Source organism: Nelusetta ayraudi, unplaced genomic scaffold (assembly GCF_046127955.1).
Source record: "Nelusetta ayraudi isolate G7.1 ecotype Tasmania unplaced genomic scaffold, CSIRO-AGI_Nayr_v1 ptg000048l, whole genome shotgun sequence".
In the NCBI taxonomy this organism is placed as follows: Eukaryota; Metazoa; Chordata; class Actinopteri; order Tetraodontiformes; family Monacanthidae; genus Nelusetta; species Nelusetta ayraudi.
In genome coordinates this window covers 15843162-16119945 of record NW_027466098.1, presented here as the reverse complement: position 1 = coordinate 16119945, position 276784 = coordinate 15843162, and the positions used below count along the sequence as shown (strand labels likewise).

General features: G+C 46.8%; 3 protein-coding genes across 7 annotated transcripts; 2 read left to right on the top strand and 1 right to left on the bottom strand.

Annotated features, from left to right (window-relative positions):
- Window positions 1-21376: 21376 nt before the first annotated feature.
- LOC142895555 (F-box only protein 40) lies at window positions 21377-27427 on the top strand. Of its 2 annotated transcripts, none has more exons than XM_076036698.1 (2): window positions 21377-23235; window positions 25631-27427. In XM_076036698.1, the coding sequence occupies exons 1-2, from the start codon at window positions 21379-21381 to the stop codon at window positions 25805-25807; spliced, it is 2034 nt and encodes a 677-aa protein (XP_075892813.1). In that variant the 5' UTR covers window positions 21377-21378; the 3' UTR covers window positions 25808-27427. The 2 variants fall into 2 exon arrangements, with proteins under 2 accessions (XP_075892813.1, XP_075892814.1); XM_076036699.1 differs by having other exon boundaries at window positions 21377-23239.
- ttc36 (tetratricopeptide repeat domain 36) lies at window positions 26883-29547 on the bottom strand. The gene is made up of 3 exons (XM_076036700.1): window positions 29374-29547; window positions 28928-29116; window positions 26883-27174 (listed from the first exon to the last, which is right to left on the bottom strand). The coding sequence occupies exons 1-3, from the start codon at window positions 29477-29479 to the stop codon at window positions 26918-26920; spliced, it is 552 nt and encodes a 183-aa protein (XP_075892815.1). The 5' UTR covers window positions 29480-29547; the 3' UTR covers window positions 26883-26917.
- Window positions 29548-105188: 75641 nt separating this feature from the next.
- nectin1b (nectin cell adhesion molecule 1b) lies at window positions 105189-255557 on the top strand. Of its 4 annotated transcripts, XM_076036696.1 has the most exons (10): window positions 105190-106317; window positions 161027-161398; window positions 163374-163673; window positions 164278-164395; window positions 170385-170536; window positions 230762-230909; window positions 239950-240043; window positions 244580-244681; window positions 249136-249324; window positions 255243-255371. In XM_076036696.1, the coding sequence occupies exons 1-9, from the start codon at window positions 106266-106268 to the stop codon at window positions 249277-249279; spliced, it is 1482 nt and encodes a 493-aa protein (XP_075892811.1). In that variant the 5' UTR covers window positions 105190-106265; the 3' UTR covers window positions 249280-249324; window positions 255243-255371. The 4 variants fall into 4 exon arrangements, with proteins under 4 accessions (XP_075892809.1, XP_075892811.1, XP_075892812.1 ...); XM_076036694.1 differs by lacking the exon at window positions 249136-249324 and having other exon boundaries at window positions 105189-106317; window positions 255243-255557; XM_076036697.1 differs by lacking the exons at window positions 239950-240043; window positions 244580-244681; window positions 249136-249324; window positions 255243-255371 and adding an exon at window positions 232700-233103 and having other exon boundaries at window positions 105193-106317.
- Window positions 255558-276784: the final 21227 nt, after the last annotated feature.

Here is a 276784-nt window from a genome sequence, read left to right as displayed (position 1 = left end):
GTAGAAAAAAAGAAAAGAAAAGCACACTAAACAAATGAAGTCACCATCAGGGGGGGTCTTAGAGGGCTGAGTGTTCTGCCTTTAAATGCATCAGTCTGACACCGACAGTGACTCACCAAGTGGTTCGCGCTTCATTGCGGAGCTGTTATGTCTCCCGAGCAAAGGCTCCACAGCCTTATTCTCAGATCATCAGCTCAACATTTAGCATGGCTCCTGCTAACTGCAGTGCATTTTAATTATCAAAATGACTCTCTGCGAGGCAAACATATTTTTTTGTTTTAAAACATCTTATAATCTGGGATGGGCTCCAGCACCAACATCACCGCCCTCTGTGCAGGAGAGGTGGAATAGAATAGGATAGGTTAAAACATATATAATACATAAAATACAGAATATGTTGGGATTTCAGTTTCAACCACGATGTTAAAACTTTTTCTTTTTCGTGAGTGAGTCCTTCGTATTTTGCTCGACTTTCTTACTTTGTCTCTTGCCATTGCAGACTATAAATAAATATGTGGGCGAGGCGCCATTGCATGACAGCTAGTAGCCATCTTACCTGCTAGCTAGCGCTAGCCGTGAGCAGCTGGCAAACGGAACAGAGTGGGCTGTTCCAAGGCGGAGCCACGAATGAAAGAAGACAGTCAGTATTTGGCCCCTTCAAGAAACCAAAGTAAGTCATTCTTTTACTCTTTCCAAAGTTGTTAGATAAACACGGCGTGATTGAACTGTCGTTTTCATTTTTTTTGATGTGACACTGCAAGATTTTCCACTGGAACCATCTGGCCTCCCCATTCCAAGTTCCTCCAGGGCCTCCCGGTGGTTCTGGTTGGACAGACATCAAACAACTCGATTGACAATTCATTTCATGCTAACATGCATACGTGCGGGCACACATGGAGAGTGTGTAATTCGGGACAGAATTCCATCTGTCTCCTCCCATTATTGATTCATGAGGCGGGGCTTTCCCTGGACACGGAGCCAGAGACGAGAGGAGAGTCGCCTGCAGAGAGACTTATTATCTTCCTGCCTCTTTACACTCCTCGACAGCATCTACGGGCAAATATTTGACTTGCGATAAGTTTTTACATTAGCAGGGGATTTGTTGGCAGAAATGGAGGAGCGGCCACCGTTGCTGGAGAGTTGTGGGGGAAATTGAGCAGAAATATCCAAACACTCACCGGTCGAGGTTCCGCTGCATGCTAATGGGCGACTTTGCCCGTCAACTGTGGACGCATCCGCCGAGGTCGTGAGCCGTGCGGTACTGCATCCAAACCTCCAGACTTCCTAATCAGAGTCCCTGCTTTTAATTTGGGTAAACGCAATTAGATCTGTTGCAAATTGTCCAATGCGGCTCTGCATCACAGATTTCGATTAGCGCCGCTCCAGAATGTAAACTCTGATACATAAAGATGAGACTTGCGGGGCACAGGAAGAACGAAAACAGCATCAGAATATTTCACCAGCAGGTGCAGGATGTGTGACTGACACGAACATAAGGCACGGCATCACCTCCATTAGCACCGACACTATATATTACAATGAATAAATGATCAACAGAGCAGAACAATTTGGGGATGGGGGGGAGGGGTGGCATCGCTGCATAAACTCTCACTTGTCTCAGACTCTCACTTATCATCTAACGGAAGTTCAAAATGAACAAAACTGAGACTTAGCAAAAGGAGCCAGCAGGGCACCAAGAGAAAAATGGAGAGTAAACTTAATTTTTTCTTTTAGGGAAGAAATATTTTGAACAAGTCATAAAAAATGAGGATAAATTCAGTATTTGACTCTATTTGTTAACAGTTGGCAGAATATTAGCATATGCATCTAAACTATATCATATAAAGTAAACACAAAATGCATTTCAGCAACAGAAATATGTCCTTTTTTCAGCTGTTGAAGGAATTTCTCCCGCTATTCGTGGCTCGCGTGTTATTTTCCGAGGCCGTTGCCGTCAATAGGCGGACTGAGCCGGGTGGGGAGGAAAAAGCGGATGAGGAAACGCGGAGCGGTAGGAGGTAGGCTTGTGGTTCGCGCCGATCGATAGACGCGTCAGCGGGCTGCTTCCAACTGCTGACCGACATCAAAGACGACGACGCTGGGGGCCTCCGAAGCTTCACGCGATGCAAATTGTGCAGCGAGGAGGGAGCCAGAGAAGGAGGAGGGAGCGGCGATCCATTGTTGTCGGTGCGGCGGAAACACAGCAACGGCGGCAGCGCACATCTGTGTCTTTGCGATGTCTGCGGGAGAATATTTCGGAAAAGCGGCAACAAGCACTAATAGACAGACGTCTCACCTTTAAGGGGGATGATTCAATACTGGGCCGATTGGTTTGGCTCGACCGATCGGTAAATCTCATCCTGAGGGGATTACAGATTATTTGTCACCATATAATGACCCGCGGCGGCGAGGATTAGTCCTCACCTTGGCAGTAATCTCCCCTGCCTCTACCTCCCGCCCCTGACGCCCTCTCCCCCACGGCAGCTGGCAGTTCAAAAAATTTGAAGAGGACTGATTAACAATCAATTTTATGCGCGGCGGAAAAACGCGGCTCTAATCGTGTTTGTAGAAAAGACGCGGGCGGCGTTGAAGTCGGCGCACCGTGCTGACCCGGCGCCTTCCACTTCACTGAGCAAGCAAAGGTTCTGTCGGCTGTCGAATGCGAATCCGCCCGGGACGGTCGGCGCCTCCTTTGTTTTGCAAATTTCACTCGTTCGTACTTGTCAAATAGCATTTTTCTTTTTTTTTCTTTTTTGATTGCTTTGAAAGAGCCGTCAGACGAAAGAAAATACTCTTCTCCTGCGAACTTGAGGGTCATGGACGTTCACACACACACATCCACGCACACACACACATCCACGCACACACACACACACACACACAAAATGGAGCCAAACATACTTGAGATGATTCAGCAGCGTCCCTGGCAAAGAGAGCAATAATTTCTTCTCAATGTAATTTCAGCGTTGAGTGACATCTGAACAATTTCGCCAAATGAGGTTCAGCTCAGCTTGATTGTTTTACATCATCTTACAGTTTGTTTGGCGTTCAACAGCAGACGTCCAGGAAGATGAGACAACAATCGTCCGACTCAGCGATCGGGCCGAGCAGCCGCCCCGTCGCGTGAGCTTGTTTATCTTTCTGCCCTGCCAATTTCTCAATTTTGCCGTCTCCTCCTGGGCATTTTCTCCTTCAGAGCGCTGCTCAGCGTCACAGCGTCGGCGAAGGTTCCTGTCGGGTTGGACGTCCTGAAGGGTAAAGTCAATCAGAGGCACAGCAAGGGCACGTTTTTCCTTGAGGAATACTCGTCCTGCCAGTCGCTTCATCTTCCTGACTGCCTCGTTGAAACCAATGTTACTGTTGTCTCATCAAAAAGAAAAGCCCACACGCTGCTTTTCAATTGGCAATGTCGCATATTTATAACTTATCTTCCACTCTTGCGATATCTTTCCTCTCATCATGTTTTTTTGTGGAACGTGTCGGCGAACCTGGAGCTGCTTCCACACCTTTCCCTGTCGCCGACTGAAGGCGCTTACCGATGGCTGCGAGGGGGAGAACCGACCTGGCAGCGGCAGCTGCAGGCATGTGTTAATTCTGGTAGCTATTAACACATCATCTCCTTTATATTTACAGAGGAGAATGCTTGTGACCCTGGCAACACATCACCTCCTACCTCACATGTCAGCAACTCCCAACTCAATCACCCTGGATTAAGAGCATGTATTCATAGATTACTGCAGTGTTCAAGAATGTTTTTAATCAAAGCAAAAAATGCAATGTCACTAAAAGTAATTAAAATCTGAAACATTGTTAAACTCTATCGGGGATCTGTTCTATAAATGCGCTAATCCAGACCAGTTACCAGTTTGGTTTCCATGGTTTCATGGAAACCAAACTTTTAAAATCTTTTAAAAGAACATGTGCAGAAATCCACTTTAAACTTCCATCAAGTGGCTGGAGTGGACAAACCAGCACAGCACAACCGACCAAAGCTGATTCAATGTAGAAGAAGGAGAAATAAGAAGTAGCCATGGCAACGTCCAACTTGGCGACAGAGTTTTCAGTCAGCGACATTTTCGACATCTTGGTCGTGGACGTGTGTTCTGGTCTCCTCCTCTGACACGACTCTGTTGTTGTTGCTAAGCACCGCGTCGCTGCCAATAATTGGGGCAGGAAGACGCGCCAAGACGCATCACGCGAGTTTGTGTTCACTGTCACGGCTTGTTCACCAAATGTGTATCCATCCGCTAATACTGAGATAATCTCTTTTTTTTTTGGATAAGTGTCAGTATCAGCCATTTTTAAAATGTTTTCATCATTCTTCGCTAATGCAATCCTCTAAAATCCACACAAAACTAGGGTAAAGAGACACAGGCGCTGTCAAGCTGGAGGAAGTTCCTGCACGCACCACAGCAGAACCAGATTCATAGCAGGACTTTCTCCTAGCTTGACCTGGATCTTGCACGCCTGCATGCCAGCAGCCTGACGTTCCACCATGAAGGAACACAGAAGTTATCGCGGAGTCACCGGGTTGCCTGCTTATCTCCGAGATGAAGCTGCAGCCGCGTTTGTTCCAGTGAGTTGTGCAGGAGTGAGTCCAGCGTCTGGCTGTCAGGTTACGGCAGCATGCTTGCAACGCTAACTGGCTCCAGCAGTCGGCCCGAGCGGCTGCGGTGCTCACACACACATGTCGCACAACCATCCAGCCGCCTCGCATCCGGGGACTTGGGGTCCCGCCTAATAATTCCGCATGACTTGTGTGGTAGAACAAGAACAAAAACAGACCTGGAAGTCGCCTGTTTTACATTTGTGTCCGAACGTGAACAAACTTCCGACATCCGAAAGGCACAATGTCATCATTAACATGAATGTATCCAGCATTCAAAATACATTTTTTGATGCAGCACAGTTCTTCCCTCTGGAGTGTTTTCTGTGCTTCTGACTCAATTTTGGAGCTCCTGCGGGCTTCGTCCTTGGTTGGCTGTTGATCCAAAACATGGAAATGAAAAATAGAGGAGAAGGTGCACGTTAGCCGAAGCCACATGCGGTTCTGGGCTCGGAAGCCCAACACAAGCAACGGTCGGACAGTCAGCACGGAGTCCTCAGAAATTCAGCGGCATCGCTGGGTGAAAACAAATAAAAATTATAATTTGTCTACATCTGCATTTTTCAGTAATCTGCTGCACCCCAAAGCACCAAAGCGCAGCGTCGGCATCAACGCCCGGCCGGCGGCGCAAACTCGCTGCTACAAACAACGCGCACCGCATGCGGAGCGCATCGAAGTGTCGTGTACAGAAACTCCTTTGCACTTCACAGGTCCTCCTCAGTTTACCAGTGGGGACTCCCGGCAACTCCATGTATATTGCATGCTCCAGCTGCGCGCGTGCGGAGCGGACTGCGGCTTTACTTCGGGGAACGTCTCTGGTGGAAAATCAAGAGAGGGATTCTCAAAGTTTCATCTTTAAAGTCCTCGGCTCCAAACTGAAATCAGCTAGTCGGAACGTAATGCGGAAGATAGATACCAGAATGGCTGTAGTGTAATCAGAGCCTGACAGCGTTTCATCAACAAGGGAAATAATAAAAAAAGGGCTCTTTAATATTTCACTGGGTTTGTTTGGAACAAGAGCATCAGCATCCACACCGACAGGAACTTTTACGCTGTTGCCAACTTGAGCGGAACATCCAATCACATTCCGTGTTATTTTTCCATGGGTTCTGCGAACAAAGTTTTCAATGGGCTCTTTCCAGATGGATATCTAATGTGAATCATTTCACCTTTTTAAAAAAATGACTTGGAAATGCAGCATCCATACGGCTTGTCAAAGGTGAATGACCACATTCACACTGATTCACTGAATCGCCCACTGATTGAGGACTTTGTGTAGCACAACAGGGAAGACGCAGAAAACTTTCACATTGGAAACGGGCTCTCGCGGGATTCGTTAATCCGCGAGGTGCAGCTGGCACACGTGGAGCGGCCTCCCCATTACTAATGCTAATAAATTTCCACTCAGCTTCTCGCTGAAAAGCTAATGGCAGAAACATTGATTTTAATTTACAGGCTACCTCGTCCCCATCGGGCCCGAGAGATCCGGAGGAAGCGGAGGGAGGGATGACGGGCAGCCGACAGGCTGTGGCATCGACACGCCATCGCTAATTAGAGGGAAGGTAAAGTTTTTACGAGGAGGAGTCGGCCTGCCTCATTATCCCGTGGGGTCTTGTAATTTCCAAGGGCGGACGTTGATCCACGCGTCCAGGAGCGAAAAAGGGCAGAAAAAAAGATGAAGTGACGCTGATCAACGCGGACAGTTCTTCAAACCTGCGATGCGGTCGCGAGGAATCGGTTTTCCGTCTCATCGCGGATCAACCTTTTAAAGACAAACTGGTTCTGGCGTGACTCAGTTTCATCGAAACAAGCGCCGCGATGCAGCCGAGAGCTCACAGGACGGTCCATCCAACCGCCTCCAAACAAACCTTCTGCTGATTCAGTTGCTATCAAACACTTCACTACACACACAAACATAAAGATAAAAAAATAAAAAAATAAAAAAATAAAAAAATGCGCACACACAATGCTTGAAAGAATCAACAAATTAATCACATTAACTCTCGCTGGCCCACATACTGGGGCTGTTTCTGGCCTATTTTCGTTTTGTTGTGCCAATTCTTTTGTGCACCGACGTCTCATTATTCCTGTGTATCTGTTAGAGGCTAAACGAGCTGCTGTTTAATGTCGGCGTGCTTTTGTGGTCGCGCACAGAAGAAGGCGAGCAAAAGATGTCCGGATGCAGCGTAAACACATTAGAGGAATGACCAGTGAGCCCGTCAGCTCTTCACGTCGCAGCAAAATCAGGCTCACACTTGCACTCCAGCGTGACGTTGTGCTTTTCTTTTTGTCCTCCAGCGGAAAAAGCCGTGAGCGGCTCCATTGTTGGGGAATCTGTTGTGCTACTTTGAGGTGAACCTTTGTGTGTTTTGTGTGATTCAGCCGAGTCGGTTTGTCATCCCGCGGAGAGCGTTTAGGCCTCGTGGTTATCGGTCTTAACGGCAAACATATTTCCACGATATGAACCTCCAGGCAGCGCTGCAGAATCTCCTTGAAAACGGAAACGCCATTTAAAAAAAGTGCCTGTTATGAGGGTTTTTGAGTTATGGCGCTGTATCTCAGGAGCACAGCGGCCTGCCTTGACTTATGGTTGATCTGAAGATGACTGTGTAATATTTGCGTCCAGGGACGTGACTGCAAAGCAATTACTGCTACTGCATTAAAGTTCTGTCGGAGCGGCGCTCACAATGCGCTTTCTGATCTCCTTCTGATTATTAATTTGATTTGCACCCAGGCTCCGCATCGACGTGTTCATACGTGTGATTGCACTCAATGTGAAGGCGGTGGCTGATAATTGCTTCTTCTTTGTTCTTTTTCAAACGTGGTCGGGGTCTCTAGACTCTTAGCCTTCCAGGAATTGTCTGCAGCCTGCAGACTCTTGGGAGCACGGGGAGAGCATACGCTGCCCCGCAGCGCGTATAATGAACGCCATCAATAACTGGAAGAGCGACACAGACATTTATGTTGCAGCTATGAGAAGGATGAATGAGATTCTATCTATCTATCTATCTATCTATCTATCTATCTATCTATCTATCTATCTATCTGTAATAGGTTTGAATAACCATCATGGCTCACAATATCAATGTAACAAATCCATTAAATTCCTGATTAAATGAGCAATAAAACGAGTGATTGATGATATTCATGGCAAAAAGGGCAAAAACTATTTTCTCAAGGAGTTAATCTGGAACGCATAAAGAAATGCAATGAATGCTTGGAAATGGTAACTTGGTTATTTGCAGCACTGAAATTGTTGTTGTCACTTGGTCACTGTGTATCTGTGGGGACAACAGTGGACTTCAGTATTCACCGCAAAAAGCCACTGCCCTGGAAGTGAAACAGCAATAAAAACCTGTTGGTTTCCAGATTTTAACTTAAGTTGTCAAAAAGTGATAAATGCGGCTCCCTGAGAACTTCCTGTTTTATGATACTGTGTTTTATGATACTTTCTCTATTATATATGATCTTACTTTACTGGTGACTTTTCTATTTCCCACTTTTTACCCAAAGTTTTTACATGTTCTGTTTTTTACATTCTCCAGTGCAAAAACAAAAAGCAAAGCATAAAATGAGTGAATAACAGATTTGGGTGTCTCATAATAATGAATGTTTGTTTTATAATGGTGCCATATTTCCAAACCCACAACTCCAGTGCTGGAAAAATTTTGAGCTGCATATCATGTCAGTGGTCAACAACACGCCTCCTTACCTTCAACATGTAGAAAGTGCAGCGCTGTCCATGGTGCTGACATAGTGAAAAGCCTTGTGAGGACAATTACATCTTTCCATGTCTTCAAGTCCATCGTGTTTTCCGAATCGACAGACTACGAATAATTAATGCAGGCCACTATAATGCACTTGAAACAATGCGGGCTGATTGCAGCCTCACAACCTCACCGGTTGTAACGCTGCTTCCGTACAGGCGGCAGGCGGCGTTCGAGTTGTAGGAGCCACTCAGTCGGCAAATTTATGATAAATGAATGTGTCAGGTTCCTCAAAAGCGCGGGGAACTTGTTGACTCCTGCGTTAATTAACAATTCACTCGCCCTGCAACACACAGGTACACACACTCACTGCGGTGCCAGGTTGAACCTGCCTATGCCCTCAGAACTGCAGTAACTCTTCACAGCAGAAGCACTACTCAGCGACTTTGCTCCTTGGGATGTGATCACATCACGCAGTAGCTTGCAGAACTCTCAACCGCTCACCCATGATGCCAATCTTCCTGTTGCATCACTGCCCCACGGTGGTCCGCTGGATTGACATACGGCGACTGTGGCCCGGGAGAACTCATCATGTCCCAGAAACCAATTTGTGACGATTCCGGTTTTGTTTCTTGACGCTTCCACCAGGATTCAACGCGAAGACGAGCGCGTCTGGCTCTGAGAGGATTCTCCATACTGGCAACTAAACACTAACAAAGCTATCTGAACAGCACAGGAGCTTGTGTATGTAAGAGATATGTGTATTATTATTATTTCTGCTGCTCAGCATGTGCGCGTCTTTCCCTGTCAATAGCCCAGGCAGCATGTGAAGGAGACAGTGACAGGAAGAAAATAAGTGTCGGTGCTTATGTGTTCAAACAATCCCCTTGGAAAAAAAAAAAATGTTTTTTTAACCCTCACCACTGGTCTCCTGGCTCGTGAGGAACGTGCTTCAGTTTCTGTCGTCATGCACAGCGGGCCACGCAGGTGTTGGAAATAGAAAGCCATAAAATGTGTCAGACAATTTGTTAAAGGTGAGATGTCATTCATGTAATCATGGTAGCAAACACACACACACGCACACACACACACACACACACACATGCACTACTGTACTCTCATACAGGCACTCATGGAGCAGAACCTCAGAAAGCAAAATGCCAGGAGAATCAAATCACACATTTTCTTTATTCAGTGATGGCACTTTAGTTTTAAAAAAATGCTTAATAATAATCAGGACCATTTTTCGTTGCTTTTCAAGCTGCGAATGAATAATTCAATGCATCACCGCTGTTCAAGGTCCACGTTTGAGACAGAAAGCAGCTACAGAGCAGGGTTGCTATTTCTCTTATTCCATTGACAATATTTCCTATTCTGACTTTGATATTGCACTACAGCCTTAAACTGCGACAAAGTGCCATATTTTCTGAGGGATATAGAAATTATTTTAATTTAGATGATTCTGCAAAACAAGCAAGTCCCACAGTTTTCGATTAAATTGTTGAATTAAATGCCACAATAATCTTCATGAAAAGAAAAAATACAGCAGATAAAAAGACAGTAAAATAATCTCCTTCACCACTTTTGTGCTCTTCAGTCATAACAGCTCACTTCATCTGTATCTGGAACATATATTCTGTGCCTGCGGAAACCTGACGCTGCTGACAGAAACACCGGCTTGCTTAACAATAATAACAATCAATAAAACAGCATGTTTTACAGTCAGCTGGGGATTCCTGTACTGAAACAGATTAATGTCAGAGGATCTGCGTAACTACATCTTGTACCGATTTTACGGTGAACCTCTACAAATGTTTTACGGGACGATTAAAATGTTTCGTCTCTCGGCTGACGCGGCCGTCGTTCAACATCGGCTCTGGGGCCACGACGTCACCGGGAACACCTGGAACAGAGAAGAAACTTTGTTCCTCGCCTTCGCAAACTGAGCCGACGCGACAGCTGTTCTGAGGGCGACTCCCCGGGCTGCCGGCTCACGCCGAGGCGTAAACAACGGCCCGACTGCAGTCACAGACGGCGTCTGTTTGTCCACTGGCGTCCGTCCGGAAGGAGACTCCAGCGAGATCTGCCGCTAGCGCACTCAAGGCTGTGTGACTTTTAGTCTCTGATTCATGTAGCTGCATTTTTCATCTTTATTGGTATCTTTCTGGAAAAATTTCCACAGTTATTGCCACCAGAATAGTGAAGCAATTTAAGTCCACACAACTCGAGTTGATAAGGCCTGTTCCTCTGCTGAGCAAACAACCACCGGACCCTGCAACTTGTTATAAAATATCTGCATTGACAGTAACACAATAAAACTGCTTTCCCTTCAAGCAGTTTCGCTAAACGACAGCGGCGTCCGTTCACCAACAAATGTGCTTTTGAAGAAATCACAGTCTAATTGCTTCATGTCCTTCCATTTTCTTTTGGGCCGTTTGATGGAAAACAAGAAGAAGCCACTTTTTTTTCCCCGGCTCGCATGCTGCCTTTGAAACAAATCGTTTCATATTTGCAAATGCGGGCGCGCGGACCGCGAACGTTGTTCGTTCCTGCCAGACGTCGTCGCAGTTTTGCCAGTTGACGTCGCGCTCGAAGCCGAAGCGGAGACGGCTTTGATAGTTCCTCAAGTGTCGGAAACGGCGGAGGGGAAAGAAAAAGAAAAGAAAGGGGGGAAAAAAGCTCACTGGCATCGACGCAATGAAAGAAATGAAAAAGTAAAAATAAAAAGGAGAGACATGAATCAGGAGATCTATTTATGGTCGTGAGTCATGCGGCCTGGCTCTTAATCTTCAGTGGAACATGAAGGAGCCGCTTTCCAGGAAACCGTTTAACCTCATTTGGCTCATGAGAGGTCTGTTTGTGTATGAGTGCGCGCTCGTGTGCGTTTGAGTGCGCGCGCGCGCGTTCGCAAACACACACAAACGCGTGTAGCAACCTTCAGCCTCACCGTGGGGGTCGGCGGCGGGCCGCTCGCCAGCAGCACCAGCGGGGTGGAGGTGGGTTGGGGGAGGGGGAGGGGGAGGGGGGAGGTTGGGAGGGGCGACAGCCGAAGACACCTGATTGGGTGGGGGGTGGGGGGCGCGGGGGGGGGGGAGTTGATGATGGATGCCTCGGAGGCTCGTGCACACGCCGGCGTGCGCACCTGCCGCCTGTGCCCCACTTATTGAAAACATGAATCAATCTAATGAGCGGGCGGGACTGGGTCGGGACTTCAATAAACACCCCGTCGAGCCGCTCCCGACGCAACGTCTGGCCCCCGATGAGCAATGCTGCGTGTCGCGACAAATGGGCCCAAATTGGAAAATTGGGCTCTTTCTTCCGAAAGCGACGGCCGCGTGCACGACAAACACTCTGACGACGAGGACGACTGGACGGCTGCTGGACGACTCGGGGGGTTGTTTGTGCGCGAGGAGAGACGTCAAACAGGAGGAGGAGGAGCAAGAAGAGGTGGCAGAAGAATAGTAGGAGGAGGTGGAAGATTAAGAGGAACAGGAGAGGGGGAGGAGGAGCAGGAGAAGGAGGTGAAGTAGGAGAGTAGGAGGGGAGGAATCGGGGAGGGGGAGGAGGAGGGAGAGAAGGGGGTGGAATCTCAGAGGAGGAATCGGGGAGGAGGTGGAGGAGGAGGAGGAGGAGGTGGAGGAGACTTCAGCTGTGCGTATGTGGAAGGGTGAAAGAGCAAAGCTTGGGAGGGCGAATCAGACGCCTCCCATCGGTAATCAATACTGCAGCGGTGACCCGAGCTGGAGCCGGCGCTGTGATTCATCCCGTCTCGGGCTAAAGGGAGGAGGGGGTGGAGGTGGAGGAGTGCAGTGGGGGAGGGGAGGGGAGGTGGGGGGTCCTGGCTGCCTGACAGAGACAACTCCATGATTGGCCTCTGGCTTTAGCCGCGGCTAATCCACCTGTTGTTGACGCCGCCGCCGCCTACTCATCTGCATGCTCAGCCATTAGCGCCACTTCTAAATCCCCCCCCAAGACACACACACACACACACACACACACACACACACACACACGCACACACACACACACACACACACACACACCAGGAAAAAAAACTCAACTACTTGGCTCAGAGTGTGAAGTCTGCTGCTCAACCCGGTGTGAACTGGATGCGCCTTTTTAGCCGCTCATGTCAGCGCGACACAGATTTCTTTATTTCTTTATTTCTTTATTTCTTTATTTCTTTTCCTCGGGGTCGCAGCAGTCAGCGTCGACCTCCTCTGCTGGTCACGTTGCCGTGACCGTAAACTCACTTTACCCTTCGCTGCTTTAACCGCCGGTGACTCCACTGCCAGCTACCGGAGCGCAGAGGACACGGCGGCGGTTGGGACGGAGGGGAGGAGGGAGGGTGAAGGACGGACGGAGGGACGGAGGGACGGAGGGACTGACGGACGGCTATTTTAGATTTCTGCCGCCGCCGCCCCTGTGGCCTCGTCCCGGTGGCGAAGGCATTTTTCTTCATCCGCCAGGGAGGCGGGCGCTAATGAGGCGTGAGAGTGGCCGTTCCCACAGAGTTGAGTCACGCCCCTGTTAGGAGAGCAGGAGTTAGACTGCGTGTGAGTGTGTGTGTGTGTCAGAGGGGAGGGGATCTGGCCCGGTCCAGGGGTAAACATCACAAGCATTGATGTGAGAACAACTCAGCAGGGATTTTTCGTACATCGCTAATCCAGTTTGCCGCTAAGAGTCTCGACGTTTGACTCGCCGACTTGAAATGAAGCTGAATTTCACCACCGTGGCCGCCCCCGACCTCCTCCCAGCGCCGTCTCTGCAAATCTGTCTCAGGTCGAGGCCGCTGGATTAAAGCAAAAAAATAAAATAAAGACAGAAAGAAAGATAAAAGATGTTCGCTTGCTGCATCGGATGATTTTTAATTGGATCTGAACACTGGGGAAAGTTTGCAGTGTGCATGTGAACGCAGCCCAAAGAGCTTCTTTACAACACGCTGCTGCTGCCCGTCATGTTTCATTTTATTTTTGTTTGGTTTATTTAAAAAAAAAAAAAAACTTACTTTACTTTCTTTTCTCTTCTTTTCTCTTCTTTTTAAATGACTGTCAGCCGGTGTTATTTGCCTTCTATAGGAGGTTAAGGGCGAGCCCTTCAACATTCATCCGTCCTTCCAGGTTTTGTTTCTTCAAATGAAGCAATATTAGTCGGAATCTATAAATTCTGCTATTCTCTAGTTATACGTTCTGTCGAGATCCTTTCCAATTTTCACAAATAACTGAAGACGTTTGCCAGGAATCCCCTTGCAGATCGCGTTTTTACGCTTACTGCACGTCAAAGCGATGATGTTTCCCAAATCAACACTCGTGCTTTTATTCTGTTTTTAACCGCCTTTGAAGTGCATCTGTGTAAAAACCTGTCGAAAGCTGATTAACGCACAAGACAACATCTCAGGGGTAATTTAACACATCATAGTTTTTTTCTTCTGTACAACACCAGATTGCAGAAAAAAATAACTTGCAATACGATGCACGAGCAGATTTACTGCGGGGGGGAAAAAAAACAACAAAAAACCACACGGCGAACACGACAGGTATCGCACCTGCGCCGTTTATACCTTCGGTAAGATAACATCAATAACATGAATATGGATTCAAAATGTCTCCCTCTCTCTCTCTCACACACACACACACACGCTCTGGCTCGCACCCTCTGAGCAGGATTACAAAACTTGTTTAGAAAGTACAAGGTTAGCGGTGGGAGTGACATCCCGCCGCTCCGCCGAGGTCTCTTATCAGCGTCTGCTTCTTATCACTCAGCTCCACAACAGCAGAGACACACAGAGACTATTTTAGCTGCACCACATTAGAAGAAATTATCTTTATCATTGTCGGCTGCCTGACATTCTGCCACGTCTGTGTGTGTCTGTGTGTCTGTGTGTGTGTGTGTGTGTGTGTGTGTGTGTGTGTGTGTGTGTGAGAGAGAGCGCGTGTGTGTCAGATAGAATTATGCATTAGGCCAGCAGCAGGAAGTGAGCCAACGGCGATTGGTGCATTGATAAGCAAAAAGTTTAGATTTCTTTTTCTTTACGTCACCGTTGGTTATTTTTTTTACCTGATAATATTGTGATATTTACGACGAGTCGGCACTTTCCCACTGTCAACAAGATATCTTCACGTGCCAACCATGACGCCGTGGCACTTCCTCAGCATTTTCTAGCTGTCAATCTTTTTTTTTTTTTTTTTTAAAAACTGTAACTATGCCCTTTTTTCATCATCAACAACTTTATTTCTATAGCACATTTTAAAAACCACAGGGGTAGACAAAGTGCTGTACATTGGGACATACAAATAATAATTTCAATAATTGGATTAGAAACATAACACAGGCACAAGGACAAAACAAAACAAACTTCTTTCTTAGGGGAAGCCAAACAAGGTGGAAATAAGTAAAAGTGTATTCAAATGTATTGAGACCTTCACAGAAGGTCTAACTGAGATATAAGTCAATACTTTTAATATTTTCTGTTTTTGCCTGTTGTCTAACACTGTTGAGTCTGTTCAGTTCCACGGAGTTGAAGCCCTGCAGGAAACTTCAACCCGACTGAAATGCTGCATTTTAAGTCGCCTGATGTTTTTATCGTGACAATTGTGGTTTAATTTCTTCAAATCGGAGCAGAATTTTGGGAGCTACTGAGATGCATCTCCCAACTCCTGTCATGTGACCCTATTGTCACATGACCCAACTCAATATGACTTTCTTTCTCCGGTAATTGGCATTTTCTTTTTTTAAAAAAAGGCAGTTATTACACACAACAAAAGTTCCTTGTTTATTATTTCATGCCCTGAACTGGCGTGTAAGAGGAGGATTAAATTCCTTGCCACGCTTGGATGTGCTGGGGGATGAAACGGGAGCGTCTTACAAAATATTTAAACTCGCTGTTTGTGCTTTGCAGACGTCTTTGTTTGGATTGTGCACCTCTGCCCAAATCCAGCACGAGTCATTTATTCTGCAGGACAGCAGTCAACCCACATTAACCGCCCATTAAAGTTATTTACCACAACACTTATAGAGCAAAGACATTTCTCAGACGCTCTTTATTTAACCTGTCTGGAGAACAATTTGTGTTCAGCCTCCTTCAGGAATTCAGTGTTTTGTTTTGTTTTATCCGACTATATACACATTTGTTTGTCTGGCCAGATGGAGATTTCCTGACTCTTTTATTTTACACATTCATCTGTAAAAGATATTGCAGAGAGTATTTTTTGAAAAAGGAGGCAAAGCTGATTGGTACAGGAATGTCCTGTGTATCCCTATCTTCAACGGGAAGGGGAAGGGAAAGGGAAAGTGAAGGGAAAGCTCCCCTTTGAATTGTTGCTTGCCACACTACCAGCTGTTTCAATTGCGCTGCAAAGCAGAGGAGTCTTCCTAATTATGAACACAGTCCACGATCAATACCATAAATGTTGTGGACAGCAGAAAACAGTGAAATAAGAAAAGGCTCCTGCAGGCAACTTTCCCTTTCTCTCACTTTGCTTTTCTTCCGCAGTTCAATGCGGTGACGCTGTGGGAAAATGGGCTGGCTCTAAAGTTTGACTCGGCCCACGTTTAGCCCCGTCCAGATCTGCGTTCTGCGTTCGGTACCTGGGCCTGTTGTCCTCCGGATCGGATCCTGCTGGGCCGGGTCGCCGAACTCTCCTGGTTGGCGGCTCAGGCGGAAGTTTCCACGGTCCAACCTCACTGCTAACACCGGGAGCTGTGTGTGTGTGTGTGTGTGCCAAACTCGCCGGCTAGCCGCTCATCTCCTGCGATCGACTTCACCGTAAGCATCAGATTGTCTTGTGTGTGTGGGCGATTTAGCGGGTGGATGGTTTGTGGCTGTGGTTTGCACTTGTGGCTCCGTTGATCGGAGTACCGTAACTTTGCGCCGAGTTAACCCCTCGGAGGTTCCGGGGCTTCACTGCTCGGTCGACTGCGTATGGACATGTATGTGTGTCTGTGTGTGTCCGAGTTAGCTGCTACAAAGCGGTATTGTTCGTGCGACGTTGTGCTATTTTCCGCTTTAAACTGTCAGTGGGCGTTTTTTTTTTGTTTTTTTTTTTATGGACGTTGTGTTTTGCTTTTTCTTCCGCATTGTGGAGTTGTTTTTGCCGCACGACGCTGTGATTGGTCGCTTCAATCTCGTCATCAGACGTATCAGCTGGCGACCGCCAGCCAAATAAGGAAGTAAAATGCCACCTAAAAAGCCTGTAATTACTGAGGAGGACATAGAGGAAATAAAGCAGTCACTCAACTTCGTGTCTGGAGAAATTTCAAACATAAAAACCAACAGGCGCAAGTAATTAGTAATAAGTTATTTTGTAGATGTTGGTCCTGGACGAGCAAAGACAATTCCAAATCTAGGAACAGATGGAGACTAAATGGATACTTTGATAGACTGTAATCCCCACTCAATGCTCCCTAAAGCCGTTGAGGAAAAGGAAATTATCAACCTAGTAGGAAGCAGTGAAAAATAAAACATCCACAGACTACAATGAAAACATGATGATAAACAGGTCATGGAGGGGTTATCAAAGCTTTTAACACTCATCTGACAGTTGTCTTTTCAAACTGTCGGTTTAGTGGAGCACAGAGCTTCTTCTCACTCCTTTTCAAGTAAGTTATTTTTTTCTTTGCTCCCTTAAATTTTCTTTCTATATTATTTTATGTTGGTGGAATTGCTTAATAGCTGTTAGGAAGCATTGTTAAATATGCATATTCGAAATAAAAAAAAGTACAAACCTAGAATATTTTCCTGAGGGGAAACTGCAGAGACTTTATTACAAACTTTAATCCGTTTTTGTAATTAAAAAGGAAAATATTTGGCCCAGACAAAACTGAGACACACACACAAAAAAAGCCCATAAATATTTGCGTGTTCGCACAGTCACATTTTGACGTGACTTGGTCAGGACCGGGTGGCGGAGCAGCACAGTCAGAGAGGAGAGCGACCTCCTCCTCATCCTTGAAATGGAAATGTATGAAGCAAGCATAAACTCGCTGTGAAGTTCCACTGTGTCCCTCCTGCCTCTGCCAAGACCATATGCCACAAAGTGTCTGGCAGAAGGAGCTTGTAAGGAAATGTTCGCCCAAAGGCGCCGCTGCTCCCCTATAGCTGAGGGACACTGTGATTTGCACTGTCAGATTAAAGAGATTTAAGATCCGCAAGATGGAGGGAAAAAAAAGACGCACACACCAAAAAAAAAAGAAGCTTCTAGTCTTTTCATTAGTGGAGCTTTGTTACTTGGTTATAAGAGATAAAAAGCTGCATTGTACATTTTCACACAGACATAGAGCTTGTGCCTTTTTTTAAGTCTGTATTTTTAATCCATGACTGTATTGGAGCAGACTGGCGCTATTAGTAATTCACACAACCTTGCTTTAGCAATCGTGATAGACATTTAAAAAAAAAACAAAAAACAAAAAAACAAACGTTTTTATTTTCACATCAAAGCAGACAATACATATGATCAGGCTGAATTGTTTCCTGTCTTGTTTAAAAGCAGCTTGACTGCTTTGAATGAAAACTATAAATGGCTTGTGGTCCAACACACCCATCGCTAGCATTCATCAGTCTTACATGTTCTAACAGTATACGAACAGTTCTGGGGTGATTGTTGAGATAATCTTTTCAAGCATGTGATCATGTCAAGGGGCCCCTCACGAAACAGTCTTTGAATTAAACCGGGCCCAACTGGGGAACACATGTAACGCTCATACTGATGCAACAGTACAACAAGAGACGGACACTTGCAATCGCGTCACAAACAGCCTCATATTGACGTCCTGAAAGAAAATATTCAGTTTTGGCTTCGTGCTCTCAATTGGAACAGGCTGCAATCGGCCGTTCAGCCTGATCGCTGAACTCCAGTGACCCGATACTTCTGCTCAGCCTATTGTATCACGCGTCTCAATTGCGGCGTGGCTGACTGTTTAGTGTAATGGCCACTACTTGCAGGTCGAAGCTAATAAACAGACCTCGGACGTTCCCAGGCCTCTCAGCAGATCAGCAGAAGGTTTTTGTTCTTAATCTGCCCTCATATATCTGCTGGAACACCTTTGAAATGGGGTCGGAATTAGAAGAATCGCACCAAGAACTAAGCAGCCAATCCTGCCATCGTCAGTCCCGCTCTCCGCTGCTGCTTTTTAAATTGTGTGAATGTCTATCAAGGTTGACTTTTTGTTCCGCTTAATCAGTGCAAATCCAAATCCCTTTCAACCCTTTGAACTGGAGTTAAATGAACAAAAGATGTTCTCAAAGATTTTCTGCTATTATTCTATATTTTTTGTTTGCAGAAGGTTGTAATTTTCAGCTTTTTTCAGCAATCACACTTGAATTGTTTTCCTAACAATGCGTTAGGATTGCCAAGTAAAGTTGAAAAGATCTGATGAGCTGCTTTCTATTTCAGAGTCAATCTGTTGGAAGGGTGTTTGCCACAGAATCGACGTATTTTAGACGCTAGCACAATCGTTGTTTTTTTTCTCATCTTTTCTCTTTTCTTTATGTTTTCATTTAGCTTTCGTATTAGCAATAGTTGTAGGTTTTCAGTGGTTGTTACACAAGAGCCAAGTCAAGACTTTTTTCTTCATACAAAGACTCGACTTTGGGAGGATCTTTTTTTTTTTTTGATCCGCCCTAAATAATTCACAATATGCAGACACCAGCCTCAAAGACGCCTGTCTTACATCATGTTGTTGATCATTATTTCTCCTATAACATTTATTGAATAAAGAATGACACCCTGGCAGTATTAAGAACGTGGATAAGACATGATTGGATCCGTTCTGCCGTCTGGATCCGGGATAAAACTGAAATGCATGGTTCTGTTGGGCCGCAGCCCGGTCGTGAGAATCCATTCAATAGCCCCCTGACGAACGAACAAACAAACACACAAGCAAACCACCGCACAACAGCGAAAACGTGGCTTCGCGTTGAGACAGCGCCAGTCGTCTGTGGCTGCAGGAAAAGAAATGACACAGGAAGTCATCTGAAATCTGTATTCTGGCACCTGGATGAGTGTAATTGATTAATTAATAGTGCGCCTACTTAAAGAATTCATTCTTTTTCAAGGTGCATAACTTCATTTCAGCCTGTAGGTTGTGCTGCTTGTAAGGCAACGAGGCTGTTACACAGCCTCAACGCTGAACTTTCCTCTTTCTCTGCCTCCACTTCTTTTGTCTGTGTCTTGATGAAATGTAGGCTGATTACTGAGCCTGCAGAAGCTGCACTGCCGCCGCCGCAGCCTCTGATAAGCTGCTCATTGTAATCGCTGCCAGGTGGGGCGGCGGAGATGGGGGGCTGCTGTGAGAAATGATGGCTCCCAGATGCAAGACTGTGAGATCCAGCACATTTTTACGCGGCCTGTAAAACGACTGTACAGGAGGTGTTTACGACGTGATGTGGGCGAGTGAGCAGGACGCCGGTTCGGCGCAGTTTAAATGTAAATGAGCGTAATTAGTTAAAGTTAGTTAGACGGGACCTGGCGTGTTGCACATCAGCGTTTCTGCGCCCCGGACGAGGGATGTTACGACTGGAGGAAACGCAACAGAGTCGCATACGATGATGATTACGTGCACATATTTGTTAAGTCTGAATAACCGCCGAAAAAAAGCTGCTGTCCGTCTGCCCGGCTTTTAAAGGCCCGGTGGGCAAGATTCAGCAGCATCTAGTGGTAAGAAAGGGTATTATGAAAAAAAAAACCGGCACACACACACAAAGGGGGGGAGGTCATAAATACTGAGCAGATCCACATCCTGCTCTACTGCAGTAGCACAACATGGCCTCACGCAAACATAAAAACTTCCTCTTAGCGGATGGAAGCATCAGTTGTTTGTTTTTGTGTGTGTGTTTTTTTAAAACGAAATGCATATTACATAATGCATTTTTCTGTTACATTTGATGTCAACAGATCCCTTCAGATGCAGCACGTTAACCCTTCAGCTGCTGCTAGTGTCTAACAGCGAGGAAGCTCTTTGAGATAATCTCATGAATTAATTGATATTTTTGGCATGTCCAATAAAGAAAAACTTCTTTCCTTTTTTTTTGCCAGCAGCAGTATCACCTCATTAAGGAAAGGAAACGCACGTTAATTCCCTTCCGTAATCAGTCACAAATTCTCCAAAGTTTCTCAGCGATTGACTTCCGACCGGACCAGAATCACAGGCCTACAAGAGATGCGTCCAGAACCGCCTCTTCTTTTTTTTTAAAATCACCTTCTGTGATGTCACGCCCTCTTGCAACAATCCATGTTGTGGTCGTTTGAGACTACGGAATGTTTTGAAAGATGTTTGAGTGACATCTAGTGGTAGAGAGCGGGATGGCGAGCCAAACCCTTTTCACCTCTATTTAAATAAATACATTTTCCTCTTATAACTGTTTAATTAACCTCTTGTAAATACACAAATAACAAACTTTATTTTTTTTTTCAAACCCATGTGTAACTAATCTAATCTCATGCAGGCCAGGTGCATTTGAGGCCACAGCGGCGCCGTTGTTTGCGAACACGCTGGAGTTAACGCGCTGAGAACTCGGATTATCGCCTCCCTGCGGCAGTGAATCACTGCTGAGGGCTGTAACTTGACCTTGCCTCTAATGGCTGTGTGACACTGGTGCCCCGTCCCACTGGCCTGTCTGCTCCTCTGTTGTGTCCATTTATACTTTCCAGACACACTGCCGAGGTTATTCTGAGGCGTCGGCACAACACAGGACTCGCAGGAACAAAAGGGTGAGAAGTGCTGCTGCTGTTATTGTCGCAGGTGTTCACTTTCACTGTTCACTGGTGCCTCTCCATTGTCGTTGAGCTTGTAAAATGTAATTTTATCCTAACGGGTGTGTTGTTTCACTCTTTTGTGCATTTTGAAATTTGTGTTTTGGATAAAATCGGGTCAGTAAATCGGTTGTTTTTTTTTAAAATTTTTTTAAGGACCATCCTTTTTAAGAGGTTTAGCAGTGAGACTGTTGAGTGAAATTGTAAGTATTCTAATTTTCTTAAAAGAGTTGCTGCTCCCCCCCCCCCCCTCCTCTCCCCCAGCACCTACAAAAGTGTTTTGCTTTTTCCCTTCAAAGGACGGGGGAGCTGCAAGATGCCAGGACGTCGCCACGAGCACTGTGACAACTGCTACAATGCTCGCTGCCAACTCCCGCTGCACATCACCCTCTCCTGCATGGTCGTCAAGTGTCCCAAGAGCTGCGGCAGCGTCTTCCACCAGTGCAAGCAGGAGGAGCACCGGCTTCTCTGCCCCAATGAGACGGTCCCTTGTCTGAACGCCTCGTACGGCTGCCCGCTCAGCATGACCCGCTGCCGGCTGGCCAAGCACCTGGAGGTCTGTCCCGCCAGCGTGGTGTGCTGCTCCCAGGAGTGGAACCGCTGGCCCGCTGCAGAAACCGACCTGGCCTTCTACAAAAATGTCTCGGAGAACCCTCACAGAGAAGAAGACCTGGACGTGGCCGCGGCCCTGAGAGATCAGGAGCTGCTCTTCCACTCCATCAAAATGGGGAATGTCTTTCCCGAGTTTATTCAGCAGGATTCCCCGCTGGATACTGACGGTCCTGATGGTCGTGTAGAGGAGGTGAAGGAGGAGGCGAGGAGCTGCTGCTCCGGAGCTTGCGGTGAACTTCCAGGAGAGGGCTGTGTCGTGATGGAGGAGAAGGAGGTGAAGGAGCTGACCCAGGAGGAGAGGGAAGCCCTGGCCACGAGCAAGAGCGTGGGGAGCCTGGAGAGCTACGCCTCCTGGGAGAAAATGTTCAACAAGGAGAAGCAGGGGTGCCAGCAAACTGTCAAGAATCTTGACAAGACGAAAGAGAAGGAGGAAGAAGGGCAGGGAACCTCGGCGGTCGGGTGCAGGAACAACACCGCCGCCGTTTCGAACATGAACGAGGAGAGCGGCTGGGCGCCTTGGCAGGACGGCGTGATGGAGAGGCTGAGCAGGGAGGCGAACATCGCCGAGTACAACATGTACCTGGTTCACAACGGGGCCATGCTCATCAACTTCGGCCAGCTGACGGCGTGCACGCCCCGGGAGAAGGACTTTGTGTACGGCAGCCTGGAGCCCATCGAGATCCAGAGCGTCCACACCTACAACGTCCCCACCAGCTACCGGGCCAAGAGGCACCACCTCAAGGACCCCCTGCGCAAGGTGACGGTCCACCGGGGCGTAGACACGGCCGACCTGGGCGAGCCAGCCGGGGGGCTTCCGCCGTACGACGAGGTGGCCGCCACGCTGCTGTGCTGCCTGGAGAGGGAGCTGAAGGGCCACCAGGTCTCAGAGAGCGCCGGCGTGGACGGCCTCTACGTGGACGTGGGCACGCAGACGTACAGCTTCGCCGCCGCTCCGTTCCGAAAGGAAGCCTCGCTGGCCGACCTGGTCGCCAGCAGCGGCAGGCCTCACCGGCTCCACCTGCAGGTGCAGACGGAGTCGGTCACCCGGAGGCACAACAGGAGAAGCTCGGCTTTCAGCTACACGTGCGGCCACTTCTTCCGCCGCGACGAGTGCCGCCACCACTTCCGCAATGCGCACGCCGACATCCAGGCGTCTCTCGGCGGCTGGTTGCAGCAGCGCTGCCCCCTGGCGTACCTGGGCTGCACTTTCACCCAGACCAGGCTGGAGCCGGCGGGTCACCCTGCGGCAATTAAATTCCGCGGAGGCGCGACGTCCTTCGTCCTCCAGCCGGATGTGGCCTCGTCTCTCGGCGGCGGCGGCAGCGAGGAGGTTCGGAGAGAGGCGGGGCAAGACGAGGATCCCCTGAGCTGCCTGCCGCTGGAGGTCCTCCAGCAGGTTGCCGCCTACCTCGACAGCTACACGTTGTCTCAGCTGGCCTTGGCCTCCCGCCTGATGAGAGAGGTTTGTGCAACGCTGCTGCAGGACAGAGGGATGGTCTCCCTCAAGTGGGAGAAAAAGACATACAACCACGGGGGAAGTTCCTGGAAGTGTCGAAAGAAAGTAAGTTTATCGTCAAGGCTCTCAGTCTCCTCTGGTGTATTTCAATACCAAATTGCTTGATATATCCTGACAGCTGTGTGTTTGTTGCTACATTAACCTGCTGCAACAGATGGAAGTTTGCTTGATCCTTTTGAGTCAGATTCAAATGATTTTCTTTTTTGTACCCATCTGGAGGCCATCTCCAGAGAGCAGGTGGACAGGGGAGGCAGAACTCTGAATGATTGAGCGAATACATTCTTGCGAACCAGTCGGGTTTGTCAATGCTAGTTCTTCCAGGTCAAGACCTCCTGCTGGGACAATGCAGCGACTTTGGCCTAATGTGACCTCCTTGCAGCAGTCAACCCTCGCTAATGTTAGTTGGATTATCAATAGCAAGAGGAATATTATGACTGTCTGCAACTTTAGATAGTAGAAATGTGAAAAGTCTTCAGTTACATTTTTAAAAATTCTGTTCGAAATTCTGCCTGACATTTAAGGGCAGCTAGCGGCGTTTTTGTCGCAACTAAAAAAGAAGCCGGGTTGTTTTGGGACCGAAAATTTAAATGATGGAGGCCGGAAAGATGGACGAGTGAGTTTTCACAGCTGAAACGTAGCGCAAGGGCATATTACTACCCTATAAAAACCTGTGAGTCGACCTTGCACACAGCACAAGGGAAAGCAAGCAGTCGGCCCAACTATTACCACAGTTCATCTTTAGTACATGACACCACTGTGTAAACTGTCATTAAAAAAATTCACTGTCATTTATAGCGCCTGACAGCTGGTGCATTGTAAACTCTGTTCCAACTTTCTACAGTCCTTTCTCTCACATACACATACACTAGCGCACCAAGTACACCTGGGAAAGTCACGCAGCTTGTGTTTCACTTTTGGCCGTGCCCTAGTCAAAATCCAGCCGCGTATCATCAGTCACCACCAGGTGGCATTCGGAGCGATGAAATCAAGTTTTTATTTGCTTTGGTTGGCAGCCAAAGAAGCCCAACAGCTGGGCAGGGCCCCAAGTCGCCTGCTGACTCCTTCTACCAGCTGCAGAAAATCGTGGCATCTGCAGAAATCAATCACAAATTCAGCCGAAACGGAGGAGCTGTATTTATGGCTTTTATCTCATGATTGTGAATCAGAGTCCACCATTCCGACTCGCACCCGGTGGCTCAGAGGACAACGAGGGACAGGCGCCCAGCGATTCAGTAACCTGAGCCTCGAATTCTGCCAGCTGACCTGAATTTAGGAGATTATTAGTATCCTAAGAGTGGCACTTAAACCATTTGACTGAGGCACGTGTGTCATAGTCGAGCAGACGACCACTTCGTCCCAATGTGTTTTCCAGTGGAACTAATAACTACCAGCAACTAGTCCACACAAGGTCCAAGATGGGAAAAAATTACGCAGAATGATGGAAATGAAAGTGCGTCTGCACAATTCATGTTATAATTTCTTTTTGACGTTTGCCTTGTCTTGTCAATGTGACTTTGCTAACCTAATCAATTAAAACCCTTTATAACAAGACGTTACGACATTCAAAATACTGGCAAATCGAATATAAAATATTTAAAGCAGACATTTATTCTACAGTTTGACACTGCTGGTCTTTAGCCATTGGATCCATCCAAGTGTTTCATCATGCAATTCCACCAAAAACCTGAATTCAAAGGATTTTTTTTTTTAAATGGGTTTATAAAGGGTTTAAAACAGCTTAATTTAAAAATAACATCTTTGCGGATGTTGAGTCAAACTGAAGGATTTGTGCACGGTGAACAAAAACAACTTTTTATTTCCCTACCAGCACTTTTCCCTTGACTGACTGGCATCCTGACAGACAAACAGACAGACGTGCTCAGGAGTGGCACGCAGCCTCGCTGCCGCAGGTGATGGAGGTGCAACGAATGTGTGACGGGCGGACAGAGTGTCCGTGTGTGTGCGCCTCCGCGTTGCACCATCACGGAACAAAGAGGCATGCAGATCACATCAGTGGTGTGGAATGGGCCCCGAGGCCGAGCTGACAGTGAACGCAGCGGCGCTACCATAACAAGTCAGATATGTGATCATCGGCGGGAACGAGGCGGTGATGAGTCTCGCCGTGGCGACAGCTGGGTATTTGCTCGCCGGCTGAAGGCCATAATTTTTCTATATATCTGTAACGGGTGGATGCAGCAATCGCATCGCAGGCAGGTGCTGGATAAAGAAAGAAAAAAAAATGTGCGCCCTGTGATCTAGATTCCGTGGATATTAAGCTGGAATGTATCCTTCGGGCCTTTGACAGATGTCGGGGGCTGAGATTCTTCCTATAGCAGCTACTGACTGTGTCTTTCTCTCTCTCTCTCTCTCTCTCTCTCTCTCTCTCTCTCTCTCTCTCTCTCTCACACACACACACACACACTTCTTTTTTCCATAACAGGTCTGGCAGTTCAGCTCTGCCTTCTCCTCTGTGGACAGATGGAGCTTCAGCAACATTCCCTCCATGTCAGATCATCTGAAAAGCTGCTCCTACTACCAGAGAGAGGAGCGCGCTGAGCCGGTGGCTCTGGCCTGCTTGGCTGAGGTCAAAGAAAAAATATGCAGCAGTAAAGCATGAAAAGCATGAGAGATAAAGCTCCTGGTGCCAGAGCTCGGTGGGCGGATGGACGCACGGTGCCACTTTTAGAAACACTCTGATGAGAAATGTTTCGCAGCACCAACACCAGTTGTGTGTGTGTGTGTGTGTGTGTGTGTGTGTGTGTGTGTGTGTGAGAAAGTAAGGAAGGAAAAACTGATAGAAACTGTATAATACAAGTTCAGTTGTAGTTTCAGGAGCATTTACTTTTGGTTGTTAACAATCATTTCAATGATTTTCACCCTATATATAGTGCCTTGATTGGGTGTGTGTTGTGCAATAAAAGGATGATATACTGTACTAGGTTTCAAAGCCCCGTTCAAGAGTAAACCGTTTAAATGCTTTTACTTTGTAGAGACTCCAAAGTTTCTCTGTGTTTCGCACCTTCTTTCGTGCTAATCGAGTCTTTGGGGCGAAAAGCGTTTCAGCAGAGCTGCTCTAACTTTAACATGGTAGCACTGCCATCTGCCGGAGAGTGGCGGGGTTACACCCAAACCTCTGTTTACTGACGTCCCAGCGGTTCTCACGTCTTTGCTAGCTCTGTTTCCGTCTTTGTTAGCATGTGTGAGTCGTGTCTTCCCTGCCCCTCGGCCTCATCCTGCCCGTCAGCTCAGTTCCTTCCCGCCCTCCGCAACGACCCACACCTGCAGTGACTCGGCAATCAAACACACCTGGCTGCCATCAGCTCATCACTCTGATCTTCAACATCAGTGGTCCACAGTTTAAACTTTTATTTCATTGTGTTTTCTGTATGTGCAGCCTATTGCCAACCAGTTTTTTTTTTCTTGTCAGAACCAAAGTCCGCAGACAGATACTTTGCTGAGTCTTCTTTGTGTTTCTTTAAAATAAAATAAAATAAAATAAAATGAAATAAAAAAATGTTTCCCTCATAACTAGATCAGCATTGAAGAAACTGAGAGCTTGTTAAACAGTGCACGTCTACCTTGTTCACGAAAGACAAAAAGAAGCTTATCTGTGTGTCTCAGCTTGTATTAAATAAAACAATACAATTTTTTTTTTTAATGAAACACACACAACATAAAATATTTATTTAAAAAAAAAAAAAGAAAGATATATTCTATTCATTGCGTCTCAGATGGACGGGTTCCGTAGCTTGTTGATCACCTCCGACAGCATTTTGTTGCACAGCGCTGCGTACGGGTTGAGAGCCACGGCTTGTTGCCGGGCAAATTCACTGCCGAGTTCTGCTGCTTTCTCAAAATCTTCTCTGGCCTCGGCATCCTGACCTGCTAACCTTCGCAATAGACCTCTCTGCACCAGCCCCTGGCAGGCCGTCCTTCCTCGGCCCCCACTCAGAGAGATGGCTCGGTCCAGGTCCTCGAGGGCCCCTTCATACACAGAGACAAAGAAAAGAAGAACATTCAGGTCTGGGACTAATTTGTTCTGCTGAGCCTTCTCTAAGTTGGAACAGGAGCTGATTTGTTTGAAGCTTCTAAAGACCCACTAAGTGTTTTTTTTTTTTTTTCTTTTGTGCAAAAGAAAATTCTAAGATAATCCTTCAAAGGAGTGTTTGAACAGAGAGATGCCAACTGAGCTGGCATCTTGTGGAATGGACTAAAAGAAGAAAGCACGAACATCACATGTTTTAAAAATAAACCAGGAAACTAATTTTGACAGACATGAGGATGAAACATACGAAAGGCATTAATGGGTTTGATTATTCTTTAACTAAATTTAAGTTTTGCAACAAGGTGCTTACCATACTAGTATATTGTTGTTGTTATAGACAGTGATGACATAATTACCAAAGGAATATAGATAGAATAACAGGAAATGGTTGAAGAAGAGGCAGTACAAAATAAGCATTGCTTTTTCCTGTTTATCTTCAAACAATGCTTTTTTTTTTGTTTGTTTGTTTCCCTACCCCCTGAATTGCAGCTATCTGGTCTGAAATGAAATAACAGCTGCAGTTGGGTGGAGTAAGAAAAGTGCCTTGTTTCTGTCAGAGGTCAGAATGGGCAGACTGTTAACACTCCACTGCCATGTAATAAACATATTCATTAGACAGCACGTCTAACTGCTCACTGGGAAATGATCATGTGCACACAAGAAAATGATGATGTTCATCCAAAACCAATCATCCTGGGCACATTAGAAAATAGCTGCTGTAGGTAAATAACTTGTGTTTGACGTTTTGCCTGAAAAGCCGGTTTGTGTGAACTCTAAGTGTACTTTCTACGAGCCGTGAACGGACACGTTAGAACAAACACAACATTAAGCTGTCGCAGAGCAATGAGCCACTCCATCTTCTGACAAGTTCGAGTCAACACATTCTGCCTGACGTCTTGAACAGACGGGGGTGGCTGTTTTGGCAGGGAAACGACCGCAAAACCCTGCAACCAACAGGTGGCAGCAACACACCGGCCAAATTGCAAGGGTCACAGCGAGTTTGGGAAGGATTAGGTTATCGCAGCCATTGCTTACTGCAGTTGTTTTCAAAGTGGGGGCCGCCAGGGGGCGCTAGGGGATGGCGCAAAAAAAAAAAAATGGAGAAAAAAATTGGAGAAAATATGAGAAAAAAAAATGCAAACTCGTGTGCTAATGCAATCTGTCGGTGTCGGTGTGGATCTGCCAAAAGTTATATTATATATTAGCAATATTCTGTTCTGTTATTTGTGTTTCTGCTACATGTCAACAGTTTGTTGACAAGTTTAATAATAATGTTTAATACATTACAGTATTCTTATTCTAAACAAATGTAACACTTATTGAATGGCAAACAAAGGTAAGGAAAAACATTCTAAAAGTTAATGTTTCTTTACTTATTTTGTAACATTGTCTGTTTGCAAAGGGTCAGGATAAGCTGATGCTGTTTTCAGGGGCCGTGGCGTGGAGAAATCTGGGAACCCCTGCCCTACTGCATGTAACTGTCTTATTATATTATATATTATATATATTATATATTTTTTGCTTAATTCAACTGACAACTAAAATGAAGTGTGTCTGAACCCAAAAGAGACGATTTTGAAGCCATTTAAAATGTTGTTACACCACTGAAATCAGTCTATTCAGTCGGTGTTGCTGCAGTTGGAGGGGCAGCGTGTCAGACTGGTGCGGTGTCACGCTGGATGGACCTCCTACCTGCCGTGTCCCCCTGCAGCCGCAGGGCCTGTGCCCGGTTATTGTAGGCCGATGCACGGCGGGGCAGGATCCCGATGGCCTGGCTGAACCGCTGAAGAGCGGCCGGCAGATCCCCGGCCTCCGCTGCGGAGACACCCTGCGACTCCAGCTCTTTCACCTGCTCCAGCAAGCCGGCGTCGAAGCCGCTGTCTGCCGACGGGAGATAAAGCGGGTTAAAAAAAAGGGCCACACAAAGTCAACTGACAGGTAGAGCGGCAGGGAAAAACACACAAGAAAATGTCAGCCGGAAATCAACTTGGATTAAAATGTCATGTTTATTTTATTTATTTTCTTTGTTTTTTGGCCCAGGAATGGGACGTTTTCAAGTTGTGCGAATGTGCCGTGAAATGATAAACACCCCCCCCCCTCCAAGAAAGCTGTGACATGATGTGTAGAGACGCTCTCACCGTTGTCGTGAGATTCCTCCTCAATGACGAGCCCAGAGCTGCTTCCAAAGGGGCTGCTGGGGTTGAAGATGGCTTGGAGAACAGCTCTGTCGTGTGCCGAAGCCATCCTGCCAGCGTCTGGAGAGGAACCTTTAGAAAAACAGCTTGAAAGAAGAATTTTGACACTCGCACACAAAAAGATCCACAGATGGGTGGAGAATTCTTCCTCCCCTGGTCCTGTCAGCCAATGAGAGAAGGGGGCGGCAGGAGAGGTGGACTTTGAGATGTTGCCTGCACGAAGCACATCTGTACTTGGTTAACTGAAAAAAAAAAAAAAAAAAAAAAAAAGAAAGCATGCCGACATGCCACTGGGCTCTTGGAATGGGCAAAAGGGGAACGATGAAACTAGACTGTGTTTTAGTTGAAGGTGGCCGTGAATGGGGATGAAAACGCTCGCGAGGCCCTTTGGGACAGGCAATTATTCATCCTCACAGTGTAAATGAGTCGCTGTTAGAACCGCTGGATGCCTCGCTTGCTTTTCACCAGCTTTTGTCGTCTTAGAGCCCCGACTGCAGCCGAGCGTTACTGCAGCTCATGAATCTTTTATTCAGATCTGGACTCGACATCTCACAGTCCCACTGCTCTTGTTTCCCAAACAACCCTTGGGCCTCTTGAACTGGTGAGGCCAAAGTTTCCCCTGCAGTCCAGAAAAATGATTTAATGTGAAATAAAGTGGACTTTTCACACAGACCACCGAGTGAGGCCTGCAGAACTGGTGGTTTTATTTTCGATCCAGCATGTTGCCCATTCGGGAGGAAAACGATTCCTCGAAACGCTGATGCAATGACTGGAACAGAGAATGACAGTAGGGCTTTCTTTGGTCCTATATTAATATTTGCTCATGTTCTCACTGGAACCATTAAGAAAGAGGGTTTACAGACCGTGCTGCAGTCATCCACCAGCAGGCGATATGTTAGGGTTTTTCTTTTGTCGTTTTTTTTTTGCACGCCTTGTATAAATTTGCATTTGGAAGATGGCAATTGGTTTAGGGTCCAACAATCTGACCTAAGTGACATCTAAATCAGCCTGTAAGTGCTGCATTGGCACTCTTATTCTATTGTCGCAACATTGCAAAAATCACCCACTACTCATTTGCCTTCCATTCAAACAAGGAATCCACATCCCTCTCTCAAGGATGAGGAGGATTAGAAGAAGTGGAGGGGAATTCGCAGCCCGCTGGCTGCAGCTGATGGAGCAACTCATCAATCTCAATGCGATGATCAGCGGCAGAACGTCAATATCGCTTCGACTTTCCAGGCGACTATTCATTAGCCTTTCAGAAATAGGGTGGCGGATCTGTGAGAGGCTGGTGTGAGGAAGAAAACCTGCTGCCTCGGTGCCGAAGCGGTGGCACAGATGTCCCCAGGACAATCAGACTGTTCCAAGGAAGAACAAAAAAATAAAAATGCATTCACCACGAGCGAACGGCGTCTGAATGAAGCTGTTCATGCTGAAGAGGAGACTCAGACATTCAGCAGCGATATTACGACTCAAATCCTACCAGTTTGCAGCTGCTGAAGACCTGGAGGCTGTTGCAATTGTCCTTTATTTCATTTGGATGCAGCCGCTTGGCAGCACTGGATTATTGGAGCTTTCTAAATATTAGCCGTGCGGCAGTGTGGTTTCATTCTAGATTTGAAGTATAACGTCTTTACATGTATCTGGATGAAAAATACAGACTTTTCGGCATCTTGCTCCAGACGTCTGCGTTGCTTTGCAGGCTACCCGACAGTGAGAGCGATCAACAGTGAACCCAGAAATTGTAAAAGCTCAGAATTGATACACGGAACCAGTATCGGAGTGTTAATTGTGAAAGATCATCAGCGCCGCTTTTCCTCAACTGGAGATAAAGAGGCTTTTTGAGGATAAAAATGTTGTTTAAAGTCGTAGGAACAACAGAAATCAACCCTCAGGCCAAAACAACAGCAGCTGGAGAAATGGATCTGATGGCCTGCCGAAGATCGTTTGTTCAATGTTTAATATTATTTTATTTTCATTCTAATATTTCAACACGCACGGCGTGATGATGTGAATCCAACAGCAGCAGGGAGGCCTGGACCTACCGGAGTGTCTGGAGCCAGTTTATGATACAAAAGAGGACGAAAAGTTCACAGAATTAAAGATGAACTGGAAAATCTCAAAAGCCGCAGAATCATAACGAGCTGGTTTAGTATAGCGTGTCAAAGTTCACAAACAACAGGATGCCAGAGGTGGAAACCAATTACAAAGAATTAGTTTGGCTGAGTAGGAGCAGAGAATTATGCACGAGACGCCAGTTTTAGTCAGCAGTCGAGGTGAAAAGGTGTTGTTTTATGCAAAACAAAGTTCACTCATGTTTGGAAAACAAAAAGCCTGCTTGTGGGCAGTCAGAGAACTCCGGGGGAACGAGAAAACTTATTTTCCATCTTTTGCTTGCTCTTCTTTCTGGGTGTTCAGGTCAGGGCTCAACACGGAGAGTTTTCCCAAGGTGCATGTGCTCTTATGTTGAAAAATTTAGGAGATGGTGAAGAATTTTAGCAGCACCATGACAATGTGTGAAACCCTGTGATATTCTTTGATAAAGTTATTTGAAGAGGAGGCATTTGTAACAAATTATTCAGTTTTGTTTGATTATAAAACCAGATGAAGTCGGATTGTGATACTGGACTGACCAAGCAAATACACTTGCCAGCCCGCCTACTCTCTCAGTTGACCCAGGTGTGTGCAATCACTCTCTGTTCTGCTCCCATGACGATGTCCCGGAGAACCTTTAGGGGGCAATATTTACCCAGAAATAGACCTTCAGCTCCATTGACTTGCAGCTCCACCCAGACTCGGGAGAGAAAAACTGACTTCAGATTATTTGAAAACCCCCTGAACAATTCATCGGTTTCTAGACAAAACATGTGCCCAGCTATTGCAGGATACATATATATATATATGTATATATATATATATATATGTATATGTATATATATATATATGTATATATATATGTACATCTTGCATTATTTCAAACCTTGTTCTGCTCTAATTCAACCCAAGCTCCCGTCGTCAGACAATTTCAGTGTATCGTGACAGAGTGTATATATCTGGTACTTGTGACTGCTGGCAGCTGTTGTCTCCGTGCAGCCATGAAAACCTGCTTTGGTGTCTATAAAGGTGCTGATGGTCCCACATACAACGTTTCCTTTAGCGCAGTGATTTCTAACTGAAACGTAAAAAACGTCATCCTTTACTTTTCAACCTTACTCTTGCTGACACGCCACTCTTGTAAGGCTTGTGCAAAACGGCTCACCCCTGGAATGCAGCCCTTTCAATCAATCAATCAATCGATCAATCGATCAATCAATCAATCAATCAATCAATCAATCAATCAATCAACAAACCATCTAATCAATCAATCAATCAATCAACTTGTGATGTCACAAAAGGCACCACTGACACAGGTTGCTGACAACACCCCATGGCAGGTGTTTGTTCTCTGAGAGCACCTTGTTTTTGTCCACTGCCAAATTAGGTCCAAAAAAAGTGTTGTGATAACTGGACATTTTCTGCTGAACAACGGGTTAATCAATGGAGGTGTAGTCGAGTCTGTCGTATTGTGTTTGCTTGCTGGATGATACATTTGTAACAGTTTGACTTCCATCCACTAACATGATCTCACAAAGAAGACTGCACAGCCTGGATGAAACCATTCTGACCAACGCTGCGAGTCCTGTATCTAATTTAAACTTTTCCTTTTCACTATTATTACTGTACTGCTGTACCGCTGCTACATTCTGCAGTCGTCCAAAGACTTCATTTATAGCTCGGAGCAGAAGATCTGATCTGGCACAAATTACTGTCAGGTTTATAAGGAAAAAAAGAAAAAGAAAGAAAAAAAAGCCAATTAAAAACCTGGACAGTCATTTGCCGGGATGATAAAAATCAGAGAGAACTTTAAAAAAGAGGAACTTTTTGATTGCGGCGCACATAATCTTCTTTTTTCTTCCCCTTCTTTCAATCCGTCGGAGAGAGAGCCCATGCTGGCTTTACTTCTGCGGGGGCCTCTTTGGCTCTCTGGCTCACTGAAGTCAGCGCAAATGGTTTGATCTGGCATTTTCCACAGAGTAATAGGAGCTAAAGAGCGACGACTAGGCCGCTCATGGTCACTGGCAAAGACACCGGACTTTCTTCTCGTTTCATTTGATGTTATTTGAGATTTTTTTTTTTTCTTTTTTGCAGGAGCACACTGTGGCCCCCCCCCCTGTGGACTGCCCCCCGACGGAGCCGGAGCAGCGCAGTGATTGCCGGCCCTGCCGCCAACTTGGCCACAGCACGACGGTGCTCGAGGTATTTATGTCAATAAGGAAACACAGCAGTGGTGTTTACTGATTCCCAGAGATGCGTTTGCCGCAGGCCGAGAGGGAAATTAAAGAGATAATCACAAAACACGGACAGTTGGCGCGCTTGAGCTCAGAAACCTCATTGTGCCATTTGGCTGCAAAACCATCCGACACGTTTTCCTATAAGCACCTACAAGGAGAGTGGATTTCTCATTTTTTTCACTATATCCAAACGCATCAATATAAAGGCACTGAGTGATGTGTCCATTCATTCTGCAGCATTTTTTTTTCTTTAACAGACAAACAAAAGGCAGACCTTAAATGGACAGTTCACACTGAACTAAATGGTGACATTTTCAGATCCACTCTGCCATTTTTAAGGTTCGTGGAGGTGAAGAATTCCCACTCAGGGGATGTGGCCGAGGACGCCGCACCGCTCCGTGGAAGCCTTTTGCATGAAATTTCCAAATGCGCCTGACATTGTGATATAACCTTTGCAGATTAACTCAGTTTGATCTTCTCTGAACTCTTCGACGCACACGTCCAGCCATTCGGTACCTAAGGTAAGGTGATTGAAAAGGTAAAAAAATTCAATTTCAAATCAATTTTTACTGCAGGGCTGCCATTTACATTTTGACTTCTTGAGATGCCTCGCAAAAAAGGTCACACGACAAGTTATCGAGGCGTTTTCTTGATGTGGTCCAGCTGCTGTTTCCATTCACTGTCGGAGATGAAGACCATCGCCTGCCTCAACTCGACGCTACTCTATCAGCGTAGCGTGAACTCGCTACATTTTCCATCATTCTCAGCCCTTAGCTGATCTCACACGACATTGGTGATGACCTCTTGACCCTTTGTGACGTTCAAGAAAGGTTCTGCGGATTAGAAACGGTCATAGAGCCTCCACTGCTATCTGGGAAACATAAAGGCGCTAAAGAAAAAAACCCATCTCAATAAAAGTTGGCATTAAAAAAGATGATAGAAATCTTTGTCATGTGTCACCCTTTTCTTCGGCCTTTTCTCCGCGGCTGGAGAAAAGCAGTTTGATGCGCGAGGCACTGTGGCCTGCTCCACTTCTCCTGGCCATCTGTAAATTTGACACCAAAGCTTGCACTCCTAATCCCTCCGCCCTGTGGAGGTAAACAGGGACCCCGGTGTCAATACCTTGGTCTACGAGGATGACGAAGGACTATCGCATGCTGAGCGGGTGCACCCTGAGCTGGATTAAAACAAAGTAATCCGCTCTGCAGCGAGACGGGGGAGCAGCAACACAGCTGCCCGAGGCTACGCAAACAATGCTTCCCGTCTCTGGGAAATCTGAGGGCAACGCGCGCCGCTCTGCACTGCGCTGCGACACAGGAACTATGCACCGCTTCCCACCTCGAGACACGGAGGGAGGGTGTAGCACCAGCATTTCTTGTGCAGCTAATAATAATGATGATAATAACAATAATAATAATAGCGCAAAAAAGAACAGAATAATAATGAGGCGAAACGGAGAATGCGTCCTTCGCAGAATGCGCCCTTCGTAGGATGGGTCCTTCGGAGGATGCGTCCTTCGTACGATGGGTCCTTCGGAGGATTCGTCCTTTGTAGGATGCGTCCTTCGGAGGATTCGTCCTTTGTAGGATGCATCCTTTGGAATCCGCAACCTTCATAGGATGAAATGTTTAGGGGTTTAAAATAGCTAAAAAAAAAAGACCAGAATAATAATGAGGCGAAACGGAGGATGCGTCCTTCGGAGGCCACGTCCTTCGGCAGTCGGTAGAAACAAAAGAACAGAAAAAAGAACAGAATAATAATGAGGAGAAACGGAGGATGGGTCCTTCATAGGATGCATCCTTCGGAAGATGCGTCCTTTGCCAGTCGCTAGAAACAGCTAAAACATGTTTAGGGGTTTAAAATAGCTAAAAAAAAAAAGACCAGAATAATAATGAGGCGAAACGGAGGATACATCCTTCGGAGGCTGCGTCCTTCATAGGATGCATCCCTTGTAGGCCGCGTCCTTCATAGGATGAGATGTTTAGGGGTTCAAAATAGCGCAAAAAAAAAAAAAAAAGAACAGAATAATAATGAGGCGAAACGGAGGATGCATCCTTCGGAGGCGCTGCAGTGTTTGGCTAAACTCCTTCCAAAGCCATTCCAGAGTCCGGGGACTAACTGTTGTCCACCTGTTGAAGGAAAGCCTTCAGTGTTTGTCTCTGTTCAGTTTTTAATTGGAAATCCCTTCATCTCTCAACTTGTTCTAATAAAAGAAAACACTGCTGCAGCATCCATGCTAATCTCTTTAGCGGTAGCAAGGCTACAAATCACTTCCTGTTTTCTTTAAGGGATTTCGGAGGGCTGCTAGTCATCAATCGCTTTCTGATTTTGCCACAGCTAAAAGGAAGCTGGCTGACTAATGACTCAGTGGGATAATTAAGAAAGATCAATCGCAAATTATTTCCATTGGATGTTGACAGGAAGGATGAGCAAGATTAAAGACCATTGTTAGAAATGTGAAAAAATATTTTTCAATATCCCGACCTCCCACGTATGTAATAATGCATTTGCTTTTGGTTTGTTATCATTTTAGTAATTGATGCGACACAAAGACAGACTCTAATTAAAAGTTGCCCAAATGTTGAATTAGCACCCCGTTGCCTGGTGTAGACCAACTTCATGAAAAAAAATGAATGATATGAAGAATAATTCTGTCCGCTGCGTTTAATTTGCACACATCAATTCCCAATGTTACCAGCAAAAGTTCAGTCTCCCAGAATTTACTTCAGACAATGAATGTGAGAGCGTGCAAATTAAAGTCCAGCAGAATGTGACATCACACAGCTGAAACGACTTCTGCACGGTCGCAACACACACACGCACACACACACACACACACGTTCCTCTGACTAACCGACCGCTGTTGAAGTCCCTGTGGCGTCAAGACAGAATTGAACAAAGAAAACAGTCTTGCTTTTTGTTATTATTTCTGAAACATTTTTAAGGAATATCTGTTGTGTAACTGTAATGTCCCACTGTCATAATGTGCTGAAGCAGAGCCGGAAGTGTCATAAGGAGCCGCGGGTGATTTATGGTTTACGTGTACAAAAAAAAACACAGCGGGGTTTTAAAGTGGAGCGAACGCTTTTCGGACCGTTCGACAGCAACAGCGCAAGGAACAAAGTGAGGCGGTGAGGTGAGCCAATCTTTTTTCAAAATTTCCCCAGGGCAATGTTGTTTCTGGCCTGCTGGGAATGCTTTGCAGACGTTGTTTGTGAAATCTGATTGCGGGGGTTCAGAAGCGTTTTGTGCGTGTGTGTGTAATGTGTTGTGTGACGGGTGGGCGGCAGTGGCCTTTCGTTGTTCTTTTTTTTTTTCCAAAGAAAGGAAATAATAAAATGAAAGGATGAAATTCTTGGATGATGTGTCAGGCACATTACAAAAAGTACTAAATGCAACATGATACACACTCTTCGCTCTTCCAAACAATACGTTTATAAAAAAAGACCATAATCGTGTGCGCAACTGTTCAAAAGTTTGAGATCACTGACTCATTTCTGCATTGAACTCCATTACAACCACTTATGTGAAATAATGATTTTGAATGTGCTGCGATCATGACTGCATGAAAATCAGTCAAGAAGTGCTTAACAAGCATGAGAACATTTTTAATGTTTAATGAAAACCATTTCCAATGTTTAATTAAAAGTGATTGAGAGAATTCCAAGTGTCAAAACACACACAACTAAGTGTGATTATAATACGCATCTTTGTTTTACTTTCTTTTTTTTTTTTTTTTAGCACTTTACAGCATTCGTCTTCTGTAACGATGGCCGCATATTGCACACTTGATATTCATTCTTCTAAAATCACATTCAATTCCACATTTAAGGCAGCAACTGCCAAAGTTATTCAGTATGTGTTCAGCACACCCGGACTGATTTTCTTGCACTAGTAACGTTCTTAGAGCTTCCCAGTAGATTATTTCACAAAGCTGGTTATAATGACGTTCAATGCAGAAATCAGTCAGTGACCCCAATCTATATATGTAAAGTTATAAGGATTTTATTTTATTTTTTTACCTTATGGACATTCAGACACTAATATAAGGAACTGATTGCATTTATCTCACAGCAACCACCAATCAGTGAGTTGTAACCAGGAAAGAGTTGATTTCTTAGCGCAGCCACCGGCAAAAACCAACAAATCACCCACACGTATTTGTTGCTACGTCGTCGTCTGTGCTAACAAGACCGCCGCGTGATTCCCCGCCTGATAAAGGGGATTTGGAAGCCCAGCTTCCCCTGTTGGCACGCCGAGGAAGCACCACCTGCACGCGTTCCAGTCTGCTGCCGAGGCTCTCCAGGCGTAGCAATCAGCCGCTCCTCGTGTCTGACAGCCGGGGGGCTGAGGGAAACTCTCAGAGTTCATCCATTGGGGAGCGGAGATACAACGCCGTTTGTTCCAGGAGTCAACACCGCCGCTGCCGCGCTGCAATCAGCGAGCCAGGCAAAAAGCCTGGAGTGCTTCCCATGGCCCGCCGCCGGCTCAGGGTTCGAAACGGCGCGGCGGCGCGCTGACCTCGGCCCGCCGTTTGCTCTCTGGAAAACACTTAGCCCCGCGTTTAACATCCATCTCTGATGTTGCACCTGTTTGGAAAGCTATTTTATCTGCTGTCACTCAGGTTTGATTTATAGCCAGAGTCTCCGGGAGAAACTTCTAGCGCCGCAATTTGCTCATGGAACTAATAGGGTGGGGGAGGAGGGTGCTTACCGCGTGCACGGCATTTCAAGTCACGCGCGTACGCCGAAGGCACCGGCGTGAGGCATTCACCGCTGCGTTTCTTTAGTGTTGTTTAATGCTGCGCTCGCTGTCCTGCCTGTCATGTTAGCCGTCTTGCTATCGAACGATAAATTGCAGTCAGGCTGCACGGCTGGATTGGCTTGTCTTTCACCCACCAGATGTAAATCTCTGTTTTTCTGACGCCGCACTTCATCTCAAGTCACACACAGGCTGTGATTTCGGACGATCACCTGCTGCTCGTCAGTGTGTTTGCAGACCCGGAGACTGGATATTTAGACCCGCTGTCCTGGTCCCACATTTCAAGACCCCTTGTTTATCTCTTTTTCTTTTTGCAACAGGACCACCTGTTGGACGTCTGTAAACCTGCGACTACATCAGCATTCCACTGAAATACCACTTTTGATCAAACAGATTGTACTTTTATACTTGACCACAAAAAAACGATTTGGTAATTTGGTTAAGATAAGGTTTAGGGTTAAGATTAGGTTTAAGGTTATGGTTCAGATTAGGTTTAAAATTGGGATTAGCGTCAGGGTTAAGACTAGTGTTAGTGGTAAAATCAGGGTTAGGGTTAAAATTAGGGCTAGGGTTAAGATTAGGGTTAGGGTTAATATTCGGATCAGTATTAGGGTTCAGATTAGGGTTAGCGTGAAGATTAAGGTCAGGGTTAATAATGTGGTCAGTGTTAGAGTTTTAGATTAGGGTTAAATATCAGTGTTATGGTTAAGATTAGGGTTAGGGTTAGATTAGGGTTGGAGTTAGGGTTAAGATTACGGTTTGGGATTTTCACACAAAAATGGGGCCAGAACATGTTCCTCAGCGCTGTAGCGGACACATAATCCTCCACAGGACTAACGGCTCAGTGGTCTAGTGGTAGAGTGTCCACCCTTAGACTGGTAGGTTGTGGGTTCGATCCCTGGCCGAGTCATACCAAAGACTGTAAAAATGGTACCCATTGGCTCCCTGCTTGGCACTCAGTATTCAGGATCGGAATTGGGGGGTTAGATCACCCAATGATTCCCGGGCGCAGCACACACAGAGGCAATGGCTTGTTTCTCCCTGCAGCTCACGAGTGTCCGGCAGCTGCTGCGCTGGTCATGCTTGCTTCTCAAAATACAGCCTTCAGTCGTCTTTTTTTTTTCTGCCAGAATATTCACTCCAGCCTTCCAGCTGAAGCACACGAGGTCAGCGAGAAGACGACCCAGCTGCCTGTGTTTACCTGCTCCCTCAAGTTTGCCGTGCCGAAGCATCCTCGGAGATGGAGGCGGAATCTCAGCGGCTGGCAAGCGAGAGCGAAAACAAGAAAATGTCAGTGGGTTTGGACAGAGAGGAGCAGCGCTGTGCTCGTGTGCTCCTGTGTGCACACGTCAAGCCTCCCCTGGGGAAGAGGACACAGCCACTATTTCTGCTAAAAACACCGTGTCAACATCACCGTTCCAGTCCGACTGGACTGCCACGTCGTTGCGACACCTCACCGGCAGCGTGAAGACTTTCTACTGCGATAAACGCACATTAGTTTTGACTCGACAGTGGAATCAGCAGAGAGCCGGTGGAGTCTTTTTTTTTTTTTTAAATCTGTACAGTGGCCGCTGGCTGGAATTCTTTCCGTCTCTGAGACTCCAGAGCCGCTACATCAAGGATGAACTGCCACCAGGGCAGCACATAGACAAAGTGGTGCAGAGCGAATGGGGGGAAATTTCAATTGTGGGCGGACCTGTCCTTTAACTGGAGACACTACCGGGGTGAATGATGTCATGTCTTCTCTCTCTCCACTCCACTTCAGATACTGCCTCTGCCTCCAGCCGTCACTGTAACCATCTGTATTTACGGCAGATGGATTTCAGGTGCTTTTAGCATTAACACCTGCCGTCGCAAGGCTTTGCCCCGCCCATACAGTTGATGCCCCGCCCACCCAAGCCTTTGCCAAGTCGGATCGCGACTTTCTTCACGGGTGCATTTTCCGCAAGCGCGGCACAACCTCACAGAAAAACAACTTTTTAACTTAGAAGAAGGGGACCAGATTTTTATTTAAAATCAGACACTTTTTTTCTTGTTTCCATTGTCCCGTAATATACGACTGTGGTGATGGAGATTCTGTCACGTTGCATTCGTGTCTCGCTGTTTTGTGCTTTGTGTACGACTCCCTCGTCCTATTTACGAGACACTAAAGTTCTGATATTGGATTCCTGTATATTGCCAGTCTTATCCTTTTTCCCCACAGGTGCACACACACAAACAAGTACACACGCACGTACACACATAGGACTATTCAATCAGTGTTATTTCGCTGCTCATCATCCGACAGCCCTGTCTGGGTTTATAAGCATGAGTGAGAGTCTCCCACTGTGCTGCCAGGACTAGCTGACATTTTGGGTGGCATTCAAGCTATTTCTGGTCAAAAGAGTAACATATCCGTCAAAGACCTAAAGGGACAATACGCGCTGAGGTCTCCGTCCAGTTTGGGTTTTTTGGGGGTGGTATTTTTTTTTTGTTGTGTTTTTTTTAATTCATTTGCATCGGTGCAGATGCTTATTCTCTTCTTGCGTGACAGATGGGCAATAATTGGAAATCTGATAGGCTTGAATAATTAACATGAAGCAATTTAACAGCAATTGTTATTTGGTTATTATGTGGCAGAATGAGAATAAATGCGAGATTTGGTCACGGTACGGAGCGTTTTCTCCAAGATCGGCGTGCGTCCACCTGCCGCATCGCACATCTCTCATCTCATGCATTTTTTAGCCGAGTGTTCTCACGCCAGGATGCACTTGAAAAGGCCTTTCTGATCCCTGGAAGGAGTCATCTGCATGTTTTTCTACCCTTCCGCCAGGAAAGGTAAATGAGCGCATGAATATCCCAAGAGATCGTTCCACCTGCGCGGGGAAGAAAAAAAAAAAATACCCGTCTTTATTTTTCTTTTTAATGCCAAAGTAGACTTTTACGGCGGAGCCACAAAGCAGAATGGATAGCTTTGGTCCAAAGCTTATTTAACACTTGATGTCATGCGGCTACATCATTTGCAAAGGCGGGACAAATCACTTGGAAAATGAAAAGTCCCAGGAGACGAGCGGCGGGATGTAATCGCCTGCAGTGGCGTGGGGACGGCAGATCCGTCCTCGTGTGGGCCGCGGCTCCGAGACGGCGGCTCAATGCGCGGGAATGGACTGTTGAGATGTATAAACGCGGCTTGATTTGAACGCTGGAAATTGTTTTGCTTGGAGAAACCTCTCCCCCACCGCAGCCCCCCACCCCCCCATCGTCATTACAAATACATTTCGCGCCCGGAGGAAAAGGTCTAATAGGCGAGAAGTGAGATGGCTCCTGGTAATAAACAGCCTGACTGATATCGGCTGTGTTTACCATCCAGAGTGTCGGTGGCGTCGTGCAAAAATCCCAACAAGCTGAGGCTCCGTTGCAGTTATGCTTATTGGCCAAATGATGGAGCCCAAAGACAGAGCTCTCCAGGCCGGCCTGCGGTCACTTTGGAGGGATTTTTTTTTCTTTTTTTCTTTCTTCATGTCTGTGAGGTTCAAGTGCAAGAGTCTGAATAAAACATGACGCTCCTCCTCATGCCTCCAGCAACGTGGATACTTTGTTTCTTCGCCGTCTGACCGGGGCTGGCATTAAATTATTATTATTTATTTATTTTTAACCTCGACTATTCCGAGGGATCATCATTCTGAACAAGGTCCTTTGTTGTGAATATCCAGAGCTCTGGGGCAGTTTCGGTGATACGGGTCAGCAAGGTTTCTCATGGCGCAAACACGACACAAACACACACGCAGACGTACACACTTATATCAAATTTCCCGAGCTGTTTCTTCACCGAGTGTATAGGTTGATGTCTCCAGGCAGCACTTCCTTTCATCTCGTCAAAGTCTCAGCTTTCCTCCCACTCGAATCGCCCGTGGAAAACCTGGTTGTTTGTTACGAGCCACAGTTCCAGCTAAACGTCGGCGACCTGAACCCAGGTCTGATTAATCGACGGCGGGCTGCGATGGCGCTCAACCATTAGCCTGTCAGGGGCAGGAGGTTCGCAGACCACACGGTGCGTAAGCGCTTTCATCAGCGAGGCTCCGCTGATTGTGCTGCTTCTCTCAGACCGAACGCGCCTTCAACAGGGTGAAGAGACTCTTACGGGGGGGTTTACTCAAACAGCAGAGCGGACGACAGCCAAAACATACAAGTTTACATTCAAACAGGGTTATGAAAGACAATTAGAAAAATTCAGATTTTTTTTGTCTCCATGGTGATATTGTTGCCCAAAAACGTAGCATAACTGTGACATTAGAAAACAAGAGAGGGCGCGCTCTGTTTTCCTTCTCACGCTTGACCAGAGCAGTTAGCAGGAAATCAAAACTGCGCCAACAGATTGTTTGGCAGCATGTCAAACAGTTAAACTGTATATTACAACCATGAAAAAGAATTGACTCGAATGATTTGAAAGCTAAGACACATTTATGAATAATGTACGAACCAGCCTGGAAATGGGAGGCAGCAGTGGGTGGTTCATTTAATAAGGACAATCATTTTCTACAACCACCGTGAACACTCAGAGCAGGGCATCAGATGTGATTGCAGGTCTGTAACTACCTTCACCCGACCGACAGCAAACTGGATGTTGGCCGTGTTTTGCCGTTGATCAGGTTGATTATCGCTATTATGATGTTTTTGTCCTGCTGACAATTTATTCTGGCACCATGGGAAGAAGCGTTCACATTAAATGCCCTCGCATTCTGGCGTCCGAATGGCTCTCACGTCTTTCCTGCGTGTGTTTAATGTGGTTGCATAAATCACGAAACTCTGAGCAGATCCGCCTCCCGAGGTGGTCGCCACAATCTGCTGCTGCTGCTGCTGCTCTTTATGCAAATATTAAAGCTCTTTGTTAGTGAAACAAAGATTTCTTTAACTAAATCCGTTGTTGCGTTGCATTAAATGCCACAAGGCTCTCCCCTTATTAAAGTGTCATACTTAATTTTTAGCCATTTTCAGAGTTTTGGACTAATTCCTGTTGTAATCAGTGTGTAACAGAGACACCCCCCACCCCCCACCCCCCACTCGCACAGATATCACAGAGGTGTAATGGGGGGCGGAGCCTGCCTTTGAGTTTGCGACTCGCAGGCTCTGGGTGTGAGAAGGTGCTCCGGCTTTATTGCGCTGCTGCTCTTTGGGCTGCAGGTAAACAAAAGGAGGCGAGGCGAAAGTATCGGCGCGGCGCGAGATAATGTAAATCAATTCTTTCACTCTATTTATAGGGCAAAATAGTTGGGCTGAGTCTGATGCACGCCGAGGCGAAAGGTGTAAACATCTTGACGAAACACGGCTCGGCCGCCTCCAAGCTAATCACCGCCGAGCCGCGACTCGGAGAGTAAACGTACAGCTCTCCGCTGGCTTGATTACCGCGATGCATATTCATGAGCTTCTTATCTGCATAGCATGATTGCATTTTATTCATAAAGTACGTAATCAGCTTCATAAAGGTCACTGTGATGTTGTGCGTTGAGGGCGCAACGTTGTTGCTTTAAAGTGCACGTAGCCCTTTTTAAATTTTAAATTGTGCCCCCTTGTTTTGTTATTTTTCCTTCCTTCTCCTTAATGGGCCTTTGTTTTTGCTTGGGTTTTTTTTTGGTCTTAATGCTGCGCTGCACTTACTTACTAATAATTATGTTGCTTTCAAAGTGCACCCAGCCGACACGGCGCAATGATAAACCGAGGTCACGCCGTCAGGTTCCAGGCAGTGCTGACAGGCGTTGTGTCACCGTCACTCATTTCATGATAAATATCTTAGCACTGACACCGACCAATCAGAATGACAAACTGGACAGGAAGTGTCCCAGCACTCCAAATGGCCGGTCTGAACAGGTTCGTGTGCCTCATCTGCAAAAATGCTTGAAAGAGTCTTTCTGGAAAACTTGAACTAACATGAAACCTTCAAACAGTCAAACCTTCTTTTTTTTTCTCTTGCTGTGAATCAAATCAAGTTCTAGATTTAGACTGCTCAGCTCTTCCCGATCCATCCGTGTATCAATATCGTCACTGGTATCGACTTCAGTCTCAGTCGGTAGGGGCCAGCTTCCCCCCATTTCATCGAAGACTCCGCAGACGTGCCACGCAGAGCAAACAAGCGCTCCTCTCTTGGCATCTGGCAGACAAAAACATGTTGTGAGTCACATTCGCACACAAGTGCCGACTGCCGACCGTCTTTGCCAGGCAAGGTTCCGCTGTTCCGCTGTATTCAAGATTTAACTCTGCAACAAATATGGCTGAGGAGGAAATAATGAGGGCTGACCCAGCGGTGCGGCGGTTCGACTCCGGAGGCCTACAGTGTGGTGCAGACTTTGGAATGACTGGAACTTTCTCCAATTTTTAACCATGTTTACTGAAAAGTGCTCTTGTAGTAGTGAAGGCGATACATTGCACGTAGGAAACGGAAATCTCGTGGTCATTTCACGTCATCGGACCACATGGTTTTACGAGGCTTTGGCTGCCTTGATATGTGCAATGTATTGGTGCAGGTAACCAGTCTCAACAGCGGCAACTGAAGACTGAGACCAAATTTCCCAGTCAGCCAGACTTGTTGTCAGAGGTTTAAAAAGCTTCAGTCACAAAGAAAAGACTGTTTAAAATAAGTAAAGCCTCATTTAGCTAAGAAAATAAGTTCTTCACAGAGTAAACAGGGAAACATTTGGCAGCAGCAGCCGCGACAGCTTTACCTACATGTGTGCGCGCCTGTTCGTGTTTGTGTTCGTGTGCGTGTGCGTGCGGCTTCTTTCTTCCGAGAGCTTGGGCAACACTTCTGGAGAGACGAGTGCCGACACCTTATTCGCTTGCCGATCCACTTCTGAATTCAAACGGCAGGCCTCCCAGTCACAAGTCTACTTTTCAAAGGTCACAGAATAGCTGGGAGAAACAACCATCTGTTCCACAGTTGTCTTGTGTACTCCATGTGGGGATGTGGAGAGGCAGAAAGCACACACACACACACACACACACACATTTATATATATATATATATATACCCAAGTTTCCATATGAAGAGTGTAAGAAAGGTAGCCTAGCCAGCCTGAAGGAACTGAATCAGTGGCTGAGCTGCACTGCGCCACGATAACCCGAAACTCCTGTTTTCCATCAATACATGCTTATCTGCAGGTGTGTACACATCACTGATTAAAATTTGCACAACGGAAACACTGTTTACTGTATCATGCATTCATGAGACGCGAGGCAGAGTTTATCCAAGGTGAGGAAACGGGGGAAGCGCGTCATTATTTCCGGCGAAGGTTCTCGAGAGCAAATCTGATGACAAATGTTAATTTAAAAAGATATAATGGGAACCGCAATGGCTTGATGTTTTTTTTTTTTTTTTTTTTTTTTTTGGGGGGGGGTGCAGAGAGGGGGGGGGGAACGGTGTTTGGATTTCAAGCCGATCCTTTTTTCATTAACTCGTCGTAATTTCAGTTTTTATCTATAATAGAAGTCAATTCCTCTGCATCAGGCCACAGTCAAATTGGATTTCCCACGTTGAAAATCCATCCTGTAACTCTCCAGGTTGTTTTTCCATTACTTCCCACCATGGTTGGGCACAGAGAGGAAAATCTGTCGGCTTCCGCTCCGAACTCTCTGGCAGGAATTTCCGATTTGGTTGTTGTTGTTTTTTTTTTTTTGAAGGGTTTCCGGCTGGTTTTTGAAATCTGCCCCATGCGATCTCATCATAAGTGGACGCACATTACCTGGCATTAGCGTGGTTCTCCAGTGACCACTTGTGATCCGATCTGTCCACTCTATATGCAAATATGCACGCTTTCATTTCCCAAATACCATGTCATTAAGGTTCAACTGCAGGAGGCACAAAGCAGTAAATCCTGCCGAGTCAAGTCTGGAAGGAAAAAAAAAAAAAAAAAAGGCAAAAGAAAAAAAAAAATAGGAGAAAAGTAGACGACACAGTCGTTCAACACCTTTAAAGGAATCGTGGTAAATCCAAAGGAGCCCCTCGAAAAACTCCCAGGTGCACCGGACAGACCCGACATGTCTGCGCTGGTAAACAACTCAGGGTGCGAAGAAAAAAACAATTGCAATAACACTGTCACGATGGCATAAGACTTAAGAGTGTGTTTCCCACCGAGACGCTTATATAATAGTCACGATTCAGTGGTGCATTATTGGTTTGCTTTGAGGCGCTCCTTCTTTTTTCTCACTTCCCAATAGATTAATAAAATGGCGCCAGGAGCTAAAATGCCAAAAGATCACTTATTTATTATTCACACTCTGGGCCACAAAGCTGAGAAGCTGTCTTTGACAAAATGGAAAGTTTGGAGTGGCCGTGTGTGCAATAGCTAATAGCGCTGCACCATTCCTCTATTGATTTCTTCCAAAAGCTTCTGTCTGATGCGCCGCATCTTGTGTTGCGCTCCCAATTGTCTTGCACTGTCCTTTATGCCGCATTGTGTTCTCCCTGTCATCGACTGGTCAGGATGAAACTCTATTTCCTGCCGAACTGAAGAGACTCAAGTGCCCAGTGGGAACAAATAAAGGCTTTTTTTCTTTTTTTTTTTTTTTTCAAAAACAGTTGTGTAAACAAAGAAGCTCTTCTTTTTCTCCTTCTTCAGAGGTCACCGCATTGAATGAGATAAAAACTGATGCGCATTTCTTATTTTGAAATAGGTTTTTTTCATCAGATGTCCTTCCTGACACAAAAACCTTCAGCGCCCACCAGGACTTGGGTAGCGGCCTTCGAACACTTTGGCTTGCACCCTCCTTTTGGCAAGACCTAGCGAACAGCAATGAAACAAAATAGAGGAGGTCTTTTTTGTGTCGCACTTTAATGTGATGCCGTTTGAATGGCAGCTGTCGCCCACATAGGAGACATCAGTTGAGTAGGTGGTCCTTTGCTGCATCGTTGCTCCTGTGGCTAAAATAATGTGCCTTGCAATCGCACCAAAAACGTCAGCCAAATGTGGCGCGAGCCACCCGAGCCTCGGCCGTGCTCGCACCTGTTCTTCGGGAGGTCCAGTCGTGATGGGATCGCTCAGGACGGATTTTTGAAAGCCAGGTGGGAGCAGGGTCTAATTTGGGAGGGCGACCTGCTAATTCACCGGTGCGTTATTACCATATGTTGCCTTACAAGCACATGCGGGGATTTTAATTAGAACGCCGAGACTACAGAGCGCAGGACAACAGAGGCTGTCAGTCTGTGGCCGCCTTGTGTGCAGAAACGGGTTGGCAGGGAAAAGTGCATCAGCATCGACATTAAACCGTTAGCTCGGGATCCCTCTGGGTAAAAAACAACATGTCACACTGGCGCGGCAACAAATACAAAACCACTACGTACAGCCGTACACCTGCTGGAAAACATGCATTCTGTAGCACTTACGATAAAAGGAAGCCCGTTTTCCCACTCTTCGCCCGTTTGATGAGGAGAGAAAACATTTTTCACCAAACTTTCCCGGCGCCGTTCCAGCGCTAAGACAGCTCCCACCGCGAAGACGTCGAGGTCGGCTGAGCGAAGTGGAACATCTGCTCGGTTCGTCGCGTCGACTGCAGGAAACCATTTAGCTCAGGGGCGAAAATCGCTCAGGCTGAACTTTGTTGTTTTAGCCGCTAAGTACTTTCATTAAGCCCTCGGCCCAGGCCGAATTAGCTCGCTGGGAAGTTAATTTCAGGGACCAAACAAGTATCTGTTTGTCCACGACAGGTTGAGGCGCGGCTTTAAATGCAGACTATTGTCGCTCGCGAGTCGCCCACGGAAAACACGTGTGCGTGACTCAGCGCCATTACGTGAGCGCGAGGTGAGAGGGCATCGCTCCGTCTCGCCGCAGCTTCTCCCCGCCGCGCTAATGATGTCATTTCATCGGTGAGATCACCTCCTCTAAGTGACGGGTCGCGTCGCGTCATGCGACCGGTTGCAGTTGTTCTTCCCCCTGACATTTGTTCCCCCCCCACCACCCCGACACGGCCGCCTTTCTGCGCTCGATAGTACACGTGTACACAACAGCGTAGTTAGCAATTAGCGCAATTAATGGCGCGGCCTGCTCGTGGAGCATCGAGCGGCGCTCTCGATGAAATATGAAGTCGCCGATCTCGGGGTTCTGGGGGGTGGGGATGAGGAGGGAGGTGGGGGGGGGGGGGGGGTGCAGACAGGGCGGGGGAGGGACTGGTTTCAAAACAGGTAAGAAGGCAAATAAATGAATGTCACTTTAATGAATGTATCAGGCTGCCAAATCAATTCTAATTGATCCCTAGTTTATGAGACTTGGCAGGGACATTTATTAAGCCCTGGAGAATTTGGAGTTTGATTAAATGGGCCGAGCAGGCGCATGCGGGTGTTGTTGTTGCGTCCCTGCTGACAGGTGGAGTCTGCAGGCAGGTCGTAAAAACTAGCTCAACTTTTTCTTTTTTTTTCCCGCTTTTCAAAGTGTTATATGTCCTGTGTGGCGACTCCACTCATGTCATTAGGAGCCAAAAACAAAATATGATGAGATCCAAAGTTGCTCTTTTTTTCATGTGCACTTCTGAATGTTTGTCAGGTAGTCGTTCAGACGTCCTTCTAAAAGTTTCCTTTGCAAAATGATGTGTCTCCAGTCGGTCAACTTCCCAGGAAAAAAGTTAGTCGAGTCCTTCCTTTGCTTTTTTTGCCCCGCCCGCTTTAAAAACAAAAATGTCATTGAACATGCAGGTGCAAGGAGAAGCAGAGTTTTGTGAGGTCACAGAGGGCGACCATTCTTCCCCCAGTTCAGTGGCATTCGAAACATTGAACAATTCTCTCGACATTTGTTTACACTTCCCTGCACAGCATGCGGCGAAACAGTCTTTAACTAAAAGACCTTTAAAATTCAGACGCAATCCAGCAACAATATAAACAGTAAAATCCCATAAAAGACGGCAGCGAAATGTCACAGCATTGATGGGGTTTTAAAAGACATTTTGAATGAATTCTAAGCTTTGGTTTGAAAAGACCGAGGTCAGTGACGGTGCATCAGGAGGAAGATTGTTCTGTATCAACAGAAAACAAAGCATCCTTTGTGACGAGGAGGCTGAAAGGGGAAGCCAATTATGGCGTTTACTCAGCTTTCAAAGAACTTTTCGCTGGGTTGGTGAGGGTGATTAGCATTGGAAGTCCGCTCTACCGGGCTCCGGGATGACAAATGAAGACCTCGACGCCAACTGTCGTGAATTTGACTTCAATGCTTCCATTCAGAATGCTGTTGATCGGCGTTTGTATTCGGTTCGTCCACTTTCAACACCAAGGACCCGCTTTCAAGCACAGATTTCTCTTAGGTGTCTGTTCCCATTGTGAATAAACGATGTGTTCTTTATAATAATCGAGGGCTTAAAAGCATAAAACATGTCTGAGGCGGGAGCTTTAAAGACGGTTTCCTGACGAGTTTCGACATTGTTCGGCTTAATTGGCAGAAACGCACAAATTGCAGGGGTGAATCCACGGTTTGTGCGCCTGCTTTTCTTCACAGCAGACGTGCCCTCTCATTTCCTCCAGCCGCAATCCGGGCCCGAGGCTGTCGTGTCACACTCGCTGCGTGCGCCGCCACAGCTCTCAGACACCTGAGTGTCAAGACCGCACGGACGTTTAAAAAAAAAGAAAAACAAAGAATAAAGGCAACAGCACAAACACGGGCGAGCGGTTGACACAAGTTTCATTTAGCGCACACGCCTGTGAATTCCCGATCGAAACCTTTTCCCCTTTGCTTAAACTTTGAAAAATTACAGTCAGCGTGAGTGATGAACGGGCTTTTAGCGCCATTAGATTTACATTAAGCTCGTTCGATCGCACGCACGTGGGGTGCCCCGCCCCCACCCGCGTCCCCCCTCACCCTCCCTCCCTGCCTCCCTCCCTCCCTCCCTCCCGCAGACACAAACAAACAAAGTGCCTACAATTCAATTTTGGTAATCGGATTCGTCGTCGCCGCGGCCGACAAAGCCAGGAGGCGGAAAAACGCCGGAGCGTCGCATTAACATCCCGACACGGCCGCCAGTGGGCCGGCCTCGTTTAAATTTGGCTGCGTGCCACCCGGCTAATTAAAGATTTAAGCGCGTCGGGGTGGCGCGTGCAAATCAATAGTCCCTCCCGTTTGACACTTCGGTGGAGTCATCATTCGGAAAAGTTGCCGGTCGGGGGACTGGGAATCGCACGAAACTTCCTTCGTCCGCTCGTGCCGGCGGGCGACTCGCCGCGTGTCGCACAATGGAAGCGCTGAGAGGTGCGATTTATTTCCGCTCTCTTTGGCTCTAATCTTTTCCTCGACGGCGCCGTAATGACAACGTCTCTGTAATTATGGAATCACCGGCTGTGACATGGGGGGGGGGGGGGGAGAACAAGAAAAAAAAAAGAAGATTTGCCAATTACAGTAATGAATTTAAGTGGTAGTGTTCTTTTACTAATTTATCCGCCGCTCATTTTCCTAACTTTAAAAGTCACTATTTTCCACTCAGTCTCACGACGGTAAAATTGTTGACTTCAAATTTTGCTGTTATGAGCCAAACTGTAACAATATTCAAAAAAAAAAAAAAAAAAATGGGCTTAGTTTGTTCTTTCATTATACTGGATTAAAAATGCCAAAGTTTTCCACAAAAATAGAAGCCACTGAAAGTCGAGTTGTAATTTACCAATGTTTTACTCAGTTAACCGTTTTGTTCATTAGATTTTATTAGACTTGAAAGATCAGAAGCTCAGTGCCCTCCAGGTGTTGTGTTGGACGTAAGCGTTTTCTCTCTCGAGCTCCTAAGAAAACCGGTGGATTTTTTTTTTTTTTTTTTCATCTTGCAACTTCGGCCGTGGCTCTATTTTCAGCTGCTCAGAGCGTGCTGGGCCTCTGCTGGGTCTCCTCAACGCCTCTTGAACCAAGGACAGACAGTGTGAAAGGCTCCAACGCCCCCAGCAGCTACTGCACTAAATCTGAACATGTTGAAAAGGTGTTTTTTTTGTTTGTTTTTTTATACAATACCAAGATTTGTTTCTTTATGTGTTTTTTTTCCCTTTCCTTCAACAGAATGAAGGAGTTTGAAGGAAAAATGTCACGGAAAAATGCCTCCTAAAATTCTTAGGAGGGAAAAAAAAGACGTGTCGCCTCTCCAACACTCGCCAGGTTTACAGGCTCGCAGCGCGGCAGCCGTGCTGAGGTCGTAGCGCGGCCAATCAGTCAATCGGGCTGCTCGCCGTGGTCCGAGTACACATGCGGAGAAGAAAATCGAGTTTCTGACCAAACACATCTGACTCCATCTCAGCAGTCAGCGCTGTGCCATGAGACATCACGGGCCATCTTACACGCTCTTCATCTGACAGTACTTCACGCCTCTCGGTTACTACAACCTACTACAAATATTTCTCACAAAATACACCCGCAGTGTCTGCGGTTGTAACCAAGATCTGATTAAATATAAACTTTAAATCAATATAAATCTGAAATATCCCTCTCTTTTCACCGCTTCTACTTCAGCTGTTCGATTTCTGGGTCAAATCTTGGCGTGAAAACACATGAGAACGCCGCCCCGTCCAGCAGCTCCGCTCCATTCTCAGTCCGGCTGCTCGGAATATTGAAGATGTTTATTGGATCTCCCATCGCGCTATCTGAGGTGTGTGAGGTGAGTGTGATTTTTTTCCAACTTCCATTTCAGTCGAGCTAACGTGTTCATGTGCATTGTCACGAATTTCGGCGACAACTGTGCTTGCTGGTCACCCACTGGTCAGTTTATTTGGTAGAATAAAAGCTTGATGGAGCATGTAGGAATGAAGCCGACTTGCAACGGAGGGAAGCAGAAGTTGGCAACACTTATTGTTCTCCATCTAACTGTCGTACCTTGTTGGATTTAGGTGGGATTCTTTTGACTGTCTTCTTAGTCCTTTTTTTTTTTTTAAGAAAAATAAAACTGGTCACATGATATTAAATAATCCAGTCAGTCTTAAACACGCATCAAAACGGGACACCAGGATATTAGGTGTTAGCTAGCTAACGTTGTTAGTTTGCTAAAGAACACTAGTAGAAACACTGTGGTGCGTTTATGTGTTAAAATGAGAATGGTTAAAAAAAAAAAAAAAACCAATGTCGTGTCACTTCCTTTAAGTGCCGAAGTGCAGTTTGCATTCTGGGACCTGAACCTGCTGTTGATGGAGCAACACGGATTTCCTCCCAACATCTTTGCCTCGCTCCTGTCTGTCTGACTGGGAAATAAACCCACTTGTGTTCTCAGACTGTTTTGTCTGCCACAGTGCTGCATATTCACACAACCCTCATTCCTTTTTAATGGCAAAACGCCACCTTTGTTCCATTTGTTCAAGTTGCTTGGAACAAATATTCTTTTCAGTTTGTGTTTATTTTGATACTCAAAACAGTTTGGAGATGTTTCTACTGACTTGGAAGGTCTCTGTGATTTATGAGGTTTAAATAAATCATCAGTATTCAAAGACAATGCCTTTCGGTATACTTCAGCAGCCGCTTTGAATTTAGTCTCAAGTGAACAACTCCACATCCCTGCAGCAGCTGACGGCCTCATAACTTTGAGCGGCGGAGAAATTCTATGATTCTGAGCATTGGGAGAGAGCTGATCGCTGTAATTAATCTCTGGACTGTTTTAGGTGAAGTGAATAGCGGGGAGATATTTTTAAAAAAATGACTTGAGGTCTGCTCTAGCGGAGGCAGAGACTCGCATTGAAAGAAACTTTAAAAGGGATGACGGTGCTGTGTAAATAAAGAGGGGAGATACGGCAACACGTTTGACTTGAGAGTCACATTTTTAACCTGTTTCATCAACGGACATCCCCGGAGGTACGACAGCAGCGGCGAAATACAGAAGTGGAAAGATAAGAAGTGAGAAAATGTCCCGATTTCAACATTTATTTCACTTCAGGGTTGTTGTTTTTTGTTGTCATTTCAATTTCTCTCTGAACAAACCAAGGAAATGTCAAAATATAATTATGGAGCTTGTGCACGGCCACGTCGCTAACAAGCTGTTGGTCACCGCAAACAAAACACAACCACTGTATTGTTTTATTTTAAGCGACTGCTTTTACATATTTGTTTTTCAGCTAAACTATTTTCCAGCTTGTCCAAGTGCAAAGATCTCAGATGTTTTTTGCCTTACAAAAAAAAAGAAAAAGAAAAAACATCTTATTTTTAAAATGTATTTTCTGGTTTTCAGCAGGTGCACTTTTCATAAAAATATGTTTTTTTTCTTGAATCCTCCATTTGTACCAGTAGCTACAGTCGCAGTGGCTTAACAGGATGGCCAGCCAGAGTGAACTAGGCAGGATGACCTCCCCCACCGACACGCAGCCCACCTTCAGTAACAGCAACGATTGAAATAGTTTTGGCTTAACCAGAAATCACTAAACCGTCGGCGTTCCTGAACTGTGCTCACCGGGGAACCAGTGGAAGGTTCTCGCTAATCGTTTCCCACTTTGAAGGGACACTGATGCCGCCCAGGCTTCCAGCTGTCTCCGCTAACAGAGCAAAACATTGTAAACAGTCTGAATAAAACAGATTAAAAAAAAAAAGGGCTGGTATTGTTTCGTTGTTGTTTTTTTCCAAACCTTCTCCCTGAGACCCCCTGGGTCGCGAGTGTGAGTTTGGAGACTCGGGAGTGGGAGGGGGCGAAAAAAAATAAAGGAAGGGCACCGCTTCTCGATGTTGTTTGATCAAAACGGCGGAACGACTGGGATCCCGCCGCTCAGATGTTGCGCTGCGGCGGCGGTAATTATCCTCAGGGGGACGCGCGAGATGGAAAAAGCCATTCAAGACGCGCTCTTCCTCCTCTGGGTGGGCGGAGGCGCCGTTTCACCCGCTAAACTTTTCTCTGGCACCGTCTGCAGGGCGCGCAGACACACACGCGAGGCTTAATAAGAGTTCTGCCGGCGTCCTCGGTGAGGAACTGATCCACCTGCCGTCGCACCCGGAGCGGAGAGAAGATGCTCCGTTATCTCACTTATCTGAGATCCCTTTGACGAAGGAAAATGCACTTCAGTTCAGCAGTCCCTTAAAACATGCCAGGTTTGTTTCCTCCGAAAAAAGGCATGGGCTAACTACGGCCCGGGGGCCATGTGCGGCCCATTGAGCTTTTTAATCCGGCCCGCCGAAATGAAAGAAATAATATTAATAGTAAGTAAGTAATAAAATAGCTGCACTCATTTGCTTCAAAGACACATATTTTGTAGTGACCATTTGATTCATTTTCAATTAACATTCCTCCACATCCCATGATATATTTTTTTCCTCCAATGAGGTGGGTCACCTAAAACGCTCCATCCATCTGCTGCTGCTCCGGCCCCTCTGTCACAGTTCAGGACCCAGTGTGGCCCCACCAGTCAAAAAGTTTGCCTCCCTCTGCTCTAAATACTCCCACACGCAGCATTCCCGGGTTTCCTTATTCACAAACGCAGGTTAGCCGGAGTGCGATGTGGAGGAGGGACGGGAGAAAAAAAAAGAAAACACCACAACAACAGAAAAAAAGAGAAACAGGAGGGTTTGCTTTGCTCTGCCGCGTTCAGACAATAAAAACCTCCGCAGCCGCCACGGCAAAGCAAATCTTTTATTTAATCACCGGGTAGGCACTTACGCTCACCAAACGTAGTATTTTATTTATTTTTTTTGTTGTCAGGGCTCGACACGTGACGGCCTCATCTGCGTCTTCCCGCGGTGGGGGGACGGGGGGTGGGGTGGAGGGGTTATATAACCGCTGACGTCCCCGCGAGGCGAGCCAGCGAGACAGAAAAGCCTCGTCCTCGGCTCAGCCAGGCGTGCCAGCCAACCCCCCCAACAGCCACTGCTGCCCCCCCCCAAGACCCCCTCCCCCCTCCCCCCTCCTCCACATTGTGGGCACGATTGCGTTCCGACGACTCCCACACGCTCAATCTTCCACGACAGGGGACGCGCGGAAAATCGCGGAAAAGCAGCAACCCCCCCCAGCCCCGCTCCACCCTCACCCACACCCTCCCCCCCAGCTTCGCCCGCAGCGGCGTGCCAGGTGCAGGGCTCGCTGTGAGAGGATGCTGAGCCGGCTGGCAGCAGAGGAGGAGGAGGAGGAGGTGTTGTATTTTTGTTTGTTTGGTCTTTACGCACTGGGTCACGGCTCTTTATGCGCTCACTTCCTGTGCGGCAGAGTGTGGGGAGGACAACGCCAGAGTTTGCAGAGCAGAAACAGAGGGGAAATTAAAGCCAGGGTCACTTTTAGGATTTTTTTTTTTTCCTGATAATCACTGTTTTTAATGTATAAAGTGCCATAACTGTGCGGACACGGGCCGAGAATCGACCCCCAGCCACGATCAATCCTGACGCTTGACCCCCCTCCTCACACCCACGATCCAGTGATGCAGGGACGGAGCGGGAGGGAGGCTAATGGTGCTCGCCAATGGGGGTCCTGCAGTTGATATTAGAACAGATTTGCTCTTCCATCAGTGTCTCGCCACTGCGAGAGAAGGAGCGGCTTTTTTATTCATGTGGAAAATTGCGCGCACAAAAAGATGCGAGGTAAAGCGTCACGGGCGGCGCTGGGTAATGTGCGTGTGTGTGTATGTGTGTGTGTGTGTGTGTGTGTGTGTGTGAGTTGTTTACACTCTGAAGGGAATTTTACACTTCAAAGGATTGGCTGTGTCTCCGTTTTGACAGTGGAAGATAAAGGTTGTCCAGGAATACAGTTCACCCATTACGCCCCATAGTTTCAAATCCAAGGAACCCATTATCAGATGTATAGTATCTCAGTAATCTGTGTGTGTGTGTGTGTGTGTGTGTGTGTGTGTGTGTGTGTGTGTGTATCTTAGCCAGTATGTATGCAGAGGTGCGTTTGTCACGCATGAATTTGCGCGTCGACGCCCCCCTGGTCCATGAATGTTCCATTCTCCCTCACAACCCACACATCCCTGCCGAGCCATGCGGCTCTGTCAGACAGCCGCTGTGGTCATCTAATTGGAGGGTTAACAAAAAAGAAAAAAGAAAGAAAGGCGAATGTGATTAGATTGTGATTTATAAAGTGGCTCAGTGAAATATGGAGCAGCAGCTGACAGGGATGAAGGACAGGAGCGGCTTGGGATTCATGATCAGAGTGTCGTAAAAACCACCGGGACGGTTGTGGGCACCTGCCGCTGAATCCAAGAGGCCTTCACCCGCAACCTCTATTAGCTGTTTTTTTTTTTTTTTTTCAATACGGGTAGGCCGGTTAATCAAAATATTCCACCGATGAGAGTCGACAGCAGAGATAAAAGTTGCCTCGCACAAATGAGGAAGTGCGAAGTCACGTTGGCAAAATCTGCTCCTCTAGAAAAAAAAAAATAATAATCTGTCTTGACTTGAAGAAATCCGCTCGCTTTGTGTGCCCAAAAAAAAAAAAAAAACCCTCTTTCCAGTGATCTCGCGATTTCTGAGGAAAAAAAAAAAAAAGGTGTTGTTTTGCTGCTTTTGATGTTTTGCCGTCTCTCGGCGGAACCTCCTCTCAGATCGCGATTTTCAAATACTTCCATCCAGCTAATAGGACGAAATGTGGTTGGAGGCGTCGCTAGCGCAAACATCTCTTTGCCAAGATTAAAGCGCTCTTTGCATGATGAAAGTGCACACTTGGATGTTTTTGCTAATTATATCCATTTTCCGCCGCAGCACTGTCAGCTCCCCGCGGTGACCAAGAAGGGCTAACAAAAAAAAAATGAAATATGCAGGTCCTGCATACGCCGCCGAACTTTAATCTAAAAGTTAAATGACAGCAAATTGCGCGGCGACGACTTCGGCGCTAATTGTCTTTCCGAGCCGCGTGACTTTCGGTGTTGCAGAGGTGGCTTATCTGGCGTCGTCACGCGGCCCTTTTTTGTTCTGACAACGAGTCGGCACTTTGCCGCGCCGCATGAGGCAGTTTGTCGTAAACTTTCGCCTAAGCAACCGCACGATGATTCGCTTCATCGTTTTTCCCTTCCCCTCAAAGAATGGCGAGCGCGTCCAGTGTGGTTTGTGCTTTACGGTGCGCCTGACTCATTTTGCTAACCTCCCTTTCAGAGGAATTCTTATCGCATTCGTCGACGGTCAACTCTTGTACTCTGACTCCAGTGTTTTGCATTCTCGAGCAGCGGATCCAATAGCAGTATAACAGTATAGTGTGTGGTATAATCCAATCGAAATAGCCAAAAAGAGGTCAATTAAAGTTGTATATACCTACCTACCCATCCGTTAGTCATCAAATTCATAGTCAAAAACAAACAAATAAACAAACTTAAAATGATCATAGGTTTAAACCAAAAGAGAAGAACACTGTCCCTCGTCCTACAGTCAGAGACATTGGACCTCCTCTGAGCCCCAAATCTGTCCCAAAGTAGGTTAACCTCTAAGTAGGTAATCATGGCTAAATATGCACACACACCCCCACCTGCAACCAATTGTAACCCAATTTGACGTGGCATGGGCACAATAAGATAATAAAGTGGCATAAATCAAAACAGAATAACACAATAATTCTTGGCCATGAAGGCAAAAATGTGAGAGAAAACAAGAAATAGCGACAATAAACCAAAAAACAATACAATTATGTTTGAAAACAGCATTTCTTTGTCAAGACTCAGCTCATTATCTCCACTAAGCTACTGCTCTCTTGCTTTGCCTTTACCTAAATGTGCATCATCTGACCAAGTGATCGGAAACTGACTCATGAGTGACTCACCAAAACAGCAAAATCATTTTGGAATCATTTGAGTCACTGAGTCGGTCAACCAGAGTGCGTGGAAATCCATATGCGCACGCAAGCTGTTGGGTTTGTTTGTGTGTGTGTCTCTCTCTCACACACAAACACGCACGCGCACACACACACACACACACACACACACACACTGAAACTTCGCTTCATGGGTTCAACCCCTTTTTTTTTTTACTCCCATTTATTCCGGGTCTGGCAGTGGAACAGGCTGCAGGGGCGTATCTGACATTTCCAGCTCCTCAGCTGGCCAGGCACCCTTTGACCCAGTTTCACTGACTGGGACTGGCACCACGTTTGCGCGCTGACAGATTGAAGTCCGGGGCAGTGCTGAAGCCCACAGCCCCTGGCTAGCGTCAGAGTGGGATAGAGACCTCAATATTCAACAGCAAGAAAGAGAAAGATGGCCGGGACTGTCACTATCCATCATGGATGTGAGAGGAAGAGAAACCGACTCTGCAGCCGATATCGTCTGAGGATACGTCCCGGAAACAGGTAGCCTGTGTTCAAACTGACATTTATTTTATTTTATTTTTTTTGCAAATCAGTCTGGCCTGTTTGGAGACAGCCATCATCCTTCCTTCCTCCCTGAGCTATCGGCAGCGTCGTCGTGACAACCGGCACCCGGTGGCAGGCTGCACCTGAAGGGAACCGGTTCTCCAGCACGTCGACGATAGCATTTTTCTTTTCTTTTTTCCGGGTGACATTACTTGCGTTTTGCCATTACTTATTCATCGACTTTCAGCCTCGGGAGCTGCTATCGCTGCATCAACCCCGCGATCACCATGTTACGTAACGACCATTAGAATTGTGTCATGTTGTCCCTGCACGTGTGACATTAGCGCTAGCCGCGCCACTGGATAATGAGCCTCAGTGTTTCTTGGGTGTCAACAACAGCTTATTTTTAGTTCACCTTTGTTATTTTTTGGTTTGTCCTTGAGCAATGTCAGTGTAAAGCAAAGAAAAAAAAAGGTGCAGCCACACCTGAGAGGGGCAAAGAGAGGTGGAGGAGAAGAAGAAATTGTTTTGAGCGCGGCGGGCCATGGAGGGAGGAAGCAGAGGCACACGGCTCGTGTCTGTCTGCTCTGTGTGTGTGTGTGTGTGTGTGTGTGTGTTGACACGCGCAGCCTTTCATCTCTGGGAATCACTCGTCTAAACAACCCAGAAGATATGGAGCGAGGAGAGAGCACATCCCCCTGCATTATTTTCAACAACCATATACAAATCGCGACCCTGCAAACAATGCAGACGACTCCCTCGGCAAACTGTCTCTAAGTAGATTTGACTCCTAATTCTGACTTTATTAGCAACATCCAAGTACATTTTTACTCCATTTTATTTCTACTCAAATTGAATTGCGTTGGGATCGTCTGAACGATGCAACACAATTTTTTTTAATACTGAGAAGACACGCACGCAACAGCAGAACAGCAGTTATAATTTGCACATCTTACACAAGTCCAGGCAGAGGTGAAGAGCGTGTCAAGATTCTTTAAACCCTCAATCATCACCTGTAATGTACCTGAAATATTCAGATTCTTTCTTTGCTGCTGTGTTATTTTCAAAGTTGGCACTGTGGCTGAAGGCTCTGCTCAGCCATTCTGAGAACGTTGCTGTTAACAGATGTAATCTTTTCAAAATTGAATCATTTATGTAAAGTAACCCTATAAGATGGAGGGCTAGGGTTACATGTAAGGTGAATCTGCCATCAATCTGATTACGCGAAAAACAAGGCAACGTACCCAAAACACAGCAGATTGTTTATTAGCAGGAAACTAAAGTAAAACCTCTGTTTTGTTCAAAGCTCGGAAGTGAAACTCCTCAAGCAGCTTTGCAGCTATCTGACGTCGACAGGTTCTTGATCCAACAGATGCGCCTCAAATGTTACAGTGCACGCAAGGTAAACAACATCCGTCGGTTAATGGGAAGCGTCGCTGTTGCCCGCGCGTTTCATCACCGCCTCTGATCAGTCGAGAGTGCATGAAATTAGAGAAAAACGGCCCATATTTTTTGGGGCCAGCCAAAAAAAAAAAACCCCGTGATATCAGAAAATTGGAAGGGTGTTTAAAAGAGTGTGAAACAAGAGCAGAAGTCGCATAAATGGAATGACGTGGAAGTTTGTTTTTTTTTTTTTCTCCCTCTATCAAACTATTTGCATTATAAAAAGACGGAACCAAGTAACCCCAGATTAGCTCTGGCATGTTAATTGCTAATTTGTGCAGTTTGAAGTTACATCGTTACAGAGACGCACAAAAATCTCACCGCAACCTGCTCGAACACGACTCAAGCAGACAGAGAAGCAAGAGTGAGCAACGTCCTCTCCTTCCTGTCGGTGGATTTGCTCCAGAATACTTTATGATGGAACTTTTTTTTCTTTCCTGCCATTAATGGGATGGTACAATGGATTTAATTTATCAGGGCCCATGGGCTGAACTGTGTTCTCATCGGTCCCTCGTGGAAAAAAAAAAAGTCCCCCACCCCGCGGAATGTCACCGCACGATTTGCTCTCTGACTCGTATTTGCCTTTGGAGTGGCAATTACAGTGCGAGCCGGAGAGCAGCTGCCCACGCTCGCCAAACCATAGGGGGAATAAAGGGGTGAAAGAAGGAATAACACTGATACTGTATAGTTTTTAAATGACTGAACCGTCTGGGGAGCGACTGCAGGAAGGTAGCTTTGACCTTGCTCAGCTTGCCAAAACCTAACACACACACACAAAAAAACTAACAAACAAACAAAGAAGCGCTTTCCTTGAGAAAAAGCTGAACAAATAACTATAAGAGGTCAGAGTTCATTTGAGGCATACCATCACTCCTTCCAATCCATGGCTGGTTATTTTAACACCGAAAAGGTTATATAACCACACTGGAGAGGGTTCAGGTTGTACACTCAGAACACGACGTGTGTGCGTGTGTGTGTGTGTGTGTGTGTGTGTGTGTGTGTGTGTGTGTGTGTGTGTGTTCGTTTTATACTCATATTATGGCAGTATGGGGACTACCACAACACAGAGTGAAAATATTATCTTGTTACTGGTAATTTTCTTTGGTACAAGACTGAGTTTTAGATGCAACATATTTATTTAGCATCTGGCTAAGATTAGCATTGGATAGGTTCTCACTAGGGATGTGCGATGTGGGCCTAAAAAGTCCAAAAAAAGGTGGATATTCAAACATGTGTGTGTGTGTGTCACTGCTTTTGGGACAGACCAAAATTCATATGAAGTACTTTTAGTATCTATACAAATCGCAAACTGTGTATATGTATATGTATTGCTGCCATATGAGGAAACATCATATTTTTAAACAAAGTCTGTTGTTTCCTCATTCGAACTGAGAAAGATTGACATTGAAAAAGAGCAACTCTGACTCTTGTGTGCCGCTGTTCGTCATCGCGACACAGTGACCAGTACAAATTAGCCGTTGCATATTCACAGCCGGTGAAAGGCAACAAGGAGAGACATTTAGCGGACATGTTGTTTTCTCTCTCTGTTATGATATTGGCCCTCAGACTGCGGTCACCTGACCAAGATAATTGCTACTTTTCCGTTACGTGCATTGTGCATCTCGTATCCACAGGAGGCCGCAGGCGACCTGGATGCCGTTGACCCATGATGCCAGGACTTGTCATCGGGAAATTTATTCATGAATTTTTACGGGGAAGGGGAAGGAAGATCTTCCAGGAACACGACATCGAAGTTGTAGAGGTGATAAAAAAATGTTTTGGAAGGATACGACACGGCAGCTGTTATGTCAAATGTGCATGTATTAAGGAGTCGCTCGGCAGCGAGGATAACATTTTCTCTCGGATGTCTCTCAGCGTGTCCTCCACTGCCTGCAGACTGCACTCCTCTGTCCATTATTATCATTATACAATGATTCAGGTGCATTCCGGGGAGCCGAGCCTATTTTCTGGATACTTCTGCATTTTTGCCTGTCAATGAAAGTATACAGTATAGGAAACATTTAGCTGATTTTTAGAACAAAAAGGACTTCAGTCTCTGAAATGAAAAAAATAAAAATCCCCCACTATATAATCATATCTTTTTCCAAAAAATATTTTAATAATATCAACCAAAACACTGCACAGCAAAAAGGCATGTGCAACTGAAGCTGTACTGTTCATGAGATGATTAAAGAGTTTAAATCCTTGAAGTGGAGGCGACTCTGAAACTCCGACTTTCAGACTCCTTCCTCTGAAAATGCACGGAGCTCTTCACTTGAAAGATAACAGCAGAAACTACAAAGTGAGACCAAATGATGCTAGCTGAAGTAAAAACTCCAGACTATATGATTTCAGGTCACATGCCTCTTGCATCACTTTTATATCGTTTGGCATTAAAACAGCAGCCGAGCTCAGTTCATAGACTTAGGCGCGCCGCCTGCTCTTCAACGGCCATTCACATTAATTTTATTCAAAGATGTTTTCTTCAAACCATCCGCCGCTTCAAACGCTGCTTGTTGCAGCTGTGTGCTTGCGACTAAATTGTCTCCATAATAGTGAATGAAAGGGGAGGTATTTAAAAAAAAAAAAAAAAAAGAAGCTATTAAACAAATGCACACAGTATGAAAAGACAAAATGGCATTTTGAAAAAAAAAAAAAAAAAATATGATGATGGCAGGACACTTTGCAAAGACCATTTAGCCTGCAGGTAAAAGTGGCAGGGCCTCCATTACACTTTAATTTGAATTTTTATTCTGGTTTTCAGGTGGGAAAAAGGTGAGCAAAGCCAACAGAAAAGAAAGAAAAGTTATATTGGAAAAAAGAAAATGTGCAAAAATGAGTTGATTACATTTTGTCCAACTGTGAGCTGAACACCTTTGCTTTTAAACTTGGACCAATTTGAGAAACTGGAATTGCTTGATCCATCTTGAAAACTTCCCATCAGAATTGTAATATGATGACTAGAACTTATATGACGACCATTACATTTGACTTAAAATGTTCTACTTTTACTGTAAAATGTTCATGTCCAAAATGGCCTGTTTTTGTGACGGACAACTGGAACGTACTGCATATATGTGAAACATTCCAGTCAGTTCTGTCACTTCAAAGTTTTATGTTTGTGGTCCAGGGAATTGTTCAACTTTCTTGCAGCAGTGAATTAGGATTACTCAATAGAACAAACAACACAGACTTTTCCTTACTTTTACATATCAGACAGACTACAAATTCATGTCAAGTAAATGTATTCCTAATATGAGTGAAGATAGGCAGTTGCCAACTTCAACTTTGACAGTTATGTTGCTTTTCTGCTAAAGGTAGAAGTGTAAATTCGTTCTAGTTCCATCTGTAGTATAATCACAATGCAAATTGATGAAATTGCTTGACTCTGTTTTGACAGCAAATTACATAACACATCACACAAGCGCCACATTAAAACTGCTTGTTATGCAGAACTTTCAACAACAAGAAAGTTGAACGTTAAATCCGCGAAGAGACAAACAACAGAAGAATCATGACTCACTTGTGAGTTTCAGTACCTCATCTCACCAGCGGGGTGCAGGAAATGTCAAATATATCTCTGTGGCTGTCGTACGTAAGTTGGGGCGCCCTCTGATGAATGCAGAGGAGATACCGCGTCCCGTCGCAGTCCACACTTGACACGGAATTACAAAGCTGACGAAGGTATACGGCTCGGTGTGCGCAACCAAGTGAGACAAAAACACAGCCGTATAGTGAATCACCGGCCGTGGCCCCGGGGCCGGGAACTGCCGGCACCGGGGATGAGCCGCTGTATTGGCTGGTGAGCTCACGATGTGTTTGAAGTGATGAATAGTGGAGCCCGGACGCACAATATATCGACGCGCATCCTGCCGCGCTCGGGATACAGCCGGGGTTTGCTTAGCGAGATAAAACAGATGCATCTCCACAGCCTAGGAGCAAATCCTTCCGTTTCCCCTCACATCCCACGTTTCTACAAAAATGCCAAAAAAAAGAAAAAAGAAACAGAAGAAGGAAAGAAAACAAAACAAGGGAAAAAAAGATGTTTTCACCTTTTCTTCTCATGTGACTCTTGGATGGCACGGCTCTTGAGTGTCACTTGTAGTCGTTTTTCCAGTTTGTCAAAACTTCTCAGCTCTTGGCACAATTCACTTTTCTAATCCACATTTTCACTAAAACACGAGAGGGCAGCCAAAACAATTCTGGCTGTGCCAAATCATCATCATCCGCCCTCGGTTACGCCTCGTCTGTGCAAAAAAAAACAAAAAAAACAGAAACAGTTGTCTGCGGAAGTGGCTGCTATGACTGGGAAATACCAAACACCTCATGATATTCACTTATCGTCGTACTGGGGCTGAATTGCAGGAGGAAGCAGCTTGTGAAAGTTGCAGCTTCATCAGCCATACAACCTCGGGCCTATCTATAGCTCTCGTTACGCAAGTTAAAGACTCAGGTGATTTGCGACTATAAATATATAAACATTGAAAGCCTAAATGGCGTGTGTGGGAGGTGGAAACGGGGAATAAAATTGTATTCTAGCAACTTTCTCCAACATCAAGGGGGGCTTTGAATTCCCAGAAACTTTTGAAAGTCTCGTGCTTTTCTGCTTCTTACATCCTTCTTACATCCTTTTTAATCCTAGACTCCTCCGTTTACCTCTTGTAAACACACATACACACGATCATGCACAATCATAGAGGCATGAGCGTTGTCTGTGACATCACAAAAAGTGCATGCTATATTATATACTCCTTACACAGAACAACTTTTTTAGGGCTTTGCATTGCTTCGTCAATTAAACATCAATTAGCAAAATGCTGCACTGGAACATTATTATGCATTTGAGCTATATCATCCTCGATTGAACTTCCTTCAAAAAAAAAAAAACATTGCATGTCTCGTCTCACGCCATAAACAATCAATACATTTAGCAGATATCTAAAATGACCAGCCTGTCAAGTTGATGAGCAGGAAAGCAGAAGCAGATGTCTGTATATGTTGACGTTGGTGGATCTGTCTCGTAGCTGTTGGTGGAGAAAAAGTAAGCTGTAAGGTATCGGTGTACGCTTTATCGTTTCAATATAAATAGAAAAAAAAATGCTGCCTTTGCAAGGAAAGAAAATAAGCCAGACAGACACAAGTTTGCTGACAAAAATCCAACAGCGTGAAAGTAAAGAAACATTACAGTCAGAAACATAAACGCACCCTTTTTACACGACTACAGCTGGTACACACACACACACACACACACACACACACACAGTCTTCAAAAGCCCACTGACAACGATGTTTGGCTCGGGCCTGACACTCCAACTGGTGTGAGTTGTTAGACGTTGAGTGGTTGAAACATTTCAGAGCTGAAAATCCAGCACAGGTGGAATATCAAGTCCATGTTTATTCCATAAATTCAGTAGTATGATTTATCTGCTACGCCATGAAAGAAACACGCTTGATATATTTAATCATGTAGCTATAATACTTTGAACTGTGACAGGGTGCTAGTGGTTAGCTTGTGCTCGCCAGGAGCTAAAGCATTAGCCAGCATGAGCGCTCAGTCTGGTTTCTCTCTTTTCATATCTTTATGTGTTGTTGCCATGGCCTCTGTCCCATTGCCTTTTTGTGATGGTAATGAGCTGCCTACGCTTAACTGCTCTATCTGTTTTACAATGAGGGGGCTATTGAACAGTCCCAGCGGGCTTGGCTGTGTTTATGCTATGTGGCAAAGGAGGCATTGTGAGGAAACGGTACAACTTCAATATTTCAGATCTGCATTTCAACAAGTCACCCATTGTCTATTACCATTTATTCTGCCCTCATCCGAAACAAGGTTTTCTAAAAGTTCCACTGCTTGACAGTCTTTCATTCTGGCCCTGGCTGTGCTCCTCTCAAGAGAAAATGGGAGGAAATTTTCTAAACGTGAATGTATTTTTTTTCCCCGCAGTCCCTGTCAAAGGGGATTAAAAAGTATCAGAACAAGATACACAAACATGACAAATTCATGATAACAGTGACAGAATGGAATTGGAAATGTTGTACCCAGTTTAAAATTTCCCTTTGATAGCACAGCAATTCCCACTCTGCTGTCAATTCAGTTTCATTTGCAGGTCTTGGGTGAGAAAAGAGCCCTAATTGCATTTTTAGGAAGTGAAGTGTAGCTGTAATTACTGTGTCCTGCTAGACAAGTGGAGCAACTGTGTTGCCACCTTATCAACTGCTCGCGCTCAGTCAGTACCGCAGCAACAGCACCTGCATCTCAATGACAACATCAGCAAAAAGCAACCTGCAGGTATTTGGGAAGATGCATTTTTGGTTAACATGATCAAAAGTGTTCCAGCATGTAAATTATGATTGATTTTTGTGCCGTTGCATTTTTGCTGTTTTTTTTTTTTTTTTTTTTTTTTTATTGTTCAGGGTGAAATTGAAACAGATTTTCCTTCATCACCTCATACCCTTTGTTTCCTGTTTCTTTCTTTGCAAAAAATATCTTTTTCCTGTTTGTCTACTGCTTCTTGACTTTCACCTTTCCCCTCAAACCCTCTTCTTTATACAGTATTTGTCATATTCAAATGTTTTTCATTGTCTTGGGCAGTTTGTCATATTATTTATTTCCCTTTGTATCATGGTGTTTTATTTCTTTCCTTTCCTTTTCTTTGAGTGCCTCCTCGACCCCTTGGCTTCTGGAGTTCTGCCTTTGGCCTCTCAGTTTAGTCTGCTGATGTTTGGACTGATCTGGCTACGACCCTTGACCGTCTCCACTGTCAGGCTTTGGGCTTTATGACCTACATTAAAATTGGTGGATTTCCCTGTTGTCGATGTCAGCACTTCAAATCAAAACAAGCCTTCTGGTGTGTTGCTTTCCCCAGCTTGGTCCATCTATCTGATACAAATCGCGATTCGCATTCGCACATGCCTCATTCCAGAAACACACAATGTACCGTTTGGCAGCTGATGCCCGACGCCTTCTCTGATGCAAATCAGGCCCTTTGGCATCTGTGTCCCGATGCTGTCAGAATTCCCTACAGCTTTTGACTGAGCACCACAAGTGTCCTTCCCTGGATGCATGATGCTAGATGGCTTTCAGTTCCCCTGTATTAACCAAAAAAGTATCTTCATAGATATCTATATTTGGATCAAGCATCCAACTCAACCAATTTATAAATTAATTTCCCCTTTTTTTTTTTAATTGTTAATTTTGAAAAAAAAAAATGTATTAATGTGTTATAGTAAAAAAGTGGCTCCCTTCATTTTCCATATCAAGTTTAAAGCTGCATTTGGTGAGAACCAAAATGTAAAGGTTGTGGTACTTCTATTACTTCAATTGTCCTATTAAAAAAAAAATGCTTACAGTTTCATTTTTCAGATGGTATTCACAGATTGACATCATCCAGGGTGTGTATTTCTACTGTGTAATGAGTTTTTTTTTTGTTGTTTTTTTAGCAGTAGACACAGTCAGTCACATACAATAAAGGAATTCAATTCAAATTATGACATTTTAACAGTGGAAACGGCGCTGAAATGTCGAGCTTCCAGCTCCCTTCAGCGTTGCTCTTCCTCCTGTCAGGCAGAACACAGGGACATATATTTTTAAGGTTGCTCAGCTTCACTATTCCAGCCTCGGCTGGGATGATATTCCATCCAGGGTAAAATATCCCGGGGGCGTCGAGAATGGTGGCGTTTTTACATTCGTTTCACTCCAACACCGCTTCCCTGATTGATCCGGGTTTGTAAATCTGAATAATCCGAACACTTCGGGGATGCGACCGACAGCGGCAATCAGAGGCTGCCGATAATAAATGCGGCTGCTTCCCCTTTGTTGCGTGTGCGAAGGATGTACATTATCTTACAACCTTGCAATCTCATCCCTTGGCAACCTCATCAAACAATGCCATCATCCCAGATCAGCGTGTGCTACACGGAGAGATAAGAACTAGTAAATTATACAGTCGTCCTATAATCCGCCAGGCAGACGGTAAAGTTCTCCCCCAGCAGCCACATTAAATCGGCTCCTCTTAGCGGAAAAGAGCCTCCTTTGGTTTTTGAACTAATGCGGCGTGGTGCCTCATCTCCCTTTTAAAACACTCCTCACTCGTCCTTTGCGGACGTTTCCAAGGTCCTGCAGCAACTGAAGCTAAACACACAGCAGAGTGAATGAATTGAACTCCTCAGGTCATCCAGGCCGCAAAAATGTGTGGACGGACAGGTTTTGATCAGAAGCATTGCAAATGTATTTATTTATTTATTCATTCATTCACAGCAGAAGAATTCCCTTTTCCTGTTATTATCAGCGTCCGGGTTTGACATCACCACTCTGCACTAATGTGTCGATCGGATGTGGAGCTCCGGGCGCAGTCGAGGCCTTTTCATCTTTGCCACTCCAGACCCATATTTCCCGTCAAACATGGATCATGAAATATTCACAAGCATCATCAGCGTAGTTTGGGGCCCCGAGTACCTGCTGCAGGCTTCCTGCTCTCCTGCACCGTGTGCCTGAAAAGAAGATCCCACATCCGGGCCGCCCATTAAGGAGTGATGGGGGAGCCGTGGAGACTCCGCCCACCTGGCCGCAGGTATCACCTCAGATCTGTTTGGGTCAGGATGTCATGCATTCTTAATATGTTTTTGCAGGATGGAAATTGCCTGCTGTAAGACGGCTTAACACACTGTCACTTGTTCATTTTTCTCAGCCGAAAGCATGAAATTTTTATTTAATGCAGCCCGGTTCCATTTCACACGCTCACGCACACACACACACACACGCGCACACACACAACACAGCTGTCCGCCTTGGGGCCAGATGAACCGGAGCTGAAACTGCACGTCTTACAGTTTGTGCACAATGTTGTAAGCTTCATTGATCACCTATCTGACCTCGAAGGATTCTACAACAAAACAACAAAAACTGGCCTGTCACATGACCTACAGTCACAGCCCGGATTGGTCGGGGTGACTTAGTTTAAGCAAGGCAAGGCACGTTTTATTTGTATTGCGCATTTCATACACAGGGTAACTCGATGTGCTTTACATAGTTAAAAGTACAACGGTATACGACATTTTAAACTGAACATTTCAAGAAAAGTTGAGAAAAATTAAAAACAAGGAACAATCATAATCGAAGAAGAAAAATAGAAAACTGCTTAAACCCCCCCCCCCCCAAGAATTGCAAAATGATTTAAGGTGCTTTAAAAGAGCTTAATCATCAGCATAGCAGGAAAACTTTCTTTTTTTGTTTTGCTTTTCACTCTGGGTTCGACTATCTGAGCTGAGTCTGTGGATCTCCGAGCTCTGCTGGGTTCAATAGTCTAATAGCGTTTCATTAATGTATTCTGGACCTAACCCAGTAAGTGATTTTTGGACCAGTAGCCGGACTTCAAAGTCTATTCTATAGCGCACTGGGAGTGTAAAAACTTGAGTAATGTGGAGCAATGTGCTCCAATCGTTTCAACTGAAGAAACACAAAACAACACATTGTACAACTGAATATTCCGCATGCGACGTGAGTTCAAAGTACTTTGCGTAAAGTGCTGATCAATATCCAGCCTCGACTCAATCCGCCGCGCGCCCAGCTCGACCTCCAATGTTGACCGCCTTGCTGTTGATGTCAGGTCACCCTGCACCGTCGCCGTCATTACATGCGCCGGGTCTCGCCGACCACGGAAGTCCAGTGTTTGCGGCAGAAGTCGGGACGAACGAGGAATCACACATCCTGCAGAGCGGCACTTCAACAACAGAGCTGCTCAGTCCAGGGTTGCTCCAGTCTCTGCCCCTTCATTTCTCTTCCGTCTTGTCTTGCTCCAGCTTTTCTGCAGCTTCTCCGCCAGCTAACCAGGCGACGCCGGAAAACTAAATCCTCCCGGGCTCCCGCTGCGACGCTGATGCGGTCGGAACAAGCGCGTCGTTTTTCCATGCTCGGCGGCCGCGCACGTAATCACGTTAAATTGCGCTCTCTGCTCCCAACGTTCAAAAGGATTTCTGTCGAATTTCAAGATTGTAATATATTTGTGCTGGATTGAAAGAAAAATACTCCCCACACTTGATTGTCACCTTCAGCTGAAGCGTCACCTCAGACCTTTGAGTTTCCAGGCGGGTGAAATCCTCCTCAGACCCCTCGCACCCGCCTCTCCACGCCGACCTCCATCCCGAAGGTCAAGTTTTTTCAATGGGCTGTCTCGAAAATGTTACATTACCAAAGGTATAAAGAAGAAGAAGTGCAGACGGAGTGGTGGAGGTGGTGGTGGGGGGGGGGGGAGGAAAAAACACCCTGATTAGAGAGATATCTGGCATTTTCTGGATGAACGCTCTCCGGCGCCGGCACACACTGATTGTGAGTGACACCCTCTGACCAGCTCAGCGCCCCCGTGCATCTGTGCTGTCACACACACGTACACAGATACACACACACGCAGAGGGAAGGTGGCAGTTGTAGTTCGCCTTATCATCTGCCCGCTGAATAACTTGCAGCGAAAAGATTATCTCAGACAACAGCGAACAGCCACTGTAAAGTGATGTTGGCATTTGGTCCCTCTTCCCACCCCCACCCCACCCCCACCCCGACGCCCACACCCACCCACTGCCAGAGGTTTGTCAGGTGATTTACGGCGCCCGCCGCCTCCGACAGCCGTATCTCTGCTCTGAGCTTCGCTGGGTTTGGAAAAAAAGAAAAGAAAAAGTGTTTGTCAACTCCAAACAAAGCTGCAACTTTAGCCGTCGTTCCAGATGAATCTGTTGGACGTGGGAAACTGATTTCACACAAATTGATTGATTTTCGTGTTTGGGCGATGTCGACTTGTTTGCTCGCGAGCTGAAAGCCGTTGTCGGCCAGCGTTAGCGTCTCGACCTTAACACATCTGATTTTCACAGCGGATAATTGCGGCTGCCGAGGCTCCACCGCCACGGCCAGCGCGGGCTGATAAAGGTGCGGCGTCGAGTTTAAGAGCCACCTGACCCTCGGCTGGCCGGAGCCGCTCCAATTAGAAAATAATCGGAAATAATAAAACACCCTTAGCATAAATGATCGCATGTCCTGTTGCGTTAACTGTGGTGTGGGATGGATTGAAGCCAGTCATGTGACTCAAGTATCACTTTGTGTGTTTCTAAACTGCAAACTAGAAACTTAAAAAAAAAAAAAAAACTTCTTAATTTCAGTCAATCTTTGTATTTTTTGTAGCTGCAAACAAAAGGAGTAATAGTGGATTCGAACAGTCTTTTTGCACGTTGGTAACAAAAAATGAGTGGCTTAGCTTTTAAACAATTCCAGCCTGAATGATTTTTGCACTCATGAAGGGAAACAAAGGCCAGGTTAGTCTTTTAAGTTTAGGTGTGAATATTCATTTTGGCATCCATGAAGCTGAAGGTCACTACTCCAGTGAAATTAGCATCAGAATAAATGTATTTTCACAGAGCACTCTTAAGTAATGAGTGCATAAGCCAAACATTAGTATCAGCTCGTGCTGATATTAACAGAAGACCTGGATTAAATACTCACATGCAAACAGATTTGGGTTTTTTAAACGTATATTTGCTACCGCAGTTACTACTGTGGCATTTTGCGCCTAAACGTTCATAGTTATTAACGACCTCCAGACATCCTCTGTTCACTGCTTTCATTAAAAAACCCACTTTTACCTTCCTGCTGCTACACTGGACCTTCCATATGTTCGGAAGGAGACAGAAAAACACTGACCTGAGAGAAATGTCAGTGCCCTTTGTGACATCACAAAAGACCGTTTTGCCTTCTGAAAAGTCTGCCGATCCAAAGGAGCAAAGATGGATCCGTTTAATATTTTCCCTGGCAGCGAGGAGGAATTTGCATAACATGGGACCTTTAAAGCAAAACCTTACTGTTCAATTAAAAAGAAAACATTTCTGACTTGCTGCGATGGTTATTTCACACTCGGATGAGCAGGCGAAACTCCTTCTTTTACTGGCAAATGTGAAAAGTGAAAATGATACGACGCCGCAACGAGTCGTTAGCGTCACCTCCCTCCCGCAAATAACACGGCTGCGAGATTTAGTGGCGGCTCGTGAGTCACGCCGCACTGATACACTGTTGTTTGCTCACTTGTCCGTCATCTCTCTGCATTTCGGGGAGGGGAGAAATTCGACGTGACAGCGCTGTTTGTCATGTAGTTTTGTCCGATCTGGCTGTTTGGACAGCTTTTCCACCGGACCTCCGTGATGCTGTCAGCCGTGGCTGTCTGGAGATTTATGATGCAATTGCATGGCACCAATAACAAAAGAAAAGAAGAAACTCCCGAAGACTGAAGATGCCTTGCTTAAATTTCTTTTCTTTTTTTTCCCACCCTCACAACAAGACAATGTAATCGCCGGACGACCCTGGATTATAAATATATATATATATATATATAGCATCTTAGCCCCATCGGACGTATATCACCGCCTCCTCTACTTCCATATATCTGGGGAAATAACATATTTGAGACGATGAGCTGCTCGTAGTGCACAGGCTGCAATCCTGCAGCAGGAAACAAAGGGTTCTTGTGCAGCCGAGGGAAGCAGTTAGGCTGCTTTTGTTCTCTCTGCACAGCTCCTGTTGACTTGACCTAAGTCGGGCTGACATGTTCACCTCCCATCCTCAGTACCTATTTCTGGATGACTGTAACTCACTCTGACATCGCTGGGGGCAGCACTTCATCCGTATTACTCACAATATAAAATCTCACTAATGTAGTTTGGCTGTTATTTATCCCGGGCAGGAAAATAAATACAAAGGGGTGTTGGGGGAGGCAGAAGGGGGGTAAAAAGGAAACCTGATTGTGTCTTTTGTTGGTTTTTTTTTGTTTTTTTTTGTACCATCAAAGCAAATTTTCCAAACATTTCATCTGCATTTTCAGAAAGCTAAATAGAGAAAGTAGGTTTGACATGAATTCAATTTGTTCGCATTAGGCACCAGTTGTGCTGAATTAAAGGCAACACGGCCGGCTCTCCTGAAATATGCAGCAACATCAGTTGTGCATTTCACACATTAATATTTAATACACAAAAGGGGGCGCGGAGGGGGGGGGGGGGGGGCATCACAGACAAGAACATATTCTCTTTGTCGGGAACTTAAACATATATTGGATTCTTTATCCAGCCGAGACCAAATAAAAGGCAGCCGGTGTCACAGTTTGACTACAGAGGGAGTCATGTTCAATTTGTAGAGAACCTTCTTTTTTTAAACGCACAGGAATTGGTGCTTTATTAGATATACGCTGCTGTGCTATACACAAAGTTTAGTGTATCCACGTTCGCAGCGATTTAACTCTGTAATACAAGGAATAATATCCTGGGCAGGAAACGCTGATCCAACCGGGAACTTATCCAGATCAGCCACAACGTTCCAAAGCAGGCGAGTTGCAGAATTAGCCGCCTGTTCTAAAACATCTTTCATGCCCTCTGACCCCCGTTCAAACACTGCTCCGGGCAAAGTAAAGCCGCGTCACTCGTAGGCGGGAGAGCACGGACCGTAATATTGCTGGCACGTCCCATTTAGTTTTGGTTGTATTTGGATGTGGGCCGCTTTGAGGGTCCCATATCATGCAACATTTAGCAGGGTTCTCAGACAATAATGTGTTGCAGGCCTGCCAGTGGGTGTTATGCCCAGCTCGTTCAGGAGCACAACAAAAAGAAGGGAGGACCACACAACCACCAGTTCAATTAACATTGAATTTATCTATGGAGCTCAAATTTAAGTGTAGATCAGAACAGTGAACTGAACAGTGAGGATCCCACTTTTCTTTTCTTTTCTTTTTTTGTCCCCTTTTTACTCCTGCGAGCAATCCAACAAAGCATCAGCACCTACAACCGCTTTGAAGGAGGCTGTAAACAGAGGGCTAAAATAAAATATGCTGTGTTCTGGAGATGTGGTGAGTTTCTTTGCTAACTATTCGTGCCTGAAGTTCACTGGAGTCTGGGATGAAAAAAGGCATATCTAAAAAAAAAAAAAACAGACAAAACTCTTATTGTTGCTGTTCGGAATTTAAAATTACAAAAAACAGTTTGGGAGAATTAAAAGGTGATGCTAGTTTATCTCTATCTCCACTTCCTCCACACAATACAGGTTGAGTAATACACATTTATACGCATACAAAAGTGAAGCCGAGGTCAAAGCTTACCTGGCAGGTTAACGCACTGCGCGGGGACGATCAATGCTACCAATTACCACAGTCAGGGGTTTTCATCTTTTCAGTGGCTGAATGGTGAATTCAAAAACGCATGATCAAGAAACTACTAGCGAAAGTCCAAAAAGTCCTTGGACCGTGAGGAAAAGAGAGGTCGGCGTGAGCAACGAGTCCACTCCAAACTCATTTTAATCAACTTTTTCTCGCTGCGCATAATGGGCCACATCCCTCCATCTAGTCCATCAGGATAACCACCTTTGGTTTCTTGCGGTTCAATCACTCTGACTCTGTATCAAAATTTAAATCACAGAGCAGCGCACAAAGAGAGGTCTCGTCTAAAAGGAGGCTCCTGATGACAAGGTTGGGAGATTAAAACCCAGTTCGGCCATTTGAGGGGGACACATGGCAGAATTTTAATCATCACAGGTGCCTTTTAGATAAAACTCCCACCGCTTCTGCTTTCAGATTGGAGCCTCGTCCTATCCCGGCCAGATAACCGCCATCAAAACCAATCATTTATAGTATTCTCAGAGTTGCGATGTTTCCTGCTAGAGCACTTCTGACTGGATTTTTATTTTTATTTATTTCTAACACTCTGTCACATCGCATCAGCCTCACCAAGCGTTGGGAACCGACCGGTGCGGCGCAAACTACCAGCCAATAAATCCACCTTCAACTTAGCAAAGAGAAAAAAACAACACAATTTCAAGGTTGTGAATCACACTGTATGTTGCCACATGTCACAATGACCCCAATCAGCCCCAGCGTTCGATACACAACGCGGGCCTTTATTTCATTAGGATGTGTTTCTGCTTCCAGAGAGAGCGGCACGCTGCGTCAAACCTGAAGCAACTGGCGCGCTGCAGTCAGATCCTGAGCGCAGCTGAGAGCTCTGTTCTATTTATAATGCACGCTGCGCTAGCCTGTCCTCATGAATAAACCTTACTGGGATGAATGCTTCCCAGTGGGACCGCAATATGGGAGCGAATGGAAGGCTAATGTCCACACTTCCCTCACACAGCGACGGAATACATCAGCGAGGGGGGAATTATAAATTCAATCACAAGCCAGTGCTGTCACCTGTTATATAATGCAAGATTTCCACATGATATGCAGAGAAACTAAATCCCAGGATGTTAAGCGGAGAAATAACGCAATTTAGCATGAAAAGAGCTACAACGACAAACCCTAAATTTCCAGATTATGAAGTGCAATTAAAACTCACAAGTCAAACCTTCTCAAATTTCACAGTTAGAATTGTTTTGGGGGAAACTTTAGCTATCCAAAGTTCACAAACCAGACCGGCTACTCACTATATAGAGACTATGCCATTTTGCGGGGGTGTCCCAATTCTGAGTGATCATGGGTATTAGTTATAAGGTCCACTCAATGTATCCACAGTGCATCACTAAAAGTAATACTAACCCAGCATAATATCCCATCATGCATTGTGCTTACGTTGCCCCAAAGGTAGAAAATTGAGAGGCGCGTCATTTTTTCAATGTGCGAAGATGCTCATTGTCATATGATATTGTCACAACAATGCATATATATATGTAAATTACATTAATGTATTTATGTATTCATTACGTCACGCTGAAGGTACTAATAATGCAACCTTGATGTCGTTATTAACGTGCCCAAGTGTAGTGTCCAAATTTCTTCATTGAAACGAGTGGAAGTACTCCATACTTGGCTACACAGTACTTCCCATATTGACAGTATAGAACGAGTGTGTGATTGCGGACGCCGCCACAGTCGTGGTTAGCTGAGCTGGGCTCAACTCGCTTAGTTCAGCGATGAAGCCAGAAACATGTTTGTGAAGTTGAAGTCACGTGTTACACAAAGGTGCGGTTTGGAACGGTTACGGTGGTCTGATTACAGTGTGATTCCATTTCGGTAATGACCTTCATGACCCCCCCGCCTTGAGCCGACCGAACCAGGAATAAAAGCAGTGACTCAAGTGTTGCTGGTGCGGTGGTGATGAGTCAGGGAGACTCAGACTTCAGGAAATTACTTCATTATTCCCTTCTTGCTTTTGCGGGGTTGCAGTGCCGACGATGTTTGTGGTGCGACTGCTACAGCTACGGGCGCACCGCAAGAGGTCCAAGGTTCTACGAGCGCCCCTCCCCCCTCCTCCTGACACACGTTTTTGTTTGTTTACTTTCAGCGCCAAAAATATAGCCCGCGTCTCCGGGGGGAGGTTCAGAGGGCAACGGTGGAGGAAGAGTAGGAGGAGGAGGAGGAGGAGGAAGCTCCGCAGTGAGCTAGCTTTTAAATACGACCTGCTCGGCTGAGGATCCACAGCGGCGTGCGTACGGCTCTCCAGCGGCCGGGGGAAAAAAATGAATAATGGGAAGGGAAGGATCGCCCGGCGGTCCCCAGCAATACAGCCACTCGGCTTCATCGTCCATCACGTTGCAGGATAACCGCACTGCAGATTAGCTTTCTCAGCAGCGAGGGGGGAGTTTGATGGCCACAGCCACATTATTGAGGGTTTGAGGTTCAACACATTAGCACGTGGCAACCGATGACATCATCATCAGATAGATAGATCGATAGATAGATAGATAGATAGATAGATAATGTGGAAAAGTCTACAACGTTACTAACTGTTAATTGTTAATCCACTGGGCATTAAATGGGTTGAAAAATATTGAAGTTCACATATTTTACCAATTTATTTATTTACTAATTAAATTTTTGGTACTTTTTCAACAAAATGTTCAGCTAATCATTTTTCTAACCCATTGACCCTAGTGGAAGAGCTTTGCAATATTATTTGTTCAAAAAGCGCATAGATTTCAATTTCTACACATAATATTAATAATAGTTGACCGATTCTGGGCCAAGAAACTTTGCTTCACTTTCCAGATGCAGTAAGAAACTTGAAAATTTTGCCTTATAAAAAAAGCACATCATATCCAACAAAGACCTTAACATGCAGCTCATTTTGTAAACAACTGTCTGTCTGTTTTTTGTTTTGTTTTTTTCAAATATATTTGATGATTTATTTATTTCCAGCCCGCTGCTTTGCTGCGACCCAAAGGTGCCGGCAGGATTGACAACACGCTCCTTCGGGCCTTTTAGTCGTGGAATAAATCAGCGAGATAAGCCTGAACTCTCTCTCTCTCTCTGCCGGGCTCCTGGACACCAATATATCTCCCGTACAGCAGCGGCAGCGTGCCGCAGTCATTCTGTGCAGATGAGTGGTGGGTGGGTGGGTAGGAGGTGGGGAGACAAGGTGCCTCGGGGAAATGAATTGCACGCACACCATTTACTAATACGGGTGAAATAACACCTCGTAACATGCCTGCAGGTGAGCGCCGGGGACGGCGGATCCCACAGTGATTAATTTATTTCCGACGACTTGCCGCTTATGCAGCGGAGAAACAAGGAGGGCCGGGGAAACATTCAAAGGTTGTTCTTTTTTTTTCCAGAATTAAAAAAAAAAAACATGGAAATGAAAAGGAATGTCTGATGGTTTAAGATGAGAAACGGTTGGAGTGTAAACGCAGATAACAAGGTCGGCAACGGCTGCAAAAGAAGATTTCGAGAAGAAGGACCCATGAGAGAAAGATGTGTTTTCACACTGGTTCTGACCCACGAATAGTCTTGCGCTTCTGACTCAGTGAAATACACTTACTTTTAAAACCACATCCCAGAGTGATCAAATCTTAAAGCAGACCCTTGCTAATCCACTTTTACGACCCTTTATACGTCTTTTTTATGGGCAATAATGATCCCATAGCATCGCCTCTCTCCTAACCACGATCCACTGACCCGACCAATGACAGCAGACACGGCGGATTACGGTGTTGTGTTTGTTCGAAGTTCTGCCTGATCGTCAGTCCACACCAACATCTCCTAATGATGATACATCCTCTTCTTTTTGCCCTTGTTCTCCTGTTTGTTAGGATCGCACCAGTTTGAACCACATACTCCATCTTTTCTTCTCTTTCTCTGAGGTGATTTCCGTGGCATTCAGCGTCACAGCGCCTCTTAGAGGCCCGGCATTCTCCGTACTGCGGCGTTGACGCTCTATTATGGAACAGATTTTTCTTTGAATGAAAAAGAAATTGAAGGTTTTCATTAGCGACAACAAGTGTCACTCCAGAGGCTGGGTGTAAACCAACAGACTTTCTTTCAAAAGATTTTCTTCCTGCAGGTTTTATGAAAGCGGATGTGTGAAGTTAAACAGCAGGTGGAATTTTTGCATCAGTCCTGGCCTGAGAACAATCCGAATAAACAGTTCTGACAGAGTGAAAGTTGAAAAATAGGGGCGAATCTCAAACTCATTTTTAGAGCTGCATTTCAGAGGAGCCGGAAAAAATCTGGTGTCATCCCAGTTGCCATGCATAAACAAATGAACTCTTAATTTCTTGCCGTGCGTTGGAATTTTTTTGGCGTGGTTTTTTTGTCAGACGCGGTCACAGCGGGGGGGGGGGAGGCGGAGCTGAGCGGAAAGCGCGGCGCAGCCAGAGCCGGCTGGCAGATTATCCTATGGCTGCATCACATCTTATTTCACGGGTAAATAAAGGATCAAGCGCACATTAGAGACGACTCCCGCCTTTAATCAAGTTACAGCCCGACGCGATTTGCAGACATGACATAATGAAAATGTTTCATTTCAAGTGGCTGCTCAAGTATTTCTGCCTGCGAATCACATGACCTCTCGAAATATCCCGGGCCCTTTCTTCATATTTTATGCCTCCTGCCTAATTTAAAGGAAAGAATTAGAGCAGAAAATTACTTTGCTGTGTGCGGGGGGGCAGGGAGAGAGTAGTGCGGCGGACGCACACGTGACACTAAGCGCCGTCCATGAGCTCATGTCAACAAAAGAGATATTTCATTTCCTGTAGGATGTGAGGAAAGAAAAAACGTTTCTCTAAGATCAGAGGCATCTTTTTTTTTCTCCCCCTCCTACCAGGATTTGACAGGTTACTTTCATATTTAAAGCAGCAGCGGCAGAGGCACTCAGACTTGGAGGCTGAAGGATTATACATGTTGCACAGTTACAATAACCTGATTAATTCTGATGCAATTTGCTGCTGGAAATAGAGGAGGAAGCCACTCGCTGCAGCAGGAGAGAGATGATCGAATTCATCTTTTAACTGTTTGTAAATGGAATTTTTAATTACGCCGATTTCTCAACGGAAAGAGAGAGAAAAAAAAATGCGCATGGTGACGGATGGCGACGGGCCGTCCGTCACGTCCAGATTAGGCTGAAAGTGACAGAAATCAAATCACGAGGCCGCGCCGGCTTTTGTCTTCTATTTTCAATTCCGAGCAGCCACGCCGCCTTAAACCAGATTAGCCGTGACTCATTTTTTAATTTGGGATATTTTTTTTTTCTCCCTTAATTCAGTCGCTTGCGCACGCAGCAAAGTAAAAAAAAAAAAAAAAAAAGTCAAAAAGATAAACACAAAAATAACAGGACACAAACAAAAATAATCACATCCTCCCATCAAACGACGGCGGGAAATGCGGCGTGAAAACGCTTCAGAGTCAGAGAGAGAAAAAGCAGCGCAGCCCGGCCGCGGACGCTCCAGCCGGGGAGATAAAAATACAGCGTGCAGCCGAGGAGAGTGCACACACGAGCGGCGGGTAGCTCGGGGGCGATCTTGAGAAGCATTAGTCAGGGCAGCGCTGGCTTCGCTGGGATGCAACCAGACAACATGCTTTTTTTTTTTTTTTCTCACGAGGACGAGGCGTTTCATTCACAAGCAACGCTGAGAGGCAGATCCCTTATTTTTAGATGGAGTTGGTCACGTGACGATAGCAAGTGGGCTAAACAAAGCGTGGAATGGGGATTTACCATTAATTCTACAACTAATAAATAGATTATTGTATGATATTCTCGTAAAAGCAGGCGAGTTTAAATGAGGTCCCAGTAGTCAGGGCACCGACAGACTGGCAGAAAATGGGTTAAAAGCCAACATACACACACACACACACACACACACACACACACACACACACACACACAGAGGGGCATCAAACCTGATCTGCCCAGGATGGTGACAGCGGTATATTTCCAGTGACATATGATGCATTCGCTGTCTGATGTGCTGTAGCGCTGCAATCTTAATCTCACTCTTTCAGGCTCCTTTCGCATCAGGACGCGGGACATGACTTGCATCGCAGTGCAAAAAAAAAAAAAAAAAAAAATAGAAATGTCATTGAGGATAAACAGGGGAGGGGGATGAAAAATTCAACTATTTATACATTCTGTCGGAAAAACAAACTAACAAACAACAACAACCAAAAAAAAAGAAGATCCAGGCCTTGAATGATGAAAGCTCAGAGAGTGAAACCTTCCCCGGGTCATGGAAATATGTTTGGATTTCTTTTTTTTTTTTTTTTTTTGTGATAGCGCCGTCCTCCGCGCGCGGCGGCACCCCTTAAAAGAGCGGCAAACTACAGTGTGGCTGCGTTGCAGAGCAGGCAGGTGGCATCGACTCCGACAGCAAGAGTCACTTTCTCGCCCCCAGAGGTTCTGCAGCGACAATCCACGCAGCCGCATAAGAGGATGTAAAACATGCATGAGTAGCTCGTGGCGTCACGAGGAGGGTTAGCTGAGCCAGCCTGACACCTCTTATATAATACTAATAGGAGGGCTCGCCACGTCGGGATCTCACCAGCTCTGCCGCTATCTCATGGCAATTTCACAGCGCCAGTCCCCCCACCCCCATCCACCCCACCCAGAACACTCCATCACGCCTCCTTTGTGATTTTGCAGAGGCAGTCATTTTCTCCAATTTTCTTTTTTGCATTCTCTTTTATTTTCCCACCAAATAAATATATGCGCCTTAAACGGACGTAGAGGAAGCGAGCTCGCCACGCTCCCCACCGCCTCATGCACGTGGCCCCCGTGGCTCAGCGGCTCGTGGCTCTGAATGCAGCCGAATTCATTACACATGCACGGTTGATTTTGAAGCTGCATTTACGTTGCGAGGAGCTGAAGGTGTTGACTGAGCCGCAGAGCGGAAGCGACAAACAACAAAAAAAAAAAGAAAAGAAAAAGAAAAACTCAGGCGGAGATGGATCCTGAGTGCTTTGTTTTCCTCCAGCTTTCATTACAATGTATTTCTCCATTTAATAATAAAGAAGGGGGAAAAAAAAAAGTGGAAGCAGATGAAAAACGACTCCTTGCGCGGCAGAGGCTGTGATTTCGCCTGACAAGTGCAACGGGGGATTGTTTAGTTTTGTATCTGAGCCGCAGCATCTTCTGGCAAAGTGATTATAATTTCCCCCCAAAACTTGAAAAGGAACAAAGAAAAAACTGTTGGCAGCTCCCAAAAACAGGTCTTATGCAGTGCTCTTTCTTTTCAGTGCCGCAGTCGGTATCAGGCGCGCCGCGTGCTGGATCAACAAAGTGTCAGGTTGTGGGTTGTAATGCATTCATTTTGAAGTCAAATGTGGCACAGCCCACGGCTGAACTCCTCAACATGTCTGCACTGAATCCACCACTATTGGAGCCACATCCAGTTTTCTGCTGCTGCTGCTGCCACTATAGGATGAGTACATTTCCTACAGCTAGGCCAATTTATTTCCGAAGAGGTTCCAGAGAATTAAAGAAAATAAAACAAGCACTTTGGCTGGAAGATTAGCAGAATGAAAATAACATTTGTATCAGATTTGTTGATAGGCTGTTTTGAAGGTTCCAAATGTGAACCATATGTGGAAGATTTAGCATCCAAGTAGTGAGAATAGCACAGAATGGAAACATGCCTTTGTTGCCATTGTGCAAGTACAACAAAGGCGCAAAACAAGGAAAAACTCAGCGGAATGGTATTAAAATAGATAAAAATAAGTGATGTGAACCTTAAATCCGGTCTCATCTACAAAAAAACAACAAACAAGGACGGATGATTCAGTTCTGGGTTGTTAAAGGGTGACAATGTGGACGCTGATTGACCCTCAGCTACACTTCCTGTTCCTGCATCAGCCTCATTTCCTGATTGCGTCCACTTGAGATCTATTTGCATTTTGTTTACAGCGCACTTTCCCTCCAGTGACCACGGCCGCCTCGCTCCTTCCCCTCAGCCGTGTGTCGCAGTGAGATGGGAGCAGGGAGGCGAGAGGTGCTTCTCAAGAGCCCCTGCATAAGCAACTCAATTTAAAAATGTATAACAGCTTCCTGACCTAAAGTAACGAATCAAAGCCTTTCCCCATTGTTCTCCTTATTTACGTACGTATTTATTTATGTTTTTTTGGGGGGGGTTCATGGACCTTAGAGGAAAAATAGGTATGAAGATGAGGAACGACAACTCCAAGCTGCTACGAATTCATGGATGGGCCATGAAAAAGAAGAAGAGGCAACTATGAAACACGGTCTGTTGCCAAAGATTTTAGCATGGACGCTGTTTTCGTGGCGGTTTCAATCAATCAATTGATCAACCTCTATTTGTAAAGCCTTGAATCACATCCACAGGCATCTTGAAAGCTCTTCGCACAACCAAAAGAGAAACCGACAAATTCCTCCAGAGCAGGGAAGGGGCCACAGTGGCGGGTGGAAAACTCCCCAGTGGGAAGAAACCTCAAGCAGACCCAGATTCCAGCTCCCTGCACAGCTTCCATCAGAAGTGGATGGAATTTTACATGAAACTGACACTGTTGGCTTTTCTCAGTGGACATGACATTTCAATTTTACTCCTGACAGGCCTTAGCAAGACATCTGTTCAATACGACACAGGAGGTAGAGATGGAACTGAGGTTTTTGTTGTCTTGAAGACGTTTCGCCTCTTATTCGAAAGGCTTTTTTTTTTTACAGTGTGGTTGTCTTTACCTTCAAGACTCCGATGACCTGGACGACTGAGAACCATCAGGGATAAACAGACGGTTCAGCTAATGTCCCAAGCTTTGTCACCATTTGTTATCAACAAACATTATGCTGAAAGAGTGACATACATAAAAATGATTTTTCAGAAACATTGCATTTGGTGTTACAAGTTAACACAATAAAACCTTTTTTTCAGAAATGATAAGTCGTTTGAAATGGAGCCTCATTGAAGGAGACGGCATCCTTCCCATCCTCCCTAGCATGAAACCTGTCCCACCAAGAATGTAAAAATTGTGCTTGACTGCTGGCATGATTAGTCTGAGTGCTAATCAATGTCAGGCTGAATGCTGCAATATCTGTTGCTTTGTGGCTTCATAAGCTATTTTCCCCTTCTGCTCCACGCCCATCACATTTTATTTAGTCTGGTTTTGGAGAGATGTGGAAACCTCGGGTGTTGGCAAGCGCTGGGACAGAGTGGAAGGTCTCTGGGGGAAGGGAGAGCCCGCGACAGACCTGATTATCAACCATCTGTTCATTTAGCTGTCAGCTTTCTGAGAAATGAATGAAAAGGCTGCAAAAACGGAGTAACATCGATAAAGTCTGACGGCAAATTGAAACGGCCGCCCCTTGCATTTGAAAAGGGGGAAATATGAAAATGGGCGCATGAAGTGCAAACTATCGCAGCAAAAATAAATAAATAAATAAAGATAAACCAAAAACCTGAGGGATTTAGCTAATTTCCACGCAAAAATTATTCATAATATCGATATCTTGCCTCACGACAAGCGATAAGGATAATGAGCTTTTCGTCCTCCTCGACTAGATCCAAGGAAATCACATTTTCTGTGTTACAGATATAAGTCTCATTATCTGACCTGAGTTTCTTCACCTCAATTCCCACAGTCTTTGCTCGCCGAGCGCGTCCGGCTGATTAAAAGAACATTTCAAGGAGACTAAGCCTGTTTTATGTGTAGGTCCTGTGTTATCACTCTACCAACATAACCCTGCAATCCTGTGGCCAAACAGATAGCGAGGTCTGCTGTCGAGCTAGTTCAACTCAGACCGAAGCTCTTCTCTTTCTACCGCATCCCTGCATGTTTCATCTGCTGGTAAAAAAAATAAAAATAAAAAAACAAACTACAGCGAGGCCCACTCCCATCTCTTATTGTTACTCCTACCACTTCCACTAGCTGGTAGCTCTTTACACTTGACACTGAATGAGAATAGTTAGTGGTAGAACTCCAGCCTTAGTTAACGGGTCACCCCTCCAAGCATAAGTCACAATCAAAAGTAATGATACGATACGATATGAAACAATTTGATAGGATATGAAAATACCTTATTGTCTGTAGGTGCCAAAATTGGTTGGACGACGCCAGCATCTGTATGCAATCATACCTGGACTTCTTTTTTTTTTTTTTTCTTTTATGCTGTCTGTCCCTCAGTCAGCTCTCTTGATACTCTTGCACCAATTTATGGGGTTTGAAAACAACCAGAAAGTGAGATTGTCACACAAGCCAATGCTAATGTTTGCTCAACTGCCACCACTGGCAAGAAAGCTACTGAGACATTGGCACACATTTGTTTTGTATGAGGTTTAGAAACAGGAACACAGTAATCTGTTGGAATGACATTTAGCTGTAACAACATCAGGAATCTTTTCATTTAAAAATATTTTCTAATATATGTCTTTGTTTTTTTGTCTTTTTTAATCATCTCAGATTTTTAGAAATGAACTTGTTATTTTGATGCTTGTCCAAGTTCCTGGAATATTAAATGTGCTGTACAATGATGCTGGCAGACCTTGTCAACAGAGATGTATTTCCATCGAAAAAGAAACATAGAGTACTTGACTGCTTTGTATTTTTGCAGGTTGAAGTCATGCAGTTGTTGAAATAGTATGTCAGTCATTTGATAAAAGACTTTTCTTTGTGATGTTTTGCCTCTGAGACCTGAACGTTTCAGCAGTTATTCATAGCTGAGTGCCCATTTGCTCCCTTTATCCTTTTTCTGTTTCATTTTTTCGTACTCAGGGTTAAACTTTTTATTTTAAGCGCACAGGGCCGTGACTTGATATTACAAATCAACCATTCGGGTTTGCTTCTTTCCTCCCGCCTGCCATTATAGAGCTAACTGTCTAAAGGTGCCGGGTTAAAAATAGCATGAATTTAAAGTTTAACTTTGGGAAATGCCACGGCAGCTTACATAAGTCAAACTCCCCTATCTCCAAAACAGCGAGAGCAAAAGCAGTCTATCTGAAAAATGTTTCTTGTTTCTCTTTGGTTTAGGTCATAAAATCCAAAAGTTTTTTTTCTGCAATGACACATCACTTCCCTCCGTGAGTCAATATGGAAATGGTAGCGTACGCCCATGACCTCACTGCAGCTTTTTCCTGATTGGTCGGCCGATGGTGTCACAGCTAACCCACTTTTGCCCCCCTCTGCTCTCTCTTACGTGAGTTGAGGAAGCTCAGGGTTGAGTGCAGTCAGACCCCAGCAGCACATGGTGAGTCAGGAAAACCCCTGGTCACGTCTGAATGTCACTGCAGCTGTCACAGTTCAGCATTTCTATCTCATTATATGTGCATAAAACCTCTTTTTTTTCCCCCCCATGAAGCAATGAGGAAACCTTTTGGGGTTGCAAAACCTCGACAGGATGCATAAGAAAAACGTAAAAACCATCAACACCGATAACAATAATGTGACCACCCTTCAGCTCCATGTCATGGGAAATAAAGACATTGACTTAATAGAGGGGAAGCAGGATGTTAAGTCTAGCACTGGGATGACCCCAAATGCAATTTTTATTTATATTTTTAAAAATGTGTGAAGTATAGTGAATTATTTTTATTAAATTACTCGGAGATGTCTACGGCGATATTTCCACACTAAGTTGCCCTAGATGAGATTTGAAAACACTGGAGGGAAAAAAATGGCAGTGAGAGCCCCAAGGTAGGGCTAGCATAATTCATATCGTACAGAGGGAGAGGTCCAGGCTCTCTCTCAGGTGAACACATCCAGTGTTTTTCCCCATGAGGACGGTGAAAATATTGCTGGAGCGGCTCGTCATCAAAAAGATGACAGCTTTGTGGGACCGAGTGCACTGTGGCACCTTGGCATATGGACAAGCAAAGGTGATTCTGAAGCTCAGTGGTTCAGCCGCTTTAAACAGCGCCGGACGGTGTGCGGTCGTCTGCTCTGAAATGTAATCACTGTTTTATTTGGAACGTAATGTCTCGGATCTGCTCCAACACTGCAGCATCTTAATAGGATGGCAACAACATTGCTTTTCCTGTTTTTTTTTTAATTTCCCCAAAGACAATATGTATAACTTGATTCCATGAGGAAAGACTCTTTTAAAGCAGACCCATTCCCCTCCGTTATCTGAATGCCCGCAATTTGGTTTACAGGCTGGGAGAAATAAATTGCATGATGCGTTTTACATTTTCTAGTCGATGACTGTTGCAGCGGTGGCAGGAAGCCTGTATTGATCATGCGGGTGTAAAAACACTGGCTTTACCAGTAGAGTGCACACTGTCCTATTTTAAATGGCTGGCAGCCTTTCACAGGCCCTCCTCAGGTTGTAGCCATTACAAAAAGCTTCCACTGTAACGCATTAAAACCAAAAACCACACTACAGCTGCACACTTGTCTGCATTCATCACGTGCTTTCATAATCACTGTGAGAGAGAAGAATTATTTAGCAGGCATCTTTTTAGATATAGCTCAAACAGGTTGCACAAAGATGCAAAGATGTTTTGGAGATTCTTCTGTTGTATTTGTGAAGGAAAACCAACTTGCAGATTTTTTTAAACAAATTGGAAAATTAAAAAAAAAATAATCACAGAGACTTTGATTTAAAAAAAAAAAATAAGATGTTTAATTCCACCCTTGCATATTTAATGATAGCTGTTATGATCATCTTCAATGAAGGAGCAATATTTAAATCATCAGTTTTGCAATCAGAAAAAGAAGATTACAAACTCAAGCACAAGTTAGGAATAAATAACAAAGCTTCTGGGCTTCCAAAAACCGAAGTAAAACCAAGAAAAACCAAGAAAAACCTCACCAGGAGGAAAGAAAGAAAGTCTATTTGAAGAAGAAGGTTTTTTAAAAGGTCGCCATTTCTGCTGGCCTGATTTCCTCGGGCAGCTTCTTCCGTAACTTCAGGGCTTTGACAGAAAACCTTTCGGTTTAAGCTGAGCCTCTGGAGCAAATAAAAGACCCCCCGGCGGGATTGCCAGGTTCAGGTGTTTGTGAAGGTCAGTTGGAGAACATTGATGCAGACTATAAAGAGCCATAAAGACTTCAGAGATCATCAGTATCTGTTCAATGTTGTGCAAGCCGCTAAATGCTATTGCAGCCTTGCAGATTAATTTTTAATAGCTCGAGTCAATCCATGCAGTTCAGATCGAGGCCTGACAAGATTCTTGGCTTCTCGTTCCTCCAGACCCCGAGGAGTCCTTCTTGCTTTCGTTAGCGCCGAGATTTGACTTTTGCTGTGATGCACTTTGTGTTGCTGTCTCCCACTCTTTCCTCGCCCGTCTTCAAGCCAGTGCTTCACACACTCGGCTGGCTTCCACTCAGTGATGAAGTCAGCTTTGAAAGTTTAATGTCTCTTTTTAAAGCTTTCCACAGCTTCGCCCCACATTATTTCTCAGACATTCTAATCCCTCATAAGCAAAGACGGGGCTTCGAGGTCATTAAGCCAACTTTTGTCGGACGTCCTGGGGCCAAGGTACAAACGCTGTCATAACCATCCTTTTTTCTGCTGCTGCTCCCAGATTCCCCACACCCTGTGTGCATTATCACTCACTGAGCTTCTCTAAATCCAAGTTTAAGGCTTGATTACTCAGAATAGCTTTCAATACCCCCATCTTTTATGTGCATTTAATGTGACTTTATTGTAAGTGTTGCTCTTAAGTCGTTTTCGTTTTATTGCCAAGTGCTTTGCTCATCTTCAACGTCTTGCATAGGGCTGTAAAATCAAATGTTGAGTGAGTGATTGAAGACGCTACAATCAAAAACTGAGGTGTGTCCGCGGTAAGAAATCCACTGCTAATTTTGTTTTGTCTTGCTCGAAGAATTACTACAGACATTTAACTTTTTTTTTTTATCTGTTAATGCTGTAATTCAAAAGATTCCTTTGAATCTTTTCATATATTTCTTTCCATCGAGTTTTACTTCTTGCCTCATATATGTCTTGTTCCTTGTATTTTTATTCTTTGCCCTTTGAAGATAAAAGAGTGAAAAAGTTCAGTGGAGTCTAATGGGCAGAGAGATCAGTGCGTCATCAGTGTAGCAACAAAGACAAAAAAGAAAAGAAAAAAAGAAAAGTACTCCCTTGGAGGTTATGTCGAAAAAAGAATCCTGGCTGGATGATTATCCCATACAGTACTGCGAGCAAGATTTTAATGACTTTGCAGTAATGGCTTAATGTATTCCAAAGGTAGTACGCTTTGATGAGGGGGTGGTGGAGGATGGAGGGTCTGGGTCATGTATGTGCATGCCTGAAACATTCGGAGGCTTCGAGTGGAGCGCCCAAATTGGTTGCCAGATCTGATCAGCCTCGGGGAAGACGAGCACAAGCATCTAGATCATCAGCAGCTTGTACTCTCTTCCAAGGGGGTTCGGAGCCTGCGGCGCCACGCAAGAAGGCAGGAGCTGGGAACACGCCTCACTTTTTCTTGTCACACAGCCTGTGACAGAAGCGGAGGAAGTGGCAATGGAGGATGAGGCCAGGGAAAAACGCCCAGCCGTCTCCTCGACTCGCTCCCTACTCGTAAAAGACACTTATCCTGTGATCGCAGAACTTGAGTTACAAGGCAAGACTTTTCTTGTGTGCTGCCGTACAGATAAAAAGCAGCCCTTGAACTGAAGCCATTTGACTATCACAGGTGTGAGATGGGGTAAAGTCAAAAATCCATTCCTCTCCTCTAGTATGATTTGCCAGTTTTTTTGGTTGGATCAGCAGAATCCCCCTGCTGTGCAAAAACAGGATGCAATCAATTTCACCATCCAGAAGTCTTATCTTGTCTCGCAGACGCTTTTCCCCACCCTCAAATTTAGCTACTGCTGCTGGAGGAGGAAAAATATAATAGGAGGGTGAACGCTGATAACCCCCTGGCAAGCTTGGAGGGCATTATTCAAACTCATGCAGGCAAACAGGTACCAGACATTGAGAGAGAGTGAGAGAGAGGCCGGTAGACGGTGAGAGTCTCACACTGCAACGTGGTACCAAATTGACGCCATCGCGCTAAAAAAAAATTTCTGAAGCGAAGCCGAGGGTTTATTAATCCCATGTTTTTTGGACCGGGTTCTCTGTCCCGCCAGACGTCTCATACACTCTTGCGGCGCGCTCGCTTGATCTCGCTGAATCAGATTGCGCCTTATCGGAGGAAACAGACTGTTGCCGAGCTATCGTGAGATGCTGCAGCTGGCTGAGCTCTTGATCCACGTGGCGCTCGATAGGCACATTAGCCATATCATCGCCGCAGCCCCGGTGACACTGCAGCTACTTTGCAGTAAACCTCCCCCACCCCCCACCACCACCACCACCACCACCCGCCCACCCCTTGTTGTTGAGCTCGCTAAATATCTAATTGAAAACCAGATGTCTCTCTCAGCCGCAGCATTAAAAGCGGAATTGATCTGCTGATTTGGTTCCCCTCTGTGATAATCTGAAAATAACAAGCTGCGTCGGAGCACTCCAGAAACAAGCAGCTCTCCATCTTCCCGTCAGAGATTTTTTTTCTTTTCTTCCACCCTCCTAATCTCTCAGCAGAACCAGCACTAACAAGCCAATCGAGAGCTGTTTAAAAACTTTCCACTCATCGGCGCTTTAACGGGAGATGAAAACTGATAAACTCACACTGCGCCTCGTTTTGAGTCATGATGACAACTTTTAGGCATCATGAAACGCGGTGGATGGAGGCAACTCTCGCCCCACAGCAACAAATTATTCAGGCAGATGGGGTAATTTTGTCTTGTGTGCACCTTCAGAATGGACCCTGTGATGAGTCCTGTGTCACTGCCCACCCATTTGCTGATAGCCCACTGGTCACTCACCGACTCTCATTTTTTTCCTCCGCGGGGCCTTTGAAGCCCGAGACTGAAATTAAAGATCTCCAGATATAATCCCCCCCCCCCCCCCCTCTGCAGCCTCTCAGAGGCTGTGGACACGTATCTTGTGCAATTCTTCCAATATTTAATGTACGCCGACCATCTATCCGGGGGAAAAAGACGTTGCTTTTGTTCAGGTTAATGCATAAGGGCGATATTGTGGCAGCCGTTTCTTTCCTTGGCGGAAGAGAATCTTAACATTACCTTAATGAGGCTGTTTCTGTTCATTAAGAATTCATATAGTTGGATAAATTAAAGAGGCACACTTTTAATGCGAGACCGTTGCGCGATAATTGTGATAATCAAACTAAAACGACGGATTAAAGCAGATCTCACGCTCGCAGTGCAGCAAAACCTGAAATGCTGAACACCAAAACTAGTGTTTTTAATAGGTATCTCTGATGACTTTATTGTTTACACTGAGGCTTTTGAGATTATTCAGATATTTTTTCCTGCTCACACTGTTAAAATCATTAAATTGTTCACGGTGGGTGCAAGCATTGTGTCCACACCGTCCATTTGTTGAAAAGTTTAATCGAAACAAACAAGCTTTTATTATTTATACTGTGAAACTTACAATGAAAACTGAATTAGAAATTAGAATTGTCCTCAAGATAATGCATCAGTATTAAAGTATTAAAGCTGCAGGGAAAAGGTGGGGGGGGGGAACTTTAAAGAAAATGTCTCATGATAATAAGGGAAATGTTATCTTTGTTCTGTCAGAAAAAGAAAAAAAACAGAACAAAGACAACTGCTCCTCTCCAAACTCTTTGCTGAAATTTTATTGATGATACACTTTGAGTGTAGCGCTTTTAAGACTATTATAGGATCCTAATATCCAGCAGGTTTTTATATCCATCCGTTATCTTGTGCCTTGTGCAGAACTAGGTCACACTGGCAGCTCAGGGCTAAGCAGCCTCGCCACAAGTTCTTCTGCAAGGCCTTTGCTCTTATTACTTGACTGGCCAATCGACCACAGCCGGCCCCACAATCACCAGCAGTTCACAGGCTTGCAGTAGCTTCCTGTTTAAGTTGCAACCACACCATTTCCGTGTCTATTTGCAGCCCATTTCCCTCCAAATCACTGAAATTGATCCAGCATTACTGGGTTTATCAAAAAACACTTCAGTTGAGATTTTGTCAAGATGGCTCGATGAGACTTCAGGCTTGAAATCCACTCGCACTAGGCAATCTGTATTGTGCCCAACCGTGTTTGAGCCCCCGAAGCCTGGATTATTTGGCTAACATTCATGCATGCACACTAATGTGCTCACCCACCCAAAACAAGTACAGCACGATTAAATGCCACCACGTGCAGTAAATAAATGTGGACAGGTGCGAGGGGTGACAGGTTTGAAAATGGATTTTAAAAAATCCAGTCATGGGCGTGTGTACTGCTGTGTCCTGCCCCTGTATCCACTTAAAAAACTGTAACAGCCCTGCATTGGATTCTCTTTTGATTGTGAAAGCACTGTAAAACGCCTCTGGGTGTGATTTGGTGCTCTTTAGATAAAGGCTTATTGATTGATTGATAAACAGCTGTCAATTTTTTTTTTTTTTTATCCTAATGTAACCTCGCACAGCCCGCATTTAGACGTGATGATGGACCTAGCGCAGGCAACCGCACTGAAGAACGCTTTTGGACTTAATGTTAAACAAACACCACATGAACATCATAGTTTTTTTTATCCTAGATCTTATTGCATGGATGTGAAGGAGGCATGGTGGTGAGCAGACAGATGCTTTTTTTTTTCTTTTTTTTTCTTAGTGAAGCGATTATCCCATTTTTAAAACTAAATGTTGTCTCACTTTGAAAATAGTAGCTTATCCCTGATCATTAACACCTATAGGCTGCTGCAGAGACATAATTCATGAAGAATAAATAGATGTTTGCAGAAAACACGTGTCCCTGCAATCACTTCAGTGATGAATTGCTTTGTAGGGAGTAACAAAACTGTCCACCACATGTAATAGAGAGCATTTTAATGATCAATGTTATTCCCTACAAACCTGACTGAAGGCCTTTGATGTACAGCTGAGACATCTTGAGGCTTTCAGTAAATCTATAGCCATGTCTGCCGATGATCAAATGTTTTTGGTTTGCACGTCTATCTACATGTTTATGTTTTTGCTATCGTTCACGCTGCCAAAAGTGCAGGAGGAAACAAACCATTTGCCATCAGTCTCTGTTTTGTTTGCAAAGAACTCGTTGGGGGTTGACGCGTTCTTGAATTTTATCAAGGGTCTGGTTTGAAGGATGAGCTCGTAAAGTGACACAGTGAATGACAGTGTAATTGCCTGAATAAGTAATTTGGTTAAGGTAATGTTCTGTCATCAAGCCTCCCAACTGGTGTATTGAGACTTTGATAGTCCTGCAACAGCTGTTTCACCTTGTGGGTGTCCTCAGAGTCTGACGAAGATTCTCCTTACTTTTTCTTTATTTTGTTAAAGTTGCTGATGTTGTCTTCGTTTCAACAACGTTATGGGACTTTTTAACTTTGACTTTAACTTTTAGACACGGCGAGTAAAGGTTTAGCCAGCACACATAAAAGGTTTAAGGCTGCAGATGTGCAAAGGTTGCGAAGCAGGTGTTTTCCATTTTATTCAGTTCCTCTATAGAAAATCCATGTTGTTTTGAAGCAGGAAGGATGTCAATTACATAAACCATGTTCTCAGAAATTACAAGCCGGTAGCATTTTTCCCCCAATTTGGTACACACGTGTGCTGGACCACAGCTTTGAGAGCAGTGTCGAATTTATTCTCAGCTTCGCGACCAAATTGACGGAAACGTATACTTCCCGCATTCTATGCTAGCCGTGATAGCGCCGCTGGGTTTTGAATGACAATTTCCAAACTGGTCAGTTCCTCATTATGAAAATGATCATAATCATAACGGTGATTATTTTACATATTTACTCTTGGAATTGATTTGGTTGGATAATGTGTGCCACTGATGAGGGAATGAGCGATGGCTAGTAGTCATCATACAGAGTGATTTGCTGATAGCGCCTTCAGACTGCTAATTTATTTTCCGACTGCGTGGCTGCTTCTCTCTAACGTGCACATTCTAACCAGGCTCCCGCTCAGAGTGGAGACAGCCTCACCCGCCTTAAAGGAGGCTGAAGAGGCTTGAAAATGAGCCCATTGATAGATAATTAAATCCATGTAACTTAGCAAGTGCTGCCATGCATGTGATCCATCTTATTATCGTCGCAGCGGAGATTCCATCCTGCTGCAGTCGCAGAAAGTGCCTCTGTGCCGAGAGGTTTCAGTTGAATCCGCAGTTTACGAAGATAACTTCAGCGCTGTTTCAAAGCTCAGAGTCACAAGAATCAAATTTGAGAGGACGGTAGTACGAGTTGAGTTTTGGAATAATAGATAATAAGTCGTAAAAATCGTTGGACTGTGAACTCATAGAGGAACTGTCAGAAGACTGCGGTGGCTGACAGGCGTCGTCAAAGTTTCGCAGGAAAAAGCAATCAAGGTTTAAATTGCAATGTCACATAATTTAGGAACTGAAACAATAGACTTGATTTCTTTCAAAGTTTGTATTTAATTGTGTGTATGTGTTCATATTCAGCTGCGAGTGGATATATGAAACATTTCTGTTGTAGTTAGTGTTGTTAGTGTGTTGATCCTTTACTATCCAGCCATCACCTGGGCTTGTCTCTGTGGCAGTGTGTTTTTGAGTGCTTATAATAATTTATAACTTATAATATGTTATGTATTTTGTTCATTCTGCAGATTATGTTAACATATAAATTACCTGGGCTTTTTTTTTTTTTTTTGCAAAGTGAAAACTGGGTTCTGGACTATCTACTTGCTGCCCTAGTTTATTGCCCTATTGGACAGTGCCTCTCAAGCCATGCCAGCCCTGGGAAAGATAAACGTCTGCGCTGTGTACCTGCTAGAGGTCACAAATCACGCATTACAGACTCACACAAAAAGTGGTTGACGCAGTTTCACTGCCCAGTCCCTGATGTCGAGAGAGACAGACGAAAGCTTGAAACTCTCACCACCAGTCTTCAGGGTTCAGCTTCACCCTGGGTCACTCTGGAATAATGAACGGCAGGAGGTAGCCGGTTGAGGTCAAGCAAGGCCGCAATAGCCATCCTGAATGCCAATGACCCTCATTCGTCAAATGACTGTAGGTGCTAGCACCGATTCAGTTGTGCAGAACTGTATGGGCATCCTCTTCATGCCTATAAATAGTCATGGTAGAGCCTTGCCTCAAAACTTCAACACTTGAAGGTAAGTTAAATGGCAAAAGAAATTTTTCTGTGAAGCCAAAACATGAAAAAAACTAAAATTGGGCTGCTTGCCAGCTAAAAAAGGAAGCCTGGGAGAGTACGTCCAGAGGGAAATCACTACAGCAGTGTTGGTGTGGATAATATATCCCCAACTGATCTTTAAAAATATATAATCAATATGTCTGTGATAAATAAGCTTTGCAGCCTGGCTTACACAGGATATACATCACAGAACAGAACATTGTATTGGAACTGGGGAAAAGTGGTCAGACTTCCTGAAAGAAGCAGCACCCAGAAGGAGTAAGAGGAGTGAAGGAAGTCACCGTCTGTGCAATCGCTTCCAATCGTCCCGGAATCGAGTTGTGGTGGCAGGTTTATCAGCACATTCCGGGCTTTCCTCCAACCAGAGATGCTCCAGCTCCCCCTGGGGAACCCTGGGGCGCTCCCGGGTCAGGTGGGATATACAATCCTTGCAGCAAGTCCTTGGCCTTCACCAGCACCTTCGCCTTTAAGGAGGGGCAACCCGGAGGCAACCTAATCAGACAGCCGGACCACATCCTCCGGCTCCTTTCGATTCGCCAAGGAGCAGCGGCTCTTCTCCAAAGTCCCTCTAGACGTCTGAGCTCCTCGTCCTTCCACCTCCAAGGCAGACGCAAATATCAATGTTTTTTTCCTCATGAAACCGAGATCGATAGCAACTTTCAAATGAACGTCTCGTCTTAGAGGCGAAACTTTTAACTTCTAAATGTCTCTTCTTCTCTTGTCTGAACGTCTCACTTTTAATGTCTCTCTTGTCGCACAAAAACAGAAACGCTCAATGTTTAGCGCGCGCTTGGAGACTTGTATAATATCTGAAGGCAGCCTGGTTAATCTTTAAAGTAAATTAATAAAGAAAACACTCATTCATCACATGTAACACATACACACACACACACACATACACACACACACACAAACAAAATAACATCAAAGCTTGTTCCAGCAGCACAACTTTAAAAGCAATATAGCCTGGGACTGCTAGGGGTAAATTGTAATGTAAAATATATTTTAGATGCCACATCTAATCTGTCCAACTATAAATCCCAGAACTTGTGTTTTGTCTCTCTAAACAGCCACTGCACTTCTGTGATTTAATATTTCTCCTCTTTCTTCTCCTCCTGCGCTGCGGCACAGGTCCCTGCTGATTCCCAGCATGCTCGGCTGCACGAGGTGAGGCCAGCCGTGAGATTCGGTCATAGCCTACGCTTCTGTCCAAATATCCATTGGTGCATGGAAATGAGCCTGTACCCACTATTCCAGTGCATGAGGAACACCGCAGTGGCCTGTTGGGGTGCGGCACAAAGAATCTGAATCCTATCAGAGGAACACTCAAGTTCTATGACAAGTCAACACACGTTGGGGTGACGAGTGATGCCAAGAACTGGCTGACTCTGAAGTGTCACGGGCAGCGATTGAAAATGACATATTGAAGTGGAGTGTGTGTGTGTGTGTGTGTGTGTGTATGTGTGTGTGTGTGTGCATGTGTGAATATCACCCGAGCTAAAAAGCGCTCTTTAATTAGCCGCGATGGCAGTTTATCCATTGCATTCGTCTGTTGAATTAATTATGAATTCATTATGAAGCAGCACAACAAGTCTGCGCATAACCGTATGTCAAAAAAATGTCTCGTATTTTATTCCCACAGACACTTTGTTGCTCCAGCTAAAACAAACAATTAGAAATTCTAATTAGACATTGGCTTATTAATGATAGGTATCCTTTGCCCGCATGAGGGTGCGTCTCCTGCAGGTTTTTATAGCATTTTCTGATGTTGTTCTGCTCTGACTCTCAATCATTCCAGGCAAGACAAAGGATGTGATGCAGCTTCTCCAAGAGTGTTTGGGCTGTGAAGAAGCTGGATGCCTTTAGGGCGAAGAATGGGTTTCTGAGTGCCTGAACACGTGTAGCACTTCCCCTATGACAAGCCCAGATAAGGGGCCGGCTGACAGGTGTGCCTGTGTGTGTGTGTGTGTGTGTGTGTGTGTGTGTGTGTGTGTGTGTGTGAAAGCTGAGTGGCGAGGAGGCAGGAGAAAACAGCCCTGCTGAAAAACAATCCCAATATTATTTTTAGTGGACTGGACACATCAGAGACTCTGGCAGTGTTGAGCGCTGCATCCTTAGCTGGAAATGAGATTTTTTTTTTTTTTCTTTCTTTTTGAATCCTGCTGGGTTCTTGTGATTGCTGCTTCCTGTCGGGTGGTCATGCTGATGACTGCGGGAAGGCACTAATCCATAGAAGTGTGTAGATTCCAGCGTCCCGTAATGTTTCAAATATGTATAGGAAGTATTTTCCGTGTCCATCTGGGAAAAACAACACTTGAGGGTTTTAAAAAGGGATTGGATAAACCAGGCCAATTGTATTTCTCCCCTTCCAAGGGAGCCGGGTCATATTCTGCAGTGGTGGAGGTGGTGGCACTTGACACTGTACCTTGCATGCCACTTCACCGTGTCATGCACTGCTGCAGTGTTAAACTCATCTCCTGCTAAGGTCAGTCAGCAGGAGAGAAAAGCCTCCCGTGCGAGTCTTTGCTCTTTCACCACTGAGGAAATGTCGTTGCAGCTCTCAATGCTCTCAACGTAGCAGAATGTCTGTTTGATGTGCACATGTGTAAAGCATTCAGTGAAAATCAGATAAAAAAAAAATACAAAGCGCTCTGCGAGTCCGTAGGTAAGTCTTGTTTGAAAAACCAAAAAGCTGTCGATTTTTGAGACTCTCTTAACTGTATTTCAGTTAAGGAAGTCCGATAAAATCTAAGCCAGAATCAGAGTCCAAAATAATATAGAGTGATTCTTTTCTGACAGCTTTAAAATAGCAGAAATGTCCTTGGTTAGTGCACCGGTTAGTTCACTGTTTTCACCACGTGCGAGTTCTCAGCACACCACCAGATATTCAAAGAGCCGGGACGCTGTCAGCGCCACCTGTGGACGTCTGAAAGGTTACACAACCTGCCCTGACAGTGTCAGCAAATCTGGCAGAATCACCAGAAGATATTTTATTGATTTGTTCTTAACCTTCTCTCTTGCTAAGTCTTGGCCAGATATCTCCAAACATCTCCTACATTTGTTCTCGGAATGACCCCAACTCTCTTAGCCGCATTAACGAGTCAATCAACGTAATGCGCTGCGGCAGCTTTTTTTTTTTTTTGCCACAATACTTCATTCTTTTACTAGCACAGGGCGCTAATGCTACTTGCTCAGCGCTCGTGTTGCTGCAGACAGGGGTCAGCTGTGTCCCTGCAAACTGGACCGTGTGCCAGCGCGGAACACTGACGGCTCTTGTTCGCTCATTTGTCAGCCACCTACTTTACTTGTCTCCTGTAATGGGCTGGTAAAGGAATGCGACTCCGGCTACATTATTGGAGATTGATTTCCTCCTTCTGTTTGAAACGCACGAGCATTTTCACAAAATGTCCCATTTTCTCAGTTCGCTCACACAGTTTACGGCGCACGCATTCGCGGAGTCATCTCTCTTTGTCTCTCGCACATTAGCGTCCACAAATAAAAGGCTGTGGCCATTACTCACTTTTTGAAATATGTGTGACTCTTTTTTTTTCTTTTTGGTTTGTTTTTACACTGAAACATTTGTGAACTCCAGATGAACTATTGCATTCTTGGCAGAGAAAAACACCCGTGATTTTTCTCCCAGTAATAAGGTCTTTTGTTATGATTAGGTGATATTTTCGCCTTTATTACAAAATCTGTTTCTATTCTTTTGACAAAGGACGCACTGTTGCAGAATTTATTCTCATTACTGAGCGCCTCTTTGGATATCTGCCCTACAAAATACATGATTTGTTTTTGCCGCATGCATCAGTTACCGTGACACTCACCATGCTGTCGTTCTTGTGAAATACTGTAAAACAGCAATTAGAGTAACTGATGGACACTGATTTGGAGGATGGTTTACTTCTTCAGAAATATTTCTCGGTTATGGAGTACATAATGATTCCACCACATTTTTAAAAGATTTTAGAATACATTTTCGTTATATTTAGTTGACTGAATCAGCTTCTGTTTCTGTATGCATATGTGTGTGTGTGTGTGTGTGTGTGTGTGTGTGTGTGTGTGTGTGTGTGTGTGTGTGTGTTGTGAATTACTTTATGTCAAAATATCCTGAAGTCTGAAGCGTTGGATGAGAAAAGACACAGTTGTCCGTCAATAAAGGCAACGTTGCCTTAAAAAATGTCATTTTGTACATTCAGCCCCTCCACACACACAAAAAAGAAAACTCATTAGCAAACACCTAAAGCCCTGTTAAAGGTCAGGTTTAATTTAATTTATTTCACTCTATTACTGAATTATTTACACTATTAGGGACAATTCAGCCGATTTAATTAAGCAACAAAAAGTGTGTGACCTACGGAGCACATTTCAAAGGACAGATGGTCCAGAGTCCACCGTCCAGATGTTGGGCTTCACCTATTTGCTCCTGCCAAAGTCTCACATCTTTGAGTTATAATTACCTGTCTATCAGACAATACACCTCAATGAATTAATGAACTAGTAGTCAGGATTGTACTTTTGTTTTCTCTAATTTGTCCAGCGCAAAGGCAACAAAGGTGAGAGGAGCGCAGATGTCCAGTGGCCGGATGTCTTTGCCAAAAAAAAAACCCCAGTGTAAACCAGCTGAAAAAAATAATCTTTGGGCAGAGTCCTTGTGTGGTTTGTGAAAAATGGACAACTGAATCATCTGCAAGCAACGGAGTAAACTAACAGCCTGAGTATCTCTTCTTTTGCAAGGCTTATTGCCTCCAGACTTTTACGACTGGATGGTGCATAATAGGGGGCGACATGACGCTGCAGTGGTTAGCTCTGCCACCTCGAAGCAACAAGGTCGGACTGCAGGCCCGGGGTCCTTTCGACGTGCTGTTTACATGCTCTCCCAAGGTGTGAGTCCAAATGTGTGGACGGCTGTTTGTCTCTCACTGTGACCCCGCGATACACCGGTGACTTGTCCAGGGTGTTACCCCGGCGGCTGGGGCTCGACTCCAGCACCTCAGTGCAGCAGAAGCAGTGTTACAAAATGGACTGACGGAGGTGCGTATTACAGCGCAGAGGAAGAGAATAAAACCGGGCTCCATGTTGGCCTGATGGATGAAAATCGATGCAGCAGTGGAGAGATTTCTCGAAAAACATCCCGCTGTGAGCGTAATTAGAATTATGAATATCTTGCAATGTGTTGGTTATGCAGGACATACACTTAACATCTTAAGTTATAGTATAATTACAGTTATTCACATGGGTATATTAAAGCTGTTCACACCTTTTAAAGGCAGCGGCGCCTACTGACTCCAGCAGAGGAGGTGAGCAGAACAGATCCGAGGCACATCTGTTCTGCCTCGACCGAGGTGGAATTGGCAGCGTGTGAGCCAGATGTCAATATTTTCCAACACAAAGCCAAGTGCAATGACAACTTTCCGAACCATAAGCCCCCTCACCGAAGCCAGAATTATGACTTATGGCGGTCTCTCTTGTCTCTTTGTCAAACAGGGACGACTACTCTTAAAATTTTCGGCCTTCGGTCCAGCAGTGTCACACAGGGTCACGCACAATAACTGAAAATGGCCTCGTTAATAATAACAATTAATATTAGCAGGGAAACACTCTTTCATAACACAAACGCACGCACACAATTTAAATCAAAGTCCATGCTGCCAGACCTCGGGAGCCACATGGCTCTGAAGGGACATTATGGGTTGTGAAAAGCCTTTTCCATGCCAAAATCTAACACAACCATTTCACTATTTAGTTTTCCAGATCTTGCTCAAATATGATCTAATATTGCTCCTTCTTGGGTGCCGATTTTTCAACCCGCACTGCGATCTGGCGTGAGGTCCACTTGCGCCCTGTGCTCACATTCAAATTTGATAAATGTCAATCTGTGCACAGGCACGCACGCTCTCCGGCGTACGTTCCTTCCACAAATGGCGGCCTGGAGTAATTTCTGCTCCCGTCAGCCAAAGATGCAGCTTCTGTTCTGACGATTGGATGTCTTGGGGAAAGAAGGGCAGCTCAATGTGAAAGACGAGGGGCTGATTAAAACCACTTTCTTTCCTCAGAAGGGGATCAGACCTGCTGCTGTGGCAAACATGGCACATCAGTTGGCTTGCTACAGCTATTCTGTTGGACATTATTCCTGATTCGGCTCTGGAAACTTCTGTACGTGCAAAGCAAACTTCTCCCCGGGTCGTCGTCAACTGCTGAGAACATTACAGTGATACATGATAGAGCATGGGCTGCCTCATACAAATGCATGAAGGCCTAGCTGTGGGGGATAGCCTGTTAGAAGACACTGTTGCTGTCCACACTGCTGTCATTACTGTTAAATGGTCAGTAATTATTTCGGGGCAATATAATTGCCGCGCCTCGAACGTTGAGGGGAAGAAGTAATCAGCTGCCTGGCAGGACTGTTTGTTGTTTCCAGATGTTGAGTGCCGCACCAAGAGCGGCAGCCTGCTCCCTATTCGAGCATCAAGGCGTCTGCATGCTACGCGATCTGCAATTTAAAAATCGAAGGCCAGATTTTGCACCAAACAAGCATGCAGAGAAAGCGTCTGTGTGTCATGGGTTTCTTTAGAGCATTTCACTTTTTTTGCAATATATTTTTTTCTCTCCTTTCAGCCTCTCAGTTTTGATTTATTCTGGGTTTTTTTTTTGGATGAAACGAGCTGTCGGCTCTCCGGGGAGGAAAAACTTGGGTCGAGCCCAGTGCAGATTTCATGCAACTCTGGACGAATGAAAACCTGGACAGTGCTTTCCCTCATCAGCGCGCTGCCAAAGTTTACTAAATTCTTCTTTCGTCCTCAAAAGTGCAAGACTACGGCAACGTGTGTTTGGTGAGTCATGTGATAAATGTCATTATGGGATTATCAATCAGCGTTTCCAGGTGACGACTGTTTACAAGTGGAGGAAACCGCATTAGCTTCTTTTAAAGAGGACCTTAAGGGAGACGGGCAGCTCAAACAAAGCAGCTGCTGCCTAATGGACAGGGCAGGTATATAAAGTCAGAGTCCCAGCATTTCTAACCATTAGCGATAAAAGCCATGCAGACAGCAAAGGAAACTAATAGCCTGCTAGCCTGTGATGAACCTGAAATTAAATGCTAGCATGTGTCTTTGTTACATAGCAACCACTGTGCACCATGTGGAGGCAGCCAACTCAATCCTGTTTTATATGCTGCTGCATTTGCGGAAGAAAATAGTTGCATAATCTATAGGAGGTCCAAATGAGTGTTTTCATTGCTTTTAAAATTCAACCAATACTCATCTCATTAGCAAGATGTTTTTTAGACTCTGCTGGTAATTCCTCACTGCGTGATACCCAATTGGCCTATTAACTAGTAGAAGAAATATCAACTTAACTGCTTGCTTTACACAGGTTCTCCCTGTGGTTTAGCTTGTTTCTCCATTTTTTTTTATGGATCTCGATGTATTCATTATGCAGAAGAGTCCCTGGATCTCCACAGTGCCAGAGCCTTGAGCTTTGGCACAGACAATCAAATCTCTTCAGCCCTCATCTGTGAATGAATCAATCACAGCCTTGGTCGCTCCATGAAGTGGCCATCAGAGTCAAATATAGCAAAGCCGCGATGCAAACAGTGGATATTATGCGTGATTGCAGCAATTATTAGGGGAAACACAGAACTTTGCTTTGAAAACTTGTATCGTAAATGCGCCATACAGTCACGGGAATATTCGAAGAAGGGGAGGAGCTTGTGCTTCTTTCTTTACTTTATTTGACAAACCAAAAAATAAAACCCCATCTCTTTTCACATGCAAAAGCGCTGCACTGACCTTTAAAAGATAATAGAACAAAGCCATAAATCTCCAAATGTTTATGATAAGCGTTAATTTGTAGTGCACATAGGTCTCTTTACCCAAGAAATGCATTTTCTTTTGCGTGAGCAGGCAGACAATCAATCTGTAATACATTCTGGCTGCAGAGTGCATCTATCGACATCACAGTTTTTTTTTTGTTTTTTTTAAACCATTACTACGAAACAAGTGCGCTGCATTTCAAGCGGCAACCCTCTTGTCTCTCTTTGCCGCTTTGTATGTGACAAAACAACATGTCAAGTCTGGAGCTTATCTGCGTGCTCCCAGAATACCCAAGTCTGGCTTTGCGCCGTTTAAAGGGATTGCTCTCATGTTTGTTCGCTGCACATCCTTCATTCAGAAACAGAGAGGAGATAGTGGGAGTTTTTTTTGCCACCGCGCAGCTTTGATTCAAGTCGCCGGCGTCTCCCATCAGCCATTTGCCAAGTTGTGTTTTTGTCACACGGGGGCCGGTTCCTCGTGTTGTTTGAGTGGATATCTCCACCGCGCTCAGAGTGCGAGAGAGATGCGTGCTTGCCAAGCCGCAGACCAATCCAGTTCGAGACGTTGAGCGCGCTCCCCGCCGCCTGTTGTAATTATCAGAAGAAGTGGCGTCCACAAGAGGGAAGTGTTATCACATCCATCCCCCACGTTCCACTGGCTCGCCTCTGGAGATAAGGGTTAAGCAGTGAGCAGGCAGCGGCTGCTGGCTATCGTCAAAACAGGCAAATTAAGTCAAATAAAGATTTCAGCTGTCATCGCCCAGGCTTGTCTTAATTGGTGAGATTTGGGTTTGGGCCTTTGCAACAGCGGGAGCTACCAGTGGGATTCCTCATAAGATGGGGAGCAATAAATACTGTCTCAGATGCTCTTTGTATTAACTTTGCACTAACAATTTAATAAAAAAGTGTCATTACAGTGAACACTCGACCTCGTCACACCAACTGACAGTAAACTAAACTAAACTAGGCTAAAAAAAAAAGCAAGATGGGTCGCATCCTTTACCAGCTAGCATGGGAAAATACACATTTTGTAGGAATGTACTGTAGATTTTGGCTTAAAGTAAAAGACACATTCCATCCAGTGAAATACGAAACCATTTGTTGTGTTGCTTTCAAACACCTTTGCATCAGTACCTGATCTACGCCGCAACTGGCGCAATATTATGACTTAGCGCACGTAACGCTCAACGTCATCCCATGTGGCAGGTAGAAAATGTGATGTTTTCGCATGACTGATGTTGATGTGGTCAATTTCATCAAAACAAGACCCCCGAAAGCGCTGCTATTCTCTGCACTTTGTGAGGAGATGGGAGCATGACAGAGAGAAAGTTTGAGAACCACTGCCCTAATCCCATGCAAGTCTGTGGGGTCAAAAGTCAACTTTGTCCTAGAGACATGGGGCCACTTGCAGGTTCATCGGGATCCCTCAAGACACAGCCACGTCAAATTTGGGGCTTCTAGCCAGAGAAAGTTTGAGAACCACTGATGTAAAGCCTCAGCTTTGAGTTTAAAATAGTGAGACTTTCTGACAGACCAGTCGGAAAGGTTGTATAAGGTTTGTTTGGAATTTGCATTATTTTACATAAATTTACCATGTATTTGTATGCCCTGTAGTTGTTTATTGTTAGAGAGTAGGAATGGTAAAAAAAAAAAAGCTGTGGTGCCAATTGAAGAACATGCAGATCTTAAAGACAGGAAGAATGTATTTTAAACAGATTTGATCTTTAGGCCGATTTTAGTACGTCTGTGTGGTCTAAACTGACCAGAATAAAAGGAAATCAATTTATTGAGGCCTCCAAAATATCAGCATGGGCTGCGATTCTCTCTCTGACACCAGACCTCTCCCCACATCCATTCTCATCCTGCCTCTCAGACCCATCGATCCCCCTGAAAATAGCGTTCATATCTTCCACCGGCTGAATCAAGTGAGCCTCAGAATTTACAACAGAAAAAAGTCCTTATAGGGTCCATATCGTACACATTTTCATATATTAATTTTTTTCGGTATGGGCTCCAGTCAAAGCCCAGATGCTATGGCTGTGTGATTTTTCTCACTGACAGGCCACAGACGCATCACGGTGTTATTATTGAGTGCGTTCTGCATATAGTGTGACCTTTAAATTCATGCGTGTACACATACTGTGAGCAGCAGCTGTTGTACCTGAAAGACTGAGCTAGCTCGCTGTCGTCTTACATTTGCTTTTGAACTATCTTGGCATGTGTTTTGCACAAAACTTTAAATAGACAAACAAATAAATAAGAGGTTTACAATGTTGTCACAACAGCGATTCCTTTTCTGACACTACTTATCCACCCCCCACAAACCATCTCCTTATTTCTTTATTTATTCATTGGTGAAAAGGATATTTAAGAAGAAAAACTTCAGGATGAGTTACTAATCAGGAAAGAAAGTGTTATACTTACAGAGAAATTTATTTTTCTCATGTTTAACAAATTTGTTCGGGGCTGACTTCAAACTTTTTAAGAAAGTATTGGCAGATGAAAAATGTGTAGAGTAGTATAGCGAATAATAATATTTCAAAAAAAGAAAAAAGAAAAAAGAAAAAAAGATATATTCCTTACGTTCTCGTCTACAAATAATCGTCTTTCACATTATACTAATGGAAAATGTGTTTATCTTCCGCCTTCTGCGCCAGATGACTCATGGTCCAAGGCTCCACCTACTCGCGCCCCCCCCCCAGGACCTGTGAGTTAAGTTTCAGTCACTTCCTGTTGGGGAGGGGGGAGCTGGTGCACCGGTGTACTTCCTATTTCACCCTCCTCCTCCTCCTTCTTCCGAGGGATGCGTCCGCTTTTTTCCCCGAGCACTCCCTGGGCTCCTCCCCCTTTGCGCGTGACGTCACTGATCCCGCTCTCGCTCTCTCTCTCTCTCTCTCTCTCTCTCTCTCTCTCTCTCTCTCTCTCTCTCTCTCTCTCTCTCTCTCGCGGAGCTCCAGCCAGCCTCAGTCTGAAACCCTCTATCGGCGGCTGTGGATCGGCGGGACGGTGCCGTGTCCGTTTGTCCAAACGAAGCAGGGGGAAGAAGCAAGCGCTTGAGCGAGCGTGTGCGTGCGCGTGCGTGTGTACCTCTCGGAAGAGGAGAAGGAGGGTGGTCGCGTCCCATCCCTCCAACCACACTTCCCAACAACTTCGGAAGGGGGTCGCTGGGAGAAGGCGGCGACACAGGAGGGAGAGAGAGAGAAAAGAGAGAGAAGAGAGAAGGCTCGCTCGCCCGCTCACGAGGAGCTGGAAGTAAAGCAGGCAGATTATCCGATAGGTGCCGAGTCACTTCCAGCGGCGGCAGGGGAGGAAGAAGGAGGAGAAGGAGAGGCGTGAAGGCCACCCTTTCCCCCGGCAAGGAAACTCTCCCAAGTGTTGGAAAGTTCCCAGCGGCAGCAGCAGCAGCAGCAGCGGCATCGATCGTGGACCTCCCGCCCACTTTTACCCAGAGAAGTCCCTGCAGCCGCTGCGGTGGATGGAGCAACAAAGACGGCTGGGTGGTTGAAACTCAACAGCAGCTGCTTCGATATACAAGCAACCGGCTCCTTTGCACCTCAGTGCGCCTTAGTTGAAGCGAAGAAGAAGAAGGAGAAGAAGAAGAAGAAGAAGAAGCTGCCGCGGCCGACGGGCGTTTTGTGTTGCAGCGGCGAGCGGATCTCATTTGTTTTCTTCCCGGGGAGACTCGCAGCAAGCACATAAAAACTCTGCACGCATTTTTTTTGTGTGTGTGTGTGGATGCTTTGCTGCTGCAGCGGAGGAGGACTAGCAGCAGCAGGAGCAGCACCAGCAGCGCCCTGTCTCCACTTTTCGCTAAAGTCCCCCAACTAGCCGAGCTAGAACAAGGGAGGAGGACTCAACCGGGGACCCCTCACCTCCCACCACCTCTCTAGCCGAGGAGGATTTGCAGAAGTTACATGCTTGGTGTTGTTGGCCGTCGCTGCCTGTGAGTCCTCTTTCATCCCACTCCCAGGTTATCGACCCCCCCCCCCCCCACCGCAGATTCCGGATAGCAGGAGCAGCCATGGGGATGTTTGCGGGGATATGGATACTGCTGGCCGCGCTGCATGTCCAAGGTAAGACCCCCCCCCCCCCAAACCCTTCCTATGCGATCACGCACACTTTGGAGGTGTTTGTTTTGCACCGGGGCGGACTCGAATGCGTGCAAAATGTGTGCAAATTGACGTCTGATTCAAATTTGTAAAATAAATCTTGCATTTGCAGCAGTTGCATCCGAACCTCAACACAAACGGCTGCACAACACTCACTGGGCTGCACACATACACACAGACTATCTGACTGACTTTACCCCTGCAGCAGGTAGATGGCGATATAGACGCGAATCGTGTGCAGGGCCCTGCATCATGTTCCCCAAGTTTTTTTTCTCCCCCCCCCCCTCACGCCTCTCCTCTTCCCAATATCTCATTTTAATTGCAACTCGGGGGCCAAAGAGTGTTACTGCATGATAATTGAAAAACCTGTGGCCAGTTTATTTTCAGCCATTGTTTGCGGGCAGAGCCTGAACATTGTCAGGGATTAAATTTCTAAGAAGTCATTGTGTCCAAATCCTTCATTTTTTTTTTTTTTTTTTTTTTTACCCCTCCCTTCTTTTTAATCTGCGATTGGAAATCCAAATGGCCTCTGCCTGTCGTAGGCTCTGCGGTAGAATGACTCAGGATGTGGTGACATTTGTCTTTTAGCTTCGCTCTGAAACCCCCCCCCCCAAAAAAAAAAAGAAAAAATGCCCTGGCACATAAGGCTAATACACACATGAAGGGAGAGGGAAAGTGTGTGTGTGTGTGTGTGTGTGTGTGTGTGTGTGCGATGCCAGATGAGGTGTGAAGTGAAGGACGTGTGGTAGATAAATGGGGTGATAATTAGACATGATCGTGTTGACGTTAGGCTTTGCGGGCTGGGCCCAGTTTAGCATGCTTAACAAACGCATGTAAATGCATTTGATTGGGGGGGGGGGGGGGGGGGGGGGGTATTCTGGTTACGACACACTGATAGCGAAAAACAAAGGCCAACAACAAATAATCCATGCCCCAGAGGGGGGCTTTTTAGGGCTTAGCCGAAAGTTTGCTGGTTTGTTTACACCGTGGCTGAGTAAATTCGGTCTGGTGCCCTTATTTTAAGACGGGATTGCAGCGGGTCAGCTGCGGTCAAGAGACGTCGCGTCACTTTTCTGGAGCTGATGTCATCCCCATTTTCTTTGACGGATGTGTTTACCTGGGATGCAATGTTTTTCTTTTGGCGAAGCCTGCCTACGTGATCCTTATCTGGCCTGATCATTTGAAAAAAGACCCTCTCTGCGTAAACACTCAGTGGCATCTGGCCCCGTCTGTCTCCGTCCGCGCTGGATGCCTGGGAGCGGCCGAGACGCTGACCTTCTTCGCCGGGAGGCTTCTTACGGCATCACATGTTTCCGCACTGATTGAAGACTTTGATCAAAAAGCCCCCTGTCTGATTTACATTGAGATGATCCCTTTGCTTGTGGAGAAGATCAGGATTAACCGGTTCCCTTGGGATTCTCGCTGGAAATCTTTTGAAGCTGTTCAATCAAGGGGAGTGGAAAATGTCTCAAAAATTGCCCCTAATGCGTCCTGGAAACGTCTCGTCGGGGAGAAAGTGGGAGGCACGTTTGAGGTCTTAGTCCGAGACGTCATATGAATGTGCTTTGTTCCCAGTCAGTCAGTTTTAGGGCCGTTATTTAAGTCAAAGTGAGTGACTCATTCATGCCTTTGGACACCATCACGAGGAAATGGGCGTGGAAACGCTTTTACATCAGCTGTTGTTTGGTCTCGGGCCTTTTGACATGCAAAAACAAGAATTCTGGTCTTTCACCCCGAGGTCAAAGGCCGTTGCCATAAATGCCCAGCGTCTTTTGATGGCCTAATTGATATACAACGCGTTCCAGACCCTTCCCTCATTAAGCGAGCACAAACAAGTGTGGGAATGGTCCTAACACATGCAGCCAGTCGCAAACCCCCTGTCGCAGATATCCATTAAGGACGGGCCATTTGTGCTTGTCGTTATAATGGCGGCTTGTACAGAATACCCCAGCGTGCCAAATTCATAATCAAAAAATATTCTGAGCGGCTCGCCAAGCACAGTCGGAAAAAGAACATTGAGAAGAACGGATGTGTGAATAATGGTGGCAGCTCGTGCCCCTGCTTTCTTATATTAGCGTCCGGCCCCTCCAGTGTTTCCGCACTAATATTTAATTGGGTGTGAATTGAGTTAGCGACCAGGTGGTTGTTTATGGCTCGGCTCCATGCTACCGTCCCGGTGCCATATGAGCCCATGCAGATATCACTCTCGGCGGTGGGATAAGGAGATTTTCCAGTTCTAATTCCTCATCTTAGTTGGATTAAACGTTGGGGAGATGAATGGCGAGCGGTGGGCAAGCGTCAACCGTGAACTCGCGCTGTTATTCGGCGATGGAAAATTTGCGTGGCTGTGAATCATAATCTTTGTAATGACTCTGGCAACGTGTAGGCTAAGATCATTGTGCCGGGGACGGCCGTTGTTCTGCTCTGACAGCCGTTCCGCGCAAAAAAAAAAAAAAAATCTTCCAGCGGTTATTAATATCCGGGAAGCCTCCTTGCTAGCATTCCCAGCGGCGGCGGCGCTTGTTTCGCCTCCGCGGAGTTGCAAAGTGGAGGTAATATCTCCTGTTTTCGTTTTGATAGACAGCTTTATTGTTTTGACTTGTCAGGGTTAATTGTGTGGCAAAGTGCCAGATATTCAGACGCACACAGCAGTTTGTGTGCGAGTCGCGGCAGTGGCGGCGGGCCGTCCACATGCTGCGCCGCTGTGGCGAGGGTTTTGTTACTCACACCCGTGGGAAAACTTGACGGCAGCCCGCCCTTGTGCGCCAAGTGCGAGGGTAGGGCTTGGAATCAGAATGTCTTCACGGTCCGTGTTCAAGGTGCAAGGAAATTAGTTTGTTTTGTTTTAAGTCTCAGATTTAGCACAGTTAAAGGTTCAGTGTGTTAAATTTTGAAGGAAGCTTATCTGACAATGCGTCAGAGCTTAAACACCGGGCTTCCTTGAAAATTGACAGTGCAAGGCGGCAGCTAATGAAGAGACCATTGCCAGTATTATTAGATTTATATGAGAACGGTTCAAAGGTTAAATAAACCAAATGACTTTTATTGTTTGGATTGTGCATTTTTATAAATGCCTTTATGGGCGCAATGTACAGCTTTTATCAATACAAAATCATGAATCAAGCCAAATTTTACACACTGGACTTTTAAGGGTGTAAAGTTTTAAAAGACAAGAACTGCAACATATAAAGGGGAGAAGCCAAGTACAATCACACAGGGTGTTTACACACAGACGAGGAGAAGCACTGGAATATTGCACCATCGATCAGCTGGAGTATTGCACAGTCATCGTATGTTGCCCAGCGGGGTGTCGGGAATGTTAATTGTTGAGCGTTCACTGCCGTTGACAGCTCCGGGGTAAAAGCTGTTTTCCAGTCGGTTTGATTGTCCTAAAATGCCTCCCTGGGGGGGCCACAGTTCCAGTGGGGCAGTGGCTGAGATGGGGCGGGTCTCTGAGGACGCTGTCTGTGGCCTCTCCTGGGACTGCCTGTTTGCTAAATGTCCTGAAGAGACGGAAGAGCCAAACCTGCGAGTGTTTTTTTTTGTCAATGACCCTCTTTAGCTTGATTGATCTGGTCTGGGTTGGTTGGTCTGAGGGAAAGTTATGGTTGTGTGGTCCAAGAGATAGATCTGTGCAGACAGTCAATAATGAGGAGGAGATGGGAAGAGTTGTACCCTAATTTCTTTTCCCCCAAAATGGGTCGTGAAACAAATCCTGAAGCCTCTTTAATTGCCCTCTGGAGTTTGACACATTTCCTGAAGAATACCGCAATTGCCTGTCCGAGGTCTTTCTTGCATTTCGTCTCTTGGCAATTCCTACACAGTCAAACGCACAGTGTCACTGTGGAATTGTTGGACCTCGTTCTTATCTTATGGGGGTGAGGGTGTGCGGGGTGGGGTCGGGTCGTGAGGGTGTTGAGGGGGGAGGGAGGGTCCTTCCTCTTATGGTCCCTGCCGAGGTGATGGATGGGAGAGCCGCAGAGCTCCCAAGTCCTGGGAGACACGCTTGAAGGGAGCTGACAGGAGATTAAGCTTCACTTTTGCTGTAGGAACTAATGGAGGCACTTGGCCACTCGAACTCCATCTCTTTGAGCATTTAGCTCATTTCTTTGCTCGTTTCTTGCTGTCAAGCTCTCCAGCAAATCCTCCCCCTGAAACACTGCGCGCAATGTCCTCTTTGTCCGCGCAAAAGTAGCTCCCCCCTTCCTTTCATTTGCTTGGGCCGCCGCTCCGTGATGAGACTGATTTGCCTTTTATTTGGCGAGCGATTTGCTCCCTAACAACCACTCACACACACAGAGTCCCATATTCTCAGGCCCCTCTCCAAGTTTCCCGATGGGTGTTTTTTTTTTCCAGGCCGCCGCGGTCTCCTCACGAGGGCTTAGGTTTCGCACAATAGACGAATGAGACATGACCGAACGTGAATTACGGGGAGGCTGTGACTAAGTGGAGTTTTCTCTGCGTGCGCAACGTTGTTCAAACAGTATCCTGAAACTGAACTCTGAGCGGAGTTAATCTCTTCGACTGTGTTGTTTGCATGAAGGAATTTGGATGCGTCCATTGGTTTGCGCTTTAGCGCTCTGGCTAGATGAGAAAAATACTAAAAAAATAAAAAAGTAACAGAAGGGACTTTCTGTCGTGGTGAGTTGTCGTCTGACCAGTAATTTGGTTCAGATGAGTAATGTGCTACTTTTGAAGGTTCCTGCTGCTCCCTGCTATTCAAAATGCACAGTGGAAAGAAATGATTTCACAATCCGATGTCGTTGTGTGCAGCCGACATTAAAACTCTGTTTCATGCTGCCAAGGCTCGTGTGTCATGACAAAATCCAGTGAAATAACATCTTTATTCCTGAGCAGTTAGTTATATTGATCTATGCGCGTTATCATCACGGCAACAGGCACTTTCCCACAACAAATACAATTCAATTTATTATAATAAGTCTTGTCAACTGCGATCGCTCATTGTTGGAGGACAAAATTTAAGGCCCTGCTTTGTTCCACAGCAGTAACTGTTTTCACTGGTTAATGGTGCTAATCGGGGAACGGATGATAAGCTGTAGGGGCCGTTTAGCACCACCCACTTGTTGACGGTCTTAATAAATCACGTCGGCCGGGCGAAGACAAAACCAAAAAATTGGGACAGGGTGGACGCTTGATGTCTCGGGCTCATGGCCCATCGCCCATCGCGACCTTGCGTTCCGCCTGTTTGGGTGTGTTTTGTGACTCAGCTGCTCCTGAAGGACCCTTTACAACTTTCACCACGTTGTTGGCTCCTTTTCAAAGCTGATGTTTTTCTCTCTTTTTTTCTTTTTGCCGCTGCTTGCTCTTCGATGTTATCTGCATCGTAAAACCATGATTCAACGTGACGGGGAGAGACACGGCACGCAAATAAAAATACGTTTTTTTCTCTCCCCTATTGGTCGCCTGAGGCCCCGCCGTCAGCCCGGAATATATGCAGAAAAAAAGTCACTCTTCTTTTTGGACACTAGATTGGATTTTTTTCTAGTGTGTGTGTTTTCTTTGGTTCTGCCAAGGACATTTTCACACAGTTGCGCCGTGGCCTCCATCGCACTGTATACCCGGCACGCACAAGGTAGCTTTTCTTACGTTTACCCACATTCACATACGCTGAATGAGCAACATTGTTTGCGCCTGTGCTTGTAGGATTTTGAGGACGACTTAAGATTGGCTTTTTTTGCTTTGAGATGTGCAGATTTACAACGACAAGAATCACAGCGAAGGCGTCAGAGTTGCCTTCAGTCTGTCTTCAGGTGCCGTCTAGCTTTGTTCGGCTAAAACACTTTGTTCGCTACTCTACGCCATGGATGTATCATAAGAACTGGATACCGCACTGGCAAAATGGCGGCGGAACCAATTCTCCCAGTGGCCACTCGAGGTACTGCAGCAAAAAATCCCATGGGAGCAAAAGCCAAGCAAAAGTGACGACTGTGACCTGAAACAAACCAAAGAGATTGTGTTAGTTTCAGAGGCATGATGGGACGTGACACTACCACGCATGCTCTCTATGGGCCCATTAATGCGGAAGTCAAAAACTTTTTCGGCGTATGCGCCGGGTGAGCCAGACTCCATTCTTCATTGAAATTTAAACGGCCGCCATCTTGGACTCTGGGGGCCTGCTCTATGAGCGACGATGTTTCATGAGGTTGTCCTCGCTGGGCTGTGTTGGCGTCAACCTCCCTTCAGGCCCGCCGTCTCAGCTCGGGATGGAAATCACGTTTATCCTCGCGCTGTAATCGTTTCGGCCCGAATCCTTGAAATTCTTCCCCGTTTCAGCTCAAATTGAAGTATCAGCAAAGTCAGGAGAGGTGGCAGGGATCAATACAGAGGATCAAATCTCCCTCTGAGCTTTTTTTTTCGTCTGATTCGGCCTTTAGCTGTCAGGTCTATTTCGCCGCCGCTGTCGTCTGCCGACCAAACGGTCGCACTTCTGTTGAGATGCGAGGCGCCGCAGCCGACTAAAACCTCGCTGCGCTCCACAGTTTTCAGGCGGCTTCCTCAGCAGCTGCTGAAGAGCCTCATTATGCGCGCCGACTTGATGTAAATCTCTTCGCAAGACAGAGTAAATAATCTCACATGTTGGAGGGGATTTTAACAGTCTGCTCCGCTCTTATTTGACACCGTCTTGTCTCGCCGAACGGATTTTGCGCTATTCCTCAGTGCTCGGTGACTAAATATGTTACCTGGAAGCGTTTATTTCATTGGAAAACGCCTCGTATTTATTCCTTCCAAGGATATGCAATCCTTTTTTTTGTTTTTATGTCCCCTTTTTTTCCAGGCTGCTCTCCGAGGGGAAATGCAGTTTTTTTTTTTTTTTAAAGGAGGCATCTTTTTATTTTCCTTTGCTTGTGGGGGGAAATAGTGTGAGAATCTATTTTTTTTTTGTCTTTTTTTCCCCCTCCAACCTTCGCTATGCCTGCGTTTGCAACTGGAGCATTTAGTCTCCGGCTGATCCGGGGGTTGGAGCGAGTGGATAATTCCCCGCCGCACCGCCGAGGCCGTGGTGGTGCCTTTTAAAAAATCAAGTAGATGTGATCAGTAGAGACCCTCGCCCAACCCCCCCAACCCCGCCCCACCCCCACTGCGTGATTATCTGAACAAGTCAATTTGCGACAGCTGATGCGCCTCCATTAGTGAAAGAGCCCCCGATAACAGACGGCCCGGCAACTTCTCCAGCCTCCAGCGCCAACAGGAAGGATTGATTTTTGTTTGAAGGAAATAGAAAAAAAAAATACCTGCCATCAGCCGAAGGTTTATTTTTTGACCCGAGGAGCGGAGAAAAAAAAAAGCAAAATGTGAGGTGAATATAAATGCGACGTGCGGCAGTAAAACATGATTGGCTTGATTAGCTTCTCTGTTTGGTTACGTTGGCCTTGTGTGCTGCCGTGGCCGCTCTCCAAGCCAAACAAACAAGACTCATTTAAAAAAAAGAAAGAAAAAAAAAACCCAATGAACTAGTTGATGCCGTTGCCGTGTTCTCCGCTGCTGGCCTCAGTGGGATTTTGTGCTGACTTGTGCATTCAGCTGCTGTGTGGTGAGAAGTGATGTGGTGTTTCTGCTGCTTTGTGTATTTTTACCATTCCTGTCTGTGGACTGTTTGGGGATGTTGGGGTGGGGTTTCTGTTTCTATCGCATTTTTAACACAAACAGTTCCAACTGTAAGACGGCGACAGTCGGCAGAGACCATCCTTAAAAAAGAGGAGGGCTAAAAAAAAAAAAGCCCTTGGAACCACCTTCAAACATTCTGATGTGTCAATCCACAACCAGACTCCCTGCTGCACATGCCAGCCACTGATAAAGTCCCAAGAGATGGGGTGACGAGGGGAGGAGGGGATGTGAGGGCAGCGGTGGGACGTGAGCTCGCCAAACATGTTGGAAAAAAAAAACAGAGAAAAATGAAAATATCAGACATTCCTGAAATTCAACAGCGGCGTCAGTCTCCCGTTATGGGAGCGTTTCGGAATCAAAGTCCTATCAGGAGTTGTGACACTGAGTCTCATGAGGCCCCGAGCTGATCTCCTGCCAGAACTTTACCCGGCTGTCTTGCTTTTTTAAAAAAAAAAAAAATAAATAAAAATAAAAATAAAGTTTTTTTTTTTAGCACACCCCATCCCCCAGCGTCCCCCACCTCGCCAGGACCCGGCCTGGCTGTCACATTCCCTTCACACAGAGAAGGTGGCGTCTCTCTTTAATGATGCTCCTTCGTTCTCCACCCTCGACGCCGGCGTCTCTCCCTGAGCCACTTCAAAGTGATGAAGGACATGGAGGGGTTACTCTTGTGTAAGGGAGGAGTCGAGGGGGAGGGGGTCGTAGGGGTGGGGAGGGCAAGAAAACACAAACACAGGTTTATTCACCCACACCCACACCCCTCCCCCCCACCCAATATATAAGCCAAGCTTCCAGTGTGCTGCAGCCTTTGTCTTTGCAAAGCTCCTTAGTGCCGCAGTCCTGTGTGGACAGATCATGGATGCATTATAAGAACTGGATACCTGACTGGCAATATGGCGGGGTTTTTCCAGTGGCCACTTGAGGTACTGCAGCAAAAAAAACAAATCCAAAAAGCATTTTTTTCCATTCCCAATACAAAAATAAATGCCTTTAAAACGGCTGACAGGATGACTGTGACCTGAAACGCGATTCATAGCAAATCTTTCTCTTGTAGATTTTCGGCTCTTTCCAATTTCATCGACACGTGAACATCTGTGACACGTGTGCGAACGTCACCTACGCGACGACAGCTTCGGCGCCGTGGCTGAGATGAAGGTCACGCCCACGTGAATGGCGGAGGCGAAGTTCTCCATTCCGCCGCGTCTTATTTTTCGCTCTCTGTCTGGCACACGTGGGCTCTTTTAGTCGAGAAGGAGCAGCAGGGGATAAACACGGAGATGGGCCGCACTTTGGCATTGATTCTTCCATTTTGTTTGCAGAGTCCATGCCAAAGCTGCAAATTTAGTCTGCCATCGATTGCCTGCATTTCAAGCCTGGCTGAGTTTCTCGACACTGTTGCATTGTTCCTGTTTTCACTATTTGTTTCTTTCTTTCTTTCTTTCTTTCTTTCTTTCTTTCTTTCTTTCTTTATCTATCTTTTTTTTCTTTTTTGGAGGAGAACAGCAAGGTGCGCCAAACTAGCCCGAGCCCACTTCCTGTGCGTGGCCCCTCTTTCTCTCTTCACTCTGCCAGAAATGTGTTTTCATGGCGGCCGGCCGGCAACTCTGTATTTCTTTCTGTTCGCTTTTATTTTTTATTTTTTTTAGTAAACTCGATATGTGAGAAGCGCCTCCGCAGTAATTCTATGAATTTGGCACGAGCGTTGGCTCAGGCTCAAGGATGAGCCAAGGAGACGTTACTTACTTGCTACGGTATGTTTTATTTTGTTCAGACTCAAGGTCAAGGTTTAAACTTATTTTTTAGGCCTAAATCCAGAACACAGGCGTTGATGCTTGCAAATTTGATTTGAAAAAAAAAAGAAATGCAGATGATCTGCGCCGAGGGTTTTTCCTTTCTCTTGATCGGATCGGAGCGTTGCACCGCAGGAGCTGCTCTCTCCGACTCCTCACGCTGAACCTCAGGTCGCCGCACCTTCTGACTGAGCGATTATGTTCATTACGAGTCCGGGCAGAGCTGGAGGTGAGCTGCAGTCTTCGACTCGGCCGACGTGAACCGACAAGCCCGGGGTGGTCATCGTCAAACGACTGTGTGCGCGAGAGAACCTAGCGAGTGGCTGCTCGCTAGTGTAGCAGCTCCGCCCAACCCCTCGCCGCCGCGTGTGTGTTTGCCAGAAATGCGCTTGAATAATACAAGAGGGTAGCCGGAGTAATCGTCAAACGGCGGCCCGTCGTCATCCCGCCCACCGACGCCTCTGATCTCGCAGGGGGGGGGGGGACATCTGACTATCCAGAGGACGCCGACATCTAAGCGTCGCTACCTGGACGATGGGCGTCGCAGCAACAAATGAGCTGCTCCCGTCCTTGTGGCTGCAACGCGCGCTTCGCTTTGTCTGTTTTCTGCAAGAGGTTTTTATTTTAGTTGGCCACCTGTTGAGTTACTGCCTGCAACTACAAATATTAAAGAGTGTTTTTTTGTTTTTTCCTCGTCCGCCGCTTTGGAAAAACATATTTGTTTATCTGGAAGTCTTCCCCAGCCACACGGCGCTGTGAGGGAACATCTCTGTGTTGGCCTCCGCCGCACAGTGCGGCTCTTGCCTAATCTATATTTATTACCTTACAGTGCGGTACACTGTGTCACGGGCCCCGGCACATCATGCACTAGCCAAAGGTATGAGTCCAAGGGAACGCGCATTAAATTCTGTTGTTTTTCCTGCCACTTCTGACACTTACCGAAGGAGTGAAGTGTAATAACAACATGGACCAAAGGGACCCCCGCTCATAAATAGAAGATGTGCATGTGCTCACCGCACCTGGGGCCTGCAGCGCGACGAGCACAGAACCGGCTGCCTCTTATATTTCCTGCCTGCTATACGGAGGAACTTCCTGGAAAACAACACCGGCTCAATCAAACGGCGCCGTGTGTTTGTCTTCTCTACCTCTGCAGCCCGGACCGCCAGAGTTCGGTGCTGGATGTCCTTGGGTTTTTTTGTTTTTTTTTTAAAACTCTAATTGCAAGATGACTGTATGGCGAAAAAGGTTTATAGCAATCACTGTATCATTGTAAGTGCTTTGTGTCTGTGGCAAGCAGTTGTGGCAGTCAGGTTGAAAAAGTTCCAGACTGGGAGCTCAACAATGTATGTGGTGCAATCCTTTTCTGAAGGTCACTTTCATTTGCATTTGTGTTTGCAGCTCTGCACATGTGGATTTTCTTCACGTACAGAACTGTTGTTCTGCCTTTGGGTCTGGAAAGTGGCGGCGTGATTACATTTTCAGCTGTGCGATCAATTTTTGAGTTCACTTTCCTGCCTTGGCTGAAAAATAACCTCCGAGTTGCTGATTCCACTCTGCAAAGCCGTAAAAGATCTTGCTGACCAAAAGTCTGACTCGCACTTGGCTCTTCTGTTTCGTCTGGGTTACTATTTTTTTTTTTTTTTGTTAAGCGTTTCCCCCTGGCTAAGGTAATCGTTAGCCGACGCCGAATATTTGCATATAAAATGCCTGCCATGCGCCGCCCACCCCCACCCCCACCCCCTCGATCCCTCCCCCGCCCACCTCCGCTCCGGCTCCTCCTCGCGTCTTCTCAGCTATTCCAAATGAACAACTTTGCCAGGGGGTTCCACATGGGAGCCTCCGCTCTGGCAGCACAAGTCTTGCTTGGCTCCAGGTCTGCAAGTGGAATTAACCAGTCAGGAATCTGGAGCGGCCTCTGATAGCAGCAAAGGAATCACACAGGGCCATTTTGTACTTCACAGCAATTGTCGGGCCGGGCCGCAAAACATGCCAAATGTCACGCCAGGCCAGGCAAGCAGAAGGTTCGGGAGTGGTGGGAGGAGGGCGGCTGAAGGGTCTCACCCCACCCCACCCCCCTCCTTTCTCCTGCCCACGTGCCCGACGGACACACCGGTTGCAATATTTACATGACGGCGAGCAACAAGGAGACGAGTGACCGAGAACGCGCCCGCGCAGTGACCCCTCCGCCCACGTTGCCCCTCTTCACACATATGTGCGAGCTCGGGCAGTTAATTTTACCGCCTTTGTTGATGTAGAGCAGCTTTCCCCTTCGCTTTGGCCATATGTTCTGCTCACTTGCAGTGCAAACGTCGTAAATATTCACAGGAGACAGATGCAGTTGCAGGTTGTCTGCTTCTTGACTTGAAAAAACCAACAGCAAACAAAAACAAAAACATAAATTATCTGAAGAGGAACACATGGTTGATGGGAAGCTGTGGTTAGTGGCTATTTAATACCGCGGCTCTCAAGCCTTAAAAAAAAAAAAATACCTTCCCCATTACAGAATCAGACTCCTCCCAGTGCCAAGTTCCAAGTCGTTCTGCAGGGTGACTGTAGGAATTTTTTTTTACCTTCCTGCCTGAGTTGTGGAAAAAGAAACATGCGCAGGGAAAACAAGTTTGTAAAATTTTAAGAAGCGGGGAGATTTACCGTGGACCCTGCAGGGGAACGGGACTTTGCAGAGGGTCATGCTGTTCTTGAGCAAGGATATGTTCCAAGGGTGATTATAGCTTGCCTCGATTTAGTGGTTTTGGCTGAAAGTCGACTCAAGCACACGGGGGGCTTGCAGGGTTGAAGAAAAGACTTGTGCAAATAAAGGTCCATTTAATTTTTTCCACCTCATTAGCTCCCTTTAGAAAAACTAGTAAACCCCCATCCTCCAAAAAAAAAAATCATAATCTCCATTAAAAGCAGTCCTTAATAGTTAGTTCCTGGTGCAACACTGTGATTGTTGCACAAGCTCAGTCTTATCTTTCCTAACAGTTGAACCCAAGGAAGCCCCACTGCTGCAATGGACTGCTTAATTTTTAATGAAAGTTCACGTCCATAAGACAAATTGGATTTGGGTGTCGCTCTGCCCCTTTCGCTTTGCCACAAACTGAAAAAAGAGGAAACCCAAGAAATGAACGGCAAAGGGATCCGAGGAGTGACTGGTGTGTAATCCGAGTAGCAGGGGTCCGATTCAGTATGCCGTTATATGGGATTTGAAGGGTTAAGCCCATTGATTGGTTTGCGGGATTTGTCGGCCTAGTTGAAGGTTGTCCGACTTCTCTCCTCTCCGGTCTGAGCGGCATTCAGGAGGGCAGTTTGTGGAGCGCCGCACTTCGCCTGTCACTCTAAACTCCTCTTTTCATTCTCACGCTGCTGATGCCCTGCGACTGGCGCGGGCCGGGTGTTGGTTTTTGCCGGAGAAGAGGCGGGGCGGGCCGGCGGGGAGAGGCGGGGCGGCAAGGCGAGGCTCAAACGTGCATGCGCGTGCAGTGGCGCAAAAAGTGGGTTTGTTGGTACGCGAGCTGCCTCATGTTCCCGCCCCGCCCCTCCCTACCCCTCCCCTCCCCACCCCACCCCATCCAGTCCTGACCCACTTTCATTTCCCCGCTCGTCTCTTCCTCTTTAATTGCCGCGCGGCACACTGAGGCCATCTGCTCGACTCAGGCCTGTCGCCATGGAGATGCTGGGAGGCTTTTCGGATTTGCCGTGGACTGACCAGCAGGGAAATAGAGGTCAGGGAATGGGGGTAGGGGAGGGTTGAGTAGGGTTCAGGACAGTTCTAAGGGGCACCAGGAGTGCTTCAGGAGTTTCTCTGCAAGAGTTGATGATGTAACATCTATGAAACCTGATATGAGGAAACTGTATGAGTCGGGGCTGTAAACACCCGCATGTGGCCCCAAATTCAGGTTTTTCTGATCGTGAGGACGCAGCTGGCCTGTAAAAAAACAAAAAAAAACAAAACACCTTCTCTTAATTTATCCTGAGACGTGAACGTCGTAACGACATCCTATTATTAATAAAAGAATGTCTCATTAAAGTGGAAAACAGTAAAAATTTTACCCGCAGTTGTACAACACAGCTGTTCGTCCAGATGGCGGCGAAAGTTTTCTGAACAAATTCCAAATGTTTTTATTATTTTTTAAATTTTTTCCTGCCCACAAGGGCACTGAGGAGAGGCCGTCTGTTTGCGCTAAGGTGACGGCGTCGCCTCGGCTTGCTCTGATCAACTGTGTTCCTTTATCCCAACAAAGGTGTGTCTGTTTGTTTAGCCGCTCCCGCTTATTTCCCTTCCAATGACACGCCTCAGCGGCGACACCATTGTGCTGTGTTTCCAATTAACACTTAGCTTTTTCCGACGCCGCGGCTCGCTAGCGCTTAGCTCCCAGCCCCCAGCTCCCAGCTCCCAGCTCCCAGATCCCAGATCCCAGCTCCCAGATCCCAGCTCCCAGCTCCCAGCGCCCAGCTCCCAGCGCCCAGCTCCCAGCGCCCAGCTCCCAGATCCCAGCTCCCAGCGCCCAGCTCCCAGCACCCAGCTCCCAGATCCCAGATCCCAGCTCCCAGCGCCCAGCTCCCAGCTCCCAGATCCCAGATCCCAGCTCCCAGATCCCAGATCCCAGATCCCAGATCCCAGCTCCCAGCTCGCTCCTGGAACTTTTGGAAACTTTCTCACGCCTGTTCAGCGGGATTGTTGCGCTGAACCGTTAAATGTGGTGTTTTCACTCCAGACAATGTTTTAATATTGATCACCCTCGCAGTTCTTTGAGACGCTCTTTCTTTTAATTCTTCTTTTCAAAAAGTCAATGATGGTAGCTGTGGCGTTTGAAGTGGCCCTTCTGTGTCAATACCTCATTAATAAACTGGAGGAGTTTGAATCAAATGCAGCTGTTGTCTTGTCGGTGTCGCTCCAGCCGCAGCCGTTTGCGCCGGTTCAAGTCGAGGGCAAAGCGAAGCACTATTTGATCGTTGCTTATTTCACTCCAAAGCGCCGAAAAACAATCTTTGCCCGTCTTCTCGACGACTCTGCGGATTATTTTGTCAGACCTGCAGCAGGAAATAATTAACGAGCAGTTGATCCTCACATCTGTGATTCTGGAAAACAAAACAAAAACAAAATGATGCTGAATATTTTTGGAAAATGAAATAATCCAAACTAAAGAACCAGAACAATAAAAAGTGCGTGTTAAAGTTGAAAGCAGCACAGCTTCGCTGAAGTGCGCCGCTCGGCTCTACAGTTTCTGTGTGATCGCAACACAACAGTGTTCAGAAAAACGTGCCGCAACATGTTTAAAACAAATTTGGCTGTCGTGAAAAAAAAAGTAGAAGAAGGCACGCAGGCTTGGAGCAGCCGGCCACAGTTCGGTTCTTTTTGACCGTGTGTTGGCAGAAAGTCACGTGAAACGTGTGTTTTTCACTGTTGTAAGATACAACATTACAACAACGCAAGAGGCGGTCCCGCCTCTCACTGTTTTGAGAGTAAATAGTCTCCACACAAAGAAAATATTGAGTTAGCCAACTTCCAAGCTGCCGCTGTGCTATCGGCTGACTCATGCAGACTGTCTCAGGTTACGCTGCGGTGCGTTGATGGTCGAGAGTAAACTGTGGATTGTAGTAACGGGCCCCGGCATCCGACTGACAGATTTCTAATTCTATCAGACCTGAAGCTGAGACAAAAGGATCAAATTGCTCCGGCTCTCAATATCACCCCCTAACAAATTGCGACTTGTAGAGTTAACCATCAGAGTTCCCTTGTCAGTTCAGGTTTTCGGTGACCAAACCGAGGAGGAGCAGAAGTGAAAAATCTTCCCTGCGGGCGTTTCCCCCCTGCAGATGCAGCAGCATCAGCTGGGCGTCAGCGGGAACTAGCGTCCCCGCAAGTCAACACGTCCCCGGCAGGACTGATCTAAATCAAGTGTGCATCTCTCTGCTTTCAACTAGACTGCCTAACAAGAATCAGACCTTTTCACAGAGGGGGAGGCGGAGGTGGAGGTGTGTGTGTGTGTGGGGGGGGGGGTGGTTGCTGTCAGAATCCACCGCTTTGATCCATCTGCATAGACGCCTCCGACAGCTTGTTTTGCCCCTCCGTCATCCCGCCGGTGACAGAGCAACACGGGAGGCTGTGACAGCAGCGAAGGTAGCTCTGTCAGCTCCGACTCCACCGAGCGCTTGATCTCCGCGCTGCCCCAAATTTACAGTCAAAGCCCGAGTTAACAAGACAATGTACCCCGGCGCCTGTAATTGGACCGGGCCCTTTCTGGCAGTGCGCAGAGAGAGATTGGGGAGGAGGGGGGGAGGCTCCGCCTGTCAGCCGGCTCCCTAGTCAAGGTCACGCTGCAGAGCCCAGGATGTGTTGAATCTGTCGCCGCCGCCGCCACCGCAGCCCTCCGTCCTGCCCCAGCTGCCGCTGTGCGCGGCGCTGTGCAGCTCAGCACACTGGATTATGCGTTCGCGGAGATTAATCACATCATGTGACGGCGTGCCGTAAAAAGAAAAAAAAACATTTTAAAGCCAGAGCCGAGCAGAGCAGAGTCGCACGCTCGTATTTACTTTACCGCGGCCGAATCTTTTACGACTCGTTTTTTTCCTGCCTCTGCAGCCACTTAGGAGAGAGTTGCCGCCCTGATGAGCCGTTGCGTAATCTTATCAGTTAATGTAATTGTGGGGCAGGATTCCCCATCGGTTAATCTGATCTCACGTTTGAGAAAAGACCAACTTCTTATCAGTCCAAGTGTACATCCTGGTGTCGACCAGAGTCTGTCAAAGAGCTCTGCCCAGCCGTGTCGTGGCTCTAATCCAGGCCTCTGTATCCCCCCATTCAATGCACACCTTCACACTCTGTGCCCGTGGGTTGGTGCCGTGCGAACATCACTTACAAATTGTAAATTTTTTTTCTCACTTTAAATAAAATGATAATAATAAAACGCAGTGATACTTTTAGAAGATGCCTCAGGCGTAAATGGAGCACTGGAATGGAACACTTTTGGGTGTTGGCTATAGACACATCTTAAAACCCGCACTAACAATATGCATACTGGTTATATATTTTGGTAGGAAGTCAATGAAAATAAAATGAATAAATTCATAAGTTTTGTATTTACAGGGCTGCTTTATCACCTCCTGTATGTATCTGGAAACTTGGAAACTGTGTCACCAGTTATCGTCGCCTTGTGAGATACTGTTGCTTGTCAGTCATCAGTATATCCATGACATTTATTTGTGAGATTCCTATGTTCTGCGGTGTGTTGTAAATCACATGACCACTGTTTGGCCATCTAACGATCTAACGCCACCAAGCTGTTGGCCTCCAGAGACTCCAGCTTCCTTTTCTGTACAACAGAAGCAGAAACAAGAACATCACTCTTCCTCTTGTCTCTTTTTGTTCTCCTAACAATTTTTTGTTTTTGTGTGTGTGTGTGTGTGTGTGTGTGTGTGTGTGTGTGTGTGTGTGTGTGTGTGTGTGTGTGTGTGTGTGTGTGTGTGTGTGTGTGTGTGTCATTTTGGCGGTCTGAACCCGTGGAGACGAAAACGCATTAGGGCCTCTCACTGTATTTACTTGCCTTGGGTTGATACTGATGCGAGAGGGCAGGCTACATGACGCAGGATGGGAAATTGATCATCAGCGGAAGGGCGTCGGGGGAGTCCCGGCGCTCACAACTGCTTTTCACGCTTTGAGCTCGAAGAATCCATCAAGCAGAAACTCCAGGGCCGTCTGAGAATACAACTACTTACCGCACAGATTAAGACATGGCTGTTTTCTCTCGAGCGCACGCACGCACGTACGGATTTCGGTTGTGGAGCTTCATCGGCAGTGCTGTTTTTTGTGGTTTTTTTTTTTTTGTAGAAAACCTTCGACCTGACCATAAAATGCGGAAAATATGAAACATGCACACATCAGGGGCACCGAGCCTTGGTTAATTTTTATCCATGTGTTTCCTCCCACGTACCAATAGCATCGATGTGCTATTGCAGCGTGAAAATGGGTCAGTCCGCAAGTTATTTACCGTTGAGAAAGTTTCTCACTTACATTGGACTTCACATCATAATTTAAAGGCAACACTGCGTAGTTTTTCCACTTTAAATTCACACTCAGAATAAATTCTTGCGGTAGAATGAGTTGTTGTGGAAGGAACTGGCACCCTTGGCGTGGACACAGCGCCCCTGGCTGGCCTGGAGTGGAATTGTATCATTTTAGTTGCCTGCCCAGCACCTGATGGTGAGATCAAACCTGTTGCCTCGCTAGGCTGGCCTGTCTTCTTCTCCCTCTAGGCCTTGTGTGGCGGTGGCTTCTTTGCACGGTTTTGAAAACGTAGCGACAAGTGAACTAGCTAGCTTCTTATAGCCAGGCAAGTGGTGTTGATGTCAGTGTGAGAAACGTTGCCCATAAAAGGGAGGCTGAACATACGGAGTCCTCCAACATAAGTGGCCGGACACGCCGCCTGTGGCTCGGTTCTCCTCGGGTCACAAAAATGATTTTGAAGCTGTAATTCCTAGGTATTGAAACGCTATCACGGTGGAGGGAAGCAGGAGTGAAGGGCGGATGTGCACCCCTTCAAAGACGGCCGCGCAATTATATTCAGCCATTTGTATGATCTTGCCGTAAAGGCCTATTGAGGGGGCCTTCCTTCTCTATTGAGTGGAGGAATGACAATCGTGCATTTTCCAAGGTAATCCCCGGAGCAAAGGTCTGGTTTATTTAACGTCTCGCACAAAGAGCGCCTCTGAAACTGTACACATTCAAGAGTCGGCGTTCAACAAATGCAATCTGAATAATGAATGATATCCTTTTAAAGTTCCCTGCGAGGTAAACAAAAAAGTCAGGAATGAAAGGCTTATCTGTGTCCCTTTGAGGTTTACCTACCCACACACCTTGAGCAGTTCTCATCTGTAAAAAAAGAATTCTCTCTCTCTCTCGCTCTCGCTCGCTCTCTCTGTTTTTAATTTCAAAAAGGGGCTTGCAGAATTGAAGGCATTTCAAGGATGGGCTTGGGATCCTTCAGCCATGAATAAATGAATGAGTCCTTTGTGCTGCAGACATAGACTCATTTAGATGTGGAGGGCACCAATTTGTTATTTTGTGTGTGCCTACGCGTGTGAGTGCGTGCGCCGGATAAATACGCAACCTTCGTGAACAACTGGAGGACTGCAGCCTCTCGTTAATGCAAGTTTATTTCAATCCACCTAATTGTCATTTAGTGCTTCATCTTCGGCGGGGTGCAACGCTCACTCCCTCAGGTTCCGCGGATGAATAACGCTCGTCGTCGCCGCAAATCAGATATTGTTCTCATCTTATTTCCCCGGTCAACTAGGATTAATTAGCGGGGGGGGCTGAAAGCTTCCGTTTGGAGGGTGGCGCTTTGGCACAATCGTCGATGCGAAGGGAGCGACCCCCTCAACCCCCCTCCATTGTCATTCTCTCAGTCACAGAACGTCGACTTTGTCCAATAGTTGAGTTAGAGGGTTGATTGAAAACTGTTAATTAATATTGCCCACTGGTCGTGCCTTTCAGATAAGATGATCTCGATCCTTTTTTTTTTTTATTTCAAAGAGCATTGGTTCTCGGCGGATCACCGAGGCTTCAAAATGCAACAAGCTGGTTGATGTTCTATAAATCAAAGGCCTGGTAAAAAAAAAAAAAGAAAAAAAAGAGGAAAAAGTGATGAATAAATAAAAAAAATAACAGCAAAATCCCACTGAGATGAATACAAAGCATCCATTTAGAGACGGCCAACCTTTCTGCGGGGAGTCCTAGTCTGTGATTTATCATCGCGGGGCCGTTTTTCGCTCCTCCTCCTTCTATTATCTGCTTTAAGTATCGCAGGAAATGAATATGTCCGAGAGAGTGAATGAGCTCAGGCTGCGCCGCCGCAGCTCATGCATCACAATGGGGAGTGCATGCGGGGCCCCGCTCTCTCTCTCTCTCTCTCTCTCTCCCTCTACCTCCCTCCCTCTCTCTCTCTCTCTCACGCACACAAACACACCCATCCGAAGATGCTAAGTACTACTATACTATTCAGTGCCCCTCCCGACTCCACCCCCTCCACCCCCCACTCTCCCCCTCCTCCCACCGAGAGCGTGCATTGCGTGTTGCGTTGCGGCGAGTATTTTTAGCCGCCACGGCCGCTGCGTCCGTGATGTGTCAGTGAGGCATCGCGTCAAGGATTTGGTCAGATGGTTGACGACGTTACCCCCCCCACACACACACACACCCCCCACCACCCTGCAGCTCCTCGGCATGTTTGTGCCCAGCGCTGGAGGGTGAGGGTGAGGGGGGCGGGGCAGGTCACGTGCTGACCTCATTGTGTGCACGAGTAAGCGCGCTCTGCGCTCCGCTGCAGCAGCAGCAGCGGCAGCGTCGGCGCTCGCCTCGCGCCACTCCAGCACGTAATAAAAAAAATAAAAAAAGCGACTTATCTCTCCCCCCCCCCACCAAAAGCCCCTCCCTCGTAGCTAATAAATTGATTTCCGTGACACAAATATCCTCTCACGTCGGCAGGGAGTGGCGGGAAAAATTTAAAACGGAAGACTTCAAGCGGGAGGAGGGATGGATGTCGTATTTCTTGCCTTTTTATCGCCGTTGCTGGGCTCGTCACCCGGCGTTCGTCGGTGGGAGTGTCATGACTGCACACGCATGCACGCACACACACACACACACACACACACACACTGGGGTAATAAACGCCGGGTTTAACGTCCTATTTACGAGCTTAATCCCTCCGCAGCTGACAAGGTGGCACCGTCTCCTTCCAAAAAGGCGAACGGTGATCCAAGACAGACCGACAGATCCATCTTCTGCCCTCCTCCTCCTCCTCCTCCTCCTACCCCTCTAAGTGCCTCAGTCTTTTGGAATTCCCACTGCCCCACGCACACACACACACACACACACACACACACACACACACACACACACACACACACATCTTCAAAGATGGCAGCTGGGCCGCTTCCTTCGCCGCTACATTAGCTCCTGCAGCCGGCGATGCTCCACTGGAGCAGATGCGGCCAGAGGAAAACAAAGCTGGCGGGCCAAGGAGGGTTAATCGCACTCATCGAGGGGTCCGCCGCTGCCGCCGCCAGGTGTGTCCCTCTCAAAGTGCAGCCGGGCTTCCTTTCCCGCTCGCCGATCTCTGACCTTGGCCTTTTCACAGCGAGCGTGCGTTAAAAAGAAAGAAAGAGAAGAAAGGAAGGAAGGAAGGAAGGAAGGAGGAAGGGAGGGAGGGAGGGAGGGAGGGAAGGAAGGAAGGAAGCAGAACGGGATTCTGATGAATTGCAGCCTCGCTCGTTTTCTGTGTCCAGTTTGTCTTCTCAAGTGCCAAATTTCCTGTAGTGGTGGTTTTTTTGGCGACGGACAAAAAAAAAGTATTTTTTAATATATTTTATATAAGTGCCTGTCACTGTATTTTAGCACATTTTTTGTCTCAGGCAGCGTTTCGAAGGTTCATCAAAGGGAGAGAGAGAGAAAAAAAAAAAAGCAGAAGAGCAGAAAAATCTCTTTTACTGCCCAGAATATTGTGAGAGGAGAATCGCTTTCAGATTACTTTATTGCTTTATGTCAATATTTATTGCGTCTTCATTGTGCTGCCAACTTAAGGCCATTTGTTTTTTCACAGTTTACTGACTCCCTGGATTGTTGTACCGCACTGCGTTCATGCATTTGGAACTGGAACACATAAACAAGGAGGGATGAAGGGAAAACGTGCATGAAAGCAGCGTGATTTGTTACGTCTCCATCGTTTCTCAGATAGTGATGTTTTTATGATGCGGTGCCTTCCAGCGAGGCCAGAGACGAGTGTCAACGTGCCGGTGAGATTTTTCCCTTTTTAAGGTTTTCTCTTGGCAGCAAATTGTCTTTGTTTGCATTCGCAACCAGCAGGAGGAAGAGAACATTTTGTTATTTTTTTTTAAACGGAGGGGGATCATAAAAATAAACACAGCATAAACAAAAGGCGGTTGGGCATATTCCTCTTATTTGAGAACGAGGCTGTTACCAAGGTCGTCACTCTGCCTTGTTGGGCCCAGAAATGCGATTTAGAGTTTTTACCGATCTGATGCGACTCGCGTCGCCTTCCCTCGAGGACCGGAGTGCATGAGTGCGTGCCAGTTTGGTCTCTTTTCCAGTTTGTACCCTGTTGTGGCAGCCTGATCTGCGTTTTTTTCGCTGAAAAAGTGGTGTAAGCAAAAGAAGTAAAGGATGCACTTTTCTCATTTTAAATGGTGCCCACTGACTAGCAAGAGACGCATTGTTGCTGGTGAAAAATGGTGAAAAAAAGAATTTTTGCACACTGCGGGACCTTTGAAAAAACAAAGTGTGGTGCTGGATTCTGGGTGATTTTGAAGCTAAAGCCCAGTAGTAGGCGTGGGTAATGGCAGTGGGGCTTTTTCTTTCTTTTTTTTTCTTTTCTTTTAGTGCGCTACGCTGCGAGCCGAGACTGGCGCGGTGACATTTGCAGTATCCGCCCAGAGGCTGCTCTCCATTTGTGCTCCGTCCCTCGGCCAGTGGCCGTGACTCATGCGACCCCCTCGGCTGCAGGGGAAAATCAGACCCAAGAATTCAGTGTCCCTCGCCCGTAAATCCACGCGTCGTCTGTGAAGGTGCTGAGCGCAGCCGACCGAAAGGTGTCGTCGAACGGCGATGAAAGTCCCTCTCTCTCTCCCTCCCTCCCTCCCCGCTTTTTTGTTTTTCTTGTCCGCCGCGTTTTTCCTCCCCGGTTTTGAGTCTTCGCCGGAGGACGGCTCGCTCGGCTCGGCGGCATCTGCTTCCCTGGATTTCCTGTTGATTTTGTTGATCTGTTCAGGCGCTGGCCTTGCTCTCTCTCCCTCCCTCTCTCTCTCTCTCCCTCTCTGCTGGCTCACTCGCGCGGCGCTGCTTATGCTAACCCCTCTGTCATTCTCCACCCCAACTATTGTGTTTCGCGGCCTTTTTTTTTCTTTTTTTCTTTTTTGGGAAGCCGGCGCTGCATCGCTTTTCATGTGGTGCACAATAATACCCCGGCAGTGATGTGGCATTTAGAATAGCAAATACTGGATGCCAGCTGGATTTCCGTTCCAGTTCCCAAACTAATGATAAAGAGCAGCAGGACAAACATTTGTAGGAGCAAAAGTGGCGCGTAATTGCGCTAGCCTTGCTTGCGCAGCTGCTCGGCTAATCTTTGCTCGGGTCTCGCTGCTTGGCGCTCCTGCAGCAGCCGCCGCCGCCGCCTTCCCTCGCTTCCTCGCTCCCTCGCCTCCTTTGATGGCTTCATCTCCCACTCCCTGACAAATTCTCAGAATCATATCCATCAGTGGATGTCAGTGGAGAGGCCCGCAGTTTGCTGACAAAAAACAGGAGCCGCGGTATAACACCATCTATCATCCCGGGGCCTTTGTTCAGCATCCTGTCTCACGCCACTGCTAGCAGGCAGCGCGAGGGTGGCGCTCTGTTTGACGTGCCAGCGCAGATGCTAAATGACAGTGACACAAAGAGGGGGCCCACCACACAGGTCCTGACAGGGCAGTTTTCCATAGGGGAAAGGCTTGACTTGACTTTTTATTTTTTTTAAAGGCTCACAATCAGATTACAGCGGCTCTCTTGACACCTCTTTGCCAGGTTTTAGTGGCTGCAATTTCCTTGGCGGTAACCACTCTTACTCCCCTGAAAATGACGTGACTGACAAATGCTGATTGACGTCTGCCGTCAATCACCAGGATGGTTCTTTGCTCTCTACGTTCCTCGGAATCAATTTTCTCCCAGCATCTTTTTATAGGAATTGTATATCATATAATTGGACGGTAGTACGACTGCAGACAGATCAGCCTTAAAAATTCAACATCATTACCATTTTTTTTTTTAATCTTTTTCCATTTGTGAGATGCTGCTCCCACTGGACCAGCATCCTACAACTGATTATCTAGAAACCTCCGGTATACGGGATATTTAGGACTCAAGCTAATTATTAGCTTCCAATTGTTGATTTCCCAAGAACTCAAGCAAACTAAGGGAAGCTCATTTCTGCAATTAACTGGACATGTTACAGCTGGAAAACATTTGAATTGGAATTGAATTTTAATGATCTAGGACCTTTACAAGCGTAACGTGGTGTTGGATTAGACCCTTGAACTGACACAGTTTTCATTAGCGCTTATCGAGTAAGCTGAGCCTCCTTCGGTATCCTCAAGCAACATTTCTTTTTAGGTCTCCACTGTATAGTCGTCCAGGATAAGAGTGTTTGCCGAATGACTCAAGAGAAAATGTAGCGATAATATTCATTACCGTGTTTCACTTTACCGTTTACCCATTTTTCTTTCCTGATGCCTCGGAGGGGAAGTGCAGCTCCGATGCCCTTTGTTGAAATGCTGAATACAAAGTACATCCGTATCTGCAGAGCACCTGTTGTTGGGCATTAGATACACTGGGGCTTTATTCAGATTACACAGCCCAACCGTTGGCAAAGTTGTCTTTCTTGCTTAGGAGTGTCGCTGCCGGTTTTGGATTTGCATTGGCCTACCTGTGTTTGTTCATGTGCAGTTACTGTATCAGCTGTGGGCTGTAATCTTCAAGGATTAGTCCCCATGTAAAAGCGGTGAATTCTCAGACGCCGCTCATGTGTAGTCTCTTAATGTGCCCCTGGCTACCACGCTTACAATGCGTCTTGCAAAAGAAGATTTTAAAGTCTATATTTTCTACACTTCTTTGTGTGATGCGCGTTCAAGTTTGTTTTGTCCCCCAGAGCAAGAAAAGATTGACTTCAAGGCCTTGTTCGGCACATCTTGAATTGAGCTGTCTAGTCAGTCTGTACAGCGCAGATAGAACCTAAATGTGGGGCTTTTATGGATCTGAGTCTACAAAGGAATGAATGACCCGTTGACCCTCAGATGCAAGGGAGTTTGAGTGAGAGACAGGGACGTTACGTCAAATACTCGCAGAGGAATTTGGAACTTCCAAAGAAAGCTGACAAAAGTTACACTTTTACAACGTTGGCCTTAATTTCGTTTATACACAATGGGTTTTAAAGCAGCTCTGCTTTTGTCTGAGTGCCGTTGAAAAAGAAACAAACTGCATATTTGTGATTTACAACACAAAACGGAAACCCCTGGACTGAAAGTAATCCAGCCCTTTTATAGAAACCCACTTTGTCCTCCCCCGCCATATCGAGTCCATGAGTGGCGGCCTTTACTGTCCGCAATGACAATGGCCATTTCTTGATAGAAGCAGAGCAGCTTTGTGAAGGTGAAGACCTTCGCGGACAACGCTGAGTGAATGTAACCTCGTAAAACTGTTGTAATGGCCCTTTTCAAGGCGCGACTATTAGCTCTCGCTGGTCTGCATTAAAGTTTCAGGGACACAGTTGTCGCCAGCCGGGGGTTGGGAGGGAGGTATATAAAAACAAAACTCCAAAATAAAAGGGCGATCAGCGGTAAAGTGCCAGTAACTTGGCAACACGGCAACAAGGAGGAACACCGACAGCAGGTTTCGCGTATGTTACATGTGAATGGTACCACTGCCACATCAGAGGACAGTGACACTTAGCAGCTTTTAGGAAGGTGCGGCGTTTGTGAGCGTTTTGGAATTACCAAGGCAACCGCATTTAGGTGCTTGACGCTCGCCAGGAGGGGAGATAAATATCAGCCTAACGAGGAAAGGAGCTTCAGCTCCTCCAGCGAAGAGCTCCAGCTCCAGGTCACTGATTAATGGCACCTGCCTCTGCGGCTGCTGCTGATCACGGCAGCCAGCGCCAGGGCTGTGCGCTAAAGGTTACGCCATAATGCGAATGTTCTCCCAGAACCATTGAGAAGCTAAAATGGGTTTTCGCTGCACCGCGGCTCCTCGCAGGAAACAATGAGTCATCACGAGGGGCCTCGGCCCCACTCGGCCAGAAATTAACATTTGTTTGCACGACCTTTTGTTGTTTATTTATAGCAGCGACCCAGGAAGATGCGCCGTCCAGCCTTTTGTCAGTCGGCATCATCTGATCCGTAAACTGCAACGGGATCCCTCGCCGCGCCGTGCCAATCTTTGCTTCTGGGCTGAAATTTCACCCTGCGCTCTGTCTGAGTGCTCGCTGCCGGGATGTTTAAACCGTACGCCGCCCCTCACTTCCTGTTCCACCGCAAAATTACCCCTGAACGAGCGCGGAACTTTTGTTCTTGAGAGCCACTGCAACGAGATGATGGTGTTACAAAAAAACAAAAAGAGGGAAAAGGGAAGGGAAGTGTCCAGCGAGGTTTCTCTCCCATTTCTGCGATTTTTTGCGCATCACGCTCCAAAATCTAATAGGCGACAGGTGAGAGGCGTCTGAAGGGGGAGGCTGCTCCTCCCGATTGCAAGCTGTGACAGCTTCATCTGTGAAACCATATTCTCCAAGGACTCAAAGCCTGCCCAGGGATCACTGAGAGCGTTTAAGATTACACGTCTGCTGGCAGGGAGCGGGAGGAAGGTGAAAATAATTGGCTTCGTCACTATCCGTCCCTCCGACCCGCCATCCGCTTTCTACTGCCTGTCTCGTCTGCCTGCGACACTGCGATGCTTCCCTGCTCCTGTGCCATATAATCAAGAGAGGGAACCCTGCTGCCCCCCACTGATGGGGTGTAAAAGAGGTTGTAGACCTAGTTTCATGCAATTAGTGGAGGAATGCCAGACACTAATGGAACACAGAAGTGTTGGCAAAGCATTATGATGAGATTATTGGGGCCACAGTAAGTTAAGAACACAAAAAAAGAGAGAAAGAGGACATTTGCCCGGAGGAAGAGCAGCGCTCTACTGTATGGGAAACAATAAAGTGGGAGAGACGTGGGGGATATTATCCACACGCAGCAGGGTTTGGGGCCTGGGCCTTATTAGGCAGGAGCATTGTGGGAAAGTGAGGCTCCTCAGCAGAGCATTCTAAATATTATTGAAGTTGCGCAGATGGCGGGGCACGGGGGAGCGCTCGGCGGGGGGAAACAATGGTGAATGGGCATTTCCCTAGCAATTAAGCTCTAATTTGTGTTGACGGCAGACGCACTGTTGACTGTTTCGCGAGAGCCTCGGCCAAACCTGATTGGCGACAGCCGAGGGGAGGAGACCTTTTTGTGTTGACACGAAAACAACTTGGGTGGAAAAGATGGAGGCTGTCAGAACTCTGGGATTTACTGCCGCGGCTTTTAAATGTCACCATGCAGACGTGCAGCCGATCGTGATGGCAAAGGCAAATATCTGAAAAAACAAATGTAACCTGGATTCTTTTTTTTTTTTTTTTTTTTAGAGGAATCTGAGTTCGGACCCCTGGCAGGCTTTTTTTCCGGACTTGGTGAATTTACTGCTCAGATTCTCATGTGCAAGTAATTTGGCTTGTTTATGGACTCCAGCTTTAACGAGCTCCCCTTGAGAGCACGTCAGGCAATCATTCTGCCGTTTGCCTGAGTTAGCTTTTTATGTTGTTTAACAAGAAAAAAAGGGGGCATTTGATTAATACATCAATGATGATTTTTTTGGGGGGCTAATACACAGTAATTAGCCAATTCAATTCAACAAAATGATTCAGTCCCAATGGAATGTTTTTGTTTTTTTTAGCTTGAGCTGTATTTAATCAAGCAGAAATATTAAACTTACTGTCCTACGAATATATAAAGGCACAAAAAGATGACCAGTTTCTGGTTTTCATGTCAGTGTCATGTGAAAAATGAAGGTAGTTCCCCGATCTCCAGTATTTTTGAACCCTTCCTGCCCGTTTAGAAATTAGAACGTTGCTCACGTTTCTTTCAGGCTTCTTTGACAATCTGACCATGAAACAAGAAATAAACATTCAGCCGACGTGTCTTCGAGGGTTGCAGCCGTCCAATAAGGATTAAGCTGCAGCTCTCGCAGACGCGTGGCTGAGACTGTTTTTCGAGCGGCGGGAAGCGTCAACACATCCAGAAATATAAACAAGACACCCAGGCTTAAATATACCAGAATTCCCCTTTAGGCTACAAACAGGCGTTTCAGCATAATTGTCGGAACTTTTGCTTCCCGTGTAATGTCGACTCGTGCTTCAATCCCCCCGATGTTTTATGCATGCGATGTCTATCAACAAGGACTCTCAACAATGAGCGGGCGCTGCAGAAAATAAGGACGCACCGTGGGACCGGGCCCGGGCCCGGGAAGTGGAACACTGCTTGTTCAGCAGCAGTTGGGTTTGGTGCACTATGTCCCGGCTGCCGTGGGCGGCATCACCGTTGGCGAACCAATTAGAAGGCACCGACCATCACGGGTCGCGTAAAAGCAACCCAGATAAATTGGAAGATTAATGCAAGTGGTGGAGCTTCACCCAGCCGCTGCTGCTACTGCTGCCGCCTCCTTCCAGGGAATTAGCTGCCGCAGGAAGAAGTGAACTGTATCCCCAGCAGGTATTTTTCCATTCCTCCTCCTCCTCCTCCTCCTCCTCTTCTTCTTCTTCTTCTTTTCCCCCTTGTTTGCCTTCCTCCCTCAGGAATCCTGCCCCTGCCAAAGTGTCACCGGGGGGGGGATTTTAAATAAATAATGACAATGTGCACTTATAAGATGACAGCTCGGCATTCTCAGCACCCTCCCTCCCCCACTCCTCCCCCCACTCCCACCTCCTTTTCTCCTGGAAGTTCAGGCCTGAGCCCTGACAGGAAGGACAAGTCCCGACCTGCCGACCGACACAATGGCAACACCAACTGTCTCCTAGCCACCGTCGAAACAGTAACTCACAGTCACTGAGTTGCTCAATGGGGCCCTTGTTTCGCCGTGTGAATATTTCCTCAGGTGAATCACCAGCCCTCCCTCACACCCCCCCTCCTCGATGTTCTTCGCCATCGAGGGTAGAAGGTTGGATCAGATGGATCCGTCACCTTGAGAGAAGCATTAAAAAAAAAAAAGCCCTTTTTGACGGCGCCAGACAGACGGAAGAAGAGGAAGTCGCTTCGCTCTCCTTCCAGCGGGCCCTTCGTTACTGCCGGCGCCGTTTTCCCTCTCGAGGAGCGGCGGGCGTCCTTGGTGCCGACGCCAGGCGAGAACATTTTCAACCGCCTCGCAGACGCTCTGTTCTTTGCAGATAATGGCAGGGGACGGTAGCAAGAGTGGCTGTCAAACCTTCAAACTTGTTTGCACAAAGCCGAGGCGTGTTTTTCGGCCCGACGGCGGCGGCGGCGGCGGGCTGCCGCTCGCTGGGGTTGCAAGCCTCTCATATTGGCCGTGTCGTGGTCGGGGACACGTGTAGAAATTATATGTGACTCTGGCCAGAGAGTAAGCTGCGGCGGACGTGCGGCCGCGCCCCAGCTCGCCCACACGTCTGCGCCAAACTAGAAAAAAAAAAAGATGGGGGAGGGAAAAAAAAAAGAAAGAAAAGCAGCAGAGCGAGTGACATCAGCTGCGGACGGAGCTGCCGAACCGGTCTGTAATCCAAAAAAAGCCGTTGAACTCGCCCGCAGGTGGCGGCGGCGGCGGCGGTGGCGGCTGCTTTAGCGTGGGCGTGAGCACAAGTGTATGTGTGTGTGTGTGTGTGGGGGGGGGGGGGTGTGTGTGCACGCTGGAAAGGAGAGGGAATGTTTGCATAGTACGTATTTCCATTAGGGAATTGTGTTTGAGTTTGGGAGAAGTGTACGGACGGTGTTATTTAGACACAGCTCGGGCTGGGGATTAGCACGGCCCGGCTTTGCACAAGTGGACCCTGCCATTGCTAAATAAGGTCAGAGTGTGTTGTTGTACGCCGGCGGGGCAGCGATACGTGTTTCTGACTCTCTGTCGGGGCCTCGCGGGGCCCTCAGAGCGGCACTGCGAGGAGCGGAGGAGTCCCGCTGGAAGCCGCACAGACCAGACGGAGGCTATTTATGAGAACGCGAGCGAGCAGATCACAGCCGGCCGAAACGAGATCATCCGTGGAAAAAAAGAAAAGAAAAGAAAAGAAATAGTCTCTCTGTATGGTTGGTTTCACGTTGCTCACCAGCAGTGAGATCGAAGGCACAAAACCTTTTGCTCTAATCAGCATCAGTTCAAGCAGCGGTTGCCAAAACAATCAGAATATAAAGATGAATTTTCAAGAGGAGGTAAAAATAACTCAATTCTCCCGTCTTTGATGATAGAAACAATGTCAGACTTCTGTCTCTCTCACTCTCTCTCTCGCTCTCTCTGCGCGCTCCCGTCTCCTGTGTCAGACTGAAGCAGGCGCGTTATAAAAGGGGGGAGCCAGAAGATCAGGGACGGATGTCTGCTCTTTATTAGAACCAATAAAGGCAGCATAAGGCGACATGAACACAGTAAATCACTTCATTACCTCGAGAAACGGTGGCGTGGAATTAATTAAGAATTGAGAATTTAATGTGTTCGCCCCTAAAGGGATGAATGTACTTAAGCGAGAACATGTATTTATAGTTTAGTCACGGGCCCATCGCCAGTTTTCAGGGTATTCCACCGGTTTTCAAAGTCGTGGTGTTCCGACACACGGTTCCTTCCTGGAAAGCGGAGCGCCAGAATAAAGTTTAGATTGATTCATTGCATTATTTTAACCATTGTAACCAGGAGTTGGAGAATGTAACGTTACATCACGTAAAGGTCTTATTGGTTAAGTTATTTATTAAATTCATTTTGGGGAGAACGATGTAGTATAAGACAGAGTAATGCAAACAAAGTCTTGTTGTTTTATTTCTATACAGTACAATCTTAACACCCAGACGCTTCGCACTGATGATTGATCGCTGTGATTGCGACATTTGCTTCAGCTTATCAAGCGAGTCACACCGAGCCTCACACTTTGCTGCTGCTGGTCTTTGCATCACTCCCTCAGTCAACCCTCTCTGTAATTCATTCAGCCATCGGTGTGGTGAACACAACCTTCGCACTCGGTGTCTGGACGATTTTATAAATTGAAACATGATCTGTATCTCCTGTTGCAGCACCAGCAGAGTCCAGTTCACACCTTTTTATTGGCCAACCCCTTTTTGTTACGCCGCCTGCCCACAATGGAATAAACTTGTTTTATGTCGGCGGCTGCTGTAATTGCGTGGGCTGTTAACCCCTCGTCGCCTTCATACCCACTTTTACGGCGCCCTATTTCTCCCCAGCGCCACATCTGCTGGCGCCGACGCGGACGACAAAACCAGGTGTGCGCGTGAGCCGTTTCCGAAGGAGCACTCCCTCGTTCCTTCGGCGGGGACAGCTGATTTCAAAGATGTCGCTCCGCTTTTATTTACATTCCTGGGAATGTCTCCACCTGGAAGCGGCGGAGCATTCCTGCAACGCTCCGCTGCTTGCCCCGAGAGTGAATATAGGAATGTGCCAAGGAGGGCACGACGACGACGACGACGACAACAACAACAACAACAACAACGCCCTTGGCTGGCTCCGAAAAGAAACCCAACATGCTTCGACTTTGTGGCACGGAGGGAACACTCTCACCCGGGGTGCGTGACAGAAATGTGGATTCCTTCGTTTGCATTGAGCGAGGTGACCAGGTGCCAGAGTAGCGAGTCGAGAGCGCTGCCGTAGAACTTTGGTCGCCTGCCCGGCGCCCTTGGCTCATCCTCCCTCGTCTTCTCCTTTTTGTCTCTTCCAACGACGCCTTACAACAACAACAACAACAACAGCAACCACCAGCCTCTTGCAACAAAGTCTCTGTGGTGCACATGCCGTTCGAAGATATTGATGTTGGCGAGGGAAGCAGTTAAAGGATTCTTTCAAGAGGGTGCTGGGCAGGCGACCAGAGTTTTGACAGTAGCTGGTCTCTAGGGGGCGCTGTGTTTACCTATAATACTCTAAAAAACTATTTGAAACTATCACCTTAAGTTTGCTTTACCTGCGTGGAGACGTTATTTCCAACACAAACTCGGACATTTTTCTTGAAGGAGAAAATCTCTCTTGCCAGTTTTTTTTTTTTTTTTTTCTTTCCCTCTCACAGACGCTTTTTCCTGAGCAAACACAGGACCACACAGGCTGCTTGTAGCCGATATGGGGGCCTTGTTTACAAGCAACAGCGCTCCTCGTCGTGACAAGTTGCCTTGTGTGCGCATTTAGCCGCTGATCTCCACGGAGACATTCCAGCTTCCACTTTTTTGCCCCAACATTGGAGCGCAAAACATAAAACGCAGCCAGGAACGAGACTCTCATCAAACGCCAAGTGGGCGGGCCCCAACTCCCCCTCCCCTCCCCCCAAAACCCCCTCACCCATCAACTATTAATCAATGTAAATGTATGAAATGGCGGCGTGGACTGGAATAAAATGTGGCACTCTCCAGAGTAAGCATGCGTGCCCATGACAGTGTACGTTCTAATTTTGCTTGACGGACCTTCCCTTTAATTAGCCTAATGAAATCATTCAGCCGCGCTCTCTTCACGGTCTATAAATAAACCATTTTTTTTTTTTATTCAGCTGCTCCTCAAGGATATTTTCTGCTGCTTTGGTTCCGTAATGCGCTTCTAAGCTGTGCACTGATGCTCGTATGAAAATTTGATGCACTCGCCGTGCGCCCCGCCCCCCCCCCTCCCCCACCCCCCACCCCCCCTGCATCTCGTCGTTGCGCAGAGGCAAAACAAGCCTCTCCCTGTTCTCTTCTCATTTGATGTGGCACCCCAGCTGTTTGCCCACTCTCCTTCTACCCCCCCGAACGCCTCTTTGCCTCTATTTAAACGCGCAACAGAATAGGAAAATACAAACAGTAAGATATTCTCCGGTACCCGCGCATTTTTTTTTTTTTTCCTTTGGAAGAGCAAAAAGGCGGTCGGCGCGAAGCTGATGCGTCCTCTTCATGAAAAATTCACCCTTGGTTGACCTTTTAGGTGTCAAGAGTTGTAGCGGCGCTGGAACACGGTGCTTCCTTAAAAGCACCAGGGCAAAAAAAAAAAACAAACTGCAAGGCCTATCCTAAAATGCTCTTAGTGCAGGTGCTCGGCCATTTCTCTGCAGCTTTTATTTATTTATCTTTTCATGAAGTCCAAGGGCACCGTATCAGCGATGAAGCAACACAATTGCGCGTCGTCGAGTAAACTCCCCCTCCCGCCGTCCGCAACATGAACGCCGTCCTTCTGTGCTTGAAGAAAATAAACATGAAGCCTGTGTTGTTTTGCAGCCCATTGTAGCGAGCGTCCTTTAGCAGTGTGAAGCATTAGAAGATGCTTTTCTTCTCAAAATACTATTTCTGCACATTAAACAAATCCCATATCTTGAGGTGTAATCAGAAGAATATCGCCCGTGGTTACTGTATCTAAACGTAAAACACACTTGTAGTTTAGAAACTTGACAGGAGGATCAGTCCCATCGCCGCTGACTCTGTGTGTGTGTGTGTGTGTGTGTCGGTGCAGGAGTCAGACGGGCTAAAGTGCATCGTCTCGCAGAACACATGAAAGGAGGGAACAAAGACGGCGCTAATACCAGCCGAGTCTGATACGAATCTCGTCCCCAGGGAGTCGGCGTGCGCCGTTCTGCCGCTCCCGTTTCTCTGTTGTTGTCTGGCGTGTCTGCTTGGCCGTGCCTCCTGCACTCCCCCGCACCCTTTTTGATTGTGTCATCGCCGAGCCGAGCGTCGGTAGGGGCTGCTTCCCCTCAGTGGAGAAGAGAAAATTAAGACAAAGCCGGCGCTGCCCGGCCCGCTTGTGAAATCAACCGAATTGTTCACGGTTTGTGAAAGGCCTATTTTGTTGACCGCTCTCTCTCTCTCTCTCTCTCTCTCTCTCCTCGCCTGATGTTTCCCATCAGCTGCCTCTCAAATAACCCACATTATGCTAATTTCCCTCTACCGGTATTTTCTAACTTCTGCCTCCGACCGCTGACATTGCAGCCTGGTTTTTGTTCCCTTCCGCAGCCCCAGTTTCCAAATTTCCAATTTCCAAAGCCCCGCCTTTTTCCATTAATTCGCCGATACTGCGGCCTGTCACAGCTAGCAGTTGCACGCTCAGCTCAAGCGGCCCTTCAGTTGTGCAAGACAGCAGGTGGCGCCGCTACTGCTGGAGATTTAAGCCCTCGCAGTGCGTGGCTCAGTGCACCTGATTGACTCAACGACATTGCCGTGGATTTAAAGGAGCAATATGCAATATCGTTTGGCACGAAAGCAAAGCGGCTCCCTGCAGGTCCTCAGTGAAACTGCGCTCAGCAAACGAGGATATAACGGATATGAAGACACCGGCGGCGCTTCGGGGATGGTGTCAAGTAACAAAATAAGTACGTAGAGGCTGTAAGTGAGAGGATGTCCCGCCCTCGGGGAATGAAGACGAAACACTCAAGAGTGGTTATTATATTGGACCTTTAATTGATCTGCTGCACAACAGGCCACGGAGTCAGTACAAACATGTCAGAGTCAAATCTCAGGGTGATGGCTTGAGAAAGGTCAGTCAAGGATGTTCTCAAGCAGAGGGCACACACATACACACGCACACATACACACACCTACACAAACGCACGTACCCGCAAACGCCCACGCTGCGGCTCGCATTAATGCTGAACTCTCCATTTCATTGCTCTGCTCTGACCAACGTCGAACTTATTGAATATTTAGACGGGCCAAATTCAAATGTATCTCCGCCGCCGTTGTTTTTTTTTTTTTTTTATTCATTAGTGGTTCAAGGTTCAGAAGAGGGCCGCGGAGGGCAATGAATTCTAAATAGACTCCAATCTTGCTTGCTTGCAGCCCTAATCCTGTCTGTGCGCGTTTGAATCTAAATGACTCCTCACCCGCCCAAACACGACCTGCATGGAAAAAAAAAAAAAAAAAAATAGCTGATTAATTTAGGAAATAAGTGCGGTTAATCTGCAGCAAGACTGCGGGTATTCTCTTTTTTATTTTATATTATTATATTATCTGAGGCAGTTCTGAAAGCCCTGGGCGAATGCGGTGGGGTTTTTTTCCTCTCTGATAGCTGGGTGCTTCAAGGACATCTCCTCTTGATCATCAGAGACAAATTGCTACAGTTCCCCGGGAAAAGAATGGAAGCGGTAATCAGTCCCGAGTTCACGGCACGCAGCGATGATAAGGAGGAAATATGGGCAGGAGTTAAAGTGTCAAACAAGTGCTCAACAGCCTCGCCGAACGTGGTTGAAATGGAAATGTCAGCCGTGTTTGTCGTCAGATGGCGGCCCGAGATGCTCGCTGTTTGCCAAACACGGCGGCCCCATAATATCCGCTTCCGCACTTGCGCCAGATTGTTTTTTCAGGTATGCGACGTGCGCCAGTGCCAAACGCCGCTAATGGCCGCGCTTTATGTTCCACTCTGGCTTTATTAAAGCGTCCGTCTGGGCTCTGCAGACTTGGCCCTCTGAGTCAGGATTCACTCGCCTTAGCAACGGAGCGTGCCAGCTTGATTAAAATACCGTAATTATTTTGGCTTTGTAGTCGGCTGCAGAGGATTTAACACCGCAAACCTTTTCTAGTTCATCCACTTGGCCCCCGAGGCGTCGCTGCCCAAGGAATTTGACACTAAATATTTGTGCAGGTTGCAACCAGAGGTGTGCCTTTTGGAATTGCAGCCAGTGATAATCTCTGCCGGGGAGCCGGGGGGTGTTGTTCTTTTTGTATTCAGCGACACCCGTTTGCTTGTTTGGTCGTCTGTTAGTACTTGAAAATTAACAAACAAATTTCAATTGGGCCGGGCAGGAAGTGGCACGAGGATCGACCAATCAGACTTCACATGGGAAGTGTTAATAAAAAAGAAAATTGTTGCTCGTTTTTCATGAACGGTCTGGTTTTTGTCCGTATTCCTGAAAGAGCAAACATTTGATGAAGCTAATGAAAGCAAACATTCCGCTACTGTTCATGTTACCATGTGTCTAAAGCGTATATCCAGATGACACCCTGAACTGCTGAAGCTCCCTCCTCCTCTCCGGCTCCTCGGACCAGGTTTGCGATTTACATTCTTGCAGCCTTGTTGCAACTCTCCACCGACTTTTGCGTAATGATTCCCTCCAAGCGGTTCTTTGTGCGGCTGTGCGAGAGGAGCGAGCCACCGCGGACGCCACCGCGGAGCGATTTATGCTTCTGCTCCCAAGCTTTTTTATCGATACGCGTGCGCAGGGGAGGCGTGGAAAGTGAGGTCGTGACCGAGTTCAGTATCAGAGAAAAAACACTGGAATGTCCCACAGGGCTTTTTTTTTTTTTTTTTAAATATATATATATATATGTATATATATATATATATATATATATATGTATGTATATATATATATATATATATATATATATGTATATATATATATATTTATATATATGTATATGTATATATATATATATATATATATATGTATATATATATATATATATATATATATATATGTATATATATATATAAACAAAATGATGAGAAAATTATGACAATCTTAATGAGGCTGTATGCTGATGATTGAAGTGGAAATAGAGCTGCTGTCACAAAATGTCTGTAAAACCTCAATTTTTCAGATTTTCACATGCCAGAATGTCATTTTCATAAAGACTCATGATGAGGCATATTTTACTACGCAATAGTGGAACGACATGTAAATATAGTGTTGCATGTAAATATACACCAACCCTCTTCTACATTTATAGATGTTTGCACACTTCAGCAAAGTGTAACTCTTGTTTATTATGCTGAGATATTGGCAAGAGTGCAGATTGCAGTGTTTGGAAAAGGTCGAGTTGATAAGTGAGTCAAGAGTGCAAACTAATGGAACAACACCAGGGGTGTGTGGGAGACCTTCCGAATATTTTTTGATTCGGTCGAACTTTAACGATATTTGGGGCTTGACGATGGACTTAAATTGCCCCAGAGGGCCACATGAAGTTTTTTTTAATTGATTTCTAGAAACTTAGAGACACAGCTATAGAAAGTGTTTTGGCTGTTGGTGTAAAAACAACAAAAATAAGTGTTTGAATTTGAAGCCCAATAGTAAAACATACATTAATCCCAGTGTTGGACTAATGATCCCCACTCATCGTCTTCACCTTCGCCAGACACCAGCGCCGCCGACACAGTCCCCTCGTGCGCCGCCGCCGCCGCCGCCATCCCTCCGCCGCCATCCAATCCAATTACACCGCCGTCCAGCCCAAGGCTAATCAAACTTTTAATTCTCTCATGGTGCCTCATTCTGTAATTGGTTTATGTAGTGAAACCAACAAACAGAGCTCATCTAGACTGGTAATCCCCCCGACAGCCACACACGCCGAGTCGACTGAATTAGCTGCAAACAAACACACAGAAACAACAAGAAAAAGGAGGAGGGAGAGAGACTCTAAAGGAAAAGTTGAAGGAACCCCCCCGCCAGCTTGATGGTCGGGGGACCAGTCCGGGCACGTCGTAGTGTTTGCGCAAAGGTTAATGGTGGCTGTGGGAAGAGGAACTGAGAAGGGGGTGGGGGGGGGGGCAATTACACAGGAAAGACGCAGACGGCGACATAATTGCTTTGTGATTTCCCTCTAATCCGTCTGCCCGCTTCGATTTTTTTGACAACCAGTCATCACAGGGAAAAAATTTGTAACCGTCTTTGTTTTGAAGTCGACTCGAGCGATAATGTTAGTCATTCAGGTTTTGCTCACCCCGAGCCGCGTCCGCGTAATCACTCGGATCAACTGCAGCTGGGAGGCTGAGTGTGTGAGTCCAATCATGGAGCCTGAAGCCTCGCAATAAATGCTGTTTTGAGACGACGGCGACTTTTTTTTCCCCCCTCCCTTTTGCCTCTCTTTTTTTCTCTCGCAGTTGACATGTTTTGTGAGATTGCAGTAATGACACAGTGTGTGCAAGCAGGGTTTTAACTGTAACTATCACTGTCAATGTTATAAACAAGTGAGAAGAACAATGGACGTGTTTTTGTTTTTTTTTGTTTTTTTTTAAGGCAGTACTTCTCAAAAGGGAGCTTGAGAAAATGTTGAAAATAGACACAAATATTCTTTCCACGCTTTCGTATTAACTGGAATTGATCCGTGGGGGATTTATTGTGGGGGTCCTTTGCATAAAACGCGTGCGCTGTTTCTCGGCTTCCCCCAGCGTGAGATTTTCAAGCTCCCAATAAAATAAGAAGAATGAACAAAAAAAACAAAACGACATGCCCCGCTTTTTTAGCCATCGCTCAATGATGCCTTCGAGTCCATTCAGGAGATCTGCAAAAGCAGCTGCATTAGAGACCCTGTGTGGTTCAGAAAGAGAATAAGAAACACCTTGAAATTTTACCCGTTTATTCTCCCTGTGCAAACTGAGACTCTGGTGTCATTTTCAAACCATTCCTGAGTTTTCACACAGTGGACGTCTGTTATGGCCAGAGACTTAACAAAAAAAAAAAAAAAGAAGAAGATCCACAGTGTGTTTTGAACCGAAAAGAACATCAAAGGAGCCTCCTGGTCGGCCGCTACTTTCAGTTCACGGCGAGTTCGGCAAGTTCTACTAGATGAGCTACTGGGCTCATGTGTCACCTGAGCGAGAGGCTTGTGAGTGTGGCTCCTTGCTTAGAAGGCTGCTTTCTGGAAACCTGGATGACACGAGGCACCACGTCACACAGGAGCTTAAAACCATGGATTTCAATTGGTGGTTGTCGTTTTTTTTATTTTTTCAACCCACTGTGAAAATCAATAGCAGTAAAGTGGTTTTTGAACATGTGAGTGGAAAATGTGTGACATTTCAGTTTTTAGTGATCCGTCTTTTAAAGACAGCAAGTTTCCATCGTTAGGTGACGACTTCACCTCCAGCTACCAGTAGAAATCACTGGCTGATTATAGCGTGTCCACTTGCGGTGGATACGTGCCTTTAAATGTCAATTTTTTTACGAGCTGAAAAGAATGTGTTCGCACGCACCCCAAGTCCAACTCCCTTCGGACACGCTCGTGAAGCAACGTCCTGGAAGTTTCAGAGAAGGCCGGGACTGACTCACAAGGTAAATCGTGTCCGGGCAGGTCGGTGACGTGCGCGCCCTTCTTCCTCTGGCGGTGAGACATTAGCAGCTGGGCCACACGGCCGGCGACGCTCCCACTCTGACAGTGAGAGGCCTTCAGGTGCGCGCCGGAGCGTGTCGAGAAGAGCCGGCCGATACGCCGGCTGTACGAGGGCCCGACAACGCGTCACGCTTCCTTCTCCCTTTGAGCGGCTCGTCGCGTGAATAGGAGGCAGGAAACCAAACAACCTTGGACTTGTGACTCGTCACAGTTCATCAGCCAAGCAGAGTCGAGCGCCGCCCGTCACCTCGGCCTGTCCGGGCCTGCTCGCCCCACCGGGTGGGGGAGGGGGAGGGGGAGAGGGAGGGGCCGGGGATGGCGGCCCATTAATAAAAAGAAAAAAGAAAAGGCAAAGGACTGTCCTTCAAGCACCTAATCAGCCACAGAGTGGAACAGAGACCCCCGGTGCCCTGCGTCCTGCTAACAGAGGGTCCATGAGGGACCCGGGCGAGACTCGTCTCGCTCGATACGCCCGTTTCTGCCTGGCTGCTCCCGTGCGTGGAGGGCGGACGTCATGCGGCTCCCTTCTAGGTCACGGCGAGTTTCATTTTAGCGCAGCCAAGCAAAAAGCTGCTCGTGGCTGGAAAATGGACGCATTAATATTAAATAGTCCCCCCACCACCACCGCCCATTCCCTGCACCCCTCCTAACAATAATAGGATTTTTTTTTCCTTTTTTTTTTTTTTTTTTTTCTATAAAAATGGGACAAAGCGTTTGTATTCATTAAGTAAACTGAATTTTGAAATGGTAGCGGGGTTACGCTAACTGCTAAACAACGAACTGTTTTGGGAGTAGGGAAGTACAATGCGCCGCTAATTGCTGCATACCAATGATACGATTCCCGCCTCCCAGGAAACAAACGTCTTTGATCACTGCCGGAACAGAGGAGGACGCCGTTAAATCTAAACACACGTGCTATTAATGCTAGTTTGCGGCCTCATCCACTTTAATTATGAACAATAAGCCGGCGTTTTAATAAGCTACTCTTCACGGGACTCATGGGGGGGGTGCAGTCTCACTGCATTTCAGGCCTTTTTTCCTCCTTTTCCTTCCGCGCAGTGTTGACCAGGAATACATTGTACATCAGTCACAGCGTCCAATTTTCAGTGGGCCCCTACGGAAAAGTGTCCCTCCGCATTAGCATGATGACCGCGCCATCTCCGGAGAGGCCACTGATTAGAATGAGGCCTTTAAGCCCCGATGAAACGCTGAAAAAAACAACAAAAAAAAATGTGTCTTATTGTTTTTGCCCCGCGCCGAGCCCCCGGCCTCTTTGGATGTGCAGCCCAGCGGACGGCAACACATCTATTATGTATGAAGGGCCGACCATGTCACGGTGCACTCTGCGAGCACACATCGCCAGCCACACATAAAAACATCTTTTAGGGGCCTGGTCCCCGCTGAAATCCTCCAGCTCGCCACTGACCGCCGTGCGTCTCATGTTTTTTGCTGTTTTGTTTTTTTTTGTTGCTGTTTTTTTGCTTAGTTTTCCAGTGCGACAACCGTGTGTATTTTCTGACCGCTACCGTTTAAAAAAAACAAAAAAACAAAAAAAACAACAAAAAACACCTGCGCCTAGAAGAGATAATATTCTTACCCGCGCCTGTTTGTTGGCCGGTTTGTTGTTTTTTTGTGTGTGTCTCTTTTGCAAAAGGATTAAAGGGAGAGGGGGGGGGACGAAAAAAAAGCAAATCTCGGACGGATTGTTGGGAGGGAAGGACGTAAGCCGGAGGAGAAGCCATTCAATTATCCGTTTGGCTGCAGGAATTTGTCGTCACTTTGCGAGATAAGGCGAATATTCACCCCGGCATTTTCATTATTTCTTCGTTTATCAAGCCGCAACGTAAACACGGCACAGTGAGGCGTTTGAACGGCTGCTGGACTTTGCGATATTTTGCTCGAAAGGCGCAAAAACAATATTAGCATAGTAATATACGAAAACACTGTATGCAACTTGGCAGCGTCTTTCAGCTGCTTGTGGGCGAAGCTGAGGTTCCCATCGTTTGCAGCACGAAGACGTCCCTGCACTGCGAACATCAAGCGTTTCACAATTGTTAGTATTTTTCTTCTTCAGCCAAAGTCCGACGAGCCCTTTTGCCCATATCCGTCTGTCGGTCCGTGCACGCCCGCCGTGCACTGCGCCGCGGTCCGTTTTCAGCGCACAATGGAGGGTTTTGTTCTGCGTGTGTCAACGCCGGAGCCTGTTTATTTTTGCACGAGCGTTTTCTTCCTGCTCGGCCGCGGCCCGACTTTGCATGTGAGTGCGTGCAGGTCCCGGGGTTAAACACACCGTCCTGGCGGGCCGAGGGAGGAGGAGCACAGCTCAGCAACACGGCCGCATCGAACGCTAGCGTGGCACATGCAGACGCGTGCACTTTTGCGCTCTGGAGAAATTGGACATGTTCATCATCCCGCAGTCTTATTATTGTTGCTAAGTAATTAGACAGGGGAGCAGGAAACGAGGGTTGGGAGTTTATAAATAACTGCTAACTGCTAACTAGCATTTGAGGTTTGGAGCAGCAAATTTGTGAAAAGGGATTTTCCTCCTCAGACTTTGGCTGCCAGAGTCGCTTCAGGTCAAAATGAAAAACCCGGCTGTGTGAAATGAAATGTGATAGCCAGGCAGCAGCGCCGGTGACGGCACCTTAACACTAGGTCGGACCTGGGGCGGTGGGGGCGGGGCCGATCCGGTGCGGGCTGTCTCATGTTGTTAGTGTAACGGCGGCCGCCGTGCGATCGCAGCTGTGGTGCGATGGGGATGAAAAGCCGAACTTCATACGTCAGGAGCGCCGCTGTGAAGCCAGGCGGTGTTTTGTGGCGTGGGATCAGGTGCGAAGTCGGCCGGATGAGCCCGGTGAATCCTCTTCCGCCTTCATACATCCGCCTGGATTCAGGGCGACGTGACGAGGAGGAGTGCGATGTTTTGCTCCCGCACTCCTCGCTGTTGGTCCACATCTTCGTCAAACTGTCCTGAACGTCGCTCAGCAGAGGTGTCACATCCGTACAGTCATTAATGTCAAACAGTCTTATTTCATTATTCGGTAACAACAAACCAAGCGGCTGCTTCCTGCAACCCCACGCAATCAAATCTTAATTTGTTTAGTTTGGTTTTTTTGCACTACGGCCTTACAAAACTAAGACGCTACGCTCCTTTTCTCACGGCAAACGGAAACAAAATCAAAAATACAACAACAAAAAACAAAACGCTGGCTTGTGTGGGAAAAAAAAAAACAAAAAAACGTACAGCTCTACTTTGCTGAGCCGCTGAATCATATCAAGACAGAGCAGCCAGGTGACTGTGGGGGAGGGATCCAGAGCGCTGTGAAAATAGAAGTGCTCTGCAGATGAAAGCAGAAATGAGTGGTGAGTGTGTTTGTGTGCGTGTGTGTGTGTGTGTGTGTGTGTGTGTGTGTGTGAGACCCGGCCCCAGATATCATGTGGTGAAAGTCACCCATCCCTTCAAGTCTTATCCCGTGGCTAAAGCTATAGCTATAGCTTTCATTTTGCAGATTCTTGTGAGATACAATGTCAAAAGAACATTCCTTTTTTTTCTTCTTCTTCTTCTCCCCTCTCTTGTGAAGCTTTAAGTGGAAAACCGTCCCGGGGTGGGATGGAATTGGATGTGTGGCGTCCACGGCGGCAGGTGTCTTAATTCGCAATGATCCCAAACTCAGGCTGAAGTAAATTGAAATGTCCATTTCTGGATTACGGTGCCCAGAGAGCATGACCGGCTCGTGGACTTTATGATACACACTCCGCAATAGAGGATAAAGTGCTGCAGTTGGAGAGTCGGGGAGCAAAACATGTGGCCAAGACGGCAGAAAATCTGCGATTGTGTGCAAGTTGCTTGGAGAGGCTTCAAGCAAACTTCAAACATCTTTTTAATGATCTTTAATCCGCTGGCAGCTGATCAGTAGGCAGCTTTTCTAAGCTATTTATACCAGAAAATCCACGGTAAAAATAAGTCTGGAGTTTGAACTTTTTCTTTTGGTTAAAAAAAATGGAATTATTATTTTCATGGCATCCAGAAACACTTCCCCATAATTATATGAATAGAGAAGATGAACTTATTATCTCTGCTGAGAATTCCCCCCCTTTTTGCCAAGACTGCAAGAAATAAAGTTGGAAGCAGAAAGAGGAAAATAAAGAAACAAAAAAAAAAAAAGAAAAGGAAAATATCTGTTTGCAAGCTAAAGTAGAAAAAAAAAAAAGAGTCCATGTTGGGTCTTAATGGAGCCATTGATTGTGCGCCAGTGGAGAACGCGCCCAGTGGGGGACGGGCTCACAGCAAGAGGACAGGTGTTCGCTCGATATCTGTCCCACTTCTCTGACCTTAAAGCTTTTAATCAGCTCTGCTAGGGAGCTTGTCAATCCTGTCAAACAATGAGCGGCCCGCTGTACAGACACAATGCGGGAGGGCAGCGGCGGGCCAAGAACTCCAAATGATACTCCCACCGCCCCGAGGAAGGAGAGTGTGAGTGTGAGTGTGTGTGTGTGTGTGTGAGTGTGTGAGTGTGAGTGTGTGTGTGTGTGTGTGTGTGTGTGTGTGTGTGGGGGGGGGGGGGGGGGGGGGGGGGGGTGGCTGGGGAGGAGAAAAAAAATAAATAAAAATGTGTTCATGAGCTACTTTGTCCAGGTTCCCGCTGGACCGGACCCCCGAGTCGAGCGGCGGTCAGCACATTTCGGAGAGCCATTACTGCCGGAGCGCCGGGCCGTCACACGAGCCATTTCGCTCGGGTTAAACTTTGTTTGTGGCTCTCGGAGACCTCGGTCGCTTTCACCCTCCGTCACCTTGGAGAAGAGTGAGAGAAACCCCACTGGCCGCGCTCAAAGCGACACTGGGAGGGACGGAAGAAAGAAAAGTTCAATCCGTCAGTGAGAGATCGGTGTTTTGATAATTCCGGCCGTCAGACTCCGGAATTCGCCGCTCCTGCGACGGTGGCGGTGATGGGAACGCGGCTCTCTCGCGTGGGACATTATCACCTTCTAAGTGGTGCTTAAACACGGAGGGATGGAGATTGAGCTGCGTGTGTCAGCGTGAGAGCGACCGGCCGACACGTCCGCTTGCTCTGAAGACCTGTAAGCAACGCTCGGCGCAATCCAGTGCATGTGTTTTCTCTGTGCGCGCCATGAAGAAGGAGATGAGACCGATGAGGTGCACATGAGAGAGGGATCCTGTTAACAAGATTTTGCTTTATATTTCTAACAGATTTCAATTGGATTGGCAAGGTTGGTTTTTCGTTTAACAACCAAAGCTCTGCGATCTGTAGCTGCATTCTGTCGAGCCGGGAAGTTTAAATACTCAAATATCTTTCACGGGGCGGGTAATTACGCTGCTGGTTGATTGGAGCTAATAGCGCAAGCTGACAGTGGAGCCATCACCCAGCAGTCACACAGTTACCATTTGGCCACAATGAAATTGCATTGAACCGCACAATTATCTCCAGTCACCAGCAGCTCTCTCTCTCTCTCTTTTTTTTTTTTTGAACCGTTTTCTATTTGCCTGCCATTTTTTTCCCCTTCGTTTTAATTTTTTTTTTTTAAATCCGAGTGCCACTCGACGGCGACATCGGCGTGGAGATTTGTAAAGGGCATTGTTGACGGCGCAGCGTGAAATCGCGCTTCACTTTTTATTCAAGACCGAGCGTTGAATCTTCCATTTTTGATTTACGACGCCGGAGAATGAGCTCAGTGTTAATCTCCTGACTTTTTTTTTTTTTTTTTTTTTGCCCACAGCCCACCCACTGGAGCGATTTAAAATATATATATATATATATATATATATAAAAAAATATATATATATATTATTTTTTTTGTTTTCATCCCTGCCATTGATTACAGCCCTGCTCTCTTTCAATTTACAGTCACATTTTATGGGGGGGGACTCCCTGTTCAGTCGCACTGTGAAAGGTTCTGGTGTCCCGGGTCGCCATGTCAGTACACATTGTTTGCCATCTAACAAGCAGTGGAGTCAGGACTAACTCACACACCCCGGCCCGGCTGGGCTCTCAGGCTCTTCCCTTCCCCTTGCTGTGGCTTTGTGGTTCCGCTCCAATGTCTCCAAGTCAGCTGTTTTCCCTTTTAAAAAAAAAAGACATTCAAGTGTTGTTATTATTATTTCATGTGTTCTTTGAAAGCGCTCCATCGAAAATAATGTCGTAACATTAAAAAAAATGAAAAAGACACATTGTTAAAGAATAAGCATCTGGAAAATTGCATCCCGTAATACAGTGTAAATTCCTTCAAAGTGGCTCAGACTGCCGGCGACGACCAAACAAAAGTGCAAAATACGAGATGTTCCCATCCACTCTGCGCCGCGTCTTATACATGGGAATATATATGGTAGTAATAGAGCGACACCGTCGCAGCTCGGCAGCTGATGGGAAAGACAATATGCTCCGCCACAGCTGGAAAGCACATGCAGCAGGAAAATGAGCGCGGTCCTGAGATGTGGTTGAGAATTCCGATGGTTATATGTATGTGGAGCCTCGCTCCCCTCGGAAAGACGGGGGCCTGTGGTCGTGGTCGAGGAAATGGCTCAGCCCGGGTTCTCGGAGTTCTGCCAGAAACCGCCGCGTTTCATAGAGGTTCCTGATCAAAACACACATGAAAAAGGAGCATTTGGCCGAGGGGACCCCGAAATCCAACATTTACGCCGAGGCTCTCACGTTGCGTGGAGCCACATGTTTTTGCGTCGCGCCCTCCCTTGACGTTCTCGTTCTCCTCACAGAGGAACAAACCAAGGAAAGAAGGAACGAACTAAGGAGCGAACGTAGGAAGAAAACTCACGCCCACAATGCGAGTTCTCACCGTCGGAAAAGCTTTTAAACAACAAGATAAGATGGCGTGTTCAGCGGGGGAATTGAAATAAGTGCAGCGTGTTCGATTGTATCTGCTCAAACAGCTTTGCCCGGCGTTGCTTCGGTTGCGAAGACGGGATGCTAATCCACGCCCCGGTGATGTGACTGCAGGAAATATTTATCATCGTGTTTGTTCCTCGAACACATGTGCGGAGACGACTCGCTGGCAGGATTGGGTCGCGAACGCTGGCCGGCAAAATTTATTGCTTCTTCTTCTCCTTGTTCTTCCTCCTCTTCTTCTTTTTTTTTATCTTTTTATTTGTTTGCGGGACGCCGCCGAAGCCGAAGCGATACGAGGAGAGGTCTTCCTCCTCGGTGACGTCACTTGTTTTGAGGAGACGCTCGGGCATCCGTCGGGGTCTCATGGCGAACGTGACTCAGACACATACTGAGTGTGCTTGTTAATTGATAGCAGACTCAGTGGGGGGGGGGGGGGGGAGTGGAGGGCTGCAGCCCACTGCCCACTCCAGTGTGAAGGAGTGTGAATTCCCTCTCCTGTATGTTAATGGATCTGCAGTGTAAATGGCCCGCTGCTGGCGCGGCGGAGTGAAAAAAAGCAGCTTGGCGTGCGAGCGTGTTGCAACCCTTGCTGTCCTGTTTATCCCCTCCAACATAATTAGTGATGCACTTTGATGACAGCCAGTTTCTTCTCGTTTTTTTTTTTCTTTCTCTCTCTCTCTCTCTCTCTTCCTCCCTCTTCCCCTTCCAACGCATCTTTAAAAATGCATGATATCTCAAACAGTAGTCGGGGGGGGGGAAGTCTTGGGAGGCCGTTCCGACGTAACGCTGAGCAGAAACGTCGGAGAAAAAAGAAGAAGAAAAAAAAAAGCAGCCAATTAAATATTGATTGTGTGTCCTCCTTTCTCGGTGTAATAAGCCACCGGTCATGCTACAGCGCTTCCTGCTGATAAACCGTTTTACTTGAAACCCACCCGAAAGTCTTTTATCCAGCGCCTGTAAGATATCAGTTGACCTATGTCAAAAATTACAGGGTGTGGGGCCCCGATCATATGGACCGTGAACATTTTGTAAGGTCCTAATGAAGGAGGTGTCTGGATTTCCACGTTGCTAAACCACACGCCCAGATATCCATTTCCACATTCTCAGCTAAACGATGATTTTTCAGCATCTAAAGGTTTTTTTTTTTTTTTATAACGGACTGTATCCTCAGTAATTTACCCGGTACAAGTGTTTGGCATTATCACATGGGACTGTTCAATATTTGGGCTGTGTGCGAGACTTATCTTCGCTCGCGGACAATGAAGCAGATGGTGTGAGGGAAGGATTTGTCATGCGTGGCTGTCCAGCGCCAGACTCTCCTTCTCAGCACTTTCTGGCAGAACTTTGTATGCGCTTCATGCCACATTTGCTGAGTGCCTTCACAAGAAAAAAAAAAAAAAAAGCGTCGGGCACTGTTCTGGTTCCAGCTCAGACTCCAACCACCTTCTTCCCATAAATCCCACTCCAAACCCGGTCTTAGAAATAATCCGGCAGGGCTCGGCAGGCCCAGTGAGCATTCGCCCTGGATAGTCTCACGCAGTTCTGGAAAGTAAACCGCTATTGACCACTTATGTGAACAAATGGAGCAACTATTAGTTGTTCTGGTTGAAGTCTCAGCTTCATCAGGCCGAGTCTCCACTATCATCAGAATTATCTTTGAAATGTATCTCATCCCTTTCCAGCCAGCGATCACAGCATGATCTGGACGATTGTCCTGCAACAGCCATCCATCAAACATCAGTCCACTATCCTTCCATCCATCCATCCATCCATCCATCCATTTCCAATACCCACTTCTTCCTGAGCTTAGGGTCACAGGGGTCTGCTGGAGCCTACCCCAGCTGTCACAGGGCGAAGGCAGGGTGACGCTCTGGACAAGATGTCAGTTCATCGCAGGGCCACACAGAGACAAACGACCATTCGCACGGAATCGAACCCACAACCTTCTAGCTGTGAGGCGATAGCGCTAACCACTGCGCCCATCAGTTTACTAGATACCTTTTCTTATATGTTATTATGTATGACTATATATTATTTATTTGATTGTATTTACATAATTCATTAATGGCAACACACTACCAACGCACCGGAAGAAGTAGCAGTAGATGTCTGAGATAACTGCCTTGCTGCCACAAAGATGTGTGAAAAGCACACCGGACCTGACAGAGACTCTGTTTGTAGATCATTAGCCGAGCTTAAGGGGCCACACTTCCCCATAAATGTGTCCCCTTTTCACATTTCATTGGACACAGTTGCACAAGCATCAATATTTACACATTGGCGGTCGTATTCCAAGTAAGACGCGGAGCAAGAGGCTGACGTGGAAGTCCAGTTTATTGTCCCTTTAAATGGAATGAGGTGGTGCAGGGACATGTGTAGCGTGCCGGTCTTGTTCAGGTAGGAGACGCGTAAACATTTCAATCACAATAAATAATCCTAATTGAGTTTCCAGGGTCTTTCTGTCCAGAATTGTGGCCGTTTGCAAGCCTCGAGAGCGTCGGACCTCGTTCCACATGGTCGCATAAGAGAACATTTACGTGTTGGGAAAGAAGTAAAATAACTGCAAATCTGCTACTAGCACTGAGTCGGTCCATTGATGATAATACTCCCATAGCTGCTGTGCATGTATTTTTGAACCTGCATGTGGGCCTTCATTTGTTGTCCACACAGACATGCTGGTTGAAACAAGTCTCAGCTTGAGTGCCTCTGACCTTGAGCACTGGGTTTCCGTGCGGTCAGAAAAAAAAAAAAAAAAGTGAACATAGCATTCGTGTCACTCCGCGTGCTAATACCGAGATTTCCACGGGAGGTATTGATGCCCGAAGCGTCGCCTCTCCACTTTAATATCCTGAGTGCAGTAATCTGCTCACTGCGTCTGACCCGCCGCACGTCGCCCCCGCCGCTCGTCCCCGGCCCCGCCGCGCTTGTAACTCTCCCAAATCCTCTGCATCAAATTTTAAATGCGCGTCGCCCCGACACCCCTCAGCCCCCGGGGCTCCTCTCCGAGCTCGAAACCTGCGACAGCCGCTGACGCATCGCCTCGAAACCCGCGGCCGACCCCGCCCGCCTCTTTTATTTATTAATCGGCCTCTTTCCAATAGCAAGTCGAACCGCAGCACCTCCTCTGAAAGCAAGGGGCAAACACACAAATCCCAGAATGCAAATCAAACACCAGAAATAACCGGTGCGTTGGTGGCTTGGATTCTAAACTAAGTATAATATTATATTACAGTTTATATATATTTTTTTTTTTCCTCTCCAGTTCTATTGCACGACTAAATCATTACAGTTACAGTCACACTCGGCGTGTTTCTACCCCCATCCTCTAAGTTTCAGTCAAACAAACCCAACTGTAATGCCTTTACAGTTGTCAATCATTTACCAGGTGAGACGACTTCTATCTCTCTCTCTCTCTCTCTCTCTCTCTCTCTCTCTCACCCCCCTAGTGTAACCGACCCTTTTGTTTATTGACAGTGGTTCGATATCGGGTATCAGCCGGGCGACGTCACCCCGCCGTGTGGTCGAGTCACGTCAGCGCTGTTTATTTTGCGTTGCAGAACCGAAACCGACGGCCTTGTTTAGTTAAGCTGCGGGAGGGTGGGGAGGAGAGTGAGAGAGGGACTGAGAGAGAGTGAGAGAGGTGGGTCAGAGCTCTCTGCTGCTGTGTTTACTCTCCATATTTGTGATACTCTCTGTCTCTGTCTCTCGCTCTCTTTCTCTCCGGGGCCAAAGCCTATTTCTGTTTGTGTTTTTTGGCCGGGCTTCGCTTTGCCTTTGCCTCGCTCAAAGACGACCGGAATACCAGGTGACCTCTGGCGCATTTCATACACAACCAAGACCAGCAAATAATAATTACACTTTGTCCCCAGGCACCGTCAGCCACTGCGCATTTAAAATCCTGAAAAGATAGTATGACCCCCCCCAGAACGTACCACCGGTGGGCCATCCGTGTTTTGGTTCCTTTGAAACAGTTTTTTTTTGTTTCCCTCCCAGAGCCTCATTCAAGCACGCATCCTTATCGCGGAAGAATTAAGATGAGGAACCTGTTTCCAGGCAAACTGATGTATCCTCTTGACATTTGAAATGGCTTAAAGCTGGTCGGGGGAGGTGGGTGGGTGCGTGCATGTGCTCTGAACCTGTGCGTTGCCTCAGAGACGCCGCGCGGCGCCGCATTAGGCGAGGATCAGTGCGTACGTTTGCCGCGCGCCGCCGGGCTGAAAGTCGTGTTCGACAACCCCCTCCCCCCCCCAAATCCACAAACACACACACACACACACACACACCCTTCATCCCCCTTTCCCCGCGACAAACGACCGCTGGGAGAATCGTCGGAATTAAAGGCGCAGGTCGGAGACGTTGATAAATGTATTTCCGACGATCGTTAGCATGGATGTGGCGTCGTCCTCATCGAACAGGCGCCGGACAAAAAGACAGTTTCAGATATGAACCAGTAGGGGGGGTTAGGGGGGGTTGGGGGGGGGGGGGGGCTGATCTCCCGACCAGTGGCTCCGGCACAGTGTTTGCTCGGGGAGACGCAGGGTAAAGAGAGCCACTCCGCCAGACACGCTACTGTTTACCTAAGAGACCCGGCTGGAAATCAAATAGTGGTCGAGTGCGAAAAAATAAAACAAACTCTCTGACACATTTTGATGAATCTCAAAAAAAAAAAAAATCAAAAAAAATCAAAAATGCATCAAACACCAGGCAGAGGCCGCTTCTGCTAAATGGATTGTCCTGCCAGGACGCATTAAAACTCTCCAGCGCTGCGAGACAAGCTTCTAACCTTTTCCACTCGACCAAAACCATCATTTATTTTACAAAGCATTTTGAAAGGCACTTGTATCTGTTGATAGCACAGAGCAAAATGCCACCGGTTCAAAACTCCGAAGCACCGACTGAATAAGAATTACAGCGTTCCACTCATGCGAGTAAACAAGCAACTAATGGGTGGATTTGTGTGTGTGTGTGTGTGTGTGTGTGTGTGTGTGTGTGTGTGTGTGTGTGTGTGTGTGTGTGTGTGTGTGTGTGTGTGTGTGTGTACGAAACAGAAGATTTGGACTCCCCCTAAAACACCCAATGTGTGGTCCTGAATGGCGGAGCGGAGCGGAGGGGCCCTGTGCCATCGCTGTGGGAACTAGGACAACATTAAACAGTCATTATCTCGAGTGGCTCAAGCCGTGTTTTATCTATCAGCATCGCGCTTGAGTAACGACGCAGCGGCCGGCCCGTCGGAAGCGCGACGAGATGATTTGTCTTCATTGCGGTGAACTTTAATGCGGCGCTTGGCAACGTTTTTAGGTGCAAGACGAGAGCGAAGAGACGGAGAGAGAGAGAGAGAGAAAAATGTTTTTTTTTATTTTTTTTGGGGGGGTGGGGTGGGGGGGAGTTTTCAGACTTCAAACGGCGACGTCTCTGCGCCGTTTGGGAGCCACAGTTTGCCAAGTCGCCTGGCGCAGCTTTAAATAGAAGACATAATTCAGGCCCCTCATCTGAAATATGCATCGAGCCCCACTTCATCTTTGTCTTTCCCTCTGTCGCAGCGGTGGCAGCAGCGGCGGCAGCGGCGGCAGCCGCAGCTCGAGGTGAATAATTCTGAACTCGCTCTGACTCCGGCATAAACGCGTTTCTTTTGGCCCAGCGAGCCGCTGTCACTGAGCCAGTATTGTCTTGTGGAAGACTCTTTGGTTGTCGGCCAGTTCAGCAAAAATGGAGGAGGGGGTGGGGGGTGGGGGGGGAGGGAAGAAATAATGATAATGTTACTTATCCATCTGAGATGAGCTGCCAAATTGCACTTGTTAGGCGGAAAAGAAACATCCAAGTGTCCTGGGGACGCCGCTCTGGTTTTCATTTACAAACTCAGACTTTTTTTTTTTTTTTTTTTTACGACGCCGTTATCTTTTCACGGAGCCGATCGTGCTTCAATGCCGCACTGAGGGGGGGGGGGGGTGGAAACTTAACAGCAGGAACTCTGCGTGTTGTTCTTTGCAGCAGACCTAAGGAATAAATGTGAAACGTCGGCGTAACTCATTCGCCGCTGATTCGTTTCCCCACATGGCCAATAAAAGTTCCTCCTTCATCTGAAACATTTTCCTTGCGTCGCCTGTGATCTTGACTTTTTTTTTTTTTTTGCGCCGCCCGTCAGTCTTTCTGCGGACGGCGGCGAGCCGTTTCAAATAAAGACCGTGCAGCCTCCCGTGATTTTTTTATTCTTTTGCCGACCACCACATGCCACACGCGAAGCAACACAAAGCCAATGCTTTTCCAACTTTCCTATTTTGGTATTTTGTCTTCATCTCGTTTCCCCTTTGCTCCGAGTTTGCCTCACCTGCTGAGAGTTGTAACCTTTTTCTTTTCTTTTTTAACTTCCCTATATTTTTGCTGGTGCGCTTCATTTTTCGGCCCCCCTTGCTTTCGAAACAGAGCTCTGTTCTGTCTTCACTGGCAACCCTGGAGGCGGCGTGGAGCCCCGGGTGTATCTGTCCTCCCCAGTCTCGTCTTGTCGGCGTGCGAACAGAGCAGCGGCGGCGGTGGCGGCCAGCCCCGAACCTACAGCACAGCGATAAATCTTCCCGTTCGCTCCTCCGTTCCTTTAGTCAGACTCCCTTCGGTAATTTGCCTCTTTTTCCCTTTTTCTTTCCCTCCCTCCTCCTCCAGTTTTGCACCATTAGGCTTCCAGAAAGCAGACTCTACCTTCTCGGTGCCTCTCGCCTGTATGTGGTTGAGCCGGGCTATGAATCGCCCGCTCTGCGGTGCGGTGCGTAATTAAAGCTCCACGGTGTGCGCGGCCAAGGACTCCAGGCCTTGAGTGTAACAGGGGTCCCGACGGGCGCCCCTGGTCCGCCGTGGTGGGGGTTTTTGGGCTCTGTGGCCATGTAATTATGCCCATTCCTCTGGTTTCCATTTGCACAAACTGCTGTTTGTTGGGAGTAGAGGGGGGCGGGCTCTCCAGTCTCTCGCGCAGCCGATCCCTGCCACTATTGTTTAGGCTTCCAAGTGGGTGACGTCCGGCCAGGGTCCATATTTATGAGTCTCTTTGCTCCCGCGCACGTGCCGTTAAGATTGAATCTTAAGCAGCGTTGTCACGGGGCAAATTGCGCTTGGCTACTTCGGAACGCATCATCCTTTAGCTGCCAATCTCGCCGGTAATCTGAGCTGTGATGGGAAGAATAACAAAAAAAAAAAAAAAAAAAAAAAATGAAGTTAAGCATTGCCCCCGAGGTTCACAAGGACACAGGTGTTCCACGAGGTACATATGACAAGGTTGCCGGTCCTCCCTGTCAAATTGGATTAGAAAATCAATCTGTCATTGTCAAAGCCCCCCCCCCCCCCCCCCCCACACCAAGTTTGAATGGAGACAGTCTGGCTGATGTGGCCTGGAGGAAATGAAAAATGATGTGCACTCAGTAACTTGAAAAGGTTGTCACATGGCTTTCTGTTTTTTGTTTTTTTTTATCATTTTATGATTTGAAGTTGTTTTTGAGTGAAACAGCACAACTATTGGTGGAAATTGCTTCTCTCCCATAATGCACTGCTTTGTCACGACAAGTCGCAGGAGTCAGCCTGTCAGGGAAGAAGCACGGCGAATTGCTCGCCGCAATCTTTCATCCAGCAAAAGTCTGGGCCAACTTCTTATTTCTCTCTCTCTCTCTCTCTCTCTCTCTCTCTCTCTCTCTCTCTCTCTCTCTCTCTCTCTCTCTCTCCCGCTTTCTCCGACGCTCTGTTCGTGCCCTGGTGTCCTTCAGCCGACTACCTACAGCTTTTGAAAAAGAAAACGCTGTCGTGCCACAGCTTAGACAGTTTGACAACCCGCACATACGCAGTGTAACTCCCCTGCCTCTCCGCTGTAGAATCCTGTAGGGCTGAAGACGGACCACATCAGATATTGTAGTTGTGGGTGTGAACATAAATTGATCTTTCTCGTGCATCCACGTGCATTTTAAAGCTCCCCTTGGAAGCCCCCCCCCCAAAAAAAAAAAAAAAAAATATGGCGACAAGCCATTGCTGCGATGCCACTGCAGAGCGCTAAGTAGCCGCCCTGTTTGCCGTGCACGTCCCTCTGCCGGATGTTCCGCCACTAGAAGCCGTAGCATATTTCCTCTCCGTTTATGACTTGATTCACTCCCGACTTTATGAGTCTGGCGTTGACGAGCGGACGAATCCATAGGAGATCATTATAGCTCCGGCTGGTTGTAAATACGAGCCCAGCCGGGGGTTGTCAGACGGGGGAATGGGACGGCGTCCGACGTCACCTGGAGAGGAATATAAATCAGTCTCGGATAACAAAGATGCGCGGTAGACAACAGGTTGCAGAGGGCCCGCGGCACTTCAGGCAGCACGTCTCCTCAGACAGCTGTCATTTTAGATCCCAGACCGGGTGTTCAAAAAAAAAAGAAGAAAGAAGATAGTTGTTGTGTTCTTCTTCGCCTGAGACTTGTTTTAACGGTGCAGTGGGGCCATTCTGGATGATATATGAGCTGCAACGCTTCTTCTTAATTCCCTGCTGCATTAGCAGGTGGAAACAGATCGCACTAAAGGGTGAAGGTGTCACTTGACAGCACAAGCCATGTTTTCCTGTGTTGACCTCGACCCTTTGTTGGCCACGGTTAGCAAAAGGCAGCACGGGGGGGCGGGGGGGGTGAGTTCGATCCCAAAGCACTGGGCCCTTTCTATTTGCATGTTAAGCCTTGATCTGTGTGGGTTTTCTCCACGTAGTCCGGCTCCCATCCCACAGTCTGAGCACAGGATGAGTGGTGGATGGATGGTTTTGTGAAGAACACTGCCTCCGTCATGCTATTAGGTCCTCTAAACCAAATTGAAGGGTTTCCTCCAACAAATCTAAATGTGAGCTGAAGTCACGCAGACACACCTGTCAGAGTGGGGATGACTCCCGAGTCGTCGACGGCCATGGGCACGTCGCTGCTAATTGACCTTTTTAGCCAGCTGGGGGGAGCGGTATCTTTGTTTTGAGTACCTACTCTGGACCCTCGTGTTGTTTCTTTTAATTGGAACTCCAGGCAGCCACCGGGGCGTCTGCGAGAGAAAAGTAATTAAAATTACAATGAGGTCGGCGGCCGCGTTACGGCGTGGAGAGTCGGGGGGTGGGGGGGGGGGGGGGGTTGGTAGGGTGCCGACCGATCCACCGGCAGGCCGGACCGGCTTGGCTCCAACTCGCTGCCCTTGTACTCATTCATTAGTGATGTGCTGCTTCTTACTTGATCCCTCCACCCTCTCGGATGGAGACACGGCCGTGTAGATGTGCCCGTCCTGTTAATGACTCCCCCCAGCCTTTTTTGCACAGCTCTACAACCTTGTACCGGGTCTTTCCGCGGATGCAGAGGGAGCCGTGGTCGCCTCCTCCGCAGAATGGGTTGAGCGCGTGGCCGAATCCACAGATTTGTCTCTGAGTGTTTGTGCGTGCGTGCACTACCTGGCGAGCTAAATTGACTCCTTGACTTTCAGTGCATGTACTCGTTATTGACCGGGGCGCCTGGCCCGGCCTTGGACGCTTGTTAATCGCAATTATTTATTTTTTCTCCCCGCCCTCCCTCTCTCCCTACCCCCACTTTCTGCTCTCAGGTGGCGATGGACAAATGATACAAATGGACGCCAGCAAGTCGGGCTTCGTGGGCTCGCAGGTGGAGCTGCGCTGCATTTTCATCAATAGCAACCCGCCGGTCAAGATCTCCCAGGTCACCTGGCAGAAGCTGCTGAACGGCACCAAGCAGAACGTGGCCATCGCCAACCCGGCCCTGGGCGTGTCCGTGCTGCAGCCCTTCAAGGAGCGGGTCAGCTTCAAGCAGGCGGCGGTCCGCCACCGCACGCCCTCGCTGGAGGACACCACCATCGTCTTCTCCAACCTGCAGCTGTCCGACGAGGCCGCCTACATCTGCGAGTACACCACGTTTCCCGCGGGCAACAGGGAGAACACGGTCAACCTCACCGTGTTCGGTAAGGATTCCAGTTTGCGAGTCGAGTGTTTGTGATTTCCACAATAAAGTACATGGATTGTGGGCAAAAAAAAAAGAAAAATGTGGGGTTAGGAGCCTGCAACCGCAAGTAAAATGTGATTTGTCGAAAGTTCAGGTTTGGGTCGGTACCTGGCACGTCACAAGTATGGTTGGAAATAGATTATGTTTTGGTTTTTTTTCCCAGCGGATCAGCTAAATATAGCGCCAAGAATAAAAAATATCAACCAATGTGGTTCTTCCAGAAACAATGGAGCATTTTTCTCAATCCTAATTCACAAGCTTAGACTTGCATTTTTCTTTCTTTGTGAAGACTGTGGACTCTGTTGTCATCCTTTGGGTCAACTCAACCTCATGCTTGTCCTTTGCTTACAGAGCAGTTACAGCGCTGGCGGCCGTAGCAGTCTTTAGCCAGCGACGTCGCTGTCAAACGCGATTCCGCAGGCTCCCTCTTATTAACTCACCCTGTTGTTCTATTGAATCTGGTGTGACGGGTGATATTTTCTTTAACTTCCTTTATTGCCATTGTGAGAAAACAACGACCAGAACGGTCAGACTTTGATAGATGGCTCGATGAGACGAGTGTCATGTCATCTAATACCGGCCCCCGGTTTGGCCCTAATGGCCCTTTATTAAAGGAAACGGCCGCAGAGAGGACTCGATAGAAATGGCAGGTGAGACGGAAATCAATAAGGCCACTTCACAGTGTGTAATTTGGCTTGAATAATCTAATCTTTGAGGGGGAAAACATAGGGCGATGGAGGTGCAGTTCGTCTTTTTAAAAGGTTTCGGGCTGACACTGATTAAAGATCTTAACTAGAAAAAAATGAAGTGCAAGTGTGTATCTTCCAAGTGTCCGGAAGAGGAGAGGATAAAATAACAGTTGTCTTCAGTAGTTCCTACTTTTAGAGTTTCTTGACAGCTCGGCTGGCCCATTTTGAGTTTGCAGAGAGTCCTTTCAGGCCCGTGCAGCTCAGTGAACATCAAGACCCCTGTGTAACCAACCAATCACATTCAAAGAGCCTCTTCATGGCCTTTCCCTCTTTCAGCCGTGCATTCACTCCAGCTCAAGCCTGCCTTTTGATGTACCCCATGTAGACTGCTAATTGGCAACTCGAACAGGATTCAGATTAAAGGGCTGTTCATTTCGGTAGGTAAGTGTGTTCCTGCGTGTACGAGAGCTTTGGCAACTGCTTTGGCTCTGAGAATTAAAATGAAGCGAAGCCTCACCCGCTTTGCCGTCGTAATTAATGAACTTCGGTACTGATCCGCAGACTACGACAAAAATGGATCGCTGAGATTTAAATTCGGAATTCTCGCTCGTCCATTTTTTTCAAAACTCTCACCGATAGCGATTCAGTCACGTCCCATGGATCCACGACCAATCAATTTACTTTAGAGTCAGAAGGTACAAGAAAGGTTTGGCTGAGTTGAAAGGGAGAAGGGTCTGCTAACTAAGAGAAACCAGTACAAGGGGCCAGTGTGGATACAGCATTATCAGCGGCTGTGTTAGAGCTGGGTGGCATTTTCACATGAGGAGTATATTAAAAAAAAGAAATTGAACTAAAGGGAATTTTTGAACTTTTTTCTCGGTCAGCACCATGTTTTCACTTCGCTCCCAATTAGCCTTGGCAAGAGTTATTGTGTACACAGCGGTGCATTGTGGCTAGCCGCGAGAGATACTAGCGTGTCGTATTGACACTTTGTTTTTTCATAGGAGCAGAATGAACAAAGACGCAAACGGCTAAACTAATCACTGAGAGGCGCCTTGCAGCTAGCATGCGGCTAATGTGGCCCCTGGTGACTAAAAGAAGCCTCGCGTTAGCTTAGCTGCTAAGGTCGCTTAGCTGCTAAGTTCGCCTCGAGTTCTGTGGTCCTGGGGTCCTGAGAAAATTTAGGAAGTTCTCCATCTGTCAAAGCAGGTTGGTCACGTTCCCTCTTCTCTCCCCTCCACGCAGCTCGCCCCATGACGCGCATGACGTTGACCACGCCCAGCATCGTCGCCAGGGCCCAGAAGCGCAAGATGACCGTGGCCACCTGCGTGTCGGCCAACGGGAAGCCGCCGAGCGTGATCAAATGGGACACCCGGCTGAAGGGGGAGGCCACCTTCCAGGAGACGCGCAACCAGAACGGGACGGTGACGGTGCGCAGCAACTACGTGGTGGTGCCGAGCCGCGAGACCCACAAGCAGAAGCTCACGTGCATCGTCACGTACCGGAACGAGAGGGTCACGGACAGCGTGGTGCTCAACGTGCAGTGTAAGGATCTTTTTTTCATCTTCCTCCCCTAACGCACCTGCCCGTCGGGTTCTCATGCCCTCTGGTGTTGTCATTTCCTGCTTCGGGGGCGTCAAAACCGGTCTTCACATTTTACTGTAAACAAAGAGGTCTTGTAAACAGCCTGGAAACTGAATGCAGTCACATGGAAAGAGCCTTATGCTGCCACATAAACACTAAACTAGCACTACTGTTTTTCTGTTATTACATTTTTTACACAATATAAAGTCAATGATGAACTGGTAATCTGGCCAGGTATTGAAGACATTGGCGTCCTACTTAAATACAAAAAGTGTTAAAAAAGTACATCATGTCTGAGTATCATTTAACAGAAACACAGAGTTCCCGTTGAAATTTCCTGAAAACAAGTGTTGAACATAGATCTTTATTTAATGTAACATGCCTCAGAGCGTCAAGGACATTGACGTTAATAACTCAAAACCTCTGCAATTCTGTGTGCGGCCCTAAAACCTTCACTTTGCAAAGCATTATTAATTGCTGCGCTGGCCACTCTCCAGGTTGGGGGGGGGGATATGTCTTCTTTTTCGTGGAGTTGTAACTGACGATGGCCACGCCTCTGTTGCAGACGAACCCGAGGTAAAGATCGAGGGCTTCGACGGGAACTGGTACCTGAACCGTCAGAACGTTCAGCTGACCTGCCGGGCCGACGCCAACCCTCCCGTCACCATCTACCAGTGGAAACTGTGAGTCTCATCCAGCAAAAAAATCTCTCACGAGTGGAGACAAGACCAGACAAGCTTTGTTTTGTTTTTTCTTGTTTTTTTTTCCACACGTTCAAACGAGAAGGAGGCAACAGAAGACCTTATCTTTTACTCTGTTTTTTTTTTTTTTTTTTTTTTTTTTTTTTTTCAATGCGCTGATCTTTACCGATAAAAACAAGCTAACCAATTCGCTTTATCGTCTCCAGAAAATTTGTCTCCGTGTTGTTTGCTTGCAAATTGTGTAATGAAGATAAGACGGGCAGCAGGGGCCGGCGCAGCACAACAATGGGGGCCTGGTTGGCGGCGGCGATGTTGCACCCCGCCGACTATCTGCCTGCCGGTCGCAGATAGCGGGAGATAAATACAAACAGTGGAGGAGAAAAAAAGAAAAAAAAAAACAAGGGAGGTTTTCGCGTTTGCATCTTGGGCCCTCACTTCAAAGCCAAAGTACCAGCATGGAGTCGGAGGCGAGAAAGAGTCGTTGTTTAACACAGTGTTTTCTGGTGGAGGGCACGGAAAAGCTGCGGTGTTGCCCGCCACTCGCAGGGAGAGAGGGGGCCGCGGTCGGTTCAGGCCGGCATACTGCAGGGCTGACATCAGTGTGTGTGTGTGTGTGTGTGCGTGCGTGTGTGTGTGTGCGTGTGTGTGTCTCTTTTTCTTTTTTTGATCTGCCTCAGAGACTTTTTTCTACAAACACACGAGCGGCACCGAGAGACACAAACATGTTTTCCAGGCCCCCCGGGGAGCCGCTAAATAACCCACGGGTTTCATGCGTTTTGAGTAATGGTTCCAAAAGTTTGCCGAGCAGAAATGATTCAGTTTCTGAGGACGAGGCGCCGGAAAGATGGGGAAAACTTGCCACGTGCGCAGCTCTTGGCCCTTGCACTCTAATCTCTTTCTCTTTTTTTTGTGTGTTCTGGCTGAAGCCCGTCACAGTGGCACTGTTGTTCAATGCATTAGTCCTCGACTGAATGCACGTCGTTCAAAGACAAATCCCCCTTTTAATTTTCAAGGAATAGCGACAGTAGATTTGAAAATGTTAAGAAACGTAAAATACTCACGTCAAAATGAACTTGATTTTTGTCTAAATTTTAGTAAGTTTCCGTGAGATTGTTTCATTTGTGTTTGAAATGTTTACGGAAACAACTTCTTCCTCTGATTTGAATTACAGTTAGTGACGCTAGATTGAGGTGTCTTTGGTCTTTTGAATCAGAGCTGTTGATCAAAACGTTTTACGTCGCCGCTTGGAATTTTGAATAAACACTGACGTAGCGAACAGCACATGACACACAGCACGACACAAACAGCAGAGGTCAGATCACCTCCGCTGTTTGTGTCTTCCTGGAAGTTGGTGGGGGGGGTGGGGGACTTGGTCGAGACCTTTGGCTCAGGGCTGCTATGAGTTTGTTTCCTCACTTGTTCTTGCCTTTGTTGAAATTAGCTATTGAGTATATAATGGCCTGGAGGTAGCAGTGCTAGCTAGCTAGACTGGCTGTGCAGGGATCCGGTTTGTTTCGGTGTGCGCGCTGGCTCAGGATTGCGACACCTAGTGGTGAAACAATGTCGCGTGATGCCTCTTTAATATGATGGACCAAAGTAACTAAATAGCAATGTTGGCCGCAGAAGCAGCGTATCTAGCCGAAAATTTGTTTGCGTATGTAAACAAATTAGCAGACAGAGACATTTTTTTAATTGCCGTTTTTTTTAGGTTTTTTTGCCTGGTTGCATGCTTTTGCTTATACGACACTATCAGGTGAGGCTGTAATTACCCCGACAGGGAAAGTCACGGCTGCATTTCAACGAGGTTGGAGGGATCGCTATCCGTGGCTCCTCTCATGAATCCATTTAGCTCTGCGAGCTCGACACTGATACCGGCAGAGCAGCGGGAGCAGGGGGAGAGGAGATGGGAAAGGTTTGACCTGTTTTCTTCTCTTCTCTTCTGTTTTTTTATTTTTTTTCCCCCCTTTAGAGACAAAGGCAGATTGGGAGAGATAGGGGAGTGCGGGTGGGCGGGAGAGGAGAGAGAGAGAGAGGTGGGTGCGCAGAGACGTGATGTGGAAAGACGAGGGCACGCCGCTGACAGATCGGAGGGGACGGCCACTGCAGCACTGAAAATGAGATGCCAAATCTGTTGTGAAGGTTCCCCAGGGCTGCGCCGTGGAGGTCAGCGCGAGGCTGCCACCCGACCAACCGCAGCAGACCGCCGTTGCCGCGTCGCGTCGCGTCACCGCGCTCGGCCACAAACACCCGAATGCAAAACGTGGAAAAAAAATAGAAAATATGGCGTCGCCCCGATACGATAAATATTCATGGGGCTGTAGGGAAGCCCGGCCCGGGTTATTTTCAGTACATTGGAGTATCGCCGCGATTCAGAGAGATTCTCTGTTCTCCTCCCTCTGTGTGGGTTTCCGTGGCTGCGGCGGCGCAAACTCAAAACATCTCGTCTGCGCTCACGTTTCGCATCTTGTGTGTGTGTGTGTGTGTGTGTGTGTGTGTGTGTATTTGCCGTGTGAAGTGTGTAGCAGTGCTGGGAGACTTTGGCTTTCGCGCATCTTCAAAGAGAACATACGAGCATCATTTATTTCTTTTATTTTTTTTCTTCCTCCTCCTCCTCCTCCTCCTCCTCCTCCCGGGGAACAAAAAAACCACGACCGTTTCTCAAAGTGGGTTAATGCGAAGCTGCTCGGAAAGAGACTTGAGGGAAATGAAAAATAAGTCACCCGCCCGGTTTTTTTTGAACATCACTGTTTGTCTTTGGAACGTTCGTTTCCAGGGCATCCTTGGGTTTTTTTTTCTGTTGTTGTTGTTATTTTATTTTTGTTCTATCCTTTTTTTTTTCCTACTGTAATTCTCAGACAACAGTATTTAACTGTTAACTGAAGGGAGGGCCGAGGAGTTGTTTATTGTCACTAATGACTTAATTACTTTAAGTCGTTCGGAGGTTTCATTGATCTTTACTTCCTTCTATCTCTGCATGCTCAGGCGCACATTTGTTTGATTGAGTAATTACAGCTAATAAAACCTTATTTTGGTGAGCGTTATTTTATCTACGTAACACAGTTTTGTTTTTGTTTGTTTTGTTTTTTTTTTTCAAACAAAGTCATCCCATCATTAATTAGCAGTTCACATATCCGTCTTCGTTCCCTCCGTCCCAGGTCGTTAGCCGCTCTCACTGCTGCCCCCTCTGGCTCTCGCAGTCAAGACGACACGCAGAAAGAAAAAAAAAAAAGAAAGACGTCCCCGACAGGGTGTGTGGTGAATCGCACTTTGCCAGCCTTTCATTTCTGGAGCGAATCAATTGGGCTTTGCAGAAGTCAGCATTTGATAAAAGGGCTCTGGCAGTTAACTGATCACTGTGAGGCGACACGCGCGACTGTTAGCGACCGCGGCTACCGGAGCGCCGCCGCCGCCGCCTCAAACAAAAAAAAAGACCTGCGTTAGCAGTTCTCTCTTTTTTTTCTTTCATTTGGTTCCAAGTAATGGACACGACTCTCAGCGGCCACTTTATCAGGTGCAACGTTCACTTCAAAAGGGGTTTAACTGACTCCGAACGCGGTCGCCAGCTGCTAGACGGCCTGATGCAAGTTTTTCACAAACTGCTGATCGCAACAACCATCTCCGGTCGGGGGGGGGGGTTTCACAGAGGACGGCCCCTCAAAAAGAGAAAATATTCAGTAAGGAGAAAAAGGCCTTTCAGATGTCAGGGGTCAGAGGTCAGAGTAGTCAGACTGCCTCCCTCGGTCAGGAGCTCAAACAACCAAACCATACCTTGGAGCAGCTCCCTGCCTTTCAACACGGACTTCTTTCATTGAAACAAATCTGCTCTTGATGTGATTTAACCACATTCAAGTGACATTTAATAGCAGATTAATTAGCAAATGACTCATCACGTTTGTCTGCCAGCCTGATGCAGACGAGCCGCGTTGAAAGGCTGTGAGCGCTGCTGAAGTGCTCCGTCGGTGGCCCTCCGTGAAGAGGAAGAGGCTTTTTCAATGTCACAACCCTGCGTATAGAAATGTCTATTTTTTTCTCTCCATTCATCGTTAAGAGCGAGGCACGACCGCATTGTTTTGCAGCCCACCGCGGAGATTAAGAGTTCATGTTTTTAATTTCATTTTAATTCATCCTGCTTATTATAGGGCTGCGGTGAGTCCGTTTAGCTGACATTTGCTGGTTGTTCTAAAGCAGTGACCTCACTAATCCGGTTTGTTTTCTGCATCTTGAAGCCGTTAAGGCCCCACACGAGGCTCAATTCACTTTGCCAAAGCTTTCTAATAATAACACACGTCCGTCTTCCCATGAATGGGAAAAGTCAATCGTTCACCTCTGTTTTCTGAATAATATGCACTTTTTGGTTCCCATTGTAATGTCACAAAGGGTTGGAACCTAATCCCCCAGCCACAAGCCCTTTTTAGAGAAGAGAAGTTATTTTTACACTAAAACTAGCTAAAGCTACATGTTGGACGCCAGCATTTTACCGCAAATTCATGGTAGCTGCTAGCTACTAGCAGATTACCCAGCTAACCCAGGAGTGTCACTTTTTTTCTAGACGTTTTGTTAGCATTCAGCAAACATGTTGTGTTTTTTTTTTTTTTTTTGGTTTGTATCTTTTCGTTTTAACACGTTTAAATTTGCCTGTGTGCAAAAACGCAGCAAGACTCGAACCCGATTAGCTTCAGCGTTCAGCAGCGTAGCGTCCCAGCCGTCCTTCGCAGCTGTTGACCTCGAAGAGTTTTCCGATGAGATAATAAAAAAAAAAAAATCGGCTGGTGCATCGAGGGAAGGTTTAAAATGAACGTAAATATGTCTCAAACTAAATGACGCAAAGCCGCGATTAAAAACACACGGCGAGATAAAAAAAAAAGATTTAATTCTGGCAGTTGTAAACACCTGCTGCTGACAACAGTCACACCCGTGTGATGCGTTCACTGTGAGGAACTGCCGCCACTGTTTGCCTCTGCTTTTTTATTACACGTGCGCCACTGGCACGGCGAGGGGGGGGGGGAGTAGAAGCAAATGACAGACGGAGTGAAATTTATGTTTCAGCCCGCGGCTCAATCAGGCTCCTGTGTGAACTTGTTGTGCGAGCAGAATCTACCGTGGGGAAGGTGCCGTTCACATGGTGACGGAGTAGGAGCGGGGGGTGAGGGGCGTGGGGGGGGGGCAGCCAGGAAACCGATAATTGTCCTGAAATTTGATACCTCTGACTGTGCCTCCCTCCCTCCCTACCCCTTTATAAAAAGGGGGTTGGAGATAATAGAATCAAGGGGGTCGCGTCCTCCTGATCCGTCACCTCCCAGTCTGACCGACGGGATCAAAGGAAAGAGCGGCCGGTCTGGACGCGGTCGACGTCGCGTAGCGTGAAGGCAAACAACGGACCCCTCCCTCCTGGCGAAAACAAAAAAAGGGCGGGTCAGTCGGCCGTTCTGTTGCCTCAGCGTTTATCGCTCCATCAGCCCACCCCCACCCCCACCCTCACCCCCTCCGACGGCTCCCACGAGCTTTGAATGCAGCCATGTGAGTCTTAATGTGGATGAGGAAGTGAAGCCGGCTGAGACAGACCGCCCCCCCCAATGCTGTTTTTCTTCTTCTTATATATGTACAGTATATTCCTCCCGGACCCCTCGGGCCCCCCCCCACCACCACCACCACCACCAGGCCCCTCGGGCCCCGGCTCTGCCGTACCTGCTCGGACCTGCTGGGAATCTCTGTCCGCATAATTGTGTTTGGGCTTGATGGATGACGGCTGATATACGGCCGTCAAATATTTTTCGGTGTTTTTCACGCGCTCGATGACACACACACACACACACACACACACACACGTCCGGGTGCTGCTGAAGAATGCGTGTGTGTTTTTACCACTGCTCTTGTGAGGGATTTGTTTTCCTACTTTTCTTTCTGAACTGTACCCAGGTGGTTGCTCACCTTCGTTTCTCATTCATCATTTCCCTCCCCCCCCCCTCCGCAGCTTGAACGGCTCCCTGCCCACCAACGTGGAGATCCGTAACAACACGCTGTTCTTCAAGGGCCCCGTGACCTTTGACCTGGCCGGCACGTACGTGTGCGACGCCACCAACGGCATCGGGACTCGCACCGGCATCGTGGACGTGAACATCACGGGTAGGTCCAGAGAAACCTCTCGTTTGATGATTGCCTCGGAACGGAAAGCTCCTTTTCCATCGCCGCCGTCTCGCCGCCCTTTCTCGCCGCCTGGCATCAATACAGCGGCCTCCGCCACGCCCCCTCCGCCCACCCACCGCCAGTAGAACGCTGGTCACGGGCAGGTCAGACCACCTGCTGGGCTTCCTGCGCGGCTGAAAAACAAACGTCAATGCGTAGGCAGGCCGATAGCTGCGGATTGCCCGGGCGAGCGAGATCCCCGCTAGGACCCCCTGCTGGCGGCGTCCCGCAGGTACGATGTCGGGGGGGGGGGGGGATGAACCGCCCTTCCCCACGTCTCCCCTGCTGTCTCCAAACAGAGGCGGGCGGAGGCGCTGTATTGATCAGAGTTCGGCTCCTCTCGTTTGCGGCCGAGCGGCGGTGCCGGCTCCGCTCGCTCACTCGCTCGCTCGCCCGTTTTGCTTCTTTCTGTCTGCCGCCGGAACGAAAGTGATTCGCCTCCCTCGGCGTTGCCTCGCACTTGCTGCACGGCCTCCTTCGCTTTCATCCCCCAGTGGGAGGAAGGGACGATGTTTCTGCAGCCGGACACGTTTGCTGCGACACAGCAAATCTGAGCCTCCCTCTCTCTCTCTCTCTCTCTCTCTCTCTCTCTCTCCCTCTCTCTCTCTCTCTCTCTCTGTCTGTCTGTCTGTCTCTCTCTCTCTCTCTCTCTCTCTCACTCACTCCCTCTCTCTCTCTGCCTCTCTCTCTCCCTCTCTCTCTCTCTCTCTCTCTCTCCCTCTCTCTCTCTCTCTCTCCCTCTCTCTGTCTGTCTCTCTCTCTCTCTCTCCCTCTCTCTCTCTCTCTCTCCCTCTCTCTCGCTCACGGCTGTGTGTGCCCGTTAAACTGGAGGCCGCTGTGGTTTCACTCCGGTCCGACTGGAAACTCTTTCTCTCTCCTCCTCCCTCCTCCCTCTCTAACTCTTCTCCTCCGTGCTGGTTTCTGGGAAGCGGGGGCGTTCTGACTTGCACTGCTTTGCATGTTGACTCATGTTGTGTCTCTGGGAACGCAGCAGCGACGGCGGTGGCGGCGGCAGCACTCGGTGTGAAGTGAACAGCTGTGCCTCCCAGTATCGCTGCGTCGTGGCCGCGCCGTCGGCTTCCTCTTTCTATCTCTCTCTCTCTCTCTCTCTCTCTCTCTCTCTCTCTCTCTCTCTTGCCCTGGGAAGACCGGAGGAGGTCCGGGACAAAAGGGGGCTTTGTGAAGGATGTGATGTCATCGCGGGACTTTTGCCCGTCCAAAAGAAAAAGGAATAGAAGTGCGATAATAGTAATCCCAGAGGGGCACGAACTGTGCTTATCGCCCAGGGAAGTGAAGGAAGTCATCTGCCGTCAGGAAATCTGCCCGCGCTGAGCGATTACTTCACCACTCGCAGCGGTTTTTGTTCTGTTTTGGCACGAAGCACCTCGGCGTAATTGTTTGATATTTCTGCTCCTTCTTTAGAACCTCGTTGGCGTTGTTGTAATTGCTGCCTGTCTGTCGGTGTTCTTCCCGGAAACATGCAAATTTGAGGCAAACTTTTCAAAATGTTTTTTGGTTTAAAAAAAAAAAGAATATATATATGTATATATATATACATATGTATATATATATATGTACATATATATATATATATATATATATATATATATATATATATATTTATATATATATATATGTATATATATATATATATATATTATAAATAAAATAGCGAATAGCACATTTCTAGGAAGTGATTTGATGTGAATTAACGAGGCAGAACATCAGGGAAAAAACTGTCCAGAACCGTGTTGGAAGCTGCAATGATTGCATTCTTTTGTTTTTCTTTTTTTTTCTTCTTTCGGCTAAATGAGGCTGACACTTGAGGTGACCGCCGTGTTTATGCGCTCGCTGTCGAGACATCCGTGAAGACGCAATCGGCGCAGGTCACGTCAGCTCGGCCTGTGTTGCACTATTTCCTATGCAACCTCCATAAAACATTTAACGAATTAGCTCTGATTAAAAAAAAAAAAGATAAAAAAAAACCCACCTGGAGCGCAGAGTAAGCGGTAGCTGTTTGGAATCAAACGCAGCGCACCTGGTTTGACACTGTTGCCGTGGACCACTGTGCCGATACTCTGGTGTTTGCACTTTCACCATGTTGATAAGCTCCCTTAAACCGGGTCATCTTTTTTTTTTTTTTTTTGCCTCTGTGCTAACAGTCGTCCTTAAAGGCCTACTGCGTTGGATTTAGCACCACCTTATGGTGAGAAGGCGTATTGCAAGCAACCTCATTAGCAGTGATCTCTAGTAGTTGTGATGTTGGGTTTAAATCCACCTTCTGGGCTACTGTACAAACCTTTAAGCCGATCTGCTTGTCATGTAAATATATAGGTTTTATTAGTAGTGAAAACACAGGTGTGTGTAGTTTTTCTTCTTTCTTTGAACTGACAATTTGCAGTGTAACTGCAGCGTAGATTCCTCTAAATTCTTTCACCTTGGTTCGTTAAGTAGTCCCAAGACGCCATTTAAAAAACTTTGATTATGTTTATCTTCAGCTTTACTAGAGGTGATAATTGAGGAGGCATGTGTGTGAAGTGAAACTCCTCTGCCGTTTCATTAGGTGGAAATTCTAGTCTGTAACTGACATCTCGACTGTCATCTCTGATTTAGCTGATAAGAACCCTTCCTTGACGTTTGGGAAGTCTTTCCGCGCCTGTTGTCTGCTGTAATTACCGGCGACGGTCGCTGCCAGTGTTTCTGCGGCGTCCTGAATTTCCTTTCAGAACAAGTCGCCAACTGGGTCGCGTGCAAGCTTTGAAAGAAAAAAGAGAGTGGCTTGCCGCTTCCCGTGGCGAAAGCGTCAAGCTGAAGGCGGAGCGGCCGGATTTGCCCTCTGAAGTGAAGTCCGCCGCTCGTGGGGAATCGTTGTGCTTTTGCTTCCCAGTGAAACAGTTTGTCTTGTCCTCGTGCCATGTGCAGGTGCAGCATCTGACCATTAGCATGTTGCGCCTGCTGTTGTGCTAAAACGTCGTTGGAAGAAAAATTCTAAAAATGATGTAATGTCACATGTGAATCGGCCTCTTGACTCTGCGCAAGAACAGCCGAGGCAGCAGAGACGCCGCGTGTCTCAAAATAAAGACCTTTTAGCCTTTTAGCTAATAGCTAGCAGGTTAGATGACATTGAAACTGCAGTTTTACTCGCAACATGTGCGTGGCAGCTCGTCGTGTTCCAACTCCAGGGAACATTGTAAACCCTCGGGGACGACATTTGAAAGAAACATCATGTTGGCGAGACGTTTCTGCGAACGCACAACCGTGTCTGTCCCGACAACGGCAACAAGGTAAACTCGGGGTCAGGGCGGAGTGCCGCGTTCAAATACTTTGAAGCTGCCTCGGCGCAGCCTTGACATTGGCTGCGCATAATGACCCGGAGGTGGAGGTAAAAGCACTTCGCTGACGCCTCATTAACTTCAAAGGGTGTCTTTGTGTCTCCCAGCAGCCTCAGACGGGGCTGTGTGAGAGATGGCAGGTGAGAGAGGCCGCTGCTGGCTGCCGTTCAAGGTTGCAGCATTGTGACTCAGTCAGCTCGGCTAGCTAAGGGTTCTCTGTGGAGGGGAAGATAGCTGAGCTGCCAGCTGTGGTGCTTTTTCTTCTGTTTTTTTTTTTGTTTTTTTGTTCCACACCTCAGTGAGCCGTCGGAGCTATTTATGTCGAAAAGACTGTTTTTTGGGTTGGTTTTTTTTGCTCTCAATTTGTGCATTTGCTTGGTTTTGGTTGTTTGAGGTTTTGAGAGAGCGAGAGAGAGAGAGAGAGAGAGAGAGACTTCTCATGACCACTCAGGACTTCCTCTCCCTTTTGTGTGTTCACTTCTAGGTGTAAGGTGTCCTGATGCCTTCCAGATAACAGTGCATGTCGAGGCTAAACAGCCCCGTCATGTGTGGCTACAGCAAACAAGTGCCTTTTTAACACTGTTTTTTTGCCATTGTGTTGTCTCAATTTAATGTCGTCGTGGGTTTTGTTTTTTTGTTTTTTTTTATGACCCTTTTTCTTCACAAAACCCAGATAGCAGCAACAGCAGCAGAATTCTTTGGGTTTCGATTTCATGACTCAGTGCCTGTGGTTGGGGCCCCTTGGTCTCCAAAAACATGTTTGCAACAAGGAATTGCATACAGACGGAGGATCCTTCTGGCACATCAATACCGCAACATTGCGCCACGATCAGCGCCTCGATTCCTCTCAGCTAAGCAGCGTCTGGCGGCGGCGGTCGACTCTTATTTTTATTTTCCCGACTTGTTTTCATTTGCTGATCGACTCCGTGATATACACCTGGCGGTAAAACAAGAACGCTCGCAGTGTCGGAAAGATAAAATGTCTGTGACAACTTGTTTGTGTCGTCAGGAAGCCGCCCCCCCCACCACCACCACCACCACGGCGGTGACAGCACGCTCAAAGAATCCGCATTTTAATCAGCCGCCTCACTCCTGGCGGATGGATCGTGAGCGAGGCGCAGAGCTGTCACCTGGGCAGCAGATAGCGGCGGGGGTGGAGGGGAGGGGTTTGTGAGGTGTGTGTGTGTGTGTGGGGGGGGGGGGGGGTGCATCCTGTGTGTTTCAATTAGTTCAGGAGTGCTGTTTGCCGTTGAGACGCCACCGGTAAGTCACACGAACTACGACGGCTTCCTCCAAGGACGCGTTGTTCCGCAGTTATGGTGTCGCCCGTCAGAATCTAATGAAGTGCTGCCCTGTTTTCATCAATCCTCACTGTCTGGGAAATATATATTGGAAAAAAAAAAAAGGTGAAAAGGGACATCTGAGGGAGGGGAGGGAGTGGAGGGAGGGGAGGGAGGGGCTCCTTGGCACGTTCATCATTTTCTGCTCTCCAGCAGAGATTAGAAAGTTGTCTTAAAATTTCAAAGTTTTGCCTTTTCTTCCCAATTAAGTTGAGAGAAAGAGTTGAGAAATACCCACAAGCCATCATTAAATGTCCAAGAAGAGCAGAGATGCAGAGCGAAGGAAATGCCGGGAGAGCTTTGAATAGATTTAATGCAATCTCTGGTGTTTGATTGTGTTATTTATAGTTTGGTCTTTGATGAATTGAGCAATGCAGGTTTATTAAACTAATCCATTTTAAACTGTCCATGTTATAATGTGCATCCCTCTACAATAGCGGTGACCTGACTCGGCGACAGCCAGGTACAGAGACAGTCGTTTCCTGCTCACAATGACTTTCGGGCTCCCGTTTCATTAAAGGAAGAGACACCAAAAAAAAATGCTGTCCCTTTGAAAAAGCTCCAGAGGCGGCGGGAGGGGGCGGGGGGTGGGGGGGGGGGGGGACTTGTCGTCACATCTGACAAATTAAACAATTACGAGGCGATTAAACGGCGTGGCGATGAGCAGTTCTATTTCTGTGATGAGTTCGCCGCCGTCCTAATCGTCCGTCCGGGTGGGACTGCGGCTGACAGGAGCACCGAGGGAGCGGCGCAGAATAATGTGCTTAAACTTTAAAGATCCTCCCTCCTCCCGCTCCCGCTCCCCTCCCTCCCTCCTCCTCATTTCCTCCTCCTCCGCCCCTCCAACAGAAGATAGCGAGAGAGAGAGAGAAAAAAAAATCACTCTTTCATTAGTATAATCAGCTTTTCCGCCATCGCACTCCGGGCTCGGAGAACAAATCGCTGCTGCCATCTTACATTTGTCCCCGGTGCGTAATAAGACGCGATGAATGGCTGTTTTGTCAGGGTGGCCTTACAATTATGTCATTATCACCCCTGAAAGATGATGTGTGCGTGCGTGCGTGTGTGTGTGTGTGTGTGTGTGTGTGTGTGTGTGTGTGTGTGTGTGTGTGTGTGTGTGTGTGTGTGTGTGTGTACTCCTTGGTCTTCTTCTTCCTCTTCCGCTTCCTGGCACCACAGTGAAACGTGAGCGCCTGATGGAAAAAGAATCCCCCCCACCACCACCACCACCACCACCGAATTGACGGCGCTGCTCGCTTTTCGCGTTTGCGCATTTCCTCCGTTTACTGGGCAGGAATAATGGGCGGCGAGACTGGATTAGACACTTTTTCAACCTTGACTCTCCCACACGGCAGCGCTAATCTGCAGCCAGATAGTGCGGCGGCAGAAACCCCCCCCCCCCCCAGTCAAAGACAATGCATAATAATAACAATAATAATTCCCAGCTCATTGGTTCCCAGGTCCGGGCCTGTGAAGGATGATGCGAGATGAGCTTTTCAGGGTGAGACCAAAGAGCAAAACGTTGGCAATAGAAGCCATGTAAGCTGCGTTCAGACTGCCGGCCAAAATCCGATTTTCCATCAATCCAGATTGAAACCGGACGGCTGTTTTGTAGTCTGAACAGTCACAAATCACATGACGTCCGATTTTTGCAAAACGGATTGAAACCACCTTCGGCTGGTAGTTTCAAATGGCATTTGGTCAGATGCGTCTCAGTCTGAACGGCTCCAAGCACACCGATGGGTTTTGACTGTCACTCTGCAGGACGCAAGAACCAATGCGCCACCAGAGGGCGCCATTCCAGGTGCGGAGCTGTAACGTGATGGAGCGGACAGTAGAAGTAGAAAACAGCAGTCCCTGGACAGAGGAGGAAACTCATTGGCTCATCAGTCTGTGGGGAGGTAATGTAGCTCCATTCAAGCCGAGCTCCAGGGCATGTATGGGTATCGCAACAAGTCGATTTAGCTTTTGCTGCTGCTGCAGTTACATGATGTCACACACTACACGTGCTGGACGACGCCTCCGCTCCGACATCGTTGCTCCATCAACCTGTCCGATCGGAACAATAATGTGGCCCAGTCTGAACAGAGCCAGATCCCATTTGGACACTTGCTCAAAACAGTGTGGACAGTCAGACCTAAAAATTTGGATTTGAGAAGGAATCTGATTTGCCTGCAGTCTGAACGCAGCCTTCGCCGTAGAGCCGGCTAGCCAGCCGGCTCCGCCTTTACCACTGGATGGGTTAAACGTGGGGCTGATGCGGCGCGAGCGTTCGCATCCATTTCCCCCAGAAAGCGCAGGCAGCGCAGGCAGCCTCCGACATCTGTTCACGCTTGCCTGAGCAGGAATAAGTTCTCTCTCTCTCTCTCTCTCTCTCTCTCTCTCTCTCTCTCTCCCTCTCTCTCGCTCCCCCCGGTGAGAAAATGAAGTTTGGAGAGAGAGAGAGGATGAGGAGGAGGAGAAAAAGAAGGAGGTGAAAATGAGATGAATAAAACATAATCAGTCCAATGGGGGGGGGGGGGGGTAGTGTGTATGTGTGGAGGTGTGTGGGGGGTCAAATACATAAATAAATAAAAGGTATCCGTGTGGCGGAGGAAAACGCTTCAGTGGCTCTGATTTCTGGAATTTAGTGGCGGCCGAGCCAAAGTGGATCCCGGAAATAGGCTTAGAGGCGGAATGGGAGCGTCGCCGAGGCAGAGGTGGACGGGAGGGCAGGACGCTGTTTACACGGCTTTACGTAAGCGGCCGTGTCAACTCTCTCCGCTCCTCCCGCCGCTGGGATGTGAGGAGGGAGAGGAGACGCTGATTCGGGCTGAAAAGAAGAGGAGGCCCGGCTTTCTCCACCAAGCAAAGTCCACTTCTTTTTTTTGGGACTTTTTCTCACTCTCGCTCTCGAGATTTTCATGGCCGCCGCTCGTCCGACGCGAGCAAACAAGCTGTTAGCTGCGTCCTTGCCACGTCGCCAACCGCTCGCTGCCAGGTTGGCAGGACGGCGGCGGCGCCGATGGGTTGGCCGCAGTCAAAGTGAGATTTCTGAAGTTTCACGGAATTTCAATTTTGGCCCCTGGCAGCACCGACTCTCGTTTGCAACAATGTAAGCAACCCAACCGCCTGGTTGACGTCATCCTCGCGTCCAGCTCCTCTCAAAACAGCCACGTTCTGTTTTTTTCAACCCGTGGTTAAAGACGGTAGAATTCTTTTTTGCTTCTGTCTGGTTCTGAGCCAGTTGCTGTATTTCTCTACGTTTTCTAGGACACCGAGCGTTGAGAGTGGATCAGCCGAGCGAGATGGTCTCTGAAGTGTTTACATATCGAGTCTGGAGTCGTCCTCCTCCACGACGAGACTGAGCCTTGGATTCAGAGAGAGACTTCTGTGACCAGGAGGCTAAAGGTTGTTTTCACCGCTAATGTCAACCTGCGCTGCAAACAGCTCACTCTCTCCACATCTTAAAAAGGAAACAAAAACTGTGTCCCTCCTCGCTTGTCTCCACAAGCAGCAGCCAACTATAATAAATATCAGCGGGTGTCAATCTTGATTTTTTTTTTTTTTCTATCAGCCTCAGAAACAGGCGTGTTGGCCCGTCCGTCAGTGCGAGGGCTGTCGCTGCGCTCTCTCGGCGTGATAAAGCTCGCCGGTCTGAGGTGAGACGGTCCCGGGTGGGGAGGAGAGGGGTGTAAATAAATAACCCGGATATATAAGACAAAAAAAAAAAAACACACACACACGGCGACATATATTGCTGACAGAGGACAGCAGAGTGGCGTCGCGCTGCCATTTGTCTCCTTCTGGTCGCTGACAGAAACAGGGGACGTGACCGCGTGTTAGCGTCGTCGCTGAGACGCGTTCGTCTGCGCCGGTCGCAGCCGAGCTTCGCCTTGGCCACCAAGCTCCGGGCTTTAGCTGCCTGCATTATTCATGTACACAAAAGGCCACGTGTACACCGTTGCACATCCCCGCTTGTGTCTCGCGGCGTAATCGCACATAGCTTCCAGGTTCAGAGGTTTGGCCACCGCTCCTCGGACGCCTCTGCGGACGCCTCTGCGGATCGTCTGATTGCTCCGTGTCCACGGCGAGGCCGCTTCGCTCCTGCGGGTCGACAGCGCGACCTCGTCCTCGCTCACTCGTTCGCTAGCTCCTCGCAGGCTGGCCAAGAACATCGCTCATTATCCAAATGAGACGTTAGCGCGAGGCGCCGCCATCGGCACGTCACAGGCCCGACCCCAGCACACACACACACACACACACACACACACACACACACACACACACACACACACAGACTGGGTTGTGCAATGCCAGGGAAAGGCACTGGGAGGTTGTGTGCGACGCAACTCACTCACTCTGCATAAAGTGCATGCAGAGGGGGAGAGGAGGGGATGGGATGTCCGGCTGTGGGAGTGGAAAATGGAAATTTCACCCAGGGAGAGAGTGAGTGTGTGTGTGAGAGAGAGAGAGGGAGCAGGGCGGCAGCAGCTGAGATCGCGGCGATTTATCTTAACATTTGTTTCTGCATGGCTTGCTGTTCTGGCTCTCCGGAGGATGTGCAGCCGAGAGAGAGAGAGAGAGAGAGAGAGAGAGAGAGAGAGAGAGAGAGAGGGATGTGGCAGACAGATGGAGCATGGGGGAGGACTGGCTGAGCCCCCTCGATACCCCCCCACCACCACTACAACCTCCTCCCCCTCGCCATCCATCCACCCATGTGGCGTTGAATCTGTCACGCCTCCCCGAGAGCCTGATGAAGTAGGTCAGACGCCGTCCCGGGGTCTGACCGCTGGGCTGCAGAAGCTGCTGCTGCTGCTGCTGCTGCTGCTGCTGCGTCTTCATCTGACGATGATGATGATGACGGTGACGACCATGATTCACTCATTACAAACGCACAGAGTCCCAAAATAACAACAGCAAGGGCGGAGCTTGAACGGGGCGAGAGGTGAAGCGGAGGGTAAACGAGCGGCGCCCCCTGCTGTCCCGGCCGATCGCGCTGGATTCTCCCCCGCCTGATTGCTCATCTTTTACGCCGCCTCCGCTTAGCGTCAGCGCCACACGCGGGCCATCCAGGGAAAATGCATTTATAATGGCACCTTATGAGAAAACATAAAAAAAAAAAAAAAATTAAAAGCACTGCTGTTTGGATGGTGAATATTTATTGCTCATTAAAAAGCCGCATCCGGACTGATTATGTCGGCCTGAGTAGCGCAAACAGACCCTCCGGCGTTTAGGTAAGGCCTGTAAAGGCCAATGTTGTGTTTTTATTTTTTTCCGCACCAGATCCACCATGAAATGTTAACGCTCTCGGCTAATTTCCGCGCGCTGTGGAATTCCCGGTCGGGGAAAAAATACTGTATGCACGCGGCAAAATGCAGCTTGAGTGGAAGAGAGCCGTGCTGGAGCGCGATGTCACCTGCGCTGCTGTCATCACCTCCCCGTCCCAAAAATCCCCCAAAATCACCTCCAGTAGCACATCCAGCAACACCAGTCACGTCTGGCTGTTGTTTCTCTGTTTGTCTGTGTGTGTGTGTGTGTGTGTGTGTGTGTGTGTGTGTGTGTGTGTGTGTGTGTGTGTGTGTGTGTGAACAGTGTGAACAGTGGTTCTCAACTGGTGGCGTCTCAGAACCCACTTTTCTTTTTCCTTATGGTGAAGTCGCCACCCAAATTTAGTCCACAAAAAGGACTTTTTTTTTTTCAACACTCGACTTGTGTGGAGTCGATGCGCTCATGAGGCCGTTTGAAGACTCCGTCCTCTTCCTCTCACTTCTTCTTCCTCTTCCTCTCGCCATCCTATTTGCTCCTCGTTGTTGGGCTGCCTGTTCCTCATTTAGCCACATTAGCCAGCCGCTCCCTGAGCCTCGCTCCCTCCTTTCCTTCCTTCCTCCCTCCTTTCCTTCCTTCCTCCCTCGCTCGGCGTTCCGGCGCTCTGTCACAACACCCGCGGACATTCCCCCTCCCCCTTCCCACTCCCCTCCTGCCTTCTCCCTCTCCACCCCCCTCGTGTGCAGGCATGACCAGACACACACCCAGAAGCTCTTGCGATACGGTTTGGTCTCGCTCCTCCTCGCCGTCGCGCTTCCGTCCGCCGACGTGCGAAACGGTTCTAAACGTACATTTTCCGGACTTGGCGGTGACCTAAAGTGTCGCCTCCCCTCTTTTTTTTTTTGTTTGTTGTTGTTTTATTTTTAACCGCTCAGTTACCGCCACGTTTGTCACCCGCATTATCGCCGCCTCGTCCCTTCCTATAGTCTGTTTTACATAAATGACTCGCGGTGGCGCCGGAGAAAAGTGAAATGTCACCCAAATGTCCCGCGGCAATAAATCAGCCGCTCAATCAAGATGGATGCAAGCGCTCGCCGCGGTGCGATAACGTGTAAATAGATGCGGCATTAAACGTTTTTTTTTTTTTTTTTTTTTTTTTTTTTCCCGTCTCGCGTCTGAATTGAATTATAGCTTTTTACAGCTCATCCCGCCGCCTATTAATCTCAATAGCACCTCTGTTTTCTCCTCGTAGACCGAGATGTTTGTCAGCGGGGAGCCGTTCTCATCCCTCATAGAGGGGTTTCCTCTAAATAAACATCAAGAACGCATGTTATTAGAACTATTATTACTAACGGTGTTGGTAAATGCCGTCTTATTGAGTACTTCCACAGTACTGGGGCAGAAGACTTCACTGCGACGTCGCAGTCGCTACTGCGAGCTCACTGCGACCAGCGACGAAGGCGTCCGATTGTCTCAAAAGTGAAAAAGTCTGCGCTGCCACTTTAAGACCATCAGCTGCATCTCCCTGGACGCACGTCATCTGTTGTGACCGCCAGATTCCAGTGCTTCGACATCAGCGTAGATCCTTCCCGACGGGCGGAGTTGAGAAATACCCGCAAGTATCTGCCCCGTCCCCCCCCGACCCCCCCGTCCCCCCCCCCCAAAAAAAAAAAGAAGAGAGACTTGACGGCCGGCCGAGGTGACCTTGACCAGGAGGTCGTACGGAGCGGAGACAGCTGGGGGTGGGTTGGGGGTGTGTCCCTCTCAGTTGGCTCCGCCCCCTCGAGTGGCGCAATCAAAGAGTCTGAGTCTTTTTTTTTTCTCGGCCTCTCTTCCTCCCCGGTGGTTCTCCTCTGGCCTGGAGAGGATCCGCGGCTCTCTGAACACTTCATCGCTCCCATTCGCCCGCCAATAAAGCCGCCTATTAACTCCTTTAGAAACTCAACACGCCGCCTTGTGAGGCCTCGGCGGCGGCGGCGGCGGCGGCTCTGGATGTGGATGCGCCACCCAGAAGAGCCACAAAAATACCTCGGCGTTTACGACGTCCTTTTCCGCGAGGACAATAAGACATTCCGCCTCCGTCGTTGGCGCCGCTCTTCAAACGGCGGTGTGAAAAGGTGCCGTCACTCGATCCTTTATAGAAGTTGTGGACGGGCTGAAAGAAAAAGAAAAACGCCCCGTTGAAGTTTCGGCGCCTCGTCACCTTCCTCCGTTTTAGCATCAAAGTGCGGAGGGGAAAAAACAGCGTCCTAGCAGCCTTAGCATAGCGTAGCTTAAATCTCCCTAATTAGGATTAAAGTGATGAGAGCGGAGACAGATTGTTAAAAGAATGAGGCTGAGCGGAGTGGAGGGGATTACAGGACAGATTGTTTTTCTTCTTCTTCTTCCTCTCCTCCATCAGTCCGCTGTGCTGGATGTTTTTTTTTTTTTTTTTTTTGTCCCCTCCTCCCCCTCTTGCTTTGCTAGGATGTGTTTCCCCCAGCAAGGGTGACCTGACTCTGCTCCCTCATTCATGTGTGTAATGAAGGCCTGTGTGTGAATAATCCCATTAGGTGCTCAGATTAAAACCTGAGCTGATATTTGAGACCGCGCCCGGCGACGTTTTTTTTTTATTTATTTTTTTTTTTTTTTATTATTATTATTCAAATTGAAGAGCTCTCTCCCCGCCAGCCCTGGGAGGAAGGACTTTTTTGGTAGCAGCGTTTCGATGGCGGCTGTATTTTGGGAGGTCTCCACTCGTCGTAATTAAAGGAGATACGGCGGCTTCTTCGCTGCAGCCAATTTTGTCCTTTTTTTTTTCTCCTTCCCACCGCTGCTGCACAGACATTTATCATTCCCACTAACAAGCAGTTCTAATTGAGTGTAATGGTTTTAAGTCGGCCGCTTTAGAGCAATGATTAGGGAATCATTTGCTGCTTATGTGGAACTGCGGTTTATTTTATTTTTGCATTAAAGAGATAGCCGAGCTTTTTCAGGCGTGCTGGTTTTTTTCACATCGCCGCTCTGCCAACGCCGTTGAGTCGCTGGTCGGAATTCCGCCGTCTTGACTTCTGCCAGCCTTCCGGATAAATGCCGGGGACAGCTGCTTTTCATCTACGTGAATCGTAAAACGCTGAGAAAGACCCACAGTTACGGGGTCGCGGTGCATTTGGACCAGGAGCAGCTCGGGGAAGAAGAGATTGTATATCGATTTTGTCGGCCACATATCATAAATTCCTGATTAGAGCAAAACGAAATAAATCCCGAGCTGGCTAAATGCGTATCGCAGCAAAGGAAAAAAGATGTAAGGACGTAAAGATGAAGAATTATTGTTCCTATATGTTTCACTTAAAGCCCCCGATGTAATTGATTTGCTTCCCTGAGTGAGACGCCGAACGCGCTTATCAGATATTTCCTCCGGTGGTGGTTGGCGGGGGAGGGGAGGGGAGGGTGTAGCGGAACCTTACGAGACGTGTTGCGGTGTTCCGTGATCATTCGATTACGGCGAGTCGCACCACGAGTGGCAATAAATCAGTCGGGCAGAAACGATAGCCGGCTCGCTAAATCTTGGCTGTATCTACTTGGAGGGCGCCAACGGCTGGTTGCAGCCCAAGATGAGAGCTAGCGGTTAGCGCCTCGTCAAAATAAATCCCTGCGTTTTTGTCCACCCCTTTCCCACACACACACACACACACACACACACACACACTGTTTGTTTAGTAGACAGTGTAACTCTTTGTTGTCCTGTTCTTCTTCTCCTCCTTCTGTTGAGGATTCACGGTGCGCTCTTGAAGTTAAAAGTGCCTCCGCTCGGCAGGATTGGACAAGCGCTACCTGTGCGCCTGTCGCCTTTGATCAGCTTTCAGATAAAGGTGTCTCCTCTCTGTCTGCCAGAAGAGGCTTGATGGCTTGTTTTTCTTCTCCCCAGCCGTCTTTTTAAGTCAAGATGCTAATTTAAGTGAGCTCACTTCATTTACAGTACACAGCCATTTTTGCTAGCGGTTAGCTTTGATTGTCTTCCCAGTTGGGTCGTCCAAATGTTTTTGTTGTTGTTTGTTGTTTTTTCACAGTGAAGCTCAGCTCCTGATTATTAAAATGCCTGTAATAATCCATTTTGTGTGTGTGTGTGTGTGTGTGTGTGTGTGTGTAACTGCTTGTCGCTGTGGCTTTAGCTCCAGATTAGCGGCTAATCTGTGACACAACTAGGAGTAATTTCCTCTCTGTTCTCCTGAATACCTGAGCTTCTGCCTCTGACCGAACAGTAATGTGCCGTGTTTATTAACTTGTTGCGCGATACTCATCTGCCGCGCCGCCGTTTCACCTCGTTAGGAGCCACGCCGCCGGTGGAGCTGCGCTGCTGCCCGGGCGCGGCTCCGGCTCGCTGTGGTTGAACGCTTGAACGCCAGAAGTGCCGCCTCTCAGAAGTGATTTGGCACTCGGAGTCTTTCAAACTGAGCTGTTTTTGCATGATTTATTCACACCGCACTGCACTTCTGATTTTTCTTTTTCTTCCTTTGAAACAGTGCTGACTGTTGCGCTGCTTTTTTTTTTTGTTTCATATCTGCATGCGACTGGTAATGAGTTCCTTGCCAAGCGGGTGGTAAGGACTCTGTGTGTGTGTGTGTGTGTGTGTGTGTGTATTGGGGTCGTCCTGCCTGTGCGCCGTCCTGTGGGCTCCTTCCTTTTCCCTTTGCTTTTCCATCCTTGCCTCCCTTACTTCATCTTTCCTTTAAAAAAAAAAATAAAAAAAAAAAGCCTCTGCACAACCTGCACAAATGCACCTCCTCCTCCCACCAGAGCACTGACACACTCCCTTCCATCTGTCTTTTCCTACCCAGAATACCCTCAGAACCCTCCATCCAAGGAACCCAACCTACAGGAGCAGCACAATGCGGGCGCCGCCATCGGGGGCGCCGTCGGGGGCGTTGTCCTGTTGAGCGTGGCCGCCGTGCTGCTGGTGGTGTTCCTGCGCCGCCGCCAGCACACCTTCAAAGGCGACTACAGCACCAAGAAGCACGTGTTCGGCAACGGCTACAGCAAAGCCGGCGGCCTCTCCGCCCACCCGCCCGTCCCCAAGAACCTGCAGTACCCGGACGACTCGGACGACGAGAAGAAGCCGGCCCAGATCGGCGGCACCGGCGGCTTCGAGGCGAGCGAGCGCGACTTCGACGGCGAGCAGGAGGACCTGAAGAGGCCCTACTTCACCGTGGACGAGGGCGAGAGCCGCGAGTACGACGAGCGGACTCTGGCCTTCCAGTACGACCCGGAGCAGGAGATCGCCGACGACATGATCTCCCAAACCGACGGCTCGGTCATTTCCAAGAAGGAGTGGTACGTGTAGGGGGCGCCGGCGAGCCGACGAGCGAGCGACCGACCGAGATGACCGACCGACCGACCGATCGACCAACCCGAGATGACCGACCGACCGACCGATCAACCGACCGACACGGTCGACGCCCCCCCCCCCACACACCACCAACCAGCCGACCCTCCTTCTCGTCTCCCAACGGCCATTCCACCGCACCCTTTCACCTCCATCACGACCCCGCCCCCTTCCTGACCCCACCCCTCCCCCCACCAGTTAGACCGCAACCCCCCACCTCCCTCCCCGCCTCCACGTGAGACCCCATCCGACTAAAGCGAATTAGAAAAGTCAAGTGTCTGTTCCAAGTGCGTGTAGAGTCGAGACGACACCAGTGGTACCAGTTGTGTCATGTGATCGGGTGAAATGGGGGCAAACAGTGTGAAACTACGGTATGTAGACGGCCTCGTCGTTGAAAAAGCAGGGGAGGTGATTGATTTTTTTTTTTTATCAGTACTAGTGTAATATTTTTTGTGATGATTTTCTTCCATGTTATAATGTATTAAATGTGTAAAAAAAAAAAAAAAAAAAAAAAAAAAAAGAGCAAGAGAGAGAGAGAGAGAGACTGCAGGTTGAGGTTTCGCTGAGCATATTTGTGAAAGTCCTACACTGGATGTGCAGTTTGTTTGTTTTTTTTAATCGTTAATTCTTTTTCACCGCATTGCCGTTTTTTAATGTCTTTTTAAAAATATTTTTCTTATTTGTTTTCTTTTTGTTTTTTAAAAAAAAAGTGACCAGAGAAGTTTGAGCGTGATTAGGGATTACAGGTGGAATTAATTATACATGTTTGTACTTTTTGTGGTCAAATGTTTCAGAGGGAGAAAGAAAGAAAAAAAAGATTCTGTATCTTTTTTTTTTTTTCTTTTTTTAAAACCTTCCAGTTTCTCGCCGGGGGGTTTGCATCGATTAGAAACAGACAAAAAAAAAAAAGATTCATTTTTGTATATGTGCAGCATCAAAAGCAGATGTTTTTACTGTTTTCCAAAGACACACCTTAGCATTCAGTTCCCGCCCCGTGTTTGTATGCTGGATCAGTCTGTTTACCGAAAGAAAGCCCCGCCCCCGATCCTCCACCACACCATAAAAAGTCATGTGGACGTGACGATCACAGATTTAATAGTTTGCTTGTGGTTTTTGTTTAGTTTTTTAGCTTAAATAAATAAATAAATAAATAAATAAATATATTAGTTTCCACATCTGCGCAATCTCAATCACGTCCAGACGTTTCGGCACGGAATCCTCAAAGTTGCACTCGACTCGAACAGGTCGGCCTGAAACGCTCAAACGTACCACTTTGACGTCTTACTTTGTGTTGATGTGTGTCATGAGTTTTTTGTTGTAAAGCCACTTTTTATCCAACGGATGTCAGAGATTCTGAAAAAAAAACAAAACAAACAAACAAAAAGAATGGGGGGGGGCGGGGGGGATTTCCCCCCACTTTGGTGACTGTCTGACCTCAGACGTTTGTGATGATGAACTGAGAATTTGGCCGACGGCCTCGCGAGGAGTCGTCCGTGGACAGAGGGGACTCGGATTGCGGGCGGGGGTCCTTTTGTTTTTGTTTCGCTCTGCAAAGGAGAGATTTTTAACCAGTAAAGGGAATAATGGTGGTGATCGCGCTAGAGTTTTATGAGTCACCTGCTGCTCTCATCCTGTTTTTGTTTTTTAATTTTTTTTTTATTTCTTCCATCTCTTTATTTCTCTCAAGTCTTAAAACCAACACAAGTGTCTTTCTCGCTGATTTGTATTTTTTTTCGTAATTATTTTCCCTGACGCGAATGTTTGTCTCGCTCTCTGGCGTCCTCGAGGTGCCGATAGGGGAAACACTGACCTGGCTCAAAGCGTTGCACGCAAACAGTATCTGTTTTTTTCCTTGTCGTTTGTTGAGGTTTTTTTTTTTCAACTTGATGTCAACACCATCAAGGCCAGTAGATGCTCCCGTAGCACGGCAGTTCAACAGTTTTTCCTTGCGAGCGTCGAGGTATTGCGCTATGAGGGCGTGAAAAAAAGAAACAACACGAGAATTCTCAGCACGAAATCAGCAGTAAAAGGCGTAAAAACCTGGCGGGTGACCCGGCCAGCGCCGAATAATATAAATACTATGATAATCTTTATTTTATGCATGGTTTTTTCGTGTGTCGGGGTACGTGGCTACTTCCTCTGTGTTCGCCCTCCCGCCCCTCGCAGCTCAGTGAGACGACGGAGGTGGGGGGAGGGGCCACCGCGGGCGGACGGGCGCTCTAAAACTATACAATATACTTCAAGAAGAAAAGCATTAGCATCTCTTTCCAAAGTGCGAAAGTCGGGCGGGGACGCGTCCGCGAGCATGTCGATCACGAGCAAGTCTCTGGTTTTGCTTTGATTATTTCCAACTCAAACTCAAACATTAGCAAAGGAGGGGGAAATTGCGCGTTCACTGGAGTTTCCCCTTTTCGTTTCAGCACTGATAGTTGGATTTTCTTCGTTCACGTCAAATTGAGGGTGGAATAATAAAAAAAAGAAAAAAAGAAGAAGAAGCGTGCTCACCACTTTGAGAAAAGGTGGTTTTCCGGTCTGGGCCTCCTGATGACACGCTCCTCTCTGCAGTCGGCTAGCGTTACCGTAGCTTGCAGCACAATATATACAGTGTCAAACAGCCGAAACAGCATGTTTTCACCGTCTACTCTTGCATTCAGTGCCTATAAAAGTCAGGAGGAGGACGCCAGGTGTTCCCAACAGTTGCTGCTCCATCGTTCAAGATATTTGTGCCGATGAATAACAAAAAGAAGCATCTTAGAATTACGAACTGGACTGCAGACCTTTTTAACGATTCACGCTATTGTTTGTTTGTTTGTTTGTTTGTTTGTTTGTTTGTTTGTTTTTTTATCGTAGTGGAATTTTAACAGCATTTCAGCTCGGTGGGGCTGCGCTAACACTCGGCCTTCGCTCCTCTGATGAACCGATTTCATTTGAAGCCACGTTCATCGACAGTCGCAAGTGTCTGTTGCTAAACAGTGATGAGTCCTGAACAAGTCTGACGTTTTTGTTTTTTTGTTTTGTTTGTTTTATTCGGACTCTCCGAAGCACAATTGAAAGTCAAAATCAAATTTTAAAGAAAAAGGAAAAAAAAAAAAAGATCAATTCTGCCCAATTTTAAAGCACAAGCCAACAGGTTTTTATTTCATTTCAATTATTTTTTTTCCCCTTCATCGATCGTTTAAATGAGAAAGAAAAAATAATAAATAAAACTGCCACACTTTGCTTCTCAGACGTGTCGGGGAGAAAAAGAGAATCAAATTTTCAATTTCCTCATCCTGTATTCTGGTAGATGTAAACATTGTCTTCGCGTGTGTCGGGGTGTTTATGAGTTTCTATTTTGTAATACTGACTGTAACTCCATTCCATCCTAATACGCCGCTTCATTTTTTGAGTCTGTTCGACATTCCACTGTAAATACTGTACATAGGGTTGAGATTAGAGTCTGGATTTATTTAGGGACAACTGCGTAGGGACTGTTCATGTACAATATACCTATTTTGACTGCAAAAATTAGCCTCTCTGACGTTGGATAGATCAAGTTGATGCATAGCTTATTTCCAAAGTCCCACCTCTAAGAAAAGCCCCCTCCCCCTCCCGGTGCGTTTTTAATATGCCACTAGCGGCTTCACTGTCATACAAAAGGGGTGACGCATACAGTATGTCAAGTTGATGTTGTTGAGAGAAAAATCTAAAAGAGAGAAACGTGTCTGTATGCAGCCATGTGAATGTATATTTCTGAGGGTGTTACAAATATGGAAAAAAAAAAAAATCTTGTTCAATTGTGATGACCCAGTGAAGTAACTTGTATTTGTTTTAAGCATTAAATGAGTTCAATAGTCAAAAAAACCCCACTGGATTAATGTGTGCTATCTCACTGAATGTTGTTTTTTTTTTTGTTGTTGTTGTTTTTACAAACTACAGCACATTTCTCTCCGCTGTGTATTGATCTGGTTAATTGCAGCTATTCTCCCCCGACCCCCTCACCCGAGTTACTCCCACGGCGACACGTTCATAGTCTGGATGCAGTCGCATGTCACATTTACCGCATCCTGTTAGCCCCCAGTGTAACAGCGTCTCTCTGCAGACAAACAACCCCGCGCTTCCAACGACCTTCGACACCGACTGGACGATATTCGAACCCTGATGCCGTGCCGAGCGTGTAGCATTCCCGGGCACACGGCCATTAGGCAGCGCATCTGCCGATATTGCCCCCCCCCCAACCCCCACCCTCCCGCTGCCTCTCCAGTGTGCAGAATTAGAAGGCTGGAGGCGGCCGCGGCGCTAATGCGCGGCGACTCTCTCTGCATGCGGCCCCTAATTTCCATAGCTAAGCAAGAAACAGAACGTGACGGTGAAAACCAAAGCAAGTCAATCAAAAATGTTTTGGTTCCCTTCTAAAAGGCTTTTGTTTTGTCAGCCGGCACAACATTATAATAAAGAGCGCCGGAATGTTGCACAACGCGACGCTCACTCTCGCGTCTAGTTGCCGTTTCTCTCCCCCCCCCCCGTAATTGGAGCGCAGCAACGCCCGCGCAGCCGTCCAGTCCAGCAGTCCAGCGCCTAATGAAGCGGCGGCGGCCATGAGAGAGGTCCAGTGTGGAGCCAGACAGATCTGTCTCAGACTGCAAGACTCAAGTGCAGACATCTGCACCGCAAACATTAAGAGCAGCCCAGAGTTTGCAGCTGTTGCCATCCATTTGCTAAAAGAGCCCTTTGTAGCCCGAGGGGGCTTTGATGGCACGGAGGCTTTTAACATGCACGGCCATCCAGCTTTGTCTGCCGAGCCGCCAGTGGAATCCCACAACATTTGCTCTATCAAAGTACTCTTAGGATGAAATAGTGGTGGGGATTTTCGTTGCGAGCGCCGGTCCCCTGGGGGAAGTTGAGTTTGTTAAATGCCCCGCCGGTGGAGTCGCTCCTGCTGGCAAATTTGAAAATGGTCCGGCCATCGCTGCCGTCGTTTTTGGCTCCTACTGTCATGTAGCCACTAATAAAAAAAAGTCTAAGAGTGTCTTGAAATTGAAGGTGGAGAGTACATTCAAAGCGCTCACATGTACAATCACAGTGGGCGGCTCCACGTCGAGATCCTCGGGGCGGTCGTGCACTGCGACGGCGTCTTTCAGCTTGGGTTGGCTCGGACAAATCGATCATCAGATCAAATGAATGCGCTGTTTGTAGACGGCCCGAGCGATTCCGAGGGATTCGTGGGTCTGCATCCAGATGTGAAAGCGAAGAAAGCCAAAGGCCGATCACTTTGAGTTACACTGACTATCCCTTCTTCTTGCCAAGCATTGTGAGAGACTTCACAACGATTCTTTCCACTCTGCTGTCCAGTAGGGCGGCGACAGCCTCATTTAGAAACCCCCTCGTATCAGTCCGTGTCAAGTAAATTCCACCCAAAGGCTAATTATTACTATTCTTATTTTTACAAGCGATGCCTGATCTGCTGTACATACATTAGCCTGACAGAGCCGTCACGGCCCAGTGACTCGTCCACCATCAACTCCAACTCTCCTTGTTGGCTCTGTTGAAGGAAGTCCATATTTACACATCCACCTATTGCAGATATCCATCCAGGAAACGCCTGTAGAGCAACATTGCCAAAGAAGAAGAAGCCCTCTCAGAAATACCAGGAAAGGCGATGGGTCAGATTTCTTGATTTGCCTCCTATCCGTGCGAGTCGCAGCGTTGCTGCTCTGCGGCAGGTTGCGGTGCGACGTTTAAGCACCATCCGTCCCAGAGTAAAGTGCCTTTAGTGCCCACTCCCTCCTCTAATAGGGGAAAGTTGCCCACTGCTGATATAAAAAAAAAAAGAAACAGCCGACATTGCAGCATTTATAAGCCTGCGGTAGCTTTATTGTCTCCGCCCGGTTACCCCATCCCTTCTCTTCAAAGCACTCCGACCAGCTGAAAGTGACCTGGGTGAAAGCTTGCAACAATTACCTGAGACAGTTAGTACCACGCCGGAGCAGGTTTCAACACTACACTACTACTTAACACATTAAGCACTAGCAGTAGTGTTCGTTCCGCCCTTGAGCGCAAACACTCCCTTGGCACTCCCGCACTCCCAGGGTACAGTTGGTACAGAGGTTTAGTGGCTCATGCAAATGGGTAAAAAATGGACAAGTGCAGTAGCGGGAACATTTTGCTGCAGTGGACTGAGGAGGAAGTAACTCTGAACCACTGTATCAACGAACGAAACCAGTGAACAAAGTGACAGTCGGGATCTCTGGAAATTTAAGAGACATTGTTGCTCTGGGATTGAGCGATCCGCTCAAAACCTCCGATTTGAAATCCCTCCTTCCCCCCAGTCTGAAGGGCCTTCAAGTGGCAGATCTATGGTGATTCACAGAGAGATGTTTTTTCGTTTGTTTTTTTTTTCCTCAGGGCGATTTCAAAATTCCAACTAACAACGATCTTCCAGGGAGCCAGAGGCCTGTCATTTTGTGCTGCGCCTAAAACAATAACGCAGATTGCAGATTATGCACATTATCTCAGTCGGTGGCTGTGGTGAGTGTGTGTGTGCGCGCGTGTGTGTGTGTGTGCTCGCAAATCACTGTCTATTGTGTGAAGCTGGTTGGCGGCTCATTCGCGGCTCTTTCCGAAGAGAAAAGCTTTGCCCTCATCCCGACTGAACAAAGCGGAGATTTGCTTCATCTTTGATTCAGTGCCACCGTGGCTACTGTATCAGAATCTATACGAACCCTCGTTAAAATCCACTTGGTTTCATCTTCCTCAGTTGTAACTTGTAGAAGATGGCAGCGATTCGGCAAATGATCAATTTCCATTTTTTGTAGACACTTATGTGTGTGTGTGAGGATTTGCAGATGCATGTCAAACCAACCACTATTCTCATTCATTGTTGGATTCTTCCAAACATATAAATGTATTTATAAATATAAACACTTTTCTATGACTCCAACTTCCCTTCATGCGGCTGCTTTTTTTCTCAGGTCGAATGCGATAATTAAAGGAGAAGCAGGTTTGTTGTCTTTGTTCGAGCTTGCGCTTGAGGTGTCGCTCTCTCGCTGCTGTTTTATCTTCGCTTCCAATTTGAGTTATCGTCACCTCCCTTCTTCCCAGCCATCATTTTGACTCGCGCTGTGTCGCCTCTGCTGTGTAGCCTCAACTTTTCTACTGGCAGAGACGGTCCACACATTTTAACTAAGGCGCCTTTGCTGGAAAAAAGCATACGACACGGTCGAGCCAAGAGTCTCATTGGGAACTCATAGTAGGCGATCCATAAGATGCCCAATCACTTCTGAGCCCTAAAGTACGCTACACTTGGCCAGGGCGAGGCGTTAGAATGTAGCGCCGTGTTTTCTGCGTCGCTCTCCATCTTGCTCCTGCGCCCCTGTTGCGGCAGTTTTCGCTTTAATTGTGAAAGCATGTCGGAACTACTGGCAGATGTTATTTAGCGATCTATAAATACAAGTTTCATCCATTGGCTGATTGGCTGCTAATGCCATGCAAGTCTATGGGGTCAAAAGTCAACTTTGTCCGAGAGACATGGGGCCACTTGCAGGTTCATCGGGATCCCTCAAGACACAGCCACGTTAAATTTGGGGCTTCTAGCCCATGAGGAACCCCGAAACCCTAACCCTAATTCCAGCAGTAACCCTAACCCTAACCCTAATTCCAGCCTTATCGCTAACCCTAATGCCATGCAAGTCTATGGGGTCAAAAGTCAACTTTGTCCTAGAGACATGGGACCACTTGCAGGTTCATCGGGATCCCTCAAGACACAGCCACGTCAAATTTGGGGCTTCTAGCCCATGAGGAACCCCGAAACCCTAACCCTAATTCCAGCAGTAACCCTAAGCCTAACCCTAATTCCAGCCTTATCGCTAACCCTAATGCCATGCAAGTCTATGGGGTCAAAAGTCAACTTTGTCCTAGAGACATGGGACCACTTGCAGGTTCATCGGGATCCCTCAAGACACAGCCACGTCAAATTTGGGGCTTCTAGCCCATGAGGAACCCCGAAACCCTAACCCTAATTCCAGCAGTAACCCTAAGCCTAACCCTAATTCCAGCCTTATTGCTAACCCTAATGCCATGCAAGTCTGTGGGGTCAAAATTCAACTTTGTCCTAGAGACATGGGACCACTTGCAGGTTCATCGGGATCCCTCAAGACACAGCCACGTCAAATTTGGGGCTTCTAGCCCCAAAAACTTTCTTCCTCCAAGGTGGGGCGTGACAGAGAAAGTTTGAGAACCACTGGTCTAAAGTCACATGGTTGTTTTCGCTTTTATTAATTATTTTAACGCTAACCTCCACCCCTTCAACAGCTAGCTTTCTTTGTTCACACTTAAACAAAAAGCTGTTGTCAACGAGTCGGTCACAGCCGCTGATGCAGACACCTGGCTGAGGTTTTATTCTCTCTCTGTGCTCTGAGCGGATGAAATATGAGCCATCCATCTGGTCCTTTTTTTTTTTGTAATTATTTATTTATTTATTTTTACAATTTGTAAATACAGCTGTGTTCCGCTGGCACGCTGCTCACGCGTGTGCGCACGCACAGGAAGTTGCAAAGCAGTCAAACGGGCAGGAACTCGTGCCAGGCCGTCTCCTGTGCCGACCTTGAGGAGATGCCTTTCGCTCTTGGCCTCCGCGTGTTTATGGGAGCGATATTACAGCGCATTTCCAGTCCCACGTGGTTGCGAACTGACCTTCTGGTGTGTTCCAGCACCTCTGTTGTGCCACCGAGGATTTGCTTCACCTTCAACTTCTCCTCCTTCCTCTGTGCACACCGTGGACTTGACAAGAAGCGAAGCAGTTCAGCCTTTGAAGCAGTAGTCTACATGCTAAACTGTGCTCCGCGTAATTTCCCCCCGTCATAAAATAAAACACTCCACATGCTTTCTGAATGTGGAGTGAGGAGAAAAAAAAGAGGTAAAGCATTTCTGGGAAGTTCACTGACAGACTAATATCAGCCTTGCAATTGTTCTCTCCATTTTCAAAAATATCAAACGAACCACACAAAATGAAAGTGTCAAAATTCCCTCAGTGTGGAAAACATGACTTGGTGAGAACCAAAGATTTCATTTTTTGTGTGATGATAGGTCTTTCTTGCATTAAAAAACCCCTCTGATTTAAACTCTTTAACATCTTTTGAAAGAGCAGCTTGGCAGTGAGTGCGGTGGTCGCAACACACTTGTTTGATTTAATTTGATGGACTCACAGCAGGAAGGTTGTGAGTTAGAGTCCCACTCAGGGTTCTCCTGGCATATGTGTGGGTTCTCTCCCAATCCAAAGGCGTCCACATTGGGATCATTAGCCACTCTGGGTTGAGAACGTGGATGGTTGTTTGTCCCTCTGTGTTGCCCCTTTGATGAATTGGTGACTTGTCCCAAGTGTGACCCCGCCTTCACCCCAAGACAGCTTTGACAGCCCCCACCCACAACCACCACCACCACCACCACCAAGCCCAGGCTGCATGACAAGCAGTGACGGTGGAACATCCTCCGCTCTAAGTAAAGAGTTGTGTCGGTGTTGCCTTATTTGCTCTCAGTGGCGTGCATGCGAGCGCTCATTAGAGACGTGTTGAATGTAATCGGTAGTGAAGATGATGCATGATGCATGTGTTCCACCGTCAATTATGGAGCACCTATTAAACAGGCCCAGATAACTGCACGTTGCAAAGCCGTGGGCGACATCACTCTTTAATGGCCGTCTGTAGAGTTTAGGGCGGAGCCAAAACTGACACATTTCCCAGTCTCTCGTTGCAATTCTTTTATGGGATGCAAATTATGCCGAAATCAGCTTTGAAGCCCCGAATCTTAAGCTCGCCAGCTTTCACTGAGCGCTCGCCGCCTGGCGGGAAAGTTGTTTGTGCAGAGAACAACGCAGACAGGCTTTCATTTGACCACAAAGGAGTCATACTTTAGTTTGACCCGCTGCGACATTATGGAAATTATAGCCGTTCAGTTCTTTAAAGGTTTTTTTTTTCTTTTTTCTCAGGCTTCAGATAACATGTCCGGCTCAAATGGTCTCATTTGATGTACTGGTCAGTGTTGATAATTTGCAGACTGAGACGCAACAAAGGATGCGAAGAACAAGTCATTATTTTCATACAAACGAGCGAATACAAAAATCAAATGGCCGTCCAGATGAAAGACCACAAGGTTCCATTTTGGTTTTTTTTTGTTTTTATCTGTTCACCTGCATGAAACCAAAAACCGAACGGCTCCAAAAACGCGCAACGGCGACGTTTGCACGAAGCCTTTGCTGTTATTATGCAGATAACTTTTTGAAAAAAAAAAAGCAAATTATTGTTGCTGTAACTTGTTTTCTAATTTGTTTTCCTCCGTGCCCCAAAAATATTTTCTGACATTGTTTGCCTTTGTCGAACGGGAAAGACACGTCTCACAAGTAACACGATCGATTGGGCACGCAGTTTACACCCCTGTGATAGACGGCGGCGAGTCGATTCTATTTCCAGAGGATGTGAAATTGTAATGAATTGGCAATTATTTGGATTAACCCAGGATCAACCTGCTGAAACTATTATTGCCTATTATTTTGTAAATGAGACGGCTCATAAACAAACTGCACGGACCCCATGAATAAATTTGGCGGAATTATAAGGGATGTCTGCAGTGGCTGCCGAGGAGACACACACACACACACACACACACACACACACACACACACACACACACACACACACACACACACACACACACACAGGCACGTACACACTCTCACACTGCAGCCCTGCTTTCACGCCCTCCAAATTTCAGAGGCAGTCATGGCATGAGCAGCTCTGCTATCCAGCTGCGTATTAGCGTTCCCCAATTAAACTCAGCCATCCCAGAGCAGAACGAAAGGCCTAAACCCTCTGGTGAAAAAGTGCTGACAACCCTCATCCACAAAGTCCTGCTGGGAATACTGTGTCCCTGTGACCATTTACCCAGCGTCAAAGAACTCTCTGTGTGTGTGTGTGTGTGTGTGTGTGTGTGTGTGTGTGTGTGTGTAATTCAGAGAGCGAGAGAGTATCTGTGTGTGCACCCTTCACGTCTTTGTTGACCGAGCCTGGGTGACCTCGGACACACTGTATCCTCTGAATTACAGTGCGGCCACACGTCATGTGATTCAACAGAGGGAGTGTTTATTATGGGGAAATTTGTGGTGTTTGCGCTGCGTGATTAAGACAAAAAAAAAAAAAAAAAAAAAAACAGCGCAGGAAATCAAAGGCCGAGTTGCCGTGATTTGCAAGTTGACATTTTCTTTGATTTAGCGTGCGACGCTCGACTTCCTAGCCGGCCGGAATTACGACCGCTCGGAATGTAAATCCCCAAAGTATCGGGATAATAAAACAGATCTCTTGTCAGACCGTTCCGAAGTTCTCTGCACAGTCCCCGGCAGCTGGGCGTGGCAGAGATATATCAAGGGCTCACTGGCACCTTTTATCTATTTCTTTTGGATTAAGCACGTGTTTCCCCTTATTGGAAAAAAATGAAGCATTCAAATCAGTTAATCAGCAACACAACAGCATCTTGTGTTTCTTCGCTGCCGTGCTTAATTGGTACTTTGCTCTTTAAATTGATCATTTGTTGTTTATTTTTTTATTATCATAAGTGGGAGCAACATCGACAAGCATCAACACGTGCCGAACTGGCTGCAGCCGGTGTTCGTTTCACTGTGCCATAAAAGGAGTTGTTGCCCTAATGTCGGCTTCCAGCTGTCACCCACAGGCGATCCGCACTGTAGCATTCCCAGTTCCACCAGGACGCTCGGGAAAGCTTATTGGCTGCTCGCGTCAACAGACCGTTCCGCAACGGGAAAACCGGCCGAGCGGGCCCGGACACATTAGCGGAGACGGCAGTTTGCGACAACCATTAAGGCTCCTTCCCTCCAGGGGGCGACGGGAGCGCGAGGGCCCGACCTCGCTGCACAACGGCCGCTCCCTCCGGGGATCACTGGCAGATCAACAGCGGCCGACACAGCACGACTGCGACCGCCGCTGACATTGTGCTCACCTTCCCCCGGGAAGAGGCGGGAGAGGAGGAGGAGGAGGAGGAGGAGGAAGATCGGACTGCGGTGGCATCATCGGAACAACAGCTGGGCTGCTGCTGCTGCTGCTGCTGCTGCATGTGGGTCGGAGCTGGAGGCACTATGTAAATCGGGGGGTTCCATCAAAGAAGAAGGGCAGCTGTGCCGAGTGGTGGCAGCGAGACATTCTCGCCTCTGCTCCGCCAACAGGAGGTCGACCAAGGTCAGAGGAGCAGAACTTCAAAGGCTGGTCGGCCACAGCCATCGTGATCCCACCAAAAGGCAGGAAAGCGCAGCGGGGGTTCAAGTCCCTCTCGTACAGTGCCCATTTTTCCACCTCTGCGCGGATGACCTGGCCCGCCAGATGAAGGGCGTCCGGAATTCTTTTGGACTCGCCGTGAAGAGCCACTGGAAAATGTTTGGTGAAAAAACCAGAACCCACAAGTTTATTGTGCAAAACAGTCCAAACAGACCAACCCAGACATCTCCCACCTCGTCGCTGTGCACCGTGATGTTTATCAGAACAATCCAACATAAGCGGCCCAGAAATCAAAGGAAGCATCGTCCACCAAGGAAAACCTTCAGTGACGCTTCATGTTTTCATCTTTTTGAAGGGAAAATCGCCTTTGAGTTCTGAACAAGTCGCCACTATTGCAGCACCCACTCTAATCTCTTCAGCGGCAGCAGTTGTTGTTTACAACTTAAAAGTATCCGCTGCTTCTTCTGCGAGGGTTTATTAGCAACTGCCTCGCGCACCTTTATGTACTTTCTGCCTCCTTTAAGTACAGGAAGCTAATGAACTTCAAGGACCAACAGAAAACACAGCCTACTGGAGGTATTTATTAATTTATCTATTTATTTTGACCAATCTGGCGGCCAGCTAAGGCGTCGCCGCCGCTGTGCCATGTTGCCTTGCAAGGATCGTCGCAATCGTTTTCAAGCAATGTGCTGAAATGAAAACGCCTCGGCCTTCCGGACGCGAAGCCACACCTGCCAGCAGAGCGGCTGAGCCTCTCCGGTCCTCGTTCGCAGTGATTCATCGGCCGCCGCTACCGCTAAAGTTCCGCCCGTCTGACAAATGGAGTAGATTAAGAATCCCACTGTCTCCGGGCCCTCGTCCCTCCCCGCCCTTCTCCATTGACTCTCACAGCTTTATCAGCGTACATTAGTGTCAGTGCCAGTCTACATTTGGACCAAGCGAGGAGGCAGCCCATCAGCACATACAGCCATGTCTGTCGGAGCGCCCAGCCAACGACCCTTTTGTCAGAAACAATCCTCGTCAGCCCGAGCCACCAAGGAGGCGGCGGCCCGGGCCCAGCGGAGGCGGAGCTCTCGCCGTCCTCCACTCCGTTAGGCCAGCTGAAACCCTTTAGACTTTTCTCGTGCGGACGTTTGCATGTGATCAGTCTCGGGGTGGTCATTAAAATAAAAATATTAAAGCGGAATAATTACACATGAGGATGTGTGAGGCTGGATGGATGGAATTAAGACGGTAAACAAGCCCCTTGATTAAAATGCACATGATGCCATTAGCACTTGACACGTGTTCTCTCTTGTTGTGTTTACCGGATACAAAAAATTACGACTCGGCTGACAGGGTTTCACACCGCGGTCTGAGAAGGGTGAGAGCGTGTCACAGAAAATGAGATAAGTTGATTAAAAGAGCTGAATTTTAATGATTTTTTTTTTCCACCCTCAAATGGGGGGAACGAATAAGGTGCTCCGAGGCAACAGGACCTGATTTTATGCTAGGAGGGACACTCACACACACACACACACACCCACATAGAGAGACATACCAGCAGGTACGAGCTGTGGCAGCTGACTTAACGAATCAATTATCTCTGGGAGTCAGGGGTCATCAGAGAATATTTAATTGAGTCCAGAGTTCTACATTTTGCACCAATTTCTAAGTAACTCTGGGAGGCCTGGCGGGCTTTGACCCGTCCCCCCCCACCCCCACTCCCCGCCCAACACTCTTTTAAAAGGTTCACTTTGACTGTGAACAAGAAATGAACCTCCTAATCACCTGCAAAATGCAAATCTCTGCACCGGCTGGCCATCGACGGGATTACAGCCGCCACCCTAGGTTTTTTTTGTTTTTTTTTTCCCTCTCTTTTTTTTCTTCTTGCGGCTTCATCTTGGAGGAGCTCATCCGTGCAACGGTGCAAACAAACCCAAACGATCCTCGCAGCGCGGCACAGCACAGCCAGTCGGGACTAATTTCCCTCAAGTCTCATGGCTGGTTGCCATGACAAGTCACAAGCAATTAGTTCCCTCGCAGGCCTTTGTTTCCTCCGGCAGCAGCCTTCAGTGGCTCCTCTCCCACCAGACGTGCGGTCAGTCAGCGCCGCGTTTGTTTCTTCACCTCGTACCGGATCTTTCGCCGAAGGTCGCGTCGCGCTATAAAAGAGATTCGGTATTTAATGAGGCACCCGGCCGCCGAGATTCACGGGAAGGCCGGTGATTCAGAGTTTTCCAGATGTGTCTGACGTGATGAAGTGGCGGGCTTGACGCAATAACAGCTGGGGCTGGTTCCAGCCCCTGGTGACCCGGCGCAGGGTGAGCGGTGGCAGATGATGGATGGATGGAAGGATGGATGGTGGGTTTGTCCTCAGAGACGTGTCATCCCTCAGCTTTGGGGAAACAGAGAGGCAGCACAACTTCAAACAGAAGCACTAGGATGTAGATGAAACCTCTGCAAGGGCAGCGCAGTTCAATAAACGTCTCGCCGAAACAGTAGAGATGCTGAAATTCTTCAAAAAACACAAAACACGTGGTTGGGTTTTTTTGGTTTGGTCAGAATAGATGACGAACAAAAAGTGTTTTTTTTTTTGCGACCACTGTTAAATCCAAAGTGTGTTTGAAAGGCTGAAACGGTGTTATTTGGTTTCAAAACCACATCTCCACGTCAATACTGTTAGCAATGCAAAAAAAGATGATAATAAACACATATTTTAGATACACACACACAAACATAAAAACATGAAAAGGACCTTGATTTCCGTTCGAATAAGAATGTTCAATATTTGTATGATTCCATTGACGTCGGGTGGGTCGACACACCGGTGGCTCACAACAGGTGGCGCGTCAACAAGGTTGTAGGTTCAATTCCCACTGGGAGGGTTCCTGTGTGGCTTCTCTCCAGGAACTCTGCCTTCCTCCCACAGTCCAAAGACCTGAACACTGGGTTCACTGGCAGCTCTAAATGGACTCTAAATAGAGCGTCGATAGTCGTTGCCCTGTGGTGAACTGGTGGTCACTTGTCCAGGGTGCAACCAGACTTTCACACTGGGTCAGCCGGGACAGACTCCAGCAACCCCCACGGACCTAAAAGTGGGATAAACGCTGATCGGGAACGGATGGATGGACGCACGGACCGTGGATGGACGAACGTAATAAAACAATCTGGAGCGAAAACAACCCCAAAAAAAAAGAAAAAAAAGAACACCATAAAGCCGTTGTCGTCCACCAGTCAAGGTGAGAGTGTTTCTCACCAAGACAGCCCATATTTTCCTTTCACTCCCTCCCACCTTTTATGCACAGAGTCTTGACGCTGGGCGTTCAGCCGGGACAAAAAACCCTAGACAGCCGGCTCTTTGGGCAGGTATTGACAAAAGGACTTCCTGCCATGAAGCATCTGGTCGAAGGGAAACGCGATACACCGGTAGCGCTAATGAATAGCCTCGCAGGGTGAAAGGCTTTGTGTTTCAATATAAAGGTGTTCAGCGACACCGAGTGCTTCGTGGGTAACTTGGAATAATGCGAGGGAGTTCTTCTATTTTTTTTTGACAAGAGAATACACAACAATAAAAAGCTGCACTTTGAAAAAGAAATATATCCAAACAAACAGCGGCGCCTGGGAGCTTAGCGAAGAACTGAGAAGCTGCTTCGCCTCTTACCTGCGGTGTCAGACGCTCTTTAGTGGTTCTGATCAAAAGTGAACCCCCCCCTCCAAGGCGTAAATAACTGTTTTTGTTCATCTTTTTTTTTCCCAAGGATTTTTGGCCCTTAAGTCACGTAAACATGCTGTAGCTTATGCTGTGTATGGCTCTGTGGTGTGTTTACCGCCGTATTAAAAGAGGTCAAGGAGATTTTCTTGAGAGCGACCCCCTGCAGCAGCACTTGTGCTCATGTAACTTAAAAGAAAAAAAAAAAAAAAAAAGATTGCCGGACATTAAACAAAACCTTCTATCAGTGCGCTGCAGTGTAGGAAGAGGACAGAGAAACACAATTTGTGCTTCCTTTTCATTTTTTTTTTGGTTGGTTTGGTCAGAATAGACGATGAACAAAAAGTGGAGAAGCCACCCACGGAGAGCATTTGTCTGACAAACTGCTTGTTCCTGAGAGACTCTTGGTCAGTCAGAGGTTGTTCAAAATGATTGTGTCTGAACAAAATGTAAAACCAACCCAGCAGCAATCGTTTACAACTGTCTGAATGAGTAGTCTGTAGATTTAAGAGGCACTGTGTGTGTGGATCATGTTGCAAGTCAGGATCAATTAAAAAATAGTTAAGTAATTTACTGCTAATTGCTGAATGCTTCAATATCGTCTAGCGAGCTAGCTAGCGAGCTACCAAACTATGATTGCAAATCAAAGGACGTGCTGGAAGTTGTTGCGGTGTTATTAGTGCATAGGAAGCGTGTGTGTGGGGTCGTTGTGTTGTTCTGTGAAGATAATGACAATCACGGTCATGACTCTCGTCCTGGAATTCCTGTTGTAATGACGAGTCATTAGCATTATCTCTTTTCTGCGATGACAAGAGATAATAGTGCACTTAGCGCTGTCATCCAAATACCGAACAAGACTCGGTCCGGCCTCAAAGGTCAAACCAATCCAAACTAGTCACTTCACTTTAGAACATCTCGCCCGCTGGAAAAAACAATATGCTAGTTGGGGAATGCACATGCGGTTATGGTGCTGCTTTTCTTCTTTATGCAGTCGGCCTTTGTGTGGCCTTTATGAGTCTGTTTACCCCCCCTAGATCCATTTGATCCGTTCCATGGTTTTAACAAGGGCCAAAGCTGAGTATTGATTACTTTGTGCCAGCTGTAAAATCCAGACCTTTAGCTGGACCTAACTCTTTGCCTCTAAGCTAACTGTGAACTGTTTGTCTCGCTTCAAGGCTTGTGGATCGTTCTGGATGAATCCTTGATGGCTTCGAGTTAATTCCATCAAAAACACTCCGCTGCTTTTTACTGTGTACGAAAGAATGACAAAAAGAATTGGCTGCCAGCTTATGAACAAGCGCTGCAGGGCAGGCTGACAATACCTGCAGGGTTGGCGAAGATAAGCTACCCCCAGAAAGATGAGAGGAAAACAATAGGAGAAGAGGGGTGACGGAAAAAAGGATTTCAGGGTAAACATTTTATCTGATATGGTTGACTGCCCAATATTTTTAACAGATTATTTCTTGTTTTGTGGGTTTTCTGTATGGATGTGTGTGTCAGAAAGAGCTCATGTCGTCTGACAGTGAACATGTCTGATTATTCTAAAACAGCAACGATATTTCCACCAAAGATGGAAGAATGGTACTGCGGATCTTGAAGAGCACAGTGCTGCTTAGAAAAAGCCGGTGAGGCTAGCAGGACCATCAGGAGCAAAAGTGGGCCGTCACAACTTTTCCATAAATACATTAAACTTTTCCAAAGTAAATCTGGAGGCTAATGCAGAGGTTGTACATTATGCACAAACATCTGAAGGGATGACGACTCAAGAGTGACGCGCCGCTGCTTCACCTTAAATAATGAAGCAACAGCGCAATCTGCACTTGCACCAAAACGCAGCCAAGCACAAAGACCGGTGAATACAGCCGATGTCCAAGATGACGTGTAATCGAGTGGTTGTGGTGCACAAACGAAGAAGCTAACTAAGCTAGTAACAGTTAGCTAGCTGAAGCCAGCTGATGGACTTTGCTGTACACTAACCATCTAAAGGACAAACTCGTGAAACTCAGCTGATTAGAGAGGAAAAAAAATTCTCCCCTTCTCTTGAATATCTTTCACGAGACGGACAATAATCGACTAGCACCTTTCTTTTCAACACATCCACCTGAGATGGTAAAAGAAACTCCACTGCACACACACACAAATGTAATTTCTCTTTTTCTATGCCATGCAAGTCTATGGGGTCAAAAGTCAACTTTGTCCTAGAGACATGGGGCCACTTGCAGGTTCATCGGGATCCCTCAAGACACAGCCACGTCAAATTTGGGGCTTCTAACCCTTCTAACTTCCTCCAAGGTGGGGGCGTGACAGAGAACGTTTGAGAACCGCTGCTGTACATGGAGAGTGTTTCCAAGTTGAGCCCTAATTTAGCACATATGATGGCGGTACAGCGATGATGACCATCATACACTCAACATCCCATTTCCTCACAGTGCAATTTTATTTTGATTGTCTTCGTTGACGTCACGTTGTGTTACATCGATGTCTTCGCCCTGTGTAATCAGCTGCTATTTGTCTGCTGGAGTGAGAACAAGCTTAGAGACACAGAAAGATGTTTGAGACTCTTCTAAGAAAATGCCTTCAAGCGGCTTCATTTGTGGTGCGACTTGATACGGTTTTTAAGCACCTGGTGATTAAATCGCGTTCCTCCTCTCAGGTGCCGCGTTTTCTTTTAATTTTGCCGGAGCGGCACTCCCTCTTCCCTCTTCCCATCGTATCCCCCCTCCCACCCTCCCCGCCGTCTATTTTCAGGCTAAAAAACGAATCAGAGCCTCCTCCTCGTCTTTGTTCATTCTGACACCCGACAAAACTCATCGCCTCCGCGGGAATTGGACTAGAGGGTCTTGTTTTGTTCTGGCACTTCTTTCAGGAGTGGCCATCAATCAGGTGATCTATTGTGTTAGTGACGGACCTTTCTCTATTGGATTCACGACTCGTCGCGGAGTGGTGGTGGGGGCGGAGGGGTGCAGATGCTACAGAGGTATTGAAAGTTCGCAGGGGTACATCATAATCTGGGCGAGAAGGAGCCGCGATGAGGCGAAGCCGCTGCGCTTCCGATAATGATTTCAGAGTTTTGTGTCCAGAATGAGGTGACCTCGCCCGGAGAGCGGTGACTTTGACAGATTGTGTTTTATATTGATATTCTCTCCCATGCCATTATTCCCCACAGATCATTCCCATCACCACCCCGCCACCCTCCCCTTAACCCCCCTGGTGCAAAACAACGGCGGACAGTCGGCCGATTTCGTTCCAACGGACGGTGGAGCAGAGACCTTTCGTGACAATGACGGTGTCGTTTGATTCCTTGATGGTTTCACAGCCCCCCCAAAAAAAGACGAGCCAGCTCATTACTGCCTCACAACCAAAACGCTGATGGAGTTGCTAAAATGTCAGCAGCTGGGAGCCTGGTGAGAAAAGGGGGGGGAGAGGTGTGTGATTGGGGATGGTGGGGATGGTTGGGGTTCGGTTCGCCTGGTTGCTTTGGATTTGTGCATTTCTCCCGATTTTTTTCGAGCCACTGTGGGTTTTTTTTTTGCAGCACTCGTCGCTCTGTTCACGCGTTCACATTGCCGCCGGTGTCGGTCAGCGGCTCTCCGCTCGCCAGCCTGGAGCTGCCTATGCGAAGGGTAAACAGAGCGAGCACTTTGTTTGGAGAGCCGCCGACCAAGGGGAAACCAAAAACAAAACACAGATTGTGGGTTTTGTTTTATTTTTTTTATCTTTTTTTTTTTTTTTTTTTCATTTGGTCGGGGAGGGACAATGCGTATTTGTCTCGGTTAAGGAAGCAAATTTGACTGCGACAAGGCCACGGTCTCTTTCTCAGCGTTTGCAGCAGCAGTTTATGTTCTGATGTGGAACAGAGTTTCCCTTGTCCACATATTGTTTCCTTCCAAGAAAATATTGAGAATGCTGATGCGAACCAAACTCTTACCAAGATACAGTTTCAAGCATTTACACTTGAAAACTGCCACCGAGCCTCTTTGCCAAGAGGTGTAGAATGAAGGTCATAAAAACTGATTTATGTTGGAACACTTTTTCCGTCCCTTCTTTAAATAGTTAACAAAATGTTTTTGCAGCTCCACTGAAACCTGCAACAATTTGCCATTAATTCCTTGACTCTCTTCCTTTAAAGAGCGAGCACCTGCGGCGAAAAGCAGGCTGCAGAGATTGAGTTTTTGATTTGGTCATGAATCGCTTATGCACGACATAAACAAGCACATATCAACCAAATTAATGTAAAAAAAAAAAAAAAACTGGCAAGGGAGAAATGCACATTTGTGTTGTTCCATCTGCTCCTGCCCCGCAAATGTGTGGGTTGATTCATCATGATTAGCAGCAGAGAGCGTTTTCTTTTTTTCTCTCTCTGCGGTGGAAGAGCTCAGTAGGTGTCGTTTGATGGCGGCGTTTTTGTGGCTGTTTCTAATTCGCCATTTATGTTTCCCTTCTTTGAGTGTTTGAGGAGGAACCTCGGCACCTCCTCATCAAACAAACCCTGCTTCCTTCTCGCCTGCTGCTTGTCGCCATATTTATTCTCCCTTTGTCCCCTGCTGGTGGCGTGGAAGTCCAAAACTGAAGTAGCATTTCTTCTGTTTGCTTTCTTGATGTCCTGAATTATTGTTTTTTTCAATAATTTTTTTTCACTGCCTTTTACGTCACTCAACCCCAATTTTTCTACACCTCTCTCACACCATTGATGTTTTGTGTGTCAGGTTTATTTGTTCCGGGGTTTTCATGGAAAAATAGATGAGGAAACAGCTTGAAGGAAGCCCAGCTACACGTTAAACCGCAGGTGTGACCTGAGGACCGAGTCAGAAATCGATGCGGCCGGTTTTCATCGTGCTTGATCAATATTCCGGAGCTGCAGCGGCTGCGTGTTGGCTGGAAAATGTGCCTGTTTAGTGTCAAATTCTCCGTAGAGCAGAGAAAAAGAAATTACGTCACTTAACTACCAGGACATTGTTTATTAAAATGACTAGTAAAAGGGAGCGGGGGGGCTGGGATAAATACTGTGTGAACACATAGTAAAACTACATTTTCCCTGTGACAGCATGAGAGAATAATCAGTGGGAAGGTTATTATTATGGGGAGGGAGGGAGAGAAAAGAGTCTGCTTTAGACATAACACAACACAACACTGCGGCACATTATTTCCAGCGGCTTGTGGCACCGGAGCAGCTTTCCACTGGGCTGAGTGGCCGCAGCCGCTGGAAGGCGCCGCCAGCGGCTCCGGCAACAATGGCGACTGCGTGCGGAACCGCTGGGGATCGTTTCAGCCTCATGGTGCACAGCGAAGCCGCAATTTCTTGACGAAAATATAAAACTGGTGGGAAAGGATTATATTCGCAAGCAGAAGAAGAAGAAAAACGGCCAATCAGGAGGAGTTAAGTCACACTCCGTCAAAAGCCATGAAGCTCAAGAGGTGGCGTTTCAGAACTCCCCTCCTCCTTTCCCACCTCTTCCCTTTCTTCCTCTTCCTCCTCCTCCGCCTCTTCTTCCTCTCCCTCCTCTGCTTCTTACCAAACTTCTTCTCTGTCGCCTGGAGTTGAATCCGCCAACTCGACTACTTTCCTTTTTTTTTTCCATCCTCCTGTGGCCGACAGCGTGCGTCACGCCGGGCGCTGCCCGTCGCCAACGCCGAGCGAGCGAACCAAACGGCTTCAGATCACGCTGCCGCTCACCACGGCCTCCCGAAACGAGCGGAATGAGACGGGTGCGACCTGCACGAGATGACGCCGCTGAGGTGCAAAAGATTCACAAAATCACACGGGCATGTCGTTGCGTCGGCGTTAGCGTCAGCGGGCTAATGTGGCGCCGCCAGATGCAGCGCTAGCGCTGGAGTGCTGCTTCTTTGCAGATACAAGATGGTTTTTCTTTTCTCTCCCTCGAACAGCGACAGACTTTGGGAGTGTGACTCTATTTATAGAGAGTGCGCAACGTTTGGAGACACAAAGAGATGTTTCAGGGACATTTTCCGTTTGGGAGAGATCACTCGGTCGACTATAGAGAAACAAAACATCCATCGGAGAATTTACAGAAATATTCACGACTGCTTCACAGCCAAGATGGCGCGTTCGTGGCGAGAGCACTTGACTGTGTTGTTGTTGTCGTCGTCGCTGCTCTTTGAGATGCAAATGACACTTGAGGCGACACTTGACAGAATGCACCGTAAACAGCTTTTAACCTCCAACCGCCAATTAATCACGTTTTCACCAAAAATCGGTTTCATTATCAGCATCAACAACTCTTTTCTTCCTCTGTTTTTCAGGATTTTATCGAGCACTGCCTCCTCGTCTAGAGGCCTCACCGCCGCTCTGTAATTATCCGGTGCCCTCAAAACGACGGTGGCGCACGTTTGTTTAGCTGTCATTGAAATGGACTCGGGCTTTTTTTTTTTTGTTGTTGCCACTGCGTGTTGTGCGGATGCCGGTCGACGCTGAGTGAATGTGTTGCCTGACGAGCCTCCCGCTGTCCTGTCGTCAGTTTGGGGAGGAAGCCGTTTGAAACCTGCCAGGAGTCACTGATGTTGTTAATGTTACTGGACCAGAACCGACTGGAACATCCAAGATGACGCACAGGACAGATCTTCGAGGTTAGAGAGTAAATGGATGGCGGCAATACCTTTATTAGGTACAGCTTGCTACTACTGGGTACCTAATGAAGTGGCTGGTGAGATAGATAGATAGATAGATAGATAGATAGATAGATAGATAGATAGATAGATAGATAGATAGATAGATAGATAGATAGATAGATAGATAGATATTTGCAATTGAACACTGCACCAAATAAACTGGGACATGGACTTTTTTTTAAATCTCTCTTTTCATGGAAACTTTTCCATAGAAGTCTCTGTGAAAACGGCATGCCACTAAAATCTGGGCCTGAAGAGATTTGAAGGTGGAAATGAGCTTTAGTTGTTTTATCTCCAGTCGTTTTTGATCAGTCCAACCCAGTTCTGCAGTTCTCGGTGCGGCTCCGCTGCAGATGTTACTCGTTTAGCTTTGCGGAGTTCCTCAGAGCTGCTTCTGTGACTCTTTCACTTAGTTTACATTCTCTGCAGAGCTCCTTGTTAAGTCTGAGCGGAGCAACTTTTTTCGTATTTTTGCTGAATTCGAAGTGATGCTCTTGCCACATGAAAATGTGAGATATTAATACTTAATTATCTCTTAATATGCATGGCTCCGCTGTGAACTCGGGGCAAAACAAAGATTATTTGGAGAGCGAGTTTCTCACTCTGCTACCTGCCTGTCCTCACTTCAACTCCACTCCATCCCCATCACCATCTGTGGATTTGTTTTTGGCTGCGGCCACGGCGAAAAAAAAACAAAAAAACAAAACTGACCTGAAACTTTAAAATATTTCAATCTGCGGTCGACATCAAGGTGCAGAACTGAGAAAAGAAAGATTAGCGTCCACTGTCACCAGGTCGTCTGTCTGGGTCCAGGCTGAGATTGAGGGAAAGGTTCTCCCTTGAGACGGCCAGATAGAGACTTATTCACTCCTTGATGGCCTCCGGAGAGAAAGAAGGAGGGGGGGAGAAAAGAAAAACGATTTGCTTCATGTGCCACTCAATTATCTGCTTCCCCTGAAGCGCTCTCTCTCTTTTTGAGGATGCAATCATAACGGACGTGCACAGGGACGCTGCAGCCGCTGTGATGTGGGCCTCGGCCACTGCTGGCGCTCCAACTCCGCGCCGCCTAATAAATCACACATGGCTTGGCCGTGGCTGTGTTTTCATTCGCTGCGTGAGCCATATTTTTAATGGGGAGGCTGGGTGAGGAGGGGAGGTACAGTACACATGACATTAGTCCGTCCCATCTGCTCGATTAATCTGCCGTGAAAAGTGCTCCTCGTGCTTTTCCAAACTTCTTCTTCTTCTTCTTCTTCCTCTTCTTCTCTTTCTCCCACAACTTTCTCCTCCTCCTTCCCCCCCCAAAGGCCCGTCGTCGTTTTTTCCGTCGTTCCCCCGTCGTCGTTTTTTCTCAGCGAGGTCCGACTGTTCGCTGCCTGGCTCACCGGCTCAGGTTTCTCCCCCCCCCCCCCCCCCCCCCACCGCACCTCCGCCGCCTGCCGAATCCCCCCCAGGCCCAGCTGCCTGGCAAAGCGCTGGTGATTAAATGTGAGACACGAGTGGTCCTGCCAAGAGAAAGCTGGAGGAGGAGGAGGTGGTGGTGGAGGGGGAGGAGGAGGAGGAGGAGGAGGGGGCGGCGGGCTTAGGGCGACCGCAGTTTGGAATTTCTTCGCTGTTTGTCATACACACGGAGAAAAATGAAAGCAGATGTAGGAGCGGTGGAGAGGGGGGAGGCGGGCGGGGGAGGGGCGACCATCAAAGACGCGTCTCTCGGGCAGAAGATCCTGCCGGGACCAATCCCAGCCAGTGTTGGTAAAGTGAGATGCGGAACAACAAGCCCACAATTATTATTTATTTATTTTTTTCTGCATGCACGCGCACGTTCCTCGCGAGGCGTAAACAGCCGAGTGGGAGGAGCCTGAGAAGCAATTTCATTTTGGAACGAGGTTCGGCCTCGGAGCAACACGGCCGCCGCGCTAATGGTAAAACGATCTGCGAGGAGCCAAAGTCACGTGTTTCACATTAGGAATTAATGAAGTGACCCTCGCCGGCCGGCACTTTCGTCCCACAGCGAAGCAACTTCTCTGTCCGTGTACATTTTACACCCCCCGCCCCCCTCCCTTTCCAGCACCTTCTTGTTTTCATTGAAAAGCCTCCAGAATTCCCGGCGGAGCTCGGAGAGAGCGCAGCCGCTGCTAAAGTCCGACATCTCGCAGATTGAGAAGCAGATATTTGATTTTCTGGTGTTTCGGCAGCGTTATGTTCCGTTTTTTTCTCTCCACCCGCGGCAGTTTTTTCCTCTCTCTTCCCCGCGAATCGGTAATGACCGTAAACGGCCTTGATTAGGTCTAATGTCTTTGTTTACTTCATCCTTCATGGTGCCGTGACTCTATTAAACTGGATTGAGGAAGACACAAGGCGGCGATTCCGGGAAAACAGTGCCGGTGGAGTCGGTTACCTCTAAACAACACCATGTGTGTGCGCGTGAGCTGCGGTTCCGCTGCTGCTGATACGTTTCACTCCGAGTCAACGAGCGTGTTCACACTGGCTGCAGTGTGCGAGGCGGGTCTCTGCTCTGGCGCTGCTCCACCGGTCCGGAGCCTCTGGAAAAGAAACAACACGCGGAGCTTCTATTCCTGCTGGATGGTGCAGGACTGGATGTCGAGCGCCGAAGCAATATGGAGCATCCAGTTTTATTTAAAAATCTTTTTTCTTTTTTTTTTTTAAAATAAAGATAAAGATAAAGATCAAGATTTACTGCGACAGTGGTGCACTCTAATTTCAAAAGAGATCACAAGCTACTTGTTAGAAGTAATGAAGTTCTCCAGTGGTAGAAATAACAAAATCTCCCAAAAGCAGCTCAGCAACTCGACTCTTCTTCTGCTCGATTCACTTTACGTTTCTAGGTTTGTGGTCCTGTTTACAGGAACTCCATTGTCTTATATCTCGCAATCGTTTGTGAATTCTCTAATTACGGTGGGAACGCGCTGCTCTCGCAACTCCGGCAGCCTCAGCATTGTGCCGCCCTCCTCACGCATCTGGTGTGAGTTCCCAGACTGAGCGCTCAGGCAAGCCGTGTAATGCTGGAACATGATATATGTGAATTTCTCTGGGAGATGAGTAAGGTATCTCTCTCCCTCTCTCTCTCACACACACACACACACACACACACACACACACACACACACACACACACACACACATATTTATGTATGTTTGTATGTATGTTTTGATTTCGGAATGTTTCCAACCTCTAAACGTCACATTAGTTTGCGGATCAAACAGGCTCCTCCAGAAAGGAAGCTCAATGTTCTGACCAATGTTTTCCTGACTTTGAATCAGGAAAAAAAAAAACCCTCTTGGTTTCACATGTTTTGCAATAAAATGAAGTTGAGGGCGGGGAGGCGGGGGGGTGGGGTGGGGTGGGGGGGTTGGAGCACAGCTGGGGAAAAAGTTAAAAATAGAGCCGTTCCGGAGAATATCGGGAATGTTGGCATGCCACAAACTATTTCTCTTTACCGTTTGAGGAAACTGTCACGCAACAACACGTGCGAAGAGTTGGCATCCGTGCTGCGTCGGCTTGTCCGCCCTGTTTGGACGCCTTCGCGCCGGGTCGGTTGCTCACCGGTTGTCGGCCTCTCTGGCATCCGATGGTTTGATCGCGACACATTTGCTCCGACGTCTGTCGGCGCAGAACAGTTAGTACGCTTGGAAGAAGAAAGAAAACCGCGGCTTCCCCTTAAAAAGGCTGTCTGGAAAATGAATTGGAGGCCAGACAAGAGTGTTTTTAAGTTCTGCCTGCTTGCTAAATGACTTCAGGCGTGAAAATCGTGGTTTGATATTTGCTCTAAAGAAGAAGAAGAGCTGCCTCTTCTATTCTTTGCCCCTTCCAAGGTGCAGCGCTTTGTCTCAGCGTCGTTCGTCTTTTTTCTTTCCCTGTGCTCATCGAAAACACTATTACCGTTTGAGCCTGGTGCCTTTTTTGTTTAGTCAGATCTTGTCAAACTAAAAAGTGAAGACTTTTCCGCGGATCAGGGAAAAACACGCAACTGAAAGGCCAATTGGGGATTTAACAGTCCGAAGTCCGGCTGCCTGAGTGAATATTTTTCCCGTTCTGACTCCGCGTGACCCGTGGAAAAGTAAGGAAAGGGCATTGTTGACGAAGAGAGAAGAAAGACGAGAGAAAAGAAAGAACCGAGCCGCTGCGGTGAGTGATTGAGGTGTTTGATCCAGGTCAGGCGGCGCTATAATCACCGCAAGCCAAAAGTAGCCGCGGTGGCCGGCTACTCCCCGGACGGACACGCAGGCGGCCTCCTCTCCTGGATCTAATTCAATTGAAGAATAAACGAGTTCTGCTGGTAATTTGGAGATAACCTGCGCTGTGGCCGAGCTTAAGAGGAGATAAGACGCGACAGGAACCAAGACGCGAAAACGAGACAATTTTTCACCGCGTCTTTGCTAAATTAAACTCCCCCCCCTTTTCCACCCCCCTCCCAGAGTCCCTCTCCAACTTTAATTAACACACACACTTGCATGACATGGCGTGTGTGTGTGTGTGTGTGCGTGCGTGCCCTGGTCCGGCAGATAAATCCCGAGCAGAGCCATCAGGTTGGTTTTGAAAGAGACGATGCTAACTGGAAGACGCGGCGGCTTCTCTTCTGTCTGCGTCTCCGTCCTGCAGATTAATCGCGGCGCTGCTCTCTGAAAGTCAGCGCGCCTTTGCTCGGAGGCACAGAGGCACACTCGCTCACTTGCGCGAGTCAGACAAAACGAAAACAATACAAATCTCCTCCCGCTGCCACTGATGTGGTTTAGGATCAATCTGTGCAATTATTTCAGCTGTGGACGAAGGCCGTTGGCATCGCTAACTCTGTCAGTGGCGTTCAGTCTTTCCGTCGCTCGTTGCCCTGCCGGATATTCTGAGGTCTGACGTTGTTTATGTGTCACCAGGAGGGCAGCGGATAAGTGCCTGTTGCTTATTTTCATCCATCCAGGTCTGAGATCAGTGCAGCTTTTTGGTCATTTTGCGCTTAAACAGCACAGCAGCGTAAATGGTGATCTTGCAACCTTGTGGAGTTTCAACAATCTAGACTCGCACTTTTCCGGCATTGAATCAAAGCGTTTGTTGTGAAAGATGTTGTTGCTCCCAGTCAGACTGGTCTGGCTGACCATGTCATATCTGAGGAAAGATAAAAAAAGGACCTGGTTTCAGGTTGGTTGACCATCAGTTCAGTGATTGGTTCACCTTTGTCGACCCAGTAAGCTTGATTTATTTATTCATCAATATGATTAGTGTGAATGATTGTGAGTCTTTCGGTCGTTGGGGGGGTTTCTGATCCATCCGTCCGTTTCCTATCACAGTTTCACCTGATCTCAGGGGTGGCAGAGGCGCTGGAGTCCATCCCAGCTGCCTCGGGGTGAAGGTGGGGTCACATCCCCAACACGTCTGCGAGACACACGCGACCTTCCACAGCCAGGGACGATCTTTAGAGTTCTCAGTCAGCACAGTGTGCACGTGTTTGGACTGTGGGTGGCAGTCGGAGTGCCTGGAGAGTCCTCAGGCCTGGGAATGGAAGCAACGACCTTCCTGTTGTGAGGCGGCGGAACTTGCAAAATGACATTCAGGGCAGTTTTTTTTTTTTTAAGTTTATCAATTCGATGCTAAAAGCTCCAACATCTCTGAAGGAGGAGTGGTAAGAGCTGATGGCGTTCACCTTCACAGAGGGGACAATAAGTGAGAGGTTTGAGGTAGAGGCCATTTCATTGCTGGAGTAAAAAAAAAAAAAAAAAAAAAAAAAATCATGGTTAGAGCTGCCTGATTGCGCTCAATGTCATTTTGAAACCAGTGGAGGGAGAGAAAAAAAAAACAGCCTGAGTGCCCAGGAGCGAAAGTTCAGTGTGAGATTCTGTGTGAGGAGTCAACACATGTGGGCAGCTGCCGCTCGCACAAATATTTAGGGTTACGGCTGGGAAAGTATGGCAGCCGGATTAACGGCAATTAAGAGGTAAACATTTCCAACGGCGTAGGATTACATTTTAACAGTAGCCAGAGGCGCTGAGTGATACGTCACCCGGGGAGGGAGACGGGCCGGCCGGGCACCACAAAGCAATTTAGCCTGGAAAAGTCTCTGATTAGCGGAGCATTAAAGCCTGTCATCAGGGCCCAGCCGGGCCAACTGGGCACCGTTAAACAGGGAGCTAAATGACAGCCGAGCGGCGAAGTCAACACTGAGAGAAAACGAGGGCGATTTCAAAAACAAAATGCGCAAAAACAAAACATTCGCTGCAGCTGAGTTTTAAAAACTGTTTAGAAACAAAAAAGAGGAAAAAACCTCGGCGCTCCAGAGTCATTTACTCTTTTCCAAAGCTTTTTTTTTTTTTTTTTACCACCCCGATTCTGACATGATTGCGAGTCAAAGAGCCACTTGTGTTGTGTGTATATCATCTTGTGCTGCGCTGTTGATGCTTGGTGGCAGGCGGCGCTCTCATGTGTAATTAATGCTGGAAAGGCTTCGGGAGACGAGCTCGGCGAGAGCGGCTCTCCTCCTCCCCCGCCGGCTGAGTGCGGCCTTTGTCCCCGGACCTCTGAGGAGGTGTTTCTGGTGGCACGCGAGCTCCACTGTTCCTCCCAGCACAAGGTAGCCGTCGCTGCGTCGCACCTGGAGCCCAGGTCCCCACAAACGCAAGAGGAGAAGTGTCTTCTTCTTCTTCTTCTTCTTCTTCTTCTTCTTCTTCTTCTTCTTCTTCAGTCGAAACAAGGAGTGGAAAAAAAAGAAAACAAAAAAACATTCCAGGCTTGATGACAGAAAAGGCCGTTAAGAAATGAGAAATGAGATCCCCGGTTCGGTCCTTCTGAACCGAGCTGAGCTCGACTTAGCGGTGAGGGGTTGAAGTCAAGGGGGAATCGCAGCTCTCGTGTGTGTGTGTGTGTGTGTGTGTGTGTGTGTGTGTGTGTGTGTGTGTGAGAGAGAGAGAGAGGCCAGGACTGTTTTAACAGCGCTGCGCTGGCACTCCTTCTTTATTCCTCCTCTTTTTCCTCCCTCCTGCCACAAGCGACTGAGCCGCATCCAAAGGTAACAAACTCAACTCTGAGCTTGAGCCCAATGTGTAAATGTTTTAAAGCTACAATTGCTATTTCATTTTTTCCATGTCCCCTTCGCTGCAGCGTATCCATCCGCCTCGACCCCGGCCCACCCCACCTCCGCTCTGCACTCGTTCCCCTCGCAGATTTCCCGCCGCAGATCATTCCCAGCGACCGCAGCGCAGTCTTGAGATTCCCCGGCAGTATTTAGTGGTGGAAGGAAGCAGCAGCAGCTCCACGAGACGTCTTTGAAAACGTCCTCGTCTGTCTGTCTGTCTGTCTGTCTGTCTTGGAGTCTTGTGAGCAGGCGTGCTCTCGGAGCGGAGCTGCTCTCGCTGGTGGTGGTGGAGGTGGAGGGGGGTTGTGATGGTATGCGTGCAGAAATCCCCCCCCCCCCCCCCCCCCCACACACACACACCCCACTCTCCCTCCATTATGTGGTTGGGAGTGGGGATCGATCCCCAAGCGAGAGGAGAGATTTTCATTTTGCCCGCCGTGCGTGAAGACGAGGCTCCTCGCTCCGGCTTTAACCCCCGAGTGACACTTCAGAGGGCGGGTCAGACTCACGTTAGCCTCCAGTGACCCATCAGAGCCTTGACAAGTGCTTATTAAATAATAATAACAATAATAATAATAATAATAATGATAATAAATCGGCCAAGTCTGTTATTGAAAAACAGATTTCCATATTGCTGGATTGGAAATCTAATATTTTGCTTCTTCCTTCTGATTGGCTGAAATAGGGTTAAACAAAAAAATTGGACTTTGCAAGATTTTTTTTTTAATCATCAGAAAACATCTAGTCTCTCTTTTTATATATATATATATAAATTTTTTTTCAAAATGACTACTATCAACTTGACAATCAAAGCTTTCTAAACACTTGCTGGTATTCCTGGGCACTCGCATGTATTTCCTAACACACATTGGGCCTGTTCACACGTGGCCCACTTCCTGCGTGCACCGGTTGGATCCTCTGAACCCATCCGGCACAAGCACTGCGTCGCTCTCTGTCTTTTTCCGCGGGAGCCAGAAATCCAGGATGAAAAAGATGTTTTTCTCATCCTTGTTTTTTATTTTTTTTTTTTTAACCGGAGTGTTTACCTGAAATTTCCAGGCACTGAGGTGGAACAAAGCAATGGCGGCGGACTGAAAGCGACCGGGCCTCCTCGTAAACCGCAGTGAAGCTGCACTTTAGTGTCACTCAGAGGAATCTGCACTCCTGCGACGCTGCAGCGAGGCTGGCAGCAGAGCTGCTGTTGCTTCGTGTGTTTGCTTTATTTCTGATCAACAGGTACTGTTCTGTTCAACCAGCCCCACCCATCAGCAGATAAGGGACAATATTTTCTGAGTCCAATCGAGTTGCATACAGTGTGAAGGGAAACAGCACTCACAGGAAGCAGGTCTTATAAATTGATTTCTTTTTCATTCCTGCTCCACTGGCTTCTGTATTCATTTGCGAGTTGAATATAATACCTCATTCCCATACACAGCAGAAATTTGCTTGATTTGATTTTTTTTTTTTTGACACTTATGACTGATTGATGCGGCATGTTCACTTTGATTCTTGTTTTAATTAATTCCAGCTAGAGCAGAATCTTGTATGAGTGTGAGTGTGTGTGTGCGCACGGACAATAGGTGCGGACGCCTGTTACAGAAATGTTACCAGGTGTGTTTCCATTAACTGCCGCACAAAACTGTGCAACATATGAGCTGTGGGTGTAAAAGACGCTTCATTGAGACATGATCATTTCGGTAAAACTCTCAAAACAATTTGCGGGAGACGACGCGTTTTGCAGTGTCAAAACCGCAGTGAAAACACCCCTCGTTCACCCCGTTTACAGTTCACGTGGCACGTGCAAGGAGTCACGCGACGCGGCACAGTGGCTGATATATCTTGAGCTACGGCGAGGGGTTAAATGAAACTTGCTGCCAGGCGAGAAGCAGCAGAGAAATAAATGCTGCAGGAGATGGAGACCTCCAGGCAGCAACCAGGGAGGGGAAACGTCCACAGAAGCACTGACAGTTGCTGCAGTGGATGTGAAGCTGCCAAAGAAATGTTGAACTCCCTGCACCGCAATTCCTGGACTGACTCACCGCACACGGGGGACACACACACATTCTAGTGTTGTATGGATTTATTTATTGTTTTAGTTTTACACAAATCTGTTTCGAAAACTAAAGTATTGCATTCTACTAAACGGTGAATAAATGTTGGAGTGAGGAAAATAAATAATGCAATAAAAAAAAAGAAATATGTCACAGGAAATGTGAGCTTTTGTTCAAGTTATTTAGAGATTTAGATGTATTTTATTTTGCTGAAGTAAAGAAAATGTTTTCATTTAAACCCCCTATCAACACAAACATCTTGTCTTTAGTTGCAACATGTTTGCGTGTGTGTGTGTCTTCTCTGCTATGGAGCCGTGATGGTTATCTCTCGGGCCGCCGACTCTTGACTCCGTTTCTTGAAGAGGCTTTGTCTGCTTTGTCTCATTTGGCGAAAAAAAAAAAAAGCACAAAGAAGCCACGACCTCTGGACACGCGGCGCATTTCTGCCTAAAGAGGGGCCACATTTTCAGTGGATTATCTCAGTTTGACCCTCTTGAGCTCTCGGTGGAATCACTTTTTCCAGATGCTTGCTCCAAACCATACAGGCACACACACACACCCACACACACCCACACACCCACACACACATACTTTACCGAGGCCAAAGTCAGTATAAACAAATCTTGCGAAAATAGCAACTCTTTTTCTATATCCTGTATTTTTGTGCCTAAGTTTTGTACATCTCTATTTTATTCAGATGTTCCCGTTCATGTTTTGCTCAGACCGACGAGGTCAATAGTGACCTCGCCATGCAGTCAGAGGGCATCTCAACGAGCTCCGGCCCGAATCGTTTTTTTTTTGGCTGATCTCTTTGGGGACTAACCCGTCGTCATTCCTTTAGTTGTAACTAAAGCAGGAAGTGGCAGCAGCAAGGTGTTGTTAGAAAGCACAGGAGGAGAAGTAATTGCAGTGACCTTTGAAAATGCTGCTGCTTGAGGGGTTAGCGTGCATGCTGCGTCGGCTGCAGTTCTATTGTAACATTTACACATTAGAGGGAACAGAAAAAAAAAGAAGAAAAAAAAAAACTGGCAGTTGGTGGAACTTTGGCGATGGATTGACTAAAGTTCCGTCCTTTGCACCAGTAGGAGGCTGAAAAAAAAAATCTGATTCATCCAAGTTTTTAAAGGGACCATTGCCTTCCAAATGTTTCCTCTGGGCTGTTTAACCAGATGGATACAGTGAGCAAATCCAACAGATCCGAGAAATTTTCCATCTCATAGTAATATGTCTGGATAAATAAAGAAAAATATGGGCCGCTGCCTGCTGTCAGTTTAACTCAAACAAAGAACTCCCATATCAGCGCTATACACTGTCGCAGCGGCACAAGGGTGACCAGGAAAGTCAAGAAGTGCAGTGTGACAAACAGCCGTGGTGACATAAAATTCACCATGTCCATTGGCACAAACAGAATGCCGCTTAAAATAACCTGAATTTTATGCATATCATATTTCAATTTGGAACCGGTTCCATCTTTGATGGATACGTGTTGGCTCGTGTGCTGCGTGATTTCGTTTCACATCCCCAATAATTTGATTCGGGGGGGATTCAATAAATGCAGCGTTGTTTCGACCGCATGTGGCTTCAGCTCAGTCAATATGCGTTGGTATTAATTAAGGACCAGCGCTGTGAAAAATCATTAGCCTAAGTGACGCATCGAGCGGTGAAAGTTGGCAAACGCACCAAATGGACGGAGGATTTGACGGCCAAATGTTTTCGCTGGCCCGAGGTTCTGGCAGCACTTCCTGCCAGGCGTGGGGGATGGAAGGGGGGGGGGTGTCATTGGAGTGCTTTCCGTTGCGTACGTATATGGATGTGATGCGCACAAAGCAGCACAAATGGAGCGACTCATTCGGAATCACGTGATTCTGATGGCGCCCGAAGTCGAGATGGAGAGCAGGAAGTGGAGAGCCGAGAAAGAGAGAGCGAGGAAAGTGTGTGTCGTGCTCGATGAGACCAGGAAGGAAAAACAGAAAATGAGTAAATATGTCGCAAGGATGTTTTTCTTATGAATACACAAATGAGTTCATCAGTTCGCTGTTGGTTTAATGCCATGCAAGTCTATGGGGTCAAAAGTCAACTTTGTCCTAGAGACATGGGGCCACTTGCAGGTTCATCGGGATCCCTCAAGACACAGCCACGTCAAATTTGGGCCCAAAGAAAAAGTTTCTTCCTCCAAGGTGGGGCGTGACACAGAAAATTGGAGAACCACTGGTTTAACTGAGCTTTTTTTGTTCTTTTTGTCTGGATTCTACTTTATGACAGTTTGTGTCAGGGATATTTACAGTATGACTGGCTGCTACATTTTATCGTTTCCAGTCCTGTAATTACATTAGTCGGAGTCGCCTTGTTTTACATGTTGCTTCCTTGTCTTGGCTTGGGCAAACTTGCAAGAGAACAGCAATCACTGTGCGGCTGTTGTGGTGAAATAAAGCTTTTAATAGGAAATCAACAGGGATCAACAACCAGACCAAATGAATGCGGCCCCATTAAAAATGTGTCCGCTTTTTTTTCTGTCGGTCAACTTCTTAAATTGTTCCATGCCGTGAGCAACAATCTCGAGTGCTGAAGAAAAAAAAAAATCTTGACTGTTTTTTTTTTTCTGGTTTGATTGATTCTAAACAACACAGGACGTCGACGTGATGAGGCATGTTGTGAGTGGCACCCTGCAAGCTAACAGTAATAATAGTTATTTAAATCTACAAAATCTTCCAAATTTGCAAGTGTTTGTGGGTGGTTGGTGTCACTGGCACTGAAAGAAAACTGGCGTCAGTGAAAATATGTTTGCATTTCTCATGCAAATAAGTAAGAATCCTCTTTTCTTGGCAAAAAAGAAGAAGAAGAAGCCATGAAAAGACCGTCAAGGCTGCGTCAAGACAGCGTGGGCTCAGGGGCTGCAGCTTTTCCAGGGTCCTTTTAAACGCATGCAGCATCAGCGCTTAACATTTCCACAAACATCAGCTTCATGTAAATTAAGTGCAATTATGCACCAAAAATCACTCAAGACTCTGTGTGTTCGCTTTATTGCTGTCAAGGCGCCAATTATCAAAATAATTTCTACCCATAGAGAAGCGTCAAAAACATATGATTTCATCTTTTTTCAATGCTTTTTGGGATGGAACAGGAAAGAGCCGACACCCACTTGCACATCAGTTGGGTCTTTTGACTAAGAAGTTTCAAATGATTTCCACACTGAGGAGAACACACACACACGTCCGCCTGCTTCCGTCTTGAAACAGCCTCTTTCTGGCCTTGAGGTCAACGCTGAGTTGAACTAAACGGAGAAAGCACCTCCCACAGCATGGCTATCTCTGCTCTGCCTCTGTGCTTTCATGAAGTTTGCTGCATGCTAATTGCGTCGCCGGCTAGCGGAAGACGCGGCTGGTGAGGAGAAACTATTTTTGGCCCGTGTCCTCTCCGACTGGCTCACTCACATAGCAGCTTGTGGGTTTTCAATTAACCTCTGGGTTGTTTTGCAGCTTTAAGTATCCACTCGGCTTTGAGAAGACTTTTTTTTTTCCTGCCATTTGTGGAGGAGTTTTTTTACAATCAAACTTTTGCTTTCATTTTAATTTTGCAGAGACTCACATTTAAAATATATATGCCCACAGTCAAGCAGGAGTCAAGCTGTGTCCACCTCCTGTGCATGGAGTACTACTGCACAGTACTGGTGTTAATAATACAGCATAGTCTTGCTCCAACCAAGGCCCAATATGTCTTTTAGTGGAGAGCCAGGAGTCCAAGTGTAACACACTCCCTGTGAGAAGATCCTGTGTTTGTTTTTATTTTAATTGTGGCCAAATGCTTATTAATAGCCAATACTGGAGAAACCAGCAGAAACAGTCCAGTCCAAGTGTAAAAATATCGTGCGTCTCAGTCCAAACACTCCTCCAACCCTCGGAGCTGTTTTGAGTACATCAGAGAGCTGCGTGGCGCTTTGAATGAAATGCTCTCAGCGCGGCCAGCCAACGCTCTCTCTCTCTCTCTCTCTCACTCTCTCTCACTCGCTCGCAAGGTATCAGCCAAATTGAAAAGCGGCTCTCGAACGCGACCGGGCAAACTTGGGTTTGTTACTGCGGCAGCTTTTAGGCAGCTGACGGAAATTAGAGCCCTGACCTCGGCGGCGCGACGGAATGAAGAGACGACGAAGTGAGGGGATTTTATTTTATTTTATTATTTTTTTGCTAATGTTTGGGGAAAAAGGTGGGGAAGGAGGATAAGGTAGAGATGGAGGCGCACAGTGGCCTCTTCAGTTCAGTTTTAGGCAGCCGCCGCATTAACATTCAGCGCGTCTTGGGGGCTCAGCTGGGGCGTGAAAGGGTGCGAGGCCAAGAAAAGTGCGAGTCCCATCAGCCGGAGCTGCATGGCCTGTTTTTCTAATGGCGCCAGAGCTTCTCTTCACGTCACCGATGGTGCAAGAAGCGGAGCAGGAGACACCGCGCATTTCACCATCAAGGAGGCGTGAAGAGCCGCCGCCCGGACGACAAGTCGGGGCATAAAAGGCGGATACAGTGTTACAGTCGACGGAGGATCTTTTTTTCTATCTTTCTTTATATTGACAGTTTGCGCGCGTCTTCACCGGCGAGCAGCGGGGATTTAAAATATCGCAGCTTTTGGCTCGCCACGCCTTGACAGCAGCCACCAGCAGCATCCTAACGTTAATAAACAGGCAGGCGATTCACCTGCTGGGGCCCGTGTTGTGGTTTATTCCTCCATAAGGAGGCAGAGGTCCGCCCGTTCCAATCAGCCTTTAATTAGAACTGTTGTTATTTGGCCTGTCAGGGGAGGTAATACCTCGTGACAGGCCGCGCGTCAGCTTGGCAGCCTGCAATCTCATATTTACTGACGGGGGCTTTGGTTGCCTCTCGTCACTCCGCGCGGCCCCTTCACACTCAGCGGGGCAACGAGACACTTCACGCTAATGTGTGTGCGCGGCTACGTGACGCTGAACGTAGACTTGTTTTTGTTTTTTTTTCCCCCCCCGTCCCTTAAACAGTCGAGGGTTCCGAGTTATTTTTTTTTCGCCAAAGGCTTTGAGATGAATCCCTCCCTTGCACCCACCAGCCTCGACGTGTTTACCCGGCAGTGAAAGAAGCTGCGTAGTGAAGCCGAGTGGCTCGCCAGACACTGATTCATACACAAGCAGCGAACCATCCGCTCGTTGACATACGGCAATTAATGTGGGCGGGACAGTCTGGGATAGTCACTCTATAGAAAATGTAAATACAGTTAGTGGCCATTACATTAGGTGCACCTTGCTCGTACTGGCTACCTCATAAAGATGCCATGTGCACTGATTCAAGGTTGGTTATTTCAGTTGCTGTTGTCTTTCTCTGGTCTCCAAGCAGCTGCGTTCAATCATTTAAGCCGCCCCAAATCGGGAGACTTTACAGAAAAGCAGACAAGGGGAGTACAAAAGAACAAGCAACAAAGAAAACCCAAGAACCGACCTGGAACCGGCTGCACACTATGGCGGGAACACTATGGACCCAAACCCGGACAGGAAACAATGAACCAAAAAAGACCAAGCGAGAGAAGAACTATTTATACACTGGGGCAGGGGAACACAGGTGAGAACAATCAATGGCAAGGCTGACAACGAGACACAGGTGACAGACATCAAGCAATAAACACAGGAAGTAAAACTAAGGACGCTGACGACAGACTAAACAGACTTCAAAATAAAACAGGAAATGTACAGAACATGACAGTCAGCATAGAATGTTAGAATGCTGTGGTGTTGTTAGTAGTGGGGCGTTTATCGCAACATAAGCATCTACTTTGTTTCCAAAAAATAAGACTTGTTTAAACTTCACTTCGAAATTTTTTCATCATTTCATATTTTAATAATTAACAGAAGTCGTGCAGTTCTTATCAATAAATCTCCAAAATGGACGGACCAGTCATTTTTCTACTCCTCTATTTAGAAACTATAATTCATTTTTTGGTTTGTGGTTCCCTTCATATGAGCTACATCATCATCTATCACACAATCTTCTCAATTACAGCAAGACCCCTTCTGGTTCTTGCGATTCCGGTCGTTCGGCACCGAGCCGGATCTGGTGAAGCACTAAATCAGCGCCGCCGAGCCGGAATGCTCAGCCATGCAGCACAATTCCGAGGTTACAGCAGCTCTGTAGGTCCAAAACGTGGTGAGTCAGACTCCGTCCTAGTAAACACATTCCACTTGGCGGCAATTTAATGAAGTGCCGGCCTCGGTGGAGCGACACGGCCCGCCGGCCGCCACGTTTCCAGCACTTCCGCCGCGTTTTCGCCGGCTGGCGGCTGCTGCTGCTGCAGAAACACACAATCAGGAGAAAAATCCGAGGCGCAATAAGGTTCAGACCTCTCGACAGAAAAAGGTGGACCGCTGTGAACAAGCGAATGACATCAAGGCCCCCGCGCTCCCACAGGAGACAGCCCTGGAAACAGTGAAGTTTAACAAGATTATCAAGCTGGGAAGAGGGCGGGAAGGGGAAACGACACAGCGTGCACCCCCTTCCACTTGGCAGCGTGAAATCCAGATTTATGAACTCCATTAAACCACATTTCTTTTTCTTTATTAGGGCCCTGCAGCATCTCCCTGGTGTGGCAGAAATGGCGAGGGATTAAAAAAAGTTTAAAAAAAAAAAAAGAAAAAAGAATCTGTTTCAGATAAATTACTGACTGGACTTTTACTTCCACAGTCAGGTGGGCAGCGATGAGACACGCCGACTCCTCCGCCGTTCCACTGCGCCGCTTGACTGCAGGCCAGTGTATGGAACCAGTGGCGACGGCGGCGGTATTTGGGAACAGGTGGCCGCCTCGGCCTGGCACGGGCGGCGGCGGCGGCGGCGCTGGCGCCGGCCTGCGCTCTCAATCTGTCCACTTGAAAACTCCCCAGAATGGCTGGAAACTATTACGGCCCCCGCGGAGGAGATAGCAATTACAATTTCAGATGGGAAAGAGGGAGCCGTATCCACTCCTGGAGCGGGACCAGACTTATGACTGGAACATGTATACAAAGTGGCACCGCGCAATTACTGTCCCCCCAGTAACACCACTAAGCGGGAATGTCTTTCAGTTTGGCGAGTCGGTGCGTTTCATCGGCCGCTGTCCGCGTGCCGCCGGGTGGCGGCACGTTCAAATCCCGGCGCTGAAATGATGAAAAAGCGCCGCGGCCGGTGCCAGCGTTTGATGCAGCGCACCGGGTCCCTGCAAGGTGGATGCCAGCAATCTGCCGGGATTGGATGGAGGGGTGGTGGGGAATTTCTGTTCAAGTGCCGCATTTCTCCACCGTGTGACGGATTGGATTTGGACTGGGAGAAGCCTCCTAACCTCTTGGCCTCCGGTTTGAACTGCTTTGACTCCGGTATGTGTGACTAACCCGTCGAGTGGGACGCCGGTAACACTAGAGCCCACATGTTTTGGCCATTGAGCTCAGCTAGGGGTGTGTGAGATGACCCTATTTCCCTATCCCCCACCCAAAAAAACTGGAAAACTCAAACGCTGAATTTAATCCTGCAAGTAGCTCTGATGGAAAAAAAAATAATACATACAATCTATGAGGGGGGCCAAAGGCAGCAGTGGGGTAGCAATCAATTTTCCAGCTTCAGCTGATCACTTGCTTGTGCTTTGGAAAGCGCTGCCAGATCTTCTTTGTCGTGCCTACCCCCCGTTTGGAGAACGCATTCAAGTCTGCGGGTTCAGCCCGAGGAGTGAATTAGCAATAATCACATGCAAAGGCGCTAAATGACTCCTCGCGTCCCGTGATACCTCCAGCTGACTGCACGGCGGAGCCCAACAAACCTGCTGAGTAGACTACGCGCTCCGCCCGCTGGTGCTTTCTTGACTGGCTGTCAAGAAAATATATGTCTCTGCGGGCCAATAATTGACTTTGGAGCAACACCCGCACAGCCTTCAAAAGGCAGCGGGGGGGTGAGTGCACATTCCAGAGCGGCGTTCCGGTGAAGTGTGCAGGCTTGGAAAACAATGGCGCGTGCACACCTGTTGCCGCTCGGCCGACGACTCGGGAATACAGAGACGGGCGGCTGCCCCCAGGGTGCGCTGCACCTGCACCTGCACGGAGGCCAAGGTCAACGCTGTCGGCGCAGGGAGCGGAGTGACAAGCCCACGGAGCGAGAGGGCCCCTGCATGCACGGCTGCTCTGCACTTATTGAAAATCAATAATAATCTCCCAGTGACAGCGGCAAGACGTATTTGAACAATAGGCCATAGTCAACGGAGAGCGGCCACAATTCTGCGCCGCTTGTCCGTGGATGAAGAGTAAAGGTTGAGGGTTCGCGCCATTCATATTTCATTGAGGTCAATTACGGCACTTTTTAAAACTAACACGCGGTAACTTTCCCAGTGGGGGGCGCCGTAAAACATTGATGATGCTCCAAATGCTTTCAGCCCAAACTAGGAATGGTACGAGGATGATGCATTTAATGTTCTAGTCAATGTGCACAAATGACTAATGTAAAGTAATGGGAACAGATGATTGTGTGTGTGTGTGTGTGTGTGTGTGTGTGTGTGTGTGTGTGTGTGTAAAAATGGGCCAAGCAGCAGGGGGCAGCAAAATAAGAGTTTAAAGGCCTGAAAAGGAAATTGCACAATTATAAGATGCCTCTCTTAAGGCTCACATTCATTTACAGCTAATGGTGGGTTGAAGACTCACCACTCGTGAAAATATAGCTTGGCAGTGTAAAAATACCAAAACAATGTGGGACAAACTAACCAATTACCGCTCAAGTTCAAACTGCAGGCAATATTTCAACCACTGTTACCACTGACGGGTCCATCTGAACCCAATGGAAAAACAGTTTAGTCCAATTCAGGAGTCAGGATTTCACATATTCAAATAGAAACCATGGCCGTTCTTTCGCTGGCAGGGGCAGACACATATTGTTGTCGGAAATCATTTCAGAGGTAAATTATTGAGTAACGTACTAGTAATATAGAACTAGAGTGGATTTAACATGACATGGATCCTTTAAATACACAAAGCTGCGGTAGAAAAGGAGCCTCTGTAACATTAAATACATCCATTGAGTGTATTTCTCCTGCACTTGCAGGTGCAGCTAAAGTCTCCTCCTCCTCCTCCTCCTCCTCCTAGCGGCACTGATATCACTTCTCCTCCTTGTCTTTCTTTTATCAGACGTCACGGGCGATCGTGACGCTTCTGCCACCTTTAGCGGCTTCGAGAAGCAGGGACGCGTAGAACTGTGGCAAACAATGAGTCGGTCCCCTTCTCTCTATTACTGCTGGCAATCTGTCGGGTTTGGGGGTTGGGGGTTGGGGGGTTGGGGGTGGGGGGCAGCCTTCCCCTGCACACATGAGGGGATTTCCAAATGATTACCTTCACAGGACCTGCCTCAAGGTAGAAGTAACAAAACAAAACAAAAAAAAATATTCCGAACCTCCGATAAAGCGTCACAGACAATAGAGTGGCTGAGGAGCGTCCAAGGGCAAGCATAAATATTTGCCAGGCGCCGCCTGTCATGCTCTCCAGATTGCTTACCGTCTCCTCGGCGCTCCTCGGCAGCTCTCCGTCCTTGAGTGGGCGTGGAAGCACCTCGGCTTCGCTCCGCCAGAAAAGCGCTTTCAAACGGATGTTTCCTTTCCGTTCAGCCCCCCTTGTTTGTGCATTCAACAAACTCATGTGTCGACCGAAAGTTTTTGAGTGGGCCAGTCCAAGATATCTCAACAATCCAAGTCCTTGAAAAGTTAAAGTTAAGCAATTAAACAGTTTTCATTCTTTTCAGTTCTGTTTTTTATATGCATGTAAACAGGAGCTTGAGTGGAAAAAATGATCTCAAATCTGTGATGCTGGTACATGCTGACAGGAACATTTTGCACAACAATTCCAGCCAAACTGCCGGGACGCTGAGATAATTCTAATGTGAGAGGCTCGTACCGAACACTGAATCTTGAATTTTTCATGATACGAGTCCAGAATATGCAGACAAAGTGCTGCGGAAGGCTCATCGCCACCTTTGTGCGAGAGGAGGCGACAGTCTGAGCCTCTGCACGCTGCCGGCTGCCCGAGGCCCAGTTGCAGAGAAATTGCACCCCGATCCAGTCCTCTCCTCTGTGTTAGTGTTACACAACAGACTATTGTGTCTGGCATTTGCATTAGGGACCATGAAATTCAGCCCATTGGCTTTCACTTTGTAGCGCGATGAGACAACAGCAGGGGTTGGGGCTTATCGTTGGTTGCCAAGCTACCGCGACGTGACATTTGGGCCACATCTTCAAAGAAAATTCAGTTTTATTGGAAATGCACCGCAACAGGGAGTGTCCGCAGTCAAAAGAGCAACTATCTACTTTTCAGTGCGTTTGGAATTTGACACGGTGCAACTTCCAAAACCCATACAGAAGAAAATCCCTGCGGGGTGGGTGGCATGATTTCCAAACATCCTCTGGATTTGTCTAACAGACATTGTTGGTCTATTGATACGGCAAAATACTCTTCCATTTCAAACAAAACTGACCTCTCTTCCTGTGAAAATATGTGAACTGCAATTGTTTACATCGCGTTGAAGAACTCTGGCTCTCCTCCGTGGTTTCTCCTCGCCGTCGCTGCCCCTCCCGACTTTGACATATTAGCGGCGGGTTGTCTTTGAAATTGACTGAAAGTTTGAGACCCAACTGAAAATGCCATCTGTCTGAGCTCGACAAAATGGATGACTGAGATTGAAACCCGAGGAAAACAAGCTGCCGTTGGGTTTCCACTGGAGGTAGCGACTCGCTTCCCCATCATTCCTATCAAGTTTTTGCCAGTGTTGCAGTTTGAGCAAACATATGTCCGTGTGTAGATAAATGGTCAGACAGCCCGGTCGTCCCTTCATGAATCACAGAGGTGTGTTGCAGTATCTCCACATGCTACTTTCATCCCCTCTTCCAGCGGCCTGTGAGTGATGTTGCACATTTGAAGTGCATTTTATCTGGGGTTCGCACGCCAACATCCCTCCGCGTCGCTCCGCTTCCTTCCCTCGGCTCCCCGCCGTCGGCCCAATCTGCAGCGATCGCCGCTCTGTCAGGTCACGGGCAGCGGGCGGAGGCGGGTCAATCAGCGACTGCATCATACTCATTACAAGAAGGGTAAAATCATTTATGTAAACACCTCGAGGTCCTGGATTCATTCCAAAACTTAATGAGCGTACTTTTGACCTATGTTTGGCTCTCACGCCGAATTTGCAGCAGCAATCATGATAACTAATTTAAGAAATATAATTTTAAAAAAGCTGCGGTTATTTTCGCCGGGAATCTGTTGATAAACGGAGGGCTGCGTGAAAACCGACAGACCGCCCTGGAAAACGCCGCTCTCTCGGCGGAGGTAATTAGAGCGGCCGCCGCCACCCCAGAGACGCTCGGCCAGCGAACTTGAAGGCCGCGGCTGTTCTGCTTGTTTAACGCTGTGGCTATTGTGCGGGCCCATTTTTGAAGTAGTCCTCTGTGTATCCGTCATTATGGGCAGTGAATAAAAAAAGAGAGAGAGAGAGAGAGAGAAGAAAAAGAAAAGCTAGATGGGGCTTTTGAAAGGAGCCCCATGGGAGGGAGGCCTTGTCCTGTCGCTGCTGCGAGGGACGGCCAGATTATAATGGGGACATCATGAGGGCAGGAGATAGGCCTTCCCTTTCAAAAGTGGGAGACGCTGAGAATTTGCAGGATCCCATCGCGACAGGCGCGCGCCACTGATGGGCCCCTGTGCACCCCCCCCCCACCGCCCTCCTCCCCCTGTCTATAAAAAGGGACGCCTTCAACCGCTCTTGTCAAAGAAAACAGATGTCCGTTCCGCTGGCCTCCAGACAAAAAGGGGCCCCATTACGAGAGATGACCGTCCTATTTCAGGAATACCTGGTGTCAGTCGGCACGCTCTGGGAACGTGCAGGTATTTAGCTTTTCGCCGGGGCAACAGGCTCATTTGCATTTTGATGCGGTCTGATTGGGCGCAGTGGCGACTCGCTGTCGATAGCGGCGGGTGAAAACTGATGGAATATTTGGGCTCCTCCGCGAAAGAGGAGCAGCGGTTTCATATTATGACCCAGTTCTTCCAGCAGCTTTCCAGCTAAAACAATCGCTGTTCCAGTTTTTCCGGCACGCTTCACGTTCTTCCGTACGGATCGTCTCCGACGTGGCTTGGCTTTGAGAAACCTCACAGATCGACGACGAGAGACGCGTGCCAAAAATAATGTCACGGTTGACGGTCGACCCGCTGGAGGTCGTGAAAAGTTGCTTCTTTTTTTTTCTTTTTACGAGGCGAAAGCCTCTGAGTTATCAGCACATCTTGCAATTACAAACAACCTGTGCTGTTCTTCTTTGTTCTGTCACTTGAAATAAGGTACAGGCTTTCTCTCTATGCTTTACTCTCAACGGACACATAAGCTGTTTTTCTATAGGGATGGAAAAACAAAACAGAAGCAGTTCCTGGCGAGAACTTTGAGAAAGTTGTCCCTCTTTGAAGAGTGCATTTGAGTTCAGCAACAAACCCCAGCCAATCACGGTTTGGGAGTATGCATTAGAGACACAGCAGCAATTTGTCGAGCGACCACAGCAGGACGGTATTCACGCCGTGCCAGGACGGCCAGGACAATGGTCGGATCCTCAAATGCGTCTCTCGAAAGACAGTGTTGGCGTTGTGTTTTGACCGAGAGCCACAAGCTTGACAAATAAAGCCTCAGGTAGCTCGTAAAGATTTTATTTTGCTCCACGGTAGCCTTTTTGTTTTCGCTTGGCTTTTGGATGTACTTCTGCTTTCATTTGAAAAAGGAAAAGAAATAAAAAAGTTTTTTTTTTGAACAGTTGCTGGAATGTTTTGTAGACTTCTGTTGCAGAAAGCAATTTACAGAATTGTCACTCCTTTACTCTTTCTTTTCTGTTTCCTGAAGAAAGAATAAAGGAATACTGACCCCAATAGCAATCCATGTTTTTTTTTGTTTTTTTTAATATATATTATTTATAGATAGATGAGCATCCATTCATGCAACAAAACAAAGAAATTGAATAGATGGTCAGTTGCTGGCATTTTGACCCGACTCTCCCCCGCAGGGTCATGTTGCCGTCGTGCGGACGCTAAAATCTCATCAGCGGCAGAACTGAAACGTTCCGCCGTCCACCGCCTGCTCCTCGGCTCCATTCTGGCGGCATCAATTACTCAAAGAGAACCCATCCTGACACTGTTATTTCTCCTCTTGTCTGCAGCGAAGCCGATGCCGCAGGGTCCCCCGGGGGGTGTTATTGGGATCCTCGGAGGCGTCGTCGCCATCGGACTCATCATCGGCGTGGCCGTAACTGTTTTCATGGTCCACCGGCGGCAGCACAAGACCCGCACCGAGACGGATAATGACCTGTAAGTACCGACAACCTTGGAGGATAATGTATGGGGCCGGACAGGAGCGGAGATTGGGTGGGCGATCTTGTCAGTTTGAGGCTGGAAGATGCTGGAAAACAGTGGGAGAGAGAGGGGGGGGAAAAAATGGAAGAGCAGGCTGAGAACATCCCTCCTCCTCCTCCTCCTCCTCCTCGTTTATATCCCGAGAGCAGACCATCTCATCTCAGCTCTCATCCCCATATAATTATCTCATTGCTTCCTGACTCATCAAACAGTATATATTGTTGTTTAGTAGCAGGCTGAACTGATGATCAGTGTCGTGGCAGCCACCAAGAGGTTGCTCTCTATTGTTCAGTTTGCTACAGTAAGCCCGTTTCTCATGCAAACACCCGGACGCAGTCCAAGAAAATAAAAAACAAGCGCTGCAGTATTCTTGGAGCCGAGTCGCAGCCCGTTTTAAATCTTCCGCACCGATGCCGAAGTTCACGACTGAACTTTGTAAAAAAATAAAAATAAATAATAATAAATAAAATGTAAGCAACATTAGGGATCAGATACAGGAAAAGGATCCAACAAAGAGTGTTTTTCAAAACACATTTCTACTCATTGTGCCTCCAAAATTCAAAGTGTGTTCAGAGCCTCTCCTTCTGTGACCTAAAAGGTTATTTTTTTTTATTCAGCCAGCTCAGCGAGGGCCGTGACAGTTGTAAGCACAGCTGCTACCCAAATGCAGATGGGGAAAAACAGAAAATTGCTGAAGAAGCAGCTGAGGGAACCAAAATTAACTTTGTTGTGACGCTTCCCAAAAGAAACCAAAAAAATAAAAAATAAATAAAACTTTCAAAGAGATTACAGTCTCTTTGCCGTCTGCTTAAAACGGCAAATGAAAAGTGTCTCTCTTGAAAGCAAAGCGTTGAAGTTGGACCCCGCTAACCGCCTTTGTCCGACAAACACCTGGCGGTGGCAGCCAGTCTGAGGGTTGCCAGGGTTTCCACGACGCCCCGACTGGCTGAATCCAGATACACAGCGAGTCCCGGCGGGAGACGACGCTGCCGTGTGGAGAAAACGAGGGAGCTCAGCTCCTTCTTCTCCTCCTTCCTCCTCCTCCTCCTCCCTGGGGGATTTCAGAGTCGAGCCAGGTCGAGGAGGCCGTGCACGGCTGTGGGTGCACGCGCGGGCCTTTAATTAACCCACACATGATGAGATTGCAATGCTTAATTCTAAAGAGAGGTCCTCCTTCAGACTCGTGTAATTGATTGGACATCCAAAGCGGCGACGAGACTCTTTGCAAGATGTAGGTTTTTTTTTTTTTTTTCTCTGTTTTTTTTTTTTTTCGGCTTCTGAGGCTCCAGCTGCTGCTCGTCTAGGAGGTCTGCAGGTCTGCTGCTGCTTCTGAGCCCACTGAGACTGGAACCACATGGCTCCAACCTCCCAGGGATGCTTCAAAAAATACAGAAAAAAAATGCAATTTAAAAAATAAATATTAAAATAAAATGAAATGGAAAAAAATAATAATAATGATAACAAAACAATGTGAAATAAATTATAAAGAACAATAATAATAATAACAATAATAATAGTAATAATACTGTTATAATATTATAATAATGAAAAGAATAATATTAAAAAATTGGTACATACAATGAACCAAATGAAGCACACAGACTCACCTCACCCGCTGCTATCTGTCTCCCCCTCCCCTCCCCGCTAATCTGTCTCTCTCTCTCTCTCTCTCTCTCTCTCTCTCTCTCTCTTTTTCTGATGCCGAAAGTTAACTGCTCTCTGTCTCCCGCTCCCCTCTCCCTCAGCATCGCTGTTGCCGCTGTGGCTGATAGTTGTGTGACACAGGCTCCAGAGAAGCCAGAGTCCCCCACAAGGAAAGTAGAGGCAACTGACCCCAGTCTGTCCCCCGCTGAACCCTGCCCTCCCGGATCCTCTATTCTGTTGCCTGCATGCAACGGTGGCGTGCAAGTGACGTACTTGAGCACGCCACTGTGAGGGCCGCGAGCGGCGGAAAAACACTCATCGACGAGCGCAACGCTCTTTAGACTGGACTTGACGCCTGCAAAGAGAAAGAACAATCATTGTGATGAGACTCTTTATCATTTTTTGTTTCCTGTTTGGCTTTTAAAAAAAAAAAAAAATTGATTGAAACATGAAATTCAAACAGCTCTGCTTGGTGTGCGACAACGGCGGGAAAGCATCCGTCAAACGGCGCTTTTCACGCGCCTTGTTAAAAACCAATGCGGCTGAAAATTGGGCTCGTGCCAAGACGATCACACAAAATGTCGTTTCCAAAATCTTGAGGGAACGCATTGGGCTTGAAGTTTTATCAGCTCGGACACCACAGAGCACCTGCATCACTAATATCATATGATTTTGTCTCTGAAAGAGAGAGAGAGAGAGAAAAAAAAGCAAAGAAACTCTTGTACATTAAACTGATCACTGATGATGTTAAGAGACCCCTCCCCCCCACCGCACTGTGCCCACCCACCCTCCTCACCCCCCCGCCGACCCCTCCCCCACCCCTCCTCCCTCTACTGTCGCTGTGTACGTGCATGGCTGTCGTCCAATATGCATGATGAGGTTCGTGGTGGTGTTTTGCGTGCCGTCTTGCTGTTGTCACTGTCCTGTAGCTCAGCATGTGGTGACTCTGTGTGACTCGGAGCTCTGCGCCCCGCCCACCCCCCTCTCCCAACACCCCCACGACCCCCCTCGCCCCAGCTGAACATCCCCGTCACCCCGTTGCATCCCGTGTCGTTGTTCAACGTTGTTCAGTGTCTCTATGAAGAACCTGTTTAAGCTTCTTTTGTGCTGCCGTAACAATGTGAATGCAAAGTGGGAATTGCAAAAAAATTATCTATTTGAAGGGAATGTTTTAACGCATAGGGAGGCAATTCATAGTTTTATATGAGTGTTGGGGGAAGAGAGAGGAGGGATGGGATGGGAAGGGATGGGAAGCGTTCCGGTTAGGCTGTTTAATTCTGCATGTTGATAGGCTGTTAATCAAGCCCGGGCATTTGATAGCATGCCTGACTGCACCGCCAGTCACGCCTCTGTTTGCCCTCACAAAGCAGCGCATGATGCGACTCGGAATTGGTCAATCCCAATAAATCACCGGGCCCGATTTTTGTTCTGTTTTTTTCCTTTCCGAAGCTGCAACTGGCACAATAGTAAACTGATTATCAAAATAGATGGGCTCCGTCAAAAGCGATGCTCTCTGAATAATGTGTTCATCGCTCCCGTCTCTCGCCCGAGCGTGATGCATGACCTCAGAAGCGACGCCAGAAAAACTCCCCGAAGCTCGTCCTGCGTCTGCACCCCGCTTCTGGATGACAGGAAAAAAAAAAAAAACACAAAACCCTGACGCGCTCGCTGGAGTTCCTCACGTGCAGCTGGTGTGGACACACTTGCCAACGCTTGATGGCGTAAACAACTGGGCTGCCAACTTCCGAGGCCATTTTCATATCAGAGAGAAATCGCATGCAGAATGTAAAGGGGGCAGTGAAGGGGGGGGGGTTTAAAAAAAAAAAGTGCGGCGCATGGAAACACAGAAACATGGAAACATGTTGATTTCTGTTTAAATGAAACGCGGGGGGGAATGAAAACATATCACGTCCGCGCGGCGCTAGCAGAACCCGCCCCGCTTTTCACCGACTGCAGGCAATAATAGATTCATAAATGTGCGACTTGCTAGCAACCCTGTAATTTATCAAATGGGTTATAAGTGCTTTTCTGCGCCCCCCCCCCCACCCCCTTTGCCACCACTCTTGTTTGGAGATGAATGGAAATGCATTGTTGGAAAGCCCTTCTAGCTTTAAGCTCTGACCAAAGTAGTGTTGTGTCGTGTGTTTTCTTTTTTTCTTCTTCTTCTTCTCTGAGTCATTCTACATGGACTGTCGTTTCAATCATTCACTGTTGTTGTCTATGAGTGAACAAGGTGCTTGGTTCCTCTGTATAGAATGTTGAACATGCAGTATTTGTCCATAGAAAAACTCACATGTTACCATCAGGGTTTGTTTTTTTTTTTCTTGTATGACAATGTATGTAAACTAGTGTCCAGTTTGGATAAAGGTTTTGGTATCTGGCAACGTGTGTGTGGCCTTAGTGTTCTCTGTGCAACTCTGGGCGATGAAAACCCTTTTGTCTGAAATTTTAAATTTTTCTTAAAAGGAGCAATGGGAGGTCGGTTTGTTGCTTTCGTGCTTGTTCCTCGCTGCTCCTGTGAGAAAAGTAATGCAAAGAAAAAGCATTGAGGGGAAAGAAAAGAAAAGGAAAAAAAAAACCAAAACAAAACAAAACAAAACAGAGAAGCTTTGCAAAGTAATTGTTGTCCAGCCTTGGAGGAGATCGGAGCGAGACAAAGCATGAAAGTAATTGCCTCCTAAAAGATCAAATCGCATTCATCCCGTCCTGCAATTAAAAGTATCATTAGCATTTAAATTGGCAAATAAGATTGTGATCAACAGAAATCAATGAGAACGGCGAGGATCAGCTGAAACCCTTCGCATTGTTTGCCGCCGCGGCGGCGCTTTCATCCTGCTGCTTCGGGGTGGGGCGGGTGGGGGGGATGCAACACCTCGCTTTCACTTCACACGCGGCACGCACACAGAAAGACTAGCCTACATTCCAACCAATCGCACGGCGGCGCGGCTCAACCTGCGGTTATCTCCCGCTCGAAACGAAAAATCACCTCGTCGTCGCCGCCGCCGCCGACGACACTTCCAATCAAAAGGTCACGTTCCTTTTTCTCGCCTCTAGATTACTCGTCTTAGTTTGGCGGGGATTAGTTATGTTTTCTCCTCGCTATCCACCTCGCATCTCTCCCTTAAGCTGCCCTGAGCCCCCCGGCGGCCCGGCGGAGCGCGGAGGAGCGGCGGCTCTTCAAGGTGGACGTCTGAGCAGGAAGCCGCGCAGAAGCTTGAGTGTAGCTTCTGCTTTTTCCTTGCCCGCCGCTTTCTTCCCTCCCCACGGGCTTGTGGTGCTTGTCAGCTTTCATTAGCGTCTGCCTCGCTCAAAAGCCTACGCCCACATGCTGCTGCTGCCGCCGCTGCTGCTGCATCGCCTTTGACTCCTAGGAAGCCTCGGCGCAGTCGCACAGCGGTGGTCAAGCTGCGATGAACGCGGCCGAGCTGCACACGGCTAATGACGGACGATGCAAACATCGAGCCTGGAAAGAAAAAGAAAGAGAGGCAGTACACTTTACTTGAAGTGCTGCATACTTAATGATGTGCGGCACGGCAGCGTCTATACCGTAGCCGAGGATGAATATTTTAACGTAGCGCTGCTTTTGTAGCCGGCGTCGAGCCAGACTCAATAGTTGGCTTGATAATAATTTCTTCAGATGAATTTGTATCTTTAGGGTTCACAGCCGGAAATATCAAAGACGCACGTATCGGTCAACTTGCCTTTGATAGGGGGAACTTAATTAGCTGAAACAATGCGGACCGTACGTTTACTGTGAGGGAAAAACGCTCCTCCGATGATTCGCTGCCACTGTGACAGGAATGAAAAATTGAATTTTCATTGAATAATCACAACAATCAAAAGCCTTGCGTCTGTATCCAACACAATTCAGCTGGGCTGCATGAACGCATATGTGTGCGAGTCGCACCACAAGTAGCTCAAAGTCGAACTCTGCTCAACAAAGAGGCCAAATTTGAAAAGAAGCAATTGTGTGGCAGTTTTAGAAAGAAAAAATATTTTGGATTTGTTTCTACTTTGTGGTCTATTTCAAGCCCACAACAATCAGTTTTTGTTGTTTTGTTTTTCAAATGAGTCATTTTTTATCTCGTACACTTCTCACTTGTTTTTCTTTTCCGTTGATGTGTCGCTGTGAGGATTCAGCCGTAAAACAAACCAAATGGGGAAAGTAAAACACAAACACGGCCACGCTCACCTTTTATTTTCAAATCTTTTGTTTGTTGAACAGCCGCAGTTCCTCTCCAAGAGAAACGACAACTCGGCTCCTCCCGTTCACTCCTCTACCTCTGATGATAATACGCTGGAGGAGCTGATAACAGTCTCAAAATTGTGTTCCTTTTTTTTTTAACGGCACATCAGATGAAGAGATGTTACCGCCGTATTAGCAGATATCAGCAAATGCCTTGGCAAGTTCAACAATATCCTTCAGGCGGACTCGCAGACGTCAGCACGCCTGTTCATTTTGCTCGTCGGAGGACAAAATATTCCCACAGTTCCACGCTCAAAGAGATCGGAACAAAATGGCTTCGGCAGCATCTCTGGCTGTTAAAAACAGCCAGTATTAAATCTTTAGGAAAACATTTGGCTTCTAAAAATTAGAAACATTTTTTTTTTTTTTTTTTTTACAATGGCAGAGCGTTTTTATTGGTTACTGCCAGCGCCAGATAGTCAGTCGCTGCAACAATGTCTCGTGTGCAGCAAAGACACACAATGCAAGAAGGATTTGGAACGCGCACACACGCACACATTGCGGCTCGTACTATTTGCACTCCCTCCAACTCACACACGTGCGTGCACGCGCACACACACACACACGTCATCAATAACTGATGCAGCTCTTTGCACAATTTCTTTACCATTGTGTACTTTGAGCTGAGACACACTGGAAGGCCTCCAGAGGCTGCCGTGTACGCTCGAGTGTGCACATGTGCACGCGCGCGCGCGTGTGTGTGTGTGTGTATGCATAACCTGATTTCAAATGGAGCTGAATTCAATCAAGAAGGGGCGGTATGACAGGCAGCCAGTGATTACTGGGGTGCTGAAAGTCGGGAGATGTGGGACTTTCTTTCTGCTCGGTCAAATTAAATAAAGCTGCTCTACATACGGGGGAGGGGTGCGGGGAGAGGGCGGGAAGCCCGCTGCGTGCTTATTTGATATACGTGCGCTACCTATGTACTCAGAACGTTGCAATTATGAATTACTGACTACCCTCCGGCATCGAAAGTGGCCGGAGAAAGCAAGCGGGATCCGAATGCAAACCTCGCACGAGGATTTCTGTCTGTCTATTACGTCACTGGAACCAAAGTTGCACTGCGGTGTTTTTTTTTTAACGCCGTCACCCTCTGCAGCGGCGCAAACGACATTTCTGCCAGTCTCACACTTCTCCGAGGCAAATAACAAGTAATCACGGCTCCGTGATGGAGGAGATGACTGTAGATGAAGGAGCGCCGCTTTGCTCCCCCCCCTCCCCTCCGCCTCCTCCTCCTCATCCTCCTCCTCCTCCACCACCACCGCCCGACTCTCTTCCTGTTTGCCTTTGCTGCGAGCATAGCAACCCCGCGTCTGGAGACAAGGTGATACGGACCGGAAATAATGAGCGTGAAAGGAAGAGTTAAGAGGTGCGCTCATGCACAAATTCTCTGCGCATTAAAAATAAATAAATAAATAAAACGCCGGCTTGGCCTTGCGGAAAGGTCATGTTATTCAATAACGGGACGTGAACCGCCACGAATGGGAGGGGGAGGGGGCAGGGGGAGCCGCTGGATAATGCGTGTAAGGTGCACGACAGCTCGCTGCCAACGCCGGCGCCGCGATTCATTATCGCTGCATCGCTGCCGGTGTCGCGGACGAGGGAGGGGGCGCGGCTCGTCTCTCCGCCGACGACCCCCGTCGCCCCCTCTGGTGCGAATAATTAACGCAGCCGCACTTCAAACATCAAGCTTTCAATTACCGCCGTCTTCCCCTCTTGAGCAGTTTAACGTTCTTTGTGATTATCACATCAGCCGAGAGTCGCGCCGGCCGCCGCCGGAGCTGATTGGAGAACGCGCAGGTGTTCCCGTCGGGCGGGGCTGTTAGTCTTCCCCAGGTGTGTGTGTGTGTGGGGGGGGGGGGGTCGGGTTGAAGCCACGCCCCCCAGGTTACAACATGGCGGCCCGTTCATCTCAATGGAGTCGCTCACCGAGTGCGTTGCCCACCATTTCGAAACGGCTTCTGGGTCACCTCTGCATCATGCCGCCCGCAGCAGTGTCACTTCCCCTCATGCCTCTATAAGTCACGTGATGCATCAGCCAATCAGAACGAGCCGAGAGACAGCACGTACGGTGCCGTGATATCTCGCAGGGAATGAACTCTTTTCTGGGGATTTTTATGGCTTTTTTATTTTGAAAAGTTAAAAGTCCGTGACTTAAAAATATAAAATTTAAAGATTTACGCCGAACCAGGCGTAAATCGGAGGCATTTATTTTTGCATTGTGGTCCATGGGAAAAATTCTTTTTGGGCTTTATGAGATTTTTGGACCTCGAGAACGGGGGACGGGGAGGGATGTTGATAGAAAAAAAAGATAGCTGGCCTTTCTGAACTTCATGAAACTTTATGAATGTTTTAGAAATATCTTTTTAGAAGGTCAATGTCCATAAACTATCCATTAAAGAAAGATTTGTTATGAACCACGTTTCAGGTCAGAGACGTTTTTGTATTGTGGTCTATGGGAAAACTGCTTTTTGGGCCGAATGGGATTTGTGGGTGCAGTACCTCGAGTGGCCTCTGGAAAAAAAGTGCTGTGCCTCCATATTGGCTGTCCGATATCCACTTCTTATAAAACGGCCATGGTTGCAGCGCCTTGGGATTAGCGGGGTGTTTAGGACCAAGGGTTCTGGGCCCGCCGAGCTCCCAGAGTCCCATCACAGGACGACGTGCCGCACAAACGGCCGCTGCACCGGCAGTCACGGCGTTTGTCGGCAGCGTGTCTCTCCGGATGAGGCTCTACTTTCATCCGCCCCCCCCACTACTACCCCCAAACCCTGCCGAGGAACTTCACTCACACATGCCCTTCTCCCCCGCCCTCCCATGCTCCCTCCACCCCCTCACCTCAGTGTCCAATTACAGCCCGCTCTCATTAGCACAGTGTCTCTCCAGCGAGAGCCTTTGAAAGGGCGGGGTTGGATGGCTGCTGCCGCCGCAACAGAGCCGCCAACACCAGATCAATCAAAAACCCGGGGCAAAGAAAGAGTGAAAGACAAGGCAAGTGCAGGCAGGACTTCTCATAATGGAGTGGTGCAGGAGGCGAGGGCACGGGAAGTGGTGGCCGCCGCTCGCCGTGCCGAGTGTCACGTTGTCTCTCTGCTCTCTTAACAGGACCGACCTCCCACCCGCCCACAAGCCGGCCCCGCCCCCGCCCAAAAAGAAGAACAGCGACATGAAGGGACACTTGACGTCGGATGACATTCAGGTGAGGATCCGGCGTCCGTCGCCGAGCGGGAAAACCGAGCTGGGAAAGCCAGGAGTGTTTGTCATAATCACGTCGTGCTGGGAATCAGCCCGCGGTGACGTCACAAAGGGCGCTGACTCCTCCCCTTAGTTGGTGACAACTCCTCAGTCAGCTGTCCTGCCTTGTTTTTTTCTCCTCTTCCTAACATGGAAGGTCCATCATTGGTCAAAACTCAGCAGGAGGCTGTAAACAGAGGGCTAAGTACGCCCTTTCCCTGGAGATCAGCTGTTGAGTTTGGGGAATCATTACTGAGCAAGCAAGAGGAGTGCACTGGAGTGCAGGATTGTAAAAAAATCAGATCAGATATAAAGAATCACCCAATTTTTACGGTCACTGACGAAAAAAAGAAAGCCTTGACATTTTCATTCATTGTAACAAGCAGCAATTTGCAATTTTTCCCTCAGTATTTTAGAGAAGGGTCGGGCTAAGGGTTAACTCGTTTCTGTTTGTATAGTGGTGCATGCAAAGCCGCTCGACTGGAGTCTGAAAAGAGGATTAACAAATATTATATGAATGCCGTTATATGAAAAGAATAACAGCCTGTTTTCTGGCGATGACGGTGGGGAATTGCATTATGTCGCCAGATAACAAATCAATTTGTTCAGCGTTAAACACATAAAGTCCATTCTCGAAATAAATAAAGACTTTATGGCCGAGATCGGGAGTCCTGCCGCCACCAGCGTGAGGCTCGTTGGCTCTTGACTCGAGTAAGCAGCTGAAAATGTCACCGCAGGCAGATTGTTCATTGATTCATCTCTTTATCGCAGGATGCAGAGCCATTATCCGTCACAACAAGATGATTGTTTTGTAATTTCAAGTCAAGACAGTCAAAAAACAAAACAAAACTTAGAGCTGGGGCCATGGCCGCGCTTGTTCTGTGCAAACACAAGACTTCGCCATCCTATTTATTGCTTTTTTCTAAAAAAAAAAAAAAAAAAAAAAAGACCCTTCACCTGACCCTTCCAGATGAGCCACATACATGTTGCTCATCAGCCACATTCCAGCATGAAAAAAGGTCAGCAACAGCAGTTTTGTAAAAATTCCTCATAAAGAAAAAAAAATAAATAAAAATAAAAACGTTTTTTCTGGCACAATCCTCCGACGGGGTTAAAGGTCAAGGATCTTCAATGCGCAAAGTCTTTCCTTGTCTTGACCTGAGCAGTGCCCTGCCCTGGCTTGGCTCGCAGCAGTGAGTCAACTCCAGATATATTTGCTCCTGATTCAGGCCTGATGGCGGAAGCTAAAGATTTTTTTTTTCTTTTCATGAAAACACTCTGCAGAGAAGCCCGACGAGATGCTTGTTCACCGCCCCAGATCCTTTGGTCAATGCAAACATTGGCCAGCTTTTCTGCAAAGGTTGATCTCAAGTTCTGACCTTGAGTCGGGAAGGAAGAGGGAGGTAGACTTGGAATTTATGTGGATAGTATTACCTAAATCTAAACAGAAAGAATACCAGCCAACAAGAAAAAAAACACATTTGGATTTGGTTGCTGTGACCATATATCCTGAAGGCATTTTGTAAAAACTTGATCAATCCTACATTTGAAGTGTGAAATTTGTATAAGAATTGGGACAATCTCCACCGGAAAGTCTAATTGGTGGGCTCTGGGAATGAAATGGGATTAAGCCAAACTTTCTGGTCTTTTTCCTGTCCAATCAGCCAGAATCAGATTTTATTTCTTCACTCACCAGCTTTCCTTTGTTTTATGTTATTCGTATTTATGGAATAATTCATACTTAAAGCTTCATGAATGCTTTTGGTGTTCTGAGGACTAAGAAATCCCCCGACCAAAAAAAAAAAAAAGAGAAAATTTATTGAGGACAAATTGTACTTTTTGAAAAAATGTATTCAGCCCTCGTATCGATAACTCGAGAACAGAAGGACTCGTACTTAGTGTGTCAAAAAACAGAAGAAAGACAAGAGATTCCAACCAACTTTTTGTGTGTGTCTGCTTTTCTCCTCATCCTTGTGCTCACCTGCCAGAGAGGATGAGCGCTACTGTGGCTGGAGAGCCAAACTTAATGGTCAACTTCTGCTAATAAAACCGCGCGGACATCTGCTTGTTAAGAATGCAATAAAAAGGAAAACGTGCCTCGTCCTCCCTTAACTCGCCTAACACGGACCTGATGCTGAAATCGCAGCTGTTTTTTTTTCTTTTTTTAGGAAGATGAGGACATTGTAAACGATTTGATGTGAGATTTCGTCAGCGCAGTCGCTGTGAAACAAGCTACGGACTCAGCAACTTCACATCTGGGGATTGTTAATGCGGGCCGATGGATGCCGCGGAGTGCGGCTCACGCCTCGAGAGTCAACGCATGAACAGTAATCACTAGCATCGCTTACTAATTAGCACAAATGCGTTCACGGTAGCAAGCTAAAGTGCTCTGACGACGTGAACGTTGCGTCTACTGTTGTTTCCATGGCCGCTTAGTTTATTCTGCCGAAGACGTTAAAAGGTAACACACAGTAAACACTTTCCCAACCGTCATTAACTGATGGCTCCTGATGATCCGATCAACACGTAAACTCGGCAGCAATGACAAATTTTGAGCCGTCTTCCGTTCGCAGGTTGTCGACGGCGAACGTGATTGCTGGCAAAAACCGCGGCGTAGACCATCAAAATGTAATCTGAAATTTAGTTTCTCACAAACTGATTGCAACCAACAACAGGGAAATGGAGCAAATGGATTCGGCTGCTCTTTTAAAGGGAGACGGATGAGAAGAAAACAAGAGGTCAATAAGACGATCAGAACTCCAGCAGCTGCAAAACTCTTCATCTTTTAATGTATTATAAATGGAAAAGCTCTCGCCAACAAAGCGCATATTGACTTTCGCTCAACAGCATCTCGGCCTCGTGAAAAAAACGGGGATCAAAGCGGCTTAGCGGGGCTTCTTTTTTTCCCCTGCACCATTCTGAGGGGTGCACAGCGCAGACGTCTCCAAAATTAACCCTACTCTCGTGACGTTGATTGTTTCATTGTTCTGAAAGATTGGATTTTGCTCAATTATTCTTCGCCGCGCAAGGTGCTTTTTCGCTGTCTTTCTTTTCTTCTATTTCATTTGCACCTTGAAGATTTGTTCCGTGAACGCTTCCCTTGGAAAACAACCATTAAAAGTTTCTTTTGCCTGCGTCAGACTCTGGCAGTGGCGTGAACTCGGACTTGTCAATTAGGATCTCGTGGCTTTAGACTGGCAGCATGAGAGAAAACAATAAAGTAGCACTTTGAGGCAGGCGGAGGCTTTGAAATATCACCTAGCCTGCAGCTACAGCCAGCTGCCACGCTGGCGCCGGCCTTGAGCTGAGAAAAATCAAAACAAATGCAAAAAAAAACGCAAAGGTCCTTCTCACGTCATCTTTCACAGCTAAATCAGCATCGAATCATTGCAAAAAAAAAAAAAAAAAAAAAAAGAATGTTCTGAACCAACTCTGTATGTGATATCGTGCTGACTTAAGGGCATCATTTCTGCTCCCAGCTACACTTTCCGTAAACTCACAACCTCCTCTTTGCTCTTTTACCTCTTTGAAAGTATCTTTACTGAAATTTCAGTCTGCATATCTGCCACAAGCAAAAGGTCTTCTTCATTTCGCAGAGCAGCTTTTACTTTTCTTTTTTCTTTTTTTTTTTTGAAGTGTTAAGTTTGAAGCTAACTAAATACTGATTCACAGGTGGGGTTTTTTCAAGCAATCCTTCAAAAGCGTATGTATTGCTGTTGCTGGCTGAGCGCGAAAATTCAGCTCTGAAACATTCAATTGGCAGGAAAAAAAAGAAGTGGGATTTCTAAATCAAACAAGTGAGTCCAGTCTGGCATGTTGCGAAAAAACTGATTCATGCTCATTGGGGGAAAAGGTTAGCGGCGACATTCACGTACGAGGGCGAATTCAGGGAGTGTCCTCCACGCACGGTCGACCTGTGTTTGCACAAACAGTAAATAATCTGCAGGGTATTTGTTTTATAATCGCATGTGACCTTCATGCGTGACTTCGCTCCTGCAGCCCCGTGAATCAGAGCCCCTCCTCCCCCCATTCAGCTTTAAAATGGCTCTGGTGGTTTTTCATTTATTTATCTATCTATTTTTTTTGCGCTCCACAATTTCAAATGTTTGCGTCATAGCATTGTGTGTTGTGAAAAGGATGAAATTGACTTTGATGCGCGTGTGGAGCCGGCGAGAGTGTGCAGAGTTCAAACCGCTGTCAGATATTCCATCTCGTTAAAGCTCGTTAACCGGTGAAAAAAACTCAAATTTGAGCAAATAAAGAGGCAAGACAGAAGTGAAACGGAGGTGGCGAGGTAATGCGACTGCAGCTGGCTGTTTCAGCGACGGGGCTAATTGTCACGATGACCTCGCCGTGGACTGTAGGCCAGCGAGGGAAAGGGGGAGGAGGGAAATAAAAACAAAAGCAGCAAACAGCTGCGTGCTGGTTCTGTTTTTCTTTTTTTCTTGGTGGGGGATTAGCTCGTTACGTCTTGCTGAGCTCTCGGTTGTTTCCTGTGTAGGTGGTTCATCTGGACAAGGACGAGGAAATGCAGAAGCTTCCTCTGCAGCCTCCCTATTACGACATGGCGCCCTCCGAGTCGACCCCCTTCACTGATAAGCCGGTGAGTAGCGACGCCACGGGCCGGGTTCAAAAGAGGAATTCAAAAAAGAAAAAAGAAAAAGAACACAATAAAAGAAACGGGGCCTCTTGTAATTGCCGGTGAAAGGGTGAACTTTTCCCGCTGCCATTACGCTCAGGAGGTGTTTGAGGATGCATTTTCTCCATGAATGTGCTCGGCTGTGATGCTGGCTGAATGTCACCGGGGATCTTTGATGCCTCCGCTAGCGCCGCTAGCGCCGCTTTTTTTCTCCCCTCCTCTCCCCGCTCGTCCGGCATTAAGAGAAGGGTGGCGGCCTTTTTCTAACGAGCTGACCAGTAAATCCACTGGGTGCTTTAAATAAGCTCCTTATCTCATCATTTACATCAGCGCCAGTCACCTTCTGCTTAAACCTGGCCCCCCCGTCCAAGTGTGCGTGCGCGTGTTATGTGTGTGTGTGTGTGTGTGTGTGTGTGTGTCCGTTGCTTCATCTTTCCCGCTCTGAAACCCACCGCCTGCTCTTCCCTCGGCATCAGTCACGTTTCCCTAATCCACAGTATTGACCTGTGGGTTTGCATGGCAACCGTGTGCAGATAAAGTGCAGCCCGATGCGCCGCTGCCGCCCCCAGTGAGCGCAAACTGTCGACTGCTTGGAGTTTTTCACGTCTGTGCATTAGCCGTTCGCCGCTAACCACACCGGGCTTTGCTTCCGGACTGCCGGATTGAAGCTGCTGTTGATTTGCTATTTCTATTGTATGTGTGTGTGTGTGTGTGTGTGAGTGTGAGTGTTCAAGCGGGATAAGAATTCCTCATCCACCTCCACCTCTTTGCTGAATAAAAAAAACAAGGTTAATGAAGGTGGCATTTTGTCTGCGGCTAATGTCGCTAAAACTGGAGAAACGTGAGCAACGGGCTCGTTTTCCCTGAGCGTTTAAAATCAACCTTTGAATTTCGCTTGATTGAGGCTGGCGACGCTCGAGACAATCATCAAGTCTGAACCTATTTCCTAAACCTAGGAGACCACACACGAGCAAGAAATTCACCCATTTTTAAAAAAAAAACAAAAAAACATCCACAACCAGAACACATTAACGCACCTGCTATTTGTAGTAACAGTTATTCAGCAGCAATATCAGAGACATGAGATATAGTAGATACTGCACCAAAACTGGCTGAGGAGACTCAATAGTGGCTGTGAAAAGAGGCAACATCTGGCTTCCGGTTGCTCTTTTCCATTGGCTCTTGCAACATTCTTGTTGGCAGCGGCAGCGGCAGCAGCGTTGAATCATCAAACATCAAACTTTGATATTCGATCAGGAGGGGCGTCTGACTCAAGCAGGAGAAATGAAGAGAATGTTTTGACACCGCACACTTAAGAAAATCTGGACTAAAAGTCTTATGAGTCAGGCTCCGCCCACCAAACCACTACAAGGTGCCAATCAGGCTCACTCTCAGGGCTGATATCATCGAGAGTGGCGCCAGATTTGTTGTTCGCTGTAACGTTGCTGTCGAAACACTTCCTTTATGAGGGAAGAAGCATTTTCTGATTGACAAATGTATGAGTAACAATTTTAAACAATCACACTCTCACTCTGGTGAAATTGCATCTCCGTCGTCATCTGCTGCCAAAAATAGCCCCAAACAAAGCCACTATTCCTGTCTGCTGGAGTCACGCTAGTTAGACAGACACTCTTCCATCTGCACAGAGAAATGATTTATCCCTCTCTCGGAGACGAGGCGTCGGCACGCTTTCTTTTTTTCTTTTCTTTTTTTTGCGAACCTGCTTTGAAAGATCTTTTTTTCCCTTCTCTCTCCTCCCCGTCTTCAGTGAAGCAGGCGGAGAGCCACACGGAGGGAAGTTTGGAGGCATTACATGTTCTCTCGTGTTGTGTTAACGGTTGAGCTCTTATCCTGGGGTTTGTTGACGGCGTCAGAAGAAGAAAAACGTTGAGTATTACAAAGACACCCGCGTATAGACTTGTGTCAAGCCACCGCAGAGGGAGGCGACCTTCCTCTTGGCCTCCATTTTAGGTTAATAAAATAATTACGCTGTGGCAGACTTTGCTTTTTTTTCATGCTCGTTTTATCTGAATTACCTCTTTCAGATGTTTGGAATAAGTCAAAAAGAGAAAGCAGCGGAGCTCACTGAAAACCACCTGAAATGGGAGAAGGAAACTGTATCCGCTATCTGCTGATGTTCTGCGTGAACTCCATCGTTTGTTTCCAGCAGGATACTTAGTGTCGGTGGTTTATGGGAATTTTATGCCTTTCAAATGCCTCGTATTTTCCCACTGCAGCTGCAAGGAAAACTTCATCTGCATTTTCTGGGCTGTTATACATCATCTCCGGCTCAACACGCAATCAAAAAAAAAAAAAAAAAAAACTGCACAAGTTTGATGGCGATTGGACACAGCGGCTGGAGTTCTCAGATTCATGCCGCGTATCTGATAGAATCCCGCTTAAAGTGAACTTTGGCGATGCCGGCGTGATGAATGGCGTATCCTTGAGGTTCGTCGTAACGCCGTTTGCGGCAGACGTGCGTTGAGTGTGGAGCCGTTGAGTGTTACTAATGATAATTCTCGCGGGGCAAAACACTATCTGCCAATTTCCAGTGCGACGTGGCTCTAATTTTCCCCCTGATTGCACTCTGGTCATGACAAATACAGCAGACATCCAAACAGCCAGTCAGCTCAGGCTGGGAGCTGCGGTGGAAACGTGGTCCCCCTGCTGCAGAGGCGGCAAGGGGGATTTTTTTAGTTTAGACTTTAATGTTAAAAAAATACAGAAAGGAAGAAAAAAAAAAATAGCATCAACAACGACGACGTCGACAACAAAAAAAGCTTTTGTCATTTCTTTTCCATCCTGTGTCCAGGCGTTAAATAATTGCACTGATGCAACGTTGGGGCAACAGGTGCCATTCTGCCGCCTTTTATCCCCCCCCCCTCTCCCTCCCCTAACCCCACGCCTCCTCCTCAATGCACTCACCATCCACGCAGCGCGTCAGCAGGTTGACGCCTGGGACAGCTGACATCTTCCGCTGAAAGTGATTTCCTTTCCAGCAAACAGGCAGATTTCAAGGAGGAGCACAAAGTCGCCTTTGACCATGAGGCAGAAATAATATTCAAAATACATTTTAGGCCCACAAAGGAGCTTTTTCCGTTATTTTCTTTTCTACGCTGTCAAAAAAAAACTACACTGTGGAAGAAGTGATACAAGTTTACACAAATTTGAAAGAAGGCTTTTCCACTGAAACCCCAGACGGCCCTGCAACATTTACAATCTATGACACTTCAAAGAGATTATGTGATGTATATACGTTAAAAAAAAAATGTTTTGAAATTTTTATCCCCATAACTATGTTTTTAGTGCCTTTGAATTTCCGCAAGTAAAGCGAAGACATTAAACAAGACAGACATGTTCCCTCAACTTCCAGCAGCAGTGACGAGAATTTTTTATTCTCATCTATTGATTAAGCTCATTAAGGCCATGTGTGCGCTCATCCACTCAGCCTGCTGCTCATCAAGTCAATCAGTCAGTCAGTCACTGCAACCCGCGCTGCCATTCACGTCCCTAAATGTCTTTAAATGTTTCAGCATTCCAGGATTGATTACAGAATTATTTCAAGTCTGCTTGAGAGTTGGCTTTAAACTAATTGGCCTTAATTTGCGGACATGGACACGTTGATCGAGGCTCTGCTTATATTGATCATCCATTTGAAACAATGTTTGTGTGTTAATTGTGATTAGTAAAGCTAACAATCAGACTATTTTTTTTCCCTTTTAATAAAATGATAATAACACATTTAATTTCTACTGATTTTGACTTGATTTGAAACAGTTACAGTAGGTCAGGGTCACGTCTGCCACTCTGTTTTAGTTAGCGTGTCCTTTTCCCCCCCTGTAAGAGAAATGTTGCTTCCAGCTTGCTTGTTTGGAAACTTTCAAAGTGCACTTCTTCCCGAGTGATGTTTGTTCCGCTTTAACACCCATCAGCCCTCAGCCTCCAGCCGGAGAGATGTCGCTCATGTACCGACTTCAGCCTAAATCCAAAGTCGCGGAGCTTCGTCACTGTGTGCATGTAAACAAGCGGCAGCCCCTCCTCCATCGCTCGCCTTTTATTTTCTGCTGTGATTTTCTTTTTATTCTCTGACTTCTTATTTGCTGTGGAACATCTCATCTTGTCCTCCGACGCCTCACATGCGACCTCTTATAAATGTGCTTTCACGTCTTGATTTGTTTTGTTTGTTTTCTCCCTTTTCGCCTCCCACTTCCACCACCGCAGCTCGCACGGCCGAAAAGACGCCCGCCGTGTCCATCAGATCCCCGGATAAATTTATTTTCCTCCCTCCTCATCTGTCTCTGCCACTCTGTCTCAGGCTGTCTCTCCATCTCGCTCACTCTACATTTTTTTTTTTCCATTTTCTTTCCTTTTTGGCTGCCTCACTTCCTCACAAGCATTTCGCCTCTCTTGTCTCCCAGAACTCTGGCAACAAGGACTGTGATGTCCAGTATGCGGAGCTGGATACTGCAGCTTTGGCCTCCTCTCCCAGCCCACGAAGCTCTGCTCACACTGGCCCAGGGGATCTTGTCGAGTATGCAACCATCCAGCCTAGCTCACACTAGCGCATGCCAGTTTAGGGCTTTCCCCCCTCAGACTTTGGCCTCAAGGTACACAGACTGACGCACACCTCTCCTCCCACGTCCACCCTCTTCTCCTTTTTCTCTCTCTCTCTCTCTCTCTCACACACACACACACTCACACTGTTCCCCTTTTGCATTTTATGTTACAGGATTCCCTTGTCTGCCTTTTTTCTCTTCAGTCGTTGCCACTCTCTTTTTTTTTACTTGGAGCGCTTCTTTCTCATGCTGCGTTTGGGTAATAATGTAGCTTGGCACCCGCTGTGGAGATCGAGGTTCCTTCGCAGCAGCAGCAGCAGCAGCAGCAGCTTTAACAAACCCAAATCGAGCCTTTGCAATCTCGGAGGCAGCGGCAAGATTTAGGATCCAAGTGTTAAATGTCAGGAAATGTGACTCACAGACAAAAAAAGAAAGATAATGTGCTCCTTAATTTATTCAACTTCTCATCTTTAAGACTTAACTTGAACACAATTTTGCACCCTATCCTTCCAATCCATCTTACAATGTCAATAGTGTTGGGTTTCTGGATGAGTATGTAAAAAAATAATATCTGCAGAAACAAAGGAACAGCACAGCGTACAGGATGTAAAATGGGGATAGAATCTATTTTCTGAACAACCAGCCTTTGTTTCTGAATTGCTCAAGTCGCTACCCATCGACACTAATTAGCAGGAAAGGAAAAAAAATAAGGTTCCCTTTACATATGTTTCAATTTAAAGAGTTTACATTTTTACCCCCCGCAGCGGTCAAAACATAGCCAGAGCCGTGTGGACCAGGCTGCTGAAGAGGCTGCTTTCTATGATAATTCCTGGGCAGGTAATCCTCCAGGCAATTCAGCAGGTGCCTTTTGAAGCAATTGTTGAGACAACATGAGGCGCGTGGCGGTTATTGAAACAATGTTGTCGATTTTCTTCTCATTTGGAGACAATTTCATCCCGCCAACGTAAATGTAAATGTAAGATACACAATTGCGCAAAAAGCCTCAAGAAATAGAATCTGGAAAGCTGGAACAATTCATTTCTATTATTCAGTTTCCTTTTCTCCCTTCCTGCATATGAGGACAGTGCTGCTTGAAGCTTGACAAGCTGTACACTTATGAAATGTTCTGTCTTGGTGAAATGTTTCCTATCGTATACACATATGATGTCTCTGTACAGGTCCAGACTAACAAACTGTACGCCTGATCGCCACAGATTGAAATTTAATGAGATCCCTCAATATCCACTGAGGATGCACAAGTTATTTTGTGGCAGGATGAACAAGGGCTTAATGTACAGTCACATCAAACCATCAGGATCACGACTGGATTACTCACCAAGGTGTTGTTTAATCTTCAGTCCATTCCTAAAGACAGGAGGTTGGGAGTCTGAGTTGGATTTTAATTCCACCCCAGTCGCTTTCTGAACCATATTCAGGTCAGGTTTAGATCCTATATTTGACTGAATCAATGCGTGTTGAGGATAAGCCTCGAAGCGCAACCTGAAGAGATCCACAAGGGCGTCACAATGCAACGAGCTGGAGGGCATCAGGAAAGGCTTAGCATACTTCATTATGATGGAAATAATGCAGCCGCGGAAATAACAATGTAGGCAAGTGACATTCTGTTCAAAACTGCAGCAGGTCTCTAAATCATTTAGGTGGTTTTTGATAAAGGTGGTTCTCTTAAAGTAGGATTTGTTTAATACTAGAAATATGAGAATTTTATCATCAAACCATTCCACCATTCATTATGTGCTCAAACATCTAAAATCTGGAAGAACAAAACCTTGAAATATATGTGTGTGCGTGTATATATATATATACACACACACATATATATATATATATATATATATATATATATATATATATATATATATATATATACACATATATATATATACACACATATATATATATATATATATATATATACACATGTATATACATATCTACTGATGATTTTATGTGGAAAGAAACAACTGTAGTTTGTCTTCAAGCTTGGCTTTAATTGTGCAGATATGGAGGTTCACCACAGTAGCAGAGAAAATGAGAGGAAGTGATGTGATTTTCGATTATCCATTCTGGCTGCGGCAGAAAGCAACAAAAGGACAGAATCTTCCAGAAAGAACACGGTGCAGGGATAGGTAGGACATGGGAACAATTTCATGGCACTGCTTTTCGGGATAACTTAAAGACCCAACATTCAAATGTATCTTAATATTCTGACAGTGTCCCTGTAATTACTGTGACATAACTGTCGAGCACGAGGAATATATCAAGGCATATAGATATACACATAATCCATACAAACGTGTCCAATCATCAGATTACACTGTTATGAGCCGGAGCAGACTCATCAATGGATATTGATTCAATCCCTCTGTCAGCTTTCACTGTTGTTCAGTCAGCAGCTCTGTAATTGGGACACTGTAGCAGCAGAGGAGTTTTGGCATTAAGGGCCCCACAGGAATTGCCTTTGGATATTGCTTGTTTATAATCTGGCATTACGCCTCCTCTTCACCGACTGCAGTCACGAGGAGACGCGGCTCAATAAAATCTTTGTTTGCTGAGCCAAGATTCAACAAATATTTTGTACCAAACCACACACAATCTTAATTTGACGCCTTAAAGGGATATTGTGATACTTTTGAGGTGTCGCTGAGGGAGTTCCTTATCAGCAGTGAGTAGGAGCCATGGGACCATTCAGCTCTGAGGCTTCAAGGAGATACAGGCTGTTAAAAACAAAAACGGTAGCCACTTGGTAGAGGAGTTAGATAGATAGAACACGTGTGTGTTTACCGCAGACGCCACAAATGCAACTCAATGTTACTGTTGGCAATTAAATACATAAATGAATAAGTAAATAAATATCTGATTTGAGGCTGCCAGTTTTAAAATTGGAACCCATTCCCATTGGCGAGGCATAAGAATTTGTTTTTTAACTGAACGGGCCAAGAAAGAGTTTTTGTTGTTTTTCTTAGTTTCTAAGCCTTAGAAAACCTGACTTCATGTAATTCAAGTAAATTTGACTGTGACAGACATAAATAAGTGATTGACAGTGATAGATGTAATCTGAATAGATGTACAATTTAAAAATGGACATCTAACTGGCAGAAAGAAAAAAACATGACGTAATTGACCTGTTAACCATATGGAAGGAAAAAGGTAATGGGGTAAGAACCTTGTGGGACACCTCAGGTGATTTTTCTAATGAATAATATTGAGCTGCTTGACTGCTGGTACCTTCAACATAGACATTTACAACATTCATGATGAATTACAGGAACTTTCAAGTAAAAAGAAGAAGTCCTCAACAAGATTATATTTTCCAGGACTTCACTTTTTGATAAAGATGAATGTTTTTCCTTTTAGTCTGATATTATATGCACAACATAGATAATGTTCAGTCTGCAGGTGGATTGCCTAATGTGTTGAGACAAACCTTGAAGGACAGTGCCCCAAAACAGTTTATTTAAATTTCGTTCAACATTGTCAAAGTCTTCCAAGAAAGAAAAGAAATTAATAACCTGCAGAGAAAAGGCGACTTTTTGTTCAGCTCCCAGATCAGGTAGTCCTTGATGCAGGAGGTTTTTTTTCCCCCCTTTTCATGCTTTTGTCAGCCTCTCCAGTGAGTGTGTCAGGAGAGGTTTACTTGCATGTCTGCTGCTTCTGGCCTGCTGTGAAATCACCAGCTCACCTTCACACAACATCACCGCTCACCCCTTTTTTCCTTCCTTTGCTTATTTGTCCCTCACCGCGTCCGGTTGAGTTAGATCAGCAGCCAGGCGACTGACTTAACAATTTTATTACCCGGATCGCATGACCGTGGCAGCTTTGCAGCCAATGGGACCAAATGAATGTGCAACTAGAAGGGAGCCTAACTAAAGTTTTAGTTTCTGTTTTGTTCAGACTGTTCATCATTTTGATATCTTGTTTGACACCTCTGTGGGCCGATTAAGTCTGTTTGTGGTTTTGTCGCTCCATCAAAACTATTTCAGAGTTGGGATCATCGTTTTCGTAGATGTAGAGATGCTTGAGGATCCTTCGTAAGTTCCATCTTCACTCTCATCCACTGTGTGAACTTAATGCAAAAAGTGAGGCAACTTGTGTTTGCTAGATTGTTTCTTTGGTGGAACAGAGCCCTTTGGCATTGGGCCTTATAATATGTTTTTTTCCAAAGGCAGTTTTTGCCAATGCCAAACATTCTACCAGCAGTTGTCCCAAGTCAGTCAACATTGTTGTGTTGGTCACTCAAGCACGAACAGCATGTCCAGCTGAACCCTGTGTCCTCCATGGGTTTGGACGGCCGGCGGGCCATTCCATTCTCTCCACTCCCAAATTCTGGACGTAGTCTCTGTTAAAGCTGCTCTGAGTTATGTTGCTATCTTTGGGGTGTACATTTGGCTTCCAGGTTGTGGAGATATGCATAAACTAAAAGTGCAAAGGAAGAGCTAATAGCAAAGCCAGAAATGGCAGAAACGGCTTGGAAAATATTTCTTCGCTGCAAGATAGATACTCAGTTCTGCTGCGCCGCCCACAAATCAGTGTTCCTTACAAATGTGGCCATTTAAAAGAGAAATGAACACGCTCTCCACGTTATTATTGAAGATTTATTTCACCAAGCATTGTGACCAAAATAAATAATTTACCAAACACAAATGCCCTTGCTTTTCTTTGCTAAGTTTATTGTTTATTTATTTATTTTATTTTGCATGTGTTGTTATCATCACTGTCATCAAATCTGTGATAAAACCCTGACGCCTCTCATTTGGAGTTGGAACAATTATGTTTCATTTAAATTGCAATGGGACAATTTAGATTGTCTTTGCCCGAGATTTTCTCACTATACATCTACTGTTAGTAGCTTTATAACATCTGTTACTTTCATGAAGGAGTGCGCCGACAAGAAAACAGATGTCAATAGCATGTGTTCTCAAACGTGAGTTCTAAGTTTGTGGTGATAAGTGAAAAAAAAATCAGAACAAGATTAACACAAATACTAGCCAGCGCTAAAACTTGGTGTATTTGCTTTAAGTTTAGTGCACTGGGAAAAGCTGTCATAAATCCACGTTAGAAATGAAACACTTTGAGAATTACACTTCCTCTTAGTCAAACTGCACATTCACTGAGGCAAACTGAAAAATACTGCCTTTAATTTCATGTGTTCTTGAGAGCGAGGCCATTATTGGATTGGTCCTCATTGGGTGTGTTAAAGGGCCAGTGTGTGCGATTTAGCAGCATCTGGTGATGGGAAAGCATATCGCAAACTGAATAATATGTGATTTCTTTTAAATCTTCTGGATACCATTGTCGAGTAATATTCAAACCTCGCAGTGCAATGATGTGACAATAAGTGAGCATTTTACTGACCCCTAATTCCCACATGAAGCCGAAACAGGCGTAAAAAGTGACTCTGGTTTGACTGACGGTGCGACCTGCCACCAGCTGCATGCATTAGTGAAGTGACCTGCAGCGAAAGGCACCAACACGTAATTCTTTATTACGCAACAGCAATCATAAATAAAGTAGACTAAAAAGTAGGCCAGAATGAATATGTTTCATTTGAGGTTGCTTGACTGTTCACAGCAACATTACTCTTGCCACAGGTTAGTCAACTAGGTAGGAAGAAGCTCCATGTTTTCTCAGAATTTACTGTCTTTTTAATTTGATATTCAAGAAAATAGTAAAGGAAGGAACAGGTGAGAATCAAAATATGAGATCCCAGACATTGTGTTTCTTTTGGAACTAAATATTTAAAATTCACAGACTGACGCAAAGTGGGAGCTACAGCTTCATGGAATTCCATTGACTAGAATGGAAAGCAGTTAGCATAGCGGCTGTTTCGCAGCGTCGAGGCTTCGTGTGGAAATCGGGTGGGTAGCTGAAGGGAACCCCCGGTGAGCCGACACTGTCACTGTCTTTCTTCTCCCTCCTTTTCACCTTCTTGTTCCCCACCTTCCTCACAGGACTCTGGGAGGCGTCCAGAGGGGGTGTTGAACCCGGCTGAGTACATGAGCTATCAGCGCGTCGCCAACATGGAACCCTTCCCCGAGTCCCAGCCTGCTCCGGCCCACCCTCCTGTCACCTTCCTGCCGCAGCACCCCTATCAGCAGCCGCCCGCCAACGAGCCCATGTACACCAACACCAGCTTCCAGCAGGCCCCGGGCCCACGGGCCCAGTTCTCCTTCCCCAAGGAGCAGTCTGTGTAACGTGACCCCTCCCCAGCCACCCCAACCCCGTAACTTTGCAACACAACATCGCCACAACAACGGCGCCGCGAAACGCTTTGTGGGAAAAAAAAAAAATACTAAATGCTCTGTCGAACGGATGTGCGCTTGTTCTCGCTTCGCTTTGTTTGATAGAAACGTTTTCTGTCTCACCCGCAGCTTGTGGCCTGGCCTCCCTCCCTGCCTCCCCTCTGTGCATTGTGCTCCGCTTGCCCAGCTGGGGCTGGAGGACCCAGTCGCACGCCTTGTGATGTTACCCTCCCTCCACCTACCTCCACCTCCCCGTCACTCTACCAGTTAACCACGCCCTCCAGCACACGTCCGCACGTCCCTTTTGCTTCGACTGTCTCCCCCACCTTCTACTATTTTACGTTCTTGTGCAAGGCATCAGAATTGTGTACAGAATCGTCGCTCAAGATGTTTCTTTTTTATTTGTTTTCTTCTTTTCGTTTTTTTTTTTTTGCTTCGGTTCCCGAAATTATGTTGTCCCACCGTGATTGGTAGTGTCCCCCTTTTTCTAGCAATGTGCTTCTTTCGTTTGTTTGGTTTGTCCGTCGATCATCTGCTTGCCTCTTTGACATTCGTGTAATATACTGTATGTGTGACGGTGTGTATTGGTGAAAAACAAGAGAAAAAAAAAAACGACACGTGATATTGGGAAACTAATTGTGATGACATGGACTACCCCTTTAATGACGGTTAACGACAGGGTTGTTATTCGCCAAGATGTGAATCGGCGGTCTCTCAACTGAATCGCTCATTATTCCTCATAATGGCTCAGCTGTCACGGAGGTCGGCTTGAAAATTTTGGACTATTAGATGCGAATGTTGTCCTCATTAGCTAAGAAGAAAAAAAAAACAAAGGGCTCGAAATCTGACAGTATTCACGTTCTATCATAACAATTCATCCTATTATTGCTATTATTTATTATTACTGTTATATGGATCGTATTGCATTTCTGTTGTTTTCACGCCAACATTTTCCTTTTCCGCATCAGAATCGTGGAATGGCAGCGCGCTAGCCACTCCCAAGTTTACATCAGCGATTGCCACACACTGCATTTTCCATATCTGTAAGCGAACGATAAAACGGGGTTCCTGATGATGATGAAGGTCGCTTTTAGCCCCGTAGCCGCATTCTGGGTCTGCTTGTGCTTATGCAAAGTTATCAACCAGCAGGAGCGTTGTGTTTCAATGCAGGTGCACTATAGGTGAAGACAATCACACACACACACACTGGGGTTGTCCTGGGAAGGATGTTTTTAAAGACAAAAGTTACTGTCAAGGGAAAAAAAAAAAGCTTTCTTCAAGGGCAGCCCACACGTTTAACATATTTAAGTATTTTTTAATATGATTTTTACTACTATAGACAAAAGAGTTTAAAATCTGTCAAAGAAACACTAGAGATATATACGCTTGCTGTATTTTTTTAAAGAGAATGCTTAGTTATATATGATAGCGCACCACTTATTTTCAGAGTCCTTTTTTGTTGAATGAGGAAAAGAAAACCCACTGTGACTGTTGTTTTACTACCGTGCATAAGCTAAATGTGCTTGACAGGCCAACTTTTCTGGATGCCTCCGACACACAAGCCCTGCAGAGACGCAAACATTTCATCTGAAGATTCACTTTTTGTCTTTTTTTGTTTTTGCCATGTCGGGTGTATGTTTTGGGGAAAGGAAAAAAAAAGGAAACTATTAGTGTTCGTGCTTAATGTGAAAAAAAAAATCTTGCAATGTTGAAAGTACTTTCTAGTGTTTACTACTGAATGGTGGTTGTATATGGAGTAGAGTAAAATTGTGAGACTTTCTCCTGTGCTCACCTTGTTGTCTTGCAATGGCTCGATTATTGTGTGCTAGCATTTAGATTAAGCAGTGAGTCGCTGAAGGAGCTTGATAGCCTGTTAATGTACCTGCTGTGTGAACAAAAAAAAAAAAAACACTGAAACACAACTTTGTCTTTTGTGACACACTCACTATTTATAATATTCATTATTATTATGATTATTATTATTATTACTACTACTATTATAGAACTTACTTGACTGTACGGTCGATTGCATTTTCATTATGTATTTTTTCTAACATGAAACCCTCATGTTTTCAGTCACATTTCATTATTTTTGAATGTCCTGAAGATAGTTGCCATGCGTGTTCCGCCCTCGACCAATCCTTGTTCTGTTTCGTTAGACAGCTACATTGTAGAAGGAGAAGAAGAAGGAGAAGGTTTACTGCCTGAATACACAGTCGGCTTACCAGCTCTTTCTGTTGCTGTCTGGTTGAAGGAGGTTTAAAAAATATTACGTGGAAACGCTTCAACCTCTTTTTGTATTTTTCTTTTTTTTTTCTTTTTTCGTTTTGTTATGTTTTGCATTGGATTTTGGACTTATGTTTGATGTAAATATTTACAGTGTACCTGATGTGTGAAAAAACAAGTAATGCAGTTTAACATTAAACTTCACACACTTACCCTATGGTCTGTTTTCTCTATGCTAGTTCTGTATTTTTTTTTTTGTTCTCTGCTGAAAGGTGCAAAGGACTTGGGAATTTGAAAAACCAGCAAAAATGAACGAATGTAACGAACCAACTTCAACTCTCATTTTCAGTGACATTTACTCAGAGTGGACACAGGCTGTGTCGTTTGTCCAAATCTGACCTGAACCCAGCCTGAATCCAACAGTCTGTCTGTTTAATGTCTGAACCCAAGCCTCAGGCAACAAATAGGAAGGAGGTGAGAATTTTACTCTGCATTGGTCAAAACAAGTCCAAACCAGAACTGTTCCGACCCACACCGACGAATCAGCCAACACTCGGGATGTTTCAGGTATGAGGACCCTCGTTAATGTACATTAGTTTGTTTGTTTTAATTAGTTCCCATAATAGATATTCAGGGCTTACTTTCATTTAACTTTAGCTTTTAGATTTTAACCAACTCCTGAATAGTTGAAGAATCCAGCGTCCACTGAGTCCTCGGGGAATTGGTAGGTTTATCAGCTTTTCCTCTCGCACAACTACTTTTGTCGGGGGATGAGCCAGATGAGAGCAAAGTTAGTGGAGTGGAAAAGCAGCGCAATTAGACCCCAAGACTAAAATCCTCCGTTGCACAAAAGCGCCGAGTTAGAGATAATTTATGAAGAGCACTTCCTGTTTTAAGGAAACAGAAATAGACTGATTCAGCCTCAAGGGCAAAAAAAGAAGTAGCTCATAAGTACTGTATAATTCCAATGTGCACTACGCAACAAAAACTGAGTAGTAAATAGCTCTGTGCTGCCTGCTCTGTGCTTGAGAACAGTCACAGATGTGCAGCTTGTACAGGTTGACAGTCAAGACCTTTTCTGTCTTGAATGTCCCAGTCAGTCAAGATGACGGGGCGCTAAAGGTTGGAATGGAGAACATGCAGCTTTAGAAGGGGAGGAGCAACAGGTGAGAACTGCTGCTGATGTTCAGGGTTGTTTATTGTTGGGCAGCGCAGAGCAAGAAAACATAAAAATGTCCCTGGCACTCAAACTGTTAAATGTGATTGCTGTTCACTTTGAGAGGTGCTTTCGGAGGGAACCTGCTGGATTATCCCATTATCTTTGATAAAATAATCTATGCAATTTTAGGATCAAATGAATAAACACTGCAAATAAAAAATAAAAAAAACAACTTGACCTTTCAAACAACCTTGAAAAAAAAAACAAGTCACTGTAAAAAACACTTTAGTGATGAATTTTTTTCCATTTATTTTACCAATTCATTTGACATTTCCTTACCAAAACTGTTTGTTTTCTTGTTTTTACACCCAAGGTACCACAATTCATTTACATATAAATGTCTTTCGTTCTCTTATTACTGGCACATAAAAAAATTTGTCTGACTGTCGAAAAAATATGAAAGTTGTGACGGTGTTTACTTAAGATTTCTTCCGGGACACACTGGTCGTCCACAGCTCAACAAAACACAAGATCAGAGAGCACAGAAAGGGTCACAAATGCTCTCAAAAGTGGATAATCACCAAGTAATATGCAAACATCAGGCTGGGATCACAGTGTTACCAAGAGCACAAAGGCTCCTACCTATTCTCACTCCACTGTGCGGATCAGGTTGAGCACAGGGTATAATTACCTCTTATATTTTAAATGAATCGTCTGAAAGGATTCACTGAAGGCCTAGGATGTAATTTGAATTTTGTGTAAATGTTTTGACGGTTTTCAGGGTCGAAGTTTCAGAGGGATGAATACATGGCTTCAAATTGGAGAGATTATTCCAATTCAACAAATAGAAAGTCTCCCTGCATTCAAAATCACACTGGTTGTCAGAGGTCAGTACAAACTGTTTCATCATCACCTTTAACTAACATCATCATCATCATCATCATCACTACAGTCCTTCAAGACCTTAGGGAAATTATTGACCACTAAACTGCTAATGTTTTTATGCATTTTTTTTTTCAATATTTGTCTTTGATAAAGTCTGGAATCACAGATAACATGCATGTGAATTTCAAGCAAAATGTTCCAGTAAGATACAAAAAAAAAAAAATCAAAAAAATGTTTGTTTGTTTTTTTCAGTGGCTCGTCTTAAAAGCCTGCAGTGGATCGGAGGCAACACAAACACACACACACACACACACACACACACACACCTGATTAGGAGATTGAAGGCACCTGTGTTGATCTCACCCAGCTGGACCTCATCAGCCTGGCTGCCGCATAAAGGAGGCTGGTGGCTGCAGCGCACACGCACATGCGCGTGTGAACGAAAGCCAACAGGTCTCCCTGCTGGTTTGTGTGTGGGGGGCAGTTTTCTTTTTGTTTGTTTTTTAATTTATTTATTATTTTTATTATTTTGTTTTTTGTTTTGTATTGAAGTTTTCCTGCTCTCTTTAGTTTTGAAGCCTCACTCTTCACTGCTTTACTCTGTAGCTCTGTGCCCCCCAAACCCTGCCTTCCCCAGCAGTGACTCCCCACTTTTGTTGCTTTTCCATTACTTTTTTTTTTTTTTTTAATTTATCATATTTATGTATTCATTCAATTAAAAAAATCCTTCTAGCCTCAGCCTGAAGCCACTCAAGCCTGTCTTGGCTCTGTGCTCGCACAAGGGCCTCCTGCTCGAAACCGAGAGGGAGTCTACATCAGTGCAGTTGATATCGCAGCATGCAGCTCCGCATCTTTTGATAATTCACAATTACTCAACGGGGGCCCCGTACGAACACTCATTCTTCGGCCTGACCTGACTGATGAGAATCCCAGCTGTTTCCCACATGTGCACGCTGTTGGGAGAGAGTGTGATCGGCGCAAGATGAATAAGACCAGCGGTTTCCAAAAATGTGATAAATTCATGCGACCTTTGAAAAGTGGCCCGCGTGAGCTGTGGGAATGCGTCATTGCGCAAAAGCATTTTTACTGGAGCGAATGAAGCCACTAGGCCCGGAGTGTGGAATGATTGAATGACATGAAAAGCAGCTTCCATCAGATCCTCTGTCCTCATCATACCAATCGCTGTATTTAAAAGCAGGTGGGAGTCTGCTTTTGAATAAGATCCATCTCTCTGAACATATCTTCATTTTAGGAGCACTCGGGGTGTAAAATGAGCAACATTTGTTTTGGTTGGGAGGGTACGAAAGTGGGTCGGTCCTTATCTTCCAGGGAAAATGTTCAACTAGAGTTGAACACATCATCAAACTAAGGGAAAAGACACGTACGCCTCAGCTTTGGAAATGTGCGGGTCTCTAGTGAAGTCAGGACAGAAATCTTTGGGCAGGGAATTCAGTCTGAGTCCTGCTTTGGCAGAAACATTGCAGGTGTCCAAGACCTTATCCATGTCAAAGCAGCGTCACGCGTGTGCTTCGCCATTACCCAGCACGCACAAAATCACATGGCGCTCCTTTTGCATTCATTGCACTTTGTGCGGGACACCTGCCTGACAGCAGCTCCCTGTGGAGCTACAGGTGTAGGAACAGCAGCAGCAGTCTGCCCTCCTGCTCCAGTGGCACCGCTGTCACCGCTAACTGGGTCTGCCAGCCAGAAAATAACGATGGACACGGGTCCCCTCTGGCCAGAGTTGTGGGCTGTACGTGTCAGCAATTTTATCCCACTTGGCAGCAACTTAAAAAAAAAAAAAAAAGTCGACCACAGATTTTTCCATCCATCCATCCATTTTCAATACCCGCTTCTTCCTGAGCTCAAGGTCGCGGGGAGCCTCTCCCAGCTGTCATTGGGCGAAAGCAGGGGGAGACACCCTGGACAAGTCGCCAGTTCATCGCAGGGCCACATGGAGACAAACAACCATTTGCACTCACATACACACCTATGGACAATTTAGAGTTTCCTTTTCACCTTGCATGCATGTTTTTGGACTGTGGGAGGAAGTGAAGAGTGCAAAATGTTCCAATTTAATTACATTTTTTCCTCCCTCTAGTTTCTCAGATAATCAGTGTCAGCGCAAAGATCAAGGGAAATCCTGCTAACAGACTACCAAGACCAACCAACTGTAGTTTCAACCACTGGAACATGTCCACTCCCAATTATTCCACTTTCTCTTTGGCTCCGACTCTGAAAGAACTCGAGTGCCACCAAAGTTGCAGCTGCACGGCCACTTTTTCCGGCCTCTGAGGCTCGTGATTAGCAGCTCACAGCCTCGACTGGTGACAGACGAGTGCAGTCTGCCGGTACCTGTATGTCTCAGTCCTGAGAGGCTGAAAAACAAGCCGCCTTCCGCAGACAACCGGCTGAACATCCCAGGCTACACTTCTCCTCCTTCTTGGAATACGAGCCGGTAGCCCCTCCAGCAGACAAGGCCACAGTTGCCTCCATCATATTTGCTTTAAAGGAAACACATACTGTATCTTTGAGACTGAAGAACAGTTGGTTTCATTTTTACCTGAAGCAGAGAAAAAAATTAAGTCAAATCCAATTAAAAATGACCCTAACTGAACCAATGTATGGCACAATGAAATGAAAAGCAAACACTGAAGTTGCCAAAACAATATATATATATATATTTTTTTTTTTTTTTTAATGCAATGCCACTTGTCACCGTCAACATGTGCAGCACTGAGAAAAATCTGTACAACACTTGACATTCAGTAATGACAAAACCCCTAAGGGAGAAAAAAAGAATCAAAGTACCTTGAAGGCCCATTATCGTCGTGGCCCGTATAGCTGTGGGCGGAGCAGTGGACAAAAAACAGCGTCCTTCTTGTTATACGTCAATAAAGAAAAACCCTCTTATTACCGAACTGAAGGACAGAATCGTTCCACGGCTTCAGCCCCGCCCCTTCTGTTTTCAACACAGAACCCAAGAACGCCTCCTTGAGTCCATCACTGGAACAGAGTTTTTGCGGTAGATTAACCATGCTGTGTTTCAGAGGGGGGGGCCCTGGGGACGTGTCTGCACACAAGAGAAGGGTCTCTAATTTTAAATTCCCCAGCGAGCTGAGCTCCGAGCAGCGCAGGTGGCTCGCACGCTTTTCAAAAGAAACGACTGAACACAATGGCACGAGCACGTTTCCAGATTGCGCAGTTTGATACGAGACCACAAACTGCAGCTTGGGAGTGAAGTGAGGAGCAGATAAACACTTTGATTAAACAAGACGAGGACAAAACAGTGCATGTAGCAAGTGTGGGGGAAAAACAGCAAATGACTTTTTTTGCTTGTTAGTTGCTGACAGATACGCGTTGCAATATGTAGTACATGAACATCTCTGTCTCTAAAATAAAATGCGTGATAGAACTTGATAGAAAAACACAACTGTGTGTGTGTGTGTGTGTGTGTGTGTGTGTGTGTGTGTGTAGAACATTTTTTTGTTTTGTTTTTGTTTTTTTACTTTGCCGTTTTGCAGCCGGATTTAATTCTGCAACGCCAATGTTGCCCGGTGGTATGATTGGGAGGTGAACGGGAGGCAACGCACCCACGGACACACTCCTGATTAGGATGGTGAAGGCCACCTGTGTTGAGCTTGCCCAGCTGGACCTCATCAGCCTTGGCTGCTGTTTAAAACCAGGCTGGTGGCTGCGGCACATTTGTGTGGTTGACACCAGAGGGGACGACACCATCAGTTGTCTCTCCTGGTTTTGTTGTTTTTTTGGTGCATGAGTGTGTGGGCAGATTTTTTTTATTTTATTTTATTTTTTTTTATTTTTTTTGTAGTTAGCAAGCTCTTTGTTTTTGAAGTATACTCACTCTTAGCATCATCAGCAGTGACTAACAACTTTTTTTTCCACTCTTCATCTCATTTTAAATGTTTTGGCGTCTTTTCACATCCAGTTGACTCGGTTATATTTGTGTTTTAAGGAGAAACAAAATGCTCACTGAAAAGAGCTTACAAGTGTTTAGGCACAACTGAATAACGTCCTGTAAGAAAGCACTTTTGAAATAATCAATCAGCCCTCGCTGGTTTTCCACTGCGTTCATTATTCCCTTATTTATTTATTGAGAGAGCGTCTTGGGCAATGGCCTACTGCTCAGTCCAGTTGCTACACTCTTGGCTCTCACATGCTGTAAAAACAGTCCGAGCATGGCTGACGTGTCCATGTCAAATTGCATTTGATTGCACTCAGTGTGTGAGATCCATGTTGTGTAGGCTCTTGTGGCTTTTTTTTTTTTTCTCACTCAGCGTTTGCAGTCAAATTAAATTCCGCTCGGCTGCAAATGGACTGAAGTGGCTGTGACTCACGTGGCCAAATGCAAACGTGAACATTCAGGGTCGATGCGACTCATCGTATCGACCCACATCAATCCTCTCGCATTTGTCGCTTTAATACTTTCAAACCTAGGGGGACAGTCGAAGGAATGAGTCGCGGTTGAGAGAGACTCGCAACCAACAGTCACGTCGACCGCTGCAAACGTTCCGCACGGCGATCCATCCATTCTGACCTGACCTCCTAGCCCCCCTCCCTCGCCTGGCCACTCCTGGTCACTGCTGTGGACACGAGGGCTGCAGATATACGCCGGCCCAGTGAGCTTCTGATCGCAACTCGGTGCTACTGGGATCGTCGGAGGGGCGGCGGGGGCGGGAATTGCTTGGACAGAGAAAGTCGGAAACTAATTTACACAAGATCAAAAGCATGAAAGAGCACTTCTGTGGGGAGACGATAAGCCTTCAAGGCCACTGCGCGAGCCCCAGGACAGTGCCGCGCGGACACTTTCCTCTGACCACCTGTGTCCGTCAGCGCTCCCGAGACGAGCCGCTGGGATCCGCCGACGGGGAAGCCGGAGCGGCCGATAAATGGAGAGGAACGGCCGCAGATAAACAAAACGCAGGGCCAAGGAGATAAGGGGCTGTGGGATGTGGGCGCGCCGCGATGTCACGCAGGAAGTAATTTTTCAAATATTACACTTCAAAAGGTCGCAGCAATATTTTTGCCTCTGCGTGCGTGCGTTTGAAAAGGAGGGACGGCAGAGAAGGAGAGAGAAAGTGGCGGCGCGGCCGACATGGAGCTATTTTGAGACGATGTCACACTTGAATTAAAAGGGTTGATGACTCGCTGTGTGAAACTGTTCCATACATGAGGTCAGATGGATATAGGTGCTTTTCAATTAACTATGAAATGATGCAGTAATTTTTTTACTTGCATGAATTGAAATACAAGGCCAAACAAAATCACAACCTTTTAAATTGTGACTCTTGTGCCATAAGCTCAGGTGCTATTCAGCGGCAGTTGGTTCTGATTGTTTAATACTCTGCAACTGGCTTCATGAAAGTTGATTGATAGACTATTTCTGAATACTTTTATGAAATAATTTTGACTGTCACAAGTCATTCAATAATGTCTGGAAAACCCAGCATGCCATTCACCTGACCTGGTTGTAAAACTACAGGAACAAAATGAGAAATGTTCCGCTTAGAGTTGCTTTCAGCCCTGCACTACATTTCAATTAACTTTTCCAGACCAATATAATGTGCTAATAAAAGGCAGAACGGTGTCATTATAATGAATAACTACTATTATCCAGCTGTGGATAACTGCCATTAACAATTTCATGTCATGGTGCAATTCTTTCTACATCTAATTTAGCTAATCTAGTTCCATTTCATTTGATTTTTGAGTGTCCCTTTTTTTTTCACCCTCACAGCTTTTCACGTTCACTTATGAACTCTCCAGAGCTACATTTATTTGAAAATGGCACTGGGAGAGCAGCCCCAGGCTACAGAGCTGTTGAACCTGTCTTTTGACTGCAAGTTTAGCTTCTGACACTCAAGACAGAAAATCCATGAAGTGGGATGAGAGAGGCTGATCTCTCTCGTGATAGCTTTTCATAAGACCACGAAGGTGCCCTAGAGCACACGACTTTAAGATTAAAAAGTGGAGCTCATCAGGTGGAAGACGCAAAGAACGCTGAGGTAGCGGCGAGGAAGGGAACATACATTACACAATTGTTTTCTTGGACAAATATTACATGTTCTTATAATGGGAATTATTCAGATCTCTGGAAGACAAGAGACTGTAGTGGGTGTTGGCAATGCACTGCTCCTAACTCGTGATGATCCGCTATGCATGATAGAACGTGCTCATGAGCGCGCACACGCGCACACACACACACACACACACACACACACACACACACACACACACACACACATTCGAGCGCCATTACCGTCAGTCACTGAGGAAAAGCTCAGTGTGACCAGACCAACCTTGGATCAGCACCGTGGACAGCGCTCATGGAGCAAGCCACTTCATTCCAGCTCGCTTTGAAATCCTCATACATGGTTAGATAGCCATTGACGGTCATGCCACAAGAACACCATCTGCTACTGTAACTTTTCCTTTTAAAAATGTTGGTCTTAAAAAGACGAGTGTTGCTAAGGAAGACTTCAAATTTTAGGGTAATTCATAAAAATGTACCACCAAGTCTTTCACAATTTTTCAGCGCGTAAACACCCACTTTGTCTGTGAAATACCGGTTAAAGGAAAGTCGTCACATTGTACAACACCTTTTTGTTTTTGACAATGAAAATGTTCAAGGTTATGAAATAAAGTTCCCTGTTAACTGGTGAAAGAGACACAAAAGACCATGTTGCTATCCGTACAGAATGAGTTGCTGCGCTGTTTAGACTTGACCAAGTATATAAGAACTGGCAGAACACGCCAAACGTCTCCTTTTAAGTAATAAACTTTAAATTACTGCTGAGCTCCCAAATGTTTTTTCCTCTTGGCTCACCGCTCTAGAGCGATGGATGAGCCCAAGTCTGTGTGCAGCGATAAATGTACAATCTGTATTCACCGAGTTGCCGAAAGTGTCAAATTTCTCGGCGTTCATTGAAAATCTCATTTTAAGAGGCAGGCATACGGGTGCGATTTGTGACATTAAAAATGGTTTGGAAGCTGCGTCTGATAAAATATTCAGCGTGGACGAGCATGATGTGGAACTCTGAGGCCTGGAGTGCATAAACGCATTTAAAAAGGGGCTTTGAAGCAGGAGCCGTCGTGTCCAGTCGCTCAAGTTTAACTCGTATGCAAAAAAAATATATGTATATAAAAATGTCTGGAGATGTTTTAATGAGGGTTAGGAAATAAAATGTGTTTTATTTAAGTTTTAAATTTAAAGTCTTTTTATGTGCATCTTCAGAATAAGTTTTGTGCACGCTGGGGGCTGAGGGGGGACATGCATTATTCAAAACATGTTTTAACTCACAGCACTAATGTTGGCTGAACATTACGCCGAGCATTTTCAAGTAACATTCATTTATTAATGAACGCTATCTCTGACAAACTGGTTGCACAATATGAGATGGCCATTTATGACCGTTTGTGATGAAAAATATCGTTATGTCCAGTACTTCATGAGTCTCCATCCCTTAAAAAATAAATTTAAAAAAAGTAAATCTGGCAGCTGACCATGACAAACCTTTTTGGTGGACAACAAAGGCGACCCCTCAGCTCTGTGACAGCGGCCTTCTGCCGATCTAATCAGTCATGATCCCATTAATACAGCTAATAAATTAAGCCAATTATGTTGGTGCCGGCCCATTTCCAATTTGTGCCATCTGATGGATGACGTGAGAGAGCGACAATACACAAATAAGAAGCCACTTCCACAAATTAAAAGCTGCATGATGCATCTTACCGGGGGAGTGATGACAAAAATGATATGACAACGGAGTCATGGCGTCGTTTTGTGACGCATGCAGACAACAAACGTCTAAACATCCAAAGAGAGACGTGTCGATGTGCGCCGCAATCATGTACACAGTGCTTTCAATTGTGTACCAATCTATAGCGGGTCATGTTACAGCGGCGAAAAAAACAACCCCTACTGCTCACAGAAGGTATGAGCGGGTTTCTCCAGAGTTCAAACGGCGCAGCGCTGACAGAGGTGAAGATCTCGTGTCAGTCAGGGGTCAGTAATTGCTGTAGGGGTTCGAAACACATCAGCCGTCTCCATTTACTGCCATTCAATGAGGTGGACCAGGCCGGCGTGGAATCCGGTGTAGTTCATGGTAAACAATGTCTTGTCTGTAGGGCTCAGTTTGCAAGGGAAAGTAGATTTCATGTCAGTTTTTAAAATATTATTATGAGTTAAAATATAAAACACGGAATGCACTTTTCTGAGCTAGGTATTAATTTTGACAGCAGGTACACCAGGTTGGCTTTAAAGGAGTCTTTGTCTGCACTGTTTAGGGAATTGGGGAAATAACATTTTAACAAACGGTATGTATTAGCCTCTGTTTTGACTGGTACACCTGTCTGCATAAGAAAGTTTTTTTTTTTCCCTTCTTTTTAATTCTGTTTAAAAGCGCTGCCACAACACATTATTTTTTTTTCTTCCTGTCCAAATTCCAAGGTTACAGATTTAGGCATATTTAATCCTGACTTTAATGCCGCTGGATGTTCCACTGAGTGTTGCAGAAACAGAATTGTGCTCAATCTACAAGTGAGTAAATTTGATTCGAGCTCGCTGCTGTCGCCGATGTTGGACATGAGATCTGCAAAAATAACCCCCCAAAAAAAACACTTTCCCACCGCAAAGCCACCCTATTCACAGGCTACGTCATTGAAGGTAAGCACGTATCATGGCAACGGAGAAGCATTTGTCCTTCCACACCTGCGTCACCACTGTTTACAAATCTGTACAAAGAAACCACGAAACTGAGCGCTGCAATCATTTTTCATTAAAGCCTATTGGCCCTGTTGGAGCTCTGGCCATCAGTAAGTGTCCTTCCAGGTCCCTTTGCCAGGTACTTGATGGCCTTCCCTTCTATTTCTTCCCCTGGAGGTTCCAGGTCCTGCGCTTGTCTGATGTTTGTCGCCTGGCTTCCTCAAAGTGCGACCATCGCGTCAGACGTCCTCTTTGTTCAGAAGTTGTTTGGTTCTCTCCCATTACTACCGTGTCAGTCCAAGTGGAGGAAGTACGGCAGGCAACCCCAGTAGAAGGCTGGGAGGAAAAGGAAGTGACTAAGGCGTTCTAGGCTGCACCTTAATGGGTTTGCATAAACTGCAGTTTTCTAAGAATCTGACTGCATTTTAACATAAAAAAAAAAAAAAAGGAAAACATATAAACAAGGAAACTTTAAATTTATGGGAAACATCTCGTCTTTCAAATCAGTGAGGCAAAACAGAGCTGGAGTGTCTTCTGCCCAGCAGGGCATTGCACTTTCTTATCCTAACTTCCATACCTGTTGAGTTTATGACAGTTGCACCTCTTGGCCCCAACTGGTGGCTCAGAAACAAACAACACAATAATGTGCCCGGGCTCCTCTGCGCCTCAGGTTAATGTAGTTTATCTCAGGTTGAGCACTGCAGCTCTGGCTTTATTCAACAGGCCAGACAGCCTCGGAATAAATCTCCTGACGTTTCCAGAATATCGCAGCTGCCATAGGACCCTCAACTTTATTTTCCTTTTTCTCAACGTAGGGAGGTATTTAGTTGAACTGCTCTTGCAATTAGGTGCAATACCAGAGTGTCAATGGTGGTGGTACTCAACAGGTTCCTGCCATTATACCGCCTATCAAATATGAGAGGTGCATGAAAAACTAAAATTATTAGTGTAACATAGTGTTTCTCAAAGTGGGTGGCGTGCCCCCCCCCCCCCCGGGAGGCGCAGAAAGACCGGGCGGGAGGGAGACGGGGCGCCCGGGGGAACTAATGTTTTCACGTCGGAAATTTTTCCATGGTGGAACAATACAATTAACAAAAAGTGTTCAGTAGGTTGTAGCAAAGAAAAACGCTGCTCAGGGACACAGGATGGACAAATATTTGACAGGGAGGAAAAGAAGAATTCAGGAGTCTGGCGGTGGCCAGTGTTCTTTGTTGTTGGCCACTTTTGGCCACTTTTGGCTGTACGTGATCGACGCCGCAACTGGCGCGATATTATGACTTAGCGCACGCCACGCTCAACGTCATCCCGTGTGGCAGGTAGAAAATGTGATGTTGTCGCATGACTGATGTTGATGTGGTCAATTTCATCAAAACAAGACCCCTGAAAGTACGGCTATTCTCTGCACTTTGTGAGGAGATGGGAGCACAACATAACTGTGTTGTTTCACAGCGAGGCCAGGATGATGGATGTTACAAAAGTGGTTTGCCAAAAAAAGTTTTTTGCACAGCAGAAAAGTGAAAGGAGTATTCTTGTTTAAAAAGTAATGTTCAGGATTTGATGTCACAAAGAGTGACTTGCTAAAGTTGTTTATTTGTACAAAATAAATGATTTCGTAAATGAAGAGAAAAGTGAAATGAATGTTCATGATAAAAAAAGAATGTTGGTTTTGATATCACAAAAAGCGGTGTGCCAAAGGTAAAACATTATTCGAACATTTATGTCGTTTCAGTGAATTTGAAAAAAAAACTATTTTGTCACCATTTTAGCTTTTGGGTTGGAGGGAGGGGCCTGAATTTTTTTTTTCCTCCAAGGTGGGGCGTGACAGAGAAAGTTTGAGAACCACTGCCCTAATGCCATGCAAGTCTATGTGGTCAAAAGTCAACTTTGTCCTAGAGACATGGGACCGCTTGCAGGTTCACTGGGATCCCTCAAGACACAGCCACATCAAATGGCGCCCCAATGGCTCCATTGGGGCTCCAATGGCTCCACATCAAATGGTGTGGGAGGTGGGGCATGAAAAATGTTCTTCCTCCAAGGTGGGGCGTGACAGAAAGTTTGAGAACCACTGGTCTAACAGAACAATATACAAACCAGACTAATGACAGTGTTTACATTTTCACTCAACACATTGCACTTGTTCAACATCAGGGTTGCTGCTGCTGCTGCTTTTTATTGGATATTTGTGAGAGTCAAAGGGAGAAACGACCTCTTTTACAGCAAGATGCAAATGCTTTCAGCTGTAAATATTTGATCAAATTTGTCTTTAAACCCTTATTTTAATTATGCTAACAGCCAGTTGTGGTTTTATCCATGTTCAGAACTATGTCCTGCTGCAAAATACTAGTTTCGTAGCCTATAAATATACATTTATTTATTTATTTATTTAAAAATGACAGGGACAGTTTAATCTTTTAACACTCAAGCACAAAATGGATTTTCCACCTATACTCTAGCAACGGGGCCACAGACACATCCCAAATAAATATTTTACACTTATAAATAATTCTATTTGTTTCTTCTGCCTGTGAGGAGCTGGCACTGCCCGCCTTACGAGCTCTGCAGACCCCAGTCACACGTCCTGAATATAAGCACCTCCGATTGCATTTCCAGCTCCGAGTGCAAAGTTGACAACAAGCAAACAGACGGCCTATTTTGCACTAAAACGGTGGAATATGAAACAACCCAAGGGCGTTTGGTGTTGTTTATTTTGCCCCGGTTCTCATAATGTGCCCATTATGGCCGTTCATCATGACGAATAGTCACTTAAATGGCAGGAGAGTCAACGCCGTAATGCTGTATGGCCATGAAAAGCATATTTCCGTGCTGTTTCTGAATTAATTAGGAAAGGTAATGCATTATTGACGAATGGGGAAGGAGGTTAGAAAGTGTTCTATTGTTTCTGCTGCATTACGAGGGAGGTTTTTTTCTTCTTCCCTGCAGATCAGCGTCATTCACAATGTTTCGACTGGAGAATTATCCTGAAGACACAGTTTGTGCACTGTACAATTTGTTTTCAGACATCTAATCAGGTCATCTGATTAGATGATTTGTTTTGCCATGTTTCTCAGTTTGTATTTTCCATCTATTCATCTTTTGCCACTTCATCCGGAGTCGGGTCGCCCAGACTTCCCCTGGCCCCAGTCACCTCGTTCAGCTTATCTGGCAGGACCCCAAGTCGTTTCCAGGCCAGCCGAGAGAGACACTCGTCTGAAAACCACCGTAGCGCACAATGGAGGTCCTGGCTCAATGAAGCCAACATGACTACATCATCTGCAAAGGGCAGAGACGCAATCCTGTGGTTCCCAAACCGGACCCCCTCCAGCCTGCGCCTAGAAATTCAGTCCATGAAAATAATGAACAGAACCAGTGACAAATTAACAGAGGGCCCTAGAGCCCATAGTCCTGGAGCCACCCCCACTAGATATGTTAAGGGACATGGTCAAACGCCTTCTCCAAATCCACAAAGCACATGTGGACTGGTTGGGCGAACTCCCATGAACCCTCGAACATCCGGTGGAGAGTGTGGAGCTGGTCCAGCGTTCCACGACCCGGTCAGATTCAGGTTCTTCCTGAATGTGAGGTTTGACCATCGGTCGTGTCCTCCTCTCCACCACCCTGGAGTAGGCTTGCCCAGGGAGGCCTTCTCCTGCACTCCCTGGAGTGCTGTTTCACTTTGTGGCCCTGTGACAAACCCCTGGGAGAAGCCACCATCCACACTCACCCCTGCAGACAATTTCGACTTCTCAATAAACCAAATGTGCTCATGAGCCTTTTGGACTGTAGGAGGAAGCCAGAGGACCTGCATGGACAGAACACGAGAACTCCACACAGACGGGACCAATTTGGGAATCAAACCCGCAACCTCCTTGCTGTGAGGCGGCACTTTGCAACTTCACCAGCTGTGCCGTGTCAAACCCATTCACGCTTGTGTTTGTACGTGTGCCATGAGATGATCTGTTGAGGGCACCAGCTGAGATGGTTGAGGAATTTGAGCTGCCAAGGTCTCCTGCAGCCAGCGCCAGTGAGAAGACCTTGAGGACGCTGTTCACATCAAGCTCCGCCGCTTGAATGGCACCGGCGACTGAGACGATTTCCGCCTTTGCAAAGTCCCCGTGTCAAAGCGGCGGGGCTATCAATCGGTCCAGACACAAGAACAGGAGGAGGAGACGGAGGCCAGAATCTTTACAGCCAGCTGTCTGCACTTTGCCGTGCCTGCAGCGAGCTGCTAATGTTTTGTTGAGATTCCTCCTGGTCCTCCGCCCAGTTTTATTCAATAACGGGCTGCGTCAGAGGGAGGTTGCAGAGCGCATGAGCGTCGATCTGCAGCTAAACAGATTGGTGTCACGTGTCTGTGCAGCAGTGCTTTTACAGTAAGGTTCTTTTATTAAACCCATTTTCAGATCTTTCTCGCTCCCTTTTTTTTCGATCTGGATGCCAGTGGAGAAGACTTGCAAAAATAATTTCACCACAAAAAAAAAAAAAATCAGGTCTATAGATCTCCAGAAAATGGTGTGAAGGAAAAATGAATTGGGTGTGGATTCTTGCTGAAACTGATGTTTTGTTTGACCTTCACGTTTTAAGAGACAAAGAGAAAGCAGTGACACATTATTGTAAAAAAAAAAAACACAACTCTAAAATGCTGCTTTGGTCCTAAAATGAGAGCATGAAACAGGGACTTTGGTGTAAAACAGGTTGGAGTGAATGTAGTATATGTGATAATGGCGAATTGATTCTCTCTCCTTTTGAATGGCAGGTTATTCTGTGTCTTTGAAGAAAGATGGTAGACGATGAACTCAAGAACAAATTAACACGAACATGTTCTGCTTGTGTGTCTTCAGAGATGATTTGTCTGGCAGAAGTCACGACTACAATTTAACTGAGTCTCCCAACGAGCGTGACATCTCTGGAGCCTTCATGTTCTGCTAACTTTGTCTCCACAGCCAAGAGCCTCTGCTCTGACTCTGAATATAAAAAAAAACAGCCCACAAAGAAAAAACAAAAACAAAAAAACAAGCACACTTCAGTTGTTTTCTACTCAAGATGTAAGAAAATGGAGCTGTAAACGATTTTGCTGTGGTGCTGTGAATAGATCATCAGTGATGTTCTGCTACAGTGTTAATGGTACAGCATATGTGTGTATTGAGCCTTGAATGTGAAATTCAGCATCGCCTCGCAGAAAATGAAATGCTCTTGCTAGACCATCATAGCAGGTGACACACTTGCATTGTGAAATGTCAGCGGCGCCGCCACCCGTCGCCGTTCTGTGATCGGAGACGCGAGGTGGGAAAACTCAGCACAGGCGCCTTGGTTTGGTTTTTATTTTAGCTTTGATTTCGACTCAAGGTTCCTCACGTGCAGATTCTCGGCCTATGGGGCATCTAAAAGATGAAAGGGAATGTTGCTTTGTAATGCATCTGAAGTGGATCACAAAGTGCACTGGAAAGCCGTCTCTTTGCACCGAAAAGGCTGGATTTGCAGCCTGAGCCCAAGTCGTGCCTTCCTTTCTTGTATTCACACTCACCTTCTCACCTAAAAGTGAGAAGGAAATTCACAGACGCTACTCTCCCCGCCGTTTGCGACAGCTCATTTTCACAGATTGCACTTAAGACGGTCCCAGGCAGTAAATGGAGTCTTTGCACAGCGACATCTCGCAGGAGGTGGCAGGACGGCTGCAAACTTCATGCCATGCTATGGGCTGCTATGGGGTCAAAAGTCAACTTTGTCCTAGAGACATGGGGTCACTTGCAGATTCATCGGGATCCCTCAAGACACAGCCACGTCAAATCAGGGGCTTAGCCCCAAATTTGGGGGGGGGGCATGAAAAATATTCTTCCTCCAAGGTGGGGTTTGACAGAGAAAGTTTGAGAACCACTTAGTTAAGCATTATGCAGTGAATTTATTAAACAGTCAATGACACACAAAAACAACAACATCCCTATTGCTCACTTGAATGAATACATGGTCTGTTTTATTTTTTTTCCCCAACTGAGTGAATAATTTAGTTGTATTAAAAATGCTTGTTTGCTAGATCAATGCCTGCAGTGTTAATTGGAGGGCAGCGCTGCCAACAGCATAGATGGACAGACTGCATACATGCAAGGGCGCTGTTCTTTATTTTTAATTGTAATGGCCATCTGCAAACCCTGCATCCATAAGCCTGCCTGTAACCTAGAGGCATGCAAATGTGGGTTTTAAATTGAAGGCTAGTTAATGAAGTGTTAGCATGCCCAGTGCCGCACTGTAGACTGAAAAATATTCAAATTTGCAGTGGCATATATTCTTTCTTTATTTTATATATAAATGATGGGCAAAGAAAACCGCAGAAAGTCAGCTTGAAAGAAAACCTCCTCCACTCCTACTTTGTGAGAGGCTTTTAGAGAGAAGTGCAGCAACTCACAAGTCCAGGAAGCGGCTGAACTGTGACAAGCATCAAGAAAAATGAACCTGGAGAAAGAGGAAGTGCCGTTCCAGCACTGAACCAAAAGGGGGGGAAAGCAGTGAAAGAGCACTAGGTAAAGCCTCCTCTATATCAAATGCGATACACCTTCCATTAAATTAACATTAACATGCTAATACTCTCACGTGCACTCGCTCTTCAGACTTTGTTGCTTCAGCGCCAACGTGAATAATGGCATCATGACGGTAACACGACAGCACAGCGCCCCCTTCATGTAGCTTTTATCTTAATCAGCGTGTTGTCCTCTCATCCTGTTAACACCCCTCACCCCTCCACCCCCCCCACCGCAGAGGGAATCCGTGCGAAAGTTGTGCCGTGTCTTCGGCCTGGAGAGCCATTATTCTAACCGTTGATAATGGCCTTACCGCCCGCCTGGCTGAGGACTGTCATTAGCAAACTCATTATATTGTCATGCTCTGATGCTCCTCTACTTCCCATCTGCGGAAACACACCAACAAACGTAACGGGAAGACGTGGAGGGGGAGGCGGGGGAGCGGCGGCTGGCTGATGCTCCTCACTGCGGCCGAGAGGGAGGAGCTCAGCGAAATCCAGAGCGAACGACCCGCCGGAGAGACGACATCCTGTCGTAAACATCTCCCCCTAAATAGCGTAGGAACAAATAACTCAAAGCAAAATGGCAAAAACTCAGGGTCGGGCCACTTCAGAACTCATACAATGGCTGCTGTTCACACCCGCCACCACTCCACTCGCGCCCATTCTTTTCCACTTTCTCCCCGTTTCCAGCTGCACGGCGCTCAACACGGACAGTGAGGATGCTTCTCTCGCGAGCGCAGTTTGTGGTGACTAACGCTGTGTTGTTGTTTTTTTTTGTGTGTGTGTGTGTGCTGGTCTGTCGCCACTCAGTGAACACTTGTCACCTTTTGCTGCATAATGATGAAAATAGTGCATGTGTGTTGGTGTTGATGTGTGTAAAAATGTTTCAGCTTTCTTTGCTTTTTCATGTGCAATTGTTAGGCTTAAAGCTTTTAGCAGTCCTCTACAGAGAATAGAAGAATGCAAGTCTGGATTGTGGGCCGCGTGTGGCTGCTTCGTCCGCAAGAATATATTGACGTCATTTTATTTCTCAAGTCTTTTTTTTTTTTTTTCATTATTAATGCATATCTTAAGCAAAATATCCAATCGTTTTTTGGGTTTTTTTTGTGGGTACACCAAAACAGTAAATACTGTGACCACATTTCTTTGTGGCTGAGCAGCTCAACTGTGCCCAAATATTCCCAAATACAATGGAGGAGGAGTGAAATGGTTCGGATTCATGTGAGCTGAGTTTGCGGCAATGTTTTTTTTTACCGGTGATTTGTTGGCGACACGTCGTCGTAACACAGGAAAACACTCTCAGGAGAGTCTGGGGGAAATATGTTGTCAAACCCCGGGACACTCTGCACCCGGCCCGTTTGCGACAAGACGAGGTTGACCAGCTCAGTTTAATGGAGTGTTGATATAGTTGCGTTTTATTGGAGACAATTTATATTTGAAGCCTTCATGGAGGACTTATTTTTGCACGATGCCGCTGACTCGTCAAAGCTGTTAAATGCTGCTGCTGCTGCTGGCCGTGTGAGTCACCTCTCACTGCTCTGTTTCTGTTGTTTGGCCTTTCTTTTTTTTTTGTTCTGTTTCTCACAGATTAACCTCTTCAAAAATGTGTTTGATGTGTATTTGATTCATCCCGTTTGTTGTTTTTGCTGAATTACAAAGCGAACAAACATCTTGCTTGTAATGTTGGCAGGTACAAACGGCTTATTTTCTTTATTATTTGCGGTGGAAGCTGTGAAAATGTTGAC

Bases quoted from the DNA above. Each gene is read 5' to 3' on its own strand.
- nectin1b (XM_076036694.1), top strand. From the start codon at position 106,266: ATGGGGATGTTTGCGGGGATATGGATACTGCTGGCCGCGCTGCATGTC. The intron at 161,399-163,373 runs GTAAGGATTCCA...CCCTCCACGCAG, and splicing joins GGTCAACCTCACCGTGTTCG to CTCGCCCCATGACGCGCATG. The intron at 244,682-255,242 runs GTGAGTAGCGAC...CCTTCCTCACAG, and splicing joins CCCCCTTCACTGATAAGCCG to GACTCTGGGAGGCGTCCAGA.
- LOC142895555 (XM_076036698.1), top strand. From the start codon at position 21,379: ATGCCAGGACGTCGCCACGAGCACTGTGACAACTGCTACAATGCTCGC. The intron at 23,236-25,630 runs GTAAGTTTATCG...TTTCCATAACAG, and splicing joins CCTGGAAGTGTCGAAAGAAA to GTCTGGCAGTTCAGCTCTGC.
- ttc36 (XM_076036700.1), bottom strand. From the start codon at position 29,479: ATGGCTTCGGCACACGACAGAGCTGTTCTCCAAGCCATCTTCAACCCC. The intron at 29,117-29,373 runs GTGAGAGCGTCT...TCCCGTCGGCAG, and splicing joins GGAGGAATCTCACGACAACG to ACAGCGGCTTCGACGCCGGC. The intron at 27,175-28,927 runs GTAGGAGGTCCA...CTGTGTATGAAG, and splicing joins GCTGCAGGGGGACACGGCAG to GGGCCCTCGAGGACCTGGAC.